The sequence below is a fragment of the Equus quagga genome, chromosome 14 (assembly GCF_021613505.1).
Source record: "Equus quagga isolate Etosha38 chromosome 14, UCLA_HA_Equagga_1.0, whole genome shotgun sequence".
Classification (NCBI taxonomy): domain Eukaryota; kingdom Metazoa; phylum Chordata; class Mammalia; order Perissodactyla; family Equidae; genus Equus; species Equus quagga.
The window spans coordinates 12,051,298-12,304,118 of NC_060280.1; the positions used below are offsets into that span (position 1 = coordinate 12,051,298).

General features: G+C 45.1%; 3 protein-coding genes across 7 annotated transcripts in view; 2 read left to right on the forward strand and 1 right to left on the reverse strand.

Annotated features, from left to right (window-relative positions):
* Positions 1–3,332: 3,332 nt before the first annotated feature.
* TPH1 (tryptophan hydroxylase 1) lies at positions 3,333–24,956 on the forward strand. 3 transcript variants are annotated; one of them, XM_046685027.1, is made up of 12 exons: positions 3,333–7,219; positions 7,320–7,456; positions 10,810–10,848; positions 11,405–11,588; positions 13,812–13,912; positions 16,061–16,128; positions 16,271–16,467; positions 18,943–19,078; positions 19,786–19,912; positions 21,362–21,457; positions 22,037–22,170; positions 23,631–24,956. In XM_046685027.1, the coding sequence occupies exons 2-12, from the start codon at positions 7,340–7,342 to the stop codon at positions 23,803–23,805; spliced, it is 1,374 nt and encodes a 457-aa protein (XP_046540983.1). In that variant the 5' UTR covers positions 3,333–7,219; positions 7,320–7,339; the 3' UTR covers positions 23,806–24,956. The 3 variants fall into 3 exon arrangements, with proteins under 3 accessions (XP_046540983.1, XP_046540980.1, XP_046540982.1); XM_046685024.1 differs by having other exon boundaries at positions 3,333–7,456; XM_046685026.1 differs by lacking the exon at positions 10,810–10,848 and having other exon boundaries at positions 3,333–7,456.
* Positions 24,957–30,584: 5,628 nt separating this feature from the next.
* On the forward strand, positions 30,585–243,590 carry SERGEF (secretion regulating guanine nucleotide exchange factor). Of its 3 annotated transcripts, none has more exons than XM_046685028.1 (11): positions 30,585–30,715; positions 34,423–34,558; positions 35,726–35,881; positions 37,578–37,672; positions 42,499–42,559; positions 47,494–47,607; positions 50,145–50,207; positions 53,907–54,065; positions 79,017–79,183; positions 159,108–159,144; positions 243,229–243,590. In XM_046685028.1, the coding sequence occupies exons 1-11, from the start codon at positions 30,656–30,658 to the stop codon at positions 243,567–243,569; spliced, it is 1,389 nt and encodes a 462-aa protein (XP_046540984.1). In that variant the 5' UTR covers positions 30,585–30,655; the 3' UTR covers positions 243,570–243,590. The 3 variants fall into 3 exon arrangements, with proteins under 3 accessions (XP_046540984.1, XP_046540985.1, XP_046540986.1); XM_046685029.1 differs by lacking the exon at positions 30,585–30,715 and adding an exon at positions 31,235–31,487 and having other exon boundaries at positions 79,017–79,186; XM_046685030.1 differs by lacking the exon at positions 30,585–30,715 and adding an exon at positions 31,236–31,472 and having other exon boundaries at positions 79,017–79,186.
* Positions 243,591–249,719: 6,129 nt separating this feature from the next.
* Positions 249,720–252,821, reverse strand: part of KCNC1 (potassium voltage-gated channel subfamily C member 1) — a 38,783-nt gene continuing 35,681 nt past the window's right edge. The window contains exons 3-4 of the mRNA XM_046685023.1: positions 251,906–252,094; positions 249,720–249,902 (exon numbers count right to left, since the gene is read on the reverse strand). Of these exons, the coding sequence (XP_046540979.1) occupies positions 249,838–249,902; positions 251,906–252,094 (254 nt within the window). The 3' untranslated portion in view covers positions 249,720–249,837. The remainder of the gene's footprint in view (positions 249,903–251,905; positions 252,095–252,821) is intronic.

A 252,821-nucleotide genomic window follows, 5' to 3' on the forward strand; every position in this document is an offset into this window, starting at 1 on the left:
TACTGAGAACTTCCCTTCTAAGAAGTTCATCGATGGCTCTGCCTTGAGGAACAAGGGAAAGCACCAAAGAGTGATGAGGCCGGTCTGGGCCATCAGATAACCTAGAAGCACAGAGATATGAGAGGGGGTTCCTGCCGTGGTCGCCAACCGGGAAAAGCAGAACGGAGGTCACGATGTCGGTAACAGATGTGATCTTGGTTTGGAGGGAATTTCCAGCTCTGTTTAATATTAGTCAGACTTTTGTAGTTAAGCATGGCCGGACATTATCTTAATTAAAACACCAGGCAGATACACGTAAAGGCTGAGGCGTGCGAGCGTCGGCGCAGGCTGGCTGGACGGTCAGCACCGAGCGGAGGTCAGCTCCGGCGGAGGCTCCGCCCCGGGCAGGCGAGCCCCCTTCTCATTGGACCTGCCCGGCTGCCCCGGGCGCCCATTGGCCCGCTCGCGCGGCCGCTGCTATAAGAGGCGGGCAGCACAGTCCTCGGGCTCACCCAGCTCGCCGCTAGCAGCGCCCGAGGTGAGTGGGGTGGCCCTCTCCCGCGGGGACACGGGTCGCTGTCGCGGATTTGGGGGCGCTAGGCTGGCACGGGGCAGAGGCGGGGTCCCCCTCCCGGGATGTAAATGCACCCAGGGAGCTGGATCTGGGAAGTTGGAGTTCATCCCTATGGTCACTCACTCTTCTCCTTTCCTCCTACCGTCTTTGGGGAGAAAAAACTATTTTTGAGGGCCACCTATGTGCCAGAAACAGGTTATTTACACGTCGTCTGATTTCACCTTCACACAAACCCTGTGAGGTAAATAGTTCTTGCATTTTACACATGAGGAAACAGGGGCAGAGTCGAACCCGGGTCTGTGTCTCTCTCTGTGAGCCAAAACATGTATATTCTTCTTCCATCCCTTCCTCTCCATCAAATGACATCTCTTTTTTCCCTCCTCCTCCCTTAAAGGGAGCCTTAGACATCCCTAAAGAAAAGGGAGTCTCAGATGCAAACCTCTCAGCATTACACCTACCCTCATCACCTCCACCCCAAGACAGGACTGAGAGTTCCGGTGGGAGGTTACAACTGAGGAAGAGACTCAGGGCCTGGTAGTTCAGGTCCAGTTACTAGTCCAGATATGCTTAACCTTACCTCTGACCATTTGGTTTTCAAAGGCTTAAATTTAATTCCCCATTGATGTTCTACTCTAGTTGGCTTGGGTGAGAAAAGACTAGAATTGAGCTTTCTAATCTAGTAAAAGTTTGTGCTTGTCAATTAATATTCAAAGAAAAATGGAATTCACCTGTTTGGCTTAAAAGTAGATGTGAGCACCGCTTCAAGTAACTATACATGTTTCTGTAAAGCTGTAGTCTGTGGTCTGTGTTTCATCACTGGAGTTCCTTTCTACGTGAACTGTTACCATATTAGATCATCTTCTGGTAGGGATGTATCTTCCATTTCCATTTTCTTTGCCTCTGCCTTTATTTCCTAGACCAATGTTTTTCACAGGCAGTATTTTCTCTTGTATTTCATCTCCACTTTCACTCTCATTCTCTTTATTCCCCATTTAGAATAGAAAAATCAAGATTCTCTGGAGGACTCTGTCCCTCCACACCAGTCCTCCTCACAGCTTTTGGTTCTGTCTTCAAGTAGTATCTGTGGTTTCAAGATACTTTAATTTGATAGTCTTTCTGCTTCCTAGATCAGATAAATTTAAATTACACTTGTTATTGATGAAGGGGAGGAAAGAGTTAGTCAGTATGTTCACCTTGACCTCTACTCTGCCAAGGGGCTGTCAGTCTTCTGAGCTGCTTCTTAGTGTGGCTCCCTTGTTTCCAGTGGCGTGTCCTCACGCCAGTGCATCTTTCCTCAGGCCAGGAAACGCAGCAGGAGGATGACTCCCTGCCTTCACAGGAAAAGGGAAAGCACCAGTTGGCATTGGCCTATTAGGTGTTGCTTTAAAAAGAAAATATAATCTTGTTGATGAGACATGGATTCAAAAAGGTGTGCCCCCTTGGACACTTTGTAGCCTCTTAATCTTACCAGCTAGTGTTGTAGGGTTTTGTTCCTGAAGGAGTAGGAGGGGGTAGCTAAGTTGAAGGAGGAAAAGCAAGAAAATGACGAGTGAAAATTGTGAGGTTCTGAAAGGCATTTGGGTTAGCTGAATAAAGGAAAAAAGAACTGATGCTCATAAGCTCTGTCAACTCAGCAAAGTTAGGGCCCAATTTTAGTAAAGGTCAAAGCTCTATGCTCTGTAAGCTTATTTTGGGGGTGGGGAGTGGCGGAAGAGGAAGAGATGAGAATTCTTTTCTTCTAATTCCTTAGCAAAAGTTCCTTTTGAGAAACCTTATTCTTATATTGACTTAAACAAGAAGGATAGGAATTTTTCCAAACGTCTGTATAAAATGCCTTCCACATCATAAATATTCGGTTAACATATCCTTCATCCTCCTCTGCCTCCACCCACAAAGGTGATGTTGGTGGCAAAACTAGATCCATTCCAGAACCAGGGAAAGAAGAGAGAATTATGAACCCCAAAGGAATGGAGTTAGACCAGCCATGGCTTTTAGTAGCTTCTTACAATGGCTCCTGTCAGGGGAGCTTGAGGGCCAGTTTTGAAATGTGAAAGGAAATCTTTATGTAGTTTTATACGTAGAATTGCATTCTAAGCTCTGAGAGATTGTTGAAGGATGAACTGTCAGGAGATCTGAAATTCTTTCAGTGTCACCACTGACTGCAGAAATTGCTTTTCTTTACTGTTCTCTGATCCTTGCTCCCAGTTGTTACAGTTTGCTTGTGTTCGGGAATAGTGGTGGGCCAGGAAATAGCTCATATTTGCAGAATCCTCTTCCTTCAGCATGACATGGTGATGATATCAGGGAAAACAGGAATTCAGTAAGTATAGGCTGACTCAAATTATACTTTGGGGTCTTCATCTGTTTGCAAAAGAATTGCTAATTATTCACTTGAGATTTGGAACTTAATGCACTTTAGGGGTTTCATAATAAATAAACTAATGAAATTGAAAATCACCTTCAGACAAAAGAATACTTGACATTTTCTGTCATAAAACAGCCTTTCCATGTGCTTGCTACTATAAGAAATAGGTTTGGGGCTGGCCCCGTGGCCGAGTGGTTAAGTTCGCGCGCTCCGCTGCAGACGGCCCAGTGTTTCGTTGGTTCGAATCCTGGGTGTGGACATGGCACTGCTCATCAAACCACGCTGAGGCAGCGTCCCACATGCCACAACTAGAAGGACCCACAACGAAGAATATACAACTATGTACTGGGGGCCTTTGGGGAGAAAAGAGGAAAACAATAAAATCTTAAAAAAAAAAAAAAAGAAATAGGTTTATAACTATCCTGTGAAATGCTTAATTCCCAGGGCAAGAAAAATTCTTAGAGGAGTTTAGAATGTCAATTCCATTACAATTTAGCATTTTCCCTTTTTTCTGAAGACTGGGAAATTTGGGATGTACTATCCATTATCAGAGCTAATATTCACTGAGTACTTAGCATAGGCTGGCAACTGTTCTAAGGGTTTTATATATAATATATCTATTTAATCCTCCTTATAATCATAGATAGGTGCTAATTATCCTCCTTCTAATTTTGCAAATAAGGAAATTGATGCACATGGAAATTATAGTTCGCCTAGAAGGATTTGTAGATGGATTTATTACCAGACAACTGCTATATTATTTTACATCTCTCTTATTGTTTGCATCTGCATACTACAGGACAAAGTCACCTGTACTCTACATGAGAAAAACTCATCTGTGGTCTTTGAGTGATAGTTAGACAGATGAGAAATGTTTCCAAAGGTTTTCACATTTCTAAAAGCATTTTGAGAACGCATATCTGAGACCATTCCTGAATTTTTAACCCCAGCGTCACCAATTCAGAATTTCCTGTGTATACTGAAGTTTACCTTAAGAAATGGTCAATTCCTTTGAAGCCAAAGATCTCTCTTAGGATTTCTTGCTTCTCATCCATAAATCCTTTCTGATTAGGGACTTAAGGACGGGCCAGAAGCCATCTCCAGTCGTCTTCAGAATCTTGTGGGATATTGATCAAGGGGTGGGGAAGTAGGGGGGGAGGTTGGGTGTTTTCCTCAGATATCATAGCTGGGATCTCGGGGTCTCGTTCTCTTCTGCTTATTTGCACCTATTGGAAAGTCTGTCTCTCCTCCTCCCCCTCCCTCATACATATGCCTCTTTGGAGGCGAATTGTCTTCTTTGTTTTTTAATCTTTACTGCCCTAACACTGACTATGGTACTTTATACATGTGAATGTACTTGGGTTGAAATTTCACTTATTTTACCATTAGTAATCATTTAAGTCACAGAAAAAATCCACGTTAATATTAAGTTTAAGTGGTCATTCAGTTTTAAAGCTTTTGACATGGAGATTGTTTTAGTTGTAGAGAATAAATTAACACAATTAAATATATCTAAGCAGCTTTGATTTTAAACTCAATGAATCAATAAGTATTTGTTAAATTTTGAATTATGTATCTAAATCTTTTCTTGGTACCCGAAATAGGCTTGTTTCTTCTGTGGGGAAAACATCAAAATACCAAGTCACAGTGCGTGTTTTAAAATGCATAAGAAAGTTTTGGATGTTGTGAGTTCCAGTTAATTGCTTGGGAACTTTGCCATTTCAGAAAGGTTAAGTAGCATGCCCAAGGTCATATACCGATAAATGTTAGACCAGTGATCGGATTGTCTGCCTTCACATTCCAGATATTTCCTTACACTGTTTTGCAGTGTAAATAGGTGGTTAAGAAGATGCCAAAGTAGATATCTGGGTCATCTTCTGAGAAGGCAGCTTTCAATTAGATGTAGAATTTTGTTCTACCGTCCATGTTTCTGGACATTTTTAGGGTAACCCCAGTGAAATCAGATGGATGTGTTAACATTCACATTTTCAAGGACACAGTTTTAAATATGAGTTCCCACATTCTCCAGCTGTATGACCTTGAACAGGTTAGTTAGTTTCTCTAAGCTTCATTTTTCTCATTTATAAAATAGCTATAATTCCTATCCCCTCCTGCCAACATTTTATGAGAATTATATGAGATAATATTAGTGCGTGACATTTATAGACATTTGACAAATGTTGGTTCTCTTAGCCCCCTCCTGGGGTTGCTAAGAATGGATGGAATCTTGCCATCACAGAGTGGAGAATTTTCTTTTTTTCTTATCTTCATACTCTCTGAACTTATATGTAGAAGTCCTTCAACTTAGCACATGCCTGATTAATATTTGTTAAACCATATTCCAAAGGTATCAGAAAGACTGAGTTCTGAAACAGAAAATTGTATTCCATTGGCAAATTTAGTAGCAGACTATTGTTTATGACCATACAGCTGAAAATTACTGAGCCATATTTGGTAGTTTATACCCTCTATCAAGACAGATAGGTCTCTTGGGCCTGCCTCTTATAAGGGGCCCCAAAATGTTACACAGTATGGATAAGAAAAAGGCTTTATGGAGGAAAGAGAAACTCACCAGGAGCTCTCTGGTCAGAAAGACAGAAATGCATGAAGTGCCTCATTTTGCATCATCCTATAGAAAAGCATTTCAAAGCTGGGACTTTAGCTAAATGGAAAACTACCTTGTCCTTACTTTTCTCGCTTAGCCTTCGATCAGACTGGCCATGGTTCTTACATAGGTATTTGGATGGGCATAGACGATCAAGTCCAGACTCCCCATATTACCTTCACAGAGCGCTTTGAAGGATCTGGCCCCACTTACCTTGCCTACATGATCTCCCACTGCTCTGTAATGGGTGAGCCCCACCTCATCCTTTGTTTTTCACTTCCTCATCTACTCCTTTCCCCTTTTTTCTTTAAGATCCAATTCAAACACATCTTCTTCAATGAAGCATCTCTGAACATGTACCAGAATAATCAATCTAGTCACTGCTATCACTATGCCATCTGTGCTCCCTGTTACAGTGCCTATCCATCTGCATTGTCACTCTCACCAGACTTCCAGTTCCCTGAGGGTGGAGACCATGTCTTAATCAATCTTTCATTCATTTATGCATTCAATGACATCTATCCAGGGCCTGTTATGTGCAGGGACTGTGCTGGGTCCTGGAGATACAGTGGTGAGTAAAAGCACATGTGATCCCTGCCCCCATGGAGCTCACCATCTAGTTGGAGAGACAGACGTCACCAAGTACTCACCAAGACAGAGCTACATCTGCACCTGTGACTTTGTTATGACTGGGGGGCATATGGTGTCATGATGCCAGCACCAAGGGGAGTTGACGCGGGGAGGTCAGGGAAGCCTCCACGAGAAGTGAAGATTGAGCTGTGAGGGACTGGAACACAGCCTGTCTGGCTTCAAGCCTACGCGGTCACACTGTACCTGCTCGGAGTGGTCATGCTGCAGGCTTGGGTCAATGAGAGAGAGCAGGTGAAAGACAGTAGGATCACTTATCTCAGTTTAAGTTGTTAAAAGTTAATTCTACTAGAACTGCAACATGACACTGGGTGATTAGGAAGAAGTAATAACCAAAATAAAACTAATAAAAATAAATCCTCAATATGCATTTTCTATTTATTAATCCAAATCTTATTTCTCAACTGAAAGTCATCAATACAAAGTCACTGTACCCTACTTCTAGCTCCCACAATATCCTCCCCTCCCCCAACACACACACACAAAGGTGGATTTATAATCGCATAGCACGTGCAGGCCAATATTGATTCTTCAGGGCCCATGGCCTAGGGGATTCCACAGTCAGAGACGAAAGGAGATACTTGTATGGAACTAGAACTCTCTTGGTACAGTTATTCTTCTAGTCCACATGTGTCCAGAGCTGACCAGGCTCTTGAACTTATAAAAGAAATACTGTAGAAGGCCTCATCCCTGTTCTGAAGGAGCTCACTGCTCCTTCATGTATGAATGTATTCAGACATGTATGAATAAACATTTGAGGAAGCCATTCGAGACCTGGTATAACAAAGTGCTACAATTGTCAGGACAGAGGAGGTAGGTTTTCACAGAGAAAGAACACCTTGTTCTGGCCACAATAGTCTGGAAGACTTCGAGAAGCCGGCCGGCTTGAGTCATGCCCTGAAAGGTTTGGATTAGAGAAAAAGAAACAGTAACTACTAACGTGTATTGTATGCCTATTACATCCTGGGCACCGTGCTAGGCAATGTTTTATTTCACTTCGGTCTCATCACAGTCTTGCAAAGCATATCTGCATATCCCTGTTTTACAGGTAAGGAAACTAAAATTTTTGGTTAATGTTATCAAATATTGTCTACATTGCACAATTTCTTTCTTAGACCTTCCTTTATATTTTCATACTTTCTTGTTAGAGAAATACACCAACTTCATCATGATTGAAGACAACAAGGAAAACAAAGACCATTCTTTAGACAGGGGAAGAGCAACTCTCATTTTTTCCTTAAAGAATGAAGTTGGAGGACTTATAAAAGCCCTGAAAATCTTCCAGGTAAGCACTCTCCATATTTCTGCATAAAATTCTGCTAAAATGAGTCTCTAAAATTATATTTAAAATATAAATTATTGTAAATTCTTCAGAAGTGGACTACAGAAATTTCTTAAGCACTTAAATTTCTAAAATATTGCTCAATTCTAACAAATGGACAAGGGATACAAGCGATTTACAGGAGAGGAGATGCAAATGCTAATAAAGAAATGGGGGAGGAAAGATTCACTTCATAGATTTCAGAGAAGAAAATTTTAATTAAATAAAATATTAAAATTTTAATGATATTTAATATAGCAAAATAGCAAAGATTGTACGATTATACCGTTTCCTACTGCCAAAGCTTCCATGTGTTTTGGCACTTAAATACACCTTTGGTGTGAGGGTAAATTGATGTGACATGTAGGGAAACAATCTGGCAATATGTATATTATGAGCCTTAAAATGTTCATATTTTTTGAGCCAGTAATTCCACTTCCATAAATCTATCTTAAGGAAATTGGGGTCAGTCAGGCAGAACACAAACATTTACTGAGTACTTCTGTGTGCCAAGTCCTAAGGATGTGGATGTGATCCAAGGAGACACAGTGCCTGCCCTCACGGTGTGTATAACCCAGAGGGGGAGACAGACACTAAACAAATATTGTAGTAAATACATAATTACATGCGTGTAAAATGACCTGAAAGAGAAGTACCAGGTACTATGCTAGCATTGAACTGGGGACCTAACCTGGTTTAAGGGCTTAGGGATACAAAGATTTGTTTATGGGAACTAAAAATTATAAGCAAACTACTTGTCTTAAGGTAGGGGAGAGGTTAAATTATGCTACGAGAACATCACTGAGATTGAGCTTTTGCTCTGGAGGCAGATGACCTGGGTTCAAATCCTTGCTCTGTCACTTACTGGCTGGGTGATCATGGGCAAATTAATTAGTCTCTCTGTGCTTCAGTCTTTACATCTATAAAACAAGAACTCTACCTACCTCAGAGGGTCATTGTGAGAATTAACAGAGTTAATATATATAAAGTGCTTTGGATAGTTCAAAGTACATTATCAATAAATGTTGGCTATTTTAAAAATCAAGTTCACATCATATGACGTAATATTATATAGCCATTTGAAAATATTTCAAAGAATTATCATTTCAAAATATAGACAAATAGTCTAGAAGAGTTAGAAAAGCATCAGTTTTCCCACCCAACACACCATATCCTCAGTCCCACTCCGTGGACTATGGCAACCTTTTTTAACTATTCTGTTCCTTAGTTCCTTTGATGGTAAGTTTATAAAATGTAAATATTGCTCTTGTAGCTCTCTTTGAGTTATCAACTTCATACAATATTCATTTACTCTCTTTTGTGAATGATACTGTTACCACCTCCCTCCTTTCTCCCTCCTACTCCTCCTAAAATTTGATAATTACGTTACTTTAAGCTCTTCTATTGATTACCTTTGAGTCTCTAAATAATATGTCTTTGTTTCTTCTTCCATCAGCTGTCTTTTTAAATTTTATTTCTAATCAAAGAATACTTGTGTATGGTTTAAAAAGTCAACCCACACTATAAAGCTTGTGAAGAAAACAGCAGTCTTCTGCTTCATCTCTCTTCTCTCCTGAGTTCCATTTAATGTTTTGGTTAATCTTGGGTGCGGAGAGTTGAGTTCATCATACTCACTAAATACTCCCTAACCGTGTGCCTTGTTTAATTGATTTATGCAGCCTCCTCCTGCTTTATTTCCTCGTTCCACTCCATCTCCGATTCTTTCTTCTGATAGACAACTGCTCTGAAATGTTTAATCTATACATTGAATTATTTTTTGTGTGTACTTGGGGACGTGTAGAGTTTTTGTGCAGCATTGGTAACTTATATAAACGTTATCGTGTGGTACGCTTCTTCCTTCACTCAGCACTGTCTTTAAGACCTACCCATGCTGCTGTGTGTTGGTCTCATTTGTTCTTCTAGCGGCTGCATAGTGTTCTGGGATGCATCCACTCATTTTACTTATCCTCAGCCTACAGGAGGCAACCATTTCAATTCTTTTAACTATATTTTCTACCATTCAATTCCATATTTATAAACAATATACTTATTATGCTACTATTTCTTGCTTTTTTCAATTGTAGGTCTTTCTGAGTGATTTCCTACAATGGAAGTAAAGATTTAGCTTTCTTGACACAACTCCGTTTCCAGTGGCCCCCTCAACTTCCTTTTCCCCCCACCTTCCCAATGAGGTTATGTTGCCATTTTTGGCTATGTCAGTTTTTAGTGTGTCTATTCTTAAGATTATGGAAATCTTGTTCAAAGAAGAGCCATGTTATTCATTATTGTGAATCCTGCTTTCTTGTGCCACTGGATTACAGTCTAGTGTTTAAGAGCATAGACTACGGAGCTGGGCAGCCTGGGTTTGAATTACTTGTTAGCTGTGTGCCTTTGGGCAAACTGCTTAACCTCTCTATGCCTCTATTTCTGTAATTGAAATTTCTGATAGGGAGTGTCTCTCTTACTATCTGAATTTTCCTTGATCTTCTTGACTAAATTTTTCTTCCAGATGGACTTTTAAATTGTTTAGGTACGTTTCCTCACCAAATATCATCAAGATTTTGATTTTGATAGCATTCAATTTATAGATTAATTTAGGAAGGATTGATATTTTATGTTTTTTCTCCAAAAACATAATTTAGCTTTATATTTATTCAAGTCATCATTCAGAAAATATTTATGAATGCATTCTCATTGTAGAAATTTATAAGAAATAGATTAAATGAAACTCTCCTTCACTCCTGATCAATTCCAGTCCATTTTGTAACTGGCTTTCTTCTATTGATTCCATGATAAATTCTGTGTTCCATGATAAACCCTGCCTATTCCAATTTCCCAGCATCCCTGATACTCCCTCTCCTTTCTCGGTTCATGTCCCGTGATAATTCTTATCTCATCCCTACCTTTGCTCGTACAGTTTCTCCTGTTTGAATCCTCTTTCTTCCCTTCTGTCTTCCTATTCTATCTGTTCTTTAGGACTCATTTCAGTTCCTATCTACTCCGTAGAACCTTCTACTCTCTCTAACCCATGATGCTTTTTCCCTTTGCCAAACATCTTCTGCACCCGAACACTCATTACTTTTGTTTTCTCTTAGTCTTTCGTGCTAGCCAACTAGGTTAAACTCCTTGTATGTCTTACCCTTTTTCGTCTGCTTCACAGCTCTTATCTGGCTACATAGGTGTTTGCTAAGTTAACTTAGTTTGAACTGGTTAGTACTGAAGATCATCTACTCTAATCTTCTCATTTTTTAGATGAAAAAACTGTTGCATGATTGTTTCTTATGTTTCATTACTATGTCTCCACTCCTTTTCCTCAGCTACCCAAATTGGTGAGAGAAGATGCCCTCCTCCCACAGGTTTGCACATATGGCACCCGTAGCCTGGGCTGCACGGCAAGAGAACAGAAGAAGCAATCTGGTTCAGCTGGTTACTAAGTCTGTAGCTTAAGAGATTTGAGGTTTTAAATACTCTGGGTTCACGCTGTTCATCTAATTTTGCTAAATGCATTTTTGCAAGGAAACTTTTCTTTCTAAAGGACTAACATTAATATCACTTTTTGAAAACTGGCTTTTATTTATGATAATTTTCAAAAGGTTCTTTTTTATCTGGGAGAGTTGGTATTTTGATTTGAAGTCCAATCAGTTCCGGCAATCTGAGAAACTTCTAGTGAGTGTGATTTTATCAGTTTCTGGGGGATGTGATGAATTTTTCAAACTTTCTTGAATAGTACCTAATATTTAGGGAGAATTATTTTGCTGTTGGCAGCACTAAAAACAGCCTTTTTCCCCTTTGGCTATTATGACAAGTGTGAAGTTGACTTTTAATGGTAATGAAAGTCATCTTCTCAGAGACTATTATCATCTGAGGCCACTGAGGCCATCACACGTGATCTTGACCTTCTGTTTTACACAGGAGAAGCATGTGAACCTGTTACATATCGAGTCCCGAAAGTCAAAGAGGAGAAACTCAGAATTTGAGATTTTTATTGACTGTGATATCAACAGAGAACAACTGAATGATATTTTTCACCTCTTGAAGTCTCATACTAATGTTCTCTCTGTGAATCCACCAGATAATTTCACTGTGAAAGAAGATGGTAAGTTTGAAAAGTGAAAATACGACTCAGAAGATTATGTTCATAATCTGTGTGTAATCTTGTATTTATCTTAAAGGCATGAAAGTGAAAATAAAACACTGTCTCTTCAAATTGCTCACAGTTTTGTAGTGAAGGGAACACAAAATATAGTTTGCTCAAAATGCGAAAGAAAAATCATCAAGCAACATTTTATTACATGTGAGAGAAGTGAAAGGAAACTTTGAATATAAGAAAGAATTCAGCATAGTTAGAAATCAACTAAGTTATCTCCATTTCCAAATCATCAAGCATTTCTTGACTTCACAAACCTCCGTTCACAATCCCTGAGCACTTAGAAACTCTCACAGGGCTTAGCATTAGTAGAGTAAGTGAATATTTGAATTTGCTGAGAATGTTGACAGCTGCTGACAACTATGATGTGAAATACACTCTGTACAGCATTCCTGCCTGTCCCCACTCCCACCAAAAACAATTGAAAAAGCAGTAAAGCCTTCTGAAGTTTCAGACACTCAGATCGCAAAGATATAGGCTAAGATCTTCCATTGTGAAAAAACCCTGGTAGTTTACTTGGGGCAAAGACAAATGGATAATTCAGCCAGGTTTTATATAGAGTATTCAATTTAAAATAATCCCTTCAGATTACGTCACAGTGTTTGGGGTATCATCAGAGCTGATATTTGTCTGCTATGTGTTCGTATGGCTGTACAAGCTATTACAAATTGATGTACTTCCATTTCTGCCTGGCAGATAGCTGCTTCCCTGAGTCCTGTGAGTGCCCCCCACCACGTGTGAAGCCAGTGTGCTCCAGATCCTCCCCGAGGAGTCCTCTCTCCACCACAAACAACTAAAGGGTTAACACCTGGCCGAGCAGGAGCCTAGGGCTCTGCTCATGTCTATTTTAAGTGTTTAGTGCCCCTGTTGTATTTGCTAAACCTCTTGAATAGCACTTCTGGATTTGTTAGAAAGAGCGTTAGACTGGGGCAAGAAGGATGGAGTTCTAGTCCTCTCTCGTCCATTAGGAATGAGTTACCTTGGAGAAATTACTTTACCTCTCTGTACTTTGGTTAGCTCATCTATTAAATGAAGAGTTTTATAGAGGCTAAATGGTTTGGTTGATATTTAGGGCACATCAACTTGTATCAGATATTTCTACCAAGAAATGGAGAAACAAAAATATATAGTCCCTATCCTGGAGTCATTCCCATTCTTTTGTGTGAAACAGACACATAAACAGATGCATTGTAATAAAATATAGTAAAAGCTTTCAGGGGGCCGGCCCCGTGGCTGAGCAGTTAAGTTTGTGCACTTTGCTTTGCCTGCCCAGGGTTCGCAGGTTTGGATCCTGGGTGCAGACCTACACACTACTCATAGAGCCATGCTGTGGCAGCATCCCATATAGTAGAACTAGAATGACCTACAACTAGGATATACTACCATGAACTTGGGCTTGGGGGAGAAAAAAAAAAGAGGAAGATTGACAACAGATGTTAGCTCAGGGCCAATCTTCCTCACCAAAAAAAAAGCATTAAAAAAAAAAAGCTTTGAGAGAGTTAGAAATATAGTGTCATAGGAACACAGATGACAAAGAATTAGCTCCACCTACAGGGTCAGTGAAGGCTCATTTGACTTGTATCTTGAAGGATGAGGAGAGTCTCAGGAAAATAGAAGGATGGAGTGGAGTGGAAAGTGGAGTGGGATAGGTATTCCAGGCAAAAGAACAGCATATGCAAAAAGCCAGAGTCTTAGGAGGGCTTGTATGTCTGAGGAATGATGAGAAGATCAAAGTGGCAAAGACATAAATGATCTCCAAGGTCCCATCATCAACAAAACTTAACAATCAAAGTTCTTACTAAATTTGCACTTAGTCTGTAAAGTTGCACATCTTTATTCTGTTTTTTTTTTTTTAAGATAACTAAATATGTGGGTTAAGTTGTTTTGTTTTTCTTTTTAAAACTTTTGGTCTATTATTAAAGTACAGCATTTCTCCAACAACAGGTTGGTAGAAAATCAACCTGATGACTCAAAAAAATTTTAAAGCTCAAAAATTTTGAATGAAATTTACTTACTAGAAATAGAGTAGTTTACTTGTATAAATTTTGCCTCAATGTACGAGCTAAAATAAAAATCTCATCCAAAAGCATTTATGGCTTTCTTAATTTCTTCTTCCTTATTGCCTTATTTGAGACTGTCTCTTCAACTTTTAGTGGTTTTTGTATTTTGCAGATATGGAAACTGTTCCTTGGTTTCCAAAGAAGATTTCTGACCTGGACCTTTGTGCCAACAGAGTTCTGATGTATGGATCTGAACTAGATGCGGACCATCCTGTAAATATTCCTTTTTTTGAAAGTAATTTAAAGCAAACTAAAAATAAGGGCAACTTTTTGTTTTTTCCAGAAAGTGCTTATTCTAGACTAAATAAGATCTCATTTTAATCCGGATTTCAGGAAGTGTTAGTAGGCTTCCACATTGGTGGAATTGAGACTAACTGCCTGAAGAACATCTAACTTCATTGGCCCCAAAACATCTGCCCCATGCCTAGCATTCCTATTATTGAGAGCTATTTCAAGAGTTATACTAAAATGAAGACAGTGTCTGCAGTCAGTTTTTATTAAAATGGCATGAGTTATTGGAAAGCGGAGTAAATAGAGGAAGGAGAAAGACAGCACTCATGCTGCCCAGGATAATTGGTTTATTAGGCAGTCGATGAACTCGGAAGTTGTTTCCTTGGAAAATTATATGGGATACAGTACAGGTGTGAGTTGGAGAATTAGTAAATCCTGGGCATTAGGATTGGTTAAGGAGCTCTAGGATACTGGGAGGGGAGGAGAGAAGAGAGCCACAGACCAAGGATTTAATTCAGCTTCTACCACTTATTAGCTGTGTGAATGTGATCTTATACTGCCTTAACCGCCAGCTGATCCGTTCATTTATTCTATAACATCTTATTGAGTCACTATTGAAATTAATAAATTGCTATACCTGTCCTCAGGGAGCTTACAGTCTAGTTGGAAAGATAAAGCACGCATATATAAATAAACACACACAAGGTAAAAAGTAAAAAGTGTGCTAAGTGGCATGAACAGATTGCTTTGAAATATACACAAGAGAGCAAAGACTTCTAGCTGAAGAGATCGGAGAAAGGCAACATTTTTACTGAGCCTTAAGGGATTTTGGCAGGAAAGAGACGGAGAGGAAGGACAATTCATTGCAATATGAGCAAAGGTTCAGAGGCAAGAAAATTTGAGGGATGTTTTTGGAAAGATGAATAAATAAGTTTTACTGAGCTGCTACTTAGTCCTGCTGATTTTCACCTCCTAAATATTTCTTAAATTTGTTCTTTATTCATTCCTATGACCATATTCCTTAACTGGGCTCCCTGCTTCCAGTCTTACTATCTCAAACCCATCCTCCTCTTAGTCACTAGAACGATCAAAAACCTCAATATGATCATTATCTTTCTTCTGCCTAAAAATCACCAATGGTACAATAGGTACATATCTAAGAGAACTGAAAACATATGTCCTCGCAGAGACTTGTACACAAATGTTCATAGCATCATTATTCATAACAGCAAAAAAAAGGAGACAACCCAGATGTCCATCCGCTGATGAACGGATAAGTAAAGTGTGCTATGTCCGTAAAATGGAATATTATAGGCCATAAGAAAGCGTGAAATACTGATATGCTAAAACATGGATGACCCTTGAAAACATTATGATAACAAGAGAAGCTGGCCACCAAAGGCCGTGTATTGTATGATTCCTTTTATATTTTAGCACCAGCCAGGTGCGTCGTAGGGGCTCATGAATCTGTGTTAGAGATGAGTCTCATTCTCTCTTTGCACGTGTCCTCCTCTTCTTTCCTAGTATTTGCATTATTGGCTATTTCCTCCTGGGCTTTGCTTTTTGATGCCTTATTTTGTCTATTTTTTTCCTAAATGTTTCTCGTAGATATAAATTCTAACATTGCTCTTTTGTCTATTTTTTTATCATTGTGTGCTTCTGTAAATGATGAATATGTTTGCACTTTGCAATAAAAATATAAGGTTAGATTCAGTTGAGTCATGATTTCCAGTATTATTAATTACTATTTTATTATGAATTCCTATGACAGGAAAATATAAGTGAAAATGTAGTTGAACATTAAGAAAAAAAAACTCATCCTTGGAAAAGAGCCATGTATTTAACTAGGGTGGTGCTTTTCTCATTCCTCAAACTATTTTATTTTTGTAGCCACTATAGTATCTTTGTATCAATAATACCTTTTATCTTTGTAGCCACTGTAGTATAAAGCTCTAGTGTGGTACTGACTTTGAAATAAAAATGATCATAGATTTCTAACAATGCTTGCTCATAATAACAATTATGTAGCCCTTTAATATAATAGCTCAAGTAATAATGAAATGTTTCCTATATATCATTTGTCAAGGATTTTTTAGTGTGAATATTTAAAAACTTGTCTTTAATTATCAGGGCTTCAAAGACAATGTCTACCGTAAAAGACGAAAGTATTTTGCAGACTTGGCTATGAACTATAAACAGTAAGTGTATTGTAAAAATAACTTATCCAACTTTGAAATAATAAAATAATAGAGTACACTATGCTCATTTAGTAAATAGAAAATAAGTGCTACTGTTGATTAAATGCTAATTCAAAGTAACTCCTTCCCTGTATCTCACTAGTGGAGACCCCATTCCTAAGGTTGAATTCACTGAAGAGGAGATTAAGACGTGGGGTACTGTGTTCCGAGAGCTCAACAAACTTTATCCAACCCATGCGTGCAGAGAGTATCTCAAAAACTTACCTTTGCTTTCTAAATATTGTGGATACCGGGAAGATAATATCCCACAACTGGAAGATGTCTCAAACTTTTTAAAAGGTAATAAGCTAATTAATTTTTTGGAAGGGGAATGTTGAACTCTGTTTTGATCATGATAGAATTCTTAATAGAGGAATAAGGTCCAGTTATATGGGAGGTCAGAATTTTCCTGTACTCTGTCCTGGAGTATCGGGTACAGTAGTTGGCACCACATTTGAAGAGGGACAATCACAACCTGGAGGAAGTGTAGAGGAAAGTGAGCAGAATTATAAGGGGATTGGAAAATGTGTCATATAAGTAAAGTTTGAAGGACTCTTAGGGTGTTTAACTTGGAGATTTAGGGGACATTACAGCTATATTTAAATATTGGAAAATCATTTTTATGTAATAGAGGGTTACTCGGTGGCCCTAAAGTAAAGGACTATTGAAGAGAAACTGCAAGCTTTTGGCTCAGAATGGAGAAGACCTTGCTAAAAGAGCCATTTGAAAATAGAACAGGCTCCTGAGATGGTTAGTTCCCCATCCCTGGAGGTATTTGCAAGAGCGCCACACCACTCTCAGGGATGTGGTGGAGGAGATTCAAGCCACTTGGCCAAGGTTGGAGCAGATGATCTCTGAAGCCCTTTCCACACCAAGATTTTATCAGTTTCCCAAGGGAGGAGATGTGCTAGCAGGAACATAAACAAAGGGGAAGGACAATTGTGTTCCTTGTAGTTCTTCATATTTATTTGGCCCAGGCCTCCTTGTTTTTTCTATCTAATATAGGAAGTAAAATGGTCACTGATTTCCAGAGTCTAGAGAATGTAAGAAAAATAAAAATCTCCTTTGATCACAGCAGATTAGCACCTTAGCGGAAAAAAGAAGTTATGTTTTTGATTCAGAGTTTAGTTTCTTCTCATCATGGTCTGAAATTACTCTCTCTGAATTTCTTACATAGACTGTTACAAAAATCTGCATATCTATTCAACTCCATAATTATCATCACTCAACCACTATACACAAAACGAAGAAAGACTAAACAGGAAAGGGCAATATAGTTTTTACAAGGGAATAATTCACTTAAGTTGTTCCTACAAAAACTGGATTTTTATAAAAATACTGATTAAGGATGACAGAGAACCAATGCACATGACCTCGTGGGACATACAAAGATGGACAAGCAGATGCTACAGAAGTTGTCATCAAATCAAATTTTGCATAAGATTTGGAGGAAATATTTGCTACAGATACAAAACTGAAAGCTGTTCACTTAGGGTCTGGAGCTTGCATGGCTGCAGAACATTTTGCTAAAGGTATTTCAAGGGAAAGTGTCAAAGAGAGCAACCAAAATTAAAAGACAGTTCAAACAAAACATTAGTTGGAAGAGACCACCTGCGCTATCAAATACGGTGGCCACTAGGCATATAGTTGTTTAAATAGTTAAAATTAATGTAAACCAAAATGTTAGTTTCCTAGCTGCACTAGCCACATTTCAAGTACTTAATAGCCACATGTGGCTAGAGGCTACCCTATTGGGTAGCCTGGATACAGAACATTTCTATCATTGTGGAAAGATCTGTTGGACCATGAAGTCTGCATGTCAGAGTGGGAGAATCCGAGTACAAAGCAACTGGGTGGAACTGGAATACCAGAGTGTGAGGGTTTGAAATGAAGGGCAAGATTCAAGCTTATAGAGATGCCCTGAGCCAGTGCACCCTAGTGGCTGCCCCTTCTACAGCGGGCATGCAGTCTTAGCTGTTGAGGGATGGAAGAGCATCATCCGGTTTAGATAAAATAAAGAAACTACAAGAGGTAGTACTGGCTTAAAATGACATAGATTCAAGAGTAGTTCTGGTCCAAATTAGTACATCTTGTTACTAAGTTATTTTTTGAAAAGAAAGTAAGATTGTCTAGGGGGTATTCTGAACTCTTTAGGCAGGCAGCAAGGTGTAATATAAGGAAACCCGAGTTCTCATTCTACCTTTATCATCTACTGTGTGGCCTTGGGCACAATATTGAGTCTCTGAGCCTCAGTTTTATAGTTGTCACAATGAGGAGAATAAACTCATCCTGTAAACATGAAAGGAGATCTGATATGTGAAAGGTCTAACTAATTGCCTGGCCATGGTAAGTGCTTATAATTATTACTTCCCCATAGTACACATATAATAAATTTTTAGTTTCCATGTCCTCCCTCAACATGTTACTTGGTGCCACTGGCAGAATTAAAGTGTTGAAGTAAACAGTCTGTTCTGGTGAAGATTTTCTTTCTGTCTTTCTTTTTTTGGTGAGGAAGATTGGCCCTGAGTTAACATCTGTGGCCAATCTTTCTCTTTTTGCTTGAGGAAGATTGCTGCTGAGCTAACACCTGTGCCAGTCTGCCTCTATTTTATGTGGGATGCTGCCACAGTGTGGTTTGATGAGCGATATCTAGCTCCGCGCCTGGGATCCGAACCTGCAAACCCTGGGCTATGGAAACGGAGCCTGAAAACTTAACCACTATGCCACGGGGCCGGCCCCTGGTGAAGATTTTCTGTTTTCTCCTTTGCTTTGCAGAGCGCACAGGTTTTTCCATTCGTCCTGTAGCTGGTTACTTATCACCAAGAGATTTCTTATCAGGTTTAGCCTTTCGAGTTTTTCACTGCACACAGTATGTGAGACACAGTTCAGATCCCCTCTACACCCCAGAGCCGTAAGTACTTGCACTTCAACTTTCATTCATCAAATAGCTATTCGTAATAATGGTACCTACCTCATGAGGTTTTTGTGAAGATTAAATGAATTCACGTAAAGCATTTAGAACAGTGCCTGGCCCAGAACACATGCCCCATGCTCTATGTATGTTCTCCATTGTTAGTACTATTATTAATTGGCAGCCTGTTAGGTGCCAGGTGCTGTTCTAAGCATAGGAAGTGTAACGCTGAAAAAAATCAGACAAAAGCTTCTGCCTTCATAGAGCTTATATTCCAATGGAGAATATAGATAATAAACAAATCAGTAAATATATGTATTATTTCAGATGGTGATAAGTGCTGTGGAGCAAAATAAAGCAGGGAGAGGACATAGAGTTGTGCATGGGAGGTGTTTCTATTTGGAAAACGGTGATCAGGGAAGGACATGCTGAGAAGTGACATTTGAGCAGAGCTCTGATTAAAACCCCTAAAGGAATGGAGGTCATGTGGCTGTTTATGGGTATCTGTATGCACTTATGTGCGTGTGTTTGTGAGTGGCCAAGGTTTTGAACCAAAATAGTTTCTTTATTTGTATTAGTGTCCTTTGTGGTTCATTTCCAAGTAGTGCCACCTGATCAATCTGAAAAAAAAAAAAAGATCAGATTAATGGTTGGTTGTGCATTCATGAGAAGCATCACAGTGTGACAAGCTTGTACCTCTTTTTCAGAGATACCTGCCATGAACTCTTAGGTCATGTCCCCCTTTTGGCTGAACCTAGCTTTGCTCAGTTCTCCCAAGAAATTGGCCTGGCTTCCCTTGGAGCTTCAGAGGAGGCTGTTCAAAAACTGGCAACGGTATAAATCTGGAAATAGCTGTATAGATCAATAATTCTTACCTGGGGTGGGGTCTGAGTATTTGGGTAAAGTGTACATTCAAGATGACCATTTGAAAATTTGTCTTAATTTAATTTAAATAATTTAAATAACACTAAAGGAGGATGTAAAACTTTAAGATTTATCAAAAGGAGACATGAGCTTTAAAAAAAAAAAAGGTAGAGAAACTCTGGAGTACAATAATGTTAGTAGTTTGTATATCTTCTTTTTTCAACAAAAATGATAGATTCCCTAAAAATGATGCTAAAAATATTTTTGAGCGCAAGGTGCTAGACATCGTGCTGGAAATACAAAGATGAGTAAGGCCTGGTTCCTGCCTTCAAGGAACCTACACACTTCTTGAGGAGACAGTTGTGTTAGAAGGAGATGAGGTCTCTAGAGAAGTTCAGGCAGAGAGCTCTGGGAGTGCAGAGAACTGCTTGGGGCCGCTTTCATGGAAGACGAACATCCGGACTGGCCCATGGAAGAGAAGTAATGTTTTCATGTGCCGAGAAAGGAAGGAAGAACATCTCAGCATGAAGGCACACAAGAAAAGACAGGGAGTGCTTGTTGTAACTGGGGAAATGACAAGAAGCTGGAGCAGCCTGTGAGAGTGGGGGATGTGGTATGAAATAAGCTAGATGGTTAGAACAGTGCTTCTCGAATTGTGGTTTGGGGACCTCTGGGGTCTCTGAACGCCTTTCACAGGGTCCTTGAGTAAAAAGATCCATTCAAAGTGCAAAGTGGATTTGAATGTAATAGAGTTCATTGATGTGGTTTCAGATTTCACATTGCAGCTGAACTTTAAGAAACTACTGTTGAGTTTTGATGGAATATCAAAGAAGAATATCCACAATTGTCTGAAAAGGCTATTACAATATTAAACCCTCTTCCAACTACTTATCTGTGTGAGGCTGACTTTTCTGCATATACTTTAGCCAAAACAACATATTGCAACAGGCTAAATACAGAAGTAGATATGAGAGTCCATCTGTTTTCCAGCCAGACATCAGAAAGATTTGTAACGATGTAAAACAATGCTACTTTTCTCATGATTTTTGTTTTGTACAATATGGTTACTTTTCATTAAAATGTCTATATTACCATAAAATGGTTTATTATATTTTAAAATTAATTAATAAACTTTAAATTTTTCTCAGTTTTATTTCTTGATATGGTAAATATAGCTCGCTAATACCCAGATAAACAAAAGGTCTTGGGGTCCTCAGTAATTTTTAAGAGTGTGTAAGGGTCCTGGGAACAAAAGTTTGAGAAGTGCTGGTTTAGAACAAGACCGATTGAAGAAATACTTGTGAGCTGGTCTGGGGGTCTGGGGCTTCATTCCAGGGTGCTCTGGGTTGGGGATGAAGAGCTGTGATTTGTTATGTTGAGTCACTCAGGATGTGAAGTGATGTCGATGTCCTTTCGCAGTGCTACTTTTTCACTGTGGAGTTTGGTCTGTGTAAACAAGACGGGCAGCTGAGAGTCTTTGGTGCTGGATTACTCTCTTCTATCAGCGAACTCAAAGTAAGAGCTGTAGATCTTTGCACATAACCATACCCACTTCATAGAATTGATACGACCTGAAATTATATTTGGATTTGAACAAGAGCTTACTATGGAAAATACTTGGGGTGGCAGTAAACATTACTTAAGAAACATTTTTCTCTAATTTCCAATTTAAATAAAAAAACTATGTTAAATCAGATGTGCAGGAAATACCATCCAAGGCACTGTCTTGCTCTCAGGAAGCTGACCGCCTGGTGGTGGGTACAAGTCGTGTATAGGAGTAACTAGTGCAGGGTAGAAAGTAGGTGCCATAATGCAGAAATAAAGAAAGAAAGATCCTTGGGTGCCTCCGACATGGAGAAGAGTGTTAGAACAATGGAGGTGATCTTGGGGCATTTATGGGGAATAGCAAGCTGTTTGTTTTGCTGGCATATATTGTGGGGGTAAATAGAGCTGTAGGAAATAAGTTTGGAAGTGGAGGTTGGGGCCAGTGCCTTAGTAATACATTCAGAGGTGTGCCGATTCGGGCAGTTGTGTGTAGATGTGATCCATGAAAATAGATAGCAGTCTTTGATTCGCTCACTCTCCCTCCTCCAGCATGCACTTTCTGGCCATGCCAAAGTAAAGCCCTTTGATCCCAAGATTACCTGCAAGCAGGAGTGTCTCATCACAACTTTTCAGGATGTCTACTTTGTGTCTGAAAGCTTCGAAGATGCAAAGGAGAAGATGAGGTAAAGTATATCTTCCTCATGACTTGATTTTCCCCTGCGAAAGATAGGTCCAATAATGGTAATGAATCGCAGAAGTAAACAGCTGGATATTTAGAATCTTACCCTACGCCTCTGCCTGTAACACATCTTTCTTTCATAACAAATATTTAGAGTATGTTGTTTATTATGATGCTCGGTAGCTGCAAATATGAATCAGATACATTGACAAGTTGCTTTTCTTCCCATCAGAGTTTGTAATCTAAAAGAAAAATAAACTACACACAATGAAACATTGTTCTGCACTTATTCAGGAGCAATTTATTCCAGCTAGGGGAACAGGTAAAGCTTAATGGCATTTGAGAAAGGATTTGAAGGATAGATAGGATTTAGATATGTTAATTTTTTGGCCAAAGGACAGCATAAGAAAGGTAAGGAGATAGAAAAATATAGGAGATATGTGTGAGGCATTCAAAGCTGCTTTAATTATCAATCAGCTAAGTGTGTTGTTAAGAAAGGATATTGGAGGCAGAGAAACTGCTTAGGAGATTCTTGCAATACTTCAGGTGTAAATAAAAGCCTGAACTCTTTAAAGAGAGAGGTAGTAGGAAAGGAAAGGACTATAGGAGCAGAATCAACAGAACAATTGGTGGAGGGCTTATGATGCCACATTGTGATGATGGAGATAGATGGGGTTGAAGACATATTCCTTGTCTTCCGGGGTTTTCCCTTAGTTGAGGAGTTGGGCTATGCACAGAATCAAATAACAATCCCAGCAGGGCTCCTTCTAGCACATATGGCACCTTCGTGCAAATTAGAAGGAGAGGTCCCCCTGGGTTGACCAGGTGTATTGCAAGCTGGATTTCAACCCCTACTCATGTACAGTTGTCCTCAGCTGTGTCCTTAAAGGTCCTGAACACAATTGTTCTTGGGGGTGCCAAACGAGAGGTTCAAATGTTGGCTAAAGAAGGCACAACTTTAATGCTTGAAGAAAGGGTAGAATTTAGGTCATTTGAGAGAAGTCTAGAGGAAAACATTCTAAACAGAATGTATGTGGGTAGGAGGCAGGACTGTTCTTGGCCTGTTTCAGTGTCTGTGTGTGTGTGTGTGTGTGTGTGTGTGTAGGTGTAGTTATGTAAATCACAACTGAGGGGTCTGTGTCAATTATTGTCACTGTCTACTGATAAAGCTACTGTAGTTGGTCTCCTTACTGTATAAAGTAATGAATGGTTACTAAAGCCATCCACAGGATCTTTCCCCAGTAATACAGGGGCAGATGTATCCATGTCTACTTTCGATTTCCTACCCGTGTGGGATTCCAGGGGGCCTCTGCACATGCAGCGTAGGGAAGTAGCTCAGATTGGTTGCACGAATAGCTAATGAGATTTGTCTTTTGCCTAGTGTGTGAAATAGTTTTGCTGTTATTTAATTTTCATCATTTTCCCCCTAGAAATTGATTGCCTCTCATTTGTTTTCTTAAATAGAGAATTTACCAAAACAATTAAGCGTCCATTTGGAGTGAAGTATAATCCATATACACGAAGTATTCAGATCTTGAAAGACACCAAGAGCATAACCAGCGCCATGACCGAGCTTCAGCATGACCTCGATGTTGTCAGTGATGCCCTTGCTAAGGTCGGCAGGCAGCTGAGCATCTGATGTCGCCAGTCCTAATCCTGAGAGCAGCTGAGCATCAATTCAGAGGCCTGTGGGCCAACTCTTGCTTTTCTTGAAGAGCTGGTTGTGGGGGGGACTGCAGCCAAACAATATTCTCTATTCCCATCTCTTAATGGATCATTAGTCTTTGAAAATTTGTACCTGGATACTCTAGCTACAACTTATTCTTTTTCTAACATCTTTAGTGAAATATGATTCACATACCATACAATTCATTGACCACTTGCTTTTCATAGAGAACTTGTTTGACCCAATGGATAGATCTAGTCCCAGCCTGATTCTATTTTCCTCAATCCTTCTTGGCAAAATGACATTTATAATCATTTGAAGTATCTTAATGGGGTATTATGGAGCTGATTCATATTGTTATCTAAGATCCTCTTATTTCTGAAGTGTCTTACTTATCGATGAATTTGTGCCAAGCTTGGTCACATTCACATGCCTAAATTTAGTAGCCCAACTGTCTCCTCTGGTAGCATGAGCAAAGTGTAGAGGCCTTTGCACACGAAACATACCCAGTAAAGAGCAAGTAGTCTAGTTCAGGTGTAGTTTCCTGCAGGAAAATAGTAGCGGCAAAGTCTGGAAAGGTTGATTGGGGTATAATCCTTGAGATCAGGCTAAGAATTTGGGACTTTTTTTTGTAGCCACTAGGGAGTCCCTTCCAAGTGACCATCTTCCTTGAAACTCTTTTTCCTGTCTATGGCATTGCATCATGCTGGTTTGTTTTAGATTATCTGTCCTACTCGTGGGGCCAAGGGGAACTTGGTGGGGGTGCCACTTGCAAGGCCCATGTATCGTGATGAGATTGTCCTCTGGTTAGCAGGAGACAGCACTGCCAAAAGGAGAGTTCAAACTGAGAGACAAGAGAGAAGCACAAAGTTAAAGGTGGAAAAGCAGTGTCAAGTACTTTATTTCCAAGGTATAAGGTGAGACTGTAAATAGGAAGGCAAGTCATGAGGGTAGAGGGTGAGGAAATAAAGAAGAAGTGGAATGTAAGAAAGATCAAGAAGACCATTTCAGACCCACCACTGTAATAATGCAAGGGGTTGCAAGGATTGGTTATGTCGGCTGTATAGTTCAGGGAGTACTGATGGTGCTGTAGTACAGGCTTGATATAAATGAGTGAAGCTGAACTCTCAAATACATGCTGGGTCTCTTTATTTTGCTCCTTTCCTCCCCCTACCCACTAAAGGAAGACTTTCCTCAAATTTCTGTCTTTGGCCCTCCTCTCTCTGCCATCTCTTCATGAGAAATGTCATCCATGTCCACGACTTCAATTCTTATTTCAGATGACTCCCATATTTGCAGTGCTAACTCTGACATATTTCTTGAATTTTTGCCTGTTAATTCCAGCTGGCTGCTGGATATTTTCATCTAGATGTCCTATTCGTTAGGCCAACCTTGTACAACTCCTTGTAGTACCATTCATGCAGAATGAAATGGGATTGTGTAACACAGCAGCCCTGTCAAGTATCTGAAACTCAACAGGTTTAAAAGGAACTCAGAATCACCTGAATATTATACCCCGTCAGCTTCCTCTCCCAGTGATCTTATTTCTTAATGCTACATTCACAGTCACATTTTAAGTTAATTTTCCAGTCTTAATCAGCTACTTGAAGAATTGTGTCCTTATTTTTTTTCACATTAATAGTCGAATTACATACCATTTAACATGTTTTATTTCACATCAGATCACTAGATCTTTTAATACTTTTTAGACCTCAAAAGAAATTATTCAAAACTTTAAAAGAATTTATTTCACTTTGTTATACAAGGAACTAGAATTGGGAAGAGTAATTCATGCTATTTTGGATTTACACATTACTTATAAATTTTAATAGCTGACCGACTGTTAAGTATACCTTTGATGGTAACAGACCCAAGTCAGCTAATCTAAAATCATTTGAAATATTGATTAGCTGGTTTATAGTTAGCATATTTTGTTGCAAGGAAATCTATTATAAGCAAACCATGATAGCAAATAACAGCAAATTATGCATACTATATGTGGTTACTTTCATACAACTTTGATCATGGTAAAGAATCATAGTTGTTGAAGTTTATACTAATGGTATTTAAAATCACTCTATGACTAAAGCACACTGAAATAATGTTAAGGCACAACAGTTATAATTCACAACTTCAGAATAATGGAAATATTTAATGATTGATTTCACTTCTTTCTTCTAACCTCTGGATTTGTGATATTTAGTAAATCAGGAATCCTGAGAGTCTTAGAATTTTCATGCATTTTACGTATGTATCTGCAAAGCATCTAGGAATATGTTAACAGTTATTCAAATATGAGAACAGAACTGAACCAAAAATTTGGTTCATAATTCTTAATCAGTGAGTTATTACTCAAAGATATAGATGGTGTTTTCCTGACTTTTTGAAGAAAGCTCGAAATGTTGGTCATCAGAATGCCCACATTTCTTAATCTGCCTATTTTGTCATTCAGAGTTATCCAGTAGTAACGACACACCAAAATGTACAGAATTATAGTTAATTTTTAAGTTGGCTCCCAAGTTGAAAAAAGAAAAAATTCTGGATTTCTCTAAGGGGACATATAATAGAGTTCATACATTAATTTCTAGGACATGTATCAAGATACTGTGGTCTATTTCAGTCTAGTCTTTATTTTACTATATAACATACATTTATGATTTGTAAGTTTGTTATTCAACTGGATAATAAATTAGCACAAAATTCATCTTCTCAACAAGCATTTATTTTTTGTCAAACAAATGTTAAAAACTAATTTAAATATATGTTAGCAATTTTATTGGTTTAAGGAATCTATAACATCCTTACACTTCTTAAAAAGCCTATGAATATGAGATATAAGGGAAGCCAAACCTGGAACCTAGAGTAACCACTTTTCAGAATTCTTGATGAAGTCTGTCTCATGTTCCTCATCTGTAACATGAGCTAAGTCTACTTCCCTGGGTTATTGAGGAATTCTGTTATGAGAGGACTTTGTAAAAGAAACTTATTGTCATATGTAAAGAATCTTTAGTATAATCACTCTCCTAATCAGAGGTCCCCCATAGCTTCTGGATGATTTTATCTTTCTCCAGAGGGAATTCACTTTTGCTTCTAGCAGGCAGTATATAAAGGCATGGGAAGATCTCGTTAGTCCAACCAGGAATCAAGGCAATTGGAGCTGAGCTCAGTCTTTGTGAGGGCTGGTCTATTTCCAGGTTGCTTCTACTACTAAGGTGCAGCCCTTTGGAGACCCCAAAGGAAAGCTATGGGTGTGGACCAGCGCTTCTCCTTGGGAACCCTGGGCTCCTACTTTTGTCCCCTCCTTCGCGCTCATCTGCCTCCCCCATAGGATTGCTAAAAGTACTGTTCAATTTCTCAGTTTCTCAGTTGCTGCTTTCAGCCCAGTTTCTTAGCCTCCAAGTCACTGCTTGCTAATTAGCAAATGCTTCAAGCAGAAAAGTTATGCCAAATATAATCTCTCAGCTTCAAGATCTTGGCCCTTCAAGTTCTGGCTGCTTTGACAGCTCTCCAATGACTTGAAACAGATTTTTAAAATGTGTTCCCCCAGTTTTTCTAGTTGTTTTTGGTGAGGGAAGTGGTCTGGAGCTAGCTAATCTGCCTTTATCAAAACAAAAATCTGACCTTGAAGTAAATCATTTAACTTCTTTGAGCCTCAGTTTTCTCATCTATGAAATAATGATCCTAACAGTACTTAGCGTACCAATAATATTGAGAGGATCAAATAAGATAATCTAATGGAAAAAAATTTCCTAACCTGTATGCTACAGAGGTATAGTGTGTACGGCCAGATACTTTATATTTTCCTCCTGTGGGGAGATAAGGCATCTGAAAGTGACACCATTAAATAGTTTAAGGCTAGCCCAGTTCAAGAGCTGCAACTCAACCAGGAAGAGTTAGTCGGCGGCATGTACATAGTTGAAACAGTTGAAACATCTCAGTGCTTCCAAGAAATTGTATTAAGGGATATAACTGTAGGTTAGCTGAAGTATTGATGCATGTACATTCAAGAGGAATTCAAGTTGGGAAATGACTGAACTCTTCTAGACCCTCTCTCTATTAGAACTGACTCTGGGTACTCTGGGTACTCCTTGCCCCTTTGGTTGAAATCTGAGGTCCCTGCCTTGAAGTTTCTGCTCGTTCCCAGTCCTTAGCTTCTAATCTCTCTCTGCCTCTCTCTTTCACACACACATACACACACGCACTCACTGTCTCATTTCAGTATTTTAAAAGCCCAGTCTTGTGTAAAAGTTCAAAACATCGAACTTTATGTAATGTTAAAGTTTTTCTTCTCTGGAATCGAGAAAGGAAGGGGTGTGCTTAGTTAGCTTCTTATTTTCTTGCTCCTCCTTCCTCAGTCTCTAGGATGCCTCTGGCTCCTCCAGGGTTTGGGAATGGTGGTGGGGAGGGGAGGGTAAGGAGTAGAAAGTTCTTTTTGTTCTGATACTGTGTGAGTTGGCGTATGTGCTTCCTGTCCTTGGTAAGTATAAGGCTGACTCTCATTCTCTGTGGGTGTTTTGGAAGACCTTCCTACTTCTTATTCCTCAGGATCTCTTGATGTGGGTACCTCTCTGACTGGGCTGTTGAATTCATCTCCCTCAGCCTCTAGGAATGTATTGGCCAACTCTCTTGTGGGTGTCACTTGTCTGGCCAAAAGCCATTGGATTTCTCAGCACAAATTGGACAGCAGCCTGCCCAGGCCCCAGTCTGGAGGGATACATACCAAGTTCACTTAGTGGCCCTCTGAGGCATGCCTCTCCTTAGACATGAGGAGGGCAGGACTCACTGCACATTGACAACTAACACCACATATCCAAACAGAATTCTCTCTCAGCCTCTCTAACCTCTTTCATGGACTGGAAGTCATACACTGGTTTCTAGAGACCTCCTTCACAAGTTCTGCTTTGGTGGTCTTGTACGTCACTTAATAATGGGGGAGTAATTGGCACTTATTGCCTTGGAGTCTCAGCCAAAACTGAGACGGGAAGGGTCTGATTTTTACATTCTAGTACACATGCTTTAAGGAATGCTCAGAACGCTCTTACAAAACCATCAGCAATCATGGTATAGTTTTTGCACATCAAGGTCTCTCGAGAACAAAGAGCTGCTTTGCCTCGCTCAAGTTTACATTTTTCTTGGCATGGGCACTGATGTTCTCAAGATGTCACAGGCAGGAGAGGTAAAGGTGAGGTGCTGCCCTCAAGTGGTCTTATAGGCAGAGACACCAAGGAATGGGTGGAGTGAAAAAACAGGAAAGAACTGTGTCAAGTGCTCACCAGAAACACTTTCCAGGGCCCCCAGGCATAAAGGGTGATGAGTACTTGTGTCAGCAGAGGGGTCAAGTACTAGTGAATGTGGACTATCATCTTGGGTGTGACCCCACTTGTACCCACAAGATAATGTGTGACTTGGAAAATATGCGTTATGTACAAAAAAGGACAAAAAAGAAAATAAAAATCACTTGTAATCCACTACCTGGAGTATATGTGTGTGTGTGTATGGAAAACTAGTATGATACTTACTTTAATGAAATATCATGAACATTTTCTCCTTGTTTAATATCCCCCAAAACATCTTTTAATGGGAACCTAGTATTCCATTGCATGGCTATGCCATAATTTAATCAGTTTATTTTTGGACTTTCAGGTAATAAGTTCTTTCCTATTATATATAACCCCATAATGAATAACTTGCAGTCTAAGTCTTTGTGCACAGCTCTGATTATTTTCTTGGGATAAATTAACAGAAGTGGAATTACCGGGTAAATATCTATCTTCACTTTCCTAATACGCATTGCCACATTTCCCTTCAGGAAGACTGTATTTAGCTCCCACAAGCAGCGTATGAGGGTGTCTGATAAAAACCATTTTATATGAAAATCTCTGTTGGGTGAAAATTACCCTGTATTGATGATCAGAATCAGGGCAGGGGCATGCTCGGAGCGCTGAGGGTTAGAAGGCCGCCCCGGCAGGAATCCGCGAGAACCAGCCTCCTCCATTCAGCGCCCCGGGGTGTAAATTCCCGCTCCGTGCCAGGAGCTGAAGGCGAGACCGCTACAGTGTAGAAAGGAAGACACTACACGCGCCTACCGAGAAGCTCCCTTGGATTTCGCAAACCCACACCAAAGCAGGCCCAAAGACAGTTCGGCCTAAGACGCGGGGGCAGGACCCCTTCCACTCCTCCCCGGGCTCAATTTCTTCCCCATCAAATAGCGATACAATCCCAGCCTCTCTGGGCTGTCGTGGGACACCAAGGAGACAAAAACATGAAGGAGCGTAACGCACCCCTACAGAATCATTACTAAAAATAAAGAGCGCCAGGGGAGGCAGAGAGTGGCAGACCCACGCTGCGAGACAAGGAGGCCTCTGACGGACACGCTAAGACCGCGCCGGGGCAAGGCGGCTGCAGGCGGCCACCGCGCTCCTGGCCACCCCGCCCCCGCAGGCCCCACCCCCGTCGGGCTCCTCCCCCGGCGGGTATTCCCTCCCCACAGACCCCTCCCCCGGCGGGCCCCGCCCCCGGCGGCCCCTCCCTCCCTCCCGACCCCTCCCCCGGCGGGCCCCTCCCCCGGAGGGCTCCTCCCTCCGCGGGCCCCTCCTTCCCCACAGACCCCTCCCCCGGCGGGCCCCTCCTCCACCACAGACACCACCTCCTCCCCGACCCTTCCCCCGTCAGGCCCCTCCTCCACCACAGACCCCTCCCCCGCCGGGCTCCTCCTCCACCACGGACTCCTCCCCCTCCCCAGACCCCTCCCCCAACGGGCCCCTCCCCTAGTGGCCCCCTCCCCGCGCCAGCCCCTCCCGGAAGCGCCGGCGGAGCGTCCCGCATGGAGCGCGAGCCGCGCGCCTCAGAGGCCGGCCCTGCGGCGGCCGCGCTCTTCGCTTGGGTACGTGACTCCGCCCCCGGCCGGGGCACTGGGACGGAGGGGCGCTCGGGGGCTGGGCGCTCCCGGCCTCGGCGTGGGCGGGCTGGGGCTTGGCGGGCGGCCGAGGCCGAGCCGGCCTAGGCTGGAGGATCCCGTGTTGGGGCTGAGGCGGAGAGGGCGGAGAGGGAAGGGCTTTCGCGGGGGGACTTAGGGGCCTGCTGTGGAGGGGTCCCGACCCGAGGGGCTGCGGCGCCGCGGGAAGAACCTGACTCCTGGCCGAGCGTCGGGTTCGGCGGGAGCCCTCGGGCCTGGATAGCGCCGGGAAGACAGCGTGGAGGGCTCTGCAGGGAGAGGACCGCCCCGTCTGAGCCCCGTGGGGCCACCTGTGCTCCACCCACCGTTTGGCCGGAGGCTGCAGGCCCTTCCCCAGCCCCACCCCTGCCTGGCGGGAGCATCCTCTGATGTGAGGCCTGCGGTGTTCGACCGTGCACGAGGCGGAGACCCTGCACATTTGCGGATATTCAGCTGTGACCGGATCTTACCTGTATTGGGGGCGTGGGGGTCTGCGCTGGTGTTGGTTTGACAGGAGCACCGAGAGACGGTCATCTTTATGTGTCGGGGGATGGGGGGGTGGGTGTCTGCCCAGGAGTGTGTGGCAGGCATCCATCCGATCAGCTGCTCGAGAACAAGCAAACCGAGTGTCTCCTAGTTCTTCATAGCACGTATCACAACTGTAATGAAATATGTATTTGTTCGAGTCAGTCTGCTTGGCTGGAACGTAAGCGTCCTAAGGGTGGGTTTTGTGCCTGGCTTGCTCAGGGTGCCAGGCACGTTGTAGGGTGCTCAGTAAATACTTGTTGGCTAGCGAGTGAATACCTGTGTGTGCCGAGCTGTGTGTTGGTCTGGGAACAACGCAAGAGTGAAAGACTTCCAGCTCTTGTGTCGGGAGAGGGATAACATCTATAGTGCAGTGAAAACCAGTATGTATTGATTAATTTTTAAAAAGGTGATTATCAGTACCAGGCAGAACTTGTTGAATGTCAGGCTGCAGACTGGCAGAAGGGAGAGCGTGGTGTGGCCTGAGGGAGCCTGGCTGGCTGAGTATCTTTGGGGTGGCGCTTGAACTGGGGGTGGAGTTGGGGATTGAATGTGTGCCTGGGGTGGGTGGCTGTCTCTGGCGTTTTCCTGGCAGGAGACTGGGGTCTGTGTGTCAGCTATGACCTTGTCCCCGTGAAACAGAGATGTTGTTGAACCTAACGCCACTGCTGTGTTTAGGGGCCTGCTGGTGTGTTCTTCCTGCTGCATGATCTTCGGGGAGGCGTGTGTTAGTCTGCTAAGGCTGCCGTAACAAAAGACCACAGACTGAGAGGCTTCAACAGGGGCAATTTATTTTCTCGTAGTTCTGGAGGCCAGAAGTCCAAGATCAAGGTGTCAGCAGGTTTAGTTTCTTCTGAGGCCTCTTTCTTTGGCTTGCAGAGGCTGCTTCTCTCTGTGTCCTCATGTGGCTTTTTCTCTGTGTAAGAGCATCTGGTGTCTCTTCTTAAAATGATACCAGTCGTCCTGGATTAGGGACCCACCTGTATGGTCTCATTTAACCGTAATTACCTTTTTAAAGGCTCTATGTCCAAATATAGTCACATTCTGAGGTACTGGAGGTTAGGGTTTCAACAGATTAGTTTTAGGGGAACACAATTCAGTCCATAACAGGGGATTTACCTTCTTGAAGGGATATGTGTGTCCATGGTGGAGGGGTGTCTGGAGTGTTTGTAAGGAAGGGAGGCAAATAGAGTGGTCGGCCATATGCAGTATTAAATTTTCCTTTGTTTTGCTTTATCCTGGATTTAGGGCCTCTTGCTGCATTACAAAAATTGAGTGCCATACTTTGAATCCCAGAATGCCTGTGTCTTCCCTTACTTTCTGTTTGGCAGCCTGCAGTCCTGGTAGTGGGGCAGCCACAGAGGTCTCAGGGCTGACAGAGAAATCCTTTGCGTTTACACTCCATTGATCTTTCTTAGGTAGGGACTCATAGGGTCTTACAGTCATTCGCTATAAAATATATGCACACCTTCTCTGGGTCAGCACAGTTTCAGATGCAGGAGAAATAGCAGTGAGCAAAACAAAGTTCCTGCCCTCATGGAGTTTACTTTTTGGAGAGGGGGAGGTAGATGGTAAATAAGTAAACAAATATGTAATGTCAGGAGTGCCATGAAGAAAAATAAAGCAGAAAAAGGGGATAAAGTGATGGGGTCGTACAGTCAGCCTCCTGCCAGGTAAACCTTGTCTGTCTCACTATCCTGTTTTTTCTTTTTTCTTAGAGACACAGTATGGTGTAATGAAAGGAACGGGGTATCTAACTTGTTGCCTACCCAGCTGTGTGACTATGGAAAGTTGCTTAATCTCTCTGAGCCTTAGTTTCTTCATCTGTGAAATGAGAGTGATAATGCCCATCTCTTCCATTTTTGTGAGGATTAAGGGTGAATGCTTACCCCATGGAGAAGCACTCAGTAACTGGTAGCTAATATTGCTTCTGAGGGCCTCTGGGACCTGTGCCCCTGCCCTGGTTTGCTCTTCCCTTGGAGACCTTGCAGCTAGGATGGCTGTGGAATAGACCACAAGGGATAGGAGTTTGCATGTATGTATGTATGTATGTGTATGTATGTATTTTTTGTAGTGGTTTTCCTTATTCAGGTGTCTTAAAACATGAAGACGTTTTAAAGGTTTTGCTACTCATCTTTAGGAAGAACCAGCCAGGAGTAGATACTTGGATAAATTATAAGGATGTCTGAAATCTTAATAAGATTCTTCCTGCAGGGTCCACAATCCTTTATCTCCAATTTTGAATACAAAAAGCTCTGGAAACCCAAAACTGACCTGACATAAGGCTCTTTATAGTCTTTGCCCACTTACTGTATTTGTAGCTTTTACTGCAGAAATAATAGTTTTGCTTATAAGTGCTGCTCCAGGACCTTGCAGCAGTATACATGATTTATATATGGTATTACTATTCTTAAGTCTATAAAATTCTGAACCTGAAATACATCTGGCTGCAAGGGTTTTGGATTAGGGATTCTGGACCTTTATTGTGTAATAACAGTGATAGACATATTGCCCACCAAGGGGAAATCTGTTCCCTTACAGGAATCTCAGCATGTGAATCTTGGAGTCACAAAACGTTGTACTTGGAAAGGGCCTTAGAGATCATTGCCAGCCTCTTTGTACAAATGGAATAACAACGGTGTGCCCTGCGTGAGGGCACAAAATCCTAAGCTCCTTTGATTAGAGAAAGATGTTGCAGTTTCCCCAGTGAGCGTGTGGGGAGAAGGGACAAGATCTGTTCCCAGGGCATTTCCCACCCGTTCATTCCCATTTCCCCTCCTTCTTTCTTTCCTTAGTCTCTCTAGATAATTAGCTTTTATCAGAAGGAACTCCCATGCTCTCCCCCAAAGGCAACACAGGGGGCCTGGGCATTGGAAGGGGAAGGTGAGGAGTATCTTTGGATAAGCTGTGGATGCTAAGGGCTCCTCTCACATGGAAATGGTGGTGTCATGGGGGTGGGGCCACCAGCTAAGTATGGGTTTCCTATAACAGCCTCTTAAGATGAGCCTGTGAAATCCCATCTGTTATAGGCTCTGAGAGGTGTGTCAGGGTGAGAAGGATAGAGACAGGTAAGTACACACTGGCAGTTAGGGTTCCCATACTTTTTTATCCTTGGCTTATTTTATCCCTAGGGTGCAAACAGCTATGGACAGCTTGGCCTTGGCCATAAGGAAGATGTGCTTTTGCCCCAGCAACTGAATGACTTCTGTAAACCCGGGTGTGTCAGGAGGATCACGGGAGGAGGGGGCCACTCTGCTGTGGTCACAGGTAACTTCCTTCAGGAGTATAGAGCCCCTAATTTTCTTATCTAAACATTTTCCCTTAGGGGGTCATGTTGCCATCTTTCAGCCTTTTGTATTTTGCAGAGGAAAACATTTTTGTGATGGAGCCAAGTTACCATCAGAGAATCCTAGATTGTCAGAGCTGAAAGGACTTCATATAAATGAGGTTCAGAGAGGATAACTGACTGCTTAAGATTACAAGACAAATTAGTGGCAGAGTTGCGACATGTATCACATTTTATACCATATATTGCTATTTAACTTTCACACATGATTTAGAAGTCTTTGCAATTAGATTGAATATTTCTTGAGAGCAAGAACTTTGTATTTTCCTTAATCTTCCCTCACAATACCTAGGATAGTACTTAACAAGTTCGACAAGTGCTGTAAAATTGCAAAAGAGGGCATATTGCATCCTGGTGAAGAACATGAGCTCTGGAATCAAACTGCCTGGGTTCAAATCCTGGTTCTGTTATTGATTTGCTATGTGGCCTTGGGCAAATTACTTAATTTCTCTGTGCCACAAGTTTCCTCTCTGTTCCACGGGGCTAATAATGGTGGATGAGCAGAATCAGAGTTAAAGGGCTGCAGTATGACTTTTGTGGGTCCTTGGCACTTTTGCCTTTGTGGACTCTTTCCTCTATGAAGAAATATTTAAGATTATATTTTACAACTGCATTGATATAAAGATTAATATAATTCAGGCTAGATTTAGTATTAGATATCATTTTGTTACATTTATTTTTTCTTATTTTAAAAGAATTTAAAATGAAAACATTTTTGTGGGCCTCTAAAAGTATTGTGGGCCCTGGGCACTGTGCCTAAAGGATAGTCAGCCCCACACATCCAGCTCTTAGAACAGTACTTGGCACATTCTACTGTTTGATGGTGGCTTTTATTGTTCCAGTAGACGCTCAATTTGGTGATTGATTGGCCACTGCTGTAGGACTTGGAGTTTCCATTTAGATATTAGATTTGAACCCCTTGGCCCTGTGCCATTTGGTCCAGAGCACATTAATATGCATGGCTGATTAACGTGAGGGGGAAAAAGTTATGAGTCTGTGACTCCAAATAATTAGTGAAATCCTTTTGCTCCCTCTGGCAGTTGTAATTTCTCCTATGCACGCTATCACCAAAGCTTTATCTTTTGCAGATGGAGGAAGCCTTTTTGTTTGTGGCCTGAACAAAGATGGGCAGCTGGGGCTTGGTCACACGGAGGATGTCCTGTATTTTACCCCCTGCAGATCCCTCCTTGGCTGTCCCATCCAACAGGTGGCCTGTGGCTGGGATTTCACTATTATACTCACAGGTGAGTTGACTCTTAAGTAAGTCTTTATCACCTCAAAGGCTTTGGGTGAGAAAAACGTGGTGGTGGGGATGCTTATTGAATGAAAGTCTGTCTGTGTTTAAAAACACATGCAAATGTTCTCTCTGCTTGTCAAGCAGAGCTTTAACAGTAAAGCTTTGGGCTGGAAAACTTTTGCCAGAGACTGGGGGAATGATCTAGATCGCTTTCAGTGGCCACTTTCTGTCCCAGAAGTTCATGTTAGCTGTGTGTCTGGGCTTGCCAGCCACTACTGCCAGCTAAGGGTTGCTTACGGGGCATTGTGGTGGGTTGTATGAGGAAATCAGAGGCTGCCAAAACAGTAATAGCAGCTTTTGCCCAAAGAGGAATTAAAAAAAAACATAAATAAACATGGCTGGGCAGAACTGTTCAGTCTCTGCGAAGGCAGATAGCAGAATAGGATGTAGAGGGTTATGGGCAAAGGGCTGATAGGATAATGCTCTTGGGAGCAGCTGGCAATAGGTACTTTGTCAGCTCATTTCTCCCTGGAAGCCGTTTTGACCTTTCTGTTCAGCTTTGCCCTGTCTAGCTTGCCATCCTGGATTGAAAGGACCATCTAGAGTTCTGACTGGGCTCCCTCTTTGTCACAGTCCTCTTGCAAGGGCATCTTCTGACCATGTCACCCCTGCCCCAAACCCCTGTGGATTCTCACAGGCATAGCTCAGACCCCAAGTGTTTAAGCATATGGCCTCCAGGTGCTCTTCCCACCAGTCCCTGTGGTTGCCTTGCCTTTTGTTCTCCACACTCCTCATACTTTCTTCCTAGTGAGACCAAGCAGTCCGTACTGCTCTCTGTCTGGAACAGCCCCTCAGCTCTTATCCCGTCTTTAGAACCCTGATCAGGTGTCACCGTCTCTCTTCTGCAGAGCGGTTCCGTCATGTGTGTTGAATTTGGTAGTAATTATTAGAATCTGAATAACAGCTCTCGTTTATGAAGTGCTCAGTGTGGGCCTCTGGAGAAGTTGCATGGAGTGAGCAGATAACGCTGTTTCCTGCTCATCTTGGGAACCGGTCATGAGAAAGATGCAGAGCAATCACACAGGTGGAGATCGCACTGCTGGGTTTTTACTGATAAAAGCTAGGTTGGAGACCTGGGTTAAGTGTCAGGCCAAGTGGTTCTGCTAACACTCCCCTGATCCAAGCCTACCCCCCAAACTCTGGGACTTCCTAAGGGGAAACGTTTACCATGTGTCAGCCCAGAGTGCCTGAGAAGAAGGTGCTAAGCCACACGTGTCCTGTTCCTTCTCCCAAACTCAGCAATTGGCTAGGTTACCTGCTGCCCCCCCCGCCCCCCATCCTCCGGAAAGCAGTGAGTATGGGGAAGGGCAGGGAGAAAGGCCTGGAAATTCCATCACATGGAGACCTGAAAAGTGGGAGATAAGTATCTTCTGCTCCCAACACCAGGCCCTGGGCTGAATGTTCTGCACAGCTCCTCTGCCGTTCATTGGGTGGTGTACTGGAGAGTCGGCGTGAAGCAGCCCTGTACCCACTGGTTTTACTCCTAGAGGGGTAAAAGCAAGGACTGTGGTTTGAATGTGCTGAAGCCCAGGGCCCCGCTTGCTCCTCTCACTCCCTGTGCTCTTGTCATCCCTCAGCATTTGCCCACTGGTCACAGATATCTTACTTCTGAGGTCTGTGATTTAAATATTTGTATTTTGCAGGAAATGGTCAACTTCTGTCATGTGGATCCAACTCCTTTGGCCAATTAGGAGTTCCTCATGGGCCTCGAAGATGTGTGGTTCCCCAGGCCATTGAGGTAAGGAAGGCACCTAATCTTTAGCTTGCCTGTGTCCTGTTAAAGCGTTTCCAGGGTATTAGAGTTATTCCTCCACAGACCAAAGGCTGGCTGGGTCCCTGAACACAAGCGAGGGAGTTAGAATTTAAGTTGAAAAACTCAAGTTCTTCTGGGAAAAATTAGGTTGAGAGGATGGATCTTATGAATGAAAAACCTCCGTTAGTTCTCAGACATGTAACTCTTTGTGAAGTAAAACAATACAGATAATATATCTTATAAAGACATTAATGGCATTTTACAATTCTAAAATTAGTGTTAGTGGGAACTATGTTAGAAACAGGTCCAGATAGAAGTGACTTGCCTGAAGAAACCAAGCCAGGTAAATGGTGTAGGCCAGTGCTGTCCTGTAGAAATATAATGTGAGCCACATGTGTAATTTAAAATTTTCTAGTAGCACTATTTAGAAAAGTAAAAAGAAACAGGTAAAACTAAGTTTTAAAACAATAGCTTTATTGAGATGTAATTCATGTACCATAAAATTTACCTTTTAAAAATTTATAATTCAGTGGTTTTTAGCATATTCATGGAGATGTACAGCCAGTCACCATTATCTAATTTTAGAACATTTTCATCACTGCGTACCCGATAGCAGTCACTTCCCATTCTCTCCTCCCCCAGCCCCTGGCAACTGCTACTCTGTCTCTATGGATTTGCCTATTCTGGACATTTTATATAAATAGAATTATGCAGTGTGTGGCCTTTTTTGTCTGGCTTCTTTCACTTCACGTGATGTTTTCAAGTTTCATCCATGTCGTGGCATGTAGATGAAATTAATTTTAATAATTTTTAAACTAGTCCAATGTATCCAAACTATTATTTCATTTTATATGCCACCAATATAAAACTTTGTTAATGAGCTACTTTATATTTCTATATTTTATACTAAGTCTTTGAGTTCTGGTGTTCCCTTTTTCCTTGCACTGTCTCTCACTTCAGTCTAGTCACGTTTCCAGTGCTCTGTAGCCACATGTAGTTAGAGGCTACCATGTTGAACAGCATGAGTGTCAGATAGGACTCCTGGCCCGATTTCAGAGCTCTTTCACTGATACTTTCACTCATACTTAAAATGTACACATTTGTGAGGATTATGTTGTAAGTGAATTTTTAAAGAAATTATGCTGGAATCTAAAATGAGTTCCACCACCTAAGCTGCTCCACTCATCTCTAATTTCCTTAAACTCTGACTAATAGTGGGAGCTCTATTTTCATTGGAAAGAGCTTGTGTCTGTTCCTCTCATCTTGCTGAATTCCACTTGATCTGTGGGGTATTATTTGGGGTCATGATTTCCGTGGGGTTTTAGTCCCTTTGGGCTGTTCAAACAAAAATACCAAAGACTGGGTGGCTTAAACAACACACATTTATTTCTCACAGTTGCGGAGGCTGGGAAGTCCAAGATCAAGGCACCAGCAGATTTGGTGAGGGCCAGCTTCCTAGTTCATAGAGTGCTGTCTTTTTGCTGTATCCTTACATGTCAGAAGGGGCAAAGGCACTCTCTGGGGTCTCTTTTATAAGGGCATCCATCCCTTTCTTAAGGGCTCTGCCCTCATGACCTAATCACCTCCCAAAGGCCCCACCTCTTAATACCCTCACACTGGGGATTAGGTTTCAGCATGTGAATTTCACGAGAGCACAAATGTTCAGTCCATAGCACGTGGCATGCACACACGTCTAGACTCCAGTCTCTGTTGTAGGAAGTGTTACAGCTTCCGATCGCAATAGATGGCTTTTTAAGAACCTACATATGAGTTATAATTAATTTAGCTTAAGTCACATGATTAAAGAAGACAGAGAGGAACATTAGTTAAGATATGTTGGATGATAGGATCAGAAGGTAAAAGCGTTTGGACAGGCTGTATCCTATAGAGCAATGGGAGGAATGTGCCAAAGTGAAATATGATACAAAATTCATTCATTTATTTAAAAGCAACTATTGTGTATAGGCGCTGTGATTAGGCAGTGGGGACAGAGGTGAGTAAGATCCGATCCTAGCATTTGAGTTCTTGTAGTTTAGTAATACATGTTAGCTATGGAAATACCTAAATGCATCACCATGTTAGAACTATGGTAGATATGATATATCTACCCCAAAGGGGGAGTACTGAACTCATTCTAGAGGAAATGCATCACCATGTTAGAACTATGGTAGATATGATATATCACCCCAAAGGGGGAGTACTGAACTCATTCTAGAGGAAGAGGGGGTGAGAACAGGCTTATGCTTAGTCTTGAAAGTTGAGTAGAAGTTTGCCTGGCTTGGGATAGTAGGTTGCACAGAGCAGGTACAAAAGCAGCACAGTCCAGACAGAAGGAACCCTGTAAGCGAAGGCATGGAAGCATAAAACAGGAGGGTTTGGGATACTGCAGCAGTTTACTGTGATTGGAATACAAGGAAGTGGTGGAAGTGCCACCGGGGAGCGGGCAGCAGGGAGGTAGTGTGACAAACGCTAAGTCCACTGTGTTAGAGAGGGTGGGATGGGGTGGTGCGGAGGATGGAGGGAAAGAGGATGACTCAGGAAACTCCTGCTGATAATCCAAAGAGATGATTCTGGCCCAAACTAAAGCAGCAGCAGTGGGGATGGAGAGGAAGGGCTGGAGGTAAGTGGTGTTGAAGAGATTGAATCCACATGTCAAGTCCCTCAGTTACGGTTTTTTTTTTTTTGAGGAAGATTAGCCCTGAGCTAACATCCACCACCAGTCCTCTTTTTGCTGAGTAAGATTGGCCCTGAGCTAACATCTGTGCCCATTTTCTTCCGCTTTATATGTGGGATGCCTGCCACAGCATGGCTCGATAAGTGGTGCTTAGGTCTGCTCCTGGGATCCAAACCGGTGAACCCCGGGCCACTGAAGCAGAGCCTGCGAACTTAACTGCTATGCCACCAGGCCGACCCCAGCCCTTCAGTTACTTTTGAAAAAAAAAAATTAAAAGAAAAATTTTAAAGGACGATATGTTCAAATTATTATTAGCAGTAAGATTTGGTCTTTCCCAAAGCTAATATGATTGTGGGCTGCATTAACAGAAGTATAGTCTCCAGAAGGAGGGAGACCAGAGCCCTGTCCTTTGTGCTGGTCAGGCTACATCTGGGATGTTGTGTTGTGGTGTGGGTTTGGTTCGTAAGCCCTAGACATTAAGATGAAGAAGACTGAGACCCTGCCCTTGAGGGCCTTAAAGTTTAGAAAGACACTGTGCACTGTAAATAAACAAATGTGGTAAAGCCCCAAAGGGGCTGTGATTGACGTATATACAGTCCCTTTAAAAGCGAGAGGCTGGGTCCCAAGAGCATGTTTAGAGGAGGGAAGCCAAGAAGGGTGAGGGAATTTGAAATCAGGTGGCAGCTGATGGAAGTGGGGTGTTGGGCCTAAAGAAGAGATATGTATTAGTTATCTATTGCTGTGTAATAAATTACCCCAGAATTTAGCAGCTTAAAACAACAAACGTTTATTGTCTCACAGTTTCTAAGAGTCAGGAATCTGGGAACAGCGTGGCTGGTCCCTCATGAGGTTGCAGTTGAGGCGTCAGCCGGGGCTTCGTGAGGTCTGCTGGAGGCTCTCCAGGCTGGTGGGACCACTTCAGCGGTCTCTCACCTGGCAGGCGGCTTCAGTTCCTTGCCAGGGGGGCCTCTCTATGGGACTGTTCAGACATGGCCTCTGGCTTCCCCCAAGAGTGATGGGGGAGAGAGAGAGGTCAAGCAAGAAGCCTCAGTGCCTTCTATCACCTAGTCTCTGAGCCGCTCATCACTTCCTTATCCTCTTCATTAGAAGCAAGTCACTAAGTCCAGCCCACACTCAAGGGGAGCAGAATAATGGGCACATCTTGAAGAGAGGAATCTCAAAGAACTTGAGAACCTATTTTCTTTTTGGTGAGGAAGATTGGCCCTGAGCTAACATCTGTTGCCAATCTTCCTCTTTTCTTTTTGCTTGAGGAAGATTGTTGCTGAGCTAACATCTGTGCCAGTCTTCCTCTATTTTGTATGTGGGATGTTGCCACAGCATGGCTTGATGAGCAGTGTATAGATCTGCACCTGGGATCTGAATTGGCAAACCCCTGGCTGCCTAAGTGGAGTGCACAAATTTAACCACTATGCCACTGGGAGGGCCCCGAGAACCTATTTTTAAAACCACCACAAGATGTCTGAGACAGGACATGACAACTGTCTTCACATATTTGGAAAGCACTGTCAGAAACTCTAGACAGAGAAGTTTGGCTCGCCTAAGGCGATAAATGGAGCTGTGCAAAGATGAACAGGCACCTGGGGAGGTGGTGAGCCGTGTCACTGGAAGTAGGTGTTTGGGGGGGGTTAGACAACCACATGGTGGGTGTATGGAGGGGTGTCTGGCATTGGATGGAGAGTGGACTAGCTAGAGCTCAGCAAACTAGAACCCTTGGTAAATAAAGTTTTATTGGAACACAGCCATGCCCATTCATTTCCGTAGTTATTGTGTATGGCTGCTTTTATGTTACGGTGGCAGAGTAGAGTAGAGTGACCGAAGACGTATTGCCTGCAAAGTCTATCTGGCCTTTTACAGAGAATGTTTGCCAGCCTTGGGCTGGATGACCTTGCAGGTCCCTCCCAGCCCTGAGAGGCATTGTGATGGGGTATTTTTAAAAGACTTTTGTCTTTTAGGGACACATGTGCAAGTATTTATGGATGGAAATATTGGGGGTTGGGAGCTCTAAACCAATCAGACACCTGATGAGGGCCGTGCTGCCTTGGATTTGGGCGTGAGTTATATAACATTTTGTAGATGGCTGATTCTGAGATCTCCACCCCTTTCTTTGTTTTGACAGCCCCTGAGAGAGAAGGTTGTTAGTATTGCTGCTGGACTGAGGCACGCTTTAGCTGCTACAGGTGATCATTTTGCTTTTGTTTTTTAAATAGGCATGTAATAAGGAGAAACAGCTTTATGAAAAAAAATTTTTTTAAGTTCTTTTTAAAAAAATTTTATTGAGGCCACATTGGTTTGTAACATTGTGTAAATTTCAGGTGTACATCATTATATTTCAGCTTCTGTATAGACTGCATCGTGTTCACCACCAAGTCTAGTTTCCATCCGTCACCATACATTTGTGCCTCTTTACCCCTTTTGCCCTCCCCGACCCTCTTCCCCTCTGGTAGCCACTAATCAGTTCTCCTTATCTATGTTTTTGTTTGTTTGTTTATCTTCCACATATGAGCAAAATCATACTGTATTTGTCTTTCTCGGTCAGACTTATTTTGCTTAGTACAATACCCTCAGGGTCCGTCCATGTTGTTGCAAATGGCACGATTTCATCTTTTGTTTATGACTGAGTAGTATTCCGTTGTGTGTGTGTGTGTGTGTGTGTGTGTGTGTGTGTGTGTGTGTGTATGTATATAGTGTATAAATATAGGGTATAAATATATAGTGTATGTATCGTGTATATTTATATATGTATCTCACATCATCTATATCCATTCTTCAGTTGATGGGTACTTGGGTTGCTTCCACATCTTGGCTATTGTGAATAATGCTGCAATGAACATAGGAGCGCATGTATCTTTTTGAAATAGTGTTTTCATAGAGAAACAGAGCTTTGGAAGAAATAAACTTTAAGGAGTAATTTGGAGTGTCCTGCTGGTTGCAGTTCTGATTAAGAGGAGGGGACCTAACACAGATGTCATGTGGGAGGCGGGAGGAAGGAAATGAAGTTTTTAGCTCTTTCTTATGTTCTAGCCATGGTGCTTGGTTCTCCTGATTTAATTACTACCTCATTTAATCCTCACCACTGCGCAGTGATGTGAGTTAAAGTTCTCCATATGAAGAAACTGAAACTGAGGTCTGGAGAGGCTGATGCACTGTCCACGGTTACACAAGGGAGTAAGGTAGCAAAGGTAGGGGTCAGAGTCTAGGATGGTCTGGATTCCAAGCCCAAGACCCACATTCTTTGCTGTAAACTGCACTGCTTTCCTAGTGGATTTTAGCGTTTATTAATTTAAAACCTTCAAATAAGCTTGTCTCCTGAACCATGAGAGGGTGACGGCTGTGGGGCTGATGCTGTGCAAGGTGGAGGGTGGAAAGTGGGGAGGTGGTGGGTGTGGATGAGCGATGACCCTTCTTTTTCTCCCTGGCTCATTGTTCTGCTCCCACTCCTGTGGGCTGAAGGACAGCTCTGATGGCTGTGGCAGCCGAGGCTCAAGTGCTTGGCGAGTCCAGCTGTGGAGTGGGGAGAGAGGAGGAGGCGAGGAAGAGGCTGGTGCAGCGCTGGGCTGATGGTCGCCTGGGGTTTAGTGTTGATTATACTTAAAAAAAAAGTTTAACTTTTTATTTTGAGATGATTGTAGATTCACCTGCAGTTATGAGAAATAAAATAGAGATCTCATGTACTCTTTTCCCAGTTTCTCCCAACGGTAATATCTTGTGAAACGACCGCGCAGCAGCACAACCAGGATGTCTTGATACAGTCAAGATACAAGAGTTTCATCACACAAGGATCTCTCTTGTCGCTCTTTCATAGCCACACCCACTTCCTACCTATCCCCACCCCATTCTTAGCTCCTGGCGACCACTCTTCTGTTCTCCAACAATAATGTTGTCATTTCAACAATGTTATATAAATGGTATCATGCAGTACACAGCCTCCTGGGCTTGGCTGTTTTGCTCAGCATGATTCCTTGGCAATTTGTCCTAGTTGTGTCAATAATTTGTTCCTTTTTTTTTTTTTTTTTTGTAAGATTGGCACCTGAACTAACAACTCTTGCCAATCTTTTTTTTTTTCTGCTTTTTCTCCCTCAATACCCCCAGGACATAGTTGTATATTTTAGTTGTGGGTCCTTCTAGTTGTGGCAAGTGGGACACTGCCTCAGTGTGGCCTCATGAGCAGTGCCATGTCTGCGCCCAGGATCCAAACCAGTGAAACCCGGGGCCTCCAAAGCATTCAAACTTAACCACTTGGCCATGGGGCCAGCCCAAATTTGTTCCTTTTTATTGCTGAGTAGTATTCCATTGTATAGATATACCACTGTATTAGTTTAGTAGGGCTGCCATAACAAAATACCACAGATTGGGTGGCTTAAACAACAGGAATTTATTTCTCACAGTTAAGGAGGCTAGAAGTCCAAGATGAAGATGCTGTGAGGGTTGCTTTGTGGTGAAACCTTTCTTCCTGGCTTGCAGATGGCTGCCTTCTCACTGTCTCCTCACATAGTCTTTCCTCTATGATGTCTCTTCCTCTTGTAAGGACACCAGTCCTATCAGATTAAGGCCTCGCTCTTCTGACCCGTTCAACTTTGGTTACTTCCTTATAGGTCCCATCTCCAAATACAGTCACCTTGGAGGTGAAGGCTTCAACATATGAATTTTCAGGGCACACAGTACAGTGGGTAACAACCACAGTTTGTTTAACCAGTCACCCACTGAAGGATCTGGTTGTTTCTAGTTTTTGGCCATTAAGAATAAAGGCATAAACATTTGTGGACAAGTTTTTATGTGGACATAAATCTCCATTTCTCTGGGATAAATGCTTAGGAGTGTGATTGATTGCTGAGTTGTATGGTGGCGGTTACCTTTCCTTAAGCTGCAGCTTCTCTTAGAAATTAGCAGGGCTGTAGAGTTACCCATCATTGGTTAACTTGCCCCTTTCTTGCGAAATTTCTGTAATTGCTAGTTATGTGTACATTTCTGTCCAGTTACAAAGCAGCACAGTTTACATCATGTGTTTGATAAACTTAATTGTAAGTCCTCCCCTCCCCTATTTAATCTGTAAATATTTCTGCATGCAGCTCTAAAAAATAATGACTTTTTCTGAAAATACCGTCATCTTACCTACAAGAAATTAACATTAATTCTGTAACTTCGTCCAATATCCAGTGTTTAAATTTCCCTGATTGTCTCAAAAATATTTTTTTTACAGTTTGTTTCAATCAGGATCTGAATTAGTCTACACATTGCACTTGGTTGATATGTATCTCAAGTCTCTCTCTTTTAAAATATTCATTTATTCCTTTTAGTTATTGTGATAAAATACACATAAAATTTACCACCTTAACCATTTTTAAGCCTGCAGTTGAGCGGTAGTAAGTACATTCACATTATTGTGCCGCCATTACTACCGTCCATCTTCAGAACTTTTTTCATCTTGCAGCACTGAAGCTCTCACTCCACTAAAGAGTCCCTCCCCGTTCCACCCTCTCCCCAGACCCTGGCAGCCACCGTTCTACACCCCTCATACAGCTAACTCATATAAGTGAGATCGTACAGTATTTGTCTTTTTGTGGCTTATTTTACTTAGCATAATGTCCTCGAGGTCTATCCGTGTTGTAGCATATGTCAGGATTTCCTTCCTTTTTGAGGCTGAATAACATTTCATTGTATGTATATACCACATTTTGCTTATCCAAGAGACACTTGCATTGCTTCCATGTTTTAGCTGTTGTGAATAATGCTGCTATGAACATGAGTATACAAATATCACTTTGAGATCTTGCTTTCAGTTCTTTAGGAAATATACCCAGAAGTAGAATTGCTGGATCATATAGTAATTCTATTTTTAATTTTTTGAGGAACTGCCATACCATTTTACATTCCCACTAACAGTGCACAAGGGTTCCAAATTCTCCACATCCTCACCAACACTTATATTCTGTTTTTTTTTGTTTTTTTTAATAGTAGCCAACCTAATGAGTATGAAGTGGTATCTCATTGTGGTTTTGATTGCACTTCCCTAGTGATAGTGATGTTGAACATCTTTTTGTGTACTTATTGGCCATTTGTCTATTTTCTGTGGGGAAATGTCTATTCAAGTCCTTTGCTCATTTTTAAAACAGATTGTTTTTGTTGTTGAGTTTTAGGAGTTCTCTATAAATTCTGAATATTATTTATCAGATATCTCATCTCTTTTAATCTATAAATTCCTTTTCATCTTTCTTTTTTTCCCTTGAAAGTTATTTGTTAAAGAGATGTTAAGTTTTGTTTTATTTCAACACTGTGTTTTGCTCACATTGTGCTCATCACTTACAATTCACAAAGCAGGCTAGACTGTTTACAGCCTAAAGGACTATTGGTTATAGGATACTTCCAGAGGAACAGAACCTTAATGTTGCCATTGGGTGATGGATTGTAGTTACACACATCTGACTATAGACCCAATGTATAAAATTTCATCTACACATTTATATGAGGTTCAGAACATGGGTACATGAATTAGCTTCAGTGGATATGGAAATAAGAGGCCATTCCACTGAAATAATGGCTATTAAGAAGCTATCTTGCAGTCATAAATATGTATTTATTTGGCAATTAGGAATGTCCAAGTCCATGTTGGTATAGTAGAAAAGGCAGTACATTAGGTGTTAGGAGAGCTGAGTCCAGTATTTTCTCTGCTACCAGCTCCCTGTCTGACCTTCGACAAATCGCATGCCCTCTTCAGGGCTCAGTTTTCTCATCTAGTTAATGTGAGGAATGGACTTGATAATCTTCAAGATTCTTTCCCACTCGGTCTGGAGTCCGAGTTGTCCTTTCAGGTTAATCATGAACAAGGTGTCATTCTAGTTGACTCTGCAGGAGTGTCCTGGAAGTTTTTGGAGGGAGTTTTATATGTTGGAATTTTCTTTGATGGTCTTCCATTGCCCTGAAAGTTGGGCTTGTGATTGGCGTGGCGGTCATCCTTATGACCAGTCATAGGGCCCCTTGAAGCAATAGGCTTCTCCATAATATGCATGTTAACTGAGAATGAATTGAGAGTCTCCCATAGAGTGCAGTTCAAAGAACAATCTGGTCTTATCTGGATAAGCATTTTCTCTTTTTTCTCTTCTGCTCCATTGGGAAGCAAGTGGCATCGTGTTCCAGTGGGGCACTGGCTTGGCATCATCTGGACGGCGGTTGTGCCCTGGGGAGACTCTCCCACTGTTTTTGACAGCAAAGGAACCAAGCAGAGTGACAGGTGAGGCCCTTATTTCTTCTGAGTTCTATATTTATTCCTTGTCAAGAAGTAGAGACACAGGCATGCAGAAAATGGGTAAATGGAGTTTTGCTATTGTTGTTTCTTGGTCTCTCTGTCTTAACTCTCTCTGTTGGTTGCTCTGTTAGTCTTGCTGGGATTTTTGAGGGCCCAGTAAAAGCGTTCCTCTTTGCTGCCAGAGTTTGGAACTCATTGAGAGAGAGATGCGAGTCAAGTAGGTGGGGATCAGAATGCTAGCTCCAGAACTGTTAAAAGGTAGGTTGGAAGATGTGACTTAGGTGTTTGGAAGTAATGTATAGCTACAGAGAGCCTTTAAATTCTGGCTCCTGGATGGAACTCACCCACCAGGCACTGGAGCAGCTGCGTAGTCGGCCCTGCTAAGCTTCCTGCACAGCTGAGGACAATGAGGAGGCACCCTCTCCACAGGCAGGCACATCTCACAGGGAGAACCCAGAAGGACTGTCTCACGTGTGCAGTTCCTTCTCCTCAGGGGAAAGCAAGTGTGAGCAAGAATGTAGAGAGAGGGCCTGGGAGTGTTCCCCTAGGGAAATCTCTCCATAGGGCACACGAGGAGTAGGTAGTAGGTATTCTGCCTGTGGGTCTGTGGGTCAGTTAGCCTATAGGGCTGTCTCTTTTTCTCTGTTTCACTCTGGGACTCAGTCTCTCTCTCTCTTTCTCCCTCCCTCTCCCTCTCTGTCTCTTAGCTGCTCTCTCCCTCTGCTCTACACTCTTCGTGGGCCTTTCTCTCTCTGGATGGAGCACCATGTCTCTGTCTCTCCTCTTCTCCCTGTCTTCCTCTCTCACTCTTACTTTGTACCACAGGTACTGAGGATTGGCTGAAGGAAGAACCTCCACAGGAAACCTCTGCTCTCCTCTAGCTCAGAATGAAGGAGGGATTTGTGAGGGTGGTGGGAAGGGGGGAAGGAAAAGGGAGGGGTAAGCCTCAGTGGAGTGAAGCACAGGATGTCGGGATTATTCCGATTTTCTTAAGTCCTGGAGGCTCTCCTTCAGCTGGGGTGAGGTTAGCCGCCCTGAAGCTCATGGGTTGAGTTGGGGGGGTACTCAGAGGAGGAGAAAGGGTGCTGGATGCTGGACCGAAGTCCACTTCACATGACACTGGAAACATTCATAATATGAACTCCTGTTTCCCAAATATTTTTTCCTGCCTCACCAGGGTATTCACTGCTCCCTGGGCATATCCTCCTTTCTCATTTTTCTCTGTGCCTAGGGGCAAGTTGTTACCTCTGCCTCTTCATTCTTGTTGTCCCTGCAGAAATCCTGATAATTTTTCAAGGCTTAGCTCAGATACAGCTTTCTCAGTAAAGACTCTTCCCTCTTCTTGCCTCTGTTGCCTTTTCTTCGTGTGCATGGACAGCACAGGGTGTTATGTTATTATGAATTGATTATATGTTTTCCCACACTCCAAAGATTATGAGCTTTTTAAGGGCAGGAACTGTGTCTACTTTCTGTTTTAGCACAAGACCTGTAACTAGAAGGAATCAGAAATGTTTTGATTTGATTTGATTGTAACGACTTATTTGGCATCTGCCTGGGGCACAGCTTAGGTTCAGGGCTGATTTGGAGGAGTTTTCTGATGAGACATTAGAATGGATCACGAACTTCCTGCCCTCAAAGCCTTTCACTTTTCCTTCTTCCATCTTTACTCTGTCATGTAGGTTCCGGACCTGGGACCCTGGGTGTCCTTTCCTCACTTGGCCACCAGGGGCCCAGGGCTTCCTCTCTGGTGAATGTGGTGGAAACCTTTGTTTTGTCCCTTCCTCCTTCTACAGGATACTTGAAGGTGTGAGGGGCATTTTATTAAGACACTCATTAACTAAAAGAAGTGCCAGAAAGAAGAATTACAGAGTAAGACTATTTCTTCACATGCTAGACCAGGTGACCACAACTTCTAGCAGAGTCGATCAGATTATACTTCGTCAGTGAAGGCAGGTAACTAAGGGAGGAAAAGTGCTGGATTTGGAGATGGAAGGCCAGTTCAAATTCTAGTTCTGCGGTGTGTTGTTAGAAGGCCTGGGTTTGTGTTTCAGTGCCTGCCTGTGATGGCTGAATGTATGAGATGTCGTCACTTCTAGGCCAGTCAATGGACAGAGCTAGGAAATATACATGTACAGACACATATTTATATCTATATATAACCTATATCTATTTATCGATCTCTACTAGAAACCATGAGTTTACACTGATTTCTCCAGTTAAAATCCAACGTTGCATGGTCAAGTCCAGCCTTCCACCTTTCTGTGTCTGGACCTTTCCTCTCCTCTCTGATAGTGAGAAATTTGCCTCCTTTATCCTCAGTACATTTACTTTTTTGTTCAACCCCCTGGTACGTAACCAGTCTCTCTACCATGCCGCCTATCTTCTTGGCCAGTGCCGCTGACTCAGACCTTTCTGTACTGGCAGAGTTTCTCCCCAAGCCCTGGTGGTGTTTCTTGAGTTCCTTCTCTGCCTAGTTTGTTCTGTTATAAATGTAATTTCAAAAGAAATTAATTTTTTTGTAGGCCTAGAGGATTCTAAGGCGACATGTGTTGTTGCTGGCTCAGATCACTCAGCTTCATTGACAGGTGGGTACCCGCTCTTTCAGGTTAACGTGCCATCCAGAATTCTGTAGGTTTCTGCCTCAAGTGGTGCTATCAGGACACAGAGAGAAGAGCATAGACTTTGGAGTCAGAATTCTGATGCCACCATTGGTGTGATCTTAGGCAAGTCACTTTACCTTCCTGAGACTGTTTCCTTGTGTATAAAATACCTTGTGGGTAGTTTTGAGAATTAAATATGCAAATACATGTAAAGCACTCACATGAAACATAGGCTCACGTCCTTCCCCTGAGTTTGTTTTCTCAACTACCATAGGGATGAGCGTATCTTCCTCTCAGGGTAATTGTGACTGTCCAATCATATAACCAACAGTAGATCTATATCTAATGTATTGTGATCTTATCCATTAAATGAGTTTCAGTGTCTAATATAACTCTCTAAGCTCTCTGTCTATCTATTCTCTCTAGCTGTTTAATCTCAAACTAACCTATTTTATCCACCTGTATCCTTCTGATCCATTTATCTATCTCTCTGTTTGCTCTCTTTGTATTTATCTACTCTATTTTATTTACTTAACTGTATATCTCTATTTTTATTTATCTTTCATCCTTATATCTTTCATTCTAGTCTGTGTATCTATCTCTCTAAATCTAGTTTTGTTTATATTTCTCTAATCTATTTTATATTTTTCTATATTTCTCTTGTTTATCTCTATTCCGTCTGTTTTTCTTTCTCACCCTCTATCTTTTTGGCTGTGCATCCATCCATACGTTTGGCACACCCAGCCGATGCAGTATAAACTTTCTAGTGACAATGCAGCATTTTCTTGAAAGTGAAGGTTCTGTCTTCCAAGGCCTAGCTTGCCCTGACCCCTGCTGGTGGACAGGAGACAGTGGCTCTGAGAGATTTGTTTTGCTAAGACCTCTCACACGGAGTTGAATGGTTTACATTTTTTAAGCAAAGGGAAATGACTTTCATCCTTAGTGTTTTCAGTGTTTTATGTGGCTGGTATTAAGGTGTGTACATAATATATGTAAATTAGTGATGGCCTGCATTCCTCAACATCATATTTGCCGTGCAGCCCAACTCAGAAGCTGCATTGTCTCTGGAGTATGAGAGCCATAATGTGAGAATTTAAATAGTTTACAAATTCTGAGCTATAGATAATTTATTTAATGAATTTAAAACAACCAAAGAACAAAAGAAATACCTACTTTTAGCCTATGTTTCATATGAAGTAGATTTATATATATGTGAAAAGGGTTGAACTGAAATGAATGCCAGCTATAAGGGACTCCACTGGTCCCATCTCTCCTTTTAGAGGAAGGACTGGAGGTCCCAGGGTGAGAAGTGACGTGTTCATGCCCCACAGTCAGTGAGGGTTGGGCAAGGCATTCTTTTCTGAGAGTAAGGGCAGACTAAGATGTTTCTATGCTGTTCTAATTAATTTGAAATGGCTGCATACGTAAACCTAGAGACTCTCTAATTTCTAGCTAACGTCAGTCTCTTCGAAAATCTTGTAATCAGTAAAGTTATTTATTCATATGTGGAGCACTTCTATTATGGTGTTTTTAAAACATAGATGTTGAATTTTTGTTTTATTGAGATGTAATTTATATATAAAATTCACCCTTTTAAAGTGTACAATTTAGTGATTTTTAGTATATTCACAAAGTGACTTGATTTTTGGTATTTTGAAAGTGACTTAAAAATTGTCAAGATTAATATCCCTCTTTCCTGGTCAAGTTCAAGCTGTTACACAGTGAATTTTGTTCAGTGCCCTTTAGACCTTTCCTCTGGAGTTGTAGATTATGTAACTATTTGGCATTGCCGCAGAATTTAATTTTGCCTGCTGATGCAACAGTGTAATGATCCGCATGTGGAAGACAGTTTGTCTTTGCGAAAAGGTGGTTTAGACTTACTAAGATAAATGAAGGCTCATTGCAGACACAGGCTCATCGTCAGTGGCATTTTGGTAAGCTAACCAGTCCATTTCATGGGTTGAGACTTTGGTGAGGGGCTCCTCTGCCCTCCTGTAAGGGGTCCTCATACTTTGCATACCCTGGTGAAGTCCAGGGAGATTGCCCTCTCTCTGGGCATGAAATACACTAAATTCACTTCATAGAACTGCAGAATGTCAGCGCTGCAAGGTCACCTGGGTGACAAAAAGGCTCTACTGATTTACGCTCCCTCATTTTAGACTTGATGAGACAGAGGCCCAGAATGTGAAGGGATGTGCCCAATGTCAAAGAGTGGTTGAGTAGCAGATGTAGAACTTGAACCCTGAATCCTGGCCTAATGTCCTTAGATACTGTTTGACTTTTGATAAGTTTTTGAGAATATACCAGACTGCCCTAGGGCAAGCAATACTGTGAAGCTTTATTGGGAGGTCACACAATGCAGGGAAGTGAAGACCTGGCTTCTAGTTCTGCTTGACTCCTTATTGGCCATGTGATCTTTAAAGGCATTTAACTTCTCTGAGCCTTGATTAATTTATCTTCAGAGGAGTGCTGTCTAGTACAAATGTAATGTGAGCCACATTTCAAAAAGTAAAAAGAAGTGGTGAATTCATTTTAATATTTTACTTAATCCAGTATATCCAAAATATTATTTCAATATGTAATCAATATGAAAATTATTAATGAGCTACACTCTTTTTGGGTTTTATTTGCATTGTCTTTGCAATCTGTTTTGCCTTTTTTGGTCTTACAACACATCTCAGTTTGGACTAGCCACATTTCAAGTGTTCAGTAGCCACTGTGTATGCCGTGTGCTGCATAGGACAGTGTAGAATCTTAAATGTTAGGGTTGGAAAAGCGCTTAGAGGCCATCCAAGGAGTCACAAACTGTAGGTTCATCGGCCAAATTGTAGCCCTTGGCCCCATTTTGTTTGACTTCCAGTTAAAAAATTTTTTGGATGTAAATTCCTGGAGACAAGTGTGTGTGCCTCTTGTTTGCCAGAGTCGCTCACCTGTCTGTCTTGTTACCACTGTCATCAGATCGTCTGCCCTTCTAGATCAACCACCCTCTCCTGCAGTTTCCAGCTGGTGAAACTAAGGCATGGAGAGGAAATGATTTGCCCAAGGTCAGTAGCTAGTTAGCAGATCCAGGAATAGAGCCAGAGTCACTTGACTCTGAATTTGCTCTCTCTCTTCCTATTAAACCGCAATGTCAGTCAGTCACATTCCTGCTTATATCACAGAATTATTGTGAGGGTCAGATGAGCCAAAGCGCCACACGGATGGGCTGTGGCAGTGTTGTGCTTTCTGCTGAACAGGGCATGTAGTAAAGTAAGCTTATGCTTGAAAAGTTTGTTTAAATAATGTGTCTTTTAACCTGTTATTTTTAAAAGTTAATATATTTTTTCCTAACAAAAGGTAATGCAAACATGTATTTTAAAAATGTAGAAAATAGTGAAACATATGTCTTGCAAATGGTAGATGTTAAATAAATATTTGTTGAATGGATTAATGAAGAAATAAACTCCCACATTCCTATTCCTTGACAAACTACTAAGAACATTTGGCCTTGTTTCCTATTTACAGAATTAAAAAAAAATCGTGTATGTTATGCGATACGTGAGTTTTGTATCTTGCTTTGCTCGACTCAACATTGTAGCATATGAGTAATACAACCTCTTTTAACCCCTTTTTGTTCTGACTTGTATTATCTTCCATCATTTTGGACTAATGTTCCTTCACCTCTCTTGTTCCCCTCTGTTGAAGATGCAGGAGAGCTGTATGTTTGGGGAAGCAACAAACACGGGCAGCTGGCTTCCCAGGCTGCTTTCCTTCCTGTGCCCCAGAAAATAGAAGCACATTGTTTTCAGCATGAAAAGGTCACTGCCGTCTGGAGTGGGTGGACACACCTAGTTGCTCAGACAGGTGAGAGAGCAGAGAACTTGTGGTTGGCAAGAGCAGCTGGGGGACAGCTGTCTCAATAGCCCTGGGTGCTCGGGATCAAGTAGGTTGGTTTTTACTGATGAAAAGCTTGAAGGGCTGGGAAGGGGAGGACCTGGGATGTAGTTCTGCAATTGTTGTGTGGGTTAGGTTAACTCCTTCGGGCCTCAGAGCCAGGAGGCTTTGAGAAGGAACCCATGGCAGCAAGCATCACCCGGAAATTCTCCAGGGTGTTGAGGCGTCTTTGCTGTGTCAGAGCTGAAGGGATGACTCTGTTTGCATTTCTGCCTGAGTCTAAGTTAAAGGCGTCAGAAACTGTGAAGTTAAAGATAAATATTTCAAGAGTGAGGCAGGAGCATTGCTTTGAATCGTAACTGACATATTTTGATTGAGATCTTTATTAACAAACTCTGTACATTGATTCAGACATCCAGAGGTTCCCTCACATGTTACCTTACTGTGCCATGCCATGCAGATTCTGGCATCTTTATCTTTTCTTAAGACTTCATGTAGTTCTTGTCTTTTCTGAGGGCAGTTCTCCTTTCCTGGTCTTCGTATTCCTGACTTTGTTCTGGGGGTTGTTTCCTTGCGGCCTCTCTTGTTCCCTGCCTTCCTAGAGCTCCTGCTGACTTCCGCAGCCTTTCCCAGACAGGCAGTCTGTAAATCTTAAGATCTATTATAGTGTCAAGGCCGTCTGAACTTCATGGGTTCTCGGGAGTCCCCTGGACTGCTCTTGGCCTGCTTGTTAGCTATACCCAGACCTCTGGACTCCCACATACCTGGTGACTGTTATTCCAGTACTTTCTGGCTTTTGTGGGTTTTCAGGTCAGCTTCAGTTATCTTTGGTAAGTCACACATACCACACATGTGAACACACAGACATAGACTTACGAGTATTCATATCTATGATGCTTTTAATTGGTCTGTAAAAGAAATTTTACGATCGTTTTGGGACAGAGGCCTGTATAACAAAGGTGTATAGTAAACTTTCCATGTTTACCACTTCAGAGGATGCTTTAAGGAAAGTTTCATTCGTTCGGAGGAAAATCATGACTTTCCTCAAAGAGGTTCAGACTGTTTGAATATTGGGACTATCCACAGAAATTTTTCTTAAAGAGACTCACTGAGCATAGTAGCTGCTTATTTGTATAATTGTTTCTTTTTTTATTGCTGTAACGTTGGTTTATAACATTATATAACTTTCAGGTGTACATTGTAATATATTTCGAATTCTCTGTAGATTACATCATGTTCATCACCCAAATTATAATTATAATCCATCACCACACATTTGTGCTGTATAATTGTTAATCTCTCTTTTCCTGCAGAGAGTGAGCTCTGTGAGGGAAGGCACCATATTAGTCTTGTTCACTTCTGTGTCTCCACTGCCTAGCGGAGAATATATTCGTTTCCTGCATTAAACTGTTTCTGGTTAAAAAGAGACTAAACGTACTCAGATGCATTTGAGTCAGCGTAGACAGCTAGGACTTCTGACCTCTTTCCTTGGCCTCACTGGTTCATGAACAGAAGACTTCAGTTTGTCAGTTTGGATTCAAGAGTCCAACCAAATCAGTTACTGTTTATAGGGAACCTATTGAGCGATGTGCTAAACCTTGGAGAAACAGAGGAGGAAAGACATGGGCCGTGTCCTTCCACTAGAATGTGCAGACAGGCTTAAGTCTAAGAATATAGAGATGAAAGACTTTACCATCCATCCACCCATCATACAAATGATGAGGATCTGTTTATGTACCATGCCTCATACTAGATACAAATCCTGCCCTCCAGGAGCCCACTGTCCACTAGTGGAGACAGACCTGTGATCAAGTTTCAGTACATTGCAGTCTGAGATGTGCAAGAACAGAGGTAAGTGCAGCATGCAGAAGTAGCATAGAAACTAGCAGTAGTGTGAGTAATTGGGTGTTAACAGGTAGGCGTTTCATGGTTAGTCAGCCTTCAAAGAATTGCAGTGCAGTAAAATGCACTTACTACCAAGTCATAGTGAGTATGGTTGAGTCTGTCAGTAAACCCTTTGCCTAGTTAGGTAGCTGACTAATGAAAGACATAAAGATGCTGCTCCTTTGATTCTAGCTTTGAAGCATTGTAACCGACGCTGATTTCCACGTCTGGGCCAATGGCCCAGCCCTTGGGGCAGGAGGTTGGAACCCACGTCCCTGATACTGTGTGAGTCACTCCAGCTGCTCTGAGCTCAGCTTCAGGTCTCCACCTCCACTTGAGAGTGATTTTTTGGTAATGTTTCAGCTATTTAATTAACTTGTTAATTCAGATCACTTGTTTATGTACTTTTTCACTTTCCCCCTTCTCCTAAGTCCAGAATTGTTCAAAGCTGGGATGTTTGAGTGCCCTGGTTATTGTACTGAATTTTGGGTAAATGAGCGTGTCTTGCTGCTTAATTCACCAATTTTGTGCTCCCTCTAGCAGCCGTGGAAGCCTTTGCCCTAGCCCAGTATCATTGAGAAGAAACACCCAGGTCTTCTAGTTTAATCAGACGCAGCTGCTCATATTAATTGGAACAAGATTTGCTTACAGGGTCAGAAGCAGCTCATTAGTGGAACAAGGAGTTAGTTGACTCTAGTTGTTTTCACAAGCTCTGGTGGTGGATTGTTCCTGGGACCTACCTATAGGCCACATCAGCACGGAGGCTGCTCTGTCTCATTCTGGAAGGCATTAGTTGTGTGATATTGATTAAAATTGATTAAGAGTTTATGCACAGTGACCATATATCTGTCCAGTAAGATGGGATGGGATGGGATGGGTTAGTCCCTAGACCAGTGATTTTCAACCACAGGTGATTTTGTCCCCCAGGGGACATTTTCAATGTCTGGGGACGTATTTGGTTGTCATAACTGGGGTGTGCTACTGGCATCTAGTTGGTAGAGGCCAGGGATGCTGCTAAACATTCTACAGTGCAAGGGCAGCCCCCACAACAAAGAAATACCCAGCCCCAAGTGTTAGTTGTGCCAAGATTGAGAACAGCTGCCCGAGACTGACATCCCCCGTGGTAGCTGCTTAGCTAGGACAGTTCACAAGGTATCAGAATAACTTTACAGTTTTCTGTATGGGAATCTGGGATGCAGTCTGCTCTCCCTCTTCAGGAGTCTGGTGCCTGCCTGCAGTGTTTGCAGTGGAAAAATACTTTTCTCTGTTAGTCAGAGGCACTTGGAAAAAGTCCAAGAGAACCTGTTCTAATCTGGGAAAGTTGGCAAGGGTACCTGTGTCTCAGGCTGATGGAGCTGCATTCTAGAAACCTTTCCCAAGCTGCTTAATGTCCCTGACCACTGTTCTCAGGAACTTCATGGGACTCCTGGGTGACTTTATCCAGGCTCAGTGACCTGCAGCTGTCTCATCTGAGCTTCATGATTTCCTGGCCTGAGGTGCTTCTAGTGAGAGTTGTATGGCAGACCTGGGAGCCTTCCTAGTTTCATGACCTTGGTCACTTAAATCACTTCGCCTGTCCAGGCCTCAATTTCCCTGTCTCTCGAGGAGGATATTAAAACCTACCTGCATTCTACATAGGACTGCTTGTGAACTTCAAATGAATAAATCTGGGAGAGAGATCCCGGCGAATTGTAAAATGCTGTCCATACATACGTGAGGGGTGCCTGAGGTTGGGGTATGTTAGTATGTTAAGGCGTTAGCTGTTGCTTTTAGAAAGACTTCTATTTCAACGAGGCCTGCGCAGAGCTTGAGACATACCAGCTTCTCCCCTGAGGGCTTGAGCTGGCCAGGGATGCGATGCTCAATATCCAGCTCTGACAGGCAGTTTCCTAAAGTCTTTCACTTATGTGCAGCCAGCAAGTGGTTCTTTTATATTATCAAAAATTTGGAAGATCTTCGTGGCCTTATAGGTCACCTTCCTTGTTAAATTCTCTGTTGTTCCTCCGTGGTGTTCGTCCCAATTTGTAATTGTATGCATCTCTTTGTATTCTTGTTTGTTTAATGACTAGACTGTAGATTCCCTGAGAGCAGTGTCTGTTTTGTTCCTGGCTGTATCCCTAGCACCTGGCACAGCCCTGGCACACAGTAGGTGATTAGTCACTAATTGCTGAATGAGTGAATAAATGACAAGGTAAAGAGGAACATGGGCTTTGAAGTCACACAGGCCTGGGTTTGTATCTCAGCTCTGTCAGCTTCCTGATTGTGTGGTTGTGGCCAGCTCTACCTCTCTCCAGCTCCATTGCCACCACTGTAGTTCAGGCTACTGTCCCCTCTTTCCTGGATCCTGCAGGGGCCTCTGACTGGTGTCCTCCTTTTCTCACATCCACTTCCTCTCCCATCCAATCTGTTCTCCATATCTCAGTTGGAACATCTTTTCAAACCATTGTGTCACATTCCAGAGGTGTCCCATTGCTCTTAGGATACAAATATAACCCTTCGTGGCCTGAGAGGCCCTGTGTGCTCTGCTCTCTGCTGCCTTTCCAGCCCCATTTCTTCCTGTGCTAGCTCTGGGGCTCTAGCTGATCTCCCCTCTGGCCACTTCTTGGTACCTGCAATGCAGCATGTATTTCCCACCGTAGGGCCTTTGCACCTGTCGTTCCTTCTATTTGGCTCACTTATCCCTGCGCTCCTTCCTTATTTTGACTTAGCTACATCTTTTTTTTTTTTTTCATACCTCAACTTAGTCATCACCTCCTTGGGAGGCCTTCCCTTGACATCCCTGACTAGTGCCTTTTCCCTTCTATCTGTTCTTGCAGCACTACAACCTCTCCTCTGTGCTGTTTTTTGTAGGATTCTTTGATAAATTCTCCCTCCTACTAGACTATAAGCTCTGTGAGGGCAGGAGCCACGTTGGTTTGCTCAGCATTGTACCCTCAGTGCTTAGCAGAGTACTTGGCATATATGAGGTAGGTACTTAGTTCATGTTGAACAAGTGAATAAACCTGACTTCTCTGAGCTTAGTTCCTCATTAGGAAAATGAGGAAATGTTGCCGACCTGGTATGAGGGTTAAATGAGATGATGAATTAAAGCTTCCAGCATCAGCGCAGGACTGGGCTCAGGTGTTTGCTCAGTCCACACTAGTTCCTCTGCCCTTGGAAACTTGGGAGCTCTCCGGAGCTCAGATGCCCCATATCTTCTCTTTCTGGTGAGGTCTCTGCGTGTCTCTGGATAGGTAACAGTTGATTCAGGACTCCTGGAGAGTGCAGAAAGATCATTGCTTACAGATGCTAAGTGCTGGTTGCTGGTGATTTATTAGAATTTCAAGGGGAAGGATTTACATAAGATCCAAGCCTTAATGTGAGGGTGGTCAGAATGTCTAGAATCTGTTGGTTTTAGGATGCTGGAAGCTCTCCCTGAGCCATGCAGTGTCCCAAAGTAGCTTTGTGGTCTTACAGAAGCTATGGATTGAAAAAATGGGCCTAAATACAGAGTTCTCTACATTCTTCACTTTCTTCAGTGTCACCTAAGAAAGTTCTAGAGTCTTAGAAGTTTGAGAGAATTAGAGATGGAAGAAGAAACTTCCTCACTTTACAAATGGGCAAACTGAAACAAAGAGGAGAGAGGGTGGCTTTATGGCCGCATTTAAGCTAGAGATCCAGCTCTGCTTTTCTGTGATTTTTCCCCTCCCATCACTGCCCTCCTTGTTCTTGGATCTATCCTTTTAGTTGAGATGTTTTTTTATTCTTTAGTTTCTCTAAAGTGGGGAATTACATGGCACATGTGGAGGGGACCAGCTGTTAGCTACTCTCTTTTCTTCAAGTGTCACAGACCAAGAGCTATTTTGTTGCATGTGATGTCTAAGCATTAGTGAAATCCAAGCCTAGCCATTGATTCACGTAAACTGAGTTTATAAATATACCTAATGCTGATTTTTCTGTTTTGGGGCAAAGATCCTTTCCAGAATAAGGTGACAGTGTATATTACTCCATCTTTGGGACCATATATCATGAAACCTCAACCCAGCTCAGGGAGCTTCTGACCTCATGGGCTCTATTTAAAGCCAGTGCTTTGGAATTCATGATGTTGGTGCTTTAGGACTTTGAAAACCTAGTGGTTGAAAGTCAAACTGAGCCCAAAGAACTTTTTTTTTTGGGTGAGGACTATTTGCCCTGAGCTAACGTCTGTGCCAATACTACTCTACTTAGTATGTGGGATGCCTCCGCAGCATGGCTGATGAGTAGAGTAGGTCCACGCCCAGGATCCGAACCTGCGAACCCAGGCCACTGAAACAGAGGGTGTGGAACTTTAACCACTTGGCCGTGGGGCTGGCCCCCGAAAGGACTATTTTGAAAGGGATAGTTTTTGCCTATTATTAAAGTCATGAGTTTTTATCCTAAAATCCTTGGAATGTCAGAAATGGATGAGAACTTAGAGCTCACCTGGCCTGGCTCTCTCAGTTTAGAGATGGGGAAACTGAGGACTAAAGAGGGGGAAGCACAAGGAGTGAAGGAGCTGGGACAGAACTCAGGTCTCATGGCTCTCGGTCCAGTGCTCTTTCCGCCTTGTCACATTCTCTCCAGAGATGGTGAGGAAGTGTAGATGACTTAACCAGCCCCAGGGACCTGAACTGGGAATAATATTTCTTCTGTACATGAAGTTCTGCTTCCAGAAAACACCGATCCTTACCTGAAATGTGTAGCCATAGATCCCCTTATTGTATTTGTGCATTCAGTGGAAACTAGGGGATGGCACCCCAGGAGCGAGGGTCAGGAGGCCATTCCAGGATTCATAGAAGTTGCCGAATTTCCATTTATGATAAAACAACAGCAGTCGCAGCTGTCATGGACCACTTCTGTCACCACAAAGTGCCTTCACATCCATTTTCTCCTATGAAGTTGGCAAGGTGGGTGGTGTTATCCTTGCTTCACAGACGAGTTCCTAATTGGTTCGCTGCGTCATCCCGGCTCACAGATGGGCAGCGCTAAAGCTTGAACCTAGTCTTCTGTCCCCAGGCCTGCTCCTCTTAATTTCCAGTAGTGTGTATCTCATGATGCTCTAACTCATTAACTGAACTGCTTTCACTCTTCAAAGAAGCATCTTTCTCCAGCTTTGCCAGTGCTTCTCCCAAGCAATAAGGAAGGAGATTCCTGTTATCTTTGGTCCTTCAGCAGGTGTTTGTGGAATGCTTATCTAGATGTGTGTAGCACTGTGCTACAGAACATAGGGTATATAAACTCCAGAACTACCTTCAGGAAGCTTGTAGTTGGGTGAACAAATGAAGTATTTAGTAGAAGAATAAAAAAGAATGTGTCAAAGAGCCAGAGGAGTGGCCCAGACACCGTAGGGTATCAGGGGAAGGAGAGGTCAGTGTGGGCTGGGTGGGCAGGGAAGGGTGTGAAATCCTTTGGGAAGGTCACATTTTAATGGGTGGAGAGTTTTGGACTTGGTTCTGTTGCTTTCTCTGTGTCCTCTGCCAAGCACAAAACTCTCTGGTCTGGGGCTAGCCTTGTGGCGTAGTTGTTAAGTTTGAGCACTCTGCTTCAGCGGCCTGGGGTTTGCAGGTTTGGATCCTGGACGCAGACCTACACACTGCTCATCAAGCCATGCTGTGACTCACATACAAAACAGAGGAAGATTGGCATGGATGTCAGCTCAGTGACAATCTTCCTCAAACAAAAAGAGGAAGGTTGGCAACAGATGTTAGCTCAGGGCCAATCTTCCTTACCAAAAACAAAAACAAAACCCAACCCAAACCCAAAGCTCTCTGGTCCCATTCTTTCATCTGGACAGTTGGAGGTTGTGGACATAATGATCTCTAAGGGCCATTCTGACTCTGAAATTCTATCCTGTAAAGAATAAAACTGGCCTAAGGAAATAATTATGGATGTATTGGAAGATTGAGTATAAGGTCATTCATTGCATCCTCATTTATAATGACAAAAACCAATGCATGGAAACAAATGAAATTGTAGGGGGACTGGTTAAATAAATTATGTACAACCATATGTTGGGATATCTGGCTGTTAAATAGAATGTTTTAGAAGGATATTTAATGACAGAGGAATATGCTCATATAGTAAGTGAAAAGAGTAGATTACAATAAGTTACTACACTATAACTTCTAATTTGTTTTTTTAAATGAAGGATGTTTGCATAGAAAAGACTGGAAGGAAATATGCCAAAATATTATCTCTGACTGGTGGGATTATGAGTGCATTTTATTTTCTTTTATATTTTTTATGCTGAATTTATAATTTGCAGTCTGATTATATCCCCCGAAATGTTAAAATTAAGGAAGAAACTTTCTTGCCCCTTAGTGCAGGGAACTGGCCCCTTCGCCACCCATTCCTGTGTGTATGTCCTTGACAAATCACTTCCACGGGCCTCAGTTGGGAGGTCGCATGGAAAAGAGGCAAGAGACTGTAGAAGGAGGCAGGAAAGTGGGGATCTATTTTTGGCTCAGTGGTGAGTCAGCTTTGTGACCTGAGTCAGGTCCCTTCCCAACATCCCTGAGCCTTGGTTTCCTCATCTGAAGACGGGAGTTGGAGGTCACAAAAGATCCTTTGAGCTCCAAGATGTACTGGTTCCTGAAGATGGAGAATTTCTCTGCTGTCGTGGAGCTGGCCCCGAGTCCTCGTGGGTTCCTTGAGTCCACGTCCCTGCTTTCTTTCCTGCTCCCTGCACCTGGGCTGGTCTGCCCGGCTGCAAGCCATTCCTCCTGTTCAGAGTTCAGGGTGGGATTGGATGGAGTTCAGCGATGGGGCTGGGCTGAGAGGAGGCAATGACAGCATTCCACCGCTAGAGGGAAGCATGGTAATTGTTTCCCCCTCTCCCACTGTCATAGCTGCTCTGCAGGTGAAGAGGAGCCTTGATTTGCCTTGATTTGGTTTCAAATTCTAGAATTTTACAATTAGAAGGGCTTTGAAGATCATCTAGGAGAACCCTATTATGCTGCAGATGTGAGATAATAGAGGCCAGAAAAGGCAAGTGACCTACTTAGAGTTGCACAGTATGTTTTATTGGGGTCTGCCCTTTACAGTTTAGAAGAAGGCTGCAGACAAAGCCAAGAGTCATGTCCACAAAGGGTGGACAATTCCCATGATTGTGCAGGAGTCTAAGGGGTCTGCTTGCATATACCTTTACGGAGCTCCTTTGGCCAAGTGCTAAGGGCCTGCAGCTGGAGAATCAAAGCTCTGACTCTACCCTGAGAGCTCATGTCTGGTGGGGAAGGCACACGCCAGCACGTGGTGCTCCCCAGTGTCTGCCTCATCATCTGGGTCTGCCGCACCTGGGATCAGGCTGTGGTGGTGGCTTGGAGGCTGGTTTGTGGAAGACCTGTAGGGGTCCTCACGACACCCCCTAGGTTAGGAGGTATGCCCGGCACCCTCAGGTTGTTATTTCCAGTGAATTTCTGCAGGCAGGGCTCACATGTTCACGTGTCCTATCTTTTCTTGAGGTTCGCCAGGAATCCTGACATTTCGTTTCCCACCTGCCAAAGGCTTTGTTTCCTCGGCCCTGGGCTGACTTTATTTTTGGTTTCCAGGGTGCTCAGCAGCCCTGAGCACTATGGTAAAATGGAACTGTGCGCTGGTCTGGGAGCCAGGCAGCTGTGCGACCTTGGGCCAGTTACTTCATCTCTGGGCAGGGAGATCAGGCTCTCAGCTGCAGGTGGTCATCTCTGCCAGAGAGATGAAGTTCTGGTTTATTTTTGGTTTCTGTGTTTGGCAATGGAGACCCGTTGATCTGTGGTCCCGCGAAATGCAGTGTGTGTCCCACCGAAGCAGAAGCAAGGTTCACCCTTTGAAGTAGGTTCATTTGGATAAGGGACTTGCAGGGGGCCTGGCCAGAGCCAAGTGCTGCTGGTCTGGAGGGCCACCAGATGGCAGCAGTGGGCACACAGAGGGCTTTGGGGTTGAGGCCAGTAGGGCCAACATCCAGTCAGAATTAGCATGGTCAGAGCTGAAAGGACCCCCCTGAGGTCATGCGGGCCCTCCCCCTCTTTTTATGGATGGGAGAACTCAGGCCCAGAGAGGGAGAGGGCTACCTAAGGTCTCACCGTGAGTTAGTACCTGAGGATCTCCTTGGTTGTGTGAGGAACCGCCATCAGCCTGGCCTCCAGCTGGCTGCCCCACAGGAGAGCTGGGAGACAAGGGCCTGGGCCCTGGGCCAGTGAGCCGGAGGCGGGCAGGGAAGGGGACAGCAGTTGACTGCCTTGATCCTGGTTTCTTGGAGCGTCTGTTGCTAATGCCTTCCTCCCTCCCCCTGCAGCAGGGCGGTGTCCCTCCCATCTGCTCAGTTCTCCTCCGGGCCAGGGCCCTCCTGTCAGGCTGTGCCGTGATGGAAGCTCACAGCCCCCATACCCAACAGATGCCCAGGCCCAGGGCCTTGCCAGTGGCACGCTGCAGTAGGATGTGAGTTACACAACTGGTTGAAGAAAACAATTTAAAAAAAAATCTTCCAGGGGGCAGAATAGGGCAGGGCAGCAGTGTTTGCCAGGCACCTACCAGGTGCTGCCCTTACATACTCCTCATACCCCTGATGTAGGGTTCATTCCCTTGCATTCCAGGTGAGGAAATTGAGGCTCAGAGAGGCTGAGTGGCTTGTCTAAAGTAACACGGTGAGGTGAGAAGCAAAGCAGACGCTCAGACCATCGTCTGTTTGATGTCAAGGGTCATGCTCATTTCATCTCATTGTGTTACCTGCCTCACAGCGACTGCCCTGGAAATGTAGCAAGTGGCCCCCGGACTTTGGGGCAGGGAGGAACAGATGTTTCTCTCTTCCCTGGAGAAAGCTTGTGGGCAGTTGTGGTGGTGGGCTGCTGGGGGAGAAGGCAGTACAGGGCAGGTATTTGGGGGCAGTGGCAGCTGGCCCCTGAGAGGAGGGAAGGTGCCCTTCCTCTGTGTGCCTTACGCTAGCAGCTCCCTCTGCCAGCCGTGCTCGCCTAGCCAACCCCCTTGAAGCTATTGCCAGCTTCCATTGTTTTCTGCCCAGCTGTCACCTCTCATAGAGGCCCCCCCCCACCCCGCCCCGCTCCATCCGAAATGGCCACCACCACCCTCAGCCACACTCTGGTTCCTGCCCTGCTTTATTTTTCACTGCCTGAAGCCGTAATTTGATTATTGCTTACTTATTTGTGGTCACGCTCTCCTCACCAAATGCGAGCCCCCCGCGGTCAGGGACTTGGTCAGTTTCTCTCCCCCAGATCTCACCTGTACAGAGGAGAGGGCAGTGAGGGCTGGCTGCGTGGAGTGGCTGCAGCTTTGGGATGGGGAAGCTGTACTATCTCTAGGGGCCGTGCTTAGGAGACCCAGCCTGGGCCTTGCCCTCTTCCACCTTTTCGGAGAAGCCCAGGGTGGAGAGCCTCTGCTCCCTGAGGCAGACAGTGATGCCTGGGGCCCCAGAGTCATAGGGCCCGCCTTACTGCTGCACATCTGCAAGGCCTTGCCATGGGTCCTCGGCCTCCCCATTGTCCACAGCCGGTGGGGGCACCAGCCATCCTGTGAGCTCACTGGATGGTTCTGGGAAGGGTGTGGAGGTCCCTGGCAGAGGGCTCGGTTTCCAGTCAAGGAATTGTCGTCTTCTTTCCTGGTGGGGATTGATTTGTTCCAGGAGTTCTCTAAAAGTGGGTATTAAGTGACTGGCCTGTAATATTGCCATAATTCTTAGGTTCTTGACGAATGGCACTGTGCTTGCCCTTTCTCAAGGGACCTTACTTGTCTCATGGGAACTTTCAGTAATCTGAACTTTCAGTAATCTGTCTCACGGGTAACTTTCAGTAGTAACAGCTGGTGCCTTAAAGTGCTCTCTGATGTGTGCCAAGATGAAGGTGGCCCATTTTGAGGAATCTTGGGTCAGCTTTTTCCTAATCTGAGAATGACTTTTTATCTTAGGAGGAAGCCTGATGTGGCCAAAAGAGGCTTGAAGAGCTGGGTGTAAGTTCTACTTTGGCTGCTGGTTGGCTGTGTGATCTTGGTCAGGTCATTTGACCTCTCAGGGCCTGAATTTCCTCATCTGTTCAGTAAGAGTCGTAATCCCTAATTTGTCTGCCTCAAGGGATATACTATGTCTCTCATTCACACATTCCTTCCTTCATTCCTTCACAGATATTTATTGAATAGGCAGAGATGAGGGGAGGTCATTCTAGGCAGAAGGAATACTGCAGACAGAGGTGTAGAAGTGGGAGGTGCTCCCTGGTGTAGTTTGCTTAACATGGAGCCAGGTAGACTGAGAAGGGCCTGGAAACACTCGAGTGTGATGGGCATGGTCCTTACTCAGGCTCTGTTATGGGGCAGTGGAGGGAGCAGCTGAAGGCGTCTCTGACCGGGGGCGGCGATAAACATGAACAGTGAAGGAGCGACCCTGCATCAGGTGGCTCTGACGGCACCTCTCTTGAGCCTCATGCTTGCTTCTTGCTCCAGGTCTCATCTCTGTGGCTGACTTTGAGGTACTCTTTGTTCTTCAGGAAGCCGTATGCCCCCTGAGCTGGGGTGACTATTAGAATCCACAAGATGGTAGGGCCTGGAGTTCTCTGGCTCATGGGTCTGCCTTCTGGGAAGCTGGCCACGTGGAAGGTGAGTTAGGAAGCCATCACGTTGCCTTCAGTCTTGAAGCATGTCTTAAGGGCCTAGAGATGAGCAGCTTTGCTGCTTCTCGCACGCCTCCCTGAGGAGATGGAGGTGTGTGGGGAAGGGTTACTCACATTTGTCAAGGACGCCCTGTGTGCCAGGCGTTTTGCCAGGGCTTTACAAAATCGTCTATTTAATCCTTACACAAAGTTTGCAGAGAGAGGCTCATTCCCATTTTCATGAAATTGAAGAGCAGTTGAGACATGGACTTGCCCTACCTAGTTACTTAGCCTCACCTTGTTCAATGTGAAACTGGGGTCAACAACATCACCGTGTCACCTTCGAGGGTGTTGTAAGGATCAAGTGAGATCCTGATGTGAAAGCACTTTGTAAACTGGAAATTACTGTCTGCATAGGCAGGGTCATTAATAGTACTGCTTCCCAGTGAAATTCTTTGAGATTTGCTTGGACCTTTCCTGCCTCGGCAGGTAGAAGGTTCTAGCCTTTGGTTTCTTTGTGCACTTTCTTCCAGCCAGCCCCAGAGTCAGTGGCTCCACTCACCGCTTGTCTCTTTAAAGCCCACAAATATGAAGGTACTACTCTTCTTTTAGAAAAATAACCCTACAGTACAAAATTAATATCAAAGTAAGCTTACTTTTTTGCCATATTGGTGAAAACAATAAGAAGTCATGGAGTTTTAATGGTGGAAGGGACCATCTCGTCCTTATTTGAAATTTGAGAAAACGGAAGCCCAGGGAGGCAGTCCTCCTACAGCTCACGGATGCAGAGGAGGTGGGGTGGTTGCCCAGGACCCCTCCACTGCCCCACATCACCCCTCTCAAGAGAGACTTCAAGTGCTTCCTCTCTTTTATGGAGGAAGGATCCAGTTTAATCAGTTTCATTACACCAGCCCCTTTATGTAACAGGCTGTTTCCGGGTCCTGGCAGATGGTCCATAGTAACAGTGCTTTGCTGATTTGGTTGGAGCTGATCCTATGAAATGAAAAATCCTGTGCAGCAGATGCCTTTCCCAGTCCCTGGCCATGGAAAAGTCAGCCTCTGCGAGGAAGGTGCTATAGCTTTGTACTTACCGTCTCTGCTGTGACGGAAGGTGAATGCCAGGGAGGTGGTCTTAAACCCTGTCAGGTTTTTACAAAAGGTCTCACTGGGGCCTTAGAGTTTCTTGCTGGTAAAGGGTGTTTCTTCTGGGGCCTGAGGGATGGATGGGAGCAGGGAGCAGAGTGGGAGGGAGATTAGCAGATGTGGTATGGAAAGATAGGCTGTCTCACCATGGATCTGGCCTGGTGGCCCTTCACACCATGAGGATGTGCACATCCAGATGAGCAATTTGAATATAATGCAGTGCTTGTCACACCTCCCAGCAGCCTTGACGGTGGGCTTTGATCCCAAGCTTCCCCCAGCCCCTTCTGTTGAAATTCCTGGTCTCCAGGTCTCCTGATTGTCTCCCCTTTCCTGGTGGGCTTGATCATAATGGCTTCTCCTCAGTGGCCTCCTCTGGCCATGCTCATAAGTGCCACTGCTTGGTGCAACAGGCAGATCCCCAGACCACTGACAGTGAAGTGGGCATCCGTTGCACGGCCTCTTCCTGACCTGGACCTGCTGCTCGGTTCTCACCCTGGCAGGTCCTCACGTGTGGGGTGGGAGAGTGCTCCCTCTCTGTGAGTACAGCTCTGTTAGGACCCCATAGGTCTTTTAGACCCACCACTCATGAGGAACCTGGAGAGTTTCCCAGAGGTGGGGTTAGAGAAAGTTTGTGAGGCACTGTCCAGTCAGGTCCTACGATGTCCTCACTGGTTGGCCGTAAACTGGCATCCCACGATAGGCTCCCTCCCCTCCTGGCTCCTGCCCCTTGGTGAGTTATTTGCCCATAGAAAGATTGGGGGCAGCCTTTGTCTCCCCTATTTGAAGATCTTAATCTGGGCCTCTCATTAACTGAAAGCCAATTTCTCTTTGGAAGCCAAGGATGCCTATAGTATTTCTGGGGCTTGTGGGATCTCTTGGGGTTTCAGAGGTAGGACCTGGCTTCCTAACGTAATAGCTTTGATGTGATGGTTTCGCTGGCCCAGTGTATGGTTTGTCTCTAGTCCTGCTCCCGCGGGGCCTCAGAGAGGTCTGCAGGGGGAGCTCTGTCCCCACAGCCAGGTGCTGGGTTCTTACTGAAGGAACTCGAGCATTCCTCTCTGCAGGCCCAGGCGTGCTTGGGAACTGCGGCTTTCCCTTGGCTGTGCTGAATCTCCCAAGTCTCGTTCCCAGCTCCAGCCTCCAGCTCCGGCACTGTGAGTCATCATCACCAGTGGAAAACGCGGCCTCGCCAACAGCTGGGTGCAACGCTTGGCCTTTTTTATTCTTTCTTTTTTTATAACTTCACAGAGATGGAAACTGCTGATGATCTTTTGCAGTGGACAATAACTGAAGAAGTCTGGGGCTAGATATGGCAGTTCTAGGTAGGGAGAGGAGAACCCTGAGGAGATGGTGTAGGGATGTGTGTCTTTCCATCACCCGGTCCCTGGACCTTCCAAGAAGCCATCCCAGGGAGGCAGGCAGGAGGGAGCATGTGGCTCTCACCTGTCTCTATCCTTCCCTGCCGAGCAGCCAGGAGGCCTTTAGTTGTTAGCTGATGCAGGGAGCAATCGAGCTTTGAGAGGTTGACTGGTACTTTTCTAAGAGGCTGTAGACAGGATGTACTGGAAGTCAGGATCGCCTGGGTTCTAGTCTTGCTTTGCTTCTAACTCCCTATTTGACCTTGGGTAAGTCAGTCACTTTCCTTACTGGGCCCCACTTTTCCCAGCTGGAAGCAGACAGTTGGGTTTAGAAGGGTACTGAGGTCCCTTCTTGCTCTGATGGTCTGTGAGTCTGAGTTGAATGTGAAGAATTTTGAACCTTATTCCGATATTCCTCTTGAACATCTGAAACTTCCAGCTCTTTCTCCAAGTGAACAGTGCTCACCGCATAGGAAGAGTCACACAGGTGCGATTCCTCCCTCCTCCAAGAATGTGCAGCCTTCCTCCTTCCCTCTCCCCACGAGGTGGTGGACAGAGTCTACTGGGAAGCAGGAAACTGGGATTCTCGTCTGGCTCTGGCAAAATACATGTTTGTCCTTGGCAAATCATTCCCCTCTTTCAGCCTCTTTTTCTCTAAAGTCAAGGGATGACACTTGCTTCTTGGCTTCAACTCCCCCCTTTCCTCCCCCTACCCCTGCTTGAGCCTCCTAGTAGCTTTTCTGCAGGGTGTGATTCTTAGCTGCAGAAGCCCCGGGGTATGGTTTCCTTTCTTGCTGGGAGGGAGAGAAGCAAGATTATTTTTTTAATTACACAGCTAAGATTAGGCTGCAATCTACATTTTAAAATGTTATTAATAAGAATCTAAAAGTGTACAAAGAATCTGTGGAGTCTGAATGTGGAATGAGCTGGGAAACATCTGCAGAGGTACTGGCCCCAATCAGGGATTTTTCTCTGGGTGCCGAGTAGCTGCTGGGTATGACTGGCAGCCTGATGCACTGCTGCCCCTGCAGGAGCGGGGAGCCTAGCACTCAGCCGGAGCAGGGCTCACGGGCTGGCCTCTCGAAACGGTTCCTTGCAAAATGGCTTTAGAGAAAGAGTTATGGTTATTATATTACTGGCACCTCTATTTAGAGTTTATAAAGTGTTTCATGTCTTGTCTCCCTTTTCATCGTAGTGCCGAGAGGGAGTTAGGGCAAGTTTCCCGGCCCCTTCATGAGTTGGCTGAGGTCTCTTAAATTTAAGGTTTTTCCTTTCAGAAAGGTAGTGTGCTGTAGAGGAAAAGCCCCAGACAGCAAGGTGGGAGCTGGGTGCACTCCCGTGCCGCCGCCTCCCTCCCAGCTCTGCCTTTCCCCTTTCCCTACTTTATATTTCTCTAGAGCACGTAAAGTCATTTGCCACGGGTTATGTTTTATGTGTGGTTGGTCAGCTGTCGTCTTCTCCCCACTAGAATGTAAGCTTTTACCCAGGAAGGGAGTTCTGTCTGTTTTGTTCACTGCTGTGGCCCCAGCACCTGGGACAGCACCTGACGTGTATGAAGTGCTCAGGAACTATTGGTTCGATGTTGTTAATGCCTGGCTCTGCATCTCAGTAGTCCACGTGACTTGACAAAGTTGTTTATTTCCCTCAGTTCTGTTTTCTCATTGGGGAGTGGGCTGGGCTGGGTTCTGGTGTCCTGGGTGGCATACAAAAGTCCATGGGAGGGGCTGTCCCTGTGGCCGAGTGGTCAAGTTCGCGCTCTCCGCTGTAGGCGGCCCAGTATTTCGTTGGTTCGAATCCTGGGCGCGGACATGGCACTGCTCATCAAACCACGCTGAGGCAGCGTCCCACATGCCACAACTAGAAGAACCCACAACGAAGAATACACAACTATGTACCGGGGGGGCTTTGGGGAGAAAAAGGAAAAAATAAAATCTTTAAAAAAAAAAAAAAAAAAGTCCATGGGAAGAGCAATGCCTGGAACTCTTCCCTCTTTCAGCAAACACTGGGCCCCGGCTGTGGGTCAGGCCCTGTGCTGGATGATGTGAGCAATGCAGGGAGAAGAGGAAGGACCGCTGTTCTCCACCCTTCAGTGCATGTGATGGGGGATTTTATGTGTCAGCTTGACTGGACCTCAGCTGGTCAGATACTTGGTAAACATTATTCTGGGTGATTCTGTGGGGGTGTTTTTGGATGAGATTAACATTTACGTGGTAGACTGAGTGAAACAGATTGCCCTCCCCATGTGGGTGGGCCTCATCCTATCAGTTGAAGACCTGAATAGAACAAAAGAGTGACCCTCCCCAAGTAAGAGGATTATCCTGTTTGACAGCCTTTGGACTGAGACATTGGCTCTGCAGATTTTAGACTTGCCAGACTTCATGATCATGAGAGCCAATTCCTTATAATAAATCTCTCTATATAGATCCTATTGGTTCTCTTTGTCTGGAGAAGCTTGGCTAATACAGTGGGCAACATAAGTCATGTCATCATATCATCTTTTATTTGGTGGCTTAGAATTAGTTGTTGGAACAGAGGTACAAGCACATGCCAGTGGCTCCTAAGGAATGAGTGGCTTATTCTGATGAGGGGATAATGGGACACTTTAGGGAGAGAGTGGCATTTGAGCCAGGCCGTGGGGGTGAGAAGGAGTTTGGTGGGTGGGACAAGCAGGCTGACCAGCTTTGCAGGCTGGGGCAGAGCATGACCCTAAGGCCTGAGAGGGAGGAAGTAGGGTATGCCGTTGACAAAGGGGCGGGCATCCAGCTCTGAGATGACAGGTGCTTGGAGGGAGGGACTGTGTGGATGATGAGGAGGCTAAACAAACTAAGCGAATTAGCGCTGGGGCTTCCTGCAATGCCCTCACCTTGTTTGGGAGAAGACACCATTCTTCCCTGCTCTTGTCTAGGAACCACCTGGCCCTGCGTGGTGGATAGTCCTGCAGCCGGTCTAGGAGCTCCTCGGGGTGCAGTGTGTCTTGACTCCTATCACTGGTGCTCCTGATATGACAGCTAATAAGTCAGTGGTGAAAATGGAGCAGCTGTGCGGAATGCCTGGCATGTTTTGGGACTCTGATCTTTTTCATGTAGGTGAAGGATGACTCTTACTGGCTGGGCTTTCTTTGTGCTCCTGGCCCATACTTGTGTCCCTGTGACTCTGAACAACCTCCTGAAGTCCTTGGGCAAGTTCAATTTTGAAGAGGCAATGTGACCCAGTGAAAAGTGGAGCTGAGGTCACGCAGACCAGTGCATCCTCTGTGGGGAAGTGATGGGGGCACCGACTCTGGGACCAGGCTGCTGGGTTCCATCCAGGCTCTGCCACTGACAGCTGGGGGACTCTGAGCCCAAGACTTCACCTTTCTCTGTGCTATAATTTCTTTACCTCTGTTTGAGGATTATAATAATGTGTACTTATGGGGTATTTTTTTGGACAAAATGTGACAATCCATGTAAAGAGCTTGGCAGGAAGTAAGTTCCCTCTAAATATTAGCTATCATCATCATCATCATCATCATCATCACCACTGTCAATGTGGCTTTGCCACTTACTAGCTGTGTGATCTTGAGCAAGTCATTTAACCTCTGGGATCTGTTTCTTTTTCTGTAAAACGGGGTTCACACCAGGCATTCAGCATTGATTAAATTATATAACTTGGGGCTGGCCCCGTGGCTGAGTGGTTAAGTTTGCGGCTCCGCTTTGGGGGCCTGGGATTTCGCCAGTTCGGATCCCAGGTACGGACATGGCGTTACTTGTCAGACCATCCTGAGGTGGCATCCGGCATAGCACAACCAGAGGCACTCAAAACTAGAATATACAGCTATGTCCTGGGGGCCTTTGGGGACAAGAAGAAAAAACAAAAACAAAAAAACAAAAATACCCCAAGATTGGCAACAGATGTTTGCTCAGGTGCCAATTAAAAAAAAAATTATATAACTTAATGGCAGTGCCTGAAATGGAGTTTTACACAGAGTCAACTCTCAATAAATAAATTCTCCCCAGTTCCTTATGTATTTGTTCAGTCTCTTTGCAAGCTGCTGTTTTAGCTGAGGAGCCCATGTTTGAAAATTTTATTCCTATATTAACTTTTGAAAAATTCTAAATCTTTTGCTATGTGATATTTTCGTCATAGGATTTTGTAGACTTGGGAAATTTTACAAAAAAATAACAGGGTATACAGTCAAGTCCCAATTTTTATTTACATTGTTAACTATATTAGTGGTCTTTGATATTAGAGTGGATGTTTTATTTTAGGACATTGGTAAGACTAAATGTGCCAATAAAATTAGATTGTACACCACTCATTTTGACACTGAAGATTTTTAGACATCGTTACTGTAGTTTAGATCAGGAAGATATCTCGGAGGTCATCTATTCCAGTCCTCTTATTGTACAGATGAGAAAACTAGACCCCCAGAGGAGAAAGGGACTGTTCAAGGTCATGTAGCCTAGAAGAGAAGCCAGGATTAGGATCCAGATCTTCTGAGTCTTAGGTTAAAGCTTCCTCTCTTCTCCAGCTCACCTGGCTTCATCCCTCTTCTCCATTGCTCTCTTCCTTTTTTCCGCTAGTTTAATTTATTTGTGGTACAGTGTGCCAGATGCTATGCTTATATCTTACGAAAATCCAAAAATTCCATGGTGAAGCCTTGAGTGGTAGAGGCATTGACCCTAAGACATTGGTAGATGGGAGTTGGCAGAGAAGATTTGACAGCTTTGTAGAAACTGGGTAGAACTATGGAAATCCTTGATAAGGCTGTGCTGTTCAGTCTGGAAGAATAATAGTAATAGTGGCTAACATTTACTATTATGTATTATATAATTTATGCAAAAGTATCCTTGTAACCACCCTACAAGGTAGATATTATTGTTCCCATATTGCAGATGTTGAATAATTTGCTCAAGATTGTGGAGCCAGCAAATGATAAAGCTCAGTAGTGGTGAGCAAGAAGTAGGTAGGTAGAGATGGTTAGATTCATTTGTTCATTCAGGCAGCAGCTATTTTATTGAGCACCTACGCTGTGCTGGGCTTTGTTCTAGGATACAGGGATGAACGAAAACAGACAGTCCCTGCTCTCAGAGCTGACTCTCTGGAGGGGCCGACGTGAATCCAACAGTCCTCCTAATGAGTGCACGTTTATAAACTGGCATAAGAGCTCCCAAGAAGAGGAACATGGTTCTCTGAGGTCATTACAGAAAAGAATCTGATCTGGGTTGAGGGCCCAGCAGAGTTGACGAGTGAGCAGGAGTTGAACAGGTTTGGGGGTAGTGCAGACAGCCAAGGCAGAGGGAAGCAGTATATAGGCCTGAGGGAGAGTGGCAGGGCACGTTTGCGCACGGGAAGTGGCCTGGTATGACCTTTCCAGCACCTCAGCTCTGAGCTCTCTCCCTTCCCTCTCTCCTGCTCTTTACATGGGAAGATTGGGCTGGATGACTCTTGGGTAGTTAGTTCTGTGTTTGACCAGTCTTTGGTTATTATCATCAAGTGCCTTTTTATAAAGTCTCTGTCCACATGGCAGAAGAAAGGATTAGTTACTGAAATGAGGTTCTGACACTCTCAGGACTTAGAATTAATGACCCTGAGAGTAACTGGTGTTTGTCAACAGATGAATTATAAATATGACAAACTCTTAGGCAGACAGTGGCCTCCTTCTCATGTGTGTGTGTGGTGTGTCCTCTAGAAGGCCTCAAAGCATCCTGGAATATTAGAGGTGGGAAGGACTGAAGAGCTTATGGCCTTTCCTCTACCTGATCCATGGGTGTTCTTTTATAGCTTTTTTTATAACATTTCTACCATCTATTTATTAGCCCCATTTTGATATATTCAGTGACATTCTGTTCCCTCTTGGGACATATTTTGTTAAGAAAATATGGATGTTCCTTATATTACACTGTAATCTATCTTCTTGTCACCTTCAGGGTCCTTTCCCTAGAACAGGGTAGAAGTTCCTCTTCCCTGAGGAGCTCAGATATTGCTGGAGCAGCTTCTTACTGTGCCCAGAGCTGGGGCTGCCGCACCTGCCTCACCGCCATCCCAGGCAGCCATCTGGTGGATGGTAAAGGAAGCTGGCTCCTTGAATATTTGTCATCCACCCACCCTCCGGAGTCTCCTCTGACCTTAGAGCACACCTCCCTCTCCCCTCCTGCCCCCCCCCACCCCAAGGCTTTTCACCTAGTAGTCTTTCTCCTCATTCACTCCCTCTTTATTTATATTTGACTATTTGATAAGATATTTGCAGAAGGCCCCAGTATACTTAAATCATTTAGTAATGAAACAACATTTCATGATTTCCAATAACAGGACCCTTGATCAAGTACCTCTGCCCCTTTGTCTGTTTCTTTTAATGGCACACCACCTTCCCACTAACCTTGAAATCCTGAAATCTCAGAGTGGTGTTTCTCTCCTCCCGTTCCCTTTCTCTCACATCTAATGGGCGACAAGCCTTGCAAATTCTTACTTGTTCTCCCCCTATGACTTCAACCCCAGTTTCAGCCCTGGTGCGTCTTAGGCTTGCATGTTGTGGTTATTCCTTCTTTCCTTCCCTTTTCACTTACTACCTCTGCAACTTTGGGTAAGTGCCTTGTTCCCTGTCAGTAAAGTGGGGCTGGTAGGAGTTGGGAGGGACAAGCAAGATACTACCTAGAGAGGGCTTAGAACAGAAGGCTCAGGCATGGAGTAAGTGCCATGGAAGGACGTGTCAGCTGTGAATATTATTGTTACTGGCCTCTCCAATCCTTTGCGACATGTACCATCCCCAAATGTTCCTTTCATCAGGCCCCACCCCTGCTCACAAGTCTGCTGTCCCTCCATGGTCTATTTAGCAGTAGTCCCCAAAATGAGCACGATGAATTGCCAGATGATTCTAGCTCGAAATGTTTCCTCAGAGCTCCCTAGGCATTCTTTCTCAACACTACTAATTTGACCCTGTTTTTTTCTATGCTGCATTGGGAACTTTTGCTGTGTGTATTTCTTGGCTCCATGGTTATTCTATGTTAATTCTCACAGGGATGTGCCTTTAAATTATATTTTACTTGCTGACTTTATTTTGAGCTGTTTGTCATTTCTCTCATTTATCTGGAGACACATACCTACACTTTTTGGATGACACTAATGTGTTATTTTTTATCACAGTAGTATATAATTCTTTACTCTAAGGAAAAGATTCATTTGTTAATTTGTGATCTGAATCTCCTTGGGGTTGACAGCATGCTTCAGCTTAAGGCAGACATTTATCTACATTATGAACATTTTTTGTATGTGGATTCGTTGTTTTCTTTTGCACTGGGTGACCTAAAATCATAATCCTTGTGTTTAATGCCTTTATTTCAGCGCCTATAGTCCTGAGTTCTGCATGGCCTCCTGGGAAGGAGGCCATTCTAGTGAGGAAAGCTGGCTGGTACACAGAACATATCCATTTGATCTGGGTTCCCCTCCTGAAATGCTGTAACGATGGCTGTGTCGTCAGCCAGGTCTCTTCAGTGTGTGTCTGTAGCTGCGCAATCATTGGCGCAGCCATTGGTCTCGGAGTCAGAAGACACAGGTTTACATCTTGATTCCACCACTTGCTGGTTGTTTGGACTTGACCAAGTCATTTAACTTCGTCTGCAAAATAAGCTTAATAATCTGTACTTCACAGAATTATTATGAGGATTAGTTGAGATAGTGTCTATGAATGTGCTGGACACATCGGAGGTGATCAATTAATGTCTATTTAAAAGAAGAGGAAGTGGAAAAGAGCCTCCTCTGTCCTCTGTGAACCTTCTGATGCAGAGTGTATTTTGGGGAGAAACAGACAGACAGTTTCAGAGAGTCCACCTGCCCGACTGACAAACTTCAGTTGGAGACTGAAGGCTGGACAATAGTCCGCCTGGTTTCTGGGCTTGTCTCTAATAGAATGTCTATGGCCTCCCCAGGGAGCATGAAGATTAATTAGTTAATCTTTGTAAAGTGCTTTGAAGGTGAAAAGTGCAACGTAAGTGGAATGGTTGAAATGCTATTGGAGATGTAATAATAGTAGCACCATATTCTGGCAGTCTTGCCTGTCTTGGACATCAATAATCAATAGCAGAGCAGGTTCTAAGATGTTTTTTACTTGATAAGAAAGGATTTGTTGTGGGATTTAGTGATAACACATTTCTTTTTGTAATCTTGCAGATAGAAACTTGCCAGTTCTTCCCAGTAGAGGAATGCAATCAGTAACAGTCTCATCCTCAGGCTTCATGGGCGTCTCCTTGCTAAGGTAGTCTGGTTGTCAGTCCTAGCCAGCTCAAGTGGAGAGACAGTTTGCCAGTTTGGGATGCTTTGTGGGTCCTGGGCACATGGGCTATTTGGTCTAATCCTGCAGAAGCTGAGGAAGAGTGTTATGTGGTTATCCAGTGGTGTGGACCACTGTGAATAACCAATGCAAAGTGGTACTATGGGCCAATAGGAGATGTGGCTTAGCTGTGTGACCCTGGGCTGGTCGCTTCTCTGAGCCTAATTTTCTCTCCTGTCAAATGGAACATAGTAATTGATGAGAACAATAATAAGGGTGACTCACAGGAGGGTGAATTTCACCCTTTCTCTGGAGAATTGAGGAGTCTAGAAAGGTTTCAAATTACTGGTGGTACATAAGCTGGACTCTAGAGATTGAGCCATAGTTTACCAGATGAATAATGTAAGGAAAGGCTGCCATGGCAGCAGGAACAGCACATTCCAAGCCATGAGATCGCACATCCGAATGGAGCCCCCCCAGTTCTTTTAATATACCCACTACCCCATGAGCCTTTTCTCCCTCTTTGAGGAAGCTTGGGAGTCTGATTCCTGTGAACTCCTTGGCTTCTGTGTTGGTGTCGGTGATCACGTCGATCCTGAGAACTGTATCCCTGCAGAGCCCTGTACCCTGCAATATTCTGACATGTCCCCCATGAGTCTGTGGTTGTTTTTTAGCTGACACTATAAACCATATGTTGAATGTGGGGCCAGATGAAGCTTTGATACTAAACACAGAGTAAGTAGTAGATTTGTCTAGAATTTAATATGCATTACTTGATGTTTTGTCTCTTAAGCGAAATTTTTCTTTGTTAAAATAAACATGTATAAAGAATTTATACAGCGCACATGGTTATGCATATTTATTGCAGAGAATCTGTTAATAATCTATGCCTCATCAGATTTTGCATTTCTGTTGAAATAACAAATGCAGCACTTGGTACAACTGAATCAGTTTGGTGAATTTTCTCTTATCTGGGAGAAGAAAGGCCATTTCTCCTTTTCCAAATTTCATTTTCTTCTGTCGTCTTTAGCACTGGCCAGCTTCCCAGGTGGTGCATCTGGAGACTGAATGCTTTTCTGGCTCCCAGTGATTTTGTCCTTTTTTCTCTCTCCCTCCCTTCCCTCCAGCACACACAGACACTGGCCTTGGCACTGTTCACGTTGCTCCTTTGGGTGAGAGCATAGCCTCCGAAAGGCCCTCTTATGATACACGGAGGGGAAAACATGTGAAACTGACTGTTAATTGAGCTCAGAGTAAGACCCTGAGATGTGGCACGGACAAGTCAGGAGGCTGGGGAACTTCGGGGTGGCTGACAGGATCCCTGGATGGAGTGAGAGAGAGGAAATCCTGAGGACAGACACCTGGGCCAAGCACAGGACAGTGTGAGGAGGGGAGAGGCTGTGGAGGCCATCCGGTGAGGTTGAAGTGTTGCCTGTGGTCATGTCCATATCTGTTAGAATGTCGGAGCAAGGCTTTAGAATCAGCCTCTGTTGGAATCCAACTGTGGTACTCACCACTTGTTTGATCTTGGGTGAGTCATTTCACCTCTCTGAACCTCAGTTCCCACAGCTGTGAAAATGGGAATTCTTGTGCTTTCTTTATAGGCTCCTGGTACATTGTTGTTGGTACGAAAATAAATGTTCACACTTTCTCTTGTAATTCATTGCCTACCCATGAGAGCACAGCTGTGGAATGTAGCCTTAATTCAAATAATGTTTTATTTTAGAAACTGGCAAGGTGTTTACCTGGGGCCGTGCGGACTATGGTCAACTAGGGAGGAAGCTGGAGTCTCATGAAAACTGGAAACTGGACAAGCAGGGTTTGTCTCTCCCCTGCCCGAGACCACAGAAGAGCACGCCTTCACCTCTGCATTGCTTAATGGGAGCTACTGAGGTAGGAAGTGACTTTCCATAGATGTCATGCGTTCCTTTTCCCTATCTTTCAGTGAAACGTTTTTTGAGGGCCTACTGTGTGCTCATAGTCCAAGCATTATGGTAGGTTCCATGCAGGAATCTGAAGGGTCCTTGCCCTCACATTGTCTGTAGTTTAATATGGTAGAAAAGGCAGTTACCCAGATAACTAAACCACAAGGCAGACTACGTAACTCCTTTAGAGAGGCTCAGAGTACTGTGGGTCCACTTCAAAGAATAAGAAATGAATTCAGGATACAGGAATTGGGTTGGGGGGATATGGCTTTGATCTGTGCCTGGGAGCATGGGTCAGACTTGAGCAAGCAGCTGTAAGAAGAGGAGGACTTTCGGCTGGGCACAACAGCTTGAGCAGAGTCACAGAGGAAAGAAAGTGAAGAAAGTGTGTGGTGACCACTGGTGGCTCAGTTTGGCTAGAGCATGGGGTGTCTGGGGGCAAAAATGAGGTGCTATCAGACAGTTTGGTGGGACCTGATCAAGGGGGGCCTTTAAGTCTGAGCTGAGGATGCTGCACTTCTGTTTATATCTCCCAGTGTAGACAACACTGCGGTTCAGTTGCTTCTTCAGGCCCCTTTAGTTCCCTGAAATGTCTTGAATTTGTACATTTAAGGCTGAGTCTTAATTTCTCCAGGGTGTGTGTTTCTGGTACTAAATTTTACTTTACTGCTGTCCTTAAAAAAAAGAAAAGGCTAGGTTTTTGAGAAGAGTGAGGATGGCCACGCAGGAAATGTGCCTTTGAACCCAAGTTGGCTTAATGAAGGAATTCAGTCTTCATTCAGAGTCTGTCAAAAAATTAATAAGCTAGTGAGACTTCTGTAATTAGCATCAGACTAATTACAACCCTCTCCATACCTAGAGGGCTTCCCTTCCCCTGGGGCCTGCCTGGCCTCCTCCTTCCGGGTATGTAGGACGGCTCTCAATTTCTGCTGCACATCCCAGCCCTGGGCCTCTCGGGCCCTTCCTAAGTGCTGGGTTGATCTGTCTGTCTTTCTCTCTCTTTTTCTTTAATTGAAAAGGTACTAAACCACACCACAAAGACAATTTAGACGTGGTAATAATAATAATAAAACCATCCATAATCTTACCGGCCTAACACAACTGCATTCCTTTTTGCGTACACACATGTACATACTTACAAAGTTGTAGTGATAGCATTTATGGTGGTTTGTATTTGGTCTTCATTTATTTTGTCACAAATGCTTTGTTTTGTTTCCTCTTGGTCTTACAACATTATATGATCTGAAGGTTCTGGGGTTTTCCAAATCATTCTTTGAATGTTGGACATTTAGATTATGTCCTCCCCTGCTTTTTTTTGTCACTATGATGGATTCTGCAGTGAATACCCTGTTGAACTGTTTCCTTAAGATACAGTATTGGGGATGAAATTGCTGGGGCAGAGGCCATGAGCATCTTGATGACTTCTGCTGTATTTCTGTAGGTTCTGTCTGAAAGGAGTCAACTCCCCCAGCAGGGAACGAGGGAATGCAGTGCAGTATTTAAGCTAGATTGTCTGCCTAGCGACTTAGTGTGCTGAGGGCTCGGTTCCTAGCGCTTTAGACTCCTCAGCTTTTCTTTGTCTTTCCCAGGACATTTGAGACTTTGTGATCAGGTAGCATAGCGGAGGCATAGAGGCCTCATGGATTTTTCTGAGTCTGGTTTTATTGGCAAGATGAGGGTAATAATACCGACCACGGAAGGACATTGACGAGGGTTACTCGGAAAGTCCTTGGCATGCAGCAGGCACCTGGTAACGGTTGATTCCTTTCTCTTCTTCCCCTTTGAAGCATTTTAATGCCCTATGCTGGCCATGATGTGTGGCTCTGTGACAGACATGGCCAGTGCAAACATACAGCCTGAGAGCCTGACAGTGAGGTGACTTATTTAGCTTCTTGCTGAGGCAATCTGAAGAGTCAACTTGCACCCTGAGCCCCTTAGCAGCTTCATTTCAGGGCTCCCCTCCCTCTCTGCTCCAGTCTCTGGGGTGCTAGTGTGTATACACTCAGGTCTCACTGCAGAGTCAGACTCCAGGCTGTTTCCTGCTGGGAAGGTGAGTCTGGGAATTCTCTCTGGCTGTTGATGTCCGTGTCTGACCTGTCAGGCATCTATTTGCCTGAGGTGTAGAGCCAGGCCAGGGGCAGCTGGAAGCTGCTAGGAGTGGATTCACCGTGGAAAAGATGACAGCCATGCTAAACTAGGCGCTGCCTTGGTCAGGGGCTTGGCCGGGGAGGTGGAGGGACACCTGGGGAGACAGGAACAGCCTCAAACTAAGCTGATGATTCCTGACCTTCAAGGAATTGAGTGTGGCCTGTAGCTGACCAATTGCCTTATCTGTCCAAGGGATAAGCAGAGGGAGGAATGAGCTGTCTGGGCTGGGACCTCAGGTAGGTCTCCCCAGAAGAGTCTGGAGGGACAGCCAAGCGGGAGGGGAAAGCACAGGTAGATGGAAGTGGACTGTGGTATAACCATCCCTTCCCATGAGCAAAGGAAAGCAAATAAGCACAATTACTTAGTGCTTATTATGGGCCAGGCAGTGTGCTAAATGCTTTACATATATTGTTTCATCTTCATAATGAGCATGGGCACAGGTATTATAATCATTGCTTTACGCACAAGGAAACCAAGGTCAGAGTGGGTGAGTCACTGGCCCCGGATTGCACAGCAGGTAAACAGTGGGGCTGGGGCTTGGACTTGAGTACTTGAAGCTCACATACTTCCTGTATAGACAACGTAAAATTGCTTATGTCCTTTTGCATGTGTGCCCTTAGCTGGATGAAAGTTCTAGAAGTCTGGGAGTCAGGGTCTCTGGTTCCCTGAGAGTCTCAATTCTTTTCTTTTGAGCTGTGTCTCACGTTTAGCCTGAGAAAGACTTTGAGATTTTAGACCTGCTGGGCCTTCCTTTAATGTTCATACACTGGTGAAAACTAGGTTTTTCCTGCATTCTGTATATGAAACTTGTGTATTTAAGCTTTACCTTAGATACTGGGTCTCTCTAGCCACTCCGGGAAAATTCCAGGGGTAGCACAGCAGTTGGGATTAATCCCCTCAAGCACGTGTCAGGGCAGGGTGTGTATGAGCAATTTTGTTTGCTTCTTAGCACTAAACGTATTCCACAGCAGCTTTTTGCTTTCTAAGCCCCAGGTGGGGATGTTCCCTGCACATTTCCTGTGGAACGTTGGCTCTGGACTCTGTCCAAAGGTGGAAGCATTCACAACTAGGCAGAAGTGCTTATGCTCACTTAGTGGGGACACTGGGGCCTCCCCAGGATTCTGAAGCAGCTAGAATTGGGCACCTGGTATGTAAGTGTAACCGGCAGGAAACCTGCTTGACTGAAGGTCAACAGCCCTTGGGAGACAAGAACTAGATGGGAGTCAGAAAGCCTGGGTTCGAGCTTTGGTTCTGCCCAGCTGAGTGAGTTTGTGCAAGCCCCTTTTCCTCCTGGACCTTCTGTTCCCCCAGGATGTTAGAGCAGATGATTCCTAATGTTTCCTATAGATCTAAGAGTCCTTTCCATCTCTGATTCCATTTCATGGAAATGATCACTACTTAAATGTGTAATGGCTCCTGTCTCTGGAGTCCCTCAGTGTTACAGCCAAGTCACTTAACTCCCAGCTTCTGGCTCCACCCTGGCAGACCTGGGAATGTTAACTTATCTGGAAGTTCCAGGCTTCACTACCGTTTCAGCCTTGCTCTCCTTCTTTGCCTTGGCTCTGTTCTCTGCCCTTCTTCCTTGTCCCCAAGCCCTGTTGTTCCCTTCTAGTTCACTGGTACTTAGCATGAGGCTCCTACTCCTTGGTCCCTGGACCTCAGTATGGTCCCCCTGCTCCCTGTTCAATCCCTCATTTTTTCAGGACCTCCCAGGTTTGGCTTTGATTCTCGTCCCTGTGGCTGTGCCCTTAGTGCCAGGGCAGGCAGACCTGGTGACACTACCTTCCTGGACTCCCTGCCTGACAGCCCCTCTGCTGGCTCTGTCTGTGCCGTCCCAACTTTTCTGCTCTCTTGCTGTACCTCTTTCTTGGCTTTGGGCTCTTACCCATTCCATAGTCAACCCGGTAAACATTAGTTGACACCTGCTGTGTGCCTGCGTCAGCCACAGTGGTGGTGCGTGGGGAAGTGGTTACAAAGATAAGGAATACATGATCTTTGCTGTCAGAGAACTTCCAGGAACCTAGATAGATAAATCCTTACTGTACAGAGTGAAAAGTGCTATGAGAGGTATGTATAAAAGGCCAAGGGCTCAGTGAAGATGGAATGATTTATTCTGAAGTCACTAACAGAAAAGAAGTGTTGTTTGAAGTAGGTTCTTAAACATGTAGGAGTTTAGCAAAGGTGAAAGGACATTCCAGGAAGAGGGAGCACAACAAGCACTAAAACTGTGAATCCAGGTCCGTGTTTAACTCCTGGTGCAGTTGGGATGCCTGTGCGTTCCAGTGGTCCAGTCTGGCTGCCTGTCTAGCCTGCCCCGTCACTGCCATCCCTCCTTCTGATAGGAGTATGATCTGAAGGAAAATAACTTCCACACATGTTATCTCATTTGATCCAAGTGTAATGCTATGAAATAAGGCAGAAGGGGGATAATTATCATTTTCTAATTGAGGAAACTGAAGCCCAGAGAGGCTAGCTAGGAATTAGGAAAAGACACAAGACAAAAAGCCTGAATCCCAGTGTTTCTGAGGGCCTTGCTCTGGGCTCAGTCTGCAGCCATCGTCCTGAGTCATGTTCCTGGTTTAAATTCTGCCCACGTTTGGTTGAGGAGCACCAAATGCCAGTGAGGGAGCTCGGTGTGCACGTGCACAGCCAGTGGAGCAGAAGCGGGAAACGTGGCAATAAACAAGAGCTGAACCAGAGACGGGGTAATTCTCATGCCCAGATGCCATCAGCCCTCATTTTGCTGCAGGACTAAAACTGTTTGTTAGAGGATCAACCTGTGCACAGGGTCTCAGTGAAATCTGTCAGAACGAGTGGGAAAGGAGCTATTTTTAGTTTGCAGAGTCACTCACTCGGCTGTGTTAGCTGAGGTTTGAGCCAGTCCCCTACGCTTTCTACAGTGTTATTTCTGAAGGAGGAATACCACTTGAATGCTGTGTAAAACCCATTAATGAACCTGGAAGTTTCCAGGGCATCTTTGTCCTGCAGCTCCCTCGGAAGGCTGCTTTTCCTGAATGACCTTCCTCCTTTCCTATATTTATGCATTTCTAATTTTAAGTTTGTGTCAAGACTGTGGGACTTTGGTGCCCTAAATAACACAGAATCTACCACCAGCAATCAGCTGAGTCCAGAGGGCTCTGGCAGAATTGAACACAACCTGAAAAAGCATTCCCAAGTAGCTCTGTGGTGAGGAACCTGTGGCGCCTTTGCCGTTCTTAGACAAGTGTGAGGTTGCTGAGGCCATGGCGCCCAGGCAGTCAGAACCTTCCAGGTGTAGCTAGTTTTCGAGGCCTCCCCAAAATGGCGTAGCAGTGTTTACCCAAAGACTGTTTCGTGGGAGATTAGAAAGGCCAGCACATTGGTGCTGTTGCTGCTGACCTAACGGGAGGAGAAGTAACACACACAGTCTCAAAGCTGTGGACTGGTTTTGTCTGTGTGAACACTCAGAAGAGAGGAAGAACGACCAGCCAGGGCTGGGCTGCCTTGTTTGAAAGAGGTGGAAAAGGATATGATACAGCAAGTGCTTACTTACTACCTGCGCTTTTCGTATCTATTTATAGTTAATCATCTCTCTCTTAACACTAAAACATAAGATCCAAGAGGGCAAGGGCCTTGTCTGTCTTGTTCAAAGCTGTGTTCCCAGTATCCAGAATAGTTCTTGACACTTCATATGTGCTAGCAGATGTTTGCTGACTGAATAAGTAAAAAATGAATGAAAGAAATGGTTTGGGAGGGATGTGCTCCTCTTCTGTCTCCCCATAGTCTGCGCTTCTCAGTTCCAGGCCAGTTCAGAAATAGGCATTCCCGTGTTTTTAGGCATTTGAGGATCAGATGTCCTGCAGAGCCAGAGAACAGACAGGCTTTGCCCCTGTGATGTGCTTGAACAACCCTGAAGTTTCTTACGAAGGCTGTTGGTGATGAGGCGTATAGTCCTTTAACACTTCACAATTTACTGAGTGCTTTCACACTTATTCATCTTTGGCTTTTCTTCTTTAATCCAGCAGAGGCTTGTGTATACCTGTCTGTCTGAGCACTGCATTAGCTGAATAGGGGAAGCAGAGAAGAGTGGAACAGTTTCTGTCGCAGGGCTCAGATAAATTCATTGCGGGACAAACAGAATATGACAATGGCTGTAAGAGAGAGTCTGACAATGAAAATATGTTGATCCCATCCCTTCCCATGTCCTTGGGGACCTTTTCTTTCTTGCATTTTCAGTCCTTGTGGTTCTGTTGGGTTCTATAGGGTTGGGGTTGGGGGGAGTTGGGGTGGGAGGTGGTGACTGGAAAGGCTTCCTGAATTGGAAGCTTTGACATTAAATTAGTTCTCAAGGGAGCTAATATAAAGTAACAGGGGAATCTTGGCAAGAACTTGCATTAAGAGGAAAGCAGAGGAAGAGCAGCCAGATAGAGACTGAGTATTGACAAGAGAGGGAGAAAGCAAGCCAGGAACTGCAGCATCTCAGAAGGAAGGAACTTTCAACAGGGAGGTCAGAGACTGAGAAGACCCTGGATCTGCTGATGGGGAGGTGTGCTGACATTTTGGAGAGAAGCTTCGGTGGAAAGGTGGAAGCTAAAGCAGGGACATGGGGAATGAAAAGGTGATGAGAAACTGAGGCTGCAGATGTGAATGACCCTTTTAGGAGATTCGTTGGCCAAAGAAGGATGAGAACAGGCTCAGGAGCTTGAAAGGAGAGCTTGGTTTGAGTTGGTTTTGTAAGCTCAGGGAAACTGGAGGGGGTCAGAAGGCTAAGAGAAAGGATTAGAGAGAGAGAGAGAAAAGCTTATGAGTAAAGATGCAAGGAGAGGCCATAGCCGGAGCCAGGCCCCCAAGGAGAGGAGAGAGAGGATTGACATCACTGTGAAGGAATTGGTTCTGCCAAGGAGGAAGGACACTTTTTTTCCTGCACAGGAGTGGAAAAAAAAGGGAGGATATGTGGGGATAGAAGTTTCAAGGTGGACCAGAGAAATGCTTTTATTGAAGTGTGTGTATCCTTTGTCACCATGGTATATCTTAGTTTTATTTATTTCCTCAATAAGTGTTTACTGCATCCTACTGCAGGCCGTGCACAGGGCAAGGTGCCCAGAATTCACAAAGAAAGGTCAGAGTTGCTGCCCAATACTGTAATAAAGTAATTATGAATGTGTCCATCTCTAAATCAAACTGAGTTCTTTGAGAGCATATTCTGTCTTATTTGTCTTTGTATTAGAAGTGTGCTGAAAAAAGTGTGAGAGCTCCTGTTGGGTGGCTTGCATCTTCCTCGTTAGATTGAAAGCCATATTGTCTTCTGGTGTGATGAGGTTAGTGTGGGAGGTCTCAGGGACGGACTAGTTCACTCTACTCTGTAGTGGGTCCATCCAGCACAGTCTGGCAACTGCCTGGAAGTGGGAGAAGAAAGACATCATTATTGGCTCTGACCCCTGAGTAGTGGGCAGGGCAGATGTTGCTGCCTTTGTTCTAGGGGTGAGGAAACTAAAGTTCAAAGAGAAAGCTGTCACGAGTTCCAGGTTGCATGGACATGGCAGAACAGGACTTGAACCTGCCTCTCAGGGCTCTCAGTCTTCTCATTGCCAGCTCTGTGACACCAACATCTTCCTCTCTGATCAGAGAGGACAACTCTGATCAGAAAGTGGCCCTGGACTCTGGCTTTTCTATCACTAGGTGGTAGTTGGGTCTGCTGGAGACCTGGTAGCCGTCTCTAGACTCACAATCTGAGTCAGTGGCTCATGAGGAAAAGCAGGGGGAAAGGAATAGCCTCAGTGAGGACTGGGGCAGTGAAAACAGCTCCTGACTGGTGAACCGTAGTGCCTACTGGAATTGGAGGTCTGATGGACAAAATCTTGAATGTGGAGTGAGACCTGAGTTGCAATTTTTGCTTTGTCACCTACAATCCATGTGACTTTGGGTCAGTCTAAACCTCTCCAAAGTGGGAATAATAATATCTGCTTTACCTTGCCCACAGGGTTATCGAAAGGTGCATATAGAAGATATATAAGGGCTTTGGTAAACTCTGAAGTGCTGTGCATCAGTTATTTGTTCATAGCATATGAGCCACTCTATGATTCAGATACAGGTTTTGTTATAAGTATAGGTGAGAGCTGCTCTTATCTTTCAGTCACTTGAGATCTTAGGAACTACATACAATTGTCTTGGGTCTTGTGGGAAACACTTCTCAGAATCAGAACCTGTGATGATAGTGGAGGCCAAATGTTTGGTAATCCATAGTCAAACTCCATGCAGTGTCTGAGAGCATGAATTCCTGTCGAGGTAGCCATCAGCGTCTACAGCAAGGATGCTTCTTGCTTGCGCTCTCTCAGCAGCAGAGGAAATTCATCAGCACTGATTTAAAGTCCCAGTGACCTCCTATGTCACTACCACGCTCTGCAGCATTATGACTGCCCCGGCCATGCCCAGGGTCACCCTGGAGCTGACCAGCTGTCTTTTGTTGCATTTGACCTTGAAAACTGGGCTGTCCCAGGGTGAAAGTAAATCACACAGAGGTTTAGAGTGAAAACAGAAGCCAATGAGGGTTTAAAGGAGGTTGCAGTAGTTTGATGAAAGAAGTGCGAGGTCTGTGAAAGCTGAGTGAGCTGTGCATGAATCCGTTGGTCGGGGAACTAAAACTACCTCCATCTCTACCACTGTCCCTGTAGCTCGGGCCTCCGTCATCTGTTGCCTTGTTACAGTGGCAGCCCCTTAGTTAAGAACCCCTTGTCTTTAGTCTGGCCTCATCCCAGCTGCCCCCACCCAGCTGCCAAAATGATGTACTAAAATATAAATCTGATCGTGCTATGCTTTCTTTTTTAAGATCCTTAGAAAATACAGAAAACATTCATCCCCACAATAAATGCTTAATGGAAACCTGCATATGGGAGAAACTAAGCCAAGCCTTTAGGATGTAGTGGAGAATAAGACCCAGCCTCTGCCCTTAAGGAGTAGGAAAAGCTCACAACCCATACTCCTCATAGCCAGAGTGCGAAGAATGGAGTTCCAAGAGTGTGAGTGCCAGGAAGGTTGTCGGCCTGTTCACTACTGTGTCCCCATCACCTTGATTAGAGCCTAGCACACAGTAGGTACTCAGCAAATAATTGTTATAGGGATGAATGTATGCCTTTTCTTTTTAATGCCTTCCCATCCAGGATGAAGTCCAAAATCTCTGGCTCGTCATAAGAAGCTCTTATTGACCCTGCCCTTATCAGAATATGCAGTTTCACCTTCTGCTCTTCTCTACCTTGCCTTCTGCAGTTCATCCATACTGCACCAACAGAGTCATCATGTTGTTTGATACTTCTGAGTCTTTGCATGTGGTGGTTCTTCTGCTTCCCTTTGCCCTTGGCTACTTGGATAACCACTACCCATCCCCCAACAGATAGTAAGGATGATGTCTTATATTCATCTCAGTATTCCTACCATCCAGCCTGACTAACCTGCCCCTTCTTTCTTTCTTGATTGAGTTTTTCTTTGCTTGGTGTCATTACCCACCTTCCTTGGCTCTGTTGAGCTGTTGTCCCTCAAACCCTTTTCCACTTTCCATCTACCTCGGTTGTCCCTGATCCTTCTTGAGATTCCAGATCTGGAATTTGTTGACCTGCTGGAGGCCTGGCTCCTTGGCTGTGATGAACCCTGGCCTTCCTTTTGTCTTTCTTAAACACCGTCTCTCCCCCACAGTGGTCCTGTCAGACAGCTAGGCCTCTCTACCAGTTCCACTTGCACAAGAACCCTACCCTGAGCAGGGCCTAGACTTTGTCAGTCTCATTGCCCAGGGACTGGACTCTGTCCTGGATCCCCAGTCGCTTGAAACCTTGTTCTGGATGGCTAATTCCCCAGCAGAATGCCATCTGCTGGACTTTGAGGGCTGCTGCTGCTTGGAGCTTCCTGCTTGGAGGCCATCTTTGATATTGGCACTGGCCTGAATCAAGCCTCTCTCTGCCAGGCCCCTTTGGGTACTGTATATTGGATGGTTGTCTTAGGAGCCAGCCCTGTAGTCACCTTCTTCCCCAAAGGTTATTCCCATCCAGTTCCAGCCTCTTCTTGGCCTGTATGTTCTGAGCCACTGAGGCCTTGCCTGGCAGGGGCCCCCTGACATAGATAAAGAGAAAATATTGCTCTTATCACTTCCAAGGAAGCAAAACCAGGCCATTCTGTTGGGATGCGGCCTTCAGTACCCCAAGTCCCCAGCCTAGTTGGTGGAGGGACTGCAGAATGATGGCTAGAAAGAAGGAGGTTAGTCTTTGTCTGGTTACATAATTCCCTTCTGTGATGCAGTAGTTCTCTCTGTGGGAACACTGTCGGTGGTGGCCACCGCCTGCATCTGCAGCTTGCTGTTTGGAAGGGAGTTCTTTCTACTGGATGCCTGGTATTGTCTTAGATTAGGGAGACTGGCTGTAGATAGCAGAATTGGAAAGAATCAGAGATGTCATTGCAAAAAGATCAGCTGATACAACAATCAGTTGTGAAGCCTCTGGCTTTTCAGAAGGGCCAGAAGTATAAGGAGAAAGCAAAGCAGGGGGCAGAGTAGGAGCCCACTCACAGGTGCTGGGAGGCTGCTGGTGTCTCCCGTGAGGACCTTCCCATTGCCACTTCAGGAGCTGGCTGGGGAAGATTGCTCATGGCTGCTGAACAAAATGTGTGTGTTGTAGCCAGCACTCCCAGGACTGAGTGAGCAAAGTTCCTCACTCCAGGAAGGTGATTTAGTCATGAGTATCTTCTCTGTGTTTTTATCTCCACTTGGTCCCTGTTGGATAAGATTTTTTATTAATTGCCTGGAGCATGCACATCATGTGAGGATAGAGTCTACATGAAGCTATATATATTGCCGTAAATAGGAGAAGGACTTGGAAGAATCAAGAGACTTTTCACTGTGGCTTGATTCTTGGACACTGCTTTACTTCACCGAGCCTCAGATTTTGCATCTGTTAAATTGATATTACACTTATTAGGCCTGCCTCTCCAAGTTATTGTCAAAATGATGTCGTAAATGTGAAAGCATTTTATAAACTATGAAGCAATAAACACATGTAAGTTGTGTTAGTAGATTTCTTTGTCATATCCAACCTTCTGTGTGTTTTCAGGAAACTCTAATTTCTTGTAGGTCTGTGGAAATTGTTGTTGGTTATCATAGAGCTGGAGTTTCATATGAATCATTTCCATGATTCTTGTGTTCCTCTTGCTCCATCAGTATGTGTCGAATACCCAGGGTGCGTTCATTACATAAGAGCGGTGGACTTCGAATGTGACAACAGGGAGGACACAGAGTCCTAACACTTTCTAAATGTGATTGATAATATAAATCTCCTTCTGGTAAGAAATGAGGACATGTGAGAAGAGAGATCTAGAAGAGTGTTGGCCAGGTCTCTTGAGTCTTTGAGAGAGCTTCTTAGAGGGGATGAAATTTGAAGGCTAGAGGAGAGTTTGGTGGGAGGCAAGCTCAAGCCTCTTTAGGCTCCTGAAGGATCTAGGGGAAGAGGCTGGTTCCTTCTCAGGCACTGAACCTGGGGGTGGTGTTGACAGGCTTGGGTTTGAGCACTGAGGTTGGCAGTTAAGAAAGACTTAATTGGGAACAATAGGATTTTTTAGAAATAATAATAATGATAGCTCCCATTTGTTGAATATTGACTATGTGCCATGTATTGTGCTAAGCACTGTTCAAACATCACTTTTAATTCTAACAGCATTCCTCTGAAACGTTATATATTTTATCTCATTTTGTGGATGAGGAAACCAAGACTTGAAATAGCTTGTCTAAGGACACAGACAGGAAATAGCAGAGCTAGCACAGTGCTAAAGTTGTGGACTAGAGGACATACAAGAGCCTGGATGATGGTTTTCCAGGTTGAAGGGCCAAAAGGTGACTATGAATGCTACTCACTCCACTCCCACCCTAGACGTCCAGATGGTGCCAGAAGAGGTGGAGCCTGTGGCAGCTCCTTGGTGCCTGGGTGCAGACTAGGGGAGGCACACCTAGCAGAGCCACTGAGTGGCTTTCCTTCCCCAGAAACTCCCACTTTAAAGCTGGGACAGTGAAGTGTGCCTTTGAAGAGTTGAGAAAAGATATTTTAATTGTTCACGATTCCTTCCTGGGCTTCTGTTTCCGTTCACAGTGGCAGCAAGAATGAGTTTGGGAGTATTGCAACCCCAGCCCCTTACCTACAAATCTAAGTTGTACCACTTTACAAGGCTCACATTAGAGCTTACCCAGCTGAATCTTTTCTGGACAACTCCAGTTGCCATTTCGAGTTTAAGCTACCTGAAGACAGGTACCATGTCTCGATTGCAGCTTGATCTTCAGTACATGGTACAGTGCCCATCAGAAAGCAAGTGAATGGGGTTTATTATGGAACTAAATGAAAACCTGTCCTCACTTAGCATCTGAGTGAGTCCCCTGTTACTGTTTGATTTCACTGTAACATCTGGTCACCTCATGTGTGGTGATCTTCCAGAGGAGAGCATCTGGTGCTGAAGAGTGGGTGCTGTATTTTAGATTGTTTTTAAATTTTTTTATTGAGGTCATAATAGTTTATAACATTGTGAAATTTCAGTTGCATGTTACTATTTGTCAGTCACCATATATATGTGCCCCCTCAACCCTTGTGCCCACCCCCCAACCTCCTTCCCTCTGGTAACTACTGAACTGTTCTCTTTGCCCGTGTTTATCTTCCACATACAAGTGAGATCATACGATGTTTGTCTTCTTCTGTCTGGCTTATTTCACTTAACATAATACCCTCAAGGTCCATCCGTGTTGTTGCGAATGGGATGATTTTGTCTTTTTCTATGACTGAGTAGTACTCCATTGTGTATATATGTAAATATATATACCATATCTTCTTTATCCATTCGTCAGTCAGTGGGCACTTGGGTTGCTTCCACGTCTTGGCTATGGTGAGTAATGCTGCAGTGAACATAGGGGTGCATAAGTCTCTTTGAATTGTTGATTTCCAGTTCTTTAGATAAACACCCAATAGTGGGATAGCTGGGTCGTATGGTATTTCTATTTTTAATTTTTTGAGAAATCTCCATACTGTTTTCCCTAGTGGCTGCACCAGTTTGCATTCCCACCAGCAGTGGATGAGGGTTCCCTTTTCTCTCCAACCTCTCCAACATTTATTATTTTTTATCTGGGTGATTATAGCCATTGTAACAGGTGTAAGGTGATATGTTACGGTAGTTTTGATTTGCATTTCCTGGTCCTTAGTGATGTTGAGCATCTTTTCATGTACATGTTGGCCATCTGTATATCTTCTTTGGGAAAATGTCTGTTCATATCCTCTGCCCACTTTTTGATTGGGTTGTTTGTTTTTTTGTGGTTCAGTTGTGTGAGTTCTTTATATAATTATGGAGATTAACACCTTGTCGGATATATGATTTGCAAATATTTTCTTCCTGTTGGTGGGTTGTCTTCGTTTTGATCCTGGATTTCTTTGCCTTCTAGAAGTTCTTTAGTTTGATGGAGTGCCACTTGTTTATTTTGTTTGTTTCCCTTGTCTGAGTAGACAGGGTATTCGAGAAGATGCTTTTAAGACTGATGTCAAAGAGTGTACTGCCTATATTTTCTTCTAGAAGTTTTATGGTTTCAGGTGTTACCTTCAAGTCTTTGGTCCATTTTGAGTTTACGAGTTTTGAGATAGTGGTCTACTTTTATTCTTTTGCATGTGACTGTCCAGTTTTCCCAAAACCATTTATTGAAGAGGCTTTCCTTTCTCCATTGGATGTTCCTTGGCTCCTTTTTTGAAGATTAGCTTACTGTAGTTGTGTGGTTTTATTTCTGGGGTTTCAGTTCTGTTGCATTGATCTGTGTGTCTGTTTTTGTACCAGTACCATGCTGTTTTGATTGCTATAGCTTTTTAGTATATTTTGAAGTCAGGGATTGTGATGCCTCTAGCTTTGTTCTTGTTTCTCGGGATTGTTTTGGCTATTCGAGGTCTTTTGTTGCCCCATATGAATTTTAAGATTCTTTGTTCTATTTCCGTGAAGAATGTCATTGGGATTCTGATTGAGATTGCATTGGATCTGTAGATTGCTTTAGGTGGTATGGACATTTTAACTATGTTTATTCTTTCAATCTATGTGCATGGAATATCTTTCCCTTTCTTTATGTAATTATCAATTTCTTTCAGTAATGTCTTATAGTTTTCCTTGTATAGGTCTTTCATCTCCTTGGTTAAATTTATTCCTAGATATTTATTCTTTTTGTTACAATAGTAAATGGGCTTGTATTGAGTTCTTTTTCTGTTAGTTCATTATTGGAGTATAGGAATGCTGCTGATTTTTGTAAGTTGACTTTGTATCCTACAACTTTACTGTAGTTGTTGATTATTTCTAATAGTTTTCCTGTGGATTCTTTAGGATTTCCTATATATAAAATCATGTCATCTGCCAACAGCGAGTGTTTCACTTCTTTGTTGCCTATTTGGATTCCTTTTATTTCTTTTTTCTTGCCTAATTACTCTGGCCAAAACCTCCAGTACTATGTTGAATAAGAGTGGTCAGAGTAGGCACCCTTGTCTTGTTCCTGTTCTCAGAGGGATGGCTTTCAGTTTTTCCCCATTGAGTATGATGTTTACTGTGGGTTTGTCATGTATGGCCTTTATTATGTTGAGGTACTTTCCTTCTGTACCCATTTTATTGAGAGTTTTTATCATGAATGGATGTTGGATCTTGTCAAATGCTTTCTCTGCATCTATTGAGATTATCATGTGGTTTTTGTTCCTCACTTTGTTAATGTGGTGTATCACATTGATTGATTTGTGGATGTTGATCCAACCCTGTGTCCCTGGTATGAATCCCACTTGGTCATGGTGTATGATCTTTTTTATGTATTGCTGTATTCAGTTTGCCAATATTTTTTTGAGGATTTTTGCATCTGTGTTCATCAGCGATATTGGCCTGTAATTTTCCTTCTTTGTGTGTCCTTGTCTGGCCTTGGTATGAGGGTGATGTGGGCTTCAGGGAATGTGTTAGGAATTGTTCCGTCTTCCTCGATTTTTTGGAATAGTTTGAGAAGGATAGGTAATAAATCTTTGAATGTTTGGTAGGATTTTCCAAAGAAGCCATCTGGTCCTGGACTTTTATTTTTGGGGAAGTTTTTGATTACTTTTTCAATCTCTTTACTTGTGATTCGTCTATTCAGGTTCTCTGTTTCTTCTTGATTCAGTTTTGAGAGATTTTAAGAGTCTAAGAATTTGTCCATTTCTTCTAGATTGTCCAGTTTCTTGCCATATAGTTTTTCATAGTATTGTCTTCTAATCTTTTGTATTTCTGTGGTATCCATTGTAATTTCTCCTCTTTCATCTCTAATTTTATTTATTTTATCCTTCTCTCTTTTTTTCTTAGTGAATCTGACTAAGGGTTTGTCAGTTTTGTTTATCCTCTCAAAGAACCAGCTTTTTGTTTCATTGATCCTTCCTTTCTGCAGTCTTTTTTGTTTCAATTTCATTTATTTATCCTCTAATTTTTATTATTTTCCTCCTTCTGCTGAGTTTGGGCTTTGTTTGTTCTTCTTAATTCTGTCAGGTGTAGTTTAAGATTGCTTATTTGAGATTTTTCTTGTTTGTTAATGTGGGCCTGTATTGCTATAAATTTCCCTCTTAAAACTGCTTTTGCTGCATCCCCTATGAGTTGGTATGGTGTGTTTTCATTTTCATTTGTCTCCAGATATTTTTTGATTTCTTCAATGATCCATTGGTTGTTCAGTAGCTTGTTGTTTAGTCTCCACATCTTTGTTCCTTTCCCAGCTTTTTTCTTGTAGCTGATTTCTAGTTTCATAATATTATAGTTGGAAAAGATGCAGATATAATTTCTATCTTCTTAAATTTATTGAGGCTTGCCTTGTTTTCCAGTATATTGTCTATCCTTGAGAATGTTCCATGTGCACTTGAGCAGAATGTGTATTCTGCTGTTTTGGGATGGTGTGTTCTGTATGTATATCTATTAAGTCCATCTGATCTAGTTTTTCATTTAATTCCACTATTTCCTTGTTGACTTTCTGTCAGGATGATCTATCCATTGATGCAAGTGGGGTGTTGAGGTCTCCTACTGTTAGCGTGTTGTCATTAATATCTCCTTTGAGGTTTGTTAATAGTTGCTTTATGTACTTTGGTGCTCCTGTGTTGGATGTGTATATATTTATAAGTGTTATGTCTTCTTGGTGGAGTGTCTCTTTTATCATTATATACTGCCCCTCTTTGCCTCTTGTTACCTGTTTTGTCTTGAAATCTACTTTGTCTGATAAGTATAGCAATACTTGCTTCCTTTTGTTTGCCATTAGCTTGGAGTATCATTTTCCATCCCTTAACTCTGAGCCTGTGTTTGTCTTTGGAGCTGAGATGTATTTCCTGGAGGAAGCATATTGTTGGGTCTTGTTTTTTTAATCCCTCCTGCCACTTTGTGTCTTTTGATTGGAGAACTCAATCCATTTACGTTTAGAGTGACTATTGCTATATGAGGGCTTAATGCTGCCATCTTATTGCTCATTTTCCAGTTCTTCTGCATTTCCTTTGTTTCTCATCCCATATATTTCAGACTACCAATTCAGTTAGGTAGTTTTCTATGATGGTTTTCTTAGTTTTCTCCATGTTTGTCATTTGTGTCTCTCTTCTAATTATTTGTTTAGGATTACCATTAGGTTTGTATAAAAAAATCTCATAGATGAGATAGCCCATTTTCTGATAGCCTCTTATTTCCTTAGACTAAGCTGATTCCATCCCTTTCCTTTTCCCCTTCTAAGTTATTGTCATTCCATCTTGTGTTGTGAGTTTGTGGTTAAAATGATGAGATTATTTTTATTTTGGTGTTTTCCTTCCCTTTATCTTTAATGTTATAGTTAAGTGTTTACTAACCTGAACTGATAGAGAGCTACCATTTTCTGATTATTGCCTACCTATTCCTCCCCTTGCTCAGGGCTTTGTAGCCCCTTTCCGTTTTTTTTTTTCAGGTGTGAGGGCCTTCTTGTGGATTTCTTGTGGGGGGTGTCTTGTGGTGATGGACTCCCTTAGCTTTTCTTTATCTGGGAAAGTTTTTATTTCTCTGTCATAGCTGAAGGATATTTTCGCTGGATGGAGTATTCTTGGCTGAAACTTTTTGTCTTTCAGTATTTTGAATATATCATTCCACTCTCTCCTAGCCTATAGGGTTTCTGCTGAGAAATCTGCTGAAAGCCTGATAGGCGTTCCTTTGTAAGTTATTTTCTTCTGCCTTGCTGCCCTTAATATTTTCTGTTTGTCATTAACTTTTGCCAGCTTTACTATCATCTGCCTTGCAGTAGGTCTTCTTACACTGATATAGTTAGGAGATCTGTTGGCTTCATTCACTTGTATTTCCAGCTCTTTCTCCAGGTTTGGGAAGTTCTCCGCTATTATTTCTTTGAACAAGCTTTCTGCTCCATTCTCCTTCTCGTCTCCCTCTGGAATACCTATAATCCTTATGTTGCATTTCCTAGTTGAGTCAGAGATTTCTTGGAGAGTTTCTTCATTTCTTTTTAGTCTTAGTTCTCTGTTCTCCATCTGAAGCATTTCTATATTTCTGTCCTCTAGATTGCTAATTCAGTCCTCTATAATATCAACTCTGTTATTCAAAGACTCTAGATTTTTCTTTATCTCATTCATTGTGTTTTTCATCTCCAGCCATTCTGATTGGCTTCTTAGGATTTTTTTTTGAATCTCATACACTATTGAATGGTGGGGGAAGGGGCCAGCTCAAACAGCAGGCATGTGGAGAAGCCTTGGGGACTTGAGCTCCATGACCTCTGAAGCAGGCTTGGAGAGGTCTGTGAGGGGATAGCTGTGTTGGTTGCTAATAGAGTTGTGTGATATATTAGTTTTGGAGGGAGAGGAACAAAAACAGAATGCTGACTCCTCCAGTTGTCTCAACATGAGGGTCATAGAAATGTAAGCATCTTTCTCACTCTGCAGTGCTCCATTCCTCAGACGCCTATTTAAAAGTGAGAGCACAGAGGCACAAAAATGGTACATTTCCCTTTGCACCCTTCAAGGTGAAACTTCTGCTGCTGCATGGGGACTTGTGGGAGCAGTTCCGTAGTTACTGCTATACGATGCATTTATCATTCTGTCCCCTGGCACATTTTGCCAAGCTGCATAATTTCCCTGTTCCTTCCTACACTCACCAGCTTCATGATGATGATGTGTCTAGTGGCCACAGACTCCCTGATCAGAGTTTGTGGTGTAGTGGAAAGGGCAAGGTATTAGCTAATAATGACAGCAGGTAGCATTCACCAGGTCCCAGTGCAGTGCCAGGTTCTCTGCTAAGCACTTTCTAGACGCCATCTCTTTAGTTCTCATGATAGCCCAGTAGAGTTGGGATTATTATTCCTTTGTTTACAGATGAGGAGAATGAGGATTGGGGGTGGTCACTTGTCCAATGCCATATGGCTAGTAAGTGACAGAGTTGTGATTAAAACCCAGATCCTGGGCCAGCCCTGGTGGACTAGTGGTTAAGTTTGGCATGCTCGGCTTTGGTGGTTTGGGTTCTGTTCCTGGGTGCAGACCTGACTTGTCTGTCAGTGGCCATGCTGTGGCCATAGCCCACACAACAAAAGAAGAGGGAGATTGCCCATAGATGTTAGCTTAGGACAAATCTTCCTCAACAAAAAGGAGATTGGCAACTGGTGTTAGCTGAGGGTAAAACAAAATCAAAATAAAACAAATCAAACAAACAAACAGAAAACCCAGATCCTACCTCAAAGCCCATGCTATGAATTCCAGGATTCCATTTTGGACTCTAATGTTAATTCTCTGTGGGACTTGGAGCCAGAGACTCTGCCTCCCTGGGCTGCAGCTTATAATCTGTACAGTGAGAAGCAGTCCAAGGTTCTTCCAAAGCTCTAAGGCCAATACCATTCTGGTTTGGTTAGAACTCTTACCCACCTGGAGGCTGATTTCTTTTTAGCTTTGAGATTTTTTGTTTGTATGATTTATTTTATAGTGGTAGCCTGGCTGCCATGTATTAATTCTACAGCAACAACATTAATATGAGGCAATTAAGAGTGTACATAGTGTAAAATAGTATGGATCGGTGCTGTCCTTTAGAACTTTCTATGATGATGGAAATGGTTGTGTCAGTCCAGTACAGTAGCTAATAAGCACATGTTGCTACTAAGTACTTGAAATGTAGCTAGTGTGACTGAGGAACTGAATATTAAATGTTATTTAATTTTAAGTAATTTAAATTTAAATAGCCACATGTGGCCAGTAGCTACCATACTGGACAGTGCAGGGATAGATAGTATAATAATGTAAAACCAAATAGAGTATGGAGTCTTCTATTCCCATCTATCTTTAATTTGTCTCCTTTGTTCCAACTAAGGCTTCTGATTTCCATGTTGATTTTTCCAGAGGTGTAATACCTGATATATTATTACATTTGTATTGTGCTTTCAACATTCAGCACACATTCAGACATACATTATTGCATCATTTTTTCATGCCTATAAAGCCTATAGAAAAGATGGATAGTGCTATGTGCTTTTCTAAGGAAACTGAGGCACAGAGGGGTTGAATATGCTACTTGGAGCTGAGTAAATACTTTTAGCATGAATAAGTGGTTTATCTGAAGCCATTTTTGGAGCCGTAGAACCAGGACTAGAAACTTAGGTCTTCAGATTCCTGGCTAGAGTCTCTTTTAGTTCTCCCATCACTGGTATGCCAAGCGTGGAATAGAGAGACTTTAGATAACTAACTGTTTTAATGTTAGGTGGAGGACTTTTTATTTTCATTTTATACCTTTCTGTACTGTTTGATTTTTAAACTGTAGATAAGCATCATCTTAATTATAAGTTTAAAAATCAATATTTGGAAAAATTAAATGAAATGGTATGAGACTGCATAATGGAGCTATTCCTATTTTGTACGTGTGAGAACTGACATGCTAGTCAGAAAGGCAGCTTTTCATGTAAGATCTGTGATCAGAGGAGGATTCCATATGGTTCCATTTCCAGTATTGGTGGAGTAGTTCCCGTTAGACCAATCCTCCCACAGAAAACACTGTGAACTAGACAACATGTGAAAACAACTACCTGAAGGAACTGGACAGTGACCCAAAGCAGGCCCAGTCTCCACAACTGTCAGGTCCTGAAGGTCAAGGAGAGACTGAGGAACTGCTCCAGATGGAAGGATTCTAAAGAGACATGGCAGCTACATGAAATGTACACTTGTGAACTGGATCCCTTTGTTGTAAAGGACATTACTGGAAGAAATGATGAACCCTAAATGGAGTTGAAGTTTTGTTGGTAGTTACATACCAGTGTTAATGTTTTAGTTTGGATGGTTGAATTGTTGTTATATAGAGAGTGTTGTTGGTTTTGGTGCCAAACACACTAACGTATCTTGGAGTGGTGAGGCATCAGTTTGGCGACTTGCTTAGAGATAGTTCTGAAAAAATAGAGAAAGAGAGGGAAGCGAATATAGAGCAAAGATGGTAAAATGTTAAAATTTCCTTTGAGGGAAATTTATATCTTTAAATACATATGTTAGAAAAGAAGAAAAAAGACTAGATTCAGTGACTTAAAATTCCACCTTTAGAAACTGGCAAAAGAAAAGGAAACCTAAAATAAGTAGAAAGAAGGAAACAATAAAGGTAAGAGCAGAAATTAATGAAATAGAAAACAGACAAAAATAGAGAAAAATAACAAAGCCAAAAGCGGTGCTTTGATATATCAACAAAATTGATAAAGCCCTTGCTGGACTTATCAAGGAAAAAGAGAAAGAGGTCACAAAATACCAGTATCAGCAATGAAAGAGGTCTAGAAACATTAAAGGATACTGCAAATGTTATGAACACCTTTGTGCCAATAAATTTGGCAACTTAGATAAAATGGGTGAATTCTTTGAAAAAATGTAATTTACCAAAACTGACAAGGTGAAATAAATCTGATTATCTGTATATCTGTTAAAGAGATCAATTCATTATCTAAAACTTTCCCACAAAGAACCTTCTAGGCCTAGATGGTTTAACTGGTAAGTTTTATCAAGTATTTAAGGAAAAAACATGATTTTTACACGAACTATTTCAGAAAATAGAGGGGGGGGGGTCCCTTCCCAACTCATTTTATGAAGTCAGCACAGTTCTGATATCAAAACCTAAAAAAGACATTACAAAAAACGAAAATTATAGACTGCTATCACTCATAAACATAGACATAAAAATCTTCAACAAAATATTAGCAAATCAAATCTGGCAACATCTAAAGAGGATACCTTATGACCAAGCTGTGTTATCCCAGGAATGAAAGCTTGCTTCAACATTTGAAAGATAGTGAAAGTAATTCACCATATTAACAAAATAAGAGAGGAGAACCATATGATAATCATTTCAGCAGATGCAGAAAAAGCTTTGACAAAATTGCAATGAGCTATCACCTCATACCTTTTAGGATGGCTGTTATCAAAAAGACAAAGATATATTGTGTGTTGACTAGGGAAAGAGTGTGGAGAAAAGGGAACCTTTATATACTGTTGATGGGAATGTAAATTGGTACAGACATTATGGAAAACAGTATAGAGGTTCCTCAAAAAATTAAATTTAAAATAAAAAGTAGAACTACCAGGGCTGGCCTGATGGTATAGTGGTTAAGTACGCGCACTCCACTTTGGTGGTCAGGAGTTCACAGGTTTGGATCCCAGGCGCGGACCTAGCTCTGCTCATCAAGTCACTCTGTGGCAGCATCCCACATAAAATAGAGGAAGGTTGGCACAGATGTTAGCTCAGGGCCGATCTTCCTCATACACACACACACAAAGAACTACCATATGATCCAGCAATCCCACTTTTGGGTAGATACCCAAAGGAAATGAAATCAATATCTCAAAGAGATGTCTGCACCTCCATGTTCATTGCAGCATTATTCACATTGCCAGGATGTGGAAACTACATAAATGTCTGTCGATGGATGAATGGATAAAGAAAGTGTGATAAACACACACACACACACAACACACACACAGTGGAATATTATTCAGCCTTTAAAAAGAAAGAAATCCTGCCATTTGTGACAACATGGATGAACCTGGAGGACATTATGCTAAGTGAAATAAGCCAGACACAAAAAGACAAACACTGCATGATCTCATTTATATGTGGAATCTAAGAAAGTCTAAGTCATAAAAGCAGAGAGTAGAGTGATGGTTGGCAGTGGCTGGGAGATGGGAGAAGTGGGGAGATGTTGGTCAAAGGGTGTGAAGTTTCAGTTCCGTGAGATAAGTTCTAGAGATTAATGTACAGTATGGTGACTATAGTTAATAATACTGTATTGTATACTTGAAATTTGCTAAGAGAGTAGATCTTAAGTGCTCTTACCATGCATACACACTCACACAAATAGTAACTGTGAAGTGATGGATGTGTTAATTAGCTTGATTGTGGTAATCATTTCACAATGTATTTGATATATATCAGATCACAGTGCACATCTTAAATATATATAATTTTTATTTGTCAATTATGCCTCAATAAAGCTGGAAAAAAATTAACATCCATTTGTGATGAAAAACTCTTGGCAAATTAGAAAGAAACTTCTGCAATCTAATAAAGGGCATTTATAAAATGCAAACATCATAATTAATGGTGAAAAATTGAATGTGTTCCTCCTAAGATCAAAATAAGGCAAGCGTGTCCTCTTTCATTATTTTTATTTAACCTCATACTGGATGGAAGTTCTAGCCAGTGCCGTAAAGCAAGAAAAAGCAATAAAAGGCTTAAAAATCAGAAAGGAATGAGTAAATAAGTTTTTATTCACAGATGACATGATTGTTGACATAGAAAATCTTAAGGAATCTCTAAAATAACTATTAGGATCAAGAAGTGAATTTAGAAGAGTACAAAGTTGACATTCAGAAATTGATTGTATTTTTTATAGCACAGCAGCAAAGAATTGGAAGATCTTAAAAAAGCAATTTATTTTAAATTACATCAAGAAGCCTAAAATATCGAGGTATAAACTTTACCCAAAAAATGTGAAAGACCTGTGCATACAAACTACAGAACAGTGCTGTGAAAAGTTAAAGAAGACCTAAATCAATGGAGACATATATCACATTCATGGATTTGAAGATTCAGTGCTATTGTCAGTTCTCTGTAAATTGATTTATAGATTTAAAGCAATCTCAATCAAAATCCCAAGAGGCTTTTTTTGAAGTATAAATTGACAAGCTGATGCTAACATTTATGTGGAAACAAAAAGGACCTCAAATATCCAAAGAAATCTTGAAAAAGAATAAAGTTGGAGGATTCACATTATCTGACTTCAAGATTTGCTGTAAAACTGCAGTGTGTCAAAAACAAAAATACAAATAACTTAATTAAAAAGATGGGCAAAGGACTTGAGTAGACATTTCTCTAAAGATGATATACAGATGGCCAACAGCATATGAAAAGATGCTCAATGTCCCTAATCATTAGGGAAATGCAAATCAAAACCACAGTGAGATACAGCTCATACCCATGAGGATGGCTACTATAAAAAAAACCCCAAAAAACAGAAAATAACTAGTGTTGGCCAGGATGTGGAGAAAGGAGCTCTCGTGCTCTGTTGGTGAAAATGTAAATTGGTGCATCTTCTATGGAAACAGTATGATGGTCACACAAATATTAAAAATGGAATTATCATATGATCCAGCAATTCTACTTCTGGATATATATTCAAAGGAATTGAAAGCAGGATCTTGAAAAGTGTTCATAGCAGCATTATTCACAATAGCCAAAAGGTGGAAGCAACCCAAGTATTCATGGACAGATGAATGGATAAGCAAAATGTGGTATATACATACAATGGAATATTATTCAGCTTTAAGAAGGAAGGAAATTCTGACACATGCTACAACATGGATGAACCTTGAGGACGTTGTGATAAATAAAATAAATCAGTCACAAAAAGACAAGTACTGTATGATTCCACTTATATGAAGTACCTGGGGTAGTCAAAATTGTAAAGACACAAAATAGAATCTTTATTCATAGTGGCCTCAAACTGGAAACAGCCCAAATATTCATCAATGGAGAGTGGATAAATAACAGTAGTATATTTATACAATTCAAAAGGAGTGAAGTGATACATCCAACAACATGGAATCTCAAAAATATTCTGAGTGAAAGAAGCTTTACACAAAAGAGGACGTGCTGTGTGATTCCATATATATGAAATTCTAACAGGTAAAACTAAAACCAATAATATTAAATTAAGTACACATTATCATCTCTGTTTTACAGGTGAGGTCACTGGAACTCAGAGAAGCTAAGCACCTAGCCCAAGCAGGTCTGTGGCAGAGCTGGGCCTGCCACCCAGATGTCTTGACTGCCAGTGTATTGTCCTTTCCACTCTCCCAGGTGGCCTTGTTAGCATTCTGGGATGTTAATACACTGCCCATAAGGATGGCAAGGAGTACAATGCTGAGGGTGCAAGGTGGCTTGGGTTTCCTCTGACTCCTCTTTTTATTCTGAAAAGTGCTCTTCCAACTTCCCTGTTGAACCTACTAGAACAGACTCAGTTGGTTTGTCAGACTTCTTCAGCTTTCCTCTTCTTTGCTAGACTGGAAGAGGGAAGCAGCAGCCAGGCTGGAGAGTGCTCTGACTGTGCTATTCGAAGGGTTTTTCTGGGGCTCCTTCCTCTGCAATTAACACCTTTAATTAAAAATAAAACAAGCAAATAACTGTGTTCCTTCTCCTTTCCAAATATTGCAGAGAACCTTTGTGGTATTCTTGGTGGCCTGTCCTGGTGATGTCTGAGCATTAAATGCAAATTGAGAAAGGAACTGACAACAACATTACCAAGGAGGTTTTCTCAAAGGGAATGACCAAGTGTGGAATAGAACAGCCAACTGCTGCCAGATGGACAGGGTTCCACTGAGCTGTGAATTTGACCCAGACGCTGGCCTTTTCTGTGTATTTGCACTTTTGGGGTACCCCTCAGGTCTCTGCTCCCTGCTGGCTCCTTGACTCCCCATCCTGCAGGAGTCACGCTGCCTGTGATGCCGGGGCACACCCGATGATGCAGAGGAAGCCAGCAGCACACTGTATTCATGCAGCGAGGTGGCACCTCAGCTTCTCTGCCCAAATTAATTCACCGTTGTTAGCAGTCCTCCCAGCTGAGAAGACTCACAGCAGTTCAGAGTGTTCCAGTGCAGGAGTGGGTGCTGAGGAGAGGTGGACTTTTCTGTCCGTACTCGAATGCTCTTGCCTGATTTCCCTTGATCCTCCATTACCTTGGAAGACAACGGGCTGGGGAGGGAGGTGGAGACAGGTCGGTGGGTGGATAGAAATCCGAATAATGAAGTCCACCTCCCTTTTTAAGTTAGAAAGAAAACACGTATGTTTCCTGGCTTGTCATCGAACTTGTTTTGTGATAAAAATATGCTTTTCTAGTCTTCTTTCCTCTCCTCTAATCTTCTTTTCCCTTTCTCCTTGTCCTGCTACTCACTCTTCCTCTTGTCCCTGCCCCACCTTCTGTTCTTTTATCATTTGTTTTCTGAGAGTGTGAAAATAGGGAATAGTAGGAAAAATAGGACATCACCAGACTCCTGCCCCTTGGCAAGGGGCAGGAGTCACCATCTTCCAGAGAAAGTCCAGAATGGAACATTCGCTCATTCAGTTTATCCCATTTGCTATGCTCTGTCTGCACAGTTCACTGTCTGATGAGAGCAAAGCTATAGCCAAGCTGAGGAAGACCAAGACACCAAAGCAGAAGTGGATTATCTTTCCCTAACTCATTCCATCAATTCAGCCCCTTCTGATCCCCACGAGCATCCCTGCCTCTCTCCTCTGGGAGCAGTATGGATGAGTGCAGCTTTGTTTATGGATCTCCTTAGCGGTAAGAGGCTATTTGTTCTCCATCACCATCCTGAGGAAGCAGGGGCTCTCTGTCTCCTGACCCTCATTCCTAGGATGTCCTGTTTGCCCACTGTCACTCACTCTTGAGTCCTAAGTATGAACTTTTATTTCCCCATGTTTTGGTCACTGACAGCTTCAAATAAGAACTGACATCTCTTGTGATCCTGAGCAGAGAGACCCACAGGAGGTGGAAGATTCTGGGGCTCCTCCTAATATCAGGATCAAGAGTCCCTGGAGAGGGGCTGGCCCCGTGGCTGAGTGGTTAAGTTCGCGCGCTCCGCTGCAGGCGGCCCAGTGTTTCGTTAGTTCGAATCCTGGGCGCGGACATGGCACTGCTCATCAGACCACGCTGAGGCAGCGTCCCACATGCCACAACTAGAAGAACCCACAACGAAGAATACACAACTATGTACCGGGGGGCTTTGGGGAGAAAAAGGAAAAAATAAAATCTTTAAAAAAAAAAAAAAAGAGTCCCTGGAGAGCCAGGGATTCTGTAATGTAACACATTGAACTGAAAGTCAGACAGCCAGCTTCTAGACCCAGTTTGCAATAACTTGCTGCGTGGCCTTCAACAAATCACTTTCCTTCTTCTGGTCTCAGTTTTCCATCTATCTGTCACAAGCTTCAGTGCCTTCAGGGGGCATAGGTATAAGGTAAGCTGCTTATACACTGTATTGTGACCAAGCCAAGCCGCTGCTCAGGTGTATTATCTTTTAAAATGCTTGGTGGGCCAGATGAAAATGTCTGAGGGTTGCATGTGACAGTCTTACTCCTCCTGTCTCTCCCATGGCATGCCCTGGACCGCACTGCACAGTGAAGCCTTAGGACCAGTTTAGGTCCTCAGGGAAGTCACCATGAGCACTGTGTCGCACAGCCAGTGGCAGAGGTCCTAGCAGCATATTTGCTGGGCAGGAGGGCCTTTACTAGTGGAGTGTTGGAAGCTGGTAAGGGCATAGTGGCCGCTGGCTGCTTGGGTTGCTCCCCAGAGGATCTCACTTTCTTGGCCACTGACTGCTTGCTTTACCCCTCATAGTGCATACCACTGAGCATCAGAACACTAGACAGGAAGGGTGGGCCCAACCCACTCCAGCCCTGCCTTGCCAACAATGCAGGACACATCCTGTGGGCAGAGGGATTTCACAGAGGCCTCTAGAATCCCAAGTTCCTAAAGTCTGACCTAATCACGGGCCATGTGGTCACCCAGTGCTGCTTGAACCCTTTCCCTAGGGATTCCATTTTTAGGATAGTTCTTATTGTTAGAAAGTTCATCCTTCTATTTGTTTTTATCTGTATACTATGTGGTAGGTAGGAGAGGAATTTTAAAAACATAATTTTCAATTTTTAGTTATAAAAACAGTGCATGCTTATTGTACAATGATAGAACACCAAAATCATCCATAATTTCACAACCTAGAGAAGCCCACTTGTAACATTGTAATGCCTTTTTATACATGTATTTTTAAAAAAATCCAAGATATTATGTATAGTATGTTTGCTTTGTATCCAGATTATCCACCTATAATTATATCGTGAACATTTCCCCCATATTATTAAGTATTCTTAACTATTTAACGTTAAAAAATAATATTCTATTATTTGGATATGCCACAATTTATGTATTATTTTTGGAAATTCAAGTTGTTTCCAAATTTTTCCTACTAAAAATTATGCTGTGATCAATATCTTCGTACCTAAATCCTTAGTCAAATCTCTGATTATTTTCTCAGGAAGAATTTCTAGAAATAGGATTCCTGGATCAAAGGATCTGGACTTTTTAAAGGCTCTTCACACCTGCTTAGTGTGGTAAGGATTATTCAGGGTTGCATTTTAGTCCCTGATCCCCATGCTGATCACCTGTGTGGTAGCAGATGCCTCAGTGTGAAAATTCTCTGTACCCATCAAATAGGGATTTTAAAGGTCCCCATATGCTCTTGCCATCCTCAGTGCTATTGAATGGCACCCCTAACTCTGCGAGTCTTTCCGAGGGCCTTGCTGGTTTCCTTGGCCAGAGCCACACCAGGACCAGAGTGGCAGTGGAGAGCAGGAAACTTCATATTACCCTGGATTGACTGAAGGGTCAGCCTTCCTTAGTAGAACATGAAAAAAAAAGCTGTTCTGTTCACTCTCAGATGAGAATAATGCATGTGAAAACACATTGAAAACTGTGAAGAATTCTATAAATGTAATTTGTTATTATTAGGGTTACTTTGGAATCAAGTAATAACGCTGATATGACTACTAAGATATTATACAATGCTTTTGGCACATTGGAGGACACTGATACTTGAATGATAGCATGGAACTTCAGAGAATATTTACGCTGGCCTCCTTATTTTGCAGATAAGGAAACTGAGGCTCAGAGAACTTAACCCTCTTATCCAAGATCACACAGCAGGATAAGCCTGGCAGCCAGGTCTCCTTACTTGTAACTATTTTTTGTGCCACATTCTTTGCCTCTTCTAGAGCCAAGTGCCACAATTAGTATCTTACTCCTGTGTGCTTTTAAAATACTGTTTAACATTTTTACCAAAGAATTTTATCACTCTGCTTGTGTGTTATACTGATTTGCTTTGTATACCATTTAAGAAAAAAAAAATAGGTCGAGTCCTGGGAAGTTCCAGACAGACTTACCATTAGATTATTTCTTCTTCTGAATTAGTGAGCTGAATTAATGAGAGTTATAGCACATACACATATATTTTTATTAGGTACATAAAGACCTTATGGAATGATCTTTGAGGAAATTCCCCAATTGCAACCTGTAACCCCCACCTTGGTGACCCCACCCCCCTTCTTTGCTTTATTACCTTCTGATGATTATGTTGGTGGTCTGGTGAATAAGATTCTAGCTCTAAGAGCCAGCAGCCCAGGTTCATTTCCTGGTCAGAGAACCACACCACCCATCTCTTGGTTGCCATATTGTGGTGGCTGTGTGTTGCTGTATTGCTGAAAGTTATGCTGCCAGTATTTCAAATACCTGCAGGGTTACCCATGGTGGACAGGTTTCAGCAGAGCTTCTGGATTAAGACACACTAGGAAGAAGGACATGGCCACCCACTTCCAAAAAAATTGGCCATGAAAACCCTATGAATAGCAGTGGAGCATATGTCTCATATAGCACCGGAAAATGAGAGGACGGCACCAACAGACCAGGCAGGGTTTTGCTTTGGGTCATTAGGATTCGGAATCAACTCATGGCACTAACAACAACAACAACATATATATATATATATATACACTTTACTTATTTGTTGTGTTTATTATCTGTCTTCCTCTATTAAACTGTAAGTGCCTTGAGGGCAGGATTTTTGTCCCTTTTAACTTCTCAGTGCTTAAATCAGTGCCTGGCACATGAGAGCATTTGATAGATTGTTATTGGTTGAGTAAATGAATAGGTCCTGAATTAGGAATAGGATCTCTGAGTTGGGGATAGAGACCTGGGATCTAATTCTAGTTCCTACTTGCCGGTATGAGCTTGGGTGAGTCTTTTTTCTCTTTGGAAAGTCTCCTTTCAGCATCTGTAAAATAAAAGCAGTGGATTTCTTAGGTTCTTTCTAACTCTAAAATTTCATGGTTCTATGCATTCTTAGTTTTTAAATGATTAGTAGTAGAACTATTTTTGTTTTATTTTCAAATAAAATTTTGTGCAGAATCTCAAAATCTAAAACAGATAAAAATGGAACTGTTCTGACTGCATTGGGAATAGGGATAGGAACATGGGGGAGGGAGAATGCAGCCTTAACTTGGCTGCCTGCAGGCAGGCCTATCTTGTGGGAGCTCCTGGGGTGTATCCATGCAACACAAGGCTCTGAGGCCACAGTTTGAAAACCCTCTCTCTAGATTAGTGAGAAATGGGAACTGGGTCATATCTCTGAGTAAAATTCTGTTTGTGCTCAGACAGAGATTTGAAGGGAAAGTTGAATAATGAAAAAAAGATGTGTTGTTAGGTAGTTGAATTGAATATGAAGTTTTCTTTCTACAAATAATTTATTTATTGTTATACAAAAATAAGATTGGGATAAAATTTTTTGGTTATTTGGTTTTATTAGAAACTCATTTGGTTGTGGTTACACAAAACATCTTTGTGTCTCGTTCCTTTTTCTTCTATGGCTACAAATGTCATGTAGCTTGAGGCCTAGAGATCTCTTTATTTTGGAATTGCCAGAGGACAGAAGGTTTTTATGAAGTTTTTACATTAAGATCCCCCAAGTCATGGCACCACCACTGGTCCCATGACATTAAAGTGGACCATTGTTGTAAAGAGTAGAACTCCGGTGCCCGCCTTGTGGCCCAGTGGTTAAGTTCGCTTGCTGGGCTTCAGCAGCCCAGGGTTTCCCCGGTTTGGATCCTGGGCGCGGACATGGCACCGCTCATCAGGCCATGCTGAAGTGGTGTCCCACATAGCACAAGCAAAGGCGCTCACAACTAGAACATATAACTATGTAATGGGGGGCTTTGGGGAGAAGAAGAAGAAGGGGAAAAATAACCAAAGATTGGCAACAGATGTTATGTTAGCTCAGGTGCCAGTCTTTAAAAAAAACAAAAGTAGAACTAACGTCTAAGCTGTCAGTCTTACCTGGAGGAGAGCTGTCAGATGTGTAGGTTCAACAGGACAGTGAATTAAAGATAAATGACATAGGCAGTTTCTTTTCTCCTGAATCTGTAACCGGATTGAACTCTGATGGCCTACCAGCTGGGAAGCAAGCTAAGCTAATATTTGTCTAGCTCTGCGATCTGAATTATTTGAAGGCTGATTTGGCTTATTTGAATTTGAGTATCCACTAATAATCAAGAGAGATTGAAAGCTCTTGTTTTGTTGAGTACATATTTACCATGTATTGTATTATCTTTTATTAATTTAGCAGCTAAAGAAACATTCAGAGTAAATTGTCTGTAGACTCATTTGATTGATATTCCTTCCTGGATAATAGCAGTGATGTATGTCCCCAGTCAATACCTGTCATTCAAGGATCTCAACACTTAAGTAAAGTTCTAGTGTTTTTTATTATTCAATTTATTCTGAAAATCACCTGAATCTGGTTAATTCCATGAGCATTTTGAAACCATATGTTTCAGAGAAGTATAAGCATAGAGGCACCCCCTTTAGTAGAAACTTTCTTGTGGCTGTCATAGGAAAAGCAGAGCCACTTGTTGATGGCTCTTATTGATTGCTCCAGCTGAATGGTCCTGTCTGTTGCTATGGTAACTCTGGCATCATTTGGGATTATTCAAACTCAATTTTCCCAAAGACATTTATTTTGGTGATCCAAAATTTGAGGATCCAACAACACAGAGAACTATTTTCCAGTTTTCCTATGTGCCCACCTTGATATTTCTCATCCTTAAAGCAGCATATTTTTCTTTGCCTAATTTTAAAAGCTTTTAAAAGTAGTTTGTTCTTCAGTAGAGGATTTGTTTGCTGGTTTGATTTGAATTTAGGGGAATCTAGGTACCATCTCATAGTAACAACTCCTTGTTTTCTCATTGGCTCATCACAGTTTAGTTAATTATGCAAAGGTTATTGTTTTGTTTTATGTGTGAGGAACCCGAGCCCAGAGAGATGAAGTGCCTTTCCCAGGGATCCTAGCTAGTAGACTAAGCAAGTGCTAGACCCCAGGTCTCTTGATTCCAGGCTTACTACTCTTTCCAATAGAGGTCCAACTCAATGCATATCATTTTTCTTCCTCAGTTTGCCATTTGGATGTCACAAAATGACATTAATCAGTCAATACAGATTAAAATGAGAGAAAATCAATGGAACTAGTAGTGAATTGGAACAACATTATTAAATTTACAACCTTCCAAGCCCAGAGAGTTGTTTAAACTTCCATTTAAAATGAAAGATGATAGAAATGAACTGTCTTTAGATGGATTTACGATTAACCATGTGTGTCTTTTCCTTTGTGACCTGTAGAACCTCAAATCATTTCTACAGGAAATTTGCTCTTACAGTACAGCTGACTTTTCATTATTATTGTCTTCCTCAGTATTTAACATTTTGTGGTGTGCTGGAAGAAAATTGCATTTGGACCATAAAATTAGACCTAACTTGACATTGAGTTTCATTCCAGGAAAATAAATATTTTAAAATCAAATGTACTGTCTTAAAATTTAGTTGCAGTAAAATATTAATGTGTAACTCAGTATTGCCTTTATCTTCAAGGGTACTTTTTATTACATGGTTGCTCCCACATTTTAAAATATAGTGATACTCTTTAATTAAGGTCACTGACTCAATTAACATGCATAAAAACAATCCGTCGTTCTTTATACTCTCCCTGCCCCCAGCCACCCAACTTGAAGTTGCTCTGCATCTCTATTCCCACCCCAGAGCAAAAACAAAACAAGAAAAGACAAAACAAAAGCTTTTGGACAGCAACTCAGCTGTGCTGGGTTGATTTTGCCACCTGGTGGCAGAGGCAGAGGACTGTCCCAATATTCCTTCACTGCCTCCTTCCTTCTGGGGCTGATCCTACCCTCCTCTCTCTTGTTATTCAGAGCTCAGCAAAGCCTACTTTAAATGATCTTTCTCATATGTACTCACATATTTCTTTCTCCCTCTTTTAATTCTCCCTTCGTTTTTTAGTTTGGTGACCCTGCAACATTTATTGCCCACTCCTTTTTTACTTTCCACTCTCCTTTTGTGAGTCCAAAAAAAAAAGGTGACCTTCATTGTGGTTGCTGAGTCTAAGAGCCGTGCTGGTGAGTGCGTGGGAACACCCTCTGAAGTTATGAGCTCCCAGCTGAGGGGACAGAAGAGCCCTGTGTTTGGAAATGAAGTGTCACACAGCAAGAGGCCTGGGGCCTGACCTCCAAGGTTCCCGAATATGCGCAGACATTCCCTTCTGCATCAGAACCAGCGTTTCTCTCTCTTCCTCCCTCCCCTGATAAACCTGCTTTTTCCAAAACACGAGCATTTAAGATAATTTTTAAAACTATTTTTTACCCGATTTCCTTGTTTTTCTCCTGGGTTTAATGGACAACTTAGTTTTCTACCATTTATACTGCAAATATTGAGCAGTTGGGACCCTCCGAGGCAGTGGTTCTCATGCCTAAGCATGCATCAGAGTCGCCTGTGAGTCACCTGTGAGAAAACAATGCTGGGCCCCACCCCGGGAGTTTCTGATGCAGCAGGTCTGGGGTGGAGTCTGAGACTTTGATTTCCAAGTTCCCAGGCGGTGTTGCTGCTGAGGGCCTGGGGCCATGCCTTGAAAACCACTACCCCAGTGTTATGTGGCCTCTGTGGTAGGGATATCCGGCAGTGTTTTGCAATTCATTCTTTGGTCTAAGCGCTTGCAGAGGCCATTTTCTGGCAGGTGGACTGGGTTCCCATCTGCCAATTTTTCTTCCACAGCTGGAACCATTTGACCTATAGCCTCAGACTTTGTTTAAGGACAGAAATTGCATCTTATCATTCTATTTCTCTAGCCCTAAGAAGAGTGGCGAGGATACATTAAAAGGTGCTTAGCTGGGTATATATCTGGTGGTGAGGGTGGATGCTGTTGCAAGGCAGCATGCCCGGGCTATTGAGTATCCTTTACAGAATTGTTTCCCTAAGAAAAAGGCCCTGGGTAGTGCGAGGGTTACGCTACTCTGTGTGGCGTGGCTTGTTGGTCAGGTGGGCATTGTAGACTTGCCCCAGGTCCCTTCTGGTAGCTGTCTGACTTGCAGTGCAGGTCAGCAGCTCATTAAAGGTGTTCCTATTATTAGTGGAAACAAAGAAAGGAGAAAAGTGTTTTCTGGGTAAATTTTATTTGGCAGTTTTCTTGATTAGTTTTATAATACTCTAGTTAGTCTTTTAAAAAAGACCTGAAATACCCAAGCAAATGACAAATGGTGGCTGTTTCAGGCAGTGCCTGTGGTGACATTGTCTGGTAAATTGTGGATGCAGAGGGAACAGGTGCAGTGGTGAATCGGGAGACTGGACTGCGCAGGAATACCATATTGGTCCTTCCTCCTGACTGGCGTGTCCGCTGTGTAACAGAGCCTCAAGTCAGGGGTGTGTGTGACTGCAGAGTGTTCCCTCGCTCACTGATTACAGCTGGTTGACGTGCATCCGTCTCAGATCTTGAGTGCCGTCAGGGCCCTTAGATGTTGTCCTAGTCCAGTCCCTTCTGTTTACAGCTGGTGGAATGAGGCCTGGGTAAGGGAAAGACTTGCCCCAAAGCAGGCGTCTAACGGGGCGATAGAATGGGCTTGCGCTGTGTCCTCCGAGTCTGGGCCTGGCGCTCCTCCCACTCCCTGTGCTGCCTTTGCCCTCACTGGTCTTCCTCAGTGACTGGAGCCCACTGTAGACCTTTGGGCTCCCTTTAGATACCTGCAGACAGCACAGTTGGGGAAGAGACTGGTGTCAGCTTTTGTCTGAATGCTCCAAAGGTCATTTTCTGTCATGAAGAATGGTCTCAGTCTGTGCCGTCTTCTCCCAGAGCTGCAGCCATTTGATCTCCAACTGTAGGCTCAGTGCTGCGCCCAGGGTTGTACCTTGGTCAGGTAGATGGAACCAGCTCAAGTTCAGAGCCTGGGAGTCAGTAAGATGCCATCTGGGCTGCTATCCCTGTCCAGCCTGGTCCAGCTTCTGTCTTGTTACCCTGTGCCTGATTCCTGTTTTGACAAGTTGATAAGTTCTTCTGGGGTCGGGGCCCTGCTTTGCTTTTATCAGTTCTTTCTTCACATAGACAGTTGGGGGAGGGGGTCACGGGATAATATCTGTTGAGCATCTATTTTGTGCCAGTCACACTACTCACATCGTATTATTTATTTGTCACTACATCTTTATGAAGTGTTCTCTCCATTTTACAGATGAAGAAACTGAGGCTCAACAAGATCATGGCACTTGCTTAAGGTGACATAGCTAATGAGTGGGGAAGCCAGGGTTCAAATTTGAGTCTGTTGAGCTCCAAATCCCACACTTTCCCACGGTACATTTCAGGGCCTCTAGTTTGCCCATAAATTCCAGTTCAATCGTTTGTTCAGTAAATGTTTATTGAGTCCTACATACTCTAGTAACTGTGCTGGTCACTGGAGAGGCAGTCCCTGCCCACATGGAGCTTACCATCTCTTGGGGTAGAAAAGTAATAATGAGGATGTTAGAGTGTTAAAAAGGAGGTACTGTGGGGTATATAACAGGAAAGGCTAATCTAGTCCAGGGTGGCGTGGGGGTTGGAGTATGAATCAGGCGAGACGTCCTGGAGGAAGAAACATTTAAGCTGAAGCATGAAAGGACCTTGCACAAAGACCTGAAGGAAGGCTAGTGTGGCAGGAGCACAGTGAGCAGTTGTGGACTGATGTCCTGCTACTTACCAGAAATCCTTCTTGCGCTGCCTGCCTGCCCAGCACAGTGCCTGGCATATACGGGGGACCCAATGAATGTTTGCAGAATGAACGCATGAATGAACGAAATAATAAATGAATGACAATTCTAAAAGCTCATTTTGTTTCTTATATAATAAGTTACTTTGGAATGATTCATAGTTCCAAACAGCTTTTTCCCCTAGCTCCTCTTATCTTTCTGTTGTTTTGGGTTTCCTTCCTATATTTTGAATGTCCTCACACGTGTCCTGCCTTTCCTTCACAGCCATGGGGTGTCTTCCTGCCTCAAAGAGAGCAAAAGCTGAGCTGCCCTATTATCCTCTTAGTGGCTGCCCTGAGCATGAAGTTTGAAATAGCGTCAGTGATTTGATTTTTTCCTCTGGGGATCTGGCAATTGAAAATAAATGTAGAAAGAGCCCCAAAGGAGGTTTTTCTTGGGGCCATGAGAGATGACAGCACCAGTTATTGGTGCGCTTTGACAATGCAGAGTTATATAAGTGGATGAAAAATAGAGGCTATTCCACCAAAGTCAGCTTGCCTTACTTAAGAGCTTTTATATTCACAGAAGAGGGTGGCCCAGGGTGGTTCTGTAACTCCACTATTTGCAAATTCCTAGTTCGTGACATAGAGAAATAGAATTCTATAGATTGAGGTTCAATAAATGTTAATTTAAACAGTGAATATGTGCTGGGTGCTTTCACATTGCATTTAATAACTAAAATATAAACAGTATCCAGTTTCTAAAGAAATTTCTGACCTAACAGTTCTGGTAAGAGTAGCACAACACTGCAGAACCTGAAATAGGTGAGAATAGCTTACTCATTAGTATACCTTGGTCCAGAAAAAATTCCAAGACATTTTGAATTCCAATTTTTTTCAGATTTAACCTCCTGGGTCTTCCTCTGTGCTAGCTTCTGGACTGAGGAGTAGGCCTAGCACACAGTAAGTTTGAAGGGCAGTCTTGACTGACGCTGATAAAACTGAGTAAATGATCTTTGGTCTTTGTTTATTTGTTTTCCATTGGTGGGCCTATTCATTCATTCACTCATAAAACATTTGTTGAATGACTCCCATGCACACGCCACAAGAGATACAAAGAAAAGTTTCGCGGTCCTGTCCTCACAAAGCTTACAGCGCATGGGTGAGACAGATAAGAGTATGCTGTACAAAATGAGGAGGGAGTGTTGGGATGGGCGCCTAAAGCAACAGTGAGATCAGACGGGCATCCTAGGAGAAGGTGAACTTTAGAGGTCCACCAGGGTTCAGCTCACAATGACGACTCACAAAGGCAAGCCCTCGTCCCTCCCTGAGTGAGGACTGGGGCTGGCCGTGGTTCACTGAGTAGGTACTCAGAGTATCTTGCCCACGTCTCCCACCACAGGAAGAGTAGGATTATTTAAGGATAATTAGGAGTCCTAACACCTTACTCCTTTAGGTTCTGTTTAGGATTTGGAGGTCTTGAAGTTTGACTTTTGGAGGCTGTAGCTAATGGCTTCTAGAGAGTTTTATAGTCAGATCTCCACTTGGGATTTCTATCAGAGTTGGTTGGGGAAATCAGGTTGTCAGAAATCCTCCCTGATGCTATATGTCGTTAATGTATGATCCTGAAACCATAAGATGGAAGAGGAGCCTTTGCAAGTACAATAAGGCGTTTTGGAGCTGGGCTCTGAGGATTATAATTTATTTTTTCACAGTGTGCTTAGGATGAAAAACAGGCACTGTGATATTGAGCATGCCTCAAGAAAGAGGGTCCCTTCCTAACTTGCTGATGACCTGCACAGTCATCAAGTCCAAGCTTCTCCCCCCACCCTCCCCTGTCCCCTCCGTTGCTAGGGAAACAAGCAGTTGAGATATAGCCCTTGCATAGTGGGTGATGTGACCATGCAAACAGAGGAATGATTCTACAGTGTGTAGTAGAATCCCATGTCAGAGGAGCAAGTGGTGACTCTCATCTGGTGGGGAGGGGGAGGGAGGCTGCCTCTCAGGGACACATAGCACATTAGTGTAGCGTCAGAAATAGAACTCAGGGCCTAGGATGTTTTCTTTGCTTGTCTCAAAGCCCCATTGGCTGAATGAGACTTTCTCAGCTGGATGGTCATCAAGCCAGAAGCTGGCCTTCTCCCTGGATGTGGAAGCAAGGTTTGTTTAGTCGTTGCTGCTTCCAGTCTATGCTTGTCTTCCTCTTCCCTTTCTGCCCCAGGGGACTGACTCTGTGTGGGTCTGTGACCCCAGAGGTTGTGGCCGTCTCCCGCCTCTGACCTGCTGTGTAGGTCCAGGTAGTGTTCCTTTGAGCGTGGTCTTGTCTGTGGATTCCAGCTGAGACTGAGGTTCTAGTAGGGCAGGACCAGTCAGGAGACAGGTGGGGCTGAGAGAAGCGCCGTGGTTTCAGAGGTGACCTCCTTGCTGATTTTAGAGCTCTGTTCAGTGCCACTGGCAGCACGCCAGTACAGAAAGAGCTTTGGATTCACTAATGCTTGGGTCATGGTTAGACTTCCGTGCATAATTAGTATTTTTTAAGTCATTTTATCTAAAGACTTCAAATTTAGAGACTCTAAGTACTTGAGAGATATTTTATGGATAGCAGCTGAGTTGAAAAGGATCTTGCAGTATTTCTCCCTGGCCCTTACTTCTGGCCAGCTGCTTCTAATCACATTCGGTGAAGTCCTGTGACAGACATTCTTCCAGCTTCTTGCAGAAGATGTTATGCTCCGGGTCAGCCTGGGTTTTTCCGAGGAGCTGTAGAATAGTGTTTCTCAAACTTCAGTGCGCATGCACATCACTTAGGGATCTCGTTAAAATGCAGATCCTGATTCTGTACATCTGTCAGTAGGTCTACTCTGCATATGTTACAAGCTCCCAGTTGCTGTCAATGCTGTGGTCTGAGAACCACACTTTGACTAGCAAAGAAATTGTTGAATGTTGGGCATGGAAAGGTCCTTAGAAGTGGATCACCAAGTCTGAGTCTGTGACCGTTTAATATAGAGACCCAGGTAAGGAGAGTGACTTGCCTGAGGTCGCACAGCAAATTAGTGGAAGAGACCAGGACCAAATCTCAGGTCATTACTTTCTCTTTGTGTTGTATGTACTTCTCCTCTGCTGATCTGCAAAAAAGTATAAATAAAGAAGTAGAAATAAGGTTTCCTACTTGTGTTATCAGGTTTAGAGTCCAAATCTGATATGTTGTAGTCTAGACCCACCTGGAGCCCTTCTTTCTTAGGTTTAGTGAGACATTTTCTGTGTCAACCTCAAGATCGTCAACGGAGCCTCCTTCACACCACTCTTGGTGTGTAGCAGTGCTTGTTGAACAGAATTTGAATCCCTGTACACTGGTGCCAGAAGGTGCCAGATGGCCTAAACTGAGTCTCTAAACTGAGCTAACGCTCAGATTCTGGGATTGAAAGGTAGGTCTGGGACACTGAGCCAGCTGCCAGCCGTCAGAACTTGCTTAGCACTTTGACTCTTAGAATGCACTAAGTGGCAAAGGGGACATACTGGGAATGGGGTAGTAGGTTTGACGCAGAACCCCGCCAGGGGCCTGGAGTTGTGGGAACAGCACAGCAGCCAGGGAACATGGCAGTAAGCAACAGTACTCTTGTCCGTTAAGTGGGGAGGGGCGTAGGAGTGGTTTGCAGGTATCTAGGCAATTGGGCAAACTTTTCATTCGATAAATATTTATTATATGTCTGTAACATGCCAGACACTGAGCTGCGCACTGGGGGATGTAGAGATGAATTCCTAGGAGCTCTGATCTCCGGAGGCTCCCAAGTAGATTCTGCATCAAGACAGATTGTTGGAGTGTTAGTAGGCAGTTCTCTGCTCTGAGTGGAATGGTTCACCAGGTGGGGATTCAGATAGAGGAACCAATTCAGGCTCATCCTTGCTAGACCTCTGGCACAAGCACGGCATGGTTTCTGGAATAAGGCAGGTGCTTAGTGATGAAAACTAAGGAACAAGGTCAGGGTGAGAATGGCCACACACTGAGCTTGTTTCTGAGCTGCTAACTTCAGATACTTGAAACCTTTCCTAACTGAGGCAGGACTGATGGTCAGGGCTGGGCTGGGGCTGAGCCTGCAGGTAAGGTCACCTGGTGAAGACATGGAGCCAGGCACTCTGATACCAGAGGGACATAGCCATGCAGGCTTACCATATTTTTACCTGCCTACCCTGCCTCCTTTGGCCCTGGCTCTAAGAATCACCGTATTCTGTGGTTATGGAGAGTAAGGTTCTAGAAGCTTCTCAGGATCAGGCCCTCTGGGGTAACAGAGGTGGCAAGAGGTGCCTGTCCCCATCATCATTTGTACTAACATGTCCCAGGGCCTCCCAGGGCTAAGATGTTATTAAATATCTCTTGATGGAGGCAAGTGACTAATGCTTCAGTGGGGAAAAGACTGGGTGAATGGATGGGTGGCTTGAGACCACAGACCAGGCTGCATTTGAAACTGATACCCAGTGACTGAGGTGGAAGGGGTGCAGTGTTGGTAAGGATGGTAACAGTCAAACAGGAACAATTCCTGGCACCTGGTAGGCCCTCAGTAAATATTTGTTGACTGAGTAGGTGTTGACAAAGTACATTATAGTTTGCAAAACACTTCCAATTACATTCTCTCCCCAGACTCTATGAGATAGGCAGGGCATTATGCCCATTTAATACTGAGGAAGCTGAGCTCATGGTGTTATGTATTTTGTCCAAGATCATGCAGCTAGTAAATGTCAGAACTAGAACTCAGGTCTTCCGAGTCTCTCTCTAATGTTCTGTCTTTGAAGACATGTCTGAAAATGCACACAGGTGCTGCCAGGGATCTTGCTGTTGTACATTTGATTTTTGGTACTTATTAAACAGATATTGTTTTTTAATGCAAAACTTTTTTTTTAAAGGAAATGTGCCTCTCTGTGTGCATTTTTACCAAATTGAGCCCTGGGGTGTCTTTATTTTTAATAAGGAAGAAACACTTGGGTCTGGAACAGCTGAACCAAGCACCATTGCTGCCTACTCATTAGCTGTGTCTAATTAGATTGAAACCAAGGAAGGAAGCAGCAGAGGCAACCATTTTTGTTTAGCAGCAATGGTCATGTATGGCTTTGAACCCTCCCTCCCTCCCTCCTCCTCCATAAGGCCATTAGAATGCAGCTCCTTTCACAAAACAGTAGTATATTTCTGTTGGGGGGAGGGTAAATGAGTGTGCGTGTGTGACAGGCAGGCAGACAGACCCACTGACTTCTGGGACCCTAGAGACTTAATGAGTAACTGCATCTTTTTGTTGGCGTCCAGATGTGTAGGGAGGGCAAAAAGACTGTTGTTTTTTCTTTAAGAACACACAAAATAGGAGCCATTTCTCTGAAGTACTTGGAGAAATTTGACTTCCTGTAAATGGCTTTAAAAAAACTACATGTGAAAGGTTTTGTTGCTGAAACTTGGGTCCCAGGTTTTCACATGGGTGGAGCAGTGCTGGCCTCCATCTCAGGCTTGTGTAGATGGTTTTGTCCTATGAGTGTGACTGTGATCTCTGGGCCTGCTCTCTCCGGTCAAGCTTTCAGCTGGGGTTCTCCGTATCTGTGCTCCTCTGTTGTGCTCGCACTGTGAGGCGGTCAGTGTGGAGAGCAGCTGATTTCTCTAACTCAGACCCGTCCTGTATGTGAAGGTACCTTGGGGACTGCCAAGGACCAGTTGCAGTTTTTCGGAGACTCGGTTTCTCCCAACTCCTCAAGCTGGCTGGCTTCACTTCTCCCCTCGCTATGCCTCCATCTCCATTCCCTCCCTCCCTCCCCCTCAAGTCAGCCCCCTCACTGCTGCATGATTATCCCTAGTCCTGCCCCATTTCCCATCTTCCACCCAGCTGCCAGAGTGCTGTGCCATGTTCATTCCCTGCTCAGAATCCTACAGTGGCCCTTCAGGGTTCCCGGGGGAAGCCATTCTCCTTGGCAGAGCATGCTGGGAGTTGTTGGCTCTCACTAATCTCCTCAACCCGTGTGTCTCCACCGCGCCTTTGTGCAGACCCTTCTTGTAGCCAGACTCGTAATTCCTGAACACACCAGATTTTCTGTCCTGCCTCTGTGCCTTTGCACATGCCATTCCTTTGACTAGATTTCAGTTCTTTAAATTTTAATCCAAGTGTTGCCTACCTGTTCTGTGAGATTTTCTAAATATGCCCAGGGAAAACTAGGTTCTTTCCTTTCTGCTATCTTAGTAATTCAGATGTATTCCTGCCATATTTTTGTTAAACAATTTTGTAGTAATTTGTTTGCATGTTTATCCCTCTCTGTTATTCCCAGTTCATGAAGCATTTGCTTGGTGTCTGCTTTCTAAAACTTCTCCTCTCTAACTATTGTTGAGTACTGATTCTTAATCGGGTGCTGGGCTAAGGAAAGTGTTACGTACATTTGCTCACTTCCTCCTCCTTGGGTGCAGAGATTATCATCATCTCCACTCTACAGACTAGGGAATCAAAGCTTAGAGAGTTTAAGTGACTTGGCACTATCACAGGGCTAGTCACTGGTAGACCTGGGGTTTGTGCCAGGTGCTATGCTAGTGCCATAGCTGTAACGTCAGTACAGCTGGACAGTCTCTTCCCTCAAGGAGCTTGCTGTCTAATAGCTGAGACAAATAAGTCAGAGCGTCAGCCCAGGAGGCTGAGTCCAGTGATGAGGGGTTCAGAGTGCTTCAGGGGGAGGGTGGGCTGGGGCTGTGTGCACACCCACATCTGTATCCCCAGCGCCCAGCACTTGTTAAATTGTTTTCCCCTGTGACCAGGATGCCACATCTCAGTCATCTTTTGTTCCATTCTCTCACCCTCTGTATTCTCATCAGTCCTTCCACAGTGCCTTCCTTTCCATCGAGTCTGGAATCTATGTTGTCTACACCCTGGGCTGGGCCCCATTCACATAAACTGCTCCAAGTGTGTGAGGAATGTGCGTGTGAGTGTCAAGGTTTCTGTAGTACCAGGAGTCTCTGGAGATTGCCTGTGCTCAGCTCATTTGTCATTGCCTAGGCTTCCTGGAGTGTTTCCATCCTAGGAAATTTTTTCTTGGCCTCAAGACAGGACTTCTAAGAACATGTCCCAGGATTGGGCCCTCTGGCACCATGTCCCTCTCACCCCACCAGCTCTGGCCAGCCTCGCTGTATGCTGGATCCTGTACTTCTTGCAGAGCAGAGAGCAAGGAGATGTGGCCCTGCTCTCCAGGGGCTCCGGATCCAGTACCTCAAACCAAGGGAGAGCCAGGAGCCTGGCTAGGACTGGAGGACGCTCCCTGGGCCTGTGGCAGGGCTGGCCCTGTAGACAGGAATTAGCTGTGAGGGGAGGAGAAGGTGGCACAGGCAGGGAAACAGGCTGACCTCATAGATGAGTCAGCTGGGGAGGAGCACAAGCAGAGATACAGCCAGGTGGAGTGGACTGTCCGTGGTCAGAGTGAGGAGAGATGGGAAAGGCTGGGATCCTCACCCATATTTCTTCCTGTTATGGAAGCCTTGGGTGGAAGTTAGTGTCGAACCAGGCAGAGGCTCCGAAGGATGACTGTTTCGGTCTGAAATCAAAAGAGGTGAACTCAGTGCCCAGAGAGGAAAACGTTCTAATTTTTCAGGGACACAAAGAAAAGGAGTAAAGGGAGTGAGGAGCAAGATGTAAGGAGGCCCTCCTGTGTGCATGTGCCAGGTTACTATATAATAACATGTGGTGTTTAATCTTCACCACAGCCCCATGAATCTATACTTATAGATGGGGAAACTGAGGCTGAATGTCACACAGCTAGTAACAGGAGAGCAGTCCTGAAGCCAAGTGTGACTGCAGAGCTTTGCCGCAGCATGCTGCTTGTCCCAGGAACTGAAAAACACCCCCCGGGCAGACAAGTGAGTAACTGCCTGAGCACCACGCAGAAAGCCGAAACTGCCAGTGTGAAAATCCAACCAAGGGCCAGACGTTGTCGGTGAGGGCTTTGCCAGCGTGGGCTGTTATACCTAGAAAACCCCCTGTTTTCCACGAAGAATCAGTTCTATGTTCTCTTCCCTGCCCTGGGCGGGACTGTCCCTTTCTGGGGTTCTTGTAGGTGAGCTCTGGGTCGCCGCTGATCCTGCGAGCTCTGAGAGCCCTCCATCACGCCCTGTCCGCTGTGCCTTGATGAATCGCCCTGCCACAGTTTAGGCGGAACCCTGTCTGTGAGTGTGTGATCTGTCTTACTGCCAGAGCTCATTGGGCTCCTTTAATAATTGAAGACCAACGTTAAACGCTTCAGTTTGTCCTCCGTGAGCAGGAGCCGTTTTCTCTAAGTGATATGCCCTGTCTCCCAAGGACACTCTGTTTCCTGAAGCGCAGGGATTCGGTTCATTCTGACGTTGCCACTGGGGAGCTTGATTTCGTCAAGTCCTCTTTTCAACAGAGGTCTCCTATCTCATCTTTGAGGGCTGGGGGCTGGGCCGAGATCACTTTCCTGGGAGTTTGGACTAGGAAGTGGGTTCCAGGAGACAGGCTCAGCCACTTCTGGCTGTGCTGACAAGTCACTGCATTTTGTCACTTTAACAGAGAGGGGACACTGCAGGTCTGAATACCATCTGTTTACCCTGCCTGGGTCGTTCTGGGGGTTCTGATTGCGGTTTCCCAAGATCGTGTGCTCCTTGCTCCCAGGCCTCCCCGCCTTCCTCACCTTTCCCCACTCTCCTCAGACCTCTCTTCCCCTTTCCAGCTCCGCTCAGGGCCTGCTCCCCTTGGGGTCTGGGGATGGGCTCCTTCTCTGCACACGCAGCACTTCATGTCCCCCTCTTTCTTAGCACTCATCCCGCAGTGTGGGGGTTCCTTGTTTACCTGCCTTTCCCCAGTGGACTGAGAGCTCTTTGGGGATGCTGGAATGACCAAATGAACAATTGAGGTAGTTTGTAAATTCTGCTGCTGGGAAAATAACAATGATAATTAAGGAAGAATATTGACATTTATTGAGGACCTATTGTGACCCAGGTGCTGGGCGAGGTGTGGTAGCTCATTTAATTTTCACAATGGCCTTGGACTGTGGCTGTTAGAGGTTACATGAAGAAGTCAAGCTTCCTGCAGTCTTTCATTGTTATCCTTCTGCTTTTGGACTGACTCATCATAAATGACCTGCTTTATAATTTAATAATGAGTACTTTTGAAACTTAAAACGCTTTCTTTTAATTTTTGCAGTTTCACAGTTTAGCACTGAATACAATAATATATCAGATGACTGTCAAAATGCAGAACCAACTCTTTTGCTGGAAATAATTACACTTTGCCAACCCCGTTTATTTTGAGCAGCTTCGGCGCGCTAATGTACTGTGCTCTAAAATGAGCCTGTGATGTATGGATGATGCGGGGGGATCAGAGTGGCAATGAAACCAAGTGCAGATCCACTGGATGGTGGTAAAAAGGGAAATAGAACACGTCCCTTTGTTAAATACATCCTCTGAAGATAGTTTGTAATTTGACAATTTAGACAGCTGGAAAAATTAGGAGCTGCTGTGCTGGCGAAGCTGGCTTGATTCTGCAAACTTGCACTTGGAAAATGAAACCGTTGGTCCTCTTGGTGATGCTCTGGTCAGAGTGCGTGTCACTCAGGCGATAGGCAGGTTGGGACCTGCATACGTGGGCTTGCCCCTGGTCAGGCCAACTCCACTGTCTTGTGGGCATGGCTGCTGTTGCCTCTAATCTTACATTTCTCACTGCTTGCTCATCATTGCCTGCATCATGGGCTACTGTCCCCTTCAAGGTGGCCTGTCTAAAGCAAGACTCAGCCTGGCAGAGTGGATGTTGGAGTTGGACAGATTTGTGTTTGAATTCAGACTCCCACTACTGACTGGCAGCTGTGTTAGTTAGGGAAAGTCACGTTACCTCTCTGAGCCTCCGTTTCCTCATCTACAAAATGGAGATAATTCATTGAACAATTATTTATTGAGAACCTGTCATGTGCCAACCACTGTTCAAGGCATTTGGGAAATAGAAATCCTTGTCCTCGTGGAATTTACGTTTTAGTTAAGGAAGATAGACATTAAACTGTAGACATAATAAATAAAAAAATTATATGTTTCAAGGTGATAAGTACAATAAAAAGAAGAGAGAGAGAGCAGGGTAAGGGACTTTGGGGATTCTGGAGGGGAGCTGGGATAAATGTGGGCTGCAGTTTTAATACGCCTCATTGAGGTGGTGACATGAGGGTAAAGAGGTGGAGTTGGTGAGGGACCTGGCCATGCAGATACCTGGTGAAGAGTGTCCCAGTGCAAAGGTTTGGCATATTCGAGAAGAGCAAGGAAGCCAGCGTGGCTCAAGCAGAGTGAGCATGGGCGCGAATAAGAGGGGATGAAGTCAGAGAGGTATTGGCAATAATATCTCCAGGGTTGTGAGGATTAAATGAAGCACCTTGCTCTTCCATCCGACTTCCCATTTTTCCATTGGCGTTGTCACTCTCCCAGCCACCCAGGCTCCAAACTTCAGTGAGACTTTGGTGTCTCCCTTCTCTTTGCCCCTATTGCCATTCTCTTGCTAGGTCCTGTAGCTGTGTTTCTCTCTTCTGTCTCTTTCTACTCATTCCATTGTCTTTAATCTAGTTGGTGGCCTCTCACTCGTCCAGTCACAATAGCCTCCTAAGCATTAGATCTGCCGCCAATCTCTCCATCACCCCCTTCCTTTCCACGCCATGCTGCAGTGCTGAGCCACCTCTCCCCTGCCCAGACCCCTCAGCTGCTCCTTAGTGTACTCATTTATCCATTCCTTTGTTCACACGTTCAGCGTCTTTTGAGCATCTGATCCTCAAAGTCATTTGAATTGAGTCCAATGGAGGAAGCAGACTTGAAAATAATAACAATGCCAATTCAGAAATGTTTGTTTTTACTGTATCCTCTTTCAAAAAGGATTTGGACTTCAACGACTTATTATGGAGTATGATGAGAATGTGAAGTGGCCTCTATAAATGTAAAGTTCCAACCTCTCCACCTGGCATTTAGAGTCTCCTCTGATTAGGCACGGACCTGCCTTTCTAGTTTTGTCTCCCACATGCAAGGTAGGTGAGCCTTTTGCTTCTACCCAGGGGTCACTGCAGCTCTCCCATTCGGCCTTCTCTTCCAACCTCCAGGCCTTTGCTCACACCCTTGCCTTTGCCAGGGGTGCCCTTTTTGCCTGATCCATGTCCTGTCCATCCTTCCAGACTCAGCTTTAGATGGCGCCTCCTTGGGAAGTCTTCCCTGATCCCAGGTCCCAAGTGATCTCTCCCTTCTCTCAACTTCCATTAGTGTTTCTCTTTGTCATTCACCACTTTCCACCTTGGATTTTCGGTGGGAGGGGGGTGTGTGTGTTCCTGCTTTATTTCCTTCACTGGACTGTGCATTCCTTGAGGCATGGATCATTCTCATCTTTTATCACCAATTGCACCTGGCACGGCACCCTTTCTGTAGGAGGCACTCAATAAATCTTTGAGTGAGGGAATGATTGGGTGTTTCCCGAGCCGTAACATCTGGGAAGGGATTTGCCTTGGAGGTGCTTTCTCTTATGCTGATATAAATGAAGTACTAACAAGTTTCTGGAGCCCAGATGCATTGACCCTGCAGAGAGCTGCTACCGTCTGGTGTTGTAACTCAGAACGCATTTTCTTGTAGAAGCCATGATGTAAATAGTTTTTATAAGTAGTTCCATCACTAGTTCCAAATATCTGACTTAGAAACACATACTTTTGGAGGCCTGCTCATTCATAAGTTGGCTTGCTCATTCTTTTTTGAAGTTGCTCCATTTGTACCAGCAGGCAGGTAGTATCTGCTTAGCCGTACTTTGAGCCGCTGTCCACAGGCACCATGGGGTGGAGACAGGAACACAGACTGTCAAACAGAGATGACCAGCCCCACCACTTCTTAGCTGTATGACCTTCAGCAAGCTGCTTTACTGATTGTCTAATCTGTAAAACAGGAATAAAAATACCTACCGCTAGGCTTAGTGAGGATGAACAAGGTAACCTGTGTAAAGACCGTGCCTAGTCAGTACTTATAAATGCCGTCTAACAACAACAGCACCTTTAGGTCCCTTTTATCTTGTGTGTCTGTGAAGTTGCTGTGGTCTAGGACGGTGCTGCTCAGATGGTATTGTGCGTGTGAGTCCCCTGGGGACCTCAGTGCAATGCAGAATCTGAATTCGTAGGTCTGGGATAGGGCCTGAGGTTCTGCATTTCTGATATGTCAGGCTGCTGACCCACGGACCATACTTTGAGTAGCAAGATGTTAGGGCAATGGTTCTCAAACTATATAGCCTGCCTCTCAATTGCCTGGAAAGCTTGTTAAAACAGGTTTCTGGGCCCCACCTCTAGTGATGTACTCATTCAGTAGGTCTGGGGTGGGACCTGAGAATTTTCATTTCTAAATAATTTCCCAGGTGATGCTGATGCTGCTGGTTCAGGGACCACACTTTGAGAACCATTGTGCTAGGGGGATTATGGGGATGAAGTTAATAAGAAAAATGAGGTAAGTGATGGTAGTTCTTCCACTCCAGGATACTTGTGCTCTCTGCTTTTTTATTGTAGATGCCCATTTAGTAACTATTTTCTGACCAGGCTCTGGAATGTCTTCTTAATAATTAAATAACAACAACTAGCAGTGAGCACTTACTGTGTGCCTGGCAATGTGCCAAGAACCTTATCTAGTTCCACTTAATTCTGAGAATAATCCTATGACATGGATACTATGATTTTTCAGTTTGGTGCGTCTCACGCTGACCAAGTCATAAGAATCACCTGATGTGCTTGCTAAAAATACAGATTTCTAGGTCTCTACCCTGGTAATTTTAATTTGGTGTGGCCCAGTGCCCCTAGGTGATTCTTTTGATTAGGTAAAGCTGGAAATCTCCTCTCTAATCAGCTTTCTTCTTCTTTTTCATCTATACCCAAATTACAAATTTCAAAGAAATACCAAATCAATATGATACAATATACTTGACAAACTAGAAGTTATACTGGGTCAAATTTTTCTTTGATGATTCAAGAAACCCTCTAGGATCTCCAAAAGCCTTAGGGTCCTCATTTTGACCATCCCTGGACTGTAGAGCTGCAGAAAAGCCACGTGATAGAGCATTCTATTTACTACAAGGCCAAGGAAGCCTGGCTGACTGTGTAATATTTGGCTTTCTTCAAGAAGAGTATTTTGTTTGGAACATTATTCTAGAAGATTGGTCTTCATTGCATCCTGATGGATTCTGTGATTCCACAGGATTTTGAGAAGATGTTTTACTTGGTTGTCTTCAGGGCAGAGCTTTTTGCCCACACCAGGGCCAGCTGGTGAGCCACTTGCTTGGAGCACACCCCATTGCTCCACCAACAATCCCAGCACCTGCTGCTCTCCCTCACCTTGTCAGGTGAGGTCAGGAGCCTTCAGCTCCTCTCTGTTTTTCCGGCCACTGGCTTATTTGCATAGGCATTCCCATTTAGCCTGGGGTTGTGTGTCCCATATGTCTCTGGAACTGTGGCTAAGAATGGAAAAGGGGAAAGGTTCAGATTGTACATGCAGTCGGAAAGTCACCAACCCTTTGCCTGCCTGGGAGGTCCTGTCTGCCTGCCTTGATGAGGGTGGTGGAGTGAGGCGGTGAGGTGTAGCCAGGGTGAGGTTGTCTATTAAATGTACCGCATGTTAGCCATCAGGAAAGACTGTTCTGAAATCAATGAAAATTGAGGTTTTCTTTAGTTCTACTGATGCTAATCTGAGATACTTCTTCGGCTAATTGATTTAACAGCCCTCAGAATAATTTTCTGCTGCTAATGGGAAAGGTGTTTCAGTTTGATGAAACGAGCACTGGACCAGGAGTCAGAAGAGCTGAGGACTCAGGACAGCTCTCCTGATTTCTTCTGTGATCTTGGACCAGTTAGGTAGTCACTTCTCTGGAGATCAGTTTTAGCTTTAAAATGAGGAGATTGGGCTCAGTGATCTCAGAATCGGCTTGATGTTCTGTGATCTTGTGATGACCTATTCCCAGGAGCACGTGCCATCACAATAGCTTGTCCCAAAATACAAGTTCACCCACTCAACCAACATCTATTGAGCGTCTAGTGTGTTTCAAGTACTGCCCTGGGCACTATGAGGGATGTAGCCGTAGATAAGCCATGTTGATCCATTCACTCACTTGCTCATTCTGTCATTCTTTCATATAACAAACATTTATTGAGCACCTGTCATGTGCCAAGCACTATGCAAAAAGCTGTGAGAGATACAAAGGTGAACTAGACACAGGTTTTGTTGTCAGGCAGTGCGCTGTCTTGAAGGGAGATAAGATGTGTACATTAATAGAACTGTTCCTAACCACCTTCTAAAAGAGGGCCTCTCCTTTGCTTCTCCATCCCCTGACCCTGCTTCTGCTGTCCCTCGCCTCCCGACCTTGTATTATTTGTTAGGATCATCTTCCTCTCAGAGTGTAAGCTCCATGAGAGCAGGGGCTTTGTTGTGATCACTGCTATAGTCTAGTACCTAGAATAGTGCCTGACACCAAATAAACACTCAATATAATCTTTTAAAAATAAAGCCTATAAAAGAAGGTAAAAATTATGTGTCATAAGAGATATTTAGATAAAGTGTTATGGGAGCTCAGGGAAGGGAGACCACTCTAATTAGGACAATGGTTTTTTAATCTGATTGCATATTAGAAACACCTTGGAAACTTTAAAAAAAATGTATCAACTGCCTAGGTCCTATTCCTAGGACTTAATCCTATTGATTAAATCAGAATCTCTTGGTGATGCCTGGACATCATTATTTTCTAAGAGCTCCCAGGTAATAATAATGGGTAGCTAAAACAAAGCGACCTAGAAGACTCCAAGAAGCTTCATGGAGGAAGTGGGATTTGAAACGGCTTGAAAATCGGGTAGGATTTGGATAAGAAGGAGGTATTCCAGATGGAGCACACAGCATAAACAAAGTAAAGAAGCAGGAATTACAGGCTGAGTTCAGGGATCAGAAGTAGTTCATTTTGGCTGGAGCCTACAGAACATGAACGGGAATAATTGAAGCGACATTATGAAGGTTAACTGGGGCCACTTTGAGGTCTTTGATGCAAGGCCATGGGGTTTGGGCTTCATTCGGCTTTGCAGTCATTGAGGATTGTGAATGACTTTTAAACAGAAGTGATGTGATCAGAGCTCTCTCTGGCTGCCCTTGGAGGATGGCTTGGAAGCAGACAGGGAGACCAGCTAGGAGGCAGTGCCGTGGTCCACATAACGTGGACTCAGCTTGGGGCTGCATCACTGGTGCTGGAGAGAAGGACTGAGGTAGAGCCAGGCTGCAGGGCCTGCCCACCCTCCAGCCGTGAGTCTCCTTTGAGGGCTCTCGGTGGACTCACTGGCATTGCAGTGATCAAGCCAAGGGACTCAGGCTGCACTGGCATTCCTAGCCCCGTTTGTTCCCATGCATGACTGACAAACTGATAGAGCAGCTGGGCCTCCTTCCTGAAATGACAGGCCATTTTAGCCAGAGAAGCATTTCTGCAAGCAGAACTCGGTATTATGCCAAGCTTCCTTTAGACAGAGGTTTCTGTTGTTTTAATATAGCAGTGTGTGTCTTTGCTTCATCTTTGGCTAATTCTGGCACCAAGGACACTATGAGGAATGACTGGTAGAGGTCAGCTCTACCAGAATCTGGAGCTGCTGATTTCTTAAGCTCTGGGTGTACTGAGGACAGGTACACGTCTTGCTTTCAACAAGACAGCTTTGAGTAAGGGCTGGGGGCCATGGGCCAAGTGGTATATTTCCAGTAGCCTTATAGCAGAATGCTCATCTACAAAGAGCTGAAGTTTCTGGGGGCCCAGGACATCTGCATAGGCAAGGACGCCATATGTGTGTGGGGCTGCAGGAAAGTGGGTTTGGTGGAGGCCGGATGGTGCTTGGGTCTAGGTTGCTGATACAGGCTTGTGCAGAGAGGACTGCCTGCCCTTGGCCAGATGCTGCCGGTAGCTGGTGCATCCCCAGGGTCATATACTACTCAAAAGGACAGGCAAGCAAGAGATGGTAGTGCACATACTATTTTCCTTCCTTCTCTCTGTTTTGCCAGGGCTGACCTTATTCACAGTCAGTTTCAGAATGTCAGTCCCTCAGACATGCACAGACTTTAGAATTTGCAGGGAGCTTTCACGTTATCTCATTGGAATCTCACAACAGTTTGTGAATTACTTAGGACAGGAATTGTGGATCCATTTTACTGGTGAGAAAACTGGGGCTAGGATGGGGTTAGGTAGCTTATTCTAAAGTCATGTAGATGTCAAGCATAAAGGGTGAGACTTGTTCATGTGGGAGCCAAGAGGCAGTAGAAGAAGTTAATGTTCTGGCTCCTTCATTAGCTAGGTGGGTGACTTTGGGCAAGTCCTTTATTGTGCAGCTCACTTTTGTCAGCTCTAAATTGGGGATAGTAACACTTACTTAATAGGATTATTTGAGGTTTAAAATGATCATTTATTAAGAGAGTGTCCAATACAATGCTTGGCATACATTAAATGTTCAATTAGTTCCTGTTTTCAAACTTTTTTTGAAATACTTATAGACTCAAGGAAGTTGTAAAAATAGTACAGAGAGTCTGTGTGCCCTTCACCCAGCTTCCCCCAATGGTAGGATCTTACGTGGTAATAGTACAGTATCAACACTAGAAACTGACATTGCTACAATGCCTATTGTTAACCAGACTACAAACCTTATTCAGATTCCCTTTAACTTTTCAGATAAAAATTAGACTACATTATTTCTGAGTTTTTTTCCTAGCTCTGAAATGCTATATACAGTGTCTTCGTTGACCTTGACTTTTCTGTGGCATCCCTGTCCTCTCCCTTGGTTTTCACAGCACCGTGTGTCTCATTGTCTTCTCTGATCTTCTCCATCCCCTTCACTGTCCTCTGTACTGTTTGTCTCTCCACATTCAGTTCTTCATCCTGCTCTTCCCACCAGGGCCTTTTCCTCAGGTGAAGTCTTACTTTCACCTTTCTTGAGGATTCTGGAATCAGTAAGCCCACCTCCAGTGGCCAAGCCCCTCTCCACTTCCCTGTGTATGGCTCTTTGCTGAATATAAGCTCTAACTCAGCGTATCCAAAACTAAACTTGTCGTTATTGAAACGCCACACTAGCACCCTGTCAGCTCTCCACTGACTTCTGGTTCTGTCAGTGAGTCGTCGTTAAAACCGCCCAGAGCTGTACAGGGAAACTTGGCTGATGGATACGTTCATTATCTTAATGGTGGTGAGGGTTTTGCTGGGTTTGTACATATGTCAAAACTTAGCAAGTTGTACATGTTAAATGTGTATGTGTCGATTATACCTCAGTGAAACTGTTAGAAAGAAAGAGAGAAAGAAAGAGAGCTGCCCAGAGCCAGGCAGCCTAGGTCTCAGCCCCGCTCTACTCCTTGGTCAAGGTGCTCAACCTCTCCATGCCTCATTTTCCTCATCTGTAAAGTGAGGATAATAACGACAACTTACTAAAGAGGGTTTTTGAGGAGGGTTAAATAAGTTAATTCAGGTGAAGTGCTTAAAACAGTACCTGCCACATGTTAAGCTCTCCAAGTGTTTGTTGTGTCTTCATCTCAGGTTCACAGTTCTGGCACGGAGTAGGTGTTCAATAAAGGTTTGTGGAATGAATGAATGCTGCTGTAATCTTGAAGTACTGTTTTCCTTCCTCAACTTTTATCCAAATATTGCTGCTGCTTGAAGGTCCAGCTTAGGTTCTCCCTGCTCCGTGGAGTCCTCTCCCCAAGGCCCTCCTGGCGTCCCTCCTCTCCCTCCTACACTCATGTTTTGCATTGGCACATTTGGTACTGATTCACAGCCAGATTTTTTCTTTTTTCTTTTTTGAGTGGCTTCATGTGTACATGTCTTTCCTCTCCATCTACATTGGACATCTGAGGGCACACATCATTTCTGATTTTTTTCTCTGTCTCCTTTGTCTATGCTGGGCATACAGTAGGTGCTCAGTAAAAATGGAATGAATGGATGAATGGTGTATGAGTCACAAGGTATTATGAGGACTTCATGTAATAAGACAAATTCCCATCAGTTATCTCATTATTAAAACAAACCCAGAATTTATAAAATTTAGCCCTGGAGGGAAATTTTCTGCGTGTGTGTAGGTGGCAAATGGTCCTGACTCTGCCGTCTGATCCACCTTCCCTTTTAGGTCTTGAGAGAGCTGTGGGCCTCCTTTAACATCATGGTCAGGTTGGACACAGACCTGCCTCCGAGTCCCCTGAGCACGGCTGAGGCAGGCTGGCACTGTTCTGAAGACTTGTCTGCATGATGGTGAGGGAGCCATAGGGGACTAGGCAAAGAGGAGGAGAGGCTGAAGCAACTGGCTCCCTCGAGCTAAGACACTCAGCCTCTTGCCCCAGAAGTTGGGCACAACTCCCTCGATTCTGGCCTGGTCCTCTGTTTTCTAGCTGCAGCCTCTTGCCTACATGGAAGGTCCAATCTGAAAACTCATTTCCCAGGAGATCCTTCTTAGACATCCCGACATTTTTGTGTCTAAGACTGGAGAACCTGGCTTCTGTTCCTCTTGACACACATTTCCTTTATCCAATCTGAGAGACACATCCAGGATGATCACCATTCAGGTGACACTCCTTCCAGACTTGGTTTTGGCTTGTCCTGTATACAAGTCTAATAGTGTAATAATACCTCAGCCTTATCATCAATAAGACATCCATCCTGTGACAGTTACTCATGCAAATAACACATTATTCTGTGCCATCCCTACTGGACCCTCACCTAGGTTACAGATTCATCATTATTAGTACCATTTCTTTGGATTAAGCATTGCCCTTTCCAGCAGCATGTCCCACTAGAAATGGTAACATATTGGGCCCCTCATGTCTTGAAGTACATTCATTTATCAACATGCCTCCTTCCCCTTCACAAGGAATCTAGAACAACTTATAAACACTAGATGCCTTGAGACAGAAGAGATCCAGCTTCTGGTCAACAGTTATAATAATAGATGTCAATACTTCTGTTGTATACTTATGTCTATTGTATATTAGAATACATTGTTCCTTTCATTTAGAAAGTATGGTACATCTCATATGTTCCTTTAAACAATCTATGAAATGGATATTATGTTCTCATTTTACCAATGAAGAATCTAAGATTCCCGGAGAAAAAAAGGCTTGGCTTGTCCAAGGTCATAGAGCTAGTAAGTGGTGGAGCCACCTAACTCTCAGCCCTGTTCTCTTTCCATTGTACGTCCTGACTCCTCCTACCAGTATCTTTTTGATGAGCTTGTTCTGGCTTTATAGCCCTAGATTTTTTCTGTGATTCCAGGCTTTATTACTTTCTCTACTGCTTCTATATCTTTTTAGTCTTGGTAGAGTTCCATAGATTCCAACAGGAAGAAGTTTATTCCTCTCAGACCCCAAGATTCCTCTATGGCTTCCTGTGCTGACTGTGCAACTCCATCCATCTCCCCTAGCTAGAGCTCCCTCTGGTCTCTGCCTTTATTTTTCCTTTGACCCTGCTTTGTTCCTTGTCTTTTTTCTCCTAATTTGTCCCATATTTCTCATGGTTCTTCCTGTCAGTCTTGGTTCTTTGATAGACTAAGGCTCCCCCTCCTATCAAGTAAGCTCAGTTTCCTGGATTTATTTGCTCAATCATTTATTTGCTCCTCCAGCCTTTTCTGAATGCTGGTGTCAAGCACTATGTTTAAGCACTGGGACTTCCAAGATGGTAGAACATGGTTGAGGAGCCCGTGACAAGTCAGGAGCCCTTTACGGTTCAATTCTATGGTAATGCTTGTGAAGGCATAGACAAAAGATGTTTGTTGGAGCTTAGGAGGAGGGACATGTAATCCGGATTTGGGGGTCAGAGATGTTTTCTTAGAAGAGATCATGTACCAACTGAGTCCTCAGGGGTGAACTAAAGTTGGCTCAGGGTGAGTGAGTGGTGGTGGTGGTTGGGGGAGTCCTGGGGAGGGCAGCATGCCAGGCAGAAAGACCTGCTTATATGAAGACCCAAAGCTTTGCGTTTAGGGAACTGCAAGCACTTTGGCCTGACTAGATCAGAGATTGTGCGGACAGTGAGAGATGAGGCAGAAGTAATCTGGAACCAGACCACCCAGGGCTCTTATTTTGTTCTGAAGTTGATGGCCGGTCATAGGAAGATCTTAAGTAGAGGAATGAGTTGTTTAGAACAGCATTTTAGAAAGATCACTATGATGGCAGGGTGAAGGATGGATTGGAGAGAGAAAGAGACACAGATAAGGGGTGAGTCAGAGGACTCTGGCAGTGATTGAGGCCTGGGTTGATGAGAACTTGAACTAAGGTTATGGCGGCAATAATGGAGAGAAGTAAATGGATTCAGAATATAAGGGAGGTGGCATTTCTAGGGTAGTAGCTGATTAGCTGTCCATACTGTTAGAGGATGAATGCCATTTTGTCTCACTCTCCCATGTGTCTGCCTTGCCTTTTCCTACATGCAGGTCCTCTCTGCTGTCAGAAGAGAAACTTGATGTTTGATTCCTTGTTGACTCTGTTTGCTCAACCCCCTTCCGCTACGCCATTCTCCCTGCAAGTCCCTTCTCCTTTGGCTAACCCTACCTCTATCATCTTTCTGATCAATGTCCAGGGCATTCTTTCTGTTTGCATTTGGAAACCTGGGTGACACCTGAGGTAACCTGAAGTCCCGCTCTGCGTGGATAGTGCCATCCTCTTCCAAGAGTGGTGCCTGGGGGGCAGTGAGATAAAGGTGACCTTATTTGCTGAGTTACCTCTAAAAGAGGAAGAGGCAAGTATCCCTCTTGCCTTTTTAGAATGGAAAGTCTTTAAACACAGTGGGAAAGAACATGTAACTAATTCTCATCAAGAGAAGAGGAAGCCCAGTGTGGGTAAACTGCAGTGCTCCAGGCTGGGCATGTTTGGATCCGTCCTCTCCGTGGTAGTGCCGACCAATGTAATCTTTTATGGAAGAGAATAGAGCATTAGCTTCAGAAAGGACCTTAGAGTTCATCCAGTTCATCGTCCTCATTTTGCTGATGAGGACTTGAAGTCTCGGGTGGTGTGGTTTACCCCAGGTCACAGTTAGCTAGTAGCAGAACTGGTTCTTGTCTCACTAGCCGCATGAAAGTACATGATTTTTTCCCATAAGTTAGACAGTTTGACAGTCTGGAGAATAAGAGACTTAAAGGCTGTTTTAGTGGCAGTGTAGTTTGATAGGCCCCCTTTTCCCAAGAGACTGGAAATAGCTTGTCCAAGGTCACAGGGTGAGTGAGGGGTAGAGAGGCCTCCAGACTTGTAGTCTAGTGCTCTTTCCAGCTCAGTCCAAGGTGTCACCCAAGGCCCAAGACTTGGACAGCTTGGCTCCAAGGACACTGAACAGAATCATTCTTCAAATGCATCACAACCACAGTCGATTTCATAAGATCTAAAAGACATGATTTCCTTCTTTTTTCTTTTTTCCCTGAGTGTGTTTTTTTTTATTTGATAAAAGTGTATGGCTGTGGAAATTACGTCAGTTTAATTAGGCTGCTTGACACAGTACTTTTCCACTGAATTTACTAGGAACTGTGAATTTGTTGTAGCAAACTGCACTGCAGGCTGCAGTATCTGATTGGCATGCCAGGAGCATCACTAGCGAACAGCTAAATAGAGATTGGGGAGAAAACTGGGTCAGGAAACAGGCCTCCCGTACCTGCAGCGGCTGCAGAAGGCGGCGCAGAGGCGGCAGGTGGCCACAGCATGGCACTGTCTCCCAGAGCCTGAGCCGCCGAGCACCCCGCCCCCAGCTCTGCGCTGCAGCCCCCAACCCGCCCTTTCCTTTGCAGGTGATTGTTCCTGTGGCCATTTTGCCTTCTGTTTCTCTACAGGCTGCAAAGCTTTTATACCTGGCAGCTCAGGAATGGCTTTTTCTCAGTAAAAAAGCCAAAGATTGGTTCAGATGGAATCTTCATTAGCCATTGTATTCCAAACCATGGAGCAAGTCTTTTGGCTTTCCAGAGCTGGGTCTGCTGGGGCTGAAACTGGGTTTGGGAGTTCTGCACAGGGATGAGGAAAGGCTTGGTAATGTTTCTGTTTGCCTCTCTCCAGTTTCCCTTCCCGTCTTTCTACCCCCGACCCTCCAGATTATATTATATCCATCGTCTCAGTGCTGAGCACCAAGACCAATCAGAGGATCCTAGAAGGAAGAGTGAGTGATGATGCCAGAAGAGTCAGGAGGAACTTCTTGAAGGCAGTGGCATTCGAGCTAGGCTTTGCGTGATGAATTGGGTCAAGACAGGGAGAAATGAAGGGGAATGCTCGTGGCCTGCCCGTGCTGGTCTCAGGACTGCCTTGTGGAAGCTGGAGACCTCCCCAGTCATCTGGGGCTAGAATCTATCTCAGCGTGTCAGAGCTGACTGGGATCTGTTGGATCTGTTGTTTATCCTAGCTCCTTATGTTATGGTTGGGTAAATGAAGGCACAGAGAGAAAGGGGCTGGAACACGGACCAGCCCAGTACTGTTATAAGCACACTATGCCCAGTGATGCACTTGTCCTCATTGCTAGGGGGGCTCTGAGAACATCCACTTCCTTTTTCTGGCTTTTACTGCTGTCATCATCTTTCTGACTCCTGTCATGTGAATTCAGAGATGCCCAATGCTCTCCACCTGTAAATTAACTATTAGGGAGAGAACCTGGGTCCTGCTGGCATTGGATTCCTAGGTCACTCGGGACCCTGCTGGACAGTCGTATCCCTTTCCTTCCTCAGGCCAAGCCAGATCAGGCCAAGACTGCTTTTTCAGTAGGGCTGGTGCCTCTCCAAGAATTCTTGGTAGGAATGGGTCTTGCCTCAGAGTGAGGACTCAAATTCTCACAGTCAGAAAAGCTGAGTGTGGCAGGAATCCAGGCCATTGTACTTTCATGTTATTTTGTGAGAAAATTGGGCTTCTTTTGACTGAAAATTGTTTTCAATAAAGTATACTTAAATTTACTGAAATTTACTTTAGAGACAACTTTTGTTAGACCATTTTAATTTTGTACAGCATCTCTTTCCCTTTTGAGGAGAAATCAGAGGGTAGGAATAAAATGGTCTCCCTAGTGGTTTTCCCTGGATCTTTCGGATGGTCTCACTTCAACCTGAGGGATTCTTTGGACCAAGTATTGATGTTACAATTGAAATGCAGAAATGCATACCCATTTTCTGATAGATGTCCCAAAGTTTGCTAATCAAATGAACCATTTGCACAGGATCTTCCAAGGCCAACATGTTTTGGAAGACAGTTGATAATTCAAATGTCAAGTAGTCTCTGGCTTGAGCTAAGTGGAGTGAACAGAAGAACAAGCCCGTTCAAACAGTTGTCAGACATTCCGGCTGTGAAAACCAGGCTTTGATGGCCCTGGTTGTCAGGTGGCCAGAACAGATCCAGTCCTCCTCAAAGCAGAGGTTCCTTTATTTTATATTATTTTGCTTTAGGTCAGAGCAGATGGTTTAAATGCCTGTAAATAATTTCCCTGGTCTTGGAAGGTTACATTCATTTGCAAATTAGTAGGCCTCGCGTCTGGTTAGTATTTACTGAAAGAAAGGAAGGAAGATGGGAAGGTAGGGAAGGAAAGAAGAAATGCTTCTTGATGCTTTGGCAGGTTTTCACCCAGAGTCTGACACATTCATAGAAATTTCCATACATTCACATTTTGGGGTCATACTAGGACTTGTCACTAGAGCGAACATCATCCAAACGGTTCATAGAAGTGGTTGAAATAGACAGAGAACAGCTGGAGAGAGGCTGCAATTTGAAGTTTGTCAGGAGTCACCTATCTTCCTTGCAGGATTACATAAAGGGAAGCGAAAGGCAGAGCTGCAGTCACAGTAGAACACCAGGGCAGGGCTCAGTCTGGCGTGGCGGAGGCCCTCTGGATAGTCTTTCCTAAACTTGTCCACCCCTGGCCACAGCCTCTTTGGTCGTGGACACTTAAGAGTAGTCCTTAGTCCTCAGCCATTCATGTGAGCTGTTGCCAAGCGCAGCTTGGAGAACCCAGGCTCTTCTGCTTGAGGACTCCCCCTCTGCTCCACTGGTTCAGGCCATGGTCCCTGCTCCCATTTCCAGCCTTGGAAATGCTTTTCTGTTTCTTGGAGCCCTCATTAGCCCTCTCTAAGGAAGAAAGTATATGAGACACAAAACCAGTATAGGGTCTAACGCAGTGGGCTTCTGACATTTTCTCCTCTTCCGTCTGCTTTGCCACTCTCTAGCCCCTGAACACTTCCCGGAATGTACTCCCCTGGCCCTAGACACCCACTGCTCTGTTCTGGGCACAGAGCAGATGTGGACTGACTGCTCAGGTGCTTTGTGTCATGCCTTCAAGGCCTGTAAGACTAGGATGAAGGGGGGATTGTAGTGTGCACTGCTGATGGCTGTTGTCTTGTCCCTTAAGACCATCCACAGGGCATGGAAACTCCCATTCCTTCTCTCTCCGTGGCTGACTTCTTGTCTAGTCTGGTGACTTCCCAGTTCTGATGCTGGTTAGGAATCCCAGGCAGCTTCAGTGTGCTTCCTCCTTCCTTTCATATCTATGCATTCAATTATCAAATACCATGATTTCACTCCTGTAGTTTCCCTCATATGTATCCCCATCTTCTCACTTGTGTTGTCACCTGAATGATTGCAAATAAGTTTCTCTTCCCAAAGCTCTGCTCTGGGAATGTCTGCCTTGGTTGCAGCCTTCACAGTGTTGGCTTCCTCTGCTTGCTGACCAGGCCCTCATTGTTTACTTGTTTGCATCTCAGGCTCTGATATGAAATGTTCATTAAACGTTCTACGATCTGTCCAGAGCAACCTTATCAGAACAGCGAGGGAAAAAGCAAATATCTATCTTCTCTCTTGTCGTTTCTTTCAGATGAATGAATTAAATATTTTTATTGCCTTGAAGATTAATTATCTTCTGTCCCCAGGCCAGCTTTAATATTCTAGCGGTCTCTTCTGGTGACTGGGACCTGATAGTTGGAATCTCTGCCCCAGCTCTAACCCTGCGCTTTGGCCAGGTGTCTCCGCAGCTCCAGATCATGTCGGGGTGAGTCACAGTCCAGGGCTTTAGGGAGATTGCAGTCCGACCTGCAGGATTTAGTTGAAGCACTGAGTCGTAGATCTTAGAACTGAGAGACGTCCTGAAATCTTCTAGTCCTTTCTGGCACATGAGATACTGTTATTACAGTTAACAGATAAAATACCTGAGACCCAGAGAGAGTTGAAGTGACTAACCCAGGGTCACTCGGCTCATCTTTGGACCCTAGTGCCAGACTAGATTTTAGGCTGTAAATGTACTTTATCTTCTCCATGTAAGCCAGCTCTTTATTTGGGGAAGGCACCAACTCTGTGAATTTCTCTCTGCAAATAAAACAATTTGGGACTCCTTTTGCAGGAGTAGTATGCCTCGTCAGTGTAAGGAAGGAAAGGCAGCCTAGAAGAAGCGACCTCCTCCCAGGCAGGTGATGTCTGGTGGGTAGGCAGACATCCTCTGTCCCTTGTTCCCCAGATTGCTCATGGGGTCAGTGTGTGGGACACTTTGTCCTACATGCCTCTTGTTCATGAATCCTTGTAGGCCCTCATGTACAAAAGGACGTTTTTGTTTGTTTCTAAAGTGGTTTCTCAGTCCCTCAGGATCGTCAAGCACTAATTCCTCATTTCTGCCTTTTCCACCTCAAACTAAAAGAGTAAACTGTGTTCTTTCTGCATTTGCTACTCTCCTCCACCCTCCCAACCTCCAAGCTATCCTACAGTTCTCCAGTGTTCTGTTCTCCTAATTACCCAGGCTTGGAGTCCTCTACGACCCAGCTGGATAAGAGTCCTCCAGCCATTTGGTCTGTCAGCACTCACCAACCCTGTCACTGCTGTCACATGCCTTGGAAATCCAGCCATTCCTTTCTGCTCCCTTGTGGCTGCCAGCAGCCACAGTGAGGTGTTTGTGCCTCTTCCCTGGACCACTACAGCAGCCTCTTAGTCATCTCCTGGTCCTTCGTCCTTCGTCCATCATGCAGAGGTAGACTCTAAACACTGCTACACTTTTGAGTTTTAAAACCTCCTGAAGCTATCAAACCAAACATTCCAGCTCTTTCATAGTCTATCCCTCCCTCCCCAGAATGAATTGTTCATGCCAATCAGACTGGGCTACTCATGTCTCCTACATATTTAGTGATTCTTTGCTCATTTTTTCCATGAAATGAAAAAATATAATAACATTTCTTTGCAAACTATAAAGCATGTGAGGTTTTGTTTGATCAACAAGTACTCTGCTGTGTGAAAGGGAAGAATGGGGTTTGGATTTGGTGACACTACCTACTGTATGCTGATAATTTACATATATTATCTTATTTAACCTTCTTGATAGTCCCATGAGTTAGGTTGAGTTATGTTCATATTGCAGATGTGGAAACTGAGGCCCTAAGAAAAAAGCACGTTCTCTTCTGCTACACTGTGGACCTGGTGCTAGGGGTAGAGTGGTGGGTAGGAACTAAAAAATGTCTGGGCTGGCAGGAGGGATAGGGCGTGCACATAAACAGCTGTCATGGAGGAAAATGTCCATTGTCCTGAGAATTGTAGATATGGTGCTATGGAAATTCTGAGGATGGTGAAATTTCTTCTAGCTGGGGGATTAGAGAAGACTTCATAGAGAAGGTAGATTTCCACTGAGTGTGAAGGATGGGCAGTATTTTGACAGAAGGAACTAGGAGGCCGGGACAGGAAAAGAGGGACTAGCATAGACAGGCACAGAGAAGGAAATGGACTTGGTATCACCAGAGATCATCAGTGAATTGTCCAGTTGGTTGGAACACAGGGTTCTTGTGGAGGAGGACATAGTGGAATATAAGGCTGCAAAGGTGAGCTGTAGCCTGTTCATAGATGGACTTAAATGTCTGGTTAAAAGATTCATGGTCTGTTCTGTAAGCACAGAGGAGCCGTTAACAGGTTTTGAGCAGGGGTGTTGCTAGACACAGCTGAGATTTAGAAAGGTTGCCTTGGGCACCCAATGAATTGGAGAGAAGGGGAAACAGCAGAGAGAGGAAATAGTTTAGATGCTATTGCAATTGTCCAGTACAGATGTTCTGAGGGCCTGACATAGCATAGTGGCAATGAGGATGGAGAAGAGAGGCAACAAGAGAGCAGAACCAGGGAGGCTGAATTACAGAACTTGGTGACTGGTTGGACTTGGGGAAAGAGAGGGGGGCTCAGATGATTCCGGGTTAACTGCGAGAATGGTGATGGCAGCACCTGAGAGAAGGAGGAGGGTCAGAAGGGAAAACAGATTTGGGGGTGGGAAAGAGTAGGGTGGTGTAGATGGTTTGTTCTGTTTTGTGCAGGTGGAATTTTAGGTGCTGGTGAATTGCCCCTTTCACATCTGTACTCAATGCTCTTTACTACTACTGCCACCATTCCTGATCCCCTCTGTCCTTCTCTTTATTAAGCAGACTTTTGGCTGCCTTTTATAGTTCAGCTGAGTGAAGCCCTCAAGAGAACCTTGTTTATGTTTGAATTTCTGATGTATCCTCCTTTCCACTCAGTGTTTCCTGAGTCCTATCTCCCCAGCATGTGCCCCATACACATACTTATACCTGGTATGTGTGGGATGAGCACCTGGTGATTATCATCAATGTGATCACAACAGTAGTTCATGTTTGCATGAATGTTCATAGTTGACAAAGCACTTAGAATGGTCATTTCCCTGCCACTCCTCCCAGGAGGGTCACTGAACCATTGACTCAACAAGCTGAGGAGGTTATTAGGGAATAAATGGTAGATTTTAGTTTAATAATAAATACAGTTGAAGACAGCACATATCAGGAAAGTTAGGATGATTTTTAGCTACTATAAGAAGGTAGACTCTGTTAGAAACAGTGGTCAAATTTAAAAATATATTCCAGGTGATCTCAAGACTGAGACTGATGTTTTATGTGTATTAAGAATAAAGACTTAGCATTGTACTTAGCAAATAGCTCCTACCTCCAGAAGTGTTGGATTATATTATTACTGATGGAAATTTTGAAACTGTAAAAGGAAAAAAACCATTTTTTCGGATAGGATCAATATTTTGATTAATATGGAAATATATACAATGCTTTTAAAGTACCCTTTAGAGGTCTAAAATGACTGTTAGTTGATGAATATAAAAATGTTTTGTTTGCTCATAAAATTATCACAGCTGACACATTTAGAGAGAATTAAATTTAGAAAATTTTAGAAGGCTGTTTTACTCTTCTAGTTTTTTTTAATGAAAGGTAAAAGAGGTCTTGGGGAAATAAGATTGCTTCCCCCCACCTCTCAACAGCTTCCCACTTCGCCTTTTGTTTCTCTGGGCCGTTGGATCGCCAATGGACAAAGGGGCAAGCAAGTGTCTACTCTAGCATATAAGTGTCTAGTCTGTCCAAGGTGCTGAATATAGGTAATTGAATTCAATCCTCACAATAGTCCTGTGAAGTTATTGCTGTAATTCTTGCCGTGCAGCTGAGGAAATTGAGGCTTAGGAAGTCTTAGTGACTTGGCCAAGTTCACAGAACGAATAGGTGATAGGACCAGAAGTTAAACTCTCACCTGGACTGTTGCAGTAGCTCCTTGACAGTCTGTGATTATCTCAAGCTCCAGCTCTCTTCCCCGTGCCATGCAGCCTTCCTGCTGCACGTGGCAGGGGGTGACAGCTTATGTTTACAGCTTCACATTGGAGCTGCTAGAACAAGTAATTCATTCAAAAATATTTGACTTCTGTTTTGCTTTAAGGCAGGGCCAAATTCTTGAGTACCTCAGTCACCATTGCTGCCTGCTACTTATTTAAAATACTTTAAAAAATAGTGTTAAATTATTGTGAATACTCAACCCTCCCAGTATGGCCTTTCCATAAATAGGACATATTGTTAAAAAGAGCTTGACAAGAGAAATCTATGTAGCATAGCTTTTTGAAATTTGCCTACTCCCCTTTGGAATGTGTGTTAGGGTTTCAAATTATGCTTTTGATAGAACGTTTACTCATATTAGGGGCTAATGGGGCCCTCAGTCTTGTTGGAGTGGCAGAGAAAGAGGTGAATGTGCAGTGGTGTGTTTTCTGAGTGGGCCTCCCCAGCTCCAGTGCTCGGTTGAGGGCACAGGTGGAGGCAGAATAGTGAGGCAGGAAGGGGATGGGCCAGTCAACATACCGCCCAACCCAGCCTTTCTATCACTATAAATTAGATTTGTTTTTCCTGGAGTTTCATATTTCTGGCATCATACACTATGTACTTTTTTTGTGTCTGGCTTCTTTCATTTGGCACAATGTTTTTGAGATTCATCCATGTTGTTACGTGTATCAGTAGACTGTACCTTTTTAATTGATGAGCAGTATTCCATTATATGGTTGTACCACAGTTTGTTTATCCATTTATCCATTGTATTAGTTTTCTCTTGCAGCCTAACTCATTCCCATAAACTTAGTGGCTTAAAACACCATCTCTTTCTTAGCTCCTAGTTCTATAGGTCAGAAGACTGGGTGGGCTCAGCTGTGTTTCCTGCTTAGGATTTCACAAAGCCAAAATCAAGATGTCAGGTGGGCTGGATTCTTATCTGGAGACTGTAGAGAAGAATCTGCTTCTAAGCTCATTCAGCTTGTTGGCCGTTGCTTGTGGTTATAGGACTGAGGTCCCCTTTCATTGCTGGTGGTTGGCCCGAAGTTGCTCTCAGCAATTAAATGCTGTTCTCCAGTCTTCACCCATGGCGCCTCCATCTTTAAAACAAGTAGTGTTGCCTCAGATCTCTCTTGTGCTTTGATTCTTTCTGAATTGTCCTTCTGCCATCGGCCAAAGAAAACTCTGCTTCTGAAGGGTTCCTAGGATTAGTTAGGCCCGTCTAGAGATAACCTTTCCATTTTTGACAGACTTTCATTTTACAATGGTCTTTCTGATATTAAGCTGTACTTTGTCATTTTGAGCATTTCTAGCCATTGATCCGCATTCTGCCATCTCCTTCTGCAACTTGATTCCTCTTCTCTCTGTCTTGTGGCCCTTGTACCATTCAGGTTTTCTCTTCTCCAGATAGAAAACACTCATTTTTCCCCCTTTATTTTTGACGTGACATGTTGTAGGATACCATTAAATGTACTCTCTGGAATCATACATAATTAGATTTAAATTCAGCTGTGCCACCTGCTAACTGTGATGTTGGACAAGTTAACTTCTCTGAGCCTTGGTTTCCTTATCTTTGTATCACTTATAGGATTAATTCACAGATGAAGTGAGCTAATGCGTACAAAGCTCTTAAGTACCTTCCCTGTCACACTATATACATCCAATATGTTAGCCACTATCATTACTGCAGTATTGCTATTCTTTCCCCATTTCGTTCTTTTTCTTCTCGATGTGATCTGTTTTGTCAACGACCCTAATAAAATGTACTGCCCAAATTATACAAGTGCTTTCAAGAAGTTTGTGGTCCTTTTATTCAATAATTCTACTTTAGAAAATTTATCCCAAGGAAATAATCAGAGATGTAGGCAAAGATTTTTGTTGAAGAGTGTTCATCACGACACAATTTATAATGGCAAAATATTGAAAGCAATCTAGGTACCAAAAAGTAGGGAAATAATGAAATTAGGGCATATTCCTATGATACTATAAAGCCATAAAAATCACATTTTCAATGAAAGTAATGACACAGGGAACATAACATTATGTTAAGTGCAAAAGTTGTGATTGAAAACGGAGTATATAGCATGACCCCAACTGTGTTTCTGAAATTATATATGTTTTATTCACATTTGATAGGGAAAAGGAAGGAAATATACTATGTGTTAACAGTAGGCAGTGGAATTATAGGTGTTTTTTTATTTTCCTTGTTATATTTTTTTGCAATAATTGTATCTTACTTTTATCATTTGAAAAAGATAAACTTTGTTTAAACATTGTTTTGTACGTGGAGCCCAGAACAGTACCTGATAATCCACAGCTTTGTCTTGAACCAGAAAACTTGCAGAGTCACATCAGTAGATCAAGAAGTTACCTCTGCTGATCACTCAGCCAGGAACCTGACTAGAGGCAGTGGGATGCCAGCAGGCGGCCCCTGGGGCTGGGACAGCAGCACTCGGTAGACTGTTGACCTGTGGGGCTATGCCTAGGAAGGAACTCTGTCAGGCTGGCGCACATGGCACCGGTCAGTTGCAGCAGATACAGTTGTCATTCTTAGTGCTGTGTTCATTGTTACACTGCACACCACGCTTGTTATTAGAAGCTTTGATCTCTCTGTCACATCTTATCTGCATTCTTGACTTTTTAATCTCAGAAAGAATAAAGTCTTAGGTTCTAGCCCTCTAGATTTTGTTTTGTTTTGTTCTAATCCAAAAAGTAAAAGTGATCCTTAGTGTGAGGGGCTCCAGAGTACCGGAGTGCCTGTTGGTCAGGGGCCATGTTCAGGCACTCCTACCCCAGGCCTGGCAGTGGCCAGCCAAGCTCTGCTGTTGTAGCTACAGCAAAGGCAAAGATTCTTGGGCCTTGAACACAAATGGCTCAGAGTCAGCCCATCAGCTTGTTGTTGTTACAGTTGTTGGGGATAGAACTGAGATATGAGGGGGCTGTGCAGTCTCCTAAACACTAAGGGTCCACTTTCTAACTGTTCCCAGCCTAGGGCATCACCCCACAGCTTTTCCTCAGGCCTTGTGGGATCCACCTATCATGTCTTAGGAGGCCAGTCTGTTTATCCACTGACTCAAATTCCAAACATCCAAAGGGTGATCTAGTCTCCGAATTCAACCATTACTTACAGAGCTCAAAGCATTTACAAGTCCCTGGTAAGGAGCTGAGGGAATTCAGAGATAAATTCAGTGTCATTCACCTAGCATTTCCTGAGTACCTACTCTGTGTCAGGCTCTGAGCCAAGAGCTCTGGGAGGTACACACATGAGTGACTTCAACAAACATCTGATTAAGACCTACTATGTGCAGGGCACTGTGCAAGGCACTGAGGAAGGAGGTTAATGAGACAGTCCTCATGCTTAAGAAAGTTGTAATCTGTATAATCTGGGAAGAGACAGACATGAGAACACTTAATAATAAGTGGAATAAGTGCTATTTCTATAGCAGGGCCCAGAGGAGGGAGCAATTACTTCTGAAGTGGCCTGCCACTTACTAGCTGTGTGCTTTTAGTTAAGGTATTTAACCACTCTATTCCTCAGTTCATCTATTAAATGAACATATAATGAGTTAATTCACATCAAGTGCCTAGAATCATTCTAGAGATTTAGTAGTCAATAAATGTCTGCAGTCCTTTTCCTTCTCCTCTTCTCCACTCTCCCTCCTTCCCAAGGATGAGTGAAGGTTACTCTGAACCGAGGGGACACCATGAGCCAGGCAAGATGAGGAGTGGGGTGGTGGGATGCTGTATAGGGGTCCAATGAGGCTGGAATGCAAGTATTTGTGGATAATTCTACTAGGGAAGGAAGAGAACCACACTAGGTCCAGACCATGGAGAATCTTCGATACCAGACAAAGGAGTGTGGGCTTGGGCAACAGGGAACAAAATAATCCACGTGTACTTTAGGAAGAGCATTGTGGCAGAGCAGGAGAGACTGGGGAGGAGAGCGACACTGAGGAAGCCGCTGCAGAATTCCAGGCAAGAACTAAAGCCAGAACTAAGACCCAGACCATTTCTCTGACTCCGTCACTGTGGCGGAGGCTGAAGAAGAGATTTAGTTCTCTCTTTTGTAGGCCTGTAGGTTCCTGGCTGAAGGAACATTGGTTTGAGTGACAGTTTGTCCCATGTAGCCCATAAGTTTTAATATTCAGAGATTATGTTTAGTCTTCTGACCTCAAGGCTGGTGCACCCATACCTCCCTGCCGCTTAGCTGCACACATTGCCTTGTGCATGAATTGAGCATATACACCTGACCTTCTGCACATGGACACGGGTGGCTTGCACAGAGCTGGGCTGCTGTGGAAGCTGCTGAAATCTGAAATAGCCTCATTGCAGGGGAGCCTTTATGAGGAGAGGCCCAGCATTTAAAATCACAACGATGAAAATTACCTTATTATTGGTCTCATATAAAGACATTTTCCAGAGGCCTTATATTATAAAAAGAGTTGGAATATCAAGGGAGACGAAATAACATTTATTGAATGACTTCAGAGAACAGGAGCTGTGTTGGCTTCTTTGGCATACTTGATCTCACTGAATCTTCACAAACCTGTGAGGCAAGTATTACTACACCCATTTTACAATGAAGAAACAAAGGCTCAGAAAGGGTAGTCCTCAAGCCCAAGGTCAGAGGACTTAGCAAATGTCAGACTTTGGACCAGGCTCTTAATCTCTGTGAGCCTCAAGTTTCTCATCTGTCTTCAATACATTTACTTATTTGCTCAGTTCCCCTGTTTGAAACCAATCCAGGGCACTCCAGTCCTGCTGGCTACCTTCCTCGCACAGGATCCGATTCCCCAACAGGGCCACACTGTCCAGCTCTGATCCCCCACTGGGCTGTTGCTGCCCCTGCTTAGCCACTTTCTTCCTGTGGGCTCCCACCCTCCACTCCCCTGCTTGGCCACCTTCCTCACTTAGGCTTTTGGACTGAATTCCTCAGGAAGGCAGGCAAGCTGTACTTTTTACTTTGTAAAGCTTTTTTTCTTTTTTGTTTGTTTTGGTTGAAATAGAACTTAAATACAGTAAAATGTGCAAATCTTACGTTCAACTCAGTGAGTTTTTATATTTGTATACAACTATGTAATCCCAAATTAAGCACCCCAGCAAGCAAGCCTCCCTCATGTGTCTCCTCAAATGTACCCCCAACAGATAACCACTACTCTACACTTTCACCTCAGATTGGCTTTGCTTGTTTAAATTTGTTTTTTTTTATTTTGAAATAATTTGAAATGTATGGAAGAGCTGCAAGAATGATATAAAGACCTCTCCAAATCCTTTACCCAGGCACAGCATGTGTTCACATTTACCACATTTGTGTACACTTGTGCCTTCTTTCTTTCTGAAAATTTAACGTTGGTAGAATACTGTTATCTAATCTACAGAGCATCTGCATATTCCTCCACTTGACTCAATGATATCTTTTATGGCAGTTGTTCACTTTGATCGAGGATCCAATCCAGGATCATATGTTGCATTTAGTTGTCATGTCTTTTTGCTTCCTTTGATCTGGAGTAGCTTTTCTTTATCTTTTATGACATTGATATTTCTTAAGTGTACAGGACAGTTATTTTATATAACAGCCCTCAATTTGGTTTTATCTGATTTCTCCTCATGATTAGATTCACTTAGGCACTTTTGGCAGGAATACTAAATAAGTGATTTTGTATTTTTAATGCTGCGCACGAAGAGCACCTGATGTCAGTTTGTTCCATTATTAGTGATGTAACTTAGATCACTTGGGTAAGGTGGCATCTCCCTCCTTTCTCTGCTGTAAAGTTACCATTTCTTCTTTGAAATTAAGAAGTAATCTGTGAATAGATACTTTCAGAATGTGTAAATGTCCTGTTCCTCTTCAGATTTTTGCCCAGTAGTTTTAACATCCATTAATGATTCTTGCTTGCAATAACTATTACTACTGCAAAATTATTTTCTTGCCCAATTATTCCTTTTACGTTTATTGTTTTTGACATCGTACTATAAGAGCTTTCCCTGCTCCCCTATTTTTTATTATTCAGTGTGTATTTATGATATTTTATTTTATTCAATGAGTTATAATCTACTACTGTCATTATTCTTTTGATGCTCAAATTCTTCATGAGTTAGCCAATGGGAGACCCTTCAGGTTGGCTCCTGTATCCTTTTGACACGTCCTTGTCATTCTTTGATTACACTTCCTGGTGCAAATAGATGTTCCAGGCTCAAATTGTTCTTTCCTCATCACAACCCGGGAATCAGCCATTTCTCCAAAGAGCTCTTATTCCTCTTAGTAGAATAGTATTTAAAGGCCAAGATTGGTACATCAAGTGAATTCATTGCTGCTGGGGTATCATTGCTTCTATGCAATTTCATATTGGTTTAACTCAATTTGTGTGTGTGTGTGTGTGTGTGTGTGTGTATAAAACTGTGAGTTCACACTGATGCCTCTAATTCTAATCCAGCGTCCATAGGGTTCCTCATTGCCATCCCTCATTCCATATTTGTGTTTCCTTCATCTGCAGTGAAAACTCTGGCTCCCAGCAACATTAATATATTTTCTCATTTTCACAGTCCTACAACACACAAAACACTTTCAGAGTTGATTCATGCACACCACTATGAAAAAAAAAAGAATCTGCTAAGTAGAGTTAGAGATTTATTTACAGCTCTTTTTGTTCTTAAACATAAGTTATTTAGTGAAAGTACTGTGTTTAAAAGTTACTAGGATTGGTTCTTTTTTTCCCCCTTTAGAGCAGTTATGTTATTTATTTGAAATAAGTTTTGCCTGTTTTTGAGCTTTATGTAAATAGAGTCATGCAATATTTGCTCTTCTGTGTCTGATTTCTTCTGTTCACCTTTATTCTTGAAGATTTATCCATGTTGCGAATAACAGTAGGGTTTTTCTTTCCCCATTGTTATAAAGTATTCTGAGTATACCACACTTAATCCACTCTAATAATGATGAATATTTGGGTAATTTTATATTTTTATTTATTATGACTAAAGCTGCTATGAACATTTTGAACACATGTTTTGATGGAAGTAAGGTATCATTTATTTTGGGGACTTGGGTCTCACGGCATATATGTGTATATATGTATATGTGTACGTGTGTGTGTGTGTATGTATGTTTAGCTTTACTAGATACTGCCAAACAGTTTTTCAAGGGAGTTATTGAATTTTCTTTCCTGCCAGCAATGTAAGAGAGTCCCAGTTATTCCACATCCTCACCAGCACTTCGTATTGGCCGTCTTTTTTCTTTGCAGCCTTTCTTGGCTATTAGGGCAAGGGTTAAATTTTTTTGAGAAGCATGCGGTAGGATGTTTGGCTGGCCTGAATCTACTAATTGCCTGTCTTTGAGTCTGGATGTGCAGCTCACCTGGTTCCACCTGTTCTTGGGTATAAGTAACTTAATGGTGTGCCTGTACTGAAATCCAGACGCATTGCTGTGGTAGGCGCCTTTAGTCTGCAAGCATCAGAGAGACTCTCGAGTTACTTTCCTATTGAAAGAAGGGCATGAGTAAGGGAAACGGGTGAAGCAAATGCCTCATAAAAGAACAACTGGAAGGTCATTTAGAACACAAGGCACTCAAACACCAAGACCTTCTTGAGCCCTCAGCAGTAAGTCTAGAACTCTCACATCCTAGTGACTTAGCTGCTCTTCTCTCTTGTGACTGTTCCTGTTGCTTCTGACTCTTCTGCCTGTAGCTCCTCCCTATATTAACCTTTCTTGTGTCTCTGTCTTCCAGCTACTGCTCCAGCTACGGACTATACCAGAGGACTCACTCCCTACAACCCTTTTCAGGCAGAATTTTCACATTAAGCCACCTCATAGGCTGTGGCCAGTCTGTGCAGTAGACCACTTTGGGACAAGTGTCCATCCATAGTCCAATTAGGAGTGGCCACAGGAAGCAGGAGCACATAGTATCAACATGGCAGTTTAAGAGAAAGGAATTCTCTTAGAAGGGCACTATGGGAAAAGCACGCAGATTAAGTGCCTGACTAGTTTCATTGTATGTTATATCCTAATTGTTGTATATACTATATTCTAATTCAGTAGACATTTCTCAAGCCCTCTCCTTATGTGCCAATAGAATAACTGTGTTGAAAAAGGAAATGAACATAATGAACCTATGCCAGTCCTGATGCTTATAGTTTCCTTTTATATGTTCCCAAATTATATGTTTTATATGTTTTGGAAATGTATCTGCAGAACAGGGTCAAGCTCAAAGAGAATTTTATTCTATAGATGTTGGTGTGGGGGGGGCTGACAAAAGAGTTTGGGACGTATGAGATATGCCTGTTGTTATTAGCCCATTTTAAAGGTGAGGGAGCTGAAGGTCAGAGAGGCCCAAAGTCACATGACCAGGAAGTGGCACGGCCAGGACTCAAACCTAGGTCCTCTGGTTCCGTAACCAGAGCTCTTTCGACTACATCACATTGACTGGGGGGACGCACCCTACGCCCGTGCCCAAATTAGTAACAGTGCAAAGAAGACTTGATAAAAGCAAACTGTAGCCGAAACAAGTGGTAGGATTGGAGAGACAGCAGATCTCCTTGGGGTTAAGATGATCTGGGAGGTTCCTCAAGGCAGTGGGTTTTGAACTGGGCCTTGTAGGGTTGGTAGATTTTAGAATGGTATGGAGAAAGGAAAATTGTGCCAATAAAGGTACAAAAATGGGGAAACAGATTTTCCAGGGACAGAGAAGGGACTCGTGTTGCTGGCTTTGTGGGTTTAGGTAGGAAAAGAGTGAGAGATCAAGTGTGGTAGGAGGTTAGGAGGCTTTGAGACTATGACAACTTAATTCTTTTTTTAAAAAAGCAGATCATGACATGATGGAGAGAAGAAAGCTTGAAGTCATTTAGGTGTCCCTTATAAGAGTCCAGGCTGGAGTGAAAAGGACTGAACCTAAGATGGTAGCAGCTGGAAATCAAGACATAGATATGAGAGTCTTTGAGAAGGCAGAATTAACAGGATGGAGACAGTAGGAGGGAGATAAAGAGTCAGTAGAGATCTGTCTGTCACTTGAGAGTTTGAGCCTTAGTGACTGAGGCAGTCTGGTCCCAGTGTTGGAAGAGGAGGGGCAGTATATGCAGTGGTTAAGCTTACAGGCTTTCCATCAAGGCCTGCCTGGGTGTATAGCCCAGTCTGACCTGGGACTAGTGATTTAACGCCTCTAATGTGTTTGCTGACCTGTTGAGTTGGGTGACAGATTCCCACTTCTCAGAGTAGCTGTGAGCATGCGAGGCTTTGCAGGTAAAGTGAAATTCCATAATGTCACATGGCTGGCATGTAGGCACTTACCAAATTTTTTTTTTTTTTTTTTTATTAATGTTATGATGGATTACAATCTTGTGAAATTTCAGTTGTACATTTTTGTTAGTCATGTTGTGGGTACACCACTTCCCCCTCCGTGCCCTCCCCCCACCCCCCCCTTTTCCCTGGTAACCACCGATCAGATCTCCTTCTCAATATACTAATTTCCACCTATGAGTGGAGTCATATAGAGTTCGTCTTTCTCTGACTGACTTATTTCGCTTAACATAATGCCCTCGAGGTCCATCCACATTGTTGTGAATGGGCCAATTTCGTCTTTTTTTATGGCTGAGTAGTATTCCATTGTGTGTATATACCACATCTTCTTTATCCAATCATCAGTTTCTGGGCATGTAGGCTGGTTCCACGTCTTGGCTATTGTAAATAATGCTGCGATGAACATAGGGGTGCAACGGACTCTTGAGATATCTGATATCAGGTTCTTAGGATAGATACCCAGTAATGGGATGGCTGGGTCATAGGGTATTTCTATTTTTAACTTTTTGAGAAATCTCCATACTGTTTTCCATAGTGGCTGTACCAGTTTGCATTCCCACCAACAGTGTATGAGGGTTCCTCTTTCTCCACAACCTCTCCAACATTTGTCGTTCTTGGTTTTGGATGTTTTTGCCAATCTAACGGGGGTAAGGTGATATCTTAGTGTAGTTTTGATTTGCATTTCCCTGATGATTAGCGATGATGAACATCTTTTCATGTGTCTATTGGCCATATTCATATCTTCTTTTGAGAAATGTCTGTTCATGTCCTCTGCCCATTTTTTGATCGGGTTGTTTGTTTTTTTGTTGTTAAGCAGTGTGAGTTCTTTGTATATTATGGAGATTAACCCTTTGTCGGATAAGTGGCTTGTAAATATTTTTTCCCAATTAGTGAGCTGTTTTTTTGTTTCAATTCTGTTTTCCCTTGCCTTGAAGAAGCTCTTTAGTCTGATGAAGTCCCATTTGTTTATTCTTTCTATTGTTTCCCTCAACTGAGGAGTTACAGTGTCCGAAAAGATTCTTTTGAAACTGATGTCAAAGAGTGTACTGCCTATATTCTCTTCCAAAAGACTTATTGTCTCAGGCCTAATCTTTAGGTCTTTGATCCATTTTGAGTTTATTTTGGTGTGTGGTGAAAAAGAATGGTCGATTTTCAATCTTTTGCATGTGGCTGTCCAGTTTTCCCAGCACCATTTGTTGAAGAGACTTTCTTTTCTCCATTGTAGGCCCTCTGCTCCTTTGTCGAAGATTAGCTGTCCATAGATGTGTGGTTTTATCTCTGGGGGCACTTACCAAATTTTAGCTCTCTTCCTCCCCACCCCAGCCTCTCCATTTGAGGAGATAGTTGAACCTAGTTTAAGGCTCATTTTCTGAGGTATATAATGTTCTTTGACAAAAAGGTATTGGCTTTACAATGGAGAATGGGTTCTTCCACCCTGGACTTTGACGTGGAGGACAAATGGAGCCTCTGGGCCTGGAGGTCTCACTTTTGATCTCCTTTGACACCTAGGCTTCAGTCAAAAATTCAAGCCCTCACACAGGGAGTTAAAGGTATCCTTCTAAGGCTAGCTGCTTCCAGAAGCAAGCAACTGCTGCCTCTCTGCACTCACCATGGGCTCCATTTGGGACTATTTCGGAAGCTAGGGGTAAAACTCTGTTGGCTGACTGCAGTTTGCCTGTAAAACGTGCCAGCCTCCCTGCCCTGCTTGTCTAAGAGGTTTGGACTTCTGGTTGTCTCCCCAGAGTTCTACACACGTGGCAACTGGGTTTGGGCAGAGTTCTAGCAAAGGCTGCCCTGAGGCACCCATTCCCTTCCATGTTTACCCTGGGCTGGTAGGAGCGCGCCATTCTGGAGCTGCGCCCAACAGCTTCTCCTCCTGGGGTGGCCATGCCCACCAAGGACTCTGTGAGGCCTGGAGCCCAGGCTTCAAATCCCTCCTCCTTCACAGGGACGACCGCCCAGCCCCTGGCCATCAGGTGTCTCTGAGGGAGTGTGTGCCTCGTTGCCATAGTATCTGCCGGTGCCCAGGCCCATTGGCTTGGGCAGGAACCAATCAGCAGCCCTGCAGACTCCGTGCTGTGGCAGGATGGTCCCAGGGCTGCCAGCCGCTCTGGGGAAGATGAGGGCGGTCCCTGGCCTGTGGTGGGACTGGCCTCAGTCGGCTTCCTCTCCATGGCATCTCAGGGCTTCTTCCCCTGAGTCCTGCTCGCACCCTGCCCCACTCTGTTTTCTCGCCCTAATTTCCCCCGATTCAGAGTTGAACAGACTGGTGGACTTCCCTGTGAAGTGATAGCTTCCATGGGGAGGGCAGAGGACAAAGCTTTGTTGCCATTTTACAGCCGTTTCCCCCAAGAAAAAGCCCTGGAGCAGCTTCTTGATCTGTCCAGAAGTGGTGGCTCCTAGGCCCAGGAAGATGTCGTTTGAGCTGTGTTTAAGTACAGGGCCCTTCCGGCGTATGAAATCCCTTGATAATTGACACAGGGTTGCCAGATGTAAGGAAATGGATGGGCAGTTTGTTTCCATCCTATATATAAAAGAAAGGATTAAACCAGTTGGGAGGACATAAAGGTTGACTCTAATGTTCAAAGAATCCTGCACCTCCACCAGCTCCAAGACACTGGGCAAGTTACCTTCCCTCTCTGAACCCCAGTTGCCTCATTTGTAAGACTGTTATAACAAAAAAGATCTATCTCTTAGGTTTTATAAATGAAATAATACAGGCAAAGCGTTTAGCCAGGTGTCAGGTGGTAAGTGCTCACTGGGGCCAGTCAGCTGTTTTTAGAAATGGTACAGGGTACTGCTGAGAACTATAGGGTTCACAGTCAACATTTGGCAATATTTTCATGTTAATCTAATTTTGCTTACTCATTTAGTTATTCCTTCATTTAACCCATTAATACATTCAGCATATATTCACTGGGCATCTACTACCAATCACTTCTTGCCGTAGCTCATGCTCATCCAGCTGTATTTCGTGGGGTCCAGCTCCCAGAGAATCCCTGTGCACCTCCCTTCATAAGAACTGATGGAGTCGAGGCTGTCAGGATGGTTGCTGGGAGATCTTGTCCCTGTGGCAGCTGGGGGTTTGGAAATTGTTTTCTGCAGCTTGGCCTCCTCAGGCTAAGATGCCCGAACAGAGCAGACCCTTCTGGTGTTCGAGCAGCACTGAGTCAGGACAGCTTTCCACGGCCACCTCTGTTCCCCACCCCTCACCCTTGGGGAGATATACCCCTCTTCTCTTGAAGGCTCCAGCCAACAAGCTGGAACCTGCTTTCTCTGTAGTTGGACTCTGTTGTCTAGCACTGACCTCTGTAGCTGGTCCACTGTGCTTTCTGGACTAGAGTTTCTGGAACAATCCTACTGTGCTTTTGATACCCCCATAATCTCTGCTCTCCATTCCTGTAGTGCTGTTCCCTTCCTGCCCTCATTGTGCATCTCAGTGCCTGTCTCCAGTGGGGCTGGAGTGGCCACCCCATTACTCACATTTGTTTTGGGATCATCCAACTTCTCTGGACCCCTTATCTTTGTACTCTCCCCTCCCCCCACCCCCACTTCATGCCCTGCACCTGAGCTGTGTGGCACAGACCTTACTGGGCAGGTACTCTGCTAGATGTCTGAGGGCCAGAGGTGCCTAACACATGGACAGTTCATGAATAGACATCTCATATGTGATCAAGGCCATGATGCATAATGCTGTAGGAGTAGCCAGGGAGTAGCAACTGCCTCTGCCTTGAGAAGTCAGGGCTGGCTTTACCAGAAGGTGCTATCTGAGTAATTTTGAAGGATTTAGCTAGGTAGACAGTGGGAGAAAGGGAATTCCAGTCAAAGAGAATAGCATGCATAAAGGCCTGAAATCACATGATGTTCTTAGAGAGAATGTAATGTGCTGTGAATGGAAGGAACAAGGGGACTATATTATTTGGGGTTGAGGGTCCATGAGTAGCTAGGGAGGAAATGAAGCCAGAGAGGTAACCAGGGGCCTACTCATAAGGGCCTTGTGAGCCATACAATGTAATTTAGACTTTGCCCTCCCAACGCTGGCAGCCTGAGAAGGGTTTTATACGGGGGCATGACGTGGTCAGATTGTGTTTAAGAAAGGGGAGATGCGTGGCTGTGAGGAGATGGGCTGTCTCATTTGTCCTCTAGCAAATCTGTAAGGCAGATGGGATGGATACTGTTACCTACTTTTTAGACCTGAGAACACTGATGCCCAAGAGGTTAAATACCTTGCCAAAGGTCTCAGAGCCAGAAAGCAGAGGACCTGCGACTCACCTGGCTTCTTGGCTCTGAATCTCTTTCTCCCAGGCACACTGCCATTGTTTACAGAGTCTTCTAGAAAGCTGTCTGAAGCTGGGTAGTGGGTTAATGCTGACAGCAGCTATATGAAGGAAATGGTCATTGATAGAATCTTGTTGAAAGACTGTAGAATTGGGATTTTGTGGCCTGTGGTGTTCGGTCTCTTGAGCGCTATGCCAATGCACAGACAGCAAGAAGCAGTGGGGAGCTTTGAGCTTCAAGCTCTGCAATGCCTTGACAAAATCCATCCATCACTGTCTTCCTCATTAATTCAGAGCAGCATCTGCTGCCTGGTACTGGCATTTGTCAGTGGCTTGTTGCTGTAAGCTCCTGGTCCTCAAGGTTGGTCAGCTCTGCAGGCCACAGCCCCAGGGTGAGCCCTGGCAGTCAGAGGCAGGCCCTTTTTCTGTCTGCATTTTGTAAAATGAAAGAACTTTATTTCTGAAAAACAAAGGTAGCATGATCTAGCAGAACAGAACATGAGTTTGGTGATCAGGCAGACCTGGGTTTTCATTGTGCTGCTGCCACGTAGCTATCTGTGAAAGTTATTCAACTTGTATGAGCCTCGGTTTCCTTATCTCTACAATCAGCAAAGGCAAACCTACCTGAAAAAATTATTGTGATGACTAGAATGTGAGAATGTCTAAAGTGGCTTGGCATGGCGCCTGGCACCTATGAGTCCTCAGTGCATGGTGGCTTTAATTCCTGTTCCTATTAATGCCACGACCACCACTACTGCTGCCACCATAGTTAAAGAATATTTGAAAAATAGAGAATAGAAGAAAAAATATCTTATGCTGTGTGTATGGCCCTGGGTGAGGCATGGTGGGACTCAGATAAATCAGATACAGAGCCTGCCTCAAAGGAGCTCAGAGACTAGACAACCTAGAAATACTTACTGGGTTAGAATATGCAGGTGCTTCTTTGCCAGACACTGTCAGGGGGTCTACCGAAGTGTAGGTGGTCTTCCCTGTGGAATCTGGGACCTGGGAAACACCACTTTTACAAAGGAAAAACCCTTGGAAGCCTTGCTGCCCCTTCTCACCTGCATGTGTGTTAAACTGGCCTCCAGTGCTCAAATGCCTTCTGAGCCTGTTAGCTTGACTGTCAGGGGCCTGTGCTGATCACCTTTGAATATCACTTCTGGGAAAGAGTGAGGCGCTGTAGCATCAAGGAAGGAGTTGTGTGAGAATGAGAGTGCCTCTAATCTTAGTTTTGACACACCAAGGCAAATTACTTCCTCTTCCCAAGCCTCAGTTTTTCTCCTCGTGATGTGCAAAGATTGGACCAGGTGATCTTCAGGGCCTCTCAGCACTGACATTCCAGGAGTACCTGAAGTCTTCCTCTTCCAGGAGCTGAAGTGAGCATCCTGATAAGGGTCACAGGATGCTTCTCCTCAGTCTAGAGGCCCTTTTAATTAGTGCCTGGGGAACCGTTTACACTTTCATGTTCCCAGTCACTTCCTCTTGGTAGCAGCTGGGACGTGCCGAGACTGAAAGGCAAGAAGTGTCTCTGACTGGGTGGAAACACTGGGTTCAGAGCCCCAAATGGTTGTCTTCTATGTATTAGGTCTTCATTCTTCTATGTACTTTGTTCTTTCATTCTCTCTTTCATTTAGCAGATGTTAACTGAGTCCTGGGCCTTGTACAATCCATCTGTGCAATCCAGAGATGAATAAGACTCAGCCCTGTTCTCAAGACACATGCAGTCTAGTGGGAAGACAGAAAAATGTAAAAGGCAACATGATAGTTGCTATATTGGGGGTGTGTGTAAATTGTGTAGGGAAAGGAGTGCTTGAGTCTGCCTAGAAGCAAGAGCAAAGCAATATCAGGGGACACTTTGAGATTTTAAGGATGAGTACAAGTTTTCTAGGTAGGCAGTCAAGGAGAGGGCATTCTAGCAGAGGAACAGCCTGTGCAAACGCCCAGAGGTGTGAGAGAATGTGTCGTGTTCAGAGAACTGCAGATAGTTTGTGTGGCTGGAAGGTGAAAGGGAGAGTGAGCAGATGCGGAAAAGTCAAGCATTTCTCCTCAGACAAGTCTGTTTCCATTGAATTATTTGTTCAGTTTATCAGTCCGGATGAGAGTGATGGTCTTCTTAGTTCAGTTTTGAAAAACTATCTTTTGTGTTGCATTATATTTCCATAGATTTCCATTATATTTTTTTATGGTAGCACATGCTCATTATAGAAAGTTTGAAAAATAGAAAAAAGAAGAAGGAAGCAAAGATTTTTAAAAATCACTGATGGTCTCACTTCCTAAAGACAAATACTTTAACATCTTGATGTGTTTCTACTGAGTGTTTTCTTCACTCTTTATGTAGTTGTGAGTGTAATGTAATTGTAGTCTTAACTTTTGTATATGGTGCCCTCTTCTTCTTCCTCAAATTTGCTAAAAATGGATGTTAGTGTCATTAAAAAACAACTATGATCATAAAATATACTGGCTTAAATATCTATACATTTTCCTTCTCAAATATAACTTTTTTTTTCTTTTTGCAGGTCTCTTGTGGCTCAGAGCATAATCTGGCAGTGATTGGTAAGTAATTAGTGTCCTGATAACCATGTTTGTTCGGAAACTCATGTGGCAGAATTGGAGAAGACTCTTGGTTAACCAAAGGCCAGGGTGCGTGTGTGTGTGTTGGGGGAGATTCTGGGAAATGGAAGTTCTTGGCTGGCCAAGGCTTTACTAGAAGTCCCCTTTCCAAAAATGCCAGTCCACATCATGGAGCATCTTTGTAAGGTGCCTGAACTGGCCTTCCTGCCTCAAGAAGTGGCATTTGAGGATATTAAAGATCTTACAGGCTGGGAGCATCATGTGTAGGAAGCCAGACATAAAAGGGGAAGAGGGTGGGTCTGCTCCTAGTCCTTTGAATAAATCCCTTACGCCAAGTTCTTTGCTCTTGGTTGGCTCTTTCTTTGGAAATATGGGGCTCTGCTCACTGCCTTGTATTTCATGGTACTCAGGAACTCCCAGTTGAAGCCAAGCCTTTGATTAATTGAGGTTACCTGTTAGCTGACTCTGGATAACCAAGGTTCACTGTCTTTATAATCAGGCCTATGAGTACTTGCTTCGAGAAACCTTCTCATTACTTCCACAGGTAGACTCATCTCCATCTCACAGTCCATTGAAGAGACAACAAGTAGGACCTGACAACCTGAGTTTAGTACAGGCTTCCACTTCCCAGCTGTGTGCACTTGGACACGGTGCTTAGCCCCTTGGTGCCTCGTTTCCTCATCTGTAAAATGGGGAGGGCAGTAGTGCCCACCTCCCAGGCTTGGTGTGAGGCTTAGAGGCGTTAGTGCACGTGGAGCACCGAGAACAGTACTTAGTACTTAGTAAGAGGTTTAGAGGTGTTAGTTTTTATTATCTGATATCATTAGTTCAAATAATTGCCCTCCTCTGGTGTTAAAACAGAAAACTGGGGTTCCCTCCCACTCTGATATGTTAGGACTCTGTTACGAGCCCATTTCTACCTGTCAGGTGTCGGTGATTTCTCTTCCTGCTGCTTCTCTCCCAGCCTCTCACTCTCAGTTTCTGAAGGGCAAGGGCTCTATGTGTTCCTTTTGTTTCCTGCCTGTTTGCAGCACCCAGAGCTACCTGGCACTCAGTAGAGACTCAAGCATGGTTTTCTGAATTGAGCTAGACTGGCTGTCCTGCCTGGGGTGGCAGCAGTTTGAAGCACCACTTTGCAAGCCCGAACGTGATATGCAAGGAGGCAGAACCAAGGACAGCAGAGGAGGTAGGCTGCCAGCCAGCAGAGGGGGTGGGGAGGAAAAGGGGCCGGAGTCAGAGAAGGAGGGAGAAAATCTAACAGCAAACCTGCATGCTTTGCAACAGTGCTAGATACTTTATACCGGAACTGCTCAAGCCTGGGTGTAATTAAGACAAGCTAATCAAAGAATCAGAGGCGGTGCCTAGGATGTTGCTGCTGTTGCTGTCACTGGGCTGGGAGAGAGCTTGGCTCCCTCTGAGATCAGCACAAACCAAAAGATTGCAGGAATCTAAATACGTGAAAGAACAAAATCCAGATGAAGGAGGGGGCCAGAGCTAGCAGGCTGGCAGGCTGAGCTAACAGAGGCAGCCTAGGGCTGTAGAAAGAGAGACTGCAGGCAGATGGCCTTGGTTCAAACTGGCTCCATCTCTGTGTGAGCTTCCATTCTTGCCCTTGTCTTTGTAGTGGGGATAATTCCACCTTGCAGGATTGTTATTGTGAGGATTATGAGATTGTGAGATAATGTATGTGAAATACGTGGGATACAGGAGTGTGTGGGAAAAAAAAAAAAATATATATATATATATATATATGTATATTTATAATTCTGTTTGTTTCTCATTTCTCTTGGTCAGGGTGGGGAGGGAGAGAATCACTTGTCAGGGTAACTGTTCTAGCAAAGTAATTATTAGTTGGGAGAGGAAATGATAATGTTCTGGAAAGGTGTGTCCAGTGTCACCCAGTGAGGAGAACATCAGAAGCAGTGGGAGAGCAGGGCATGCTGGTCAACTCCTTGAGGGCAGGCCTGTCATTTCCCATTTTGTCCGTAGTGCCTGGGCCCTGGCTCACAGTCTGCTGAATGAATGGTTCCAGAGTCAGGAGTGGTGGGCCCCGTCACAGGGCTCTGGACATGTCTGCCTGCCTGCGTGTGAGCTGGGAGCAGAGGCTCCCACTCCTGGAGAAGGGGGCCCTCAGTGGGTGCCCTGCAGGGTGCAAGCTGTGCAACAGGAAGCAACAAGAAGCTTCCTGTTAGCTCTGGCAGGAGGCCAGCAGGAGGGAGACAAGCGGGAGGAGGAGAGTTCCTACCAGCTTAAAGCCTGCTTCCCACAGCCAGTTCCTCCTGCAACCCTTCCCCAATGCCCACTTTCAGTGGAGTTCCCTGCCTTCACTCTCCTTGCCCAAGAACCAGCCCCTCAGTGCCTGGTGCTGGGTCCCACACATGATAGGCATGAAATAGTTATAAAATACACTAGAATAGAATATAAAGAAGCCAAACTTTGCTCAAGGGTAGAAGCAGCCTTAATGTGTAATGAATGTGCAACAGACAAATCATACTGGAAGGGGAGGTGGAAAAGAGATGGGTGGAAGGACATAATTCAGGACCTACTCTGTCTTAGGATGGACACAGCTCCACAAAGTATATTTGTACCCACTTTATAGAGAAGACGACTGAGACTCCGAGGTTAAACAGGTTGCTCAGGGATACGTAGCAGTAAATGGTAGAGCTGTCTGCCTGACATCCAAGACTGCTCCTTCGACCCTCTCATATCCTAGGGGCCCAAGGCAGGATGGGTAGTGGTTAACAAGAGCACAGGCCCTGGGGTCAGATGGCCCAGATTCAAGTCCTGGCTTCTCCATGTAGGAGCTGTATAACCTTCTGTAAGTGGCAAACCTTTCTGTATCTTGATCGCCTCATCTGGAATGTCATATTATTGACTTCATAGGGTTGTTATATAAAGTCCTAACAGTGCCTGGCACAGAAGAAAAGGTTCAATAAGTGTTAGCTGGTATTATTATTATGTATAAAAAGATTCAAGGAAGGAAGGAATTGTTAGATAACTGTAAGAAGTCCTGAGGCTCAGAGTGAGAATCTCAGAAGCTGAGAAGGAAGTCTTCCCCACCCAAGATGTCAGGGTCCAGGGCAGGATGTCAGCATAGCTGCAGAATGGACTTGTAAACTGATGCCTGGGGACCCCACTCTGGAGGATGTGCTAGCCCAGGATTTGTTCCAGATCAGGATTCTGCTATCCACTGTCCCAGACAGGGACTCAGGACCTGGTGTTCCAGCCTGAGGCCAGCTCCACGGCAGCCACATTTTAGGTTTCTTAGGGGATCAACATAATTCTACTCTGCTACTTCATTTGCTTCCAGGTTTCTTTTTCCCCCCTTCTTTTGCAGTTTGGTTTGGTTCTTAGTTTTCCAGTGATGTTTCTCTTGACATGTTCTTTGTCTGCTGCCAGGCATCGCCATGGCTAGACATGATGGTGAGGTGCTGCGATGTCCTGCTCTAGACAAAGAAAGAACTGCTGGAACTGGGCATAGAGAAATTCAAGTGACAATCAGGAAGGAGAGAGCTGAGGCCATTGGCCATGGATGGCCTGGCTACTCCCTAGCTGTGAGCCTTGTACAGTCACCCTGCCTCACTGAGCTTGATTCTTCATCTGTAAAGCCAACCCACTCCTAAAGTTGTTCTTCCTAATGGCATAGGTGTGTTGGCTGCCTGCCACGTAATAGGTGCTCAGCAGGTGCTTGCTCACTTGGCAGCTTCTCTAGTTCTCATCCTTTGTTTCTTTCTTCCTTTCCACTCAGGATTTCCCTCCTCATCTGACAAAGCTGGCTGGCTGGCCGGCTGGCTGGCTCCCTCCCATTTGTGAGTGTAGACTGAGGTCGGTAGAGGTGAGATGAGAGCCTGTGGCCATCGCTTGCTCAGAAGGTCCCTGCCTGCCAGAGCAGGCTCCCCCGGCCCGGCTCTGTCTTTGGGGCCCTCACCTCCATGTCTGGCTGAATTGGCTCCAGCTGTTTTGCTTCCCCCAGGAGCAGCTTATTTTGGCTTGAATGGGTAATTTGTTTGCCTTCTCTCCTGATGTGCAGTTGTTAGCCTTCCCTTCCTGCTGAGGAAAAAGAGCTGACTGCATTTCCTCTCTCCCCGCTCCACACAGACCCTTGGAAAAGATTTTATTGGTGGTCTTTTCCTGGAGCCCTCAGGCTCACCAGACAGGCGTTGTGAAAGGGTTAGATGTTTGGCAGGAAACCGTGGTGCCTCCTCTTCCTCCTCCAAGCACAGCCAGCTCTTTTACCAAATTGGAACTATAATCTATGTAAGAGTTTTTTTTCATTTCACTGATGATTTCCAATTGTTGAACCTTCGTACCTTTGTAATGTGTGTGGCAGATCATCTGACTTTGGCCTGAAACCCATCAAACAGGGTCATGTAAGAATGTAATAGAGAGAATAACTCTTTTTTGACACTGGCTCTTCCTCTGAGAGGCAATATCTCCACACCCCAGGGCCTCGTGGAGAGCTTAGAGGCAAGTACAAGCTCGTGTGGTCCTCTGCGCAGTGTGAAAGGCAAAGCAGCAAGCGATGAGTTGGCACTGTTGTTAACCCCATTTTCTAGATGAGGGAAGCCAAGGCTTAGGCTGAGCAGTTTGCCCCACTCTGGTCAGAGTCAGGAGGAATCTGTGTGTCAGATCTTTAACCCAGGCCTCTATCATTAGAGCCTGTGGTCTACGACCTGATGCTGCCTTATTGCACACTGGTCACAGTCTGGCCTGTTTTTTTTATTGGTGAGAGAAATTGTCCCTGAGCAAACATCTGTGCCAGTCTTCCTCTATTTTGTATGTGGGACACTGCCACAGCATGGCTGATGAGCAGTGTGTAGGTCCATGCTCAGTATGGGGATCCAAACCCACAAACCCCGGGCCACCAACGTAGAACGCCCGAACTTAACCACTACACCACCGGGCCAGCCCCTGGCCTGTTTTAAAGACTACCAGATAAGATTATTTCATCTCTTCATTCCAATATTTAGTACCCCTTCATATTGGCAACTTCTTCTGTAAATCTAGGCTAAATCTCTTCTGCTTCAGATTAAGCAGTTCTCTACATAATAACCAGATAAAATCGTGAAATTGGTGACATCATTTTAGAAAACCACCCCTTTTAGGATTCTTCTTCCCATTTCCATTGTCCCTTTCCTCTTTAAAAAAATTAATTTACTTATTTAATTTTTGAATAACTAATATATGTACATGATTCAAAACTTAAAAAAGCATAAAAAGATTTAAAATGAAAAACCTCCCTCCTACCCTGTCCCCCATCTGTCCACTGCCCAAAAACCTTTCCACCACATGTGCGGCTAATGCCTGTTATTAGCTTCTTCTGTATTCTTCTAGTTTCTTTTTGCATATATTAAGTGAATACAAAGATATATTTTTATCCTCTCCTTTTACATAAATGGTAGTATACTGTACACGTTTTTTAGTGTTTTTTCTTTCAACGATTTATCTGGGAGATCTTTCCAGATCAATATAAAAGCCTTCCTAGTTAGTTATTACAGCTACATAATATTCCAGTATACCTGTGGACCGTGATTTATTTAACCATACCCTATTGATGGACATTTAGGTCATTTCCAGTCTTTTACTGTTGCAAGTAATGATGTAGTGAATAACTTTGTATATATGTCATTTCATGTGTGGCAGGGTGTAGTTGTAGGATAAATTTCTAGAAGTGAAATTATTGTATCAAAGAGTATGTTTGTTATTTTGCAATATACTGCAAAATTGACCTCCATAGGAATTATACCATTTTTCACTCCCGTCAGCAACATATGAGTGCCTGTTTCTACAGCCTCCCTAATATAGTCTGTTAGCAACTTTTGGATTTTTGCTAATCTGATAGGTGAAAAACTACTCAGGGTGGTTTTTGTTTGTTTTACTTTTAAATTTGAAGTACAATATATATTAGTCTCTCCTTATCCGTGGATTTGCTTTCCACAGCTTCAGTTACCTACAGTAAACCATGCTCCAAAAATATTGAATGGAAAATTCCAGAAATAGACAATTTGTAAGTTTTAAATTGCTTGCCATTCTGAGTAACAGGATGAAATCTTGTGCCATGCTCTCTGTCCTGCCTGGGATGTGAATCATCCCTTTGTACAGTATATCCACGCTATATATGCCACCCGCCTGTCAGTCACTTAGTAGCTGTCTCAGTTATCAGATCAACTGTCATGGTATCGCAGTGCTTGTGTTCAGGTCACCCTTATTTTACTTAATAATGGTCCCAAAGCACGAGAGTATTGATGCTGGCAATTTGGATATCCCAAAGAGAAGCCATAAAATGCTTCTGTTAAGTGAAAAGGTGAAAGTTCTCAACTTAATAAAGAAAGAAAAAAAATCTTATGCTGAGATTGCTAAGATCCACAGTAACTTTTATTATAGTGTATTGTTATAATTGTTTTATTTTATTTTTAGTTATTAATCTCTTACTGTGCCTAATTTATAAATTAAACTTGATCCTAGGTATGTATTTTTGGAAAAAAACATAGTACATGTAGGGTTCAGTACTCTCTAAGGTTTCAGGCATCCACTGGGGGGCTTGGAACGTATCCTGCACGGATAAGGGGGACTACTCTACATATAGGAAGGTACACAAACATAAGGGTTCAATTTGATGAGTTTTTCCGTATGTATACCTAGGAAACCACACCCAGCAAAAGCTAGAGAACATTTTCGGCACCCCAGAGCCTACGTCAAACCCCTTCTCAGTCAGTACCCCGCCCCCCGCCGCGTCCCCCGCAGAGGTTCTGACTTCTCTCTCCAGAGATGAGTTTTGCCTATGCTTGAACTTCATGTAAATATCATACAGTTGTACTCTTTTGTGTTTGGCTTTTTTTTGTCCAATACCTTGTGTCTGTAAGAGTCATCCATTTTGTGTGTAGCAGTGGTTCTTTTTTATTATCAGTAATATTCCACTGTATGAATATACTACAACTTATCCATTTAACTGTTGAACATTTGGGTTGTTTCCGGTTTGAGGATTGTGAACAAAGCTGCTATGAACATTCTTGTACATGCCTTTTGGTGAACATATACATTTATTTTTCTTGGATGTGTAACTAAGAGTAGGATTTCTAGGTCCTATGTATAGTATTAGTAAATACTGCTCAACAGTTTTCCAAAGTAGTTGTACTAATTTATACTAATCCCATCAGCAATATACAAGAGTTCCAGTTGTGCCACATCCTTGCCAGGTATTTTCAGCCTTATTGATTTAGGCCTTTCTGCTGACTGCATGGTGTGGAATCTCACTGTAATTTTAATTTGCATTTCCCTCATAACCAGTGACTTCAGTCACCTTTTCATATGCTTACAGGCCATGTGGGTAGCTTTGTTTGTCAAGTGCAAAATCATAAATGCAAAAAACTTTGTCTTTGCCCATTGTTTTAAAGTGGGTTTTATCTATGTTTTTCCTAATGATTTGTAGACATCCTTTATCTTATGGATTCAGGTCCTTTGTTGGATGTATGTATTGCAAACGTCTTCTCCCAGTCAGTGGCTTGCTCTTTTCCTCTCTTAATGGTATCTTTTGATGAATACATATTCTTAATTTTAATGAAATCCAGCTTCTCAGTCTTTTCTTTAATGGTTTGAGGTATTTGTGCCCTATTTAAAACATTTTTGCCTACTACAAGATCATGAAAATATTCTCCTGTATGTTCTTGAAACTTTATTATTTTGCCTTTTACATTTAGACCTAAAATCCATCTCAAATTAGTTAAAACAAACAAACATTGCTCCACAACTGTTTATTGAAAAGTTCCTCCTTTCCCCATTGAATTTTAGAGGCTTGTTTCTGTAAATTAAGAGATTGTATATGTGTGTGAGTCTTTTTTTGGACTCTCTTCTCTTTCATTAGTTTATTTTTTTATTTGCTTGCTAGAACCACACCATCTTCATTACTGTAGCTTTATAATAAATCCCAAATCTGGTTTTGTAAGCCCTCCAGCTTTGTTCTTCCTTAAGATTATTGTGGCCTTTCTAATCTCCGTCTAGTTTTAGTTATTATGAATGAAAGTTGAGCATCTTTTCATCAGTTCAAGAGTATTTTCTTCTTTATGAAGCATTTTTCCATACTGGTATTAGTTTTTCGTTGCCGTTGTAACGAATTACCACAAAATTAGTGACTTAAAACAACACAAAGATATTATTTTAGAGTTTGAAGGTCTCACTGAGCTAAAATCAGGGTGTGAGCAGTCTGCATTCCTTTCTGGAGGCCATAGGGAAAGTCTGTTTTCTTGCCTTTTCCAGCTTCTAGAGGCTGCCTGCATTCCTTGATTTGCGGCCCCCTTCTGTCTTCAAAACCAGCGATGCCTGGTCAAGACTTTCTCACATCATATCACTCTGACACTGAATCTTCTGCCCCCCTCTTCCACATTTAAGAATCCTTGTGATTAGGGGCTGGCCCTGTGGCCGAGTGGTTAAGTTCGCGCGCTCCGCTGCAGGCGGCCCAGTGTTTCGTTGGTTCGAATCCTGGGCGCGGACATGGCACTGCTCATCAGACCACGCTGAGGCAGCGTCCCACATGCCACAACTAGAAGGACCCACAACGAAGAATATACAACTATGTACCGGGGGGCTTTGGGGAGAAAAAGGAAAAAATAAAAAAAAATCTAAAAAAAAAAAAAAAAAAAGAATCCTTGTGATTACATTCAGCCCGCTTGGGTAAATTTTAAGGTCAGCCGATTAGCAAATTTAATTTCGTCTGCTACCTCAGTTCTCCTTTGCCATGTAACATGACGTTCACAGGCTCCAGGAATGAAGACTTTATTCTCATTTATAAAGGATGCCATTATTCTGCCTACCACAAAACCCTTTGCCCTTTTTTCCAATTAGATTGTTGAGCCTTTTCTAATAAATTTCTAGGAGCTCTTTACGTATCAGGGAGATTAGACCTTTGTCTATGATTTGAATTGCAAATATATTTTCCCACCTTTTTGTCTTTTCTTTTTGGTTTTGGTGTTTTTGTTTATTTTGTCCCGTTTTTGCATGAAACTTTTTCTTTCACTGTAGATGAAATTTATCAGTCTTTTCCTTTATGGCTTCTGGATTTTGAGTTAGAGAAGGCTTCCTCACTCCAGGATCTAAAGGACTTTCCTCATATTTTATTCTAGGACTATTATGGCTTTATTTTTTACATGTAAATCTTTGATCCATTTGGAATTTATCCTGATGTACAATGTCAGGTGGAATTCAACTTCATTATTTTTCCAGATGGCTACCCAATTGTCTCAACACTATTTATTGAATTCCCTTTCTTTGGCTGCATCCTCGGTCCCCTTGCTACCATGGCAGCTGTAAGGCATCAAGAGAGTCAGTGACTTACTCAAGATTGCCCAGCTTATCAGTGGCAGAGCAGGGGCTAGAACTTGGGTCCAGCTTGTGCGGCTCAGACAGGAGCTGGTGGCTGGTTCTCAAGGAGACTTCCCAAGTCATTGTGGTCTCCTGGGCAATTCCCCAAGCAGAGGAGGACTGCTGAGGTGGAGCAGCCTCTTTCAGCTCCCTTGGTTCTCAGTGCTCTGTCGCAGGGCCTGCTTTGCTCAACTCCAGAGCTGATAAATTCGTTGCCAGTATCACCCCTGGCCACTCAAGGCACCATATCTTCTCTACCAGATCAGACATGTGATAAGACCTTTTGCATTTGGGAGAGATGTTTCGCAGTTAATACAGAGATGTTTCTACAGATGGTTAGTTGTCATTCAAACCACATTTCTGTCATTTGTTTTCAAGGCATAGCCTCATGTCGCATCACTTTTTAGCCTTCAATAAAGGTGCATTTTTTCACTGTGATCCCTAAAGAAGGAATGTTTATATCACTCCACAGGAATCATCCTATATGAGACCACGGGTAAGGGTGCCAGAGTGTCAAGGAGGCTCACGTACTTTCTAAATTAGTCTCTCTCATGCCAGCTCTTTTGGGCACAAGATTGACCACCATGTTCTAGCACAATGCTCTGGTCCTTTTAGGGTTGCTTACAGTGGCAAAAACTGCAGTTGTGACCCACTACACTTGTTTACAAATACTCGGGAGGCTCGGGGCATTTGGAAAGGTGAATTTAACTAAGGTGAACTAAGGTGAAAAATATAGAGTGAGAGTAAGCTAGAGGCAGCCTTCCACAGTGGAAGGGCTGAGCTCTACTGCCAGCTCTGTCTGCCCCTAACTCTCCCTGTGATCCTGAGCAGTCAGTCTCCCTCTCTGGGCCTTAGGATCCCCATCCCCCATCTGAGAAATGTTTCTCAAGTCTGCTGCACCGCTCAGGTCTGTCCTCATGTCCACAGATGACGGTGTACATCTTAATAGACCCAAACCGTCTGCCTTTGCCTTGCATGCAGTAGGCGCTTCACATGTTTGTTAAATACTAAATGAATGTTACATACAGTATTTTCCTCATGCCCTCCCTTCATCTGCTGGAGGCTGACATGTAGCATTCTGAATGCTGTGGAGGAATACGGCAAATGGTTGTTACTTCATTGGGCTCACATTCACTGGGAAAGAGGGCTATGAATTAAGCCTGGCACATAATATGTGCTTCATAAATAGTGAATGAACGAATGAATAAATACAAAGCAGAGAGTGATAGGAATAGAAGAAAGAGTGAAGAGGAAGGAATAACTAACTTTGGAAATCCTCTTGAAAGAGGTGGCTCCTGAGTGGAGGAAGGGTAACGAGGATGGTGTGCTGAGAGATCAACGTGAGCGAAGGAAATGAGGCCTTCAAAGTGTGAATTGTGGTTGACAGACAAGTGGTCAACCAGCAGGACGGTAAGGGTCAGCTGGGCCAAGTCTCCAGCGGCAGGCTGAGGGGGTTTGACTTCACTGTATAGACAGTGGAGAGCCATTATGGGTTATTTTGGAAGATACTTCAGAAGTTGACAATTACAAAAGAAGATAAAAGCCTTAACAACAACAACAAAAAAGGTAATGCCTTTTTACAGAATAAAAGAGAACTGACAGGAGTTGGGTACCACTCTGAGTATTTTACACGCATCATTTCATTTAGTCATCACCATGCAGGGCAGAAAGCAGAAAGATAAGAACTCTCCCTGTTCCCCACATGGGAAAATGGAGACTCAGAGAGGGGGAGCCTGGGATTCAGACTAACATCTGCTGACTCTGAGGTCATCCCCCTCATCATGCTCCCTCCCTGCAGAGGTCAGACTTCGGGGTAATTAGCATACCAAGCAGCATCAACTAAGCTAATAGCATGCCCATGGCTTTGGGGGCATTGGAGGGCAGACAACAGCAGAGTTAGTACTGATAGTACTTGTCTGGAGGGGCCATGGCAGCCCCTATCTTATTGTCTATCCTCAGCATAGCACTTGGGGGACCACGTGTGACACTGAGGCAGCCTTAACAGTAGCCAAGCAGTCATGCCCGTGAGCCTGCTCTGTCCTCCTTAGACAGGAGCAAGCTTCCTGAGCCTGAGCAGCACCCTGATAGCTCCCTGGGAAACCTAGACTCACAGTGTTGCTCCTTAGCATCCACAGGCCTTGGCTTGCGCTGGTGGCCTTCAATACCATCTACCCAGTGGCTGCTGTCCCTTGCTGCCTCTTACCTCGGTGGAGTCCCTTATTCCTGCTGGGGACACCTAAAGCCCTTCAATACAGAATAGCTATGACTGCTTATTCCAAAGTGCTCTCACTGGGCAGGGCTTCAGCAAGTTCTGTTTGCCCAATTGGCCGTCCATGGGCTTATTCATTCGTTAAGAGGCTGCATTGTGTAGTAGAAAGAGCTCTGGGCCAAGGGACCCAAGTACAAGACTGGCTGCTGTCACCTTGGGCAGGCCACTTTCCTTCTCTAAACCTCCTTTTATTTATGGATAAAATCAGAGAATTGTAAAAGATAATGTCAAGGTTTCTTCCAGCTTCAACACTTTCTGAGACTATTTTGTTCATCTGTAAGTTCACGCCTTCACTGTAATGTGGGATTAGGGAATCCTTCTCAGAAGAGGTGATCTTTGAAGTAGGTCTTAAAGGATGAGGAGAAGGAAGAGAAAAACATTCCAGGGAATGGGGTCAACATGAACAAAAGCGTGGAGAAGGCCTAGGAAATTGGGGGGAAAGAGAGGATTGGGAAAGAAACAGAGCCGTGGGAAACAAGGCTGCAGGGATATGTGCGACCAGGTGAGGAAGGCCTCGAGCGGCAGGCTGAGGCCTGGGATTTCATCCTGTGGGGTAAGAAGGAGCAGGAAAGGTTTTAAAGCAGAGGAATGACTTGATCTGCTCTGTTTTCAGAAGCTGACAGCCGTTCAACATAGGAATCTGGGAGGAATGGCGGTGGATCTTGTAGCTTTGTAGGATATTAATTCAGTATGTTCCTGCTTTTCGACTTGAGACAAGGACGATGCCACTGACCTTTTGGTCATGCTGGATGTCATGATCTAAAGTCTGATCGTTCTGACTAGGCATTGTGGCTCCAGAATGCCCATCAGACTCCTTGGTCTGGACTCGGCCCCATCCTAGTTGTAATTCCAGGCCCAGCCCAAGGCCAGTCCCTCCCTCTTCCTGTGGCAGCCAAGAGGCTGACTTGGTCAGGAAGCTCCCTGGTGCAGCCCTCACGTGGCATGTGTGCATATGTCAGGAGCCTCTTGTGTGTGCTCATGGCTTCAGAGTGCACAAGGCTCTTCAGCTCATCCATCTCCTCTCACTCTCAAAGTACCTCTGAAGTTCTCAGGGACAGTTCAATCCCTGTTGTACAAATGAGGAAGCGGAATCTTAAAAAGCTTCCTTGCTTTGCACCAAGCAGCATAATATAGTGTAAGGGGCCTGAGGCCTTGGAGTTAGGAAGCTATGAGTTCGAATTCCAGCTCTGCTGCTTAATATCTGTGTGACCGTGGGCAAGCTGCTACCCTCTCTAACTGTGGGTTTTTTATCTCTGAAGATTGAGATAATAGCTTCTGTAAATGCTTGTTGTTGGAGTGAATTAGGTGGTTTATGGAAAGCTCTTGGCACACCGTAGGTGCTCAGCATGTCTGTTTCTGACTCGGGTGCTCTTTCTGGTGCTTTAGTTTGCTTCCCATGTGGTCCTCTTTGTCGTCTCTCTCGCTCTATTAAGTCAGTGCCGCAGACGTGCATTAATGAAAATACTCTTCCTGTGTATCCAGTACAAAGCTAGCCCTGTGGATGGGGTGAGAGGACGTGGGAAATGGCCCTTGCACTCACCTTGCTTATTGCCTGGCTGGTGTGTGTGTTGGAGCAGAGAGGGTCTAGTCTTCACTCCTGAAACAGAGCCGGGGTGATCTGACCATCAAGTGGAGTGCTAATGACCTCTCCTTCCTCCTCGGGGAACTTACGGTGTGGCATGTGCCAGGCTAAGCTCTTACCTCTGTTATCCCACTCAGCCCTTATATACACTCTTGCATTCTCTGCATATGTATTTCACATATGTTTGCATACTCTAGGACACAGAACCCTGTTTTACAGGTGAGAAAAATGAGGTGAGAAATGTTGAACATCTTGTCTTAAGATCTTACGACTAATATTTGGTGGAAATATTTACAGTGTTTATTTGAACTATATTATCTGACTCTGGAGCATGCAGTTTCTTTGTTTATTACAGAATAGTTTATGTATATAATTAAAGAGTAAAAAAATAATAAAAGGCTTAATAATGGCAGCTTCTGCCTCACCTTTTCCCACCCCCTGGTCGCATTCCCAGAACCAGCCATTTTGAACCGTTTTCAGATGTTTACCTCTATATTTCTAAATCAAATGCTTATTTAAAATATCAATTTTAAATGAAATAAATTTTATCTGTTGATTTCTTAATGTACATAAAAATTTAATTATCTTCTGCCACCACCTCCATGTCTTCTCCCTCCATCCCCCCAACTATGGTTAAATCACTAGTCTATCATTATGACCAGTGTAGATGCTGTTCTCACTGCTGAGCCAAGTAAGGTGTCATGCTATGGCTCTTGGGCTGTACCTTTTTCTTTTCCTGGAGTTAAAATTGCCTGACGTTTTCCCCTTTGATTGATTTTCTATATTCTAGTCACTAATTCATCCGAAAGGCCCCAAAACATCTATAAAACATCTCTCGATACTCTTTTGGACATGGTCAAATACATCAACTCTGTTAGCGAAAACCCACTCCCTCTGGAGCCCCACCCTGCTCTTCCCGTCTGAAATGGTTGTCCTAGGCCTGCATAGTGTTACCCAGTGAGTTCTTACATTCTTCTGTGTCAAATACCTGCTTCACCTGCCCCCTGTCTTTCTTCTCCTTTACATTAGTCTCTCATTTTGGTGGAGAACATGTTTCAGTAACTTCCTAAGAAAGAGTCATTGAAGATAAATTTTCTTTTTTTTAAGGATTGGCACCTGAGCTAACAACTGTTGCCAATCTTTTTTTTCCCCCTGCTTTTTCTCCCCCAATTCCCCCAGTACATAGTTGTATATTTTTAGTTGTGGGTCCTCCTAGTTGTGGCATGTGGGACGCCGCCTCAACGTGGCCTGATGAGCAGTGCCATGTGCGCACCCAGGATCCAAACCAGTGAAACCCTGGGCCGCCGAAGGCGGAATGTGCGAGCTTAACCACTTGGCCATGGGGCTGGCCCTGAAGATAAATTTTTTGATTCCTTGAATTTCTGAAAATATGTTTACTCTTTTCACACTTGATTGCTAGTGTAGCTGTGTGTAGGATTCTAGGTTGGAAATCCTTTTCCTTCTGACTTTTGGAGGCATTTTTCCACTGTCCTCTAGGTTCTAGTGTTACTATTGAGAAGTCTGCTGTTTTTTCTAATTCCTGTTCCTTTGTATGTGACCAGGGTTTCCTCCCTCTTTGAAACTTTTAGGAGCTTCTCTTTGTCTTCAGTGTTTTGAAATCTTATGAAGATGTGCCTTGGTGTGGGTCTTCTTTTGTTCATTGTCCTGATACTTAGTGAGCCCTCTCAATCTGGGATTTATGACCTTCAGTTCTGGGAAATTTTTCTTGAAATATTTCTTTGATAATTTTTTCCTTTTCTCTAGTCTCACTTTCTGGGGCTTCTATTAGATGTATATTGAACTCCTGAACTGATCTTCTAATTCCCTTAGCTTTCTTTCCTCTTGGGCATGTTTTTACTTTTTGATTACTTTTTGGGAAATTTCCTTGACTTGATCTTCTGGCCTTTCTACTGAAATTGTTATTTAAGCTATTGTTTTTAATTTCCAAGGGTTCTTTCTTATTCCTTAATCCTTTTTAAAAAAATAATTTCCTATTGTTCATATTGCCTTATCATTTATCATTTTTCAATGGATATTATTGTAGAGTTTTAAACATGTTTTCTTTTGCTCTCTGCCTTGTCTCTATTTCACTTTTCCTTTCTGATTCTTGGCTTGGGCTCTGTCTCACATGTTGGAGACTGTGCCGGATGTTTCTCGTTTGTCCTCCAGATGTGGTCTCCACTCTTTTCTACCCTGTTGTGTGCCCCCAGGAGGCTGACCTCTGTGGCCTGCATCAGGAGGCTCCCTTGCCCTCTGGCTTCCGGTTAGATTCAGCCAGTGAGAGGCATAGCAGGAGATCTGAGGACTGGAAAAGAGTGAGGTCAGAGTATTTATTACCACAGCTCCAGTCTGGCATCCCTTTCCATAACTCCACCCTCTCTGCTTCTGGTAACTGCTCCCTTCCCTTTCCTCTACACACTTAGAGGTGGTGAAGCTCTAGGTTTACCTGGTAGCCCTAGGGTTCTAAACTATCCCTTATTGGTTTCCTTAAACATTGTCCATGCCTCTATGAATGGTCCCTTTGTTGAACTCTTCCCTGCTGCTCGCTCTGAGGTGCATCTGTCTTCTGCTGAGACCCTGACTGTTACACAGGTTTTCCTCTCGAGAGATCTGGTGATCTTTGGCTGTCTGTTCATATTGAAAAGTAAGACGCTAAGTGAGACTCTGTGTGCGTGGAGAAGCCTCATTGATGGGTGGGCTTTCTTGTAAAATGTTGATCTAAGGAATGAGAGAAGATTTTTCGTTGGTAATCCTCCGGAGATCAGTATTTCTGGACTTTTTTTCTAATCTCCTGCCTTGGAGTGCATATGCCTGGCTGTTGACTTTCTGGAACAGGATGGAGGAAGGAGGCTTGGGGCCCTATCATTTGGTATACAGATCTCACTTAAACCATTTGTTTCATCCTTATCCTCACTGCCACCTTCCTGTGGGGCTGCTTTTTCCTGGGTCCAGGGCCTCCTTGGGTCAGTTTCTCCAGAGAACAAATGTCTAGTGCTCCTTTTGGGATGGCAGGAGGTAGGTTGCTTGGTTATGTGTGTTGGAGAGAGTATGAGCATCTAACTGTCCCATAGATATGCTTTCAGCCAGTCACTCTGATTTCAGCCCTATCCTTACCCCACTTTCAAAGGCACTTGGTGCCTCTCAGTCCTGAGGCTTTCCAGGGCCCTTCAGGAAACGTGGGTTCCCTTTTCACTGTCCCCTGAGCTGGCACTGGGCTACAGCTTCCTCCATTCTGTGAAGTCAGTTACACCCTCCATCTGAAGTTACCTTCTTCGTCTGCAGTGTCTTGAGCTGTCTTGTCTGCTGTTGTCTCCCCTTCCATTCTCCCTTTCATGGTGGATGTACACCTTCTCTACTTCCTTCCAGTCAGTTTAAGGGGCTTTGGAAGGGAGTCGAGAGAAATACCTGGGCTCGCTCTGCCCTGAGGGGTGAGAAGTTCCCAGCTGGCCTGGTAGCCCACAGCTGTAGAGGGTACAGGAAGGGGTCCCAAATGGCCCTAAGACTGCAAGGCAGGCTGGCAGTGAGTGGAAGGTAACCCACCCAGAGCTGGAGCCTTGGCACTGTGGCCTTGTGCTAGCAGGTTGTGGGAGTTTTGTTGGTCTGTTCGTTTTATTCAGGTAGCGTGTCTTAGATAAATTCTGCATACAAAGAGAAGTTACTGTGATCAATGTGGAACTGACTTGCAAAATTTTTCAACAAATGGCATCAGATAGCAAGAAGGCAAAAACAACAACAAAAAAAAGTAAAATGATAGGGAATCTTGGACAGATGCTTTTTAAAAATTTAATTTTGCCAAATGGAGAGGATGGCCAAAGGTTTACGGGCTTCTGTGGGAGGGGTCCGCCTTTCTGCCAGAGGGAGCAGAATCTTAGCTGATGTGAGCTAAGAAGAGGCATGGGTGACAGAACCACAGACTTTAAAGGTGGAGGGGACTTCAGAAATGGCCTGATACCATACAGACGAGGAAATGAGGGCCTAAGTGGGGAAGTGGTTTGCCCAAAGTCACACAGTAAGTCAGGGCTGAACCCAAGTGACAGCGCCCATGTCCTGACTCCAGCTGGCACCACCACACCTCTTTGGAGACAGACCATCAGCAACTGTTGAGGTGAGCTCCAGAGGCGCCCACGCTCATCACTGTGACCTGGCCGCCACAGCATCAGGAGCCCTTGACTCGGCTCTCTCCTGGGTGGTTTCTGCTCCTCATCCACACTGGACAGATCCTATCCTCCATTGCCCTCTGCTGCATCACCTCACAGGTTTTTAGCACATGCAGCTTGGTATCATACAGAAATTTAGACCTATTTCCTTTTATTTCCTAATTTTTGAGACTCCCCCAGGGGTTGCTATATGAATTCAATTGTAGTTAAAGAAAAAGGTATGGGCTGACCCCATGGCTTAGTGGTTGAGTCTGGTGTACTCTGCTTCGGAGGCCCAGGTTTATGGGTTCAGATCCTGGGCACGGACCTACACCACTCGTCAGCCATGCTGTGGCAGCAAACCATGTATAAAGTGGAGGAAGATTGGCACAGATGTTAGCTCAGGACTAATCTTCCTCAGCAAAGAAAAGGAAAAAAAAAGGTAAAGACTTCAATAACTCAGCTTTTGGGGGAAGGTAAGGGGAAATAAGGGCCCAGGAAGCCATTACAATAGCTTATCGACTCTCAGGTATTTACTAACCATAATAACAGTAATAGCTGACATTATTGGTCCTTGCCATGGACAGTGTGTTGTTTTACACATTTTATATGCATTATTAATTGATTTTTTACATCAACCATAAGGTAGGTACTGTTATTATGTCTGTTTCATGGGTGGAGAAACTGAGGCACAGAGAGGTTAAATGACTTGCTTAAGGAAAAGAGCATTGTCCTGGGTACTCTACAGTGTAAGGGGCTGGATATCCAAACTGGTGGATTCATAATTAGTGAGTGATATTGTCCCAAATTATTCGGTAATAGATTGATAACAGCTGCAAAGGGATCTCTTGTGGCTGCCTCAGCCTGTCCTCATGAAGGCATGGAAGGAGAGTGTTCCACTTTCTGTGATATCAGAAAACTGAGAGGGTTTATGTACACAAAGGATGACAAAGTCAGGATCTAAACACGGGTGGAACTGTGGGTTGAAGTCAACAAAGTAACATTTAATTGGGCATAAATGTAAAAGTGGACCTAATGATAGACATTCTAAGTCTTAGGTGTTGACTGACTAGATGATTTCTGGTCAGTCTGCACTAGTGAGGCTGGCGCACAGGTGAGCCAGCCATGGCAGCAGAGATGTTGGCAGTGGCGGGGAGGATGAGCTCGTTGCTTATGTTGCCTTCAGCTGTCAGTGGGGCAGACAGTGGGGCGGTCCTGAAGGCAAAAAGTAAAGGGGTCTAGTGAGGAAGTTTGTGGGTAGGGATGGGATGTAGTTCTGAGTGTCTCGGGTTACAGCTCCACACCTGTGTGCCCACACTGAGAATAACCTTTGTCCACTCCAGAGAGAGCCCGCAAAGTGCAAGTGTACTTGGGAATGTTGAGTTTATAGAACTGAAGTGGGTTGGAGCTAGAAAGGACCTCAAAGGCCATCTATCCCCATTCCTCATCTACGAACGAAATAGCCAAGTCTTGAAAGCAGCAGTGATGGGTTCCAGTTGTGAGCCAGCCAGAGGAGAAGCCCAGGCCACCTGAGAAGGCAGATCTCCTGCCACTCAGCCCAGAGCCTTTTGCTTCAAGCCATGTGTTCTCAGAAAGAGGTATTTGAAACTGTGACACCTTCCAAATCTGGGCCTGCCCATCCGAGGAAAGAGGTCTTTTTAATCAGGCCCTTTAGACTGTTCAGATGCTTCTCTTAATCTTGTCTTTTTGTGACTTTAAGTAATTTGCTTGCCCTCCAAGGGCTCTAACTGTGCTTCTGCAAAAATAGATAATAATCTGGTCCCCCTCACCTTGCTTTATAGAGACTACCTGATGTTGTAAAAAGTATAAGTATGGTTAGAAAAGAAAGGTAATAATTTAGCATAAAAAGCAAGACAGAACATTGTAGGGTTTTTTTTTTTTTCCCAGGAAGAGTAGCCCTGAGCTAACTGTTGCCAATCCTCCTCTTTTTGCTGAGGAAGGCTGGCCTTGAGCTAACATCCGTGCCCATCTTCTTCTACTTTATATGTGGGACGCCTACCACAGCATGGCATGCCAAGTGGTGCCGTGTCCGCACCCAGGATCCAAACCGGCGAACCCCGGGCCGCTGAAGGGGAAGGTGCGCACTTAACCGCTGCGCCACCAGGCTGGCCTCTATCGTAGTTTTAATAAATAGTTTTATTATAATTCTCAAATGAATTTGATGTGAATTTTGGGGGACACTAAATCTGTGAAAGACACCTGACTAGCTTTCAAATCTCAGCTCTGCCATTTTCTAGCTATGTTACTTTGAGTGAATTACAGCCCCCCTGAGCCTCAGTTTCCCTATGTGGATAAAGAGAATGAGAATCTCAAAATTAGGACAATTAAATGGGATAGTATATATAAAGGACCTAGCTTAACACCCCATACATCTCACCAGCAGTATAGAAAATTTCTGTAGCTCCACATCCTTGCCAAAACTTGGAATGAGCCAGCTTTCAATTTTTACAGTCCAATAGGTTCTATCAAAATAAGAATTTTGTTTCAGAGACAGGGTATATCAGCCCAGGTTCAACCAGAGAAACAGAACCAGTAGAAGACATGTGTTAGGAGATTTAATGCAAAGAATCAGCTTACATGACTTGTGGAGGATGGCTAGGCAAGTGTGAAATCCATAGGGCAAATCTTTAGGAAGGGCAGGCCTACACTACAGTCAACACGCAGAACTACTTCCTCGGGGAAACACCAGTTTTATTCTTAAGGCCTTTTAGCTGACTGGACCAGGCCTACCCAGTTTATCCAAAGTAGTCCCTTTTACATAAAGACAACTGATTATAGATGTTAATCACATCTACAAAATACCTTCACAGCAACACTTAGATTAGTGTTTGATTGAATAACTGGGTACAAATTGACACATAAAACTGACCATCACATGGTCCAACTTGTATTTAAGAAAATCATTCTGGGGACAGGAGGGAGGCTGAGCTAAAAGAGAGAGTCTGGAAGCAGAGAGACAAGTAGAGAAACCAGAGGATTACCTTAGGGGAAGGGAGCTGAGGGCCTGAATTAAGTACTGACAGCTGAGATGGAAAGAAGCGGTTTGAAAGACCAGCTCAGCTTGTCAGGATTAAGTGACCTATTATGAACAGGGTGGAGAAGGAAAGAAGAATGGGCACGATCAGGGATGTCACCCCATTCTCTGCTTGGTAGACTGGGTAGATGTGTCATCACTGACTGAGAAGGGGAATACACGGAGAGAGGAAAGAGTGGGTTTTAGGCAAGGTGATGCATTTATTTTTGAACATAACCGAGTGTGAGATGCCTGTGGAACATCCAAATAGAACTATCTGGTAGGAGATTGGAATGAAGACTTTTTGCTATTTAGAGAGGTCAGGGAGCTGTTTCTGTAGAGAAAGGAGAGAAAGGTTAGTGAAGTAGATCTACTTAGTAGTTTTTTCTTCATATATATGGATAGTGTTTCCACTAAGTGGCCCTGTATAGCGCGCGTTGTGGGGATGCCTTTGATGCTACATCAGTATGACTCATCTGTGATTACTCCCGCTGCTGCAGTAGTTGGGCCCAGGGCAGAGGCTGCTTTCCTAGCCATCTTTTGCAGGGACCTGCCAACCCTGCAAGACTTTCTCCCTAGATGTCAAGAAGCCTTTGGCAAGGGTTAGGCCCTCAGTAGGAGCCCATGCTTGTGAAGGCTCTGTCTCCTTGAGGAAAATCCAGGATGGAGTTGCTAATTTCTTGGGAGTGACCTGAAAGCACACGGCACAAAGAATGATTAATGACTTCATGTAGCAGCTCACTGTCCCAGAAAACAAGGCCAGCACAGTCAGGCTGCCTGGGAAGAAGCACCCTCTGCTCTCCCAATTTCCAACCCTGGACCTCCTCTCAACAGATCTGCAGATGCTGGATGGGGGTTTTGTGCTCTGGGAGGTGTGGGAGCATGGGGAAGGGGAGGGAGTGAACATTCATTGAGCACCTTCTGTGTGCCACGCAGAGTGCAGGGAGCCTTCATGATGATAGTGATGAAAACAGCGTCAACTTACTGTTTGCCTTGGTACTGGGTACTAGGCATGTATGGCCTGTTTCTTTCTATTTAATTGTCACAACAACCATATAAGATAGGTACTATTATTATCCACGTTTTATAGGAGAGAAAATCAAGGCAGAGAGATGACGTGACGTTCATCCAGGGTCACCCAATCAGTAGATGTCTAAGGTGAGATTTGAAAAAATGTTCTGATTCCCAAGCCCAGAGTTCCAGACTCTGTGCTACCTCCCTCTGATACTGACACAGCCGCTTTCCCCTCCTGGTCCTGTCATTCAGGAGAGCAAGACCACAGAGTTCTTTCTCCTACAGTTCTTGCAGATTTCTGTCTTCACAACTTTGAGGGGTGGGTGAGTTAGAGGAAGCACCAGATGGGAATTAGGAGACTTAGGTTCTTATCCCAGCCTCTGTCTGACCTTGAACCTTAACCTTTTGGAACCACACTTTCATCATCTATAAAATGGAGATACTAACATGTACCTCCAAGGGTGTTATGAGGATCAGATGAATAAATTGGTAGGGAAGCATTTTTGTAAACTTTGGGAGTTATTCTATAGCACCTGTGCCTACTGTACTGCTTTTCAGAGCATTCTCTCTCCTGTTATCTTCCCCAGTCCTGGCTCCTCTTGTCCTTTATTATGATTCACGGCATTTTTATCTCTTAAAAGTCTCTGATAATCATGCCTTAAAGCAGGAGGCCACTGAAATTATTACATAACTATTCCCCTCCCTGAAGCAGCTGGGGGGTGGGGTGGTGTAGCAGATTTAGGAGATGCTGAAGTTCTAACCCAGAGAAGACTTCTTGTCAGTCACAGGTGAGAATCATTCAAATGGCTGCCTCCTGAGTCCTTCCCAGAGCCAGAAGGTAAATTGGATGGCAGTGTTGCTTTCGTCACTCACTAAGCTTAAAATGAAGCTCAGCTTCTTACTTTGAAATGTAGCAGGGAACTGGGTTCCATTCCTAGCATTGCCACTTACTAAGTGAGTGACCTTGGGCAAGTCCTCTTGCCTAACTGGGCCTCAGTTTCCTCCTCTGTAAAATGGAGGTGCTAGTACCTGCCTCACAGAGTTGTTGTACCGCTCAGATGAGATCGTGTGTGTAAAGGGCCCTGCATGGCACCAACTGCTCATTAGACTCCTGGTAATTCTTCCTTCTGCATGAGAACGAGCACCTTGGGGAGTTAGATTAGTGAGGGGTGAAACAATCTGGTTTCTGGAGTGCGAGGCAGAGGACTCAGTCCTAGATGTTTGAATCATGTCCTATTTTTAGTGCAGTCCAGCCTAAGGTTTAAAAATATGGTGTCTTCCTTGTGTGTCCCTTCATCCTTTCCGTGTAAGCAGTGGGGGCTCCAGTGGGGACGGGATTGTCTAGCTTCTCTGAAGGTGCGTGCTCCTGCATCACATCTTCTTCCTCATTGGTGTCCCACACAGTCACTTTATGTCCCATCAGCTTCGAGGAAGTTGTGATAATGCTTCAACCTGAGTGATATACTCTAGTCGTCAGCAGGGTTCTCTCACTGCCAGCCTGGCCTTCAACCCTCCAACTTTTAAACCTTTGGAGGAATTTCATCCACCACCCCTGCCCATGTTCACATGTGGTTGACTTCATGAATTTGGGGAGCACAACAGTAAATATTTTTCCAGCAGGTCCTGTCTCTCCTCTCTGTTCTCAAGGTGCACACCTGCCCATGGGGCCGCACAGCCCTGGAGCTCTGGAGAGCCCACTGGACTCACAGGGTGGAGAGGGGAGGCAGACTGCTGGCACTCAGAAGGCACCTAATAATAAATGGTCTTGCTTGTCTTGCTTGCAGCAGCTCTCTGCCAGACAGGAGTATGTGTTAGTGGTTAAGAGCACAGGGTTTCAAATCAAAGAGACCAGAGTTGGAATCCTAACTCTGTGTGACCTGGGGCAAATTACTGAGCTCCTGTGAGTGTAGGATTTCTGCATCTGTCAGCTGGAGATAATAGTGCCATCTCCCAGGGCTGTGAGGACGAGTGAAAGGAGAGTGTAGAGCCTCAGCACAGGGCCCGCCCCACAGGAAGCAGTAATGCATCATAACTGCAGCCTCTGTTTTACAGCAGAGGAGACAGCAGCCCAGGGAGGGTAACTTGTTTGTCTGAGATTGGCCTTGTCCCTATTTTATGTAAAAGGAAACTGAGTCTGAGAGGTGGAGGATCTTGCCCAAGGTTGTACAACTAGTAAGCAGCAGAACTATCTGAACTGTAAGCCAGGTCTCCTAACATTTTACCAGAAGCCTCTGGAAAACTGGAGTAAATGCCCCAAACGCATTTACAGCTGGCCTCCTGGTAGTGGAGTCTGAGCCCAGCCTCCCTTCGTCTGAATCCTGCTTTCTAGAAATGGGCTGCTGGTGAAAGATATGTGTGCACACTCAACACATGTTTGTGTACAAATAATACATATAATTGATGGAGCAGGACGTATAAATGATGGAGCAAGAAGGTGTCCTGGAAACCATGCTTCCCGAGTGCTCCAGGAATGCAGTGTTTTGGTTAATGGATTTTCTCAGAGTTTCAACCTCTTGGTTTCAGGTCTTGTTGAGGGTCATTATGAAAGGCATTGCAGCCATTCACTTTCTAATGCTGGAACAGGCTGTCTAGTTAGCATAATCAAATCCTTCCTAAATGACAGAGGATCTTGGCAGGGTCTCCAGTCATCATCAGAATGACTAGTTGTGATGTTCAGGACTCTAATAACAATCTGTATGTCTGTTTGCTGGATCTTTTATGCTCATTGTGTCCCTTAATCATGGCAACAGCCCTGTGTGTGTGTGTGGTGGGAGTGAGGAGCAGATAATTATCTTCCATCTCACAGATAATTGGGTGGAGATAATTATCCCCATCTCACAGGTGAGAAAGCTAGGACTCAGAGAGTGTGAATGCCTTCTTGGGCATCATATAGCTTGATGTAGCAGAGCTGTAACTGAAATGACATTGTAGATAGTGTAATAAAGCAGAAAAAAAAACAGGTTTTTGAGTCAGACGTACCTAGGTTTAAATCTTGATTTTCATGCTTACTAATGGTGTTGAGCGAGTTACTCAGTCTCTCTGCTCCCAACATTGCTCATCTATAAAATGGGGAGAATAATGTTTCCCCTCCGGGATTGTTTTAAGGTTATTCTAAGTAATGTATGTAAAGCAACTAGCATTGTGCCTGGTCAGAGTAGGTCCTCAGCACAGGAAACTATTATTATTCTGTCTCCCAGTGTAGTGCTCTTCCCAGTCTACCCAAATGTCCGCGACTGTGATATGGAAGGTACAGAGGATTGGGCTCGCCTGTCTTGAGCCCATCAAACTCTAGAACTGCCTTTTTGAAGTAAATATATTCTCATTAGCTTTGGGGGGTGGAGGGGGGGTTGTTTTATCTCTTTCTAACAACAAAGGCCTGAGATAGACTTTTATTCTGTAGGTAAACTTAAAAAATTTTACATCAATACAAAAGGTACTGCAAAGAAATAAAATAAGTATCATATGTAGATGTTATTGATAGTGAATTCCCACAGTCTGGAAATGCTTTATGGATCGTGTAGGTCTGTCTTTTTAAAAATATGCATAGAAGTTGAGCAGGAGAATGGGAGACATTTCATGTGGGATCAAAGGTGTGGAGGTGTGACGGTGTGAGATCTACTCAACTTGGCGGGAAGAGGATGCATCCCTGGACGGGAGCATACATGATAAGGTTGGAAAAACAGACTCACCTGTTTAACTTCACGGTGGCATGTAAACATGTACGTGTTGCCCCCATCTCCTGCCATGTACATTACTAACCTGACATCCTTAGTTGGAAGTGCCGAGAGGCAGTGACTGAATAGATGTGCATTTAGCCTTGCTCTGTAGGAAGGCCATGTGATGTAGAAGAAAGAGCCCTAGACTAGGACTTCGGAGGCTCGGATGTTGCTCTTGGTTCCACCCCTATTCAGTAGTGTGACTTGGACAAGACATGGAACCTCCTTGGGCCTTACCTCCTCATTTATAAAACAGGCCACTTTTGGAAAATCCACTGGAGCTGTTTATCAAGAGCCTTGAAGATGTCCAGTCACTTTCGTTTATTAATTCGTAACCTGAAATTGTCTCCTGAGGAAAGATCGTATATGGAAAAAGCTTTATGGCTAAAGATGTTTATCATAGTGTTTTTATAATTTAATAAAATTAGAAGCTGCGTAAATGTCCAACAATTGGGATTACATAAATTATGGTCCATCTGCTTGACTAATTTGCAGTATTTACTAAGAGTAACAGCCTTGGTCATGTAAAAATGAAAACAAAGAGGCATAATAAAAAAATACTGGGAAAAATCATACTTCCCAATGTAGGCAACATTGTTGATGTCATTCTGGATCCTTCATGACCTGACCCCAGCCGTTCACACTAGCTTCCTTGGGCTACCGTTGTGGTGACGTCATGCTGGTGACCTTAGGACATGTTCCTAACAGACACCTTGCTCCCTTGTATGCGTTTGTATGTGTCATTCACTCCTCCTGGAGTGCCCTTCCCTCACTTGTCCAGCAGGTGAACATCTAGTCTCCTTCCGGTCCACCTTTACATTTCCCTAACTTCCTAGAAGGAGTCGATTGCTCCTTCGTCTCAGTTCCTGTATGTTTTGTGAGGGGGGCTCTAACACCTGTACATTGTGTTAGTCTTCTATGTCTCTTTCTGTCTCTGTACATGGATTGGACACCCCTTGATGGTCAGAACTGCGTTGTCGCCAAATCCCAAGTTCTTAGCAGAGGGCCTGGCATTTAATGGGCACTCAATACATGTTGATTGAATTGTTTTTCATATTTTACTTTTTGCTTTTCCAGGTTTTCTGCATATTATAATGCATTTTACAATGACCATGCATGGTGCTTATAATGGAAGAAAACAGTAATTCATTTATCCATTTATTTTTAAGGAGATGACTGGTCTAACTCAAGGACCTGGAATCAGTACTGTTAACGAGCCACCTTGGTTGTTGTGATGTTTAGCCATCTGTGGGAACCCTTGACCTAAGTTCCTCTCAAGCACTTTCACCTTAAATCTTTCTAGTTCTCGGAGTGGTCTCCTGGCCCTGGCCACCCCTGCAGTGAGAGGCTTCAGCATGAGGAAGTTGTGAGCCACAGGCTAGACAAGGGAGAATAATTGTGATAGCTTCATTACTGAGCACCTATTCTGTGCCAAGGACTGCTTTACATGCAGCATTTTTTATCTGTATGATACCTTAAGGTCAGTTTTCTTATCTCCATTTTATAGATGAAGAAACTGAGGCAAAGAAAAGTTAAGTGTCTCGCCCAAGGTTAAATAACAAGAATACAGTGGAGCTCGTATTTTAATTCAGTTCTGTCAGACTTCAAAGCCTGGAAACTAGAACCTCCCTTACTGTCCCTTCCCTGCCCACCCCACTCACCAAAGGCATCCAAGCAGGGCCAGGTGAGGCCTGCTGTGTTCAGACGTGCCTGGTGGGGTGGGTGGGCACTGGAGCCCTCTGCCCTCTGTGCAAACGTGTGGGATCAGCATGCTTGATGGGCAGCCATGCGCCGCGGAAGCGGAGGCTCCTGCTCACCAAATGTGCTCTGACGCCCACCCACCTGCTTACAGGGTGCAGTGAAGCAGCAGAATTCAATTTGCGGCAGTGACCTAAGAGGGGCTATTTTTAGTAAGAAAGTAGGTCAGGGGCTGCAGCGGTGCTGCCTGAGCAATGAGCAGCCTCCCCTCTCACCAGGAGGCTTGCGCGCCTCTCACGCAGCAGTATGAGGTGAAGAAGGCAGATCTGACATCCTCACATTCCTGCAGTTGTCGTTGTCACTGGGGAGCCACTGAGGGAGACACACACACGTGTGAGACACACAGGTTCTTGTCTGGGTTTGCCTAGGGTCCTGGACCCAATTTTCCTCAAGACATTAGAATCCATTCAGAAAACATCCCAAACGTGGTAGGAAGCTCATATATTGTACACCCGCTGCTTGCCAGCTGCTATTCTGAGTTTGATATGCATTATCTCATTTAATCTTGCAAATACCTCTGCAAAGTAGGTATTATTATCCCCATTTTGCAGTTGTGGAAACTGAGTTATGGAGAAATTAAGAGACTCTCTCAAGATCACACAGCTATGTATAGTGGAGGCAGATTTTGAATCCTGTGTGAGACTAAAGAGCTAATGACCAGTCCATCAAACCATGCTGGAGGCAATTTTTTACTTATCACTCTACTTCTGCCCCTTTTGTTTTGTACTTCAGAGAAAATAGTACAGAGATTGCTTTTTCCAGCTGGACTTACCTGAGTCAGACAACCTACTCCTTCCAGGATAGGAAAGAGTAGCCAGGACACAAACCTCTTCCCCAGAGAGGAGAAAGTACATCCCTGCATACTGCTGCCCAATCACAGCGGCCAGTAGTTGCCAAAAACAAACCAACCACGTGATTTCCCTGGACCTGGAGTGTCTTAAAATCCTCTGCCCCACTTGCTCTGCCACATATTAACCTGCATATCTGTGGCAAATTGCAGGGTGCTCATTGGCAATGCACAGGTGGACACGAGCTTGTTAACAGAATGCAGTAATTGACATATCGTGATTCATTATGCACAGCACGGAGTACTCCAGCAGAAGCCCACTTTGTGGCCAACTGCCGCTGGCACCACCAGCCTTGAGAATTTGTCCCTGGCTCTGTTCTGGCTCTCCAGCTGGAGAGCACCATACCTCCAAGGGCCAGAAGCAACCTGAGGCTTCTGCCTTATCCTGCTCCCTTCCTCCAGGCAAGGAGTGAGGTTATTTCCCCTGCCCCAGGCTGCATGGTCTTGGAGGGAGGTTATTTGTTTATTCATTCGTTCAATAAACATTCTTGAAAATGTGCCAAGCATGCCATGGAGAGCAAGACAGATAGTTCCTGCCCTCACTGAACTTACAGTCCCTCCCTGGGCCTTAATTTCCATATCTTTAAACGGGTAGGAAAAAGAGAACTGGATTGGTCGATCTGTTCCAGCTCTTAAGATTTCAGAATCTATGATTCTGTGTTATAAACATTTATCGTTGAGTCATAATGTCAATCTTAGTCATTTATATCCGATGCCAAAGAGAAAAAAAATGGAAATCTAGAATTGTAGAAACTAGATGGGAACCATGGATGTAAGCTAATTCAACTTCTTCACTTACAGATAGGAAAATGAGGCTAAGAGAAGGATGTGACTTGCCCAGTATGTGAGTGATAGAGCCAGGATGGGGAGGCCGGTCAGCTGAGCCCAGGTCTCACCTCCAGTCTTCGCCTCACTGGGAGTGCTGGTCAGCCCTCATTGGAACCTTTTCTCCAGTTAGCTTCTTTAAAACTGAGCCTTCCTGAGTCTCCGCCACCTACCCCCCAACCACTGCTTCTGGGCTCTGTTACCAGCCTCGGAGCCTGTGGCCTGCAGGTGGAAGAGGAAGGAGTAGCTCTGGTAGCTGAGCCTCAGAAGGTCAATAGAATTGGAATTCATTATGCCCAGACTGCCAAAAAGATGGACAGGAAGAAATTGAAGCAGAGCTTGTAGAGTTTGCTCTCAGAGTTCTCAAACAAGCGGATACAGGCAAACCACATGAAAGTGACAAAGAAGGGGACCCAGTGGAGGTGGCTGATGAGCAGCTGCTCAGTGTGGGCTCACAGAAGACCTGCAGAAGGGCCTTCTCCACTCATCCTCAGAGCCTTTCTACCTCTGGCCTTTGCCTGTCTCCTACATTTAGTCAGTGGAAAGAATTTAAAGGTGGGAGGAAAAGAGGAGCTTTCTGATGTCCCAGGGAGGCAAGGGGATTGAGTTCACTGCAGACAAGTCAGCAGTGGGAGGCTCATCATTCAGGGACCAGAGCATCTCCACTCTGGGTGGAGGAAGATGCTGTGGGTGTTGCAAGGCTGTAGCCAACTAGGAAAGTGCCCATTTCTCTGTTGCTTGTCCCTTCTCTCCATCACAGTTTGGGAACTGGTAACTTGAAGCACTGTCCTTAATTAATAATAAAATTTTCTGCCCTTTAGTGATCCCCTAGGATGGAGGTGATCAGAGGTAGGAGAGGGTGAGAATACTGTTCTCGATTATGAAAACCTATATCCATTCTGTGTATCCATGTATAATTTTAGTCTCCTAAATTGATCTATTTTCCACACTGTACTTTTGTAGAAAATAATTTTCCAGTAGGCACATATTGTCCTTAAAGAACCATCTAATCCATGTACGTAAAATATGTCATATGTAGACTTATAAATGTATATATAAAGCTTAAACATAAGTCATTCTGAATTTTTGAAAAAGGACTTCAAGTCACTTGGCTGTGAGCTGGAAACCTGAGCCTGGAGCATTGACTCTTGTGTCTCCTTGGGCTACTCACGTTCTCTGTATGCCTCTTTGCTCTCATACCTGCAAGGGGAAGGGGATGGGTCAGTGGTGGTTCTATTCAGCAGACCTGTGAATCAGTTCTGTTGAATCACTTGGGATAATTGCTAAACATACAGATTCCTGGGTCCCATTGCAGATCTGTAGAGTTGGAAATTTGAGTGTTGGAATCTTTAGTTCTAGTAATCCTCCAAGGGATTCCAGGTGATGCTGCCATGTTTTGAGTAGTTGTGTTCCAAGAACCCCTCTGGTTCTGATGTTTTAGAATCCTCTGCCTTCTCTCTCTTGCTCCTGATTTTCTCTTATACTTTTTCCCCTAGAACACTCCCCTCAGTAGACCGTGAACCTCTCAGGAGCAAGGGCCATATCTTGCCCACCTCTGTATGCCTGGCATCTGGTGCAATGCTGGGCACATGGCAAGTGCTCAGTAAGCAGAAGGAGGGAAGGAGGGGACGAATGGGCTTTCATGGCTTCACTACCGTTTATGCATATCCAAGTAATTTCCGTAATTTTTCCTGATAGGAAGAATGGAAAGAACACAGACGTTGGAAACTAACAAAATGGATTTGAATCTCATTTGCACCTCTTACTGTGTAGTGATTTCTGCCAAGTCATCTAATCTCTTTAAACTGCAGTTTCCTTGATTGTACAATAAGGATAATAGCACCTGTTGCTCAAGATTGCTGTGAGGATTAATTTACTACATGAGAATATGCATGGTAAAAGTGCTTGACATATTGTAGGAACTCGGATACTTTAGCTACTTTCTTTCTTTACATGGCCAATGGTGAGCAACAGGAAAAGGAGGGAAGGAGACACAGAAGAATGGATCATTCCCAAGCCAGCCACAGAGAATGACATATGATCCTTTGTCATCTCTTGGCTTTCCAGGACCCTGAGGCCCAGGTACCTTGGTGGATCCCTCCTGCTCAGTCCTGAGCACATCAGAATTCAGGCTTAGAATCTCCTGACTCCAAATGCAGTACAGTATCTTGATAAGTCTGCTACAGGGAAGTAGAAAAAGAAGTAGCAAAAGAAATTCTAGGGACTAGGTTTGGGTTCCCCATGTGGGCCCAATGTCTGGGTTGCAGTGAGAAACCTAAGTTCATTCAGAATGGTTGGTTCCCAGGGCCAAAGATCTTCAGGCTGGTTTTGTTAGCATATCATATCCCCTCTTCACATACGCTGTGTTGGAACTGCCACAGCGTGTTGCTTCTTATAAAAGTCTTCTTCAAATTGAGACCAGTTGTTTCAGTCCCACAAAGGAAACCACATTAGCTCTCTTCTGGGCAAAATGGTAAGTGGTTATCCCTCTCCACAATGCCTCCAGCACTACAATAATGATAACGGCCACCCTTTACCAAGTGCCTGCTGTGCCTGAATCTTCGTGGCATCACTGTGAGGAGGCATTATTAGCCCCATTTTACAAGGCAGCAGGTTGTAATTAAGACCATAGACTTTAGAGTTAGACCAAGGTTCAAATCCTGGCCCCACTGTGTTTTAGCCAACCCTCTCTTAGTCATGTCAGCAAAACAGGATTGGTAATGTATACCTCGTAGTACTGTGAGGAGTACATGAATACCAACATGCATGGTACTTGACAGTGCCTAATACATAGTAAATAAATCCTTCATAAATGTAACTGGGGTGATGATGATGATGACATGCCATGATCTCTTGATCTATAGAAGGTAGGCCACTGTAGTAGATACTACTACAGTAGATACTAGTGGGATGAGGAGAGATGGCAAAAAATCAACAGCTCCAAGTAGCCTAAGACAAGTTCAGGAGAACCTTAGGAATGCTGTTACAAAGGAACCTGGTGTGATTGGTTGGAATAAACTCAGAGAAGAGCTGAATTTTATTTATTTATTTAGTGGATTTTTATTGACTACCTGCTTTGTGTCAGGCCTATGCTAAAAGCTGGAGATACAATGATGATAAAAGAGACATGATCCTTGCCCTCAAGGAGCTTACAATTTCATGAGGGAATCAGACACTGTTAAAATAATTGCACCGGTCATGTAGAATTACAAACTAGGGTAAATGCTATGAGAGAGATGGACAGGTTTCTGTGAAAGCATATAATAGGGGTCCTGACCTACTTCAGTTGAGGAGGAATAGCTTTGCTGAGGAAGTGACATCTCAACTGAGATCTGGAGGGTCATTAGGAGTTTATGAGGTAGGGCAGTGGGCGAAGGGGTGGAAAGCTTTCTAGGCATATGGACCAATATGGCCCCCATGGTGAGAGACAACTTAGTTCTTTCAGAGAACTGAGGGAGTCAGTATGACTTGAGCAGAGAGTGGCGAAGAATGTGAGGTAGGAGAAGAGGCTGGAGAGGGAGATCAGGGCCTTGTTAAGGATTGTCTTTCTCTTTATTCTAAGAGCATGGGGACCACTGAAGGATTTGGAGCAAAGGCTGATAGATGTGTGTGTGGCACATGCGGAGAGTGATGTGACCAGTTTGGTATTTACAGGAGATCTTTTTGGCAGTGGTCTTGAGAATGGGTTGGAGGATGCAAGAGTGGTTGCGGGGAAACAGGTCAAGAGAAAGCTTTTGCATTAGTCCCAGTAAGAAATCATGCTGGGTAGGGCTAGAGTAGTGACATCAGAGATGAGGCAGGGAGGAGGGTTTGAGATAATTTGGAAGTGTGAGGAAAGACAGGATATAAAGGGCACCTCAGGTTTCTGGATGTACAAGTGGATTATGGCCCTGCCATTCTAAGCTTAAAAAAAGGCAGAAGAAGATCAGAAGACCAGATTTGGGTAGAAAGATCTTGATCTGAATTTGAACACACTGCATTTGAGGTACCTTTTAGACATCCAAGCGTGAATGTTTCATGCCGAGGGCCCGCAATGGTAGGACACAGTGGCCTTGGAATGCCTTGGGGCACTCTGACCCAGATCTAGCTGCTCTGGAGGTCAAACTTGTTTAGTCCCATTGATCCAAGGACTCATGGTTCTCTCCTCATTGTTCTGTTTCCTTGCCACATTTTTCTGAAAAGGGGTGCCATGAGAGAATTCAGCCTAAGGGGGGTCCAAAGTCTGGAGAGAGAGGTGGCTTCTTCAGGGCAAACAATTCAGATATTGGTGCATGTTGTTTGAGGTATTTTTTCCCAAATTTGTGGGTGAGATATTTATGTTTAATGTGTGTTCTTTTATTCATTTTTTAACTAAAATATTTTCTATTAATATATATCTACAATATGACAGGCACAATGCTAAGTCAGAAAGAACCCCGTGTTCTTTGGGAAGTGACATCACCAGAACCCATCTGACATTGCTGTTCTTGTGATCATAAAGAAACCAAGCAGGATACTGCTCTTTCTCTGAGTGCTGAATCTCCAGCATGCTGACTGCTGACTTTTATCAAGGAGGCACGTTGTTGAGTTCAGAGAGTGGGTTTATCAGGGGCTCCCTCTGCAGCTGTGACTCCCAGGTCTCTAGGCCCCCTCTCTTTTGCAGAGCTTCCCTAAACAGAAACAGCATCAGTGCCATTTCTTCACTTTGAATGGGGCTCAGCTGGGTAGTCTGAGTCCCACCCGCATGCCTGTGCCAAGTGTTCTGGTTTGTTGTCTGAGAGCATCTCTTTGTGTCCAGGTGAGGATGAGAGTAGTGGCTGAGAAGGCCTTGTGTACTCCTCCTGTGGAGTGGCTGAGGAAGTTGGACTGGCAAGCTGAGAGGGAGTGGGCAGAGGAGCAATGCATGCAGCCCTGGTGCCATGTGCTAGGATTTGTGAGTACTCATGTGGAATAGCTACATGCTCTGAGAACATGTTTGCCTTGTGAAAATCTAAACTCATGAGCACTCACAACTAGAATATACAACTGTGTACTTGGGGGCTTTGGGGAGAAGAAGAAAACAAAAAGAATCTGTAAACTCGCGAGTGACATGAATTCAGGACAGTGATTACCATCATGAGATGGAGCATGGTCTCATCCCCTAGTGTATTTCACATGCAGTACAGTGAGGTGGGAAAACTATGCCAACATAGGCACCCAAGTGAAGTTGACCTTCCCTATGTCAGTGGAACAAAGAACTTCTTACAACTGGAGCAGCTGGTGAGCCCGTTAGGGGAGGTGATCCTGCACAGGGTGACCCATGTGTCAGGTGGGACAGAGAGACTCCATCCCAGGGTGGGATGGTGGACTGAGAATTGCGTCTCTGAGATTCTGATTCTCGGCTTTGCCTTTCATCTTGAAAAGTAAGTCTGCCTTAGACAAATCTGCCAAGGACTGAAGTGTCCTTGATGTCAGAAGGCCCTTGGCTAAATCCCAGCTCCACATCTTCTAACTGTGTAACGTGGGTGAGTTGCTCTCTGAACCTCCTTCTAGCTGGGTCTGTCAAACCAGGTTTGTAAGACCTTGCAGAGTTTTGTGTGTACGAGGGTCAAATGAGTTAAGCCTAGCAGCCAGCACCCCAGGAGGTAAGAAGGGGAGAAACTGTGGAGCCTCTGGTCAGCTGCCTCTGATCAGCTGTCAACTCTGGGTATGTGCGCATGGCCTGGGTCTGCAAGCTCTGCTCAGGGAGAGCATTCGTTGCTCCCCAGAGCACAAATGCAGGGCATGTGTCAGCTCACTGGCAGCCTGAGGTGGGCTGGGACACATTGTCCCAATTTTTTGGTGCCTGAGGAGACACCCACTCAGCAAGCAATTAGCCCACCCAGCTTAAGTTTCCCCAAAGAACTCAGTCCTCATCACAGAGAAATTCTTTCAGGTTCCGACAGTGGCATGTTGCTTGTAATCTGACCCCTGTAAGAATTCTGGCTATGTCCTTTTCTCATGCCAGCTCTTTCCTAAAGACGAGGAGTTATTTTCCTGATGTGTAGGATAAAATCCTGTCGTGTTTTTGATGGTGTCTTAGGAGGTTCACACTGTTTTTATTTTCCAGGGGAGCATTAACAAGATATAGACTAGCCTTTGGATGGAGGTAGCACAGTCACTCAAGGCCATTTGCTGCTTGTAAAATTCTTGGCACCCCAGGCACAGCTCTGGTTTCATATGTCACCATCTAGCACACTCAAATCATGCAACCTGAAGATACTTGTTCCTGCTCAGGGTGCCCCCAGTCATAACAGTGCCCATCTGCACTCACAATGCAGATTCATCTTCACTGGTTATTTTCTCCTCCAGCATCCCTGTGGGCTTTCTAGGGTGGAGTTCTTGGCCCTTTTATTCAGATTAAGAGAGCATTGCGCTTGCAAGGTACAATGCTTTGTCTGAGGTCATGCAGCTAGCTATTGACAGGGCTGTTTTTCAAATTCTGGTCTTCTAAGGGGCAGCCTGACATAGTGAAAACTCACCTGTGACAATCATGAGCTGTGTGACCTTGCACAAGCTAGTCATAATGTTACAAGTGGTTATTAATATTAGTAATAACAGTAAAATTTACAAAGCAGCCAGCGCAGTGGTAGGTGCTCTCCACCATATCTCATTGTATTATCACACTAGACCTGTGAGATGGGTTTTATTATTATCCGCTTTACAGATAAGTGTCCTAAAGTTCAGAGAGCTAAAGTAACTCGTCTGAGCCTCAATTTCTCTGCAAAATGAGAATGCTGATACCTCCCTGGGAGGGCGATTGTGAGACTGAATGAGGTAATGTATGTCACCTGCACAGCACGGAGCCTGCAGTGGAGGAGATGCTCAGTCAATGCTGCTTTCCTTTCTCTGGTCCCCGCTCTGACTCCTAATCCAGTGCTCTTTCCACTGCATCGCATTTAATCAGTTTAGAAGCTGAGGTCATGCTGAAGTCCTCTCCATAGCTTTCTCCATCACACTCTCCCCCACCCCCAGAGGCCACTTCAAGTCTCTGATCTGAGCTCTCTGTCAGATACTGCCTGTTTAGTCTTATGCCAGTTCAGGAAACACCATCCTTCCCTGGCATGCTGCATCACACCCCTGACATTTGCCCCAGGGCTGTGTTCTGGAACGCTAAAGCCTACCCTGGCCTCTCCAGCCACAAGCCTCTCTCCTTCCCTGACTTTCTCTAAGGCAAGTGCAGTTGTTTTCCTTATTTTGGCATCTTGCCTGGATCTTTCATGTCGTTATATTTTGTTTTATGAGGGGCCACATATGGACATGACCTGGGGCTCAGCTCTCCTGACTTCCAGCGTCATCTTCTGCAGCTTATTATTATGTAATGTTTAAGAGGAGTATGCAGTAGGTCAGGGGAAAAAAATAGGAGCCCCTTCTTTGTCTTTGGGGAGACTCAGAAATGTATTCGTTCGACTTTCAATAAGTATTTACTTATTTAGCACCCACTCTGAGCCAGACCTTGTGTTAGACACTGGATGTGGCCGTGAAGGAGACAGACAGGTCTGTCTTTCATGGAGTTGAAGATAATAAAAACATAAGCAAGTCAATCGGTAAGATAATTTTAGATTTTAAGTGCCGTGAAACAAAGAAATCAGGCTGTGGGCTGGAGAGTGACTGGGAGACACTTTTGCACTTTGCACAGGATGGTCAGGGGAAGGACTCCTTGAGGAGGTAACATTTTGAGCTGAGATCTCAAATGAAAAGCTGGGCAAGAGCATCCCAGGCTGAGGGAGCAATGAGAGCAAAGACCCAGAATGGAAAGGGCCTGGCCAGTCAAGGAGTAAAACGGAGATCTAGATGGCCAGGCCACAGTGTGCCAGAGGGAAAAACGATGAGGTCGAGAGAAGCGTGAGCTAGATCGTGTTGAGCTGAGGCCACAGAGGAGTTTGGATATTTTTCTGGAATCAATGGGAAGCCACTGAAGGGCTTTAAGCAGGGGAGTGATGTGATCGTAAAGAAAACTGAGGCTGCTAAGTGGAGAATGGGTTGTAAAATGTGAACAGGGAAGCAGAGATACCAGTTAGTAGGCTGTTATAATAGCCCAGCTGAGTTGACGGCAGCCTGGACTGGGTTAGGACAGTGGAGACAGAAGCAGGTAAGTTTGATATTATGCTGAAGTTAGGACAAGATTTGATGAAGGATTAGATGAAATAATCTATTCTGCTCAATCTACTCAGTACCCAGTTAGTGTAGATCAAAGTGATACCTAGTTTCAATTCCTAAACTGGGGTGGAGGAGAGATAGAGGGGGAGGACATCTGGCAGTGGGTGGACTTGAGAGGTGACAGACCTGGCTGCCAGGATGTACCTCTGTAAATTTGAGAGATTATAGATAGAGGCTTCTTCTCGCGTCTCTAAAAGACAGCTTGGAGAAGTAAAAAGGGGAGAGGTTTTCAAAGAATTCATTCATTCAACAGTCCTATAGCAAGCGCATTATCTGTGGCTGGTGTTTTGCTAGTGGTGAATAAGATAGGGCTCTGTCTTTACAACCTCCCCTCTCTTGGAGGAGGTAGAAATGTAAATAAATGAATCTCAGGGAATCAGTATGAATGATAAAGGGATGAATGAACAAGGGGATGTGGGAACACAAAGGAGAGGACTAATTTTCATCGGGGAAGTATGGGAAGGTTTCACAGAGAAACTGGGCATCAAAAGAGGGTAAAGAGAGAGAGCGTGCCAGAAAAAGAGGACAGCAATTGCAAAGACCCAGAATCCTGAAAGAAAGGGATGTATTCAAGAAATAGGAAACACCTCAGTGTGGCTGGGGTATAGAGTATGTGGTGGGGAGGTACAGGCCGGTGTGTAAGGTTGTTGACTGCACTGTGGAGGGCCTTGTGTGGCATGTTGAAAGTCCTAAAGGACTTAATCCTTTAGGCGTATTGGAACCAATGGAGGTCTTAAAGCCAGAGTCTAGTTGGTGGAAGGCAAATACCTGCCTCATAGACTGCCAGTCAGTCAAATCCCCATTTCCTACTGTGTCGGGATACAACCTCAGAAACGTTCTCAACACGCATTCCAGGCAGTCATTTCCAGTCAGCTGGAGTTGGCAGAGGAGGAGGCCTGTTTGCCATTCCTGAAAGAAGATAAGTCTTTGGATAAATTTAAAAAGAGAAATGTTCTAGCACCAAAAACTGCCTTTCACAATTATCTCATTAGCCAGAGGTATAAATTGCCTACATTGTGTAAGACGTGGAGAACAGTCAGAGAGAACCCAGTGTCCCTGCTGTTGAAAGGAGCGTGGCTCTTGGGCTGAAGGGAGAAATAGCAATCTAGGCTAAAGGAACATATTTCTGAGTATGGCCATGGCTGTATGAATTCCAGTTGGGCAGTGCTGAGGCCAAAAGTAGCAGGCTTTCAAGGAATTCTGGTCCACTAAGCCTTGAATGGATGCTCTTGGCCTGTAGGAAAGTACAGTGCTCTAGTAAATGCAAGGCCTTTTTGTCTAACTGACATTCATCCTTTTCCCAGGAAGCTCTTTCAAAAAGGCCATGTAGCTCCTTTGAAGAAGATAAAATGTCCTGGGCTGTGAGGGACCAGAAAGTAACCATTAGTCTGGGAACTTGATGATGGCTGTGATTGTCTTTGCCGGTTCTGTATCCCTGGCACCCAGCACAGGACCTGGCACGTGGTGTGTGCTCAGTGATGTTTGTGGCGTAAGTGCACTAGGAAAAGAAGATAACCAACCAACCACCCAATCAAACATTCAACTGGGTTCTAATACCAGTTCTTGAATTTCAGTTCTCTTAGCTATATAGTGACCTGGTTGGTCTCTAAGGCCCTTGACACTGCTGTCCAAGGATTCTAGGATGATGAATAGAATGGTTCAGAGCAAGCCAAGTCATCACTCGTATTTCTGATATGCCTCAAATTTAATCAGAATAAAATATCAAAATCAGCCAGTACTTTACAGCATCTCAGATATGCCTTCTAAAAACAGAAACTGCGTCTGTCTCTGAGTTGTGAAGGAAATGTATTAGGTTATATTAAACAGCAAGACTGTCTTTTTTGTAGGAAAGAAAATGAATTAAATCTTATCTTCCTGATTGAGGATTTTAATTGGGATTTGAGTCAATTTGATCTAAATTTGAGCATCCATCCAGAAAACATTTATTGACATCTGCTATGAGCAGGGCTTTGTGCTAGGCATGTGGGAGATAGGAAGACGAACAAGACACAGGATGAACAAGATCCTTCTAGGCAGGAACTGACGGTCTAGTCAAGGAGATGAAACATACACACTTGACGGGGACCCCAGGTAGACAGAGAATAAGCTGGGACAGGCCAGATCCCGGGCTAGGGGAGGTCAGAGGAGGAAGCCCCTTCAAGTACATCATGCAGGCAGGAAGTCTGCCTCTTACCACGCCGTTGTGGACTCAGAATTCACTGAGCCACCATGGCCATGAGGATGTACTGAGTGGCTGCTTAGAGCTCCCCATCAGCCTGAAGCTACTAAGTTGAGCACCTCAGCCCAAGCTGTTGTTGGCAGGGAAAAATCACCTCAGGCATTCAGCCACTGGCCTTTATAAGCAGTGCGTACACTGCACTGCCAAGGTCAGGGGCCCTTTTTATGGCTCACATCCTTGGGGTTGGTTTCAAGAAAACATTGTTCACTGCAACAGGAATTTGTATTCTTTCGTTTGTAGGATTGGAAACTGCCTGTGTGGCCCTTTCTGCCTTGGCTGCCACTGAAATTCAGGGTCTGACTAAAATGGAAGCATCTACTTTCCGACATTTATCCAACAATTCCTTGTCAAACCCTTCATTGTGCAGGCCCCTGTGCTAAGTGGGTAGGAGACTCACACAGGCCCTGCCCTCAAGGAGCTGACAAAAGGAGTGTGAGCCAGGCCCAGGAAGAACTGCTAATCCCAGCTGTGAGAGAGGCCAGCTGAAAGACCAGCAGCAGAGGAGAAAGAGTTTGCTTTGAGGCTGGGGGCATAAAGGGAAAACCTAGAAGAGACCCCAGTGATTTGGCCCTTAGAAAATGTGGGGATCATATACATTGGAATAGGTGTGGTAGGTCTTCTAAAATAAAATAATGACAAAGGCATTGAGGAAGCAAAAAACTCTAGGCATGTTTAGGGAACTGGGAACACTTCAGTTTGACTGTAACAAAGGGAGCGTAAAGGGGAATAATACTTAAAATAGCTGGGGCCTGTTTTAGTCAGTTCGGGCTGCTATAACGAGATACCATAGGTTGGGTGGCTTAAACAACAAACATCTATTTCTCATGATCCTAGAGGCTGGAAGTTTGAGATCAGGGCATCAACATGGTCAGGTCTTGGTGAGAACCCTCCTTCTGGTTCACAGATGGCCATCTTCTTGCTGTGTCCTCACATGGTGGAGAGCAGAGAGAGAGGGGAAGCAAGCTCCCTTTGGCTTTTCTTATCAGGGCCCTAATCCTGTCTTGAGGGCTCCACCCTCATCACCTAATCACCTCCCAAAGCCCCCATCTCTACATTCCATCACACTGGGGATTAGAGTTTCAACATATGAATTATGGGGGACACAAACATTCAGTCCATAGTAGGGCCAGATCACAGAGGCCTCCTTAGATGTCCCAGGGTGAGGCAGTTATGTATTTAACTCCATAGGCAATAAGATGGCACTAATAGTTTGTAAGCAGGAATGTGCATAAAATCCTAGGGTTGGAAAGGACTTTGGAGATGATCCAGTCCAGCCCTCCATCTCACTCATAAAGACTGAATCCCAAAAGGGGAAGGTGCCCGAGGTCAAACAGTAGTTAATGATGGAGCTGGAACCAGGGCCAAAACCAGAACCAGATCTTCTGGCTTCAAATACAGTGGTCTTTTATACTCTGTGATGAGATCTGTGCTCCAGGGAGATTCATGAGGCTTTCCAGTAGAGGCAGATTGAGGGGAGAGGAGAGGAGAGAGTCAGGGAGAGCCTTGGGAGGCTTTTATATGAAGTTAGACGAAAGGTGACACATGAGGTCTTTCATCAGGGCTCGGCTGTGGGCTGACGGGGCAGGGGGCTGAGGGGAGAGACACCACAGAGGTTCGGTCAGCAGGGCGTGGATGTGGAAGGCAGACAAAAGGAGGAAGTCTGCTTGTACTTTCTGCGGTTGCTGTTCTTTACTGAATTGTCCCACTGGGTTACACTTGGTAAACAACCTCCAAGTGGGAAAGAAGGGGGACACATCCAAAGTAAATACATCAAACACATTCAACATTTCCTAAGTGGAGCTGCTTTATAATTTTTTTTGTCTCTCTTGCCTAGAGGGCCTGGTTCTTTTCCAGGACCTGGCCTTCCAGGTCTTAAGTCCTCAGAAGGGTGATCGCTTTGCCAGCCACCACTCTTGCTTCGTGGTTTTACACATGGGATGTTGGAACTGCCATCATAGCTGAGTGCCTCTGGTTTTAGATTTCCTGCTAGGCCCTGGGAAGGTGCTATCCGTGTGACTTGCCTCTCATCCCATGACTCTAGCTTTGGAACCAAAGCCCTGAGATGACCTGAAGCCAATACTGAGCTCCATAATAGGCCATCGTCTGGGGGCCTCGCCCCAGGTCCGTAGACCACCAGCCGTGGAACCTGGAGAGCATTGAAATGCAGATTCTTGGGCTCCATCTTATACCTACTGAATCAGAATCTCTGTTGGTGGAGCAGGAGTCTGTTTTTTGTCTTTTGTGGTTTTTTTTGAGGAAGATTAGCCCTGAGCTAACATCTGCTGCCAATCCTCCTCTCTTTGCTGAGGAAGACTGGCCCTGAGCTAACATCCGTGCCCATCTTCCTCCACTTTATATGTGGCACAGCTGCCACAGCATGGCTTGCCAAACGGTACCATGTCGGCACCTGGCATTTGAACCAGTGAACCCTGGGCCGCCAAAGCAGAATGTGCGAGCTGAATCACTGCGCCACTGAGCTGGCCCAGGAGTTTTCATCTTTTGACAAGTGCCCCAAGTGATTCTTTTGCACCTAAAGTTTGAGACTCTGCCTTAGATCACTTAATTTGTTTTCTGGGCCTCAGCTTCCTTGTTTGAAAATGGGGAAATTATGTATTCAATTTACTGTGAGAATAGAAAAGCACTTGGAAAAATGATAAAAATATAATTATTATTATTTATATTACTAAGTTTACAATCTTGGGATCAAGGAAGTTTGAAACGTTTCTCAGACTGAGGTACACTGAAGACTGGTCAGAGGTCTGAGTGCTCACACCGGGGACATGTATGTTTACCAGGAGAGGGACTATATGAATGAATACCTCCAGGAAAGAGAAACCCTGAAGCAAGGCCATTAAGCTTTCTCTTCTGTATTCTCCACCTCGTGCGTTCATTCAGCGTCATTCACTGAGTGCCTAATATGTGCCAGGGCACTGTGCCAGGCTGAGAATATAGAGATGAATCAGACATGGTCCCAGACCTCATGGGATTGGAGATCAATACGAAATGAGTGTTCACTGTGCTATGAGAAGCTCCGGCACCAGGGAGGGGAGAAGGGTGGGTATTGATGCTTTGGCAACAAGAACAGGAACCAGCTGTCAGGGAAGGTGTCACCAAGGTGACTCTGAAGCTGCATCTGAACATGGGTACGGTTGTTCCAAGAAGGAAAGCCTCCTTCACAGGCTTTGGCCCTGGCTTCCTCCTTCCATTCCATCACATTCTCTCCTCGGTTTTCCTCTGCTCCTTCCCCATCAAACCAATCTTAGGCACCCAGTGTTCTTGGCCTTTTTCTTCTTCACCCCACCAAAACCTGCTTTCACTCTAAGTCAATACTTAGGTATAGTCATAAACACTTGGGTTTAAAACAGTGCTTTTATGGGGGACTAGGGGGTGCAGTTTATATCATTACCCTGGAAAGTTTTCATCTGAAGTGATTCTAAGCTCTATTGGAGATCTGTGTGTTTGTGTGTTTGCCTTTTACATCAGCCAGCTGATAGGAGAGGTGTTGTGCTTTGTTGGTTAGTTGTGTTTTGGGGGAAGAGGATTGGTGACCAGTGTTTTTTTCCAGCCCTTGTTATTTACTAGGTAAATAATCACTATTTTGCTCACCTATGAAAAATCAAGGATTAACGCATAGTGTAAGCTGAACTGTAGGATGGCCTTCCTGTGTTTTAAGGTAGAACGACAATGGTTAATGAATCAGACCTTAAGCTGACATAGCCCTTCACAGTTTACAAAGTGCCCTGACCATGCATGTCCTTTCTACCCAAAAGGTTGTCCACAAACCAGCAGCTTTGGCCTTGGCCTTGGCTAATTAGAAATGCAGAATCTTGGGCCCTACCTGAGACCTGCTGCATCAGAATCTGTATTTTAACAAGATTCCCTGGCAATTCATATGCACATTAAAGTTTGAAAGAAACTATGACGTTAGTGATTTATCCCCATTCATTGACTGAACACGAAAGTCCAGAGAGATTAAGGAACTTACCCAAGATCCCATAACAAGTGGCAGAGCCAGGATGCAAGCCCTGGTCTACCCAGTTCTAAGTTCAGCGCTGTGTACACCGTACAACTGGGCTTCTTTAATTAAAGACTGTATTAAAGAACATTTCTTCAGTGATTCATGGTCATTGAAGAGAGGAAAAGATGACACTTTTTCGAGATATAAATGTATCTTCTTGAGTGCCGCGGGAGACAAGGAGAGTCAAACGGGAGCTCGCATACTGAGCTTTGACTTTATGCCAGGCATGTGAACAACTCTGCGTGGCAGGTAGCCTTGTCTCCATTTTACAGGTAGTAAGAACCCTCAACATTTTACGGAATGTGACCAAACTGTAGGGACTCATAAGGAGGCAGGGGTTGAAGGTGGTATTTAAAGGTCTGATAGTAGGACTTCCTGGGTCAGAGGTCAAGGAATCAGAACTGTTGTGAGCCTTTTCTTTGGTCCTTGAGGTAAGATCCTCTTCCTGTATGAGGCCAGCTGCTTCCTTGACTAATCAGATTTCAGTGGCTGCCCACTCCTTCTAAAGTCAGGGATTCAGACTTTGGTCACTTGGAGCTCCTCTTGATTTATGAACAACTCTGTCTCGTAGAGTAAAAGCGGTTTTCCCAAAGAGGAAAAAATAGCTTATAGAAAGGCCTTGAAGAATCAGGATGACAAAATGTATTATTTATAAGGGCCTAAAAAAAGTGCCGGATCCTCCACTCAAAGTGAGCAGGCGACAGCCAAGCACTGTGTGGAGTGGAGCCCAGCAGACTCCAACTAGGTCCACGTGGCAGGGCTGGTCAGCCACGGCTCCACTCAGTCTTCCAAGGGTCCTTCTCAGCAAGCGGCTCCTGCTACCAATACAGAGCAGCCAGTGTAGCTCATACAAATGGGTCCTAGCTTATGAGTCAGTACAATAGGATCACCTAAACAGGGAAATCCTTGAAGGAGAATGGGGGAAATGCAGTGAGAGTCTGTGGATTAGTGGGAAGACGCATACACAGGTACGCGCATGTGCGTGTGCACACACACACACACACACACACACACACACCCCATTTGTAAGATTATATTGAGCTCCTGACTTAATTACTCAAGAATGCAGTACTTATTGGAAGCGAAGAGACCATGCAGGACAGGAGTAGATATGAGTTATCTCAACCTTGTCTTCACAGGACCCTGTTTCCATGATGGAGCATGCAGCTGCTGGTGGCACTGTCCATGCAGAGTGGAAACAGCACCTAGGAAACTGCCACTTCTTGTTACATCTCAGATCTTTGTTACTCAAGGCTTGGCTCATCATTCTTAAAGAATTTACAACAATTTCTATGTTTTCTTTTAAAAGAATGTTTACAAACATCTCTCCTACCAAAACCTCTCCTGCATTTTGAAGCACACTCAGTGTCAGCAAGTGTACATTTTGTCCAGTGGGGAAGAAGCAGAGTCAGTGTCCAGGGGTCTCTGAACAGCAGCATTTACAGAAGACCCATTTCCCTGTCACCCATTCCTTCATTTTGCCATAATACCTTTGTTATCTGGGTGCTTGTGATACTGACTTAGACCTGAGGACCGTTTCCCAAATCCACTTGTCCATAGAGGGCAAGACTCAGAGACAGGAGGAAGGTCACTGAAAAATAGAAAGTGATGCCAAGGGACTTCTGAGGATACCCAAGGCAGTTATGAGATTGTGGTCCAGCTTCGGAGTGATTGCAAGTCTGCTCTTACCAACAGAACAATAAGCTGGGATTTGAACAGAGGCTGGAGCCTTCAGAACCCTCTCACCTGTCTCTAGTCCTTCCTCTGCTTTGTCCTCTTCCTTCCTCTGACAGTTGAAAATTTCTCTTCTGAGATGTGGTGACTACACTGTGGGGGAGAAGTTCTTTCAGGAGCTCTTGCTGTATTCAGAGCTTGCTGTGTGTTCGCTTTTGGCTGATGGCCTCCTCCCCGGCCATGGGAGCTAGTTGTGGTCCACTGGCCCTGATGCAGTCCCCTAGGATTGATGCAGGCCTCAACCTGGTATTGCCTGTGGTTCTAATCTCAGTGGTCTTCCAGTTTCCTCTTAGCAGAAATGGTTGTCCCTGGAGTGCAGGACGCCTATTCAATAGGCTCAGGTTTACCTACATGCCCTGGCGGTGCAGGGGAGCCTTCAAGAAGATGGACATTGACCTTACTACCCCTCACACTACAATTCAGAATTATAAAATCTTAAGATTAAAAGAAATTTTCAGCGTTTTGAAAGCCAGGTATTATTCAACATTTGAATCAGAAGCAACATGGTATAGAAGGACATGGTATATTGAACTGGTTGGGTTCAAATCCCATCTCCGCCATTTTCTAGCTGTGTGATCCTGGACTATTTGCTTGATCCCTCTAAGCAAGAAATGTCTTGTAGAGCCATACTGGAGAATAAAGATAATGTAGGTAAAGTGCCTACATAGATGATGTACTTGATAAGTAGTTGGTAATATTATTATCTGGAAAACCAGAGGCTTTCAAACTTTGGCCAGCAGAGCACCTGAGTTCTTTCAAGTGTTCTCCATCATATGTGGTTTTTAGACCCCTCACCACTCTGGTTACTCTATTTTTATTATTATTATTATTATTATTATTATTATCATTGTGGTAAAATATGCATAACAATTTACTACTTTAAATATACAGCTTGGGGGCATTAAGTCCATTCATGTTGTTGTGGAACCATCACTACCATTCATCTCCAGAACTTTTTCATCTTCCCATAGTGAAACTCTGTCCCCATTAAACACTAACTCCCCGTTCCCCTCTCCTCCCAGCCTGATACTCTTTGTTTGGGGGACAGAAGGGGAATTGGCCCTGAGTTAACATCCATTGCCAATCTTCCTCTTTTTTTGCTTGAGGAAGATTGCTCCTGAGATAACATCTGTGCTCATCTTCCTCTATTTTGTATGTGGGCCGCCTCCACATCATGGCTTGATGAGCAGTGTGTAGGTCTGCACCCGGAATCCGAACCTGCAAACCCTGGGCCGCTGAAGTGGAGCACACGAACTTAACCACTACACTACTGATTGGGCCCCTGATTATTCTCTTTTGAATAGCATGCGCCAAGTTCTTCAGTGTCTTTCTTCCCACCACCAATGGGGGTTGGAAAGAGCCTCTTGGTAGGGTTTTCCTTGAATTCTGCACATTCCCACTGGGGAGCCCGAGAGTTAAAAGTCTGTGACAGTTGCAGCAAACTTTGGAGGTTACAGATAGTTACGAAATAGATGTCAGTACAGTTGCTTTGAATGGGATGGATCTTCAAAGAGCCTTCCAAGGACTAGTACATTCTGTCCAAAAATATCCCAGGATTTGGCCTGGCATGGCTTGGGGGAGAAACCAACAGTTTTTTGTTTGTTTGTTTGTTTGTTTTAAAGATTTTATATTTCCTTTTTCTCCCAAAGCTCCCCAGAACATAGTTTTGTATTTTTAGTTGTGGGTCCTTCTAGTTGTGACATGTTGGGACGCCGCCTCAATGTGGCCTGATGAGTGGTGCCACGTCCGCGCCCAGGATTCAAACCAGTGAAACCCTGGGCCGCCGCAGCAGAGCGTGCAGACTTAGCCACACGGCCACAGGGCCGGCCCCAAAACCAAAGGTTTTTGAATTCTTCAGTAACATGTACCTCGTGGTGAAGGTTAAATGAGCTAATTCACGTCAAGTGTATAATACAGTGTCTGGCACAGATAAAGCCTTGATATGTAGGCTGTTGATACTGTTTTTGTACTTTTACAGAGACATTATGTATAATGTTTTGGTATTTAATCCCCACAATAGGTAGATATCCTCTTCATTTTCCATGAGGAAACCAAGGCTCTAAACTGTTAACACCTCTAAAATTACCGAGCTAGTAAGTAGCAGGGTAGCAGAGCTGGGATTCACACCCATACTCTTTCTCTCCTAAGACACTGCCTGTTGTGTTATCCCAAGAAAAGAACTCTATGGGTGAGTCATGTTGACTTCGTTCTTGGTATTTCCTCTTTCTGTCTACCTTGGCCTTTCTCTGGGGTTCTAACTTCTTGCTATTTCTTCTTCTTCTTAAAATCATGCACCTGAAGTCCAAGCTTCAGAGCTTTCTGGATTTACCAGTCCCCATTCACTGCACCATCTTGAAGTGATCACTCATAGTCTTCAATAAGCTCTGCTCTTTAGAATAGGAAACTGAAACCATATGTGCAAACCGTGGAACTCTCTGGCTTTATTGAATCTAAGGAACTAATAGATTATGTTATGAAATTTAGAGCTGTCATTGGGGTTTTGGTCAGAAAATGCTGCTTTCCAGGACCTTCAAGTTACCCAGAAGCACTGGGTGGAGTTTATTCAGGGAAAAAAACCTGCTTACGTTTGACGTCCTTGAGTGACTAGGATTCGTTCTCCTCTCAGAAAACAGGACCAAATCACTCTGGTTTGCTCTTTGTCATGGCTCCTAGGAGCCTCAAAGCCAATTTTCGTGCTCAGTCACACACAGCATGGATATCAATTTTCAGGGCTGGCATGTTTGAATCCTCCTCCTTTTCATGGTTTTGAATTTCCATTTCTGTTTTACTTCCTCTGTTATAAGAATGCCCTTTGGGAAGAGATGAGCTCAGAGTAAGTAAATCAGTAAAGACTATAAGTGCCTAGAGGTCAAGGGCCATGTTTGTTTATCGTAGTATCCCTAGCACATAGCACAGGATCTGGTATGTGGTAGGTGCTGAATAAATGTTTATCAGTTGAATGAGTGAAAGCTATTAATGAATCATTATTCAAAATGACTTAAAGGGTGGCAACTTTGTCACTTCCCTTTGGACTTTCAGCTCACAAGGTCATCAAGGTGGAAGCTTTTAAAGATCTTGCTTAGACTTTGGAAGCCTATCCATACAGAATTGTGTGCACGTGCCAGTAACAGACACCAGAAATAGTAATGGCTTAAATAAAAGAGAAGTCAGTTTTCTCTCACTGTTATGCACTGAATTGTGTCTGCCAGAATTCATAGGTTAAAGATCTTACCCTCAGTGTAACTGTACTTGGAGATAGGGCCTATAAGGAGATAATAAATGTTAAGTGAGGTCGTAAGGATGGAGGCATAATCTGATAGGATTGGTGTCCTTATAGAAGAGGAAGAGACACCAGAGATCACTCTCCCTTCGTCTGGGCACAGAGGAAAGGCCATCTGCCAGCCAGGAAGAGAGGCCTCACCAGAAACCAACCCTGATGACATCTTGATCTTGGACTTCCAGCCTCCAGCACTATGGGAAAAAAAATTTCTGCTCTTTAAGCCACTCAGTCTGTGGTGTTTTGTTATGACAGCCCAAGGAGACTAAAACACTCACATATGAGAAGTCTGGTGATATGCAGCCCAGGGCTGGTAGAGTAGCTCTGTGGATAGCAAGGACCCTAGTTATTTCCATCCCTCCATTTCACTAGCCTTAGTATAGGCTTTCATCTTCAAGGTTTTCTCATGGTCCAAGGTGGCTATTAGAGTTCTGGCTGTCGCATCCATATTCAGGCAGGAAGCAAGGAGAAGGGGAAAGGACAAAATCAGGCCCTATTAAGACACCTTCCCTGAAGTGGTACCCAGCAATGTCCATTTACAACTCATTGGCCAGAACCTAGTTACATAGTCACACCTAACCATAATAAAGGCTGGGAAATTAGTCTTTTAGCTGGACGCGTGGCTTCCCTGAATAAAATTTGAGGAGAAGGGATCTTGAGTAGATAACCAGTAGTCTGTACCCCAAGAAGCATAAGCACTTTGGGGAATGAGAAAGCTGGAAGTGACCTTCTTACCCAAAACAACAGTCCCACTCCTCAGAGCCTGTGACTCACTACCGGTACCCTGAGCAAGACGTAAGAGGAGATGGCTCTCGTTGTCTGCAGAATAGTCCACACTTCCTGCTTGGCTGGAGGGCCTTGCTCAGTTTGCTCTTAGCCACCCTCCCAGCCTTCTCTTCCCCTGTTCCCGGATACCTTGCCCCCAGCTGTATTCCCTGAATAGCCCTGCACTCACCTGCCCTCCAGTTCCCTCTACCTGGAACTATGCCGTATGCCCTTTGACAGCTTAATATCCTACCCATCCTTCCAGGCCTACCCAAACTCTTCCTCCTGGAAGCACCTGAGATGATATGGAATGCTCCTGATCCTATATTCCTATGCACTTTGCTTAAGTGTGTATTTTAATACTCATCAGGAACTGCTTGCAATTAAGACTTACTAGGATATTGTCTCTACTTTTGTGTATGTTTGAAAATTTCTGTAATAAAACCTATTAATATGTGCTTGCCTTTCTCCTCAAGGGCAGGGATGACATCATCTTGTACCTGCACTACCAGGATGTCACAAGTATTTATTTCAATCCCTGCTCTCCCATAGAGAAGAATTCCGAATAACTGCTGTAGAAGCCCCCTCTAAAGGAGCTGGAACTGAACTTCCCATTCCCTGAGTGTGGGCCCTGCTTAGCGACTTGCTTCCAAAGAACGGAGCATGGAAGTGGGGTGGGGAAGGGAGAAAAACTCTACAGTGAAGAAATTTGGCAGATGTGACCTTGGCCAGGTGGTCAAGGTTAACATCATCAGTGACAAGTCATGTTGATGTTATGTACCTTTGATATGATATGATGAGAAGGGCACTTCACCTCTGTGGTCTTCCTCCCCAAAACCTGTAATCCCAGTCTAACCATGAGTAAAACATCAGAAAAACTCATAGAGGCATCCTACAAAATACCTGACTAGTACTCCTCAAAATTATCAAGGTCATCAAAAACAAGGAGGGAGCCTGGGGGAGGGGTATTTAGGAACTGTACTACCTTTTCAACTTTTCCGTAAATCTAACACTATTCTAAAGTTAAAAGTTTATTAAAATAAATCCATGCTGTCCTGCTCACTGATTATCTGACTTGAGCAAGTCACTTCACCCCTCTGGGCTCCGTTCCTCAGCTGTACATGGGGGTGACAGGACCTGCACTGCAGGATTGAGAAAAGGCTTCAGTGAGACAGCGTGTGACAGCGCTTTGGAAACAGTGTTCCCACATGATTGCCTAGCGTGCAGATTCCCCTCCTGCCTCTGCGGTTCCCCACGCTGTGGCACTCCAGAGGTTTCCCCAGACTCGGCTGCTGTGGCCCAAGCACGGCCCGGCCCCCGCCCCGCTGGAGTTCCTTTACAGCTGGAATTCTGGGCAGGAAACTTCTCCCTCACCTCTCTTGACAGCTTGCTCTGAGGGACATAGATTGCATTTTTATTTTCATATGTCACTGGATTTTTTTCCCCTTGAATTTAGTTTTTCTCTTCAGGAATCAGCATATGACTCAAACTGCCAGTTCTAAATTTAGTATTGCCTGTGATATGGAGAATGCATTTAGTGCTGCCTGGGATATGTATTTGGAAATAATGGTTTTATTTATCCACATCCAGTAATTCTGCCTGCCTGCTGGGTTCTTTCAGGAAAGAGTTTGTCATCTCCTTTCCTCCTAATGATGAAATGTTGCCTGCTCAGGTCCCAGAGGCCCAGCCTGAGCCAGCTGCTGGTGACTTGAGTCTCTGATTAAACACTGTCATCCTCAGGATTCTGCAGTCATGGGTTCTCTCCAAGGCTTCTGTTTAGAGGGAGATTGGAGTCAGGTCTAGAAAGGGCATGTGGACTCTTTGGAGCCTGTAAGCTTATCTCTGGGCTCCCAGAGGATAAGATTTGCCCATTTTTCAGAGAGTTGCCCCTTCAGTACTGGAATACCAGTAGTCTCCCCTTATCCATGGGGATTAGTACTGAACCCTGTATATACCATGTTTTTTCCTAAATGTATGTACCTAGGATAAAGTTTTATTTACAAATTAGGCACAGTAAGAGATTCACAACAATAACTAATAAAATAGAACAACTATAACAATATACTATAATGAGAAAGTGATGTGAATATGTTCTCCCTCTGTCTCTCAAAATATTGTACTGTTCTCACCCTTCTTGTGATGATGTGAGATGATACAGTGCCTACGTGGTGAGATGAAGTGAGGGATGTGATGTAGGCATTGTGACGTCGTGTTAGGCCACCACTGACCTCTGACAACACGTCAGAAGGAGAATCGTCGAGCCGTTGACTATGTCAGTGGTTAGTTGCCAGGAGCAGACAATGTCTGCAGTTGACCGTGGGTAACTAAAACCACGGAAAGCAAAACCACAAATGAGGGGGGCTACTGTATATGGAGGGAGGAGGTAGTTCCCCATGTACGCAGCGTGTGCCCTGCACTTTGGGTGCTGAGGATATGGAAGTAAATCACATACAGCTCCCACCCTCTGAGAGCTACTCTTCCTTCCTTTATTCAAAAACATGTATTGAGCATCTACCATGTACCCAACACCATGCTAATCATTAGGGTTTTAATAGTGAACAAATCAGGCAAAGTTCCACTCCCCTGAAGCTCGCATTCTTGTACGTGTGGTTTCTATGGCCCTGACATAAGGCAGGAGATAAGGGTGACGTGAGCTAAGTTAGGGATACGGGCAGTGTGTGTTCGTTTCCTGGAGCTGAAGTAATAAAGCACAGCAGTCGGAGTGGGTTACAACAACAGAAGTGTGTTCTCTCACAGTTCCAGAGGCTGGAAGGCTGAGAACAAGGTGTCAGCAGGGCTCTTCTCCTGCCGGAGGCCCCAGTGGAGGACCCTTCCTTGCCTCTTCTGTCTTCTGGTGCCTTCAGTTGTGCCTTGGCTTGTGGCTACAAAACTCCCATCTCCACCTCCATCTTCACATGGCCTTCTTCTCTGTGTGTCTGTCTCCTTGTCTGTCTCTTAGGGCCCACCTGGATAATCCAGACTGATCTCATGTCACAATTCTTAACTGTTGTATCTGCAAAGGCTCTAGGGGAGAACGTGGTGTTTGCTTCTTCCAGCTTCTGGTGGCTTTTGACATTCTGTGACTTGTGGCCACATCACTCCAATCTCTGCCTCCATGGTCTCATTGCCTCTTCCTTTTCTCTCTGTGTGTCAAATGTCCCTCTGCCTTCTCTTAAAAGGATACTTATGATGGCACCTAGGGCCCATGCAGATAATCCAGGACAATTATCTTGTCTCAAAATCCTTAACTTAATCACATTTGTGCGTAAAGACTCTTTTTCCAAATAAGGTCACATTCACGGGTTCTGGGAGTTGAGGTGTGGCCATATCTTTTGGAGCTCCTACTGTTCAACCCACCACACAGTGCAAGATGGTAAGGCCTTTGTATAGTCACCCCATGAGGGAGGTTTTATTCTCATTTTCCAGATGAGGACACTAAGGCTCAGAGAAATTAAGTGATTTCCCCAAGGTCATTCAAAAAGGAAATAGAATCAGAGATGGAAACCTGGTATTGTCTGACGTTGAAGCCCATTCTTTTCCTCCCATGGCCTCTTAACCAACTAGAAGTTTGGAAGAATCTCTCCTTTGATTTAAAACACAAATGGCCATGGGAAGACCACACCTAGCTTTACCAGGCCTTAAGTCCTAGTGGGGACTGTTAGCTGAGAGCAGGCTGCTGTGGAGGTGGACAGGAGGGGTCAGGGTGGAGGGCTGGTAGGGAAGACTCGGGCTTAGAGCCCAGGGTCGAGCAGGGATGCCTACTAAGTAGGGGAAATAGCACTTTAAGGAGAAGTGGGCCGTGCTTGGCCATCGTAGAGTTTTGCCCAGCACCTTCTCTGGCTCTTGGCTGTGTGAGGGGCCTCTGTGCTTGCCTGCAGCTGGGGAGGTCTCTGGCCAGAGCCTCTCTGGGACAAATGGGGGGGCCTGAGAAGTGTAGGGAAGGGGTCTCTCGGTCTGTGTCATTCGTTCTCCCCACATTGCCTGAGCACTGCTGTGGGCAAGGCACCAGAATCTCAGAGATGGACACCTGTGCTCCTTGCCCTGGAGGCAGAGTGGCAGAGTAGAAGAAGACTGAGAACCAAATCCCGCTCCACCTGCTGTCGCCACGTAACCACAGACGAGGTCCTTTACCTTCCTAAGCTCTGTTTTCTTATCTGGAAAATACGGATTTTTTTAAGATTTACAGGAGATGAAAATGAAATGTGATTGACACAGCCCTGGAATATAATAGGGTCAGTGAATGTTACCTCCGTTTCATCAAAAAGTTCACTTTCTGGGCCAAATCAGTAGTTCCCAAACTGTAGATTCTGGCTCCTGGGAATCCAAAGCATTGTCCCCAAATGCCTATGTCACCTACATGCAGCATTGTTTCAAATATGTATAGATGGTATCATGTTGACTTAAATAGTTACATTTAAAAGCTTTACTGAATTCATGTGACCTTTCGTCATCAAATGGTGCTTTGATCAGTGTGTACAGAAGATCCTCAAATTCTCTGATTAAAACAGAGTCCTCATACTCAAATATGTTGGCAACCACTGGTATAGCGTGGGAGACAGGTATAAACTGACAAATCAGATCACAGGTGGGCAATGCTGTTACACAGCTGGGTTCAGTTTCTCCCAAAGCTTAGAGGAAAGCCGGACAAGCTGCCTGGAGAAATCGGGGAGGGAGGAGGTAACATGCAGGCTAGGCCTTCGAAGCTGAGTAGGGGTTGCCTCATTTGGAGAGTGGGCGTTGCAGGTATAGAGAACAGCTGGTTAAAAGGCACAGAGTCAGGTGGTGGGGACTTCAGTTTCGGGGTGGTGGTTAGGTGGAGGGGAAAGGCGGGAAAAGAAGATATAGGAGCTGAGTCAGGGCCAGGCCTGAAAGCCAGGGAAGTGTTTGAAGTAGAGGAGTAACACTGTTCAGTCAGCCCTTCAGAAAGGCCACTGCCTTTGTGGAGAATGGAACTCGGGAGACCTGTGGCAGGAGGGCTGTCGGCGGAAGTCGTGGGGCTCGCAGCAGAGCGGGAAAGCACGAGGTCTCAGGAGCGACACAGCCTGGGCTTAAATCCTGGCCCTGCTCCCTGCCAGCTGAGTGATCCAGTTACTTAGTCTCTCTGTTCCTCATTTCCTTTCTGTAAAATGGACATACTATATCTACAGCATGGAGCTGTTAGGAGGACTTAAGGCTAAGTGTGATAAGCCAGTCACAAAAGGACTAAAGCCATATGATTCCACTCATATGAGGTACTGAGAGTAATCAAGCTCGTAGAGACAAAGTAGAATAGTGCTTACCAGGGCCTGAGGACGGGGAGGGAGGGGAAGTTAATTGTTTAATGCAGACAGAGTTTCAGTTTTGCGAGATGAAAAGAGTTCTAGAGATGGATGGTGGTGATGGTTGCACAACAGTGTGAATGTACTTAATACCACTGAACTGTACACTGACAAAGGATTAAAATGAGGGGCCAGCCCAGTGGTGTAGTGGTTAAGTTTGCGCACTCTACTTCAGCAGCCTCGGGTTCATGGGTTCCAGTCCCAGGCATGAACCTATACACTGCTCATCAAGCCATGCTGTGGTGGCATCCCACATACAAAATAGAGGAAGATTGGCACAGATGTTAGTTCAGGGACAATCTTCCTCACCAAAAAAAAAGAAAAAGAAAAAAGGTTAAAATGGTAAACTTTGTCATGTATATTTTACCACAATTTAAAAAAAGAATAAGAAAAAAAGTACATTTCAAGTGCATAGTTTCCGTCATGTAGAAAGCACTTAGTGACTATTGTTAATATTGTTGTGCTGGGTAAGTGATGGTGAGGGCCTGAACTAGGGCAGTGAAAATGAGGATGGAGAGAGGAAACATCATCTGGATCTTTTAGGCAGAGCCCATCTGGCTAGGTGACCAGGAGCTAAGGGCTCAAGGCAGAACCACAACAGTTACTGGGACTCCACAGAGCCAGGCCACACATCTCCCTCAGAGCTGCTCCAAGGACCAAGTGATGACTTCTCAGACCCATGGGTTTCTGCGGTCTGTCCTGCAGGGGCAGAAGGCCAGAGCCGGCTGGTGCTGAGTCACCTACTGGGCCTGGTGCTGCCAACGGCCCATCTCTACCCATCTCTCAGACGACAGCAGCTGCTGCATCCCAGACACAGGTGGCTCTCGGCTCTGCAGAGGAACAGCCTCTGTCTCCCAGAATCAAGCTGCAGGAACCTTACATGATGGCCTCCTCCCTCTCCTGGGATCTGAAAGCCTGGAGAAGAACTACCCCAGAAACCTGAGGGAAGAGGTAGCGGGCCCTTCCCTTTGATCGCTCAGTCCAAGCACGGGATTTCCCTTCATACGGTTTGTGGAAACCTCACCGAAACCAGGACTTGGGGGTTAGGGTGGCCTCAGCCCTGCAGGAGAGGGCTAGGCTGACAGGGAAAGCCCTGAGGGGCCCCCCTGCTGGAACTGGGGAGCCTGATGTGCCTTTCTAGAGAGGCAGTTTGGTGTAGTGATGAAGTTTCCAGGCTCAAGCCAGACAGTTTGGGTTCACAGCTCAGCCATGCCACTACCTAGTTACATGACAGTGGACAAGTGTGAACCTCTCTGAGTTTCAGTTTCCTTATCTGTAAAGTGGAGATGCCTCGCTCCTGGGATCCATATGGAGCCTGGCACAGTACAGGTGCTTAGTAAACATGTTTGCTTTCTCTGCTATAAAATTTCATACTTCTTTTTTTTCTCATAACCACCCTGGAAGGAAGAATTTGTTTGTTTGCTTTTTGATTTACAGGTAGAGAAATTGAAACTCTTGGGGATTGAGACACTTGCCTCAATCCCACAGGAAGTGGTGTAGTAGCTCAGAGTCCATCTAGGCCGTGGCCCTTCCCCTAGACTCACTGCTTCCTGTGTCTCACTCAGTCCTGGATGCAAGTAGGTTCACGCGTGAGGTCACTTTGGAACAGCACCTGGGCAGAGTGGACACCAGAAAGCCCTAGCCACATAGTGTCCATCCACTCTAACAGAAGAGGGTGCCCATGGTCACCTGAGGCCAGCTCTCCTAGGCCTTCTGTCTGTCTAGGGGAGAGAGGGGATTATATATATAATTATCATAAGTAAAGTGCCTTGGAATCCTTGCTTGTTCAAAGTCACCTGCTGGAAGAGCCTTCCTGATGCCAGTGACATCCATTCCTGGTTCTGTGGCCTTTCACCCTGAGGACAGATGAGGTCAGCTGGCCCCCGTGAATTCAGCCTGGAGTGGCTGCAACACACTCCCTAGCAGGGAGAGTTTGAGAAAGGCTGCAGCTTGGGCTGGATACTTGATTTGCCTCTTGTTAGCTGTGAGATCCTAGCTGAGGGCTCAACCCTCAGTTTCCTCAACTGTAAAACAGCATTAATAAAACTAACCTGGCAGAGTCATTGTTTGGGTTAAATGCTATGGAGCCAGGCTCCGTGTATTTGAACCCCAGCTCTGCCACTTACTAGCTGTGTAATATTGGGCAAGAAATTTAATCTCTCTGTGCTTTGGTTTTCTTGTCTGTAAAATGAGTATAATGAAAGGCCCTAACTCTAGGAGTTGTGGTGAAGGTTTATTAATGAGTTGAAACACGTGAAGTGCCTAGAGCCCCGCTTGGGACATTGAATGCTCTCAGTAAATGGTAGTTCTCAGTGTTGTGGTCACTAGCGTTTGCCTCTCCCTGGAGCACTGTGTAAACATCCAGGTGACTCTTTTTTTTTTTTTGGCACAATAACACCAGCAACAGAGGAGAGGAGGACTCCCTGGTCTCTCAGTAGACACAGGAGATAGTGTGTCTGTCCCGACAGGCTTCCTGGGGGAAGTAGTACTTTTCCTGGTCCTTGAAAGACTCTTTGGTCTGTAACGGGTAAGGCTGCTTCCCTACTGAGGGGTGAAATTTCCTCTGAAAGGAGATGTCATTGGCCTGTCACCTCATTCTTACCTGAGGAGGAAGCATGACCCCCAGACCAGAGCCCAGAAATGGAGAGATTGGCTGAGGCAAGAGGCAGAGTTGATTCCGGGACTCTTGACTTGGGTCCTGAGTGGGACAAGGCTCTGTAGGACAGATTTCCCAACCGGGGATCCAGACAGTGACCCCCCAGCACTAGGGGTGGCTGGCCTGGCCTGTGCTAGCAGGAGCCAGCCTTTGACTGCACATTCACCCAGTTTGCAAACATTATCATCTTTCATATGAGTGTTATCGTGGTGGGAAGGATGCTCCCGGAGGCCTTGCTTTTGAGGCAATAAGCAAGATAGCGACCACAAGGAAACTGCTGGAAGTTGAAATAACAGGAGCTGAGCAAGGGCTGCTGCAGAGGTGTGTCCAAGCCCTTTGGAGAGGGAGGAGCCGTTGGGGCCAGAACCCCCATCATGGCAGCCCTGCCACCTGGAGATGTGTTGGGATTGCTGGGACGTTTCCTTTTCAGTGCCCCTAGCATTCAGTAAACTCCATCCCGCAAATCCCACCCCGTCTCAGCTAGGCTAATGGGAACCCAGAAAGAGGATGCATCCATCCTTGGGCTGAGGTGTTCAGGGGAAGAATGCTCCCCCCACCCCAGCAGACATGGTGGTGGTGAGAGACCTTGGGGAGCAGTGGGGGAGGGTAGCCTGCAGAGGCAGTGACGGCTGCTTGCCCAGGCACCCCCCAGAGAGAGCAGCCCCTTCAGGGCTCATGGTTTGAGCAGAGAGTACGGTCTTCCCACTCCCAGGCGGAAGCCAAATGGAAACAGTCTCAGCCTGGATTTGCTTCTGGAGGAAGGCCATTCGGGGACTAACCAAACCTTGTCTTCCTCTGACACTCAGAGCTTCTGTTTAAAAGTGATGAGACCCTGAAGTATTTATGCAGACCCAAATGCTACGTCCAGATCCAGATCCCAGGGAAGAACAGAGATCTAAAGACGGAGTTCTGCAAAAAAAGATCGTCCTCTTGAATGAGCAAACCAGTTCGTACCCCTAGTTCCTGTTGGCATTGGCAGCATCCCTATGGAGAAGGAGAACTCAGAAGGATTGGCAACACTGTTTGCTTTGGCAGGGGATTAGTCCCAGCGTTCTTAGAAATTCTACTTCCTTGTGCCCTGTGAAACTGACAAAGCGTGAGCTTTGGAGTCTGCCTTGCCAAGTGACTGACTCTCCGAGCCTTGGTTTCCTCTTTGTAAACAAACATCTGAATAGCAAAACCTACCTCTCAGGGTCATTTGGAGGATTGAGTGAGATAAGTTAGATTAAAACACTCAACCCTTATTAGGTGGGGTTCTCCAAAGAACAGAGCCACTAGTGTCTCTGTCTCTCATTCTCTATCTAGAGAGATTTCATTTAAAAAATGTCTCATATGGTTATGGGGGCTGGCAAGTCTGTAATCCCTGGGGCAAGCCAGCAGGCTGGAGATTTGGGTAAAAGTTGATGTTGTAGTCCTGAATCCAAAGACAGGAAACTCAGGCAGGGTTTCTATGTTGCAGCCTTGAGGCAGAATTCCTTCTTCTTCAGGAAACCTCAGTCTTTGCTCTTAAGGCCTTCAGCTGATTGGATGAGGCCCACCACAATTGATTGTAAATGTTAATCACATCTAAAAAAAAATACCTTTACAGCAACATCTAGACTAGTGTTTGACCAAACAAGCAGTGACCATAGGCTAGCCAAGGTGACACAAAATGAACCATCACACCGTGAAAGGGTTAGGGTTCTCGACAAACACGTTTCCTTCCCTCTCCTTCTCCTTCCCTCTGTTTCAAAGTCATTGTTGACATCTTCAATGAAGAGACTTCACTCAGTGACATCTCTGGCATGTGGGCCTAGGAGCTGTTAGAATCTGAGCAGTGGGGCCTGTGTGCCCCTGCTGTCTCTCTGAGATCTGTTTCTGTTGACTTACATACCAGGGAATCAGCGTCCCTCCTTCCTGAGTCAAACCCTGGAGTAGTCTTAGTGGTTTTCTATTGAAGTCTGCACTCCAAGCCACACCAGTCTTCCTGTGTATCCTGTCCAGTGTGTTCCTGATCTGCTGCTCTAATATTTGCAGTATTGCATTTATTATTTTTGTTTCTGAGCTTAGGTCAGAAGACCTGGGCTCTGCCACAGCAAGACTGTTTTACCCACCAGGATGACCTTTCTGGCACAGGTTAGTTAGCAGTAACTGAGAGGCTAGAAGCAAAGTCTTTTTTTTTTTTTTTTTTAGATTTTATTTTTCTCCTTTTTCTCCCCAAAGCCCCCCGGTACATAGTTGTATATTTTGTTGTGGGTCCTTCTAGTTGTGGCATGTGGGACGCTGCCTCAGCGTGGTCTGATGAGCAGTGCCATGTCCGCGCCCAGGATCCGAACCAACGAAACACTGGGCCGCCTGCAGCGGAGCGCGCTAACTTAACCACTCGGCCACGGGGCCAGCCCCTGAGAGGCTAGAAGCAAAGTCTTGGTGGGGGAGTAAGAGTTAATGCCCTGCGGAGAATGTTTCAGGTGGCATTCTGCCTGGAAGCAGAGAGCTGGACTCAATTCTGTTTCAGAGATTTATACTCCACAGGTGATCAGAATGCTTCTCCTTTTAATGGAATGTGGAATTGCTTTGCCAAAGTTGAAGAATGCTAGTTGGGATCTCTAAGGGAGCATAAGGTTCGGAAGAGAGCTCTGAACCAGGAATTAGGAGGCCTGGACCCTGCTTTCCCACTACCTCCCCGTGTGATCATGGGCAAGTCACTTCATGAGTTTAGGCCTCAGCTACCTCTTTCATAAGATCCTGGGAACCATGCACCACCTTATCTTTGCACGGTACCACCTTACAGCATTCAGAGCATCTTCCTGATTCAGCATCTCTGTTCCTCACACCAGCCGCATGAGGTAGGCAGGATAAGGTGTGGAAATGGATTGTTCCTATTTTGCAGACAAGGTTCAAACAGATTCAATGAGTTGCTCAAATTCACAGAGACGGGAGGAGGTAATGCTGGAATTGAACCCGGGATCCTTAGTCCAGCTCGTCTCGGGTGCTGTTTTGAATGCGGTGACATCTGTGAGACGGTGAGGGAGCACACACAGTGGAGTTGGCAGGAAGCCAGTGGGAAGGACAGCAGCTTCAGATGGGCAACACTGCCTTCATGCTCCCAGGGCCACCCGAGGCGTTGAGGGCAGTGATAGTCTGAGTGGACTCCCACAAACTGAAGGAGGTTTCTCTCTAGCTATCAAATTAAAATGTTTTCTCATGCTATTGATTCATTCAGAAAACATTTATTGAGGCTTTATCACAGACCAGGTTCTCTACTGGGGGGCAGGATAAGTAAGCAGAAGTATAATGCAAAGTAGACCGTCTGTCTACTTCTGCAAGCAGAAGTATAATGAAAAGTTTCATATTTGAATTGTAAACAGAGGGCTTTAGATTTACAGTGGAAGGTGTGTGCGATTGAGTCATCCTGGGGAGATGAAGGCAAATACAGCTGAGCCCTGAAGGAGGAAGCGGGGACCATCAGGAGAAGGAAAGAGGTCTCTGCCTGCTCTTCCTTCTCGGACCCCTGCAGCAGTCACTGCTGCTCTGGGGTGACACGAAGCCAGCTGCCACAGCCTGTTTGCTGTGAGACCTGGCCAGCGCCAACCCCAGTGGAGCCTCTGTCCTGCTTGTCAGATTTGATGCAGTGCCCTGAAGCACATACTACACAGCCAGAGAGACTCTGCCGGGCCGCTCCCGGAAGGGTGACGAGGAGAGGGGAGGCACGCAGGCCTCGGCAGGGAGGTGGGCAGGTTCGAAGGAGGTACCTCTTCTAGTGATTGTGCCGACCCTTCTGAAGGGCTGAGAGGCGGGAGCTGTTGCTTTGCATGCGTTATTTCAGACTGAGAGCGGTTTGTGTCTTTATTTTAAAACTAGCTTCCCAGTCTCCTGTGCAGTTTTCTGTCAGCTCGTTGCCATGGAGAAGTCGGTTGGGGCTGGAAGCTCTGTCCTTCTCTGTGTCAGCATTTCTGGACTCACCAGCTGCCTCCTGCCCCTTCTACAGATGGAGGGGGTGCAGGACCCCACTTGCTGGGCAGACCCTTTTTCTGCAAGGGCTGGAGCTGCATCTCGCTTCCCTTAGGATGGGAGTCCGTTTCTCTCTGCATTCACTCGGCAGCTCTCTCGATGTGCCTCTCTGTGCCAAGCATTGTGCTCTGCAAATACAAAGATAACTGCGGCTGGGGCACACAAATCTTTAGGCAGGACCCTGCCAGTACGTTCTAGCACACCATGCCCTTCTTCTACCGTTCCTCAACTACATTCTTACTTCAGAATTCAAAGCATGGAGTTTGTTTCTCCTCCAGCCTTTATAACTGCTCATTTAGAATCTCCCTGGAAGTTACTTCTGCATTCCTGGATCGCATTTCCACTCTGTGTCTCCAGCGCCCAGCACTTGACCTGGAGCAAAAGGGGGGCCCGCCCAGGAAGTGTGTGTTTAATGGAGTCCTTTCTCAGACTTGTCAGGATGTCCGTCTGTCCTATCTTCCTTCCTCTGTTCTGAGCCTGGAGGCAGCATGGGCCAGTGGAGAACCAGGTAAATCTATGCTTGAGTTTGGCTCTACCTTTTCCTAGTTGCATGATCTCAAGCAAATGGCTTCTTCACCTGGAGCCTTAGTCAAACCCAATACTTTTCTTTAAACCTGAATCACAAATCTGTCAGTAATTGAGTTTTGACGTTTTAAAAAACAACATAGAAACTACTGGTGGCCATTTAACCCCACCAGGTGCTGTCCTGCTACACCCATGTGGGACCCAGTTGAGAAGTTACCCTGCAGGGAGCCCCGGGCTGGGATCAAGAGACCCAGAGCTGTGTCCTGGCTATAACCCGACGGTATTGCATGACCTGATCAAGTCTCTTTGCTTACCATGACCTCAGTCTCCCTATTTGAATAATTTTGGAATTGGATTGGGTGGTCTTGAAGAATTCTTTTCACTCTAAAAATCTGAAGATGCAACTTTTAAAAGAAGAATCTTCCCTCAGCTTCTGGTCCCACCATCACAAATGCCCCTAGGCTGGAGGCTGACCTCAGGATGACCCCTCTGCTGGCCTCTCGAAGCTGCTCTCCCAGAAAGCTCTGGACTAGCACACTGGCATCTCTTGGTGGCAGAAATCTCTTTTGGATGCAAAAGTCCTTTGACTCCATCGTTCTGTTCCCACCCTGAATCCAGTGGCTGGACTTGGCTTGCATCCCAGAACAGTGGAGAATTGCTGGAAGGAGTTCGTTCGTTCTTCACCTGTGTCTTGCTTTTCCTCAGGGCCTGTGGCCTTCCCGAGCCTTTAGCTACCGAGGATTCTGTTTCCTGAGCTACCTGCAATCCAGGGCTCTGTGCCAGGCACTGAGGAGGATACAGAGAGAGAGGTCATTCTCCTCACAGCCAGTCTCACAGTCTATGACAGGGACAGCGAGACAAAGCAGAGCTGTGCAGCTCATGGGAGGCTTGTCCTGGGAATCTGCAAACTTGGATTCTAGCCACGGCCCTTCTGTCTTGTGCAGGTTCTTCCCTTCTCTAAGCCCCAGTGTTGCCTTATGTAGAGTTGAGAGAGTTGCCCCAGTGATCGCAGAGTCCCCTTCCTGCTCTGAAACCTCCATTCTGAGTGCTGTAGCTCAGTGAAGGAGTGATGATTGTAGACTTCCTAGAGAAAGGAGGACTTGAGCTGAGCCTTGAAGGCTAGACTGGAATTTGGACTGGCCCAGGAGAAATGGATGATGGCCTTCCTGACTAGGGGAGGAGGGTGCATGAGCACAGGCAGACCATAGAGCACAGGTGAGGGTGGAGCAGGTGGGAGCCCTCCTGACCAGGGCAGAGGATTCGTGTGGTCATGAGGAGGGGGAGCAATCTCTGAGGAGGCAACTCTTGCCTTCCATCTGTGGGCACTTGTCCAGGGCTTGGGGTATCAGTGGTGCCTGCTAGGCAGGGAAGCAAACAAGGCAGGGTAAAACCAGGGCCCCCTTCTATCTGGGAGTCCCAGTCTGAAGGCTCAAGGGTCAAAAGTGGGAGAGGCCACCCTCTCCAGGCCCTTGCCTTCTCATCCCAGCCAGCGGGTCCCTGGTGAGTAGGATCAGGGCCGAGTGTGAAAGAGTAAGTTTTCCTGAGATAGCTGCCCTTCTATCATCGACTATTCCTCCCCAAATGTTTTCCTGAACTCAGAGTGACAAGAGGGATATTTTGACTGTGTCCTTGGGATTGGCTTCTAGATTCATCTCCCAGGCCTGTGAATCAAAGAGTCACGCATCCTAGACCTAAATGCAACCTTCATCCTCCAGTCCTCTGGCTGAGGCTGACTCCTCTCTGCCCTCTGTACCCACAGCTTTGCAGATGCCCAGTCCTCTTGGTCCTGCCTCCTTGCTTTCTCTCCAGCCATCTCTTTTCTGCATCCCACTGCCACTGAGACAGCGCAGGCTCCACTCATCCTCCTTCTCCTGGACTTGGCCTCTGCCTCCAAACATCTTCCTGTGGTCCCTCCTCCACGTTCCGTCTGAAGTGTTTAGAAAGTGCCTGGCAGAGTCTAAGTGCTCCCTGAGTGTTACCTGTCATGATGACACCAACAGTGATGATAACTGTTATTATCCAGATTTGCTTCTGAAGCACAGCTCTGATTCTGCTGCTCCCTTGCCCAAAAGCCTTAGTGGCTTCCAATTGGCTGCTGAATAAAGTCCAAAATCTTTAGTCATTTTGAGGATTATATTTCCTGAGCCATCTGCAATGATACGCCCCCTACCTAGCATCTCGAGTTTATTTCCTTCTACTAGTTTTTGCACTTCCTCTTCTTCCACCAAACTGAACTCCCACCATTAGCTCTACAAGCCCCATCCACCTCCCCTGCTTGGCCTTTGTCCCCACCATTCCCCCTACTTGGAATGCCCTTCCTCCAGCTCCCTTAACTGTTCTTTTTCCACTGGGAAGTCTCTGCTGACCACCTAGGTTATGTATTCCTTGATGCAGGTGCCATGAATGATTCATTCTGTATCCCTGATAGCATCTACCAAGTAAAACTCAATAAATGTTTTATGAGTGACTGGAAAGACCTGGTTCAGCCCCCTCTTTTAAAGCAAGCTAGAGTTTGAATTAGGGAAGCTCAGTCATCAAGGCCTATCCAGCCAGGCCTCACTAAGTATGAATTTCCTTGACAGGATCTGGAAGTTCCTCAGTGTCCATGGGCACATGTTCAATCAGCCAGCTCCACCTGGTCGTGACCCCTGGACGCTACACACAAGCAAAATGGCAGGAGAAGATAGAAACCCAGGGTAACCATATTAACTAAGGAGTTGGCTCCTGTTGGTCAGGATAGGGATCAACCACCCAAGTTATAGGGATCTGTGTGATCCTGTGACTATCAATATTCTGGAAGGTCCTTCTTGGGTCCTCCAGCAGGAGGATAAGAGGTCTTCAGGTAGTTATCATGGGACCTTCAAATTCCAAGGGGCTCCAGCCAGACAGCAATTTGGGGGACAGATAAAAGTCTCAGGCCCTTAGGTGGTAGAATGGCAGGAGAGTCTAGGCAGAGTGTCAGGGTCCTGCCCAGCCACCTGGAGTTTGACTCAGGCCTCCAGCCACAGGAGTCCCTAGTTTAGGGCTCACTAGTCATATGGCTGGGCGTGTCCAGTGGGCGTCAGCCACGAGGTTGTCAGAGGGGGCTGAGCTCCCTCTCTGGTCAGGATGACTTGGAAATAGGCATGACCTCAGTTTGGAAACACCTTCTTGTCTTCAGTTCCCTTGGGTAGGCAGGACCAGGGGAGGTAAAAGCTGATAGGTAGCCAGGCCCAGAGGTGAGTCCTGCCTCCGCTCCTGGTTCAGTCTGGCTCACCAGACCCTTGCCTCCATTTCAAACTCAAGCCGTGATCAAGCCACCCTCTGGGCCACCATTTGGAAAAGCCAGTCTCAGGCTGACACTGACTGCTTGTAAATGGCGTGGAATTAGGCTAATCAGTGGCTCTTAATTCCCAAACAAATGCGGGTGCTGTGCTAATTGCCAAGGTCCACGGCGGCAGATCCCTGGTTGGCAGCATCGAACAAGAGAAGTGGTAATTTGGGGGCTGGAGTGGGGGAGGGCCTGCTTTCCTGGCTGAGCCAGTTAAAAACCATATTACCCCCTGAGTGAGCCACAGTGCAGAGAGCCAGGACCAGGCCTCCTTCTCAGCCAAGGGGCTGGGTGAGAGGCCCACAAGTGTGTTTGCAGGAGCTAAACCTCAGCACCAGTGGAGCAGTTTCTTGTCCATTAATGGATTTTTTTTGGTTCATCAAGGAAGATTCCACCAGCACCCTGGCATGGCACTGCAGACAGAGCATCTCAAACTTTGGTCTGCCGTTACCATGGCAACATGGCATTTCCAGACTCTCCAGGCAACCTTACTGGCATCTGCTGCTGTGAAAGATTCAGGTGGAGAAGGGCCACTGCTCTTTCTCCATTAGAGACAGAGAAAATTGTGAAGACAGGGAGCCATGCACCAAACACCAGGATCTTAAAGGAAAATGCTGTTCCATTAATGTAGGGGCTTCTCGATGAAATGGTTTTTAGGTAGCTGTTAAAGCTGTTCTGTCTGTCATAGTCTGTTGGGGAGAGCTGCAGGATCAGAAGAGACCTCCTGGAGGAAGAAAGTGAGGGGAGATGGGGAAAAATAGGGGAGACAGTATGAACAAAGGCTCAGCCGGGGAGGCAGATGGATGGACAATGGGGTTTGGTGGGAGAAGAGACATTGGTGGAGATGGGCAGGTGTTAGCCATGCCTGTCTGAAACGTGCTGGTTTGAGCCATGTGTGGCAAAAGCCTGACCTTGGCCTCATTCCACCTGGATTATGTCCTGTCTCTTCCCCTCCTGGGCTCTGGGACCTGATCTCCACACCTCACACCTCGCTCCAGGTGGGCATTTCTTGCTTTCCGTTTTGGGTCACGTGTGTTTCAGGATCTCTTGTACCCACTAGAATTGCTAAACCTCTACATTTATAGGGGAACTGAGACCCAGAGAGGAAGATACTTGCCTAAGATCACCAGCGATAGGGAGGCCATGGAACATAGGGGTTAAGAATTTAGGATCTGGAGACAGACTGACTTTGGTTAGAGTCCTGGCTCCACTGTTTAGCTGTCAGGTGAGTGTGAGCCTCAGCTTCTTCAGGGGTAAGAGAAGGATCCTGAACATTCCTACCCTGTTGGGATATCGTGGCTGTGAAATGAGATATGGAAGTAGTACAGCAGCATTCCTGGTGTGTAGTTAAGAGCTCAGGAAATGGGGTTATTGAGATTGGGAATTCCTTAAAAATGGGGACTATCTTATTCATGTTTGCTCATTCCTCCTTCTGCTTCCTACACATGAGACACCCAAATACTACTTTATCTGGAGTTGATATTAAAAGGATGTTTGTTAATGGGATGAATGCATGAATGCTCAGAATAAAGAACTGCCCGCATCGATGGGCTCTGCACTCCTGTCAAGTGTTTTCAGCTTTGGTGCCTTTTGGTCTCCATAGGCTGGATCCAGGCCAGGCCAAGAGTCTGTCTTGTGTAGCTCAGCCCACACAGTAAAGTGACTTGCCCATTCAGGTCCCATACCCAGCTGCCCTGTGGCCCAGGACTTATACTTCCTAGGGCTGTGGGTTTCTTGAAGGACAGATGGAGTAGATTCCTCCCAACCTTCAGGCACAATATACAATATAAATGGAACTAATATATAGCTTTGTAGTATACAAAAAGTTTCCCTTCACTCTCACATGAGCCTCACTGTAGCACTGAAATTGTCCGGAGTAATATCCCCACACCGGGGATGAAGACACCGAGACTCAGTGCTAAGGTGTCGCTGGTCCAAAAGTGCACAGCAGGAAGAGCTGGAGCAGGGGCATGGCCCCATCTTCTGACTCCAACTCTAGTGGTCTTTCCACCAAATGAAGGCTCTTTGGGTCTGTAGTTTTTCATAGGATGTGATTCCAGTGAGGTAAGGAGCTCTGGGCTTGGAGTCAAAATGCCTTGATTTGGATCATGTCCCCGTCACTTACAAGGGCACAGCTCTTGAGCAAGCCACCTCTCTTCTAGAGATGCTCGTTTCCTGATCTTCCTGCTTGGATTTGTAGTGGGGCTCAAGGTGCTTTGGAAGGTCTGAAACTCCAGGTGAATCACTGGGGAGAGGAATGTTGTTTTCAGCAAACAGCGTCTCCGGGAGCCACCTTGAGCTCAACAAGGCTGCAGCCCCAATAGGTGCAGATGTGCTATGGAATAACTGGTATGGAATGCCTGGGTATGGTGGAAAGTGCTCTCCATTATCCTGAAACGTTAACCATCAGAGCCGGAAGGCCCTTGGAGATCAGTAAAGCTGGAGCCTTCAGTTTATGTGTGCAGAGACAGAGGCCTTGGGAGAGGCAGTGACTCACCCAGGACCACATGCTGAGTTAGTGGCAGAGCCGCCCGGTTCCTCCTCTAGGGCCCAGCAAAGCCTGGCATAGGCCCTTGCTCCAGGTGCCTCGTCTGAATGCATTTTAAAGCATCAGATAAAGAAATGACTGTTTGAAAGAACTTTGTATATTAGACAATATTTACAACAGTGGTATTTTTTTAAACATTTTTTATTATGAAAGTAATATGTGATCATGAAAAAAATTTGGATAATAGAGAAATGTTCTGTTTAGAAGATAACATACTGGGTACCATTCCTAAACGACAGAAATACCCCTGTAGGCAGGTTGCTATCTTTTAGATGGAGGCTTTTAGACCAGTGGTTCCCCAGACCCTGTACACCTTCTGGAAGTTTAGCTACAAAGAGAAGAGAGTAACTTCATAGAGGCCTTCAGGACTTAACTTAGTTCCACAGACTTCAGATGGTTAGATCTGCTACTAATAAGAGTAGTAATAATAGTTGTTGGCATTTGTAGAGTCCCTTCCAGGTAACAAACCACTTCTTCATAGGCGTTCTCATTGATTATTTGTTCATTACAAGAATCCTGTAAGGTAGAAAAAACAAGACTTATTTTCCCATTCTGCAAATGGGAAATCTGAGTCCCAGAGAGATTAAGTAACTTGCTCAAGATTACACATCTAGTAAGTAGTAGACTTCAAATGAATACTTGGCATAAAGAAAGCAGAGAGTACCTAATAAATGTCTGTGAGTGAATGAATGAATACTTGACTCCCTTTCTTGGGAAGGCACTGGACATCATCTGGTGCAGTGGTTTTCAGAGCATGCTCTGGCAAGCCCTTTTATTCCATGGAGCCAGTTGGGGGTAGTGGGCAGCTGAGTGGATGAGGCTCTCAGCCCCTCACCCCTACTCCAATCAGAGGAGCTTCAGGTGTGGCCTGTTTCATGCACTGGGAGAGTGGAAACAATTTAGCTAGTTTGATTCCTAGATCAGTGGGTCTCAAACTCTCATGTGCATCAGAACCTCCACGGGACATCCCAATGGTTGGTCTGCGGTGGGCCCCAGAATTCTGATTGTTAACAAGTGCAGATGGTCATCAGGCCACAGTTTGAGAATCAGGGGCCTGATTCTTGGACTTGGGGAAGGTAAGACCCAGGGAGAAGCAGGGAGTTACCCTCAGTCATACAGCTCCATGGGAAGGAGCATAGGCCCCACTAGGAGTCTAATCCTTGGGTACCTCGTCCCTTCCCTCTGTACCACAACTGCAGCTGAGCCAGAAAACAAATGACACAGCAGAGAATAGCAGAACGGTTTCCATAGCAATGCTTAGTGGTTTGTGCCTGTCGGGATACCTCAGACAAACACTAATCTGAACCCTCATCTAGAACTTGTGTGAAGTGTTACCCACTTGTTCCATGCAAAAGGTCTTGGGGGATGGGAGGAAGGAAGAGGCATGGCATGTTTTTTTCATGTGCCCCTGTACTAGAGATTGTTCCAAATTTACTAATAGCTGGCAGCAAGATAGACCAGACCAAGGAGAGCTAGGAGTGGATCCTGGGCAGGAGACATGGGGCCCTCACAGCGGCAAATGGAGAGATGGGGGAGGGAACAAGTATCAACTGAGTGTGTTTCATGTGATGGACTCTGTGCAGGGCACTTTATGTATTCATTCAAAAATAAAAGGAAAGGAAAAATGATTGTCCTTTTTTACAGATGAAGAAACCAAAGCTCAGACATACACAGTAGGTGACAGAGGCAACATGAGATCCAAGCTTGTCTGGCTCTATAGCGCTGAGCAGCAACAACTGTTTCCAAATTCTCTGGCCACCTGAGTGAGGACTTGAGCTATGCTGCCCAGCTGGCTCCTCCTGTCTCGGGAAGGGGAGGGTCGGCCTACAGGCAGTGGGGTGAGTGCTCGTTCAAAGAGCTGGGACAGACGCGGCCAGGCCAGGCTTGGTCCTGGAGCTGGAGGTGGAGTCTATCCAGTCTTTAGCTGTAAGCTCTCCTTTCCCCACAACTGAGGCTGCAGATGCCTTCAGCAGGGCTGCCGCGACTGCCCCCAACACACACACCCACGGCAGTTCCTTTGGACTGGGACCCCTGTGGACAGCTTCCCCAGCTCTCTGACTTGGCTTCCCCTCAAGGGAATGAGTGCCTCCTGGGACAGGTGACACCTATTCATTCCTAAAACAAATGCTGATTGAGTACCTTTTATGTACCCATAACTGTGCTAAGTGCTGCGGATACGGCAGTTGAACAAGGTGAAATTTTTCCTCTCATGGAGTTGTTCATTCTAGTGTAGAGACAGACAAATACATATATGGTGGAGTGTTACATGCTAGGAAGGAAAATAAAGCAGTGTGAGGGATAGAGGGATGGGGTTGAGTGGTCGGGGAAGGCACTCTGAGAAGGTGACATTTGAACTAAGACCCAAAAGAAACGGAGGGCAGGAGCCATGTGGATATCTGGAGAGGAGTGTTCCAGGCAGAAGGAATGGCCAGTACGAAAGCCAAAGCCAGAAGCATGGCTGGCCCTCTGGAGGAACAGCAAGGAGGCCGGTGTGGCTGGAGAGGAGTGAGTGAGGGGGAGAGCAGCAGTGGGCGTCAGAGAGGTAGCTGGGGACCAGATGGTGTGGAAGCTGACAGCCCAGGTCTGGACTTTGGAATTCCTTCTGAGTTAGGGTGCCGTCGGAGGATTTGCACTCTGGCACACATGTCCCTGGCTTCAGTCTTTAGAACCTCCAGCTCCTTCGTCTGGGAGGGGAATCTGTCACTTGGGAGTAGTCCGAGCTACTGTCCCCAGGAGACTGAGTAGTCTGAGCTGGGCACACGAGCAGTCACACAGGCAGGGAGCCAGAGGGGTCTCGCCAGGCCTCCCTTGCTGCAGTTGTGAGTTCGTCTCAGGGCCAGGGCTAAAGGGCCTCTCGGAGCTGCCTACCCCACAGGCCCTCATTTCTGGGTGGCCTCACACTCCTGGGGATTCGAAGTCTGGCAGCAGGGCTGCAGCATTTCCCGTGCCCACGCTGCATCCTCTGGGAACGCCTCTTCTCCCACTGACACCTGCCCCAGGAGAGCCCTGAGCCTGTGTCCCCAGCCCAGCAGCCCTGCGCTCACCAGGCCAAGGGGAGGATGTGGCTTCCACAGGCCCGCGGGAGAACTTAGACTGGGGGGTTCTAGTTACCCAAAATAGTAACTTTGCTTTCAAACAGTATGCATTTTTCATGAACTAGGGCCATTCATAAAGGAGATATATATTTATTAGCCCATGTAGTATGCATACATCCCAGTCATGTACTTCATTCAAGGAAAACAAAAACAAGCTGGAATTCAGAGTGATAAAGGCATCAAGTTAGGCCCCATGGAATCCTAAGTGCCCATTACCACTTGAGCCGCCCACTGCTCACCTGGTAGCTCCTGCTGTTTGTCATTCCCACGGTTCCCAGTTTCCACTCAGGTTCATAACCTCTTAGGCTCACCAGAGGTCTCTATTTGGGAATATATTCATTCCTTCATGTCTAATGGGCACTTCCATCTTAAAATGTCCAAAACACAACTCTTGACTTTCTCCCCAGCCTATCCCTCCCCTGAGGCTTCCTCAGCTTAATAAATAGCACTTCTCTCCACCCATCGTGCAAGGAATCTGTCCTGATCCCTCCCTTCACTCACTGCCTGTGCACCACCCATCAGCAGGTCCTGCACACCCTACTTCCAAAATAGATTGTAAATCCTTCTGTTTCTCTCTGTCCCCACTGCTCCGGCCCACTCGGCCCACTCGGAGCCACTGTCCTGCCCTGCCCTGCCCTGCCCACTTCTCTGCAATGCAGAAGCCTCCTGAATCATCTCCCTTGCCTTGCCCATCAGAGAGCAGCCTTTTCAAATGTAAGTCAGATCTTATCACTCCCTGCTTCAAACCCTCCAGTGGCTTCTCAGCACACTCAGACTAACTCCTACGGCCTCACCAGGCCCCCCAAGGACTGCCTCCCCCCGTACCGCCTCCCACTCAGCTGGCCCCAGACACTGTGGGCATCCTTGCTGTTCCTGGAACTGGCAGACTCCTTCCCACGTGGGGCCTTTGTATTCATCGTTTCCTCTGCCTGGAAATCTCTTCCTCCAGGTGTTTTTGTGGCCAGCTCCCCATCATTCAGGTCACAGCACGGAGGCCTTGTTGGAGAGGACTTCTTGACCACCCATCCTTCTAACAATGTCACTTAGTCTGTTTTCTTTATAGCTCTTATCACTGGCCGCATCACGATGACCTGTGTGTCTACTTGCTTGTTGTTCCCCCGTTAGAATGTAAGCCCCTGGAGGACAGGAGCCTGTGTCTTGTTCACTCTGTACCCCTCCCACTAGAGCTGTGCTTAAAGCTCACGGGCAGTTTATAACTATTCATCCACGCACTTATTCATTCAACTCTGGTAGATAGAACCATAAGTAAATAGGCAGAGCACAGAGGACTTTTTGGGCAAAAAACTATTATCTATGAAATATAATGGAGGATACGCATCATTAAACATTTGTCCAAACCCATAGAATGTACCACACTGAGGGGGACCCCTAATGTAAACCATGGACTTTGGGCCATAATGTGTCAATACAGGTTCATCGGTTTTAACAAATGTCCCACTCAGGTGTGGGATGTTGATAGTGGGGAGGCTGTGATATGTCAGGGCAGGGGACCTTCTGTTTAATTTTTCTGTGAAACTGAAACTGCTTTAAAAAATAATGTTGTTCTTTTTTGGCACCTGAGCTAATAACTGTTGCCAATCTTTTTTTTTTTTTTTTTCTGCTTTATCTTCCCAAACCCCCCATACATAGTTGTATATCTTAGTTGCAGGTCCTTCTAGTTGTGGGATGTGGGACACCGCCTCAACGTGGCCTGATGAGCGGTGCCATGTCCACGCCCAGGATCCGAACCCTGGGCCACCGCAGCGGAGCGCGAGTACTTAACCACTCGGCCACAGAACCAGCCCCAAAATAACGTTTTTTAAAGGAAAAAAATGCAGTAATGTAAATTAAAAGTATTAATCCCAGTTTTATCCTATTTTTCCTATTTTTTTTTTACTGGCTTGAAGTTCAATGAAAGTGTGCTATCTGAAAAAAAAAAGATAAATAAGAGACAGACTCTATTCCCAAGGGGGTTTGATCCTTCTGGGGAACTGGCCACTGCCTTTTGGGGTGTGCCTTTCCCCAGGCACTCATCTCCCTGCACTGTCACGGTGGGATGGGCGCCCATGTTCCTAACCCAGCATTTATGCGTTGAGGGAGCCTACATGCTGTGCACCGAATGGGCTGAACTGAATTGGGCACAGCACCGAACACAGAGGGGACACTCAGTAGGTGTTTATTAAGTGATTGGAAACCCTAGGGAGAATTCCTCCTCAAGGGGGTGTCATCCAGTGGCTTCTCAGTGAACTCAGTACCAAATCTTCTAATCTGCATGTGGATTCTTCTAGACCTACTGCTGGGTTCCAGAACAGACCTTACCCCCACCCCCACGACTGCTCTAACTTCCAGCCTCCTCTCCTACACACTGGTGAGTCCCAAACAGGCCTGGGGAGCACGATGTAGAGAGGCTCTATTGTGACCAGGCTCCGGGAATGGCCGCGGGCTGCAGGTCCTGGCCCCTCTGCTGGCTCCCTGCACCTTACTGTGTTCATTTAATAAGATGATATTGGATGGAGACAACTTGAAAGTTCTGGCCAGGTCCAAAACACCAGCACACAGGCCAGGCCAGGGGGGACCTGGTATAGCAATGCAGAAACAGTTGAGGATGTGCATGAGCTGTGGGTTCAGCAAGAGTAGGCAGACTTGGACTCTAGCACAGCTAATATGACCTCGGGATAAACTGATAGAGGCAGCCTCTGGGACAAGGTGTGCATCTGGATGGGCTCATTGTCTCTAGAGCCCTCAGGCAGCTCTGGGGACCACATTTCTAGAGGGATGATGACAACTTGGAACCTACCAAGAAGAGGGGCCCCTGACTGGCCATGAGGACAGGCCACCAGGTCATACAGAGGGACAATATACCACCTGGAGTGAAGAACTCTTAGAGGATAGGAGCCGTACTGTGCCCATACTGCCTGTCCAACAGGGCCAGACCCTGCTGGCAGCCCCAGACTCCACATCAGGCCTGCTCAGTCATGGCTTATCCCTTGCAGCACGTCACGGGGTGTGCTTGCTTCTGGACCTCTCTCAGCCTCTGTCTCTTCATCTCTAGAGCGTGATCACAATACCTTCTTCCCAGGGCTGCTCTCTTAAATGACATGGGTCATGCAAAAGCCGTTAGCACAATACGTGGTCATAGTCGGCCCTCAGGAGGGTTAGTTTCCTTTTCTGTTCCCTCTCCCAGTGCAGCCAAGAAGCCCAGAAAGCCAGCAGATCTAACAGAGAACACAGAATTCAGAAAGACAGTCTATGGGGAGGATTTCAGTTGTTTATAAAACAGGCCAACACGTTTCCACCTCGTAAGTTCTAAATCCATCATCCCCAGCTCCCCAGATCTAAGAATAGTCACCCAGTGGAGCCAACGTGCCACTGCATGCTGTCTCTGCAGGTGACTGAGGAAATGCAGCCACAGCAGCCACAGCACCTCCTACTTCTGGGGCGGGGGGCTGGCCTCCGCCCCTCCTGGTGGGCTGTTTCTGAACCTCTCGGAGACTGACTTTTTCTCTTCCACAGTGTGTTAATCCAAGTACCTTCCTGACTGGGCTGCTCTAACCATCAAGAGCGGTGGCCACGGTGAGGCAGCAGGGGAGTGGAGGGGGACCTTTGGCAGCATACTGCCCCGCCCTGGGCCTCAGTTTCCTCCTATGTAGTGGGATAGATATTGACAGAGAGAACTGAACAGCCTTTTGAGCTATGGGGTTCTAACAGAGGTTCTAGAGCAGGCTCAGCCTTGCAGCCTCAGAATGAGGCCTATGAGGGCAAACCCATCAATTCAACACGTTTTTATTTATGGTCTGAACCGAGGCCATCCCTCTGTTCCGTCTCAGGGAGCCAGCCTGGGGACCTGGGTCTCTGTTCCCCCACGTTTCTCCTCTTCCTTCTCTCTCTCCTGCACATCCACACCCACGCACACCACCGCACAAGTTCTCCCGGATCAGAAGGACTTGTGATTTGTCTTGTCCCAGGCTCTGCCCACTGTGGGAATCCCTCACCAGCCAGGGGCTCAGCACCTCCCGCGGCAGGCCACCTGCTGCCCCCTGGGACAGCCTCCCCGTCATTACAGCATTCCTCCTGATGGCGAGCTCAAATCAGCCTTCGCCTGGCATCTCCCCGTGTCCGTGGGCTCTCTTTAGGCCCTCTAGGAGAGAACAAGGCAGCTCCATTCTCTCGCTGGCCATTCATTCATTCCTCCATTCGTTTGCTCATTCATTCACACAACAGGTATTTATTGAGCACTAATATATGCCAAGTACTATTTCAGGTGCTGGGATACAGCAGCAAACAAAACAGAGTCCCTGTTCTCAAAGAGCTTCTGTTCTGGTCAGGAGAGAGAGATAATAAATAAACAGTGAAACTATATAAAGAAAAATAAAGCAAGTGAGAAGAGAGAGATGGGAACAGGCGTAGATTGCTATTTCATATAGAATTGTCAGGGAAGACCTCTCAGATAAGGTATGTCACCTTGAACAAATGAGAGAATGAACCTATGGATATGAGGGGCAAGAGCATTCCAGACAGCAGGAACAGCAAGTGCAAAGGCCCTGAGGTGAGGAACAGGAACTATTTGAGGGAAAGTAAGGAAGGCAATGTAGCTGTCGTGATGTCAGCAAGGTGGAAGATGATAGGACTTGAGGTCAAGGAGGAAGCTGGAGACCAGCTGTTGTTTATCTGAGTAAGAAGGCATTGGAGGATTCAGAGAAGAGCAGTGCCCTGTCTGACTTAGGTTTTAACAGGACCACTCAGGCTCTGTGTGGAGAATAGACCATGAGGGGTAATAGAGGCTAAGGACCAGTTAGGAAGCCCTTGCAGGAATCCTAGTGTGTGGTGATGGGGCTGGTGAGAAGTGGCCAGATTGCGGCTGTATTTTGAACATTACCTTCCAAAATCCCTTCTTCTACAGGCCCTCATCTTTTCCTAGCTGGCAGACAGCCACAGCCTCCTCACCGGGCCCCTTGCCTCCAGTCCTCACCGCCCGTCTCCTCCTCTCACCCCATTCCCAGTGCTGCCACAGATCCTGGTCTGGAAGGGACCCTGGGTCAGCCTGCTTCCACTTACCTGAGGCAGTTTGGGCACAATCCCAAAACATCTCCAGAGTAAGTCTCTGGGCGAACAGCCCCACTTTCTGATTCTGGAATGGCTTCTTCCTGCTGCTTCATCTCTTGCCTTGAGGGCACCAATGGCCCTGGTGAGTGATGAATGGACTAATTATTGGAAGAGTCCTGCACTAACAATGCCTCTTCCCTCTGCCTGGCCCAGCGGGGCCATTGTCCTCACAGCCATTCTCATGGCCATTCTCGCAGAAGCTGCCTCTCTTCTGGGCACTGCGACCAGGGACAGAGGCTTGCAGCTGCCTGTTGTTGAGGGCGTGGCCAGGAGGCAGCTCTGGCCATAGACCAGGGAACAAAGACAAGCAGCCAGGCACAGGACTGGGGTTGATGGCACCCAATTTCAGCATTGTGTGTGTCCCTCCCCTGCTGCTCTCCACACAGAACAGGGGGCTCAGAAAGACTGTGGGCAGAGGAAAGGCCCAGAGGAATTCACTTCCACTCAGTCGCTGTATCCTGAGGACTGAGTGATGAGTGTGCCCTGCTCCCCACACCCCACTCACATCCCCAGCTCACAGACGGGTGAGACAGTTACAAATAGAAGTAGCTGTAGAACCAGGAGGGGTGTGGTGTGTGCCTAAGAGCTCTGGGTACTGCAGGCACTCAGGGGAAGTGAAATGAACAGTCTTCTGATAGCCCAGTGGAACCCAGCCCTACACTCAGGCACCATTCTCTTGTGCAGCAAAACAGGAGGCCATGGGATCAATGAAAGTGGCTCAGAATGGGTAAATTTAGGACTGGTGAACCCTTTTATTTTTTAATGCTTTTTGGTGAGGAAGATTGGCCCTGAGCTAACATCTGTTGCCAATCTTCCTCTTTTTTCTTTTATTCTCCCCAAAGCCCCAGGACATAGTTGTATATCCTAGTTGTAGGTCATTCTAGCTTCTCTACGTGGGATGCCGCCACAGGATGGCTTGATGAGCATTGTGTAGGTCCATGCCCAGGATCCAAACCAGTGAACCGCCAAAGTGGAGCGTGCGAACTTAACCACTTGGCCATGGGGCGGGCCCCAGGACTGGTGAACTCTTATTCATCCTTCAAAACCCGGCAAAGAATTAACCTCTGGATCTTTTAGTGATAGCCACCTCCTCTTCTCACAGAGCATATCATCTCTTCTGTGCTACCTCTGTCCCTTAGAAATACAGTTATTATTTTGATCATCATCCTTTGTTATTGCTTTTTTAAATATTTGAACAAATGATAAAGAACATCCTGGTCACCCTTCACCCATTTCTCCCTCTCTTCCTCAGAGACTGTTCTCAGTTTGGGATGTATTCTTCAGGATCTGTACTTACAGAAATACATAAAGGCTTTTTGTAAATTAAGTCATACTCTCTGTATATTGTTCTGCAACCTATTTTCTCTTAAAAATGTCTAATATATCTTCCCATGTCCAGCCATAGAGCTCCACCTCATTATTCTTAATAGCTGGGTATTATTCAGTAGTGGAGTCAAACCATAATTTCTTTAAACACTCCTCTATTGATGATATTTTGGAGTTCTGCCAATCTTTTGCGATTACAAGGCATGCTGCAGTACACACTGTTGTGCGTGCATCCTTGCACACGCGTGCCATGCCCCCATAATCATCATTTCTATGGCTGCTTCCCCGGTGGACTGGGAGCCCCAAGGGTGGAAACTGAATTTTCCTCTTCTGGGTCTTGTGTCCAGCACAGGGCCAAACCAGAAGAAGCCCCCACATGATGAAATACATGACTCATCTGAGCAAAATCATGACCGTGTGAAAGGCCTGGGTGAATCCGGGAGCAGCAACGAGCCTGCGGGGCTGGGACAGAGAGCTGGGAAAGAGGGACAGACCACAGAGGGCCTCCAGAGCCGGATAGGAGGCCTGGACTTGGTCTCCTCAGTGGTGGGGGGACAGGGAATTGTCCCTGGGAGGACCCAGTCCACACTGTGTTGCAGCTTGATTCCCATCCGCACCCAAGGCCAGCTGCCTCTATGCAAGGAACAGAGTGACTTGTAACTGTCCAGGCGAGAGACGATAAGGACCTGAGCCTCTTCCTACTCTGAAGTTAAATTGCCACCTAGACCCAAAACACTTCAGGAGGCCTGAATTCCAGGCTCCTCACTCGCTGTTCCTTGCTCACAGCAGGACCCTAGGGCCCATCCCACCAAGTACTGCTGAAAGGGTGGGATCCCTGTGAGCTTGGGTGGCTGGACACACAGAAGTTTTTCCCAAATTTGCCCAGCTCCAAGGCAGGCTGTGTCCACACTGACATTTGCCAGCTTCCTGAATCCAGAGCCTTCCTCTTGTTGAGGTGCTCAGGCCTCACCCCTCCTCTCTCTCCCTGCCTGGTATTGCAGGAGAGCAGCCCTTCCTGATGCTCTGGGTGTTTGACAGGAAGAGAGAAGGGGAACCATTCACTGCCTGACTTTTCACCCCCATCCCCCTCCTCTTCCTGCCCCCACCAGGTACACAGCTTCCGCAGCCCCGGCCCTGGTGCTCACAAGGCCTCAGTGAGGTTTCTGCTCCTCTGCAGAGTGCTGCTCTCACCAGCTACACTGTTGCTTTCCATGGAGATCTTGTCCCCACACAGGTGGACCGTTATGCTGTGCTTTTTCTTAATTATCTGGGAAGCAGGGTTTTGCCAGAGGACAGTACATTGACAGAAGAGGTCCTGGAGTCAGACTGCCTGGGTTCGGATCCAGCCCTGCTTCTTGTCAGCTCTGTTACCTTGCACAGTTCACACCACCTCTCTAGAAATGGGGATGACGTTCGATGCGCCTCTCAGGCTTGGGGGATTCATTGAATCAATACACACGAAGTGCTTGTCACCTGGTCTGGCGTACGCTCAGTGTTCAGCGAGTTTCTTACCATTTCACGTGGTTTGGAACCAGTGAAGGAGCCTGGGAGTCCCGGATTCTAGTCCTGACTGGAATGGCTCTGTGAGAGGTCATCTCATCTCTTTGAGCCTAGTTACCTCATCTGGAAAATGGAGGTAAAACACCTTGGAGGGTTGCCGTGGGAATTAAAGTGACATTTGGGTGAAACAAGCCCCATCCCTAGGTTGCAGCCCTCATCTTCATAGTCTGAGATGGCAGCCTGAGCTCCACGTTCCTAGTGACAGGATGGAGGAAGGGACGAAGAACAGACAAAGGGTGCATGCCATCTGTCTCTTAAGGAAGGGTCCCATAAGCCATTACCAAACGTTTCAGCTTGAATCTGATTGGCCACACTCGGCTGCAAAAGAGGTTGGGAAATGTAGTCTTCATTCTGTTGTTCAGGAACAACCAGGAGGCTGTGCCACACATGCTCATGTGTTTGCCACTCCTTGGCAAGGCCCTCCAGCAGAAATGCTGCCCCCTCCCTAGGGCCGGGCTGCAGTCCCAGCAGCATAAGGCCCTGGAAGGACCCGGGTTGCCAAGAAGCTCAGGCAGTGCCACAAGGGCTGAACAGATTTGAGTACTGTGTCCAGCCCGTGACAGGGACCCTGCCAGTCCCAAGGTTCCGCTGCCTGCAGAGCTCTTAGGCTGACACAAGTGTGGTGGGCCATGAGCTTCATCACTTGTCACGGCCTGGATCAGGCCAGCTCCCCTGAGCCCATGAACAAAGGACCTGAACTCTAAGAGGCTAGGGAATCCCTCTGTAACTGTGGGCTCTCCACTCAAGGCTCCACCATGTGCCCCGGGGCCAGTAAAGCAGATCTGGATCAATCAAGTGGGATTTCAGTGTCTGCAAGGACCAGGCAAGGACCAGGCACACTGCAGAGAGGCCTCTGTAAAGCCAGGTATTGTCCTGTAACTTAGCTGTCTAGCAAACTGGGTGTTCCAGATTCCAGTGAGCTCAGCGAGAGGCTTGTCGTAGGCCATTCTCCTCCCTCTCACTTCTGCTTGAGAACAGCCTGCACAGTAGCGTCTTGCTGAGCCCAGAGGGCCTTCCCATCTTCACTGTGCCCCTGAAAAGGTGGCGCGAAGTGAGGTTGTTGGGGCGGATGTAACCTATTCTAAATGCTGGAGGAGCTCAGTACTTAAAGATGTCCTTCTATTAAGGGGATAGCCAATCTTTCAGTTGCCGAGTTCAGCAGCCTGGGTTGTTTTCTATAGGAGATTTGTGTAAAGTATTCAGGAACCCCAAACGTCTTGTCCTTTCACCCTAGGCCTTCCCCTCTGCTGCTGCCCCTCCCTCTCTGTGCCTTTTGCCACTGGCGTGGTCTTCTTTGCCTTTCCCTCTGCTCCTGTGGTCTGCTTCTTATGTGGGTGTGAGCTGACCCCATGTGTTGGGCACTGTGCTGGGGCATTATGCATGCATCAACTCGTGCAGTCCCTCCTAGCAACCGTGGGAGGTAGGCGGGGACAGAACAGAAGCACCTTTATCACACAGCCGTTTGGTAATGTGGAACCCAGGACAGCATAGCCCATGCATGGTAAATTGTATGCAGTCTGCATATGCCAGGGGCCGGCAGAGTATGCCCCACAGACCAAATCTGACCCGTGGCATGTTTTGTATGGCCTTGCAAGCTCAGAATGATTTTTAAAGGGTTATAATAAAGAGGAAGAATGTGCAACAGAGACTGAATGAGGCCCTCAAACCTGAAACATTGACTGTCTGCCTTTATAGAATAAATTTGGCAAGCCCTGTACACAATAGGCAGAGTTTAGTACAGATTCTGGAGCCACACTGCCTGGGTTCTAGAGCCTGTTTCATCGTCGATAAAACAAGAATAATCTATAAAACAGAGCTCCCACCGAGTTGTTGGAATTAAGCGAAATAAAGAACATCAAGCACCTAACCTTGAGTGGGCTTCTTTGGAAGTACTAGGGGAAGATATTTCAGGCCCTTTGCCAGGCTTCTCGACCCAGTGGGCATGAAAGGCCTGGCGCAAAGCCTCTGGCTACCCCGGCCCGAGGGCAGCTTCCTCAGAGCGTGTTTCCTTTGGCAGGAGGAGAGGGACCTGCCAGCTGCCCATCGAGCTGTGTCCTGCTGGTAGGTCAGCTCTGCCTTCCTCCCACCCCCATTCCTGCTGACCGTCAGCTGGTGCCACTCACCAGGGCCGGGCACGAAGCCCACACCAGGTGCCGAGCTGGGCCCAAAGGTACCAAGCCTTCCACTCTCCCGCCTCGTGCCCCGGAGCCACCTGGCTGAAACTCCGGCTGAACTGTAGGAGCTGCGGCCCGGGGTCCATCCTCTCCATGTGCATTTCCTCACTCGCAGGCCAAACAGGCAGACATCTGTGTTTCCCCAAACCCAAGCTTTTGGCCAATGATTGCCTTCCTACTAGGGAAAGGAGAGGGATGTCCCAGGCTGGCCAGCCTCCCTCTGTGAAAGGAGGGTCTGTAAAGCAGATTTTCAGTGGGTAATGAGTGAAATGTAGAGATTAGAAAATACAAATCATTGAAAAATGAAAAAGAATATTTTCCGATCTGGATAGGGATAGGCTTTCAATTCTTACAAACACTGGAAAAAATTATAAGATAAAAGATTAATACATTTTACTACATAGAACCATAAAACTTACGATTTACATCAAAAGACCTAAAACAAAATTTTAAGTCAAACAGAGAAAAAAGACTTATGCAAGATATGGCAGAGAAAGAATTAATATTCTTAAAATAAAAATCTTTAAAGCAACAAGGCTCTTAATTGATAACAACAATAGCAAATATTTATATAGTACTATGTACCAGGCATCATTCTAAGTATTTTATACATACTCATTTAATCCTTGTACACAAATTTATGATAAAGGTACTATTATCCCCATTTAACAGATGAGGGAACTGAAGCACAGAGAGGCTAAGTAACTTGCCCAAGGTCACTCAGCTAATAAATGGAGGAGCTGGGATTTGAACCCAGGTCATCTGGCTTTTGGGTCTGAGCGCTTAAACTCTATTTATATTTTAAATAGGAAAAATATACGAAGCAGTCAATACACAAAAGAGGAAATACAAATATTTGAGAAACATAATTAATTTTCAGTTTCAATGGTAACCAAAAAAGTACAAATTAAAACAATGAGATACCATTTTTTGTCCTTGAATTAGGAAAGATTTTTAAACATTATAATAACTAATAAATACTGGCCATGCTGGGGTGAAAGAGAGACTCGCACAGATTGCTGTAGTTAAAGTCAGGTGACCTTTCTGAAAAGTACTCTGGCAGTGCTCAAAACCCAGGAGTCTCAAAAATGTCTATACCCTTTGACCAGGAATTCACATTCTAAGAATCTAATTTGAGAAAATAATTAGATAGACAAAGAGTCATGCATAAAGATGTTCAGAGGAATGTTATACAAAATAATGAAAAATTAGAAACAACCTACTTATCTGACAGTAGGATACAGGTTAAGGAAATTGTTTAATCTCCATAATGGACAATTAGGCAGCATTTTAAATAAATCTGTATAACAAAAGACACCATAAACAAAGTGAAGAGACACACCACAGACTTCTGGGGGAAGACACTTGCAATGCATGGAACAACAAAGAATTATATAAACAAAAGAGAATACACGAAGAAAACATGCAAATCAATAAGAAAAAGGTAAACAACCAAAGAACAAAACAGGCAAAGAATGTCTACATGCAACTCATAGGAGAGGCCATGGAGGGCTGATGAAGTAAGTGACGCTCCTCTCACTGGTGGGCGGGGAAATGTAAGTTTATTAAATATATTTGTCACAATAGCGGGAGTCCAAGGGCAAAGAGAGAGGGAAACAAGTTCATATCCATTGCTGATGGGACCAGAAATGACCGCAGCCACTTTGGAGAGCTATCATTGGCCATACAGAGTAAAATGAAACATGATCCGCTACACCCACACTTCTAGGAATCACCGCTGCGCAAACACCAGTTTGTACAAGGAGGCGCGTTCAAGGATGCTCATTGCAGTGCTGTTTATGATAGCAACAATTTTAGTATTGTATAATATATTGTGTATTATATATTATATAGTCTAATAAAATAACAGTTATCATTAAAGAGCTGTCCATCAGAAGGGAAATGGATAAATAACATGATTTATACATAATGCAGTACTATGCACAGTTCAAATAAATGAACTAGACCTGTAACTATCAGCTCAGATGCATTTCAAACACAATGCTGAGTGTAAAGAGCAAGGCCCAAAAAGGATACATATTTGAGTGATACTATTTATGTAAATCTTTAAAACAAACAGAAAATATTACATAGTATTTACGGGCACATAGATGTAGAAAAAAGTAAAACAATCATGTGAATAATGTACACCAACTTAAAAGTCGTGGTGACTTCTGGGAAGCGGGGGATGGACGGGGGGCAAGGATGGGAGGGGGGCTTAAACTATCTTCATGATTGATTTTTTTAAAGGGAAGAGTCAAAGCAAATACGGCAAAATGTTAATGTTCTAAATCTGGGTGGGGATATGTCTTTCTGTTAAATTATTTTTGATACTTTTCTGTATATTGAACTATTTCAAAATTTCAAATTATTTTTAATTTACCTTTTGACTGATTTGCAATTCCATGGAGAAATGTTTGTGTTATAATATCGAGGGATAAAAGCAGGACAAAATATACACAAATATTTACAAATTAAATGTCCAAAAGAGATATCCAAAATATTCATGGTAGTGGGCAAGATTCTGGAAGTCTGCTTTTCTTTACACTCATCCATATTTTCCCTTTTTTCCTGTTTGCCATGAAGATGTATTTTATATCCAGAAACAAATTTTTTTAACAACTACAGAAAAATGTGAGTGAGTTTAAACCCTAGGAAAGAGTCCAAAACCTAGGAAGACGTGATTTGATGGAATGGGAGCATAGCAGACTGTGGAAGAGCTGCACTTGCATGCTGGCTGGGGGACTCTCTGGCTGTATGACTCTGAGTTCATTCAGTCTTTCGTCTAGTCAACAAACCTTTATTGAGCACCAGCTGTGTGCGAGGCTGCATGCTGGAGATACAGCAGATACTCTCCCTCACTGTAGAGCAGATGGTCCAGTGAGGAGCAGACAGTAACCAGGTCACCACACAAGTCATCCGCCCACTGCCTTCGAAGACAACGCGCACGGGCCATAGCAAGAGTCTAAGTTGGATTGGGTGGCCGGGGACTCTGGCCTCTGAGCCACATTTAAGCTGGAATCTAAAGGATGAGGAGGTCTGGAGCCCAGTAGAGCAAGGACTTCGAGAGTCCTTTTCGAGAGAAAGGAAGGCCCACAGGGCGTGTTTAAGGAACTGAATGAAGGCAGGGTTCTGGAATGCAAGGGGTGGGGGGAGAGTTGTTGGAGGGAGGCCAGCAAGATAGTCAGGAGCCAGGTCACTGAGGGCCTCCCAGGCCAAGGAAAGGCCTCCTTCAGGGTGGTGGGAAGTCGGAGGGGTCTAGGCAGGGGAGTGAGGAGATCAGATTGCGGTGTCAGAGACCACCTGGTTGGGAAGCAGCCTGGTAGTTAGCTGGCAATGGGCATGGCCCAGATGAGAGAAAAGGGCTTCAGGATCAGGGCGATGGCAGCAGAGATGGAGACACATGGGAGGATTTGAGAAGTTTTTGGAGACAGAGTCGGCAGGTCTTAGGTTATATGTGTGTGTGTTGGGGGGTGGGAGTGATGGAAGGGCCAAGGGGGAAGGCCAGGTTTGGGGCAGGAACAGCTGTGGATTGGTGGGGGTGGGAAACAGGGCAACAGGAGCAGACTCAGGAGGCAGGTGTGGAGCGGGGACAGAGAGCATGCCACCAAGTGTCACTGAGCTTTGGTTTTTTCATGTGTAAACTGAGGTTGTGACGACACCTGTGTCCCCAGGTGAGTGTTTCAACCCTGTTCTCCAAAACCATGTCCACAGCAGTCTCCCCTCTCCTTCACAGGTGGGGCTTGTTATTCCTGGGGCTGGAACGAGCATGGCATGTGCGGGGATGGCACCGAAGCCAACGTCTGGGCCCCAAAGCCCATGCAGTCTCTGCGGTTGTCGTCAGGTCTCCTTGTGGGCTGCGGGGCTGGCCACTCCCTGGCCCTCTGTCAGCTGCCAGCCCTTCCTGCACTGGACCAGGGCTCCAAGGTCACTGGCCCTTCCCCAGATGCCACTGAAGATGCCAAATCTCAGGAAGCCATGGATAAAGAGAAACTGGAAGGAAAGACAACCAGAATTTCTACCCAAAGCCAGTCTGACACGTGCAGAAATGGGGGGCTTGTGACAGAGCCTCTTTAATAAAGTGGCTTTTTCCACCCACAGTGTTGCTAGAGAATTGCTTTGTCAGGTCGTGGGGCTGGCCTGAGAAGGGCTCAGGAGGCACTGTGGTTGGGCTGACCTCAGAGTGGAACAACGGAGGCTGCCTGCCCAGAGTCCGGGGCTTAAGGAGACAGACATCCTTTCTACGCAGCAGATGAGAATGAGGGTTAGGTCCTCGCCAAAGGACACGGAAAGCCAAGCCCAGCAGGAAGGCTCCCGCCCATCCCTGCCTGCTGGGGACAGAAAGCTCGGCCCTATCCCCAGTGGTGGTTTTGGTCCAGCAGCCTTCAATTCAGCAGGCCAGAGGGCTCCTAGGCCCTGCTTGGAGCAGCTGCAGCCTCTCCTCAGCTTGTCTTCTCAGCGCCCAGAGCACGTCGTTTGCTGCTTCAAGGATATTGAGATACCCTGAGCAGATGGCCGGATACTTGGATGGGAAGAGGTTCTTATCTTGGTGACTAGGACCAAGGGAGAAAGCCCTGGAGTCCGGGTGGAAGGGAGTGGAGAGGAGTAAGTGGAGGAAGGGACAAGAGACCTGGGAAGACTCCACAGCGGAGACCCCTGGGACTGACAAAAGAATCCAGAACGAGTGAAACTCTCGGAAGATGGCTGTGTTCGTCTGAGCCAGGCAGGACTCTGGAGCCAGTCTGTGTGACCGTAATTGCCAAGCTGTGCAGTTTCAGCTGAGGGATAGGCCACAGCGTGGGAAGGGCAATCTAGGGATAGCCGCGTCAAGACCTGAACCTTGACATCTGCCCCCAGGCCCCAGCCTCTGCAGGAGGAGGGCCTTCAGGTGAGGTGAGGATCAGCCCAGACCCCGGGCCCCAGGCTTCCGCGGGGGGCAGCTATGGCTCAGGGGGACAGAGCACCTTTCTCTCTGCTGTGACTGGCAGCAGACCTTTGGCCAGAGGGCCTGAGAGAGCAGCTCTCCCTGGGGGACTGTGTGGCCATGTCCCCAGCTAGCCAGCCAGGTCTGCGGCCCATCCCACACGGTCTGCCTTTGTGACTCAGGAGAGGGTTTGGGTCTGTGAGGGCTGGGCTCCAGTGGCTTTAGGAAGTTACAAAACCCCCAGACATCAAAGCTGGAGCACCTGAAATGACCATCTAGCCCAGTGGCCTTCTAACAGCATTCGGTAGAGCCCAGAAGTCTTCTGAGAACTCACTGGCCACCTGGGGCTGTGGGTATAGGAAGGCCGAGTTCCCCACCCTCCACCTTATTCACAGCAGCTTTATTTTAACCTATGTTATATATTGGGCTTCACAGAAGATTTCATTGGACATAGGGTCCTGGAGAAAGTTTAAAAACCATGATCTTATCCAATATTTCATTGTGCATTTGGGAAAATGGAGGCCTAGAAAGGGGATGGGACCAACTGAAGGCCATACTCCTCACTCCTGACCCAGCAGGTGACCCATCCAGGGCCTTGAGCCAGACAAGGAAGGGGCATAAGGGGTATGCCCAGGGGCAGGTCCAGCTCAGGAGAGTTGGGACGAGGATAATCCTGAGCTCCCCAGGCCTGAACCTAGGAACCTCCCAGAGCTGTCACCCGACCTTGAACGCCAGCGCATGGAGTCCTGCTCCTAATATTGCAGCCTAGAAACACTGCTGCCCCGGCCAGCAGATCCCTTGGCCTCCTGCCTCCCAGAACCAGGGGAGGCCAGTGCAGCCTCCACGCACCTCTGGAACATGAGGAAGGACGTCTCCGTGCACTCTGAGCTGGTCTTCCAAGTTACCAAGCCCTCAGAGATGCAGCAGTGGATTGGATGGCCCAGAGACGACTCAAGCTGCAGCAGGCCCATTACTGGCCACCACCCACCATCCTCCAGGCCGAGTGGTCTGCATCAGCCACGCAGCCCAGAAAGCAGTCCCACACAGCTAGTGCTCGGCCCTCCTAGACAGGCTTTCTCCTCACGAGGAACCAACATGCTCGCTCCCAGCGTGGCAGTGCCGAATCCCCCCGACCTCTTTCAGCACCTGCTGGCAGAAATCCAAGTCCCAAGTCCTCTGCTGCTCAGCCTGGTGCCTCTCAAGAGGCCTGCCTGCGGGCACAGGAAGGCACGTCTCAGGGCTCCTTCCCAGCCTGAACCAGGCTCAGGCAGCGCCTCAGCCCTGAGCCTCAGAGCTCAACTCGGACCCGGAGACAGACCCTTTTTGGAAGTGTGCAGGGCACAGATAATCCACACGTGGAAGACCGAATGGCTCTGGCACTAGCAGACACCACAGCCCGTCCCTTCACCCCAAGTTCCTCTGCGTCGCCCTCCAGACAGCAGCAGACGGGCTTTCTCCAAGTCAGTTCACTGGCTGCATCTGATGAGGGCCCCAAAGCTCCAGGAGGTGAGGGGCTGTTGACTGCGCCTCCCAGGTTTCCTTCAGAACACTTTGATCCCTACTGGTCTTTCTCAGACTCATGGATGTCCAAACCCCTCATTCCTAATAGACCCTGAGCTCTTTGAGAGCAAAGGACCAGGGCTGGGTCGACCTGGAACCCCTCCCCAAGGTCGGGTCCTGGTACAGAGGAAGTACCCAGTAAATGTTCATGAATGAACCAGTCACTATACCCTTGGGGTCACCGTGGGGTGGGAGGTTAAATGGGTGGGCTCTATGATCCCACACCCCTACCCCTCGTCTGCTTTTATCTCTTGCAAATGTTTGATAACTATGCTGTGGACGTCGTAACCATCTGACGGTCAATTAATGTCGATGTTATCCACCTAGTTAGCTAATGAGCCATAGGAGCCAACCTGAGAAATACCCATTTGTTTTTTAAAATTTTTTTTCTGATGAACCAAGTAAATTGGCCTTCACATTCTTCCCTTGTGAGGAGGAAAGGAAAACGAAGAGGGGAGCAGGACCCTGCTGTGTGCTCACAGGTCTTGGGCCTGGCTCCTGGAGTGATTGTTGATGCCCTAGCACGTGCCAGGTGTTAGTGGGATGTTTACATCCCGACTGCCCCGCACGTGCTCCCCTCCTCACCGTAGGCCCCCCTTCTTTCCTTCACGCCCCACCACCTTTGGTCGTGGTGGGCCCTCAGACCACAGCCGGATGAACCTGTGCTTGGGAACAGTGAATCCAGGCCTAGGACTCAGAGGAAGCCCGCTGCCATGCCCCCAGGCAGCTGCCACAGCTGAGTGAAGTGACTTAGTGACAAATTGAAATTGGGAGTTAGTAAGTTAGTGGGGAAATGGTGGGGGTGTTAGAGGGAAGGGGTTCCAGATCCTGAGGTGCATGTGCGTCACCGCTGCAAGTTCAGAATTTCAGAGGGCCGGAGCCCAGAGAGGGCCCAGAGCTGGGAGAGGAGAGGCTGTGGCCGTGCCAGCCGATGTCAGCAGCCTCAGCCCCCTTCTCAGGGCAGCAGGTGTCTGAGCAGGAGAGTGAGGGGTCAGACATGTGTGTGGAAGCCTCAGAGCAGCATGTGAAATGGCCCTTCTGTTACACCCGTGGCACTTCATGAAGGCAAGCAGGAGGCCAGGTCCTGAGGGTCCTGGGATCCAGGACCAGCAACTCTAGTGTTCCTGTCGATTCCACCGCCAGCCCCATGAAGGCCTTGAGATGGCTTAAGCTGAGCTCTGGAGTCAGACCACCTGGGTTAAAATCTTGGCTTCATCACTCATTGGCTGTGTGGCTTTGGGCCAGTTACTGTACCTCTCCATGCCTTTTCTCTTGCCTCTAAAATGAGCATGTTGAATTAGTGTGGGCATCAGGAGAGAACTTTTCTCAGATGCCTTGCACATGGCAGATGCTCAGTGCATGTTAATCCTCTTTCACCATTGGTTACTGTGTCCCTGGAAACCCATGTTCCAAATGGCTTTGTGTTGAGTCCAACTTGAGTCCACTAGAGGCATTTCTTCCAGGGCGGATCCAGGTGGAGGGAAGATACCCGCTTGCAGCAGCTGAGGCTGCTTGGCTTCTCCATCCTGATATCCAGGCATGGCTGTTGTGTAACAGCCCTTTGGCTACATCACCCCTGGGCAGAGGCCTTACCATACCCACGGCTCCACCGATCCCACCCATTGGTTTCTGGACCACACAGGGAACCGGGACATTGAGGCAAATGCTTAGAGGGGATGAGAAACTGTTAGATGAGAATTCAGCACCCACCCTCAGTCCCCCACCCACCCATATGATTGTTGACTCAGGCCATGCTGGGAGGTGTCAAGGGAACTGAAATCAAGGGGAGACTGACACAACGTGTTTGTGGCCCTGGGCAGAGCACTCCCCTCTGTGGGCCTCCGTTCCTCATCTGTAAAATGCTCAGAGGTTGACCACCGAGACCATTAAGAGATTGACTGCCATGACCAGTAGGGACTTTTCCACCTGAACATTTCTGGATTCTCTCTCTCTCCTGGAAAAGAATTGGAACCCCAATCCCTCATTCTACTCCCAACCCAAACCAAGTGAACAACCCAAGCAAATCAAGATCCCTAGGACAGGTCTTCATCCCTTCCAAGATGCCCCCAGGCTGAGGAAGGGGTGTGGGATGAGGGGGGTGGAACAGACTAGCAGGGGTGCAGCTGGGTAGGCTACCCAGACCTGTCAGGCAGACCTCTGCCATCAGATTCAAGAATGGCTCTAGGAGGGAGGTGACCATGGTCTCCGCGGGGAGGCTAGGAGCTCTGACATGGCCAGATTCAAGGAGTTATGAATTTGGCGTGATTCACTGAGAAGTTTCCATGTTGGTCAACCCTCTAGAGGATGTGTTCATTGTATGCACTCTCTCTTCTGAGAGCTGCCTTCTCCCCCCACCAACAGGATCTGCAGGGGGTTATCCAGAGGACAGCTTCTTCCTGAGGGCCTGGCTTCCCCCTGGTGCGAGGACAGCCGGCTCCTTGGGGGCAGTCCTTGAGACCAGAGAGCCAGGGCTCAGGCTCCCCACCCGGGGCGCAGCAGGCCTGACCAGAGGCCAGAACCGAATTGCAACACTGCCTGAGGCAATAAAAACCCAAATCCACGCTTCATCTCAAAAGTCAGCTTTTTATTATTGAGGGCCCGGGGAGGGGAGGGTGTCGAGCGAAAGCAGCATTGCTCTCTTTCCAGGAAATGTTGCGAGCTGCAGCAAAAGCTCAAGATGTTGCATTTTTTTTCAACTCAAGCATGTGTTTTTCAAAAATAGCATTCTTCCCCACCCCCCACCACTAATTTTAGAATCAGACCAAAGCCAAGCTACTGTCCTCTGTTTCCGTTGGGAAAATACTACATGTATTCGAGATGCAGAAGTGTGTTTCTGCAAACCTCCAATAGCTTCCGGAAAACAAATCTGCTTTAGACTGTACAGAAACCATGAGACAAGAGGTATTTCATGCTGGGATCGCTTTGCATAACATTGGGCATGCAGTTTTTTACTCTGAAGTACTAAATTGCACACAATGCCAGGTTGTGCCTTAAAAAGGTGGGGGAGGGCCACCCCTCCCCGGTCCTGATCTTTTGGTGCTCGAAAGTAACACTGGAAAATCTGTACAGTGTTGACTAATTATTATGAACAATTTGTTGTGAAAGTTGGTTGCACTGCATCTACACACCGAGAAGATGACAGAATCAACCTAGACTAGCCGCTGTCAGGGGTCTTGGGGTGACGTCCGCTGGGTCACAAGCATGCCAGACAGAGGGAAGAAGGCGGCAGGGCGGGTTTCCACGATTCTATTTGCAGCAGAGTTCTCAGTTTCCGCGTGAGAGATGAACTATGAAGGTGAGGTCAATATGACCGATGACTGACCGACTGCCCTTGTTGGAACCTTTACTCTGGATCCCGTGTACAAAAAGGGAAGCAATTCGTCCCGTCCCCAGCCCTCCTCCCATCCCCCTCTCCCGAAAGGTACAGGTTTCTACTGAACGCTGGTACAGTTTGGCTCCAACAACGTGTGTAAAAGTAAAGAGCTTTGAAAGAAAATAAAGGACTTTTGCTTTTTTCTTTTCGTTGTTGTTTAGGGTAATCATACAGTTGCAGGGGGGTGGTGGGTTTGGTTGGCTGGGTTTTCTGTTTAACTTCATGCAAGTCATGCTAAGGAACCCCTCCACCCCCCTCCCCAAATAAAATAAAACTTCAAAAAATGAAAAGAAGGAAAAGAAATCCTCTACGGTCGGTTACCATTTGGCCGTAGGAAAAGCTACGTCCGTCCTAGTACAATGCCTGGGCCACTCGGACTCGTCCGGCAAACCTGCATGGCGTGAATTTACTCTGTCCGAGGGTGAGGAGGGGCTGCAGGTCCACCCAGATGCTTAATAGCCACCAGTGTCCTGGGCCAAGCCGCCTGGTCAAGTCACTCTCACAGCCTCTGTCGGCATATACTTAGCAATGACAGGGCTTTCTTTGCAAAGATCTGTATGTAAAGAATACAATTAACACTTGAGCTTCTCTTCTTGGCTTTCCCATCCCGCTTGGTACTTAGTTTTTAAGGAAAGAGGAGGAAAGACAGAACAGCCACATGCAGAGGCAGGCAGATTCTTCTCCAGCTGGCTTGGTGTTCCCATGCAGTGAGCCAGCCTAGCACGCCTCTTTCTCCCTCCTGGGGGGACAGGTGGAGTCCCTAACTCTTGTCCTACTCTGCACATGGCTTATGGCCTGGAATCCTCCTGAGAAACGCAAGTCCTCGGCGCCTGTCATGACTCCATGAGAGCGGGGCCGGGTGGATGTGGGTGGGGGCACTTCACCCTTCGCGCCTCCCAAAGACTCTGGCACCCACGCCTCTGTGGGATTGGGGTATGGGTACCACCTGTGCACAGTGGTTGCTGCTGGGTTCCCTGGCCACTACGGGCTTCTTCTGTCCCACACTCCCTGGGCTTCTAGAAGCGCAATAAAGAGACTCTCCCGTCTGCTCTTTTAGGCCAAACAGCTTGATCCAACATTCAAGATGAAGGAGACAGGCAGCCCATGAGACCTCACCGGGCAGAGCACAGCCGTTGGGAACACTCTGCCAGCTTTCCCCCTCACCCCCCTGGCTGCCCCTGCTCCTAGCATCTAGAACCTCCACCGGGGAAAAAGCCAGTTGTGAAGGGGAGCATCAGGTCTATCCATGGAAGGGTGCCAAGGATGGGGCCTGCCACCAGGCTGGCAGCCCTCCGCCATGCAGCACCATGCGGGCAGCGGTATGCCGCGCTGGGGTCCAAGGGACCTCCAGGCAGGGCAAGGAAGCAGGGACCAGCCTAGATCAGGTGGGCACAACAAGCACCAGTGACCAGAAGGACTTCCCCCGTCCCAGTGTAGGCTGCCTCTCCTCTTCTGGGTTTGCCCTTTATTTTGAATTCTGTGTTTTCTCCTTGTGTATTGTTGAATCACTTCAAATAACTGGAGCAGCTGTGAATGGCCACAGGCTACACCAACTGTTGCTCTTTAAAACCAACTATCCCTCTGGCCCAACGTGCTCACCCTGGTCAGCATGCATCCCATGTGAGCATGTGAGGCGCTCCAGACATGCACAAGCTGCCCAGCTTTCTCCGCCTTCCAGGCCCAGGCCAATGCCTGAAGCCTTGAGCTCAGGTGCTCTGGGACCTGCCCAAGCCTCTCTCCAGCCCATGCTCAAGCTCTAGTAGAAGCTTTTTCCCCAGGAGTCAGCCTAAGATAAGGGTCTGATACAAGGAGACCTTGAACAGAACACGGGGCTCAGCCTTCACGAACCTCCAGGGGGCGCTAACCACACCCGGGGCTGTGGCTAATGGGGGCTGGGGAAGGAAGGGGCTGCAGAGTCCTGCGGAACCACCTTCTCATGGCAAGTTCTCTATCTGCCACTAGCAGTATTCTGATTGGCACACACCTTACCTCTGCAAGGACACTGGCCTCACCCCCAAGCCCTGAAGCCACCTCTCTCCTCATGCCTCTCCTATCATTGTTCTGTGGATTCTCTTTAAAGGAGGCTTCTTCCGGAACATGGATCTCGGGTGGCTAAGCCCACAGCATCCTGGCCAGGCAAGGCCCACCCTGTATCCTTCCTCAACCAAGGGACAGGGGAGATCACTTTGCCTTCTGGGTCTGACCTGCCATGTGCCAGAGCGGCCTGGAGGACTCGAGGCTCCTCCTGCATCCCTGGATATCCCCCTGCCTTAGGGTCACAGCTTGTAGTTAGCCAGCCTGTCCCCAAGCCCCTTCCTACCGTTAGCTCGGTACCAACCCACAGCTGCCTGGACCTCAGGTCCTCTCTGCCAGCCCAACATCCTGCTTGGGAGAAAGGGACTCCAGGGGCTGACCCTGGGGGCTCCTTCTGCTCCCTGCCCCCCCTCAGTGTGCCTGCCTGCCCCTCAGCGCCCCTCGCCCGCCACCCCGCCCACCCATCTGCAGGAGCGCGAGGCAGCCCGGCTGATGCAGAGCGCCCCAGCCTCCTCTACATACCCTTTCTCATTCCTCCACCAGGCGGGCACGCGTACTCCCCGGTTGATAAGAGGAAGCAGGGTCCGTATCTCTCGCGGGTGCCCGAGCGCGTAAAGGGCAGGCCCTCATCGGGAGTGAGGGCCTGGTCTATGTGGGGGCAGTCTTCGTTCGCCAGCGCGGCCTTCGCCACCTCCCCATTCAGTTTGGAATCTTCAAACATATAAGCAGAAGCTATTGAGACACTCAAAACTGTTTAGTCGGGGGGACAGGCCAGAGGTGGGGCATTGACAAAGGGCAGCCCATCACTGAGGACGGAAGGGCAAGGGGGCCATGGAGGGAGGCATGAGGCTGGGAGTCCCCGGCTCATTCAGGCAGCCTGTGGGCTGCCCACAGTGCTGGGAAGGAGGGGCTCCTGGGTTTGCTCAAAGTTTGCAAAAAGATGAGTTGGTGATGGGCCCAGCAAGCGTGGTGCTGGAGGCCGAGCCCAGGGCCCAAGGCAGGGCCAATGAGACAGGATGGTGTGGATGCAGTCATGGGTAGAGGGCCAGACACAGAGCTCAGGGAGAAGACAGACAGACACGCAGAAACACTCTCGTCCAGAGAGGCAGCCTTTCCGGACCCCTCTGCTGCCTACCTGAGCCTGGCTGCCTCCCATCCACATCCAACCAGTTGCTCAGGCTTCCCTAGCCTCCCCACCCCGGATCCCAACAGTCAACACTACTCCATCCTCCATTTGGATCTCAGCTGGTCACTCACTTCATGCTGGTCATCCCCACACACACTATCTGATCACTCAGCCCCTCCCCCATACAGACTCAACCTGGTCATTCTATATGCTCCATTCCCCATGCAGACTAGGCCTGGTCACACAATCTGCTCTATCCCCGTATAGACTCAACCTGGTCACTCTGTATGCCCTGTCCCCCATTCACACTAG

Coding starts and splice junctions, on each gene's coding strand:
- TPH1 (XM_046685024.1), top strand. CDS start 7,154: ATGTTTTATTTCACTTCGGTCTCATCACAGTCTTGCAAAGCATATCTG. Junction 19,913..21,361: donor CTGTTCAAAAACTGGCAACG/GTATAAATCTGG, acceptor GTCCTTTCGCAG/TGCTACTTTTTCACTGTGGA. Junction 21,458..22,036: donor CTTCTATCAGCGAACTCAAA/GTAAGAGCTGTA, acceptor TCCCTCCTCCAG/CATGCACTTTCTGGCCATGC.
- SERGEF (XM_046685028.1), top strand. CDS start 30,656: ATGGAGCGCGAGCCGCGCGCCTCAGAGGCCGGCCCTGCGGCGGCCGCG. Junction 34,559..35,725: donor CCACTCTGCTGTGGTCACAG/GTAACTTCCTTC, acceptor TATCTTTTGCAG/ATGGAGGAAGCCTTTTTGTT. Junction 47,608..50,144: donor GGAACCAAGCAGAGTGACAG/GTGAGGCCCTTA, acceptor ATTTTTTTGTAG/GCCTAGAGGATTCTAAGGCG.